Here is a 250,942-nt window from a genome sequence, read left to right as displayed (position 1 = left end):
TCAGACAATTTCTAGGAATTTAATACAATTAAAGAATGTTAGATCGGACTTACATAAGGCGTTTTGCACCCAGAATGCTATCGTTCCATCCTTCTCATATGTAGTGCCTGAATTTGGAAGGCATCAATTATTTGTTTGTTTGTTGTTAATGGCCACGCAATGTTGTATTCCAGCTAAATGACTGTGGCCTGTAAATAATTGAGTCTGCACCAGGCAAACCAGTATTTGACATCATGAAAAATCTTTATGTTGAGTAATCAGCAGGCTTAGAGGAGAATTCTTTTTTGGGTCTTATTCCACATTTGGCCAGTTCTTGTTTTATCCCTTTAATGCTGAGCAGTAACAACAAGCACCATCGTCCAACAGCTCTTGGTATGAAGCGGCCAGGGCATTGAAACACTAATGAGTGAGTGAGTGTATCAGTGAGTGAGTGAGTGAGTGAATGAGTGCCTGCGTGCGTGGGGAACGTTATTTTATGGTACACTTCACAATATATTACATCATAACGGACTACAAAAGGTTAGCCATATCAGTTATAATTGCATGAAGCAGTAATGGTGATGTGGCTGGAATAATGCTAATAGTGGCTTGAAACCATCGCCACACTCTGGTATGTCTACTCCTAATTCATTTACTTCCAGTGATAAAGTATTATACAGCTTTTAGCAATATTCCTGTCATATGGTGGACACTAGGAATGGGCTTCACAGATAGTGAGTGAGTTGTGACTAATGCCGTTTTAACAGTACTCCAATTATATCAAGTGTCAGCTTAATGTGGGAGGAAAGCCTGAAGTGATGTAGATCTAAGACGTTTTCCACTTTGGTAAAACCCACGATCATGGGTATGGTGCTGCCAACCTAGAAACATATCATTAGGAGCGAACCATGATTCAAACCCCTTGTGATAGGTTCCTCGTGTGCAACTCTGTACAGCGAATTGCGGCGCCATAGACGATTGGGCTACTCGTGCTCACACATAGTACCCATATGGGCAAACAAACCTAGTGTGGCCTGGACTACTCCATAGTCCCTCAAATACAACCATGCTGCCATGATAAATATGCTGTAATATTATTGATTACAGTATATAGCTGCACTCAATTAAATAACAACACTGTGTACGTAGATCACAGTAAGACGTGTACTGTACAAAAGATATGAAGTCAATGCTCCATGACTGAAAAAAACAACACATTCATTGAGAATATTTCATTGTTTACCAGTTTACATTAATCATACAATAGTGCATTCTGTCAAGATTACAGGATAACATCTGGTGTGGTATTCCCTTGGCTGCATTATGATTCTAAACACTTCAAACACAACTGGACATATTAGATGGTCTGATAAAACTAACTTCATACATATTGAAGTGTAGAAACATCACAACACTCGGCCATTTAACAACATACATCCTACATGGATATGATTTGACCGTAAAACAACCAGAATAAATCTGGCACGAAAACATGACAAGCATGGTGAATGAGTGATGTGAGAATAGTTTTATGCCGCTTTTAGCAATATGACAGCGGGGCGGGGCGTGACGAGTGAACGCTTTAACCACTAGACTACCCCACCGCCCTGACCAGCATGGTGGATGAGTGTGGTGAGTATGGTTTTACGCCGCTTTTAAAAATATTCCAGCAATATGACGAGAGAAGTCTAAAACCACTAGCTAGCCCTGACCAGCATGGTGGGACTCCCAGAGCCGCTACATTGCCTCAGTCGTCTCCATGCTTGCCAAGATGACTCCAGTGCTAGCCTTCCTGCTCATTGCACATGGGCCCAGCTCACAAATATCTGCGCTCGTCCACAATATTCCAGCCATGTCGTGTAAATAAACAAGTCTGGAGCAGGCAAACTAGTTTCGGAAAGCAAGAACAAGGATCACATAGCCTGACCACAGATCCCCATCTTTGCAGGCATCCAGAAGGTCCACAAAGGAGTATAGCAGTACGACTATTATTACTAAGGGAGTCTTGGCACTAGGTCCCCTGAGTCTCCTGGCTGAAACTCGGCATCCCGACTGTTGCGAAATCCAGGCATCCCTGATCCCAGACTGACAACTTGATCTGTTGGATGGTGTGCTGTATTGGAGGTCAAGGTCAAGTTGTGTGAACTGTGACCTTGATGCGAGTGAGTCGATGAGTTGATCACCTCAACCTGGACAACCTGACGGAAAGCAAACTCTTAGTTAACTCGACTTGGAGGAATTATACAGTTGGCTCCAGTTGGCAAAACTACCTCTGGCGAAAGAATTGTATCTACACTGTAATTGCAATTCCTTTAACACTCCGATGCGTTATTTTTTTTCATTTTGTTACAATCGCGCTTTCTTTTGATCCAAAGAAATCCAGGGAAACAATATGTCAGGTATTGTGGTCTAATTAAGTCGTTCTGAAGCATGGGCTAAGTTACAGTGAGTGAGTGAGAGGGAGGTTTAACACCACTTTGAAACCCGTGAAGATCCGGGATAGAATAGTTCTTCAGCAACCCATGCTTGCTGTTTTAAAAGGCGACTAACGGGATCGGGTGGTCAGGCTCCCTGACTTGGTTGATGCATGTCATCGTATCCCAATTGCGCCGAATGACGCTCATGATGTCAATTACTGGATTTTCTGGTCCAGTCTCGATTATGTACAGACCGCCGTCATTTAGCTGTAATATTGCTGAGTGCGGCGTTAAACAACAAACTATAATCATTTTTACAACTTCGTGTCAGTTTAAAGTGCACTTTTATTCGCGTCCTACAAACTAATTAAAACACACTTGTGACGACATTCTATTGTTTAAACGCTACATTATTTTTTAGGAAAAGAGAGTTGGTTGTCAATTATACATTATCATGAACCAACGTTTCAATTGATTTACTCTTGGAATAAACAGAACTACTTTTTTTGTCGGAAAAAATGTGTCGCCAGCCTGGCTCGAACCTGCACTATTTGATTTGAGGACGTCTAATTGTCGACCTGAGCTACGGCGGCACATGGCAGTACTGTCTGAAATTAACTTTTAAATATTTTCAAATATTTGCATAATCTTTAAATCTAAAAAGCATCAAATGTATATAATGTTGCGCTACATTTGGTTACCTATAACAATTTTCATATTATAACATCATTAGATAGACCTTTGTCGAGAGAAAAATCGGGTAAACAAAGCAGGGGAAATATAAAATCATTCTGTACTTGAGGTGTTTTTAAATTTATTCTCTAGGGTCTGGGAGACTGACAATGTTCATATTTAAAGCCATTAGATAAACCTTTGAACTTTTACCTTTAAGAAATCAGGTAAACGTAGCTGAGGCAATGTAGACTTGTCAAATCATTCTGTACTTAAGTTGGACTTTTTAAAATTTATTGTCTGGGGTCTGGGAGACAGACTATGTGAAAGTGTAAAAGTAGGGATGTATTTTAAGTAGGGGACTCATAATGGGCGATGTCCTATTTGTGTAATTAGTCCACATTTGATGTCATTGTAAATCTCATCCTATTTTCAATAGCCTATAGACGTATAGATAGATATTTCAAGACTTTTCACATCGTCACTTACATAACTATTCTCGTATATATGCATCAGCAATGTTGCACAATCTTTCATGAAAATATATTAAAGATGTTCAGATTTTCATCAATCATGAGAAAAATCTGACGTAATAACCAAATAACAATGTAGTGTGTACCCTTGAAAGATCATTTATTTGTATTTGTTGTATTTATTAAGTTTTTCATTTGGAGATAAATACTTGTCTTATCTACACATAGGAAGGTAATAATCATATTATTGCGTGACTTAAAATAAAGTACCACTATTACATGTAAGTACATTTTAGGGGTGTGAGAACGGACAAGCCAAATGGAGCCCATTTTCGTGGTAACACTGACTTTCGAAACATTAAGCTCTAAATATAGTTTCTTGGTTTTATATAGCTAATCGTGTATTTAATTTTTAGCGGTTTTGCAAAGGGAGATAACTTTTTATAACTTTCAGAGTAGGCTCCCTTTGAGGAATTATATTTAGGAAAAGGTAAGTTTTCTATATTTTACATTTGTATTTTCGCGGAATTTCACTTTGTTGTAATTGTGAATATTTCATTCATTCACTTAAGATATATCTTAAAAAATAAATGTCAGTTCCGGTGTTGCTAGGGTAACGGTTGCCAAGTTCAAGCCCGGCTCTTACGAATATTCGTTTACCGAAGCGTATCATTGCTATCACACCTCTGCTATTTTGAAAGTTTAGTCGATATATTTGAGTTCCTGTACTTTCTTCTTACTGCAGTAAGGTAACTAAACGTAATCCCTGTATAGATACAGTTTTCTGTTGCTCCAATGCTCCCAGATTCACTTTTGTTGTCAATATAAACGTAACAAGTCATCCTTGACAACAACCAAAATGTCCTTTCTTGACCCACCAGAACTGTACATTGTAATGACGAAATGTCCATGTAATGTAAACTTCTACATACATTTTTACCGTAAGACACAGGCCAACAGGCCGAATGGGGTTGTGACATCATCTCTAGGCCTATAGCTGGATGTTTGAATCTACATGATAGAAATATGAATCTAGGGGCTAAACATGCAGTAATCAAAACAGACATTTAGTAATCCCGATTGCACATAAGAAAAGTCCAGGGCTTCTAGTTGGATAACATGTATTTTGACGGTTCTTTTGTAATTGATCTGTTACAGCATGTTGACAGCGATACTTGGCCCTACATCTATCTTTGTAGCGCCAGTGTATGTCTTCCCCATTCCATTTGGTTGGCCGACTGTCCTATGTCATATCAGTAATTAATTAATGAAAGGCCAGATTCGGGTTTTAATTTGGTCATTCACATGGCTTTTAATCTAGCCTGCCATCTCATGTTTTGTCATGTATTTAATACTATTTATTAACACAAGGCCCGGTTAGTGCATCAGTGCTGGAGCTACCTTGGCATTATAGTGACAAACGCTTAATGTGAGAATGAGGCCCTTTTTAACAGGTTTGAGGTTGGAATAAATCAGTTACTGAAAAATCATCCAGTCATTCATTGTTTAATTTATTTCACACAGTCACATGTTCATACATGCATGTGTTTTATTTCACAGATTTCTCTTGTGAGACTTGAGTCTGGAGTTGAGTACTCTAGTATAAACTTGAGTTGGTGCAAGAGAGTTCAACTGTGAAGGTAATTCAAGTGATTTAGGCATTAGTATAAGACATTGCACTTCTTGAAACTTCAAATGCGTAGACAATAACACATCACTTGAAGTTTCTTTTAAAATAAACCAATTACATTAAAAGCCTAATATTTTTAAATACGGTACATGTCTCTTGATTTTTCATGTAAAATGTACTTGCTTAAAATAAAATTAATCTTTAACACACTTCAGGACCACAAGATGTTGTGTCCCAATGAGAGTTGGGTGAGCCTGGATGACTTTCAGCCTCGCTGTACCTGTCTCTACCCCCACACAACTTGGACTGATGCTGTCATCCCCTCACTCGCCACAAGAAGGTCCATCAGCCCCACTAACCCTACCCCTAGATCATCCATATTTTGCAGTAACACCCCCAACAGCCCCATCGGCAAGTTACAAGAAAACCATGACTCCTTCCTTTATCCAGAATGTCCCAGATTTACTTCATTCTTTGACACCCCTGATCTAACATCAACATTTCTATCAGCCACTTCAGATATCTGGCCTGTCAGTCCAAGTGATGAGTCTCTCCCAGCCAGCACCAGCTCCAGCCTGACCAGCCTGAGTTCCATCAGTCTTACTGACCCCTTCCCCAGCTCTTCTACCCTTTTCAAGAATTCTGAGGAATTCCACAATGATCTTCTTCCCTCCCCATCTTCCAGCACCACCTGCTTGAACTATGGGCCCAAACCTAGCAGATCCCTGGAATCAGTCATGTCAGGTTTCCCAGACGGCATCACCATCTCAGCTACAGTTTACAAAGACTTCTGGCTCTGTAACATCTCTGACCCTTTTCAGTATGGACCAAGACTGACCTCAAGCACCACATCTCTCCCTGTCAGCCCAGTGAGCAGCTTCACCAACCTGAGCCAGTGTGATGTGTCCTGCAGTCTGACCAGCCTAAGCCACCAAGGAGTGCCACTTCCAGTCCCTAGCAGGAGACCTGGACCCCTGAACAAGATGGTGGACAGGAAGAGAAAGAGAGATGAGGATGATGAGGTAGAGGTGAAGGTTTGTAAGAGGGCCAGGCTGTAGGTATGGTAGGTATAGTCAGATGTACATAGTCAGATGTAATGTATGTCTGAAGCATCTATTTTAGGAAACACTTTTCATGTTTTACTCGGAGTAGAAATGTCTTTAAATTCTGCTATTATTCTAGACACACTATATTTTATTGTCCTTTCTATATTATATCCATATTTAAAATAGTTGTGTCCTTCCGCTGTTATTGCTTCATTGTAAGTTACTATTCAAGTTTGTAATCACTTATAGCCCTATTCCTTATCACTGTCATTAAACATTTCCCACTTGTGTTCCAGCCTGATTCTAGCCCCTACTCTAATTCCTTCCTTGGTTGTGTCTCCTTTCCCTGTCCCTACAAGTGGTTGTAGCTCCTATTCCTGTCAGTGGTTGCAGATCCTATTCCTGTCCCTGCTAGTGGTTGTAGCTCCTATTCCTGTCAGTGGTTGCAGATCCTATTCCTGTCCCTATAAGTAGTTGTAGCTCCTGTTCCTGTCCCTGTCAGTAGTTGTAGCTCCTATTCCAGTCCCTGTCAGTAGTTGTAGCTCCTATTGATGACCCTGTCAGTGGTTGTAGGTCCTATTCATGTCCCTGTAAATAGTTGTAGCTCCGATTCCTGTCCCTGTCAGTAGTTGTAGCTCCTATTCCTGTCCCTGTCAGTGGCTGTAGCTCCTATTCCTGTCCCTGTCAGTAGTTGTAGCTCCTATTCCAGTCCCTGTCAGTAGTTGTAGCTCCTATTCCTGTCCCTGTAAGTAGTTGTAGCCTCTATTCCCGTCCCTGTCAGTGGTTGTAGCTCCTATTCCTGTCCCTGTCAGTAGTTGTAGCTCCTATTGATGTCCCTGCCAGTAGTTGTAGCTCCAATTCCTGTCCCTGCCAGTAGTTGTAGCTCCTATTCCTGTCCCTGTCAGTAGTTGTTGCTCCTATTCCTGTCCCTGCCAGTGGTTGTAACTCCTGTTCCTGTTCCTGCCAGTGGTTGTAGCTCTTGTTCCTGTCCCTGTCAGACGTTGTAGCTCCCATTCCTGTCCTTGCCAGTAGTTGTACCTCCTATTCCTGTCCCTGTCAGTGGCTGTAGCTCCTATTCCAGTCCCTGTCAGTAGTTGTAGCTCCTTTTCCAGTCCCTGTCAGTGGCTGTAGCTCCTATTCCAGTCCCTGTCAGTAGTTGTAGCTCCTATTCCTGTCCCTGTCAGTGGCTGTAGCTCCTATTCCTGTCCCTGTCAGTAGTTGTAGCTCCTATTCCTATCCCTCTCAGTAGCTGTAGCTCCTATTCCTGTCCCTCTCAGTAGTTGTAGCTCCTATTGGTGTCCCTGCCAGTAGTTGTAGCTCCAATTCCTGTCCCTTCCAGCAGTTGTAGCTCCTATTCCTGTCCCTGCCACTAGTTGTAGCTTCTATTCCTGTCCATGTCAGTGTCTGTAACTCCTATTCCTGTCCCTGTCAGTAGTTGTAGGTCCTATTGATGTCCCTGCCAGTGGTTGTAGCTCCTATTCCTGTCCCTGTCAGTTTTTGTAGCTCCTATTCCTGTCGCCGCCAGTAGTTGTATCTCCTTTTGATGTTCCAGCCAGTGGTTCACGCCTGGCTAGTGGTTGTTGTCCTTAGTTCTGTCAGTACTTATATCCCCTACTCCTGCCCCTTTCAGAGGTACTGGCAACTCGCATTCCTGACCCTTGCTCAAGCTAACATTACCTGGTTAATGATACATGTAAGATCAGATCTAATGATACCAAATGATATGAATAATACAATCAATGTTGCCTCAAAGAATATCTGCTAAGCTATGTACATGAAAAAGTAAGACAGGTAGTAATAAGTCAGTGTTAAAAAATGAAGTGCATGTATTATCCAGAACTGACTGGACATTAGTCCAAACTTTGTATTAAAACATAATCTGTGCAGATAAAACTATGGCAGTATTTATTTGGGCTCAAAATCATAGACTAAATTCTGTTTGACATCTGATATATTTTCTATCAACCACTTATAAGATATAATGTTAAAGTCAGGGCTAGTACAGGTGGTGTGGGCATGACTAGAAGGGGAGGTGGAGGCCACTGTTTAGTTAGGTTAGTAGTTTGTATATAGTATGTAAATAAGCTGAAAATCAGTAAACATTAACTGTGTCAGATGAATTGCCTACATGATGTATTTTCTTATGATTGTTAAAACATCAGTAAATGTATCCATTCATATAATGTTATAGTCAGGGCCACTGTTTAGTTAGGTTTGTAGTTTGTATTCAGTGTGTAAAATAGCTGAAGATCGGTAAACATTAATTGCCTACATGATGTAGTTTTCAATAAAGGTTAATTCATATAATGTGGTGTGGGTGTGGCTAGAAGGGGAGATGGAGGCCACTGTTTCGTTAGGCTAGTAGTTAGTTTGTATATAGTGTGTAAATAAGCTGAAGGTCGGTATTAAAACATTAACTGTGTCATATGAATTGCCTACTTGATGTATTTTCCTTGTGATTATTAAAACACCAGTAAAGGTATCCGTTCATAGTATATTAAAGTCAGGGTTAGTACAGGTGGTGTAGGCGTGGCTAGAAGGGGAGGTGGAGGCCACTGTTTAGTTAGGCTGGTAGTTTGTATACAGTGTATAAAGAAGCTGAAGATCGGTAAACATGAACTGCGTCAAATAAATTAGAAACATGATTATAAATATCAAAACATCAATAAAGGTGGAATCATAATTGTTGAATAAAAATATAATTGCGTCTTTCTGTTGATTTATGCTTTAAAAATATAAATCTTTGTCAGAGAAATAAATCAAAGTATCTTAAGTTTACTTTTATCTTTCTCCTTTGTTCATTCACTCTTCACAAACATAATCTGTTCAGAAAAATAAATCTTAATATCTAAAGTCTGTGTCTTTTGTTGTCATTCATACCCAAGGCAATATCCCAGCAGGTGACACCAGAAATGGGCTTCACACTTTGTACCTATGTAGGGAATCGAACCACAGTCCTCGGCATGAAGAGCGAATGCTTTCCCCCACCAGGCTACCTCACTGTCCTTACCCAAGGCAGATGTGGGATGAGACAGTGGAAATGTGGTGGCATATCACAAACATGTGCCCTTGAGTGAAACTGGTCTCTTTGACCATTTATTCACAAGAATTGACGTTTCTCGTTTGTTTGTTTGTTTGTTTGTTTGTTTGTTGTATAACCACTGTATCAGTTAAGGTATATCTTGGTTGCCTGTAAATAATTGAGTCAGGGACAGACAATCGAGTGATTGATGTTATGAGTAACGATAGTTGGAGTTCGATGCCACGCAATAAACACAATAAAGAAAATAAAGTCGCCAAAGCTGGCCACCCGATACAAGAAGTCCCCTGGTGCAAAGGTTGCTGGGGATCTACGCTAATCACGGCTGTCCACTGGAGACCATCCAGACGAATGGAGAATAAGTACATCATGACATACCTTTCTGACAAGAACATAAACCTATCAAAAAGATTAATCTAGATGAAAAAGTTTGAGTTACCGATTATAACTATTTTCAGTGTAAACCTTTGGGTAAATGTTAAGCATTATACCAACCTTGCATATTGAGATCACCCATTCATACAATTTCTAGGAATTTAATACAATTAAAGAATGTTAGATCGGACTTACATAAGGCGTTTTGCACCCAGAATGCTATCGTTCCATCCTTCTCATATGTAGTGCCTGAATTTGGAAGACATCCATTATTTGTTTGTTTGTTGTGAATGGCCACGCTATCTTGTATTCCAGCTAAATGACTGTGGCCTGTACATAAATGAGTCTGCACCAGGCAAACCAGTATTTGACATCATGAAAAATCTTAATGTTGAGTAATCAGCAGGCTTAGAGGAGAATTCTTTTTTATGTCTTATTCCACATTTGGACAGTTCTTGTTTTATCCTCTTAATGCTTAGCAGTAACAACAAGCACCATCGTCCAACAGCTCTTGGTATGAAGCGGCCAGGGCATTGAAAAGCTAATGAGTGAGTGAGTGTATCAGTGAGTGAGTGAGTGAGTGAGTGTATCAGTGAGTGGGTGCCTGCGTGCGTTGGGAACGTTATTTTATGGTACACTTCACAATATATTACATCATTACGGACTACAAAATGTTAGCCATATCAGTTATAATTGTATGACGCAGTAATGGTGATGTGGCTGGAATAATGCTAATAGTGGCTTGAAACCATCGCCACACTCTGGTATGTCTACTCCTAATTCATTTACTTCCAGTGATAAAGTATTATACAGCTTTTAGCAATATTCTTGCCGTATCATGGTGGACACTAGGAATGGGCTTCACATATAGTGAGTGAGTTGTGACTAATGCCGTTTTAACAGTACTCCAGTTATATCAAGTGTCAGCTTAATGTGGGAGGAAAGCATGAAGTGATGTAGATCTAAGACGTTTTCCACTTTGGTAAAACCCACGATCATGGGTATGGTGCTGCCAACCTAGAAACATCATTAGGAGCGAACCATGATTCAAACCCCTTGTGATAGGTTCCTCGTGTGCAACTCTGTACAGCGAATTGCGGCGCCATAGATTATTGGGCAACTCGTGCTCACACATAGTACCCATATGGGCAAACAAACCTAGTGTGGCCTGGACTACTCCATAGTCCCTCGAATACAACCATGCTGCCATGATAAATATGCTGTAATATTATTGATTACAGTATATAGCTGCACTCAATTAAATAACAACACTGTGTACGTAGATCACAGTAAGACGTATACTGTACAAAAGATATGAAGTCAATGCTCCATGACTACAAAAACAACACATTCATTGAGAATATTTCATTGTTTACCATGTTTACATTAATCATACAATTATGCATTCAGTCCAGATTACAGGATAACGTCTGGTGTGGTATTCCCTTGGCTGCATTATGATTCTAAACATTTCAAACACAACTGGACATATTGGATGGTCTGATAAAACTAACTTCATACATATTGAGTGAGTGAGTGAGTATGGGTTTACGCCGCTTTTAGCAATATTCCAGCAATATCACGAGAGAAGTCTAAAACCACTAGGTAGCCCTGAACAGCATGGTGGGACTCCCAGATCCGCTGCATTGCCTCAGTCGTCTCCATGCTTGCCAAGATGACTCCAGTGCTAGCCTTCCTGCTCATTGCACATGGGCCCAGCTAACAAATATCTGCGCTCGTCCACAATATTCCAGCCATGTCGTGTAAAAAAACAAGTCTGGAGCAGGCAAACTAGTTTCGGAAAGCAAGAACAAGGATCACATAGCCTGACCACAGATCCCCATCTTTGCAGGCTTCCAGAAGGTCCACAAAGGAATATAGCAGTACGACTATTATTACTAAGGGAGTCTTGGCACTATAGGTCCCCTGAGTCTCCTGGCTAAAACTCGGCATCCCGACTGTTGCGAAATCCAGGCATCCCTGATCCCAGGCTGACTTGATCTGTTGGATGGTGTGCTGTATTGGAGGTCAAGGTCAAGTTGTGTGAACTGTGACCTTGATGCGAGTGAGTCGATAAAGTTGAGCACCTCAACGTGGACAACCTGACGGAAAGCAAACTCTAAGTTAACTATACAATTATACAGTTGGCTCGAGTTGACGAAACTACCTCTGGCGAAAGAATTGTATCTACACTGTAATTGCAATTCCTTTAACACTCCGATGCGTTTTTTTTTTCATTTTGTTACAATCGCGCTTACTTTTGATCCAAAGAAATCCAGGGAAACAATATGTCAGGTATTGTGGTCTAATTAAGTCGTTCTGAAGCATGGGCTAAGTTACAGTGAGTGAGTGAGTGGGTGGTTTAACACCACTTTGAAACCCGTGAAGATCCGGGATAGAATAGTTCTTCAGTAACCCATGCTTGCCGTTTTAAAAGGCGACTAACGGGATCGGGTGGTCAGGCTCCCTGACTTGGTTGATGCATGTCATCGTATCCCAATTGCGCCGAATGACGCTCATGATGTCAATTACTGGATTTTCTGGTCCAGTCTCGATTATGTACAGACCGCCGTCATTTAGCTGTAATATTGCTGAGTGCGGCGTTAAACAACAAACTTTACTCATTTTTACAACGTCGTGTAGGTTTAAAGTGCACTTTTATTCGCGTCCTACAAACTAATTAAAACACACTTGTGACGTCATTCTATTGTTTAAACGCTCCATTATTTTTTAGGAAAAGAGAGTTGGTTATCAATTATACATTATCTTGAACCAACGTTTCAATTGATTTACTCTTGGAATAGACAGAACTACTTTTTTTGTCGGAAAAAATGTGTCGCCAGCCTGGCTCGAACCTGCACTATTTGATTTGAGGACGTCTAGTTGTCGACCTGAGCTACGGCGGCACATGGCAGTACTGTCTGAAATTAACTTTTAAATATTTTCAAATATTTGCATAATCTTTAAATCTAAAAAGCATCAAATGTATATAATGTTGCGCTACATTTGGTTACCTATAACAATTTTCATATTATAACATCATTAGATAGACCTTTGTCGAGAGAAAAATCAGGTAAACATAGCAGGGGCAATATAAAATCATTCTGTACTTGAGGTGTTTTTAAATTTATTCTCTAGGGTCTGGGAGACTGACAATGTTCATATTTAAAGCCATTAGATAAACCTTTGAACTTTTACCTTTAAGAAATCAGGTAAACGTAGCTGAGGCAATGTAGACTTGTCAAATCATTCTGTACTTAAGTTGGACTTTTAAAATTTATTCTCTGGGGTCTGGGAGACAGACTATGTGAAAGTGTAAAAGTAGGGATGTATTTTAAGTAGGGGACTCAAAATGGGCGATGTCCTATTTGTGTAATTAGTCCACATTTGATGTCATTGTACATCTCATCCTATTTTCAATAGACCATAGACGTATAGATAGATATTTAAAGTCTTTGCACAACGTCACTTACATAACTATTCTCTTATATGCATCAGCAATGTTGCAAAATCTTTCATGAAAATATATTAAAGATGTTCAGATTTTCATCAATCATGAGAAAAATCTGACGTAATAACCAAATAACAATGTAGTGTGTACCCTTGAAAGATCATTTATTTGTATTTGTTGTATTTATTAAGTTTTTCATTTGGAGATAAATACTTGTCTTATCTACACATAGGAAGGTAATAATCATATTATTGCGTGACTTAAAATAAAGTACCACTATTACATGTAAGTACATTTTAGGGGTGTGAGAACAGACAAGCCAATTGGAGCCCATTTTCTTGGTAACACTGACTTTCGAAACATTTAGCTCTAAATATAGTTTCTTGGTTTTATATAGCTAATCGTGTATTTATTTTTTAGCGGTTTTGCAAAGGGAGATAACTTTTTATAACTTTCAGAGTAGGCTCCCTTTTAGGAATTATATTTAGGAAAGGGTAAGTTTTCTATATTTTACATTTGTATTTTCCGGGAATTTCACTTTGTTGTTATTCTGAATATTTCATTCATTCACTTAAGATATATCTTTAAAAATAAATGTCAGTTCCGGTGTTGCTAGGGTAACGGTTGCCAAGTTCAAGCCCGGCTCTTACGAATCTTCGTTTACCGAAGCGTATCATTGCTATCACACCTCTGCTCTTTTGAAAGTTTCGTCGATATATTTGAGTTCCTGTACTTTCTTCTTACTGCAGTAAGGTAACTAAACGTATTCCCTGTATAGATATAGTTTTCTGTTTCTCCAAAGCTCCCAGATTTACTTTTGTTGTCAATTTAAACGTAACAAGTCATCCTTGACAACAACCAAAATGTCCTTTCTTGACCCACCAGAACTGTACATTGTAATGACGAAATGTCCATGTAATGTAAACTTCTACATACATTTTTACCGTAAGACACAGGCCAACAGGCCGACTGGGGTTGTGACATCATCTCTAGGCCTATACCCGGATGTTTGAATCTACATGATAGAAATGTGAATCTAGGGGCTAAACATGCAGTATTCAAAACAGACATTTAGTAATCCTGATTGCACATAAGAAAAGTCCAGGGCTTCTAGTTGGATAACATGTATTTTGACGGTTCTTTTGTATTAGTTACATCAATGTTGACAGCGATACTTGGCCCTACATCTATCTTTGTAGCACCAGTGTATGTCTTCCCCATTCCATTTGGTTGGCCGACTGTCCTATGTCATATTAGTAATTAATTAATGAAAGGCTAGATTCGGGTTTTAATTTGGTCATTCACATGGCTTTTTATCTAGCCTGCAATCTCATGTTTTGTCATGTATTTAATACTGTTTATTAACACAAGGCCCGGTTAGTGCATCAGTGCAGGACCTACCTTGGCATTATAGTGACAAACGCCTAATGTGAGAATGAGGCCCTTTTAAAAAGGTTTGAGTTTGGAATAAATCAGTAAGATCTACTGAAAAATCATCCAGTCATTCACTCATTAATTTTTTTCACACAGTCACATGTTCATACATGCATGTGTTTTATTTTACAGATTTCTCTTGTGAGACTTGAGTCTGGAGTTGAGTACTCTAGTATAATCTTGAGTTGGTGCAAGAGAGTTCAACTGTGAAGGTAATTCAAGTGATTTCGGCATTAGTATTAGACATTGCCCTTCTTGAAACTTCAAATGCGTAGACAATAAGACATCACTTGAAGTTTCTTTTAAAATAAACCAATTACATTAAAAGCATAATATTTTTAAATACATGTCTCTTGATTTTTCATGTAAAATGTACTTACAATTAATAAAATTAATCTTTAACACACTTCAGGACCACAAGATGTTGTGTCCCAATGAGAGTTGGGTGAGCCTGGATGACTTTCAGCCTTGCTGTACCTGTCTCTACCCCCACACAACTTGGACTGATGCTGCCATCCCCTCCATTGCCACAAGGTCCATCAGCCCCACTAACCCTACCCCTAGATCATCCATGTTTTGCAGTTACACCCCCAACAGCCCCATCGGCAAGTTACAAGAAAACCATGACTCCTTTCTTTATCCAGAATGTCCCAGATTTACTTCATTCTTTGACACCCCTGATCTAACATCAACATTTCTATCAGCCACTCCAGATATCTGGCCTGTCAGTCCAAGTGATGAGTCTCTCCCAGCCAGCGCCAGCTCCAGCCTGACCAGCCTGAGTTCCATCAGTCTTACTGACCCCTTCCCCAGCTCTTCTACCCTTTTCAAGAATTCTGAAGAATTCCACAATGATCTTCTTCCCTCCCCATCTTCCAGCACCACCTGCCTGAACTATGGCCCCAAAACTAGCAGATCCCTGGAATCAGTCATGTCAGGTTTCCCAGACGGCATCACCATTTCAGCTACAGTTTACAAAGACTTCTGGCTCTGTAACATCTCTGACCCTTTTCAGTATGGACCAAGACTGACCTCAAGCACCACATCTCTCCCTGTCAGCCCAGTGAGCAGCTTCACCAACCTGAGCCAGTGTGATGTGTCCTGCAGTCTGACCAGCCTAAGCCACCAAGGAGTGCCACTTCCAGTCCCTAGCAGGAGACCTGGACCCCTGAACAAGATGGTGGACAGGAAGAGAAAGAGAGATGAGGATGATGAGGTAGAGGTGAAGGTTTGTAAGAGGGCCAGGCTATAGGTATGGTAGGTATAGTCAGATGTACATAGTCAGATGTAATGTATGTCTGAAGCATCTATTTTAGAAAACACCTTTTCATGTTTTACTCGGAGTAGAAATGTCTTTAAATTCTGCTATTATTCTAGTCACACTGTATTTTATTGTCCTATCTATATTATATCTATATTTAAAATAGTTGTGTCCTTCTGCTATCATTGCTACATTGTGAGTTACTACTCCAGTTTGTGATAACTTATAGCCCTATTCCTTATCACTGTCATTAAACATTTCCCACTTGTGTTCCAGCCTGATTCTAGCCCCTACTCTAATTCCTTCCAGTTGTTCTGGCTAATATTCATTTTACGACTGGTAGTTGAAGCTCATGTCCTTATCCTTTGTTCTCACTTATATTACTGTCCCTGGTTCTGTTTGTTAATCATGTTCCTGTCTTTTCTAATATTCCTGTCCCTGCCAGTGATTGTAGCTCCTATTCCTGTCAGTGGTTGTAGCTCCTATTCCTGCCCCACCTAGTGGTTGTAGCTCCTATTCCTGTCCCTGTCAGTGGTTGTAGCTCCTAATCCTCTCCGTCAGTGGTTGTAGCGCCTATTCCTGTCAGTAGTTTTAGCTCCTGTTCCTGTCCCTGCCAGTAGTTGTAGCTCCTATTCCTGTCCATGTCAGTGGTTGTAGCTCCTATTCCTGTCCCTGTCAGTGGTTGTAGCACCTATTCTTGTCCCTGTCAGTGGTTGTAGCTCCTAATCCTCTCCCTGTCAGTGGTTGTAGCGCCTATTCCTGTCAGTAGTTTTAGCTCCTGTTCCTGTCCCTGCCAGTAGTTGTAGCTCCTATGCCTGTCCATGTCAGTGGTTGTAACTCATGTCCCTGTCAGTAGTTGTAGCTCATATTCCTGTCCCTGTCAGTAGTTGTAGCTCATATTCCTGTCCGAGCCATTAGCTGTAGCTCCTATTCCTGTCCCAGTCAGGGGTTATAGCTCCTATTCCTGTCCCAGTCAGTGGTTATAGCTCCTATTCCTGTCCCAGTCAGTGGTTATAGCTCCTATTCCTGTCCCTGCCAGTAGTTGTAGCTCCTATTCCTGTCCCTGCCAGTGGTTGTAGCTCCTATTCCTGTCCCTGTCAGAGGTTGTAGCTCCTAATCCTGTCCCTGTCAGTGGTTGTAGCTCCTATTCCTGTCCCTGTCAGTGGTTGTAGCTCCTATTCCTGTCCCTGCCAGTAGTTGTAGCTCCTATTCCTGTCCCTGTAAGTGGTTGTAGCTCCTAATCCTCTCCCTGTCAGTAGTTGTAGCTCCTATTCCTGTCCATGTCAGTGGTTGTAGCTCCTAATCCTGTCCCTGTCAGTGGTTGTAGCTCCTATTCCTGTCCCTGTCAGTGGTTATAGCTCCTATTCCTGTCCCTGCCAGTAGTTGTAGCTCCTCTTCATGTCCCTGTCAGTGGCTGTAGCTCCTAATCCTCTCCCTGTCAGTGGTTGTAGCTCCTAATCCTCTCCCTGTCAGTAGTTTTAGCTCCTACTCCTGTCCCTCTGTGTGGTTGTAGCTCCTATTCCTGTCCCTGTCAGTGGTTGTAGCTCCTATTCCTGTCCCTGTCAGTAGTTTTAGCTCCTGTTCCTGTCCCTGTAAGTTGTTGTAGCTCCTATTCCTGTCCCTGTCAGTGGTTGTAGCTCCTAATCCTCTCCCTGTCAGTATTTTTAGTTCCTGTTCCTGTCCCTGTCAGTAGTTGTAGCTCCTATTCCTGTCCCTGTCAGTGGTTGTAGCTCCTATTCCTGTCCCTGTCAGTAGTTTTTGCTCCTATTCCTGTCCCTGTCAGTTGTTGTAGCTCCTATTCCTGTCCCTGCCAGTAGTTGTAGCTCCTATTCCTGTCCATGTCAGTGGTTGTAGCTTCTATTCCTGTTCCTGCCAGTAGTTATAACTCCTATTCCTGTCCATGTCAGTGGTTGTAGCTCCTAATCATCTCCCTGTCAGTGGTTGTAACTCCTATTACTGTCCCTGTCAGTAGTTGTAGCTTCTATTACTGTCAGTAGTTGTAGCTCATATTCCTGTCCCTGTCAGTAGTTTTAGCTCCTATTCCAGTCCCTGTCAGTAGTTGTAGCTCTTATTCCTGTCCCTACCAGTAGCTGTAGCTCTATTCCTGTACATGTCAGTGGTTGTAGCTTCTATTCCTGTCCCTGTCAGTAGGTGTAGCTCCTATTGATGTCCCTGTCAGTAGTTTTAGCTCCTACTCCTGTCCCTCTGTATGGTTGTAGCTCCTATTCCTGTCCCTGTCAGTGGTTGTAGCTCCTATTCCTGTCCCTGTCAGTAGTTTTAGCTCCTGTTCCTGTCCCTGTAAGTTGTTGTAGCTCCTATTCCTGTCCCTGTCAGTGGTTGTAGCTCCTAATCCTCTCCCTGTCAGTAGTTTTAGTTCCTGTTCCTGTCCCTGTCAGTAGTTGTAGCTCCTATTCCTGTCCCTGTCAGTGGTTGTAGCTCCTATTCCTGTCCCTGTCAGTAGTTTTTGCTCCTATTCCTGTCCCTGTCAGTTGTTGTAGCTCCTATTCCTGTCCCTGCCAGTAGTTGTAGCTCCTATTCCTGTCCATGTCAGTGGTTGTAGCTTCTATTCCTGTTCCTGCCAGTAGTTATAACTCCTATTCCTGTCCATGTCAGTGGTTGTAGCTCCTAATCATCTCCCTGTCAGTGGTTGTAACTCCTATTACTGTCCCTGTCAGTAGTTGTAGCTTCTATTACTGTCAGTAGTTGTAGCTCATATTCCTGTCCCTGTCAGTAGTTTTAGCTCCTATTCCAGTCCCTGTCAGTAGTTGTAGCTCTTATTCCTGTCCCTACCAGTAGCTGTAGCTCTATTCCTGTACATGTCAGTGGTTGTAGCTTCTATTCCTGTCCCTGTCAGTAGGTGTAGCTCCTATTGATGTCCCTGCCAGTTGTTGTAGCTCCTGTTCCTGACCCTGTCAGTTTTTGTAGCTCCTATTCTTGTCCCTGCCAGTAGTTGTAGCTCCTATTCCTGTCGCCGCCAGTAGTTGTATCTCCTATTGATGTTCCAGCCAGTGGTCCACGCCTGGCTAGTGGTTGTCGTCCTTAGTTCTGTCAGTACTTATATCCCCTACTCCTGCCCCTTTCAGAGGTACTGGCAACTCGCATTCATAACCCTTGCTCAAGCTAACATTACCTGGTTAATGATACAGTAATCAAATAATACCAAATGGTATGAATAATACAATCAATGTTGCCTTAAAGAATATCTGGTAAGCTTTGTACATGAAAAAGTAAGACAGGTAGTAATAAGTCAGTGTTAAAAAACAAAGCGCATGTATTATCCAGAACTGACTGGACATTAGTTCAAACTTTGTATTAAAACATAATCTGTGCAGATAAAACTATGGCAATATTTATTTGGGCTCAAAATCATAGACTAAATTCTGTTTGACATCTGATATATTTTCTATCAACCACTTATAAGATATAATGTTAAAGTCAGGAGGTGTAGGCATGGCTAGAAGGGGAGGTGGAGGCCACTGTTTGGCTAGGCTAGTAGTTTGTATGTAGTATGTAAATAATCTGAAGATCAGTTAACATTAAAATGAATTGCCTGCTTAATGTATTTTCCTTGTGATTATTAAAACATCAGTAAAGGTATCCGTTCATAGTATATTAAAGTCAGGGCTAGTGCAGGTGGTGTAGGCGTGGCTAGAAGGGGAGGTGGAGGCCACTGTTTAGTTAGACCAGTAGTTTGTATACAATGTGTAAATAAGCTGAAAACTGGTACACATTCACTGTGTCAAATAAATCATAAATTAAAACATCATAAAGGTAGCCTGTTTAGATTTTGTATCAACTCCATAATTGTTGAACCCAACTGTGTAAATAATTGTTTAATTATTCTGTTCATTGGTGCTTTAAATTTAAGAAACAGTTTCATCTAAAGTTTAATTTTATCTCTTTTCTTTGTTCATTTATGCTTTAAAAATATAAACTGTTTCAGAGAAATAAATAATTTCTAACATTTACTTATGCCTTGTGTTGTCATTCATACCCAAGGCAAATGTCAATCTCATTAAAATCATATCTAAGTTCTCGCTGCCTCTAAACAAAGATCTGAGGACATCCTCTTACGGGACATGTCAGAATGACCTTTCGCGAACTTTGACCGACCACTGAAATGACTAACAAGAAGTCGACATCAGCCAATTAGAAAGCAGCTTTCTCGACCTTTACGGCACTCGTTTAAACATGGGGACAACGCTTGAAAAATATGTTGACACAGTTCTCGATTAATATTTTGAAAACTGAACCAACGAACATTCTAGAATGTCTAATATATAGTTGAGATTGCATGGCAGTGCTTCCTACGTACTGTGCAACGCCTCCTCTATTCAAATGTCTATCCCACGGAAGCGAGAGATAGACGATAATTTTGATGGAATCAGTCGTACGGGCCGTAACTGTCATTCGGAATACCCCGTGTTAACGTTTTCGAGGTTGCATGATTAGAAAACACATTCCGACTGTCACTTTCAAGATCTGGTAAGTGACGCCTTGATTGGTCGGATGAAAGGTCATCCTGACGTGACCTGTAATGGGGTGTCCTCAGATCTTTGTTTAGCGATAGCGAGAACTAAGATCTAATTTTAATGAGATTGAGGCAAATGTGGGCTGAGACAGTGGAAAGTTTGGTGGCACATAACAAACGTGTGCTCTGAAAGTGAAACTTGTGGTTTATCCCCGTCTTTGACTAGACCACTTATTCAAGAATCTTGACTACTTTTCTCCATATTCATGTTTCAGCAAAAACAATCTTCTTCAAAAACAGACTTTATTTGAATCTGGTAGGATTACTTCCCATTTTATACATGTATCACAGCTCTCAAATCAGTCATCACACATCACACACTGATTTCACTGGATCGTAATAATCAAGTCTGGCATCAAATGCCGTAATCAATCTATTATCAGTTATACAAACAGCAAACAATCATCTGAAAATGATCAAACTTAGGAAATAGTGTATATTCAAGGTATTACACAAGCTACTGTCTATTTCCCTAATATGAGCAATGGAAGACAGGTAAGTAAGTTTGGTATTTGGTAACATCAAGAGTAAATCTAGCTGGAGCTGCTAAGAAAATTATATGTTTCATAGTTACACAGAGGACAAACTGCAAAACAGTTTCTACAGGTAACATATTTCAACTGTTATCAATATAAGTACGGTCTGAGACATAAACTGTATAAGTCAAATGTGGGGTTTCTTTCCAGGGTTTCTGATTGGTTCATATTCTCGGACATGACTAATAGTTATCCAAACTTAGAAAAATGTCCTATCAAGAAAATTGACAAAATCATGAAAATGACCCATTGCCATTTCTTTGCAAAATTTCTTATTTAAACCTGCTTTATAGAATGGAAGCACATTAAATGACTTGTAAGGTATTTTAATTGATCTCAAAACAAAAATTATCAAAATAACTATTGAGAGTAAGTTTTCGTACAAAATATTACACCTCAATCTTGAAGTTATTGGCATTGGCTCAGGTTGGCATGTATATCCAGAAATCAGTATTATCATTCCCAGGTTCAAGGTGAATGAAACACATGTATTAGTTCCAACAAGTTGCCACAGGCTAAAATCAGTGCAGCTAAAACATTATAGCGGTTGGACAGAGGACAGTAACAAAAACTTCAGGAACTCTGTTTATAATGAACTGGCGGATATAACAACCTTATTTTTGGTCCATATGCATTTGCTGTATATATGCTTATAACAAACTACAGTAAACTACGGTCACAGCGAACTCAAAGGGACCACAAATTCTAGTTCGTTATAACCGTAATTCGTTATAAGCATATATACAGCAGAGCTACAGCAAATGGCAGGGACCTAAAAACACGTTCGCTATATCCACCAGTTCGTTATAAGCGTGTTCGTTATAACCATAGTTTACTGTATGGTTATAATGAAGTAAAATTATCTGTCACTTTGAGTTCGTAATAACCGTAGTTTACTGTATACCCAACTACTGTGCACTAGACAATATGGCATGTTGACTTTTGCTACTCAATAGTTCAAAACATATGACAACACTACCACAGTGATGATTAACCAACGATAAATGACTTCAGATGCAAAAAGACATCAACATAAGTACATGAAACAACATCTTCTTGAACCATAACCTGACACGATGGGGTTGGAACATATAAAAATCTGAATATAAAAAACAGTCACTAAACAGACAAAAACATGAATATTTCTTAGTCAACATGTCTGGCATGAACACCTGACACACAATCATAACAAAAGTCATTTCATCTTAATGTTTAAGCCCCACCTATAAATGAAATAACATAGCAAATGAAACAGTTTTTTCAATTATCTCATTGAACCTATGCACGTGATACATCAGCAAGAAAACTCATTTGGATATTTGACAAAATGTATTCATGGTCCAAAGTCACCTATGGTGCGAACATAGAGTAGTACAAAATCTATCCTCCTATAAAATTGGGGACACGGGTGGCCCAGTCGTCTAAGGCGCTGTGATTCGCTGTGCAGAGTTGCGTCCCTTGGGCACGCTAGAAACCTATGAATGTGGGTTTGAAACCCTGTTCGCCCCGATTATGTTTCTAGGTTTGTCAGCACCATACCAATGGGTTTCACCGAAGTGATACGTCTGAGACCTGAATCACTTCAGGCTTTCCTCCCACATTAAGCTGACACGCCGCGATATAACTGGAATACTGTTAAAAGTGACGTTAAACCAAACTCACTCACTCCTATAAAATCAACAAACCAAGGAACCAGAAGATGTTGCCTGGCCAGAATGTGGAAGCCACTATGACGAACCAGTGAATTTCATTTCAACCATACTACGGATGGCAAATACAAGTTCAGTGTCTCATCTTTACATTTGCCAATACACATAATCAGATGACTCGGGTAAAATTGCTTCAAACCCAACCCAAAATATTGATGGTTTTTAATACTTCTACCCAGGCGTTATAATTTTTATAAATTTTGAGGTAGGGATTACCCACCAGACCATGGAAACAAGACTTCGAAAATACAAGGGTCCTGGGGTCATAGAGGTTTGTTTCTATGGTATTTGAATCTGGGGGCTCCCCAAAGTTTGTGCTAACTAAGGACCCCTAGGCTTTCATGTATAGTTTTGAACACTACAACCATACTTTTTCCAATTACAACAAACAATTAATGTGTCAACCAAAAAAGCTGAATTATATTATTAATGCACACTTTGACGTAAAATCCGATAGTACAAGAGCACATTATAACATTGTCATCTAAAATTAGGAGACAAATAGTATGTGTTTTCAGATTTGAGGTTGTTATTTTATATTCAATGCATAGAAGTTTGATTTGGAATCAGCATAAGTTTGAAAAACACATAAGTTCATTGACATTGTAAATTACAACAGTTATCAGTAAGTTTCTAGAGAACTTTCTCTCTACATGAACACTCACACATCATACCTTTAAGATGTGGGTTAGAATAGGTCTTCAGTAACCCATGCTTATCGTAAGAGGTGACCAACGGGATTGGTTGGTTAGTCTTGCTGACTTTGTCGATGCTATCATCGTATCCCAATTGTGTAGATCGATGCTCATGATGTCAATCACTGGATTGTCTGGACCTGACTCACACATCACACTGGAATGTGATGACATTGACTTTGTTTGTTATTTACCACCACACTCAGCAATATTCCAGCTATATGACAGAGGTCTGCAAATAATCATGCCTGGACCACACAATTAAGTGACTGACATCATGAGCATCAATCTACGCAATTGGATACAATGACATGCATCAACCAAGTCAGGGAGCCTGCGTACCTGATACCATTAGTTGTCTCTTACAACAAATATGGGTGGTTGAAAACTAATTCTAACCTAGATCTTCACAGGTCCAGTGACGCCATGATACAATGGATGACATCATATGATTCTATGATAACTGAACCCCGCCTGTTTAGCAGAATCTGGTAAAATAATAATTGAAATGAATTTGTCTGGAGTAATATGATCAAATTTACACACATGAAAACTCACACAAAACACAAATATTCCTTTGATGATAATCTTGTTTGGGTGTAGATGCCATGACTTTCAGAACCAACAGGGTGTATAAAATATCCTCAACGCTATAATAATGCTGCTTTTCTTATCTACATTTAGAAGTTGTCATTTTAGTTCGTTTTCAAGATATGCTGGATTGACTTTGCTAATTTGTTATGAAAATCTACAAGCCTTGAAGCTAATATGGCTTTTAAGAAAGTTATCGATTCCTGGTTATAATTGGTTCCCAGAAACTAATGTTGGTGTCTTAATTGATCAGGTTGTCAGACTCAGTGACTTGGTTGATGGCATGTCAATGTTCATGGATGGCGTGAATTAAAATTGATGACTGGATTGTCTGGTTCAAACTTGATTATTTACAGGTGTCCTTAGATCACGCGGAAAAGTATCCTATCAGAGTAAATGATCTATTGCTAAAATTATCACAGAGAGCCTTGTCCTCATTATTGTGCGTTACTCAAGATGGTTAGAATATAGTCTTCAACACATATAACAGACATCAACCAATGAAAACTGGACAATTTTAACAGGGTCATTAAGCACATGCATCGCTGATATTTGACTCGTGCCACAGACTGTAGACAATTGAAGAAACGGGTTTAGGAAATATTTTCCGATACCTGCTGCCATTTTGCTTTTATCTGTTTAGTATACATAATGTTGTGAATGGAACATCAATATAGGCTCTGTACAATTCTTAACTTCCTGCAGCCAATTAAACATGGACTAATGTTTTCAGTGATGAAATACTGAATTGCAACAAGGAAATTGCATCACAATGTTTTGAAGGCCATTGTGACATCATCAATTACCATGATGTCATAATCAAATGACATCACTAATCTCTCTTACACTGAAACTTGTTAGCTGTACTTATTAAACCCAAGACACTGGTTATTACTGTTTACACATAGACAGAGGGAAGAATGATTCTTTATGGTAAACTGAAGCTCACCCTCAGATCTTTTTATATCAAATATACATCAACACTGAAAGTTTAAAAGTCCTTGGCAAGCCTCAATGAGGTTGCCTGCTATCTTTCGCCAAGCTTCATAGTTTTAAACTTTCATCGACGAGGGCTGATATATTTGATATCAAAAGACACAAGGGAGAGATTTTCTACATCTCACTCGAGTGAAATAACACTACGCAGGAACTACTTTCAGTCTATTTCATAACAACGTAAGTAAGATCAGTAAGAAAATACTTACCCGGTAAGAAATAGAACATTTATCTTTTTCATCAAACATGTTTATCTCGTGACCTAGAAAAGATGACAATTTCTCTCATGGCTGCACCACACATGAATACAGCAATTTCGTCGGGTCACATTTGACAAGAAAAAGGCAAATATCCTGTACATAGTCACGTCTTTCATGCCATGATACATAAACCAGTAGCATGTAGAGGAATCATTAGTTCATCTGAAAACAGGTAACACAAAAATCAGCAACCGCTTTTGAGCAATTGTTCATTTCAGGCACAAGTCTCATTAATATATGTTAAAAACCAGGACATATATTTTAGCTGTTTCTGAAGAAAGATACTGACTAATATCTGTAAGCTCCATTTAGGTACGGTATGATTAATTCCATCACTAGGAAATTTCAAATTCAGTTCTTCTTGTTGATGTGACTGGATTCTTGTATACTCCCCATGGAGCTGAGAATGGAAAACATGAATGTAAGATGATACACTAACTTGGGTAAAAATATGTTGTGTGCTTGACCACATCCCTCATTACTATCAAGATGGTGCTGTAAATGTAAAATTATTAATAATAATTATTAAATGGACAGTTATCTTTGTTTCATGTAGGATGAAATAAACTGTAAACTCCAGATATAATGCAGTAACAAAGCTCATTGTTCGTGTGAAAAGGGAATATCAGATAAAATCAGCTAATGTTAATATTCCTTAGACTTAATACCTAGTATTGACTCTATGTAGTAAAATTAGGAATATAAGGTTCCCTACATCAGTTACAAGGCACCAGTGGTTTAAGGTACATCTGTACACCCCTACAACTTGGATAGGGTTCACCTGCCACCCCTACAACTTGGACGTGGTCAAGATTCTGGAGTACGTATCCTGTTTTATGGGAATGTAGGACTTGGTGACTTGGTCAGCATAATACAGAGGATCCAGGATTTTGTTGATGTCGAATCCTTCCTCGACCAGCTCAACCTTCCGCTGTTTGAATGTAGCTGTCAGCGTAGCCTCTTTTTGAAGTCGCAGAAACATTGGACGGGCATATGTAGCTAGATGTTCCTCGCTGTGTTTCCAAATGGTTCGCAGGAGCTCAGGGGTCAAAGGTCTATCGTCATACAGCGTCAGGGCTGCCATGCCTGCACGACCATCGTGCCCTATAATACACAATATGCTCAAATAATCTGTTGATTATAAAAATAGGTGTCTCAAGACACAGTCATACATCACCATTTTGTGAAGCAATGGCCAACACAATACATTGATTTTCAGGAACCTCAATTTCATTAAAACCCCATCTTAAACATCAATAAGATACCTATCTGAGTGAAGATATAGGTAGGTTAAGTTAGGTGAATAGACTCAAGGCTTCTAAATTCTAAGTATGAGCGAGTGAATAATTTTAGAGCAGAATGTCGGATATCTGTATTTCAACAACCAAAAACTGGTTGTTAGGAATGGAAATAAATAAATAAAATAAGGCTGCACTATATATGTCATCAATTGGAATTTCTGGCACCATGGCATCCACACCCAAAAGTAGTAATTTTGCGAGAATATTTGTACATTTTCTAGAGTTTTCTATTGTTAGGATCAAAATACCAGAATCGAGGTAAAGAAATGAAACTGAATCATTTTCGATAGCTGACAATCGGTTGGTCCCAAAACCAACACATCCTTCATTGAGATTGGGCAGTTTGCGAGTGCAGGGAGTGCTGCACCCCTCATGATTTATTTTCCCTGCAGTGTTTTACTGTACAGTAAACAATGATCAAGAGTTGTTTATTTCTTAAATGAGATATCAACATTACATACAGCCTCTTTAAGGATGTTAGTAAAAAGTACACGCTTTAATAAATATTTGACCGTATTTAAATAATGATGACTCCCTGAATAGAATTTGGCCGCGTCAATGTCAGACAAGTCCATTTTATGAACAAGGGGGTTAAATTTGGTCTTTCCCACACATTCTCACAATTTTCACTTCAATTATCTGCACCTTTTCTCCAAATACCGATTGTCATATCTCTCTCACTTTTTGAAGCGATCGTTTGGGCATTGCGTTTCTCTACGTTGCCAAGCTACATCTGTGGGGAACAACTCACTAGACACTTCCCTCTCAAAAATAACGTTATCCAAATTATGGCGTCATCAAGTTGCGAGCGCGTGTTTGAATCTCCAGAAAAGACGTCATGATAGAACAACGTTTTATCATGAAATAAACCCCGCTTTTTCTTAATTATCCTTTGCAATTTATCGCATAACTATCTTATATATGACATTACACCGCTAAGGGTGAGTGCAGCAGACTTACATATGTTGATATATGGATATGATATTTGGTTCTGTAATGAACCCTTCGTCAGACAGGATGCACCCAGTGTGATGCATTGGTCCTCGGGGTTCACAAATGGAAAACTTGGGGTACTTGCAATCAAGATAACAAGCTAGGACTAAAGGTCTTTTTACTTTGATCGTAACTGATCCACAATACATTGGATAAATAACACAAGCATGCTATCAGGAACAAATCCCAGATTTCACATCAATTTACTGATTAATGTTTTCCACAGAAATGAAATATCTTACCTGGAACAGTGACACCATAGACGTTGGCATCATGGACAAAGTCCAGGGAGGACAAAATGTTGGCCACCTCTGTTGTGGACACATTCTCACCCTTCCATCTAGAAACAAATATTGGAGTCGATAATAATAATATCGATGTGATAACTGTTTCCATTAAGATAGCCTAAGCCACAACAAATTATTTATTACAAGCTTAATGTTTTATTCTGAGGACATTTAATGTTTTGAATGGTACCTGACTTACAACATTGGAGGACAAGCCATCATGTAGATGATAGAAAGAAAACAGCCATGCCATGACACATGTTGTGGTAGCTAAAATCAAGTATAGATGTTTGTTTGTTTGTTTGTTGTTTAACACTACACTCAGCATTATTCCAGCCATATGAAGTGGTCTGTAAATAATGGAGGCTGCACAAGATGATCCTGTGATTGATATCTGGGTACGTTGTGTGTGTGTGCGTGTGTGTGTATGTGTGTGTGTCTGCTTGTACTAGTCCAGACTAATGCAAATTTTATAGTGCTTCCTAACTGAAATACCATGCCAGAGTTGAACATGAATACCCTACTCCGACACAGTATACTGACTCCGATCTGACCAGTCCTCGTTTTAGCACCTTAATGCGGAGCGCCAGGCAAGGTAACAACAAGTACTTTACTTCAACATCTTTTGGTATGAAGCAGCCCTTGAATTAACCCTGACCTTCACTCACTGGGCAGACGCTCTACTAGACCATGGTGAGGTGAGGTGAAATTGGGTTTAACGTTGCTTCCAAGATTATTGCACTTATATAGTGACGTGCATGTTCGTGTGTGTGTTTGTGTGGCTGCTTGTACTAGTCCGGACTGATGCCGATTTATAGTGCTAGCCCACTGAGATACCATGCCAGAGTTTAACATGAATACCCCACTCAGACACAGTATACTGACTCCGAGCTGACCAGTCCTTGCTTTAACCCCTTAATGCCGAGCGCCAGACAGGGTAACAACAAGTACCATCTTTTAACATCTTTTGGTATGACGCGGCTGGGGATTGAACCCCGGACCTTCCGCTCTCCGGGCGGACGCTGTACCACTAGACCACGGAGGCGGTACTAGACCATGGAGACAGATCATTAAGACATTGGCTCCAGTTGTAGGAAGAAGTAGATGTGTCAACCAGTCAGTCGCCCTTAGATGACACCTTTCAGTATACAACTTCAAACATAGTCTCATTAAAATCAGAACTTTCACTCAAATATGATTCCTGTCAAATCACGATCTGAGGACACCCCAGAGAAGGTCGGTGAGGTGAATCCTCACCGAACTTTAATCGCCCAATTAAATTGAAGGATGTGTGGGTTCAGCTCTCTAAAACAACTAGTGTCAGAAATTTCAGTCTCTGCTAAAGAAAGCCAAACAACACACCTATGCCTCCATTGTTATCCTTTTGGGTGTAGATGTCACAACACTCACAAACAACAGGATATATATAGAATGCTAAACAAACTCCTGTGTAAGACCAATTTTATGAAACGAGTGAATAGTTGTGGTTTCTGACGATTGAAAGCAATTCAGATACCACAACCATTGAAGAGTTTCATAAAATTGGTTTTACATGGGAGCTCGTTTAGTATTTTATTTATTACTTGCATTTACGTTTTTAGAATTAAACTGTCGTGTGTGAATAGGCTGACACCTACATGATCCACGGCATAATATCTAATTGAGTTTAACAGAATAAAACTTCAAACACGTCAAACGTTGAAACGTATTAATATAATACCATACAACTTTCCACCTTTAGAATTCAGGTGTCCGTTCCAGATAGTTATCGTAGTGCATAGGTTATCGCAACTCACATACTTTTACATAGACTTACAACTGTTGTTGCGCTACAGTACGATCTTCTTGTGGGACGTGGTTCTGAACCACAAAGTTTACAATCACGTCACAATACCCGATGACATAATTTGTGGAATTTTGTTGCAAGATCCATCAGCGAAACAATGTCATGTGACGTCAGCCTAGCAACAAGGTTACTGGGGTCATCGAGTGTGCATAAGCTCCTCTCAGATATTTGTTCGTGAAACTTGTTCCGACAGTACATAAGCATGCATTTTGGTATTACACAATGTGCAATACAGCTGTATGTTTATTAAACGGGTGATCTCTTCACGGACAAGTAATAAAAACATATCCATCCAATATAATAGCGAAGCGTTATTTTTTCACAATGGGATTACCTCAATTACAAATAAAATCAGTTGCAGAAGCCTCGATGCTGATTGGCTGATTTGAAAGATAACCTGGCACGACCTCCTGTGGTGTCATGCAGAGAGAGGTATTGCATCAGAGTAAAAGATCTGATTGTAATTAGCTTGCTTAACATAACCCTAGCAATGCATAGTTTCATCACACTGGGCTACCAACCTGAATGTGTCACCGATTCTGTCAACAAAGTACACGAAGTATTCTCGGTCGAGGTAGAAGAGGTCACCGAAATTGAAGTAAGAGTCGCCTTTCTTGAAGGCGTTACGAACAAGCTTCTTTTCATTGGCTGCTTTTGATGCTTTGTAGAACTCGACTCCTTCCATCTCGGGAGCAATGGCCGATATAAACAAGCCCTTCTCTCCTTCATTAAATACACAAAAATACTCTGTAATAATTTTCAAATTGAAATTGGTATCTGATATATCAAAGGGTTTTATGTTGTTTGTCATTAAATAAATTGCAAGTCATTCCATGGCATTTGATTGGCTAACCAAGCAATTTTATTGTCAGAAAATTGGTTGTGTACTACACTGAACAATTTTTTTGGTAAATGCTTAAATAAACAATCTGTGAAGTTATCGTTGTTGACTTATTAATTCATAATAATTGACTCAAATATATTTTAGCGTTCATGAAGGTATGAACATGTAAAGCAGTGTGCACACTGTGCAAATCCTCATGAATTCTTAATAAGCCTTTACTGAAAGAAAACATCCAAGGAAGTTGTAGAACAGTTATGTCATTCAAAACCAATTGTCTGCTAACTCACATTTAATGACATATTTCAAACAAGGAGTAAAAAAATACCAAGTTCTTATATTGATTTTCAGTTAGTTTACAAGGCCCTACTGCTACCACGTTTACAAGACTGATGACAAATAAACAATGAAATTATGAAAATATTACGTGACAAAACAAATTGAACTGACACTGTTTACAATTAGGTGAAATGAAAAACACACGTGAGATTGTAACACTGCTGTTTGCAATAAAATTAATGGTGAATAATATGTATAAAAATCTTTATTCTAATAAAAAAAAGCCAATCACTTATCTTTTGGTATCGTTTTGCAAAAGATAATTATTCAAAAATCCATACAATAATAACAGAATACCAACACTTCTAGCTTATTTCACTGAATAGATTGACAGGTAGATTGAATGTGAAAGAAAAGCTAACCTGGTTTAATTTCTATACAATGTCCATTGCTGTCTCGAACTGGTTCAGCTGTTGCAAAGTCGTATTTGACCAAAGTTTGGTAATTCGGAGTCAACTTCCGCTGTTAAAGCAATAGACATAAAAAATTAAAACCAAACGAAAACATTGCTTCATAATTATTTGATGAGGACATTATTATAATCATTGCCAAATTACTCAAACCGTTTGGCTACTCCCTATTAATGATTCAAACATCTATGAAAAAAAAGAACAAATGGTCAAAGGCTATTATCTGTCATAAAAGGTTTCAATGTACTGATAACCTTGTTGAATTTCTGCAGATTTTTGAAGTGAGTGAATGTTATGTTATTCTGCAATAAGCAATACTCCAGCACAGTCAATATTAAAAATTAGGAGTTCAATAGTTTTAGCCGTAAGGTGGTTTTTTTCAGGCAAGTGGGCCTTGGACACACTGTAACCGAGGCAACTGTCAATACACTGAACTCACCAAGAGTGGAGAGAGTCTTCCAATAGCCCCAGGTTTATTGCTGACATTGAACAACATCGTGTTTCCTTCTGTTGCCCCGAAGAACTCAGTTATTTGGGGTATTCTGAATCTTGCCTGCACCTGCTCCCAAATGTCTCTCCGCAGACCATTGCCGAACGCGGCTCGCACTTGATGACTCTTCTCTTCAGGGCTCTGAAAGCAAAACAGCACTTCCCTGCAGTGAATATGTCAATGAGTTCATAGTCCATTTGTATAGCTATATACATACACGACATTTACATCACAATGAAGCCTGAGTGAGTGAGTGAGTGAGTGAGTGAGTGAGTGAGTGAGTGAGTGAGTGAGTGAGTGAGTGAGTGAGTGAGTGAGTGAGTGAGTGAGTGAGTGAGTGAGTATGGTTTTATGCCGCTTTAAGCAATATTCCAGCAATATCACAGCGGGGGACACCAGAAATGGGCTTCACACATTGTACCCATGTCGGGAATCGAACCCAGATCTTCGGCATGACGAGCAAATGCTTTAACCACTAGGCTACCGACTGCCTAAAGCCTGGATGAGATGAACCAGTATTCCACCATGTGCAGTATTCAAACCATACCACAGCAGCCTGTAATGAGAGTCAGTTGCCAGAGCAAGAGGATGTTGTCAGGTATGATGGCAACCAATCAGCCCAGTCAAACCAATCCTACGTGAGAGGAGGTACCGGAACAGTTCCCCGATATACTGTATGACTGTCACCCTGTACACTCACCTCTGGCCGTGAGAGGAGGTACCAGAGCAGTTCCCCGATATACTGTATGACAGACACCCTGTACACTCACCTCTGGCCGTGAGAGGAGGTACCGGAACAGTTCTCCGATATACTGTATGACAGACACCCTGTACACTCACCTCTGGCCGTGAGAGGAGGTACCGGAACAGTTCCTCGATATACTGTATGACTGTCACCCTGTACACTCACCTCTGGCCGTGAGAGGAGGTACCGGAACAGTTCCCCGATATACTGTATGACAGACACCCTGTACACTCACCTCTGGCCGTGAGAGGAGGTACCGGAACAGTTCCCCGATATACTGTATGACTGTCACTCTGTAGCGACAGCAGTCCTCCCAGAAGTGTGACGCTGAGAACTTCCCTCGCAGGACCATAGTTGCACCTGCAAGACCAGGCAGCCACAATCATTAATCACTGATTTTGTTGATGTATCTTTATTGTCTTATTTGAATACCTGCTGTGTGAGTATTGTCCATTTGTATTTCCTTATAATTATCTTGAGAGCATTCAAAAAAAGTTTCAATAGTTAAAGTGTTTTCTTGAGAAATTCATCTAAATCAACATAAATTGTGAAGATAAAAACAATCAAAATATTTAGAATGATACAATTGAAGATGATTGGCTCATGATTGATTTCTCATAGCAACAAAACAGTTTACAAATTTAGTTTCCTTAGCCCCGTTTTATAATACCAGCATGTTGAATACAGTATTTATTCAATTGTTTATAAATACATCACCTAAACTGCAACAGACACAACATTGCAAAGATGCAAGCAGTACAAAGCCAAAGCCTCCTACACTAACACATATACAACGAATTACAAAATGACTGCAGTGAGCCTGTCACATTGTCATGACAACACAAGAAGCAACACAGAACAACACTTGCAAGTTAGCTGACCCAGAGAATTAATATAAACAAATAGAGTAAGATAAAATTATTTGATTCAGCCACGCTGATTCATTACAGACTTTCATTAATCTCAACCTAAATAAAAATACTAGGGTTAAAAATATATACATACAAGTGTGTCGATTGTATGGTTAAAATCCTGATTAAGATGTTATTATGGTTAAAACAAACTCCCAATGCCCTTATGGCACAGCAGGCCTGCAATTTTAAGAATATATAACAACTATCTCAAATCGATTTTTCAAACGCTAACTTGAAATATTTAATTGACTGCAATTATGTTAAGAATAAAAATTTCAACGAGGATATCATTTCACTTGCCATAATATTAACTTCTATGGGCATAGCGATGTTTGTTTGTGGTGTCATTGTTTTGTGGCTACAAATACGATTAACATTTTGAACTTTTAACAAGCTGTGAAACAGACGAATGTGGCTATGAGTACAAATACATTGCATTTTCTATGATTAGGATATACATATATCTTGGTTCATTTAATTTGTTTGAGGCACACCTAAAAATTATCATGAGTGCCTTGAGGCCAAAAAAAAATAAATTTTAGAATGCGTTTTTTTCATGGGATTTATGTTTAACCTGACAGCTTGAACCAAGCACCATGACACTGTCTCAAAGTTATAGAATAACAAAGGGACAACACAACAGCTAGTTTAAGTCTTGTTGCTTTTCCACTTTTACAACTACACACTGTAACTTAATTCTTTAAGGGGCGTTGGAAGAACATGAATACCAGCAACGTTGAAGCATAACAACATATTTATCATTTGAAGCATCTTTTCAGGGCTACTTCTTGCCTATCATCAGGTAAGTACTAAGGAACAGAATGTGAGCTAAAATTTAGCCAAGATGAGAGTTTTTTGGGTTTTGTTTTTTTCACAACTAAAAGGACATTTGCATTTTCCATTAAATGCACAATAGTGGTGTTGAGTTGTATTTCGCTAGAGTGAATAAAACTCATCAGGAGGGTCCAAAAGGTTGCGCTGTGGAACAGACAAGACAAGAGTTTGACATCATACCAGCACGGATACAACCGTAGTGACCCAGCCCGCCGCCGGCGCTGTGGTACAGCGGCAACGTCATGTACAACACATCATCCTTGTTGAAGTCCACCAACAAGAAACCACCACTCAATGACGTGAGTTTCATTTGCCTTATAAACACTGGTTTGGGCAGTCCTGGATTAAGCATAAAACAGATTTTGGAATTTGGAATAGAATTTTTTTCGCCTCATCAACATACCAGCTTTGATTGTTCCCATCATGCCAATCCCTCCACCTGAGCTGTGATAAAGTGGAAGTACGGTGTACACGATGTCATTGCTGGTGAGGCTGACAATGGTAAGGCAGTTGCCGATACCCAATGCCTTCACCTGAACAATGGATGCTGGCTTGGGCAGTCCTGAGAGCCAAATGAGGATGATATGACTACATGTAAGCACTAGAAACACTCACATCTAAGGTGGGACTCAAATCAATGGCAGATTCTCAGATTTGTGGCATATCGGTAATTTATATCTGTCATTCTGTGGTAGATCATCTACTTTGACATGTCTGCAAAATTGGGCAATAAAGTTAGAATTGATCAATCACCACCTTACTCTAAAAAAAACCCAAAAGGACATTACATTGTGCCCCGTGGCTAAGACTGTAAGAACAACCCCAAAATTTAATAGGATGTGATCCTTTAATGACATCACACCACTGTCAACTTCCAGCAGGATCCAAGCCAAAATGGATGTGTACATTTCTGCCATAAATTAGACGATGTGTCACAGATGGGAGACCTGCCATAGTTCTGAGTCCTCAATACATATACACAGGAATTGCAAGTTCCCGATTCTTGTTAACAACAACATACCAACTGACACAACCCCTCCAACGCCAACACCAATTCCCGAGACATGGTACATCGGAAGGCAGTTGTACACTGTGTCAGTGACACTCAATGAAACAACTTGAAGCCCCAGGGTATAGCCCATCATCTTCTTCTGGGGGATAATAGATGGTTTGGGGTATCCTAGGGTCATAAGGGAGGAAACATTACTGAGCATGTTAGGTCGCAAAGCAGGTCAAGATTTTCACATATGAACAACAAAAATGTATGGGGGAGGGCGTGATTGTTGTTGTTGTTGTTGTTGTTGTTGCCACAAACAAAAGGAATAAAGTTTTGTATCCCAATCAAACTTCTGAACTGCTCCCTAAAGGGACACTGCTTCCTGTAAAGAAAGCAATGGTCGATAGAGTGAGCAGCATTAGGGTACAATGACAAAACTAGCCAGCCCACCATCAGGTCATCTTTCCTGGTGAAAAAAATCAGGAAAAGACGAACTTTGAGTAAATCTTAACATTTCAGCAGCACATTGTCATTGGCCATAAAAAGGTTGAATACTGGTAATGGCACTGTGGTCCAGATAACACTTGACAATTCATCTTTCAAACTTCATTTTGGAAAGATGGAAAGCTCGAAAACTCTACATGGCTTCCAAATTCTTACTTCCGTACACCATTTTGGAAAGATTGAAAGCTCGAAAACTCTAAACTCCAACTTCTTACTTCCATACACCATTTTGGAAAGATGGAAAGCTCGAAAACTCGAAAGCTCTACTTCGCTTTGAAGGATGTTTAGGAGTTAGAAACCTTAAAAACTTGAATTTGCTGCAAACTTTAAACTTCCTATTTCATAGTTTGGGAAGCTAATGATAAAAAGGTCATTTTTTCGTAAATGATACACCTCCTGTCAGAAATGAGATTTTACAACATACATTCTCTTTTAAGACACTGGATGGTATCTTAAGCCCATAAGCTAAATACTAAATAGATGTAGTACAAAATAAAACAGGGAAATTTGTAATTATCCTACATTAATTAAGAAATAAATGACAAGTGGGAGTTGTTTAAAGTACAACAAGATACTGCTGGGAGAATAAACCATGGTATAGCTAGCTACCTTTTATTCATAAATTAAATGGTAAAGTAATCTTTACAGCAAAGGCGGATGCAGAAGGTGTGATGGTGTGTGTGCAGGGATGGATCGAGGATTATAAAAAGTGGTTGGAGAGGGGAAGCCTACCCCAAAAATCATGACAGGTAAACCCACAAGTTATCATGGTAGCATTGTTTTGTACATTTGTGAAGTGGGAAGTGAGATTTGATGCAGACTTTTCAAGCTTTCCATCTTTCCAAAATGGTGTATGGAGGTAAGAAGTTGGAAGGGGTGTTGAGCTTATTAAACTTCCATCTTTCAAAACAGATTTTGGAAGTGAGAAGTTGTATGCGATGTAGAACTTTTAAGTTGGAAATTTAGGTTTGAAAGATGAATTATCAAATGTTACCTGGACCCACTGTAGCTCACCTGGATATGTATTCAACACTTCAAAAACCAAAGACAGACACTGAACAAAAGTTGCTGTCAGCAATGATATTCAAATATTTTATGAGTAAATACTAAAAACTAACATTAAACTTCAATGAACAGAACAAAATATCTCATGAACAGGAGGAATATACATGGCAAAGTTCAGCTCCCTCCGTCTGGCAACTTCAGGGGAGTTTGTTTGTTTGTTGTTTAAGCAATACTCCAGCTACATGACAGTGGTCTGTAAATAATTGAGTCTGGACCAGACAATACAGTGATTGACATCATGAGCATCAATCCACGCAATTGTGACCAATGACATGCATCAACCAAGTCAGCAAGCCTGACCACCCGATCCCGTTAGTCGCCTTTTACGGTAAGCATGGGTTGCTGAAGACCTATTCTAACCCGGATCTTCACGGGCCTCAGGGGAGAAGAAGTTGGCCTTAGCAAATATGCAGATGAGAGAATTCCACATGTGTCAAACAAAGTTAAAATTTAAATTAGCAAAAAATCAGCAAAAAAAGAATATATATCTATGTTGATCCCCACTGCTAGCCACACATGCACGGATTTCATTATTGCTGAGTGTAGCATTAAACAAACATTTTAATAAAAACGAGTAATGGCCAAAAATAGTTTGCGGCTGTGGTGGTTTTATTGAAATCGTATTCAAACCTCTTGAACAAATTCAGGTGTCATTATTGATGGAAACAAGCTTGTGAAGTTTCAGATTCATTGGCCCAGTGGTAGAAGATGTTTACAGTGAGAGGAAATGCATTGCAAGAGCATGAAAAGTCAACATTTAAAATGTTGCAAAAATATGGAACACATATGTTGAACCCCACTGCTAACTATGCATGTACAAAATTATACCTATATACAAAAATAGCAGAGTAGTGGTAATAAATAGCTTTTTTCAAACTGAATTTGAACCTACTGAACAAATTTGAGTATCATCATTGGAGGGAACAAGCAAGTTTCAGTTCCATTGGCCTAGTGGTTTCTGAGGAGAAGAAAGACGGACACCAGACAACAGGCCACAACACATGGTCACTCGACTTTTAGTCAGGTGAGCTAAAAATTGTAACTCTCCATCCAAAATATGTCAGTGTAGCAAAGGAGTATTTGTATTTTACTCCATCCAGCCACTGCTGCAATCTCATTAAAATCAGATCTTAGTTCTCGCTACCACTAAACAAACATCTGAGGACATCCCATTACGGGTCACGTCAGACCGACCTTGCGCGAACTTTGACCAACCAATGGAATGACCAATCAGAAGGAAGCTTTCTTGTGCTTTACAGCACTAATTTCAAATTGGCGACTACGCTTCGAAACATATTTTGACAAACTCTTGATTACAAATTTGAAACCTGAACAAAAGAACATTCTGAAGTGGCTAATCTGTAGTCCAGATTGTATGGATTCAGTCGTTAAACCCGTAACTATCGTTCGGAGTTAAAGTCTTTGTTTAGCGGTAGCGAGAACTGAGGTCTGATTTTAATGAGATTGGCCACTGCTGCTTTCTGGGTACACTGAGTGAGCTGAAAGGTAAGTGCATCCATAAAGGGAAATGTCTCAGTTGCATTAATTGTTTATCGATGTCATATCATCAGAGCATACACTACAGTTACAAAAACCATCCCAAGGTCACAACCATGCAGAAATTTGTTTGCGCTAAGAATTCAACAGCAGTGTACTGTATTATTGATAAGCTAAATGATTCTTTAGAACAGTTACTGTAGTGTAGTGTGTAGTGTGTAGTGTAACACAATGACTTGTTTCTGTCACCCATTGGTACTTTGAAACCGGAGTACAATGAAAAACAGTGCTCCATGATTAGAATACATTTCAAAGCTAACTTTCTGTCCTGCTTCTGTCATATGTCGTGAGTGACCCCCGGGGAGTCGATGTAACATTCACGATTTCAGGAAGAACAAGGCTCCAGTTCTCCTCATGATAACATGATAATTAAAGTGTAGTCAGTAATGGAATGCACAAAGAAATTAATGGACATAACCCATGATAGAAAGATGTCTTTTTATATGTTGTAGCAGCAGGAAGTAAACAATGCATTGAAACTCCATCAATATTAATTTTCAATAGCGATTTTGTCACATCTGGACTGATCTTATTTGCATTCCAGTACTTTTAAAAACTGTCAATAATATTCCAGAACTTGATGGTAAAACGTTCAAAGCACTTTTTATTAGACAGGTTAATTCAAGCACTTTTGAAACTTGTTCTCTTCATAAAGAATACATAACTATTCAGAAACAAACTCAGAATGTAGGACAGCATTACCCGTAGTTCCTGATGTGTAAATATAACATGCCGTGGTCATCAATGTTACAGTTGCACGGACGCTGGGGTCAACACCAACAGGAGACGACACCACCATGAGATCATCGAATGAGTTGTAACCAGCTGGCAGCTGATTGGCTGTACATCCTTGGATATATATCGGCATGCCACTGAACTCTCCTTCCTCCACGTGGACTGCTTCAAACAGCTCCGCTCCTGCAATGATTTGGATACCATTGCATTTATGAAATAACAAACCACAAAGAGCCAGTGACTTCAGTTTAACACTGCTTTAACAGTATTCCAGTTATATCACGGCATGTCAGCTAAATGTGGGAGGAAAGCCATAAGTGATGCAGTTCTCAGACGTCAACCACTTTGAAGAAACAAACAAGCATTGGTATGGCGCTGACAAACCTAGAAACATAATCTGGGCAAACTAGGATTTTAAACCCACAATCACTGGTTACTGGTATGCCCCAGGAACGAAACTCTGCACACTGAATTGGGGCACATTAGACGGCTGGGTCACCTGTGTCCCCAGTCAAAAACAGGAGAGACAGCAGGGTCTCAGTTACACACATTGCACAAACTACAATGTCTAGAGCTAGATTGGAAACTGGTATCAGGCTCCAATACCTCTTTAAATATCCTCCAGTGAAAAATATCTCTATTATGATGAATATCCTGGACCCATCTGCCCCAGTATGGAATCTTTATTTCAGTCACATTCTTAAGACAAGATGTTAATAATAGTTCAAATTCAAATAACTCTGTTCCTTCATGATCAAAACAAGCTACGCTATCTCCAGTGCCCGACTTCATTTGTTGCACTCACCGTCTCAGATACACCTGTCAAGGCATGAAGACTTCCCTTCCACAATCTTAAAACTCAGGAAGTAGTAAAGTCTAAATAGTTTTTACATTTGTATACTTATCCTGCATTACTGCTTAATGCATTTACTGCTTACTTTTGACAGAAACGAAGCTGTGTGAGGTCCAGCAGAAGTTGTTCCAACCAGTTGTGAAGCTGACCCTCTCACAGCTGCCATGTGATCAACCGGAAGTGATGACATAACAAGATCTCTATTTTACTACAAGTCACACATAATTTCATCTGAAGATGTTGTGGGAAGGTATGTCTGTGACGGGTGGGCCCTTATATGTAGTAATGCAGGATAAGTATACAAATGTAAAAAAATTTAGATCTTACTAAATTTTTTACATTTCCTGCATTACTCCTTAATGCATCTGTATCGGACGGTACGTTGGAGGGCATACCTTCAGATGTAGTCCTCAGTGACATAAACTCTGCAGTAGTATATCACTTTGCACAGATGCAAAAACATCCACGAGAAATTTGCATATACTAAAGTCTGGAAACTGATTTACCAAGCCAATTACTGTCGAGGGTGTAAACAATATGCCAGTCAGGTAATGCTGTCTCTGGATGGGAGGAGCATTTTAATGGGGACGAGGATTGGTGACCTGCTGGGCTATGAACGCCTTCGACATCTTTACTTTCAGTTTTTTACTTTCAGTTTTATTTGTCTATTTATAGAGTGCTTATACAAGTCATGGTAACTGGTACCTGACCAAGTTTGTCAACAAGCTGATGGCCATCCTTTCTTATCTTCACATCTGCCCCCTGTTTGCAGAGATCACATCTAAAGTGAAAGACCATGGTCAAGTTCGCTGACTTATAACAGTGGATATCTAGCAACACGTTCCCTCTTCAGTCCATCAGCTCCTTCAACCAGTCAGTCTGCACTATTAATCATGTGGAGGTAGGTTTATATTCAATATATATATTCATTACATATATATGTATAGTCATTATTCTTATTTGTAAATCAGTACTGATCATTCAACATTTTGTTCAGGCTGGCAATCTCAATGAACTGACAGCGTCCCTTCATCTAGAAGCCCAACTCCTCCTGAATGCCTTGTGTGAACCTATGTAAGGCAGAATGCCAGCATAAAGCAAGAGGAAGTGGTTGCAGAGTATGATCAGCTGACTGCCGGTGAACTACTGACCAGTCTTGTCCATCGACCTGTGATTGACATATGAGATAACAATTGTGTGATGTGAGGACTCAATGTGAATCAGGCATGTAAATTACAAATGTCATGCTGAAAGTGAACTAAAATATCACAAAATCCATTGTTGAATGCTATTAAAACTGATTTAGTTACCCCCTTTTCTATTATAGATAAAGAGGCCGGACGGTGGACGTTTTCTCCAATCGTGGTGGCCATTTTCTCTTATGCAGCAGACGTTTTTTCCAATAGCGCGGTGGCTGTTTTCTCCAGTTCCCAGTGGATTGCTTCCTGCATGACTTCTGAGGTCTACAAACCACCATCTTGGCGACCACCAAGGCGTGATCAAAATCAAAGCGAGGCTCTTGGTTGCTCTGATCTTCTGCATCACTTTGGGAAGAAGTACAGGTAGCGGAAAAGTGTACCGCTTAGTCCTTCCCAAGGGATGCTGAATGCATCCACCGCCCAATCCTGCGGATCTGGGATTGGAGAGAGATAAGTCTGTATCTGGTAGTTCTGTCGTGTGGCGAAGAGGTCAATGTTGGGATAACCGAGGCGCTGACACACGACAAGAAACACCTTGGGAGGAAACTTCTGCCAGAACGTTCCGACAATCAGGAATGTGCTGGACCAGAAATGATAGACCCAGCCAATCAACCAGATGGAAAAACCAGAACTTCTATTGATGGAAGGAGTGAGAGTGCGTCGTCCCCTGATTGTGCAGGCACCAGACCACATTGATGTTGTCGGTGGAGATGGCGAGGTGAGTGTACCGTAGGGGCTCCTGCTAGTGTGATATCACCAAGATGAGCACCTCCAACTCCAGGTTATTGATGTGCCAATTGCATTGTGTGCCAGACCAAAGCCTTGAGGTCATCTGGTCCTCTAGAAGCACACCCCAACCCTGAAGATAGGCATCTACGAATAGGTGTGACATTCGTGATAACTATGTTCAGGAGACACCTCCTACGACAGTAGAGCGACGTATACGCTGGGTTCCTGACGCCTGATGTGAGAAATCCCAGGAGCACTTGCCTCTGACGAAGTGTCAGCGGCTGTTGAAGAGTGGGTAGCAGATTTAGATAAGGCTGTCTACAAGACTGTAAAGTTGAAAAGTCAACTTCAGGAGTTTTTCTGATCGTGTCGTGCTTTGATGGTACGTGGATAATTGTGTCTACTAACCAATGCCAGATCCCATATAGACTAAATAAACGTGCTCCCCAACTGATCACAGTGGCATTGACGTAGCGGTCGTGGGAAGAATTATAAAATAGATGCTGTATCTGCTAAATAAGGCTGAATAAATATAATTCTTTGGTGTGAAAGATCGTACCGTACTCAGTAAGGTGATTGTTTCCATCCCCTGGGCATCTCCCGTTCTTATATCGAGGCGACATTGACGGTTGGCGACTCATTACTTCGCATGATAACATCGGGGGTCTACTGAAGTTGGTGGCTCGGTCACACAGATATACAGCGACAAGCATCTGATTGAGAGGTTGCTGCATTACATACAAGTGAGCATGCAAACCAATCAGAACTCAGAGAGTCCTTGACACGTGACATTTAAATCACCTAGCCCAGTAACCTAGAATCCCGCATTTTTCATTTTTCAAGGTTCAAGCTCCACACATGGACAATCCACTATGAACAGTGTGGTAGACAGACAAGTGATGTTTCCGAGTTCTGTATAGAATGTGTCACATGGCCAGTGTAGGAGCAAGTTGATCTCCGTGATATTTGTGACATCTGGTCCTGTCTTGTGAACGATGATCCCGAGAGGTGGGTACCCGGTAGCATATGATGATTCTGCAAATGTCTAATCGATAAAGAATTTGTGATGATCTTCAAGTTTTGATACAGATCATGTCTACCAGAAGCCATATGAAACAAATTCTACAAGAGTATGATCACCCTCTCCGTGGAATTGTTCAGTCAATCTTGAACCTACACTGATTAGACAGGGAGAATTGGCGGGAACTTTCACAGAACCTCCACCATGAGGCCAGGCACTGCCAAAGGCTTGAGGGAATGTCAGACCTCCACTGTACAAATCACGAGTCCGGTATCTGGAGAGTCGTTGGCTTAGACGACCCTGTCATATGATGGAGATCCTCATTTCGGGTGTGTGCCATTTCTGCCACCTCCAAAGCATGGATGGAGAAATTGTCCTTCCTAAACTGAGGAACCTCCGCCAGTGATAAAGATAATATCGCAAATTCTTTGTCCAATGCTGAGACCAGATCCTTCAGCATCAGATCTGGCAGAATAGAGGTAAGCTTGGACCAGATAGTGTCTCGTTTAACCACGTCGCTTGCTGCTGCAGTCAGGTGGTACCGCAATCTGGCGGTCTATGATCAAGTCCGGCATCTAGGTAAGGCTGAGATGGTTGTCCCACTCAGAGGATGTCTCGTAATCTGAGTAGTAGTGCAGCGAGTGGCAGGTAGGTGAATGGAAGATTGCCTGGAGGTTACTCTGTGTGATGCTGACCCATGTGATGCTGGGCCCTGAGAGAAGACGGCGTACCCAAGTCCACCAAGGGCGACACTGCAGACAATCAAGCCACCATGGAAGCAGCAACTAAGAAGAATTTCTTACCACAGCAACAGACACAATTAGCAGGCATAAATTTACAATTAAGTAGAAACCGCAATGACCATGAGTACCCAATTATAAAGGATAAAAAGTCACATCGTCATCTAATAAAAGGTTTTACAGATACACTACATGAAAGTGTAAACACTGTAGAAGCCAACCAGAGGCTTTAAGGTATTTAAAGATATTATAATACCAAACAGAAAAAAAATATAATCGCATACCTCGAAAATACGAGACCATGTTAGTAATTCAAAATGGTGGATTTGTACAACAAACAGGTCAATGTTACATTGACAAATGCCACCTTCACATGCAATATATTACTGCTTTAGCACAATTACATGTGTACTGTGAACCAATACCGATACCAATAGGGTATAATATACATTCAGCACAAGAAAATAAGCCACAGAAATACTCCAATTGCGGGACAATTTTATTGATACAAAATGTCTGTCTGGTGACAAGTAGTAATATGATGATTCCATGATGTCATCACTTACAGTTGATCACGTGGAAGCTGTGAGGGTCGGCTTCACTTCTGGTTGGAACAACTTCTTCTGCTGGAACTCACACAGCTTAAATTCTTTCAAAAGTAAGCAGTAAATGCATTAAGCAGTAATGCAGGAGAAGTAAAAAATAATATTTTTTCCATCTACTGGTAAAATATAATTTAGATCAATCTTCTGATTTGATTAAATTTTTCGAGGGCATGCCCGCACAAGGCTGCAATCTTGAAAAAATGCCTATGCCAAACTCTTGTTAATACATTTGTGAATGGTTGTTAATTTTAAACTCAAGAGTGACAGACATTCTGTGCTAAGAGGGATGGAAAAGGTGATGTTGTGCCTGAAACGCAGCTTTAGTGGCAACTGAGTCGAGGGTAGTTATCAAAATAGAATGGAGATATAATTCGCTGGATATGCAAGAATGCTTTTTTGAACAGTTAAAAGTCAAATCACTCACTCACTCCAGTGACTTCGTCTGACAACCATGACACCTCTTGAACAAGGAGGTCATTTTGGGGCAACTAATGTCAAATCTTAAAAAAAAAGGAAGCATACACAGTAGCACAATCATAAAATGGTTGAAATATAATAAAATCACCTTGTCCAACAATGAATGCCTTGGCTCCGCTGACATTGACAGAATGACTCAGCTGTTTCTGACGCAAGTTGAAATTAATGAGAGCTGCTGCTATTCCCAATTTCTGGAGACCTGTAACATCATACACAAAAGTTACCATGGTTACCACACGTCTGTTATATCTGGAATAATATGTATTTTGTATGCATTATTGTATTTTGATCATGTCAATGAAAAGTTTATCAAGTCTTAAAGCTAGATAAATGACTTCCCACACAACTTGATTCACTGTTACCGTCTTAGAGCCAGAGTCAGTATTTTCCCAATAATTGTTGATATTAATAGAGCTAATACCCAGTAGGCAGTTTGTCTGTTGCTGACTGGGACTTAAACTATGTTAACTAAATTAATTTTATTAATGGATACAATTCCAGGCCATGAAGTGTTTGTTTGGGCTCCACACTGATACCAAGTGGACGGATGGGCGAGATGTCAAGAGTTTTGACTTCACTACAATTCCAGAAACTGTGTCACCTTAAGTGTTTTCTAAGACTTTACCTGACTACTGCCCTGCTTTTTTTGCCGTTTATTTGCTGATACAAGAAAACATGTCTCCCACTTTAGATAACAAATTTTGTTATACATGACTGTTGGCTAATCAGTACCATTGATTTTATGCATTATAGTCAAGACTACGAGTCGGACTAACCAAAAGAATTACTTTGCTTGTCGCCTATTCGTTTGTTTATCGCCATTTCTCGCACAGTTTTTCCAGAAAAGGTGTTGTCAATAGACTACGATCGGGTATTGACAGATACAGCCAAAGTTATTCCCAACTGTGCATGTATTGCGCTGACGACCACTGTAAAATCTGACAGAATTTCTTTTCGCTCACAAAGTGTTTGCATTTGTTTACAAAAATGCTGAAGCTGTGCTACAATTTCATTCAACGCTTCTTATTCAAATAGTTAGCAGGGCCTGTATATCATCCTTACTGTTCCTGTATCAGTGAAACTGAAACTGACTACAACCATCGTGGACTGATACAAAAACAAACGCTGTTCCATCTGGATTTTGGACGGATTGCAATCAGCACATTTTTATATTTTCATCACTGACAAAGCCGTAAGTGAAAATATCACCAATTTCAGCTTATAAAATGAGACAAAAATGTCACTGGACAAGAAAAGTATTACATTCTACCGTATTATTTACATATTTTCTCATTGATTTGAGTCTGAAAACATAAGTGTCAATGATGCAGACTGCAATTATTTCCGGCATAAAGTGTTATACCACTTGAGCAATATGTGGAGAAATATATCAAGTTTATAATTTCACCAAACATGGTATTTCACCACCATCACTAAATACATAGCAAATGCTCATATCTTACCTAGCAATAATCTACAATGGACAAGACATCACTAACACCAAATACTAGGGAATAAATGGTCATATCTCACCTAGAAACGTCCACACAAAAGCTGGTTCATTGTAGATCATTATGGCCACTGTGTCTCCCACAGAAAGTCCCCATGTCTTCACAACATTTGCTACCCTATTAGCCTGCTGGTTAACATATTCATAAGTGAAAACACTGCCCTCAAAAATAATGAATGGCTTCCTTGGTTGATTGTAGACATGTTTCTCAAATCTGTCAATCAGAAACTCTCCACTTTCTGCGTCTTTCTCCATCTGAGATTTTACATTCTTCCCGACCTTCATGACCTTGAGGTCATGGTTTATCCAAGGAAACATGGTCTTCCAGGCCACAACAGACACCCCTGCTGCCCCCGCAACACCGTACGCAACCTTGTCCAACATACTGCCAAGTATTTCAGTTCACGTCTGCTCTCACATAACAGGTCTCCTGGAAGAAAAATGAGTATGAGAATCATGATGGGACATTAATAGCCAAGACAGATTCGTTCTAAGTCAAGGTATGGCATCATGTTTCAAGGTCATGTATCAATATACAAAAAGTATGGTGTGAAATTAATTGCAAACTACTATTTTTCTGATTGTGTGGACTAGAATTCTCAAGCCAGTGTTAGTTTGACTGACACAGGATATCTAACATATAGTTTGGTTTAATTTTAATTTCTGTGCTTCCATTTGGTTTCATGGAAATGCCGGACATTACCATTGTAAATCTTTGCCATTTGGTTTCATTTCAACCATTCCCATCCTTATCAAATAGAGTAGAGTTTTGACTGTTTCTTGATTGTGACAGTGATGTCTGCCTTTCACCAGTTGCCATGCTCTTTAGAATAATGTTGGCATATTATGATCACATTGTGTTACATGTCTATGAGCATGATGAGTCATGGAGTTGGGTTTCGCAATATTTCAGTCATATCATGGCAAGTCAGCTTGATCCTGTTTATGTTCATGCCTGTTGTGATGCATTTTTAGACGTTTACCATTATGGTGAAAACCACAAGCATGGGTATGGTGCTGACAAACCAAGAAACAATTAGGACAAACAGGGCTTCGATCCCATGATCAAAGGTTTCTGGCACACAAGGGATGTAACTATGCACAGTGAATTATGGCGCTTTAGGGTCATCTGTGCCCCTATATGTCCTATATGTCCATCAAACGAGGCTCTACAAAATTACCTTCAGGAAAGCAAAGCAACCATTTGATTGATGTTTTAACGAACAGAATCCCTGCATATTATTTCACTTTCATTATTTACCGTGCATTTTATATTATTCATATACAAAAATATTACCAAACGAAAGGAAGTACACTGTTGAGGGTCAGACAATGCTTAGAAGTAAAGTTATACAACAATATTACCAAATGAAAGAAGGTACATTGTTGGGGGTCAGACAATGTGTAGGAGTAAAGTTATACAACAATATTACCAACTGGAAGAATGTACACTGTTGGGGGTCAGACAATGTGTAGGAGGAAAGTTATACAACAATATTACCAACTGAAAGAATGTACACTGTTGGGGGTCAGACAATGCTTAGAAGTAAAGTTATACAACAATATTACCAAATGGAAGAATGTACACTGTTTGGGGTCAGACAATGCTTAGAAGTAAAGTTATACAACAATATTACCAACTGAAAGAAGATACACCGTTGGGGGTCAGACAATGCTTAGAAGTAAAGTGACACAACAATATTACCAACTGAGAGAAGGTACACTGTTGGCATCAGACAATGCTTAGAAGTAAATAAAAGTGTATCACATCTTTACCATACACAGGGACTGACAGCCATACCATTAGTCCTGCACCATGACCGTGGAATATATTTATTTTATGAAAAAATAATAATCTAGAAATGCATACAAAAGCAAGTCTAGCCAGCTCAAGCTAGCTCTGAAATCAGCATAGGGATTTTTTTTATTTTTAGAGTCAAGAAGGATATTGTGTAGTATAAGATTTCAGAGACTAAATGTTAGTCTACCATACCATAGTCACTTGTCAGTATACAGTATATATACTGGAGAACAGTAATGATCAATATGATGAATGAATGCAGCTTCTTAACATGGCTATCTACTGTGGGAAAACATCTACATAACACAGACATTGAAATTAGAGAGATGAGGCTTAATGTTTCTCAGTTATCCCAGTTACTGAATTTGCCTTACTAATCGCCCCATTCACTGACTTACTTCTAGACCTGTCTGTAAGTAACTTTTATAAGAACTTGGTACTTAGCCTGAAAATTAACATGACAATCCATACTTTCTTATGAATTTGTGCACACCCATTTTTATGCTATACCTCCATAAATGCAAAAAATACATTGAAATGAATTCTAATAAATAAATAAGTCAACAATAAAAACTTCACAGACTACTTCTTTAATCATTAACACACAAAACAGTATGAAATCAGTGACATCATTCAGCAAACTAATGCATTCAAAGCTGACCCGTGAAGACCCGGGGTAGAATAGGTCTTCAGCAACCCATTTTTGCTGTAAGAGGCGACTATGCTTGTCGTAAGACTAACGGGATCAGGTAGTAAGGCTCGCTGACTTGGCTGATGCATGTCATCGTATCCCAATTGCGGGCATTGATGCTCATGATGTCAATTACTGGATTGTCTGGTCCAGACTCGAATATTTACAGACTGCCGTCATATAGCTGGAATATTGCTGAGTGCGGCATAAAATAAAAAACAAACAATCAAAGCCCTGTCCACTCTGTTATCACCCAATAAGGAAACAGTAGTCCGCTAGTGTGCATGGTCTAACTTCATTTTAGTTATACAAACCTAAACATGATAAATGCTAATTAAATCCATAGAATTCACTATGATCATTGTAAATTAGTTTCCAAAACTACTTACAAAACAGGGACAGCAAGATAGCAAGTCAGATAATCTAACCACATGCTCACTGGAATGTAACACCTGACTATCATCAAGTACACTTAACATTACAAAGTACACTCTACAGATGTCTTGTTCAGTGATTGACAGTTCAATATTTGCTCAGTGAGTGCATGAATGTTCTTTAAAGCGATGATGATGATGATGATGAGTATGAGTGAGTGAGTGAGTTGGGTTTTAACGCCGCTTTTAACAGTATTACAGTTCTATCGCGGCGTGTCAGCTTAATGTGGGAGGAAAGCCCGAATTGATGCAGGTCTCAGACGTTTACCACTTCGGTGAAACCCACGAGCACGGGTATGGTGCTGACAAACCTAGAAACATATTTGGGGCGAAACGGGATTCGAACCCACAATCATAGGTTTCTGGCGTGCCCAAGGGAATGATAATGATGAGGATGAGGATGAGGATGAGGATGATGCATATTTATAACTCATCTAATCCATATGCTGAAATATGCTCAAAGTTAAATGTGGAAATGAAAAGCAAACGGTGATTTCCAGTGCTGGTGATCGTGGTTCGCCATGAACTCACTTATTTTTTACAGCTACTTCAAAAAAGTAGCTGTAAAAAATTAGTTTACTACCAGACCCGTGAAGATTCTGGGGTAGAATAGGTCTTCAGCAACCCATGCTTGCCGTAAAAGGTCACTATGCTTGTCGTAAAAGGCGACTAACGGGATCGGGTGGTCAGGCTCGCTGACTTGGTTGATGCATGTCATTGATCCCAATTGCGTGGATCGATGTTCATGATATCAATCACTGGATTGTCTAGTCCAGACTTGATTATTTACAGACCGCCGTCATATAGCTGGAATATTGCTGAGTGCGGCGTTAAACAACAAACCAACCAACCAACCTACAGCTACCTCAAAGCAACCTGCAAATAATGGAGTCTGCCAATCATGACTGAAAGCATAAACAACAATCCATGGCATGATGACATCCAATCAGACCCTGACCATCCGACCCATTTTGTCGACAAACATAGGTGAAGGTTCTCCACAAGGTGACCAGTTGCTGATGTCAGTGTTAAAAACAGTGATAAACTATCTTAATTAATTTGTGACTTATGAAAATTGTGGCAAATTTGGGAGAGTTGGTAAATTTGAACATGCATGTCAGATGAGTTCTGAGTCTCACATTGGGTTTGCGTATTAGTGAACTCTCTTGTTGTGGACATTTTAGAATTGACTTTCACTTTGAACTTTCATCGAGTGAGGGCCAAACTGTATGAACATAGAAGCTTGCACAGAGTGGAGCAATATTCAATATAATAGTGGTCTGTAAATAATCAAGTCTGGACCAGACAATCCAGTGACTGATATCATGAGCATCGATCCACGCAATTGGGATCATGACATGCATTAACCAAGTTGTGTTTAACACAGCTAAGACAAGTATTCCCATTATATCAAGGCATATCAGCTTAATGTGGGACGAAAACCTGAAGTGATGCAGGTCTCCGATGTTTACCACTTTGAGGAAACCCACAAGCATGGGTATAGTGCGGACAAACCTAGAAACAGATTCGGGTGAGCCACGATTCAAACCCACAATCATAGGTTCCTGGCATGCCAAAGGGATGCAACTCTGCAGTGAATTGCAGCGCCTTAGATGACTTTGCCCCCTGTGCCCCCTACATAGTTCAGAAAGACTGGAGAACCTACAAGCCTCTCTGTGAATATCCTTGTGTAAATGTGTTGCTAACAATGTACCAGTAGATCCAGCTCCTGGAGACACACCTGGACACATCACATATATGCAGCACGTGCAGATAGGTCAAACAGATAATAAATTACAACACTGCTTTGGAAGCCTGCTATAATTATTGGATTCTGACAATCCCTCTCAAATATTGTATTATATTAAAACAAACCTTACAATATTCCTGTTTCAGGTTTCAAGTTTTTCCATTAGTTTTCAAACTGATAAAAACCTAATATCAACTGAGTTGGGTTTAACGCAACTTTGAACAGTATTCCAGTTATATCATGGCAAGCCGGCTTAATGTGGGAGGAAAGCCGAAGTGATGCATGTCTCACACATTTAACACTACAGTGAAAACCACGAACATGGACACGGTGCCGACGAAACTAGAAACATAATCAGATCCACAATGTTAGGTTTCTGGTGTGCCCATGGGATGCAACTCTGCACAGGGAATTGAAGCCTCTTAGACAACTGGGCCACAGCACAGGGGTGCGCAACATAATACACGCAGACTATCAGTTAATGTTTTACAAAAGACTATTGAAATTGACTTGCATCTTAAATGCTTTTCATTTAACATTTTTATATCCTTAACATGTTAATAACTTCTGATTTAAACCGTTTGTAAACAATTTTCTACATATTGAATTTAGATCAAATCTACCAATACTTTTTGAAGGTATTTAAGTCTCGAGGCAGTTTCAGTTGTATAACTAACATTTGACCTCTTTCTATTATCAGACCTCAGTCCTGTGATTACCTTTGACCTATCAACTGTACTGAACTGGGTTCAAATCCATCAACATTATTTTGTTGAAGTCATCCCAGTTTGACATTAGATTCAGCCTGATGCCTGTGCTCTACATATTCTGTTCTGGTTATTCAGCTGCATCTGTGAGTTGGGGTGTCACTGATTGGAAAGATTAGCATCTACGTGGAATCAAAATTATGATATATCAATACATTGATTAATAAAAAAAATAGTCATTCTGTGAGTGTGTGTGTGGTGTGTGGTGTGTGGTGTGTGTGTGTGTGTGTGTGTGTTTGTGTGGATAAATAGACCTGCAATGCTGGACATAAACTGGGTTGATCTGTTAAATGTTTGAGTTAAATGTTCTGCCTTGTCCGTCTAATTCTCCCTCTTAACCATGGCAAAATTAATGTAACCTAAACATTTCTATCGCAGTGAGTTATTTAATTAGTATCGATATTCATAAATTTGTATCAAGATGCAATACAATATCAACATTAAAAGTTTACCGATACATCAGTATCACAAGATACAACGACTTCTCTATCCATGACAGTGTTTGGTTTCCGTTTCAAATTGTATTTCAGTTATATTTGTCAGCCTTATTGTGTATCCATGGAAACCAAAGTCTGGTGGATCCAAGGGATGGTGGTGGTCAAAGGGTTCGAATCTTCCCTTTCGAAAATAACGCCCATGACACAAATCCCCAATAACAGATTCCATGACAACAGTCTGATGTTCTGATCTTTCATCACCTGATAATTCTATGCCTAAACAGTAGTTACTGGTTATTTTTAATTTCATGCATCACTACAGACATTGACAACAGCTGGTTGGTAGGACAGCTGGTGTTGATTGAAGCTGTATGCTCACAATAGTGTTAGAATGTCAATCAAAATGGTCATATTTCTACATCCTACACATCATGGTAGAACTTCACTTGTGACATGCTCAACAGAGCACTTGATTGCATGAATGCTGCTAATTAGAGTAATTCCTTGGTGATACCAATCACTGCCTCCAGTTGATATTAAGGGCTAAAAGTATTATAATTAATACTAGACTGAAAGCAAGTGTAACTCATAAAAAAATAAAAATGTATGGAGACAGAAATTGGTTATTCTATACAAATTCTAAGGGATTAAATTACACCATTACATGTCTTAATGCATATTAAAATGAATGTTACAGACAGGCATTGAAATTAGCACAAGCCAGCTGGGCTGGACCAGCTATTAATGTTAAAGGTATCCTGCGGGCTAGAGGAATTTCAAACAATTTGAGATCTATTGCTTATGTTATCACTATTCTTCTCTAATGTCCATCCCTGACAGAATGTCATTCAATGTCAGTCAATGAACATGCGTTCCACTGAACCATCTTCCAGTGATCCACGACCCTTCTCTGTCTTGTAGAGTCTACACTTTCTATCCCCCTATGATAATCTGGGGAAGAACTGATCCCAGGTTCCCCATGAAGAGTAGAATACAAACGTTGTAACTAGCATGACAATTATAGAGCCTTCTGTGTGGTATAGCTTAACTGTTACAGGTACCATGATCATGATCTGTTCAAACTCAATAAGTCTGTCTCCCAGACATGCAAGAATGAATTAAAAATGAATCCTGAAACAATTAAAGCATTTATCTGGGCTCCATTTTGATTTGATTTTGTAGATACATGTTTTTAATCATATAGCTTTATTTCTGGGACTAAATGTTGTTCTAAAACTCCATCAATGTCAACATATGCGGCTTTTCACCTTATCATCCACACAAATTGACGAACATTTTTAGCTAGGCAAAAAAGAAAAATAACTAAAGGTTCCTCCCAATTTTTTTACAAATGCAAAACGAAGACATTTTGTTGTCAATGCATCATTTTCTACCAAAGATGCTATTCTGGAACAAGCAAGCATACAGGTTAAATAGGGGTTCAACAGTCAGAACATGACTCTGCTTCACATATCATAGCTGTGAGTGGGTCCAACAGTCCAATCTCCCCGTGGCCATGTCTTGACTGTTCGAACCCCCAAAGAAGTTCTTAGGTATACTGATCTGACAAGCTGCTGACATGGTTTAACTTAGTATCATACTTAAATACCCATGGCAACCCCAGTTGGACTGAGAGATGAATTTTACTTTGGCAATAAGAGACAGATCTGAGTAAAAACATAACTTTACAAATAAGTTTGATGAATGGAACCTACCCAAGACAGCCTGGCTTTGACTTGACAGTTGGTCTTCAGTTAGTGACAACGATCACATAGATCTATATGAGCTAAATGAACTAGACAGGTAAAAAAATACCTTACTTCAAGCGAACAGGCTGACCTCCTTCTAAGTACAGTGATAAGTCAAAACATTCAAGTTATGCACACTCATGAATTTCTTGCTTAAAAGTATGTGACACGTACGTCTTTAGTTTATAGCATACAACGTTTTGACATCGACATTATTGTGTACTTCCGAAGCGACAAGAGCGCCTGCTATATGTTTGTGTGCCTGTAAATTCACGACACTACCACCACGATATTCCACTCTGACATGACAAGTAGTCTACCTTACCTCTCTCAAAAACCCGGTCACCTACAAGGCCTACTCGTGAACATCTCACACTGATCAAAGGTCGATTATTTGCCCAACGCCAGTTACCTCCCTTAGCGTTAAGCTGCATCGCCTATCTTTCTGTTTCTAAAAGTAGGCCATCGTTTCTTTCGTAGCGGATAATGTAACTTTTTAACAATAACAACACTGTGTAAAGGAATTAGCTTATTTACACGAACACTGTTTTTTTCCAACAAGATACATTAACAAACAAATTGTTTAACTAAATTGTACGGTGGCCCATAAGGGACATGGAGTCTGTTTTTCTATATTTTGATATTTCACATACTTTTGTCGTAACCTTTTGCAAATTAACACGATTTGTCTTACAAATATGTGATAAATCATGTTTAAAGAAGATATTGAATCGCTGAAAAGAGAAACGAAAATGTCAAAAACTAAAATGAATATACAGAAAACTATTTCCACCGCGGTGGTAATATTTACACCGAGGTGGAAATAGTTTTCTGTGGTTTCAATTTAGTTTTTGACATTTTCGCTTTTGTTTTTGACATTTTCATTTTAGTTTTTGACCTTTTCGTTTTGGTTTTTGACATTTCCATTTTAGTTTTTGACATTTCCATTTTAGTTTTTGACATTTTCGCTTCACATTTCAGCGACTCAATAGCTACTTGAAAGTACATTTTCCAAGTTTCGGTTGTTTTTATACATGATTTATAACATATTTGTATGAAAAATTGTGTTAATTTGCAAAAGGTAACGATAAAAGTAAGTGAAACATCAAAATATTGAAAAACAGACTCCCTGTCCCTTATGGGCCACCGTAGAATTGACTTGTAAAATAAACCAATGAGTTTTTATTAAAGTTTTTATTAAATTGGAACGTGGAAGATATTACGGAAGCCTTTTAGGGCCATTTGTTTTTATTTTGTTCTTGAAATTTCAAGATACTAACTTCAAATTTCAAGATGTTATGTTGAAATTTCAAGATGATAACTTGAAATTTCAACTTAGTATCTTGAAATTCCAAGATAGTATCGAAAAGAATAAAAATAATGGCCCTAAAAGGCTTCCGTAAGATATATCATTTGCACTGTTTCAGATCGATTTATTTTCTAGTGCGACAACGATTGATTGTCATCCAGTACGTCCTAAAGATCATGTCTTTCCAGTTTGGCAATGATATAGCAGAATGCCTTATCAAAAGTTGATAAAATCATGGAAATGCGTTAATGTCATTTGTCTTTAGAGCAATAGTACACACACACACAAAAGTCCACAGATGAGCTGTATAATTTACTCAACCGGTTTCACGCATGTGATTTTCAAGAGTGTATATCATATTGAACGAGGCCTTGGTTTAAAGGGTCACCACTTATACGCACCTGTTAATGTTTCTAAAGAACACTAGTGAATATCATGCTGTACAAAGACAATGAATACTACTTTCTGTTTGAGAAACCGGTTCCGACCTAATACGATAGCCGCATCGGTGGTCTCAAACAATAGGCGCCGGAACTCAGGGTACCCCACGCAGTTTTCAAGCAACTTGTACAAGTACTTCTAATTCGTTCGGGGACACCCCATGCAAGCAGAGACTTGAGACGTGCATAGTAAATATGACAAATAAATCAGTGCATTTTAGCCTTTGCTGTTTGTTGAACTCAACATCGCGGATGTTCACTTTAAATATTATTATATAAGTTCGGTGTGTCGGAGTGAATTTAATGATTTTGACAGTTGAAGTAAATCTGATTTACTATGAAAATGTGTGAAGATAGTGACACCAAATCTAATCCAACACCACTGTACAGTTCAGGATTGGCTATTTAACATGTTTAAGGACAAACGAGTATAGGTTTTTATGGTTTATAAAACTTTATGGAATAATGTTTCCAGTATTTCCTGTAACAAATTATTACATTTCAAATCCATCTTCCCGAGGCAGGGTCAACTGACTATAAAAATCCATTTTCCACATCCTCCCAAGACAAGGGCGTTAACTGACTATGTCTTAATGCTGTCTCTATGTATGAATTGTTTGTGGTAAATACACAAGAGTGTATTTTTGAGTTCACCCTGTTGCATTTAAGTTTATTTTTCAGGGTCGTTGATAGCGAGATATGGCTTCGTTGATAAGGAGAATTTGGAAACCCTAAAGCAAATGTGTGTTAAGCCAATGACTAACAACACACGTGTTACACATTGGATGACAGAGTACCACATGCAGTATGTGGCTTCCCAGGGTCCTTCCAAGGTAAAACTGAACTGCATCAGGCCCTCCGGCTGTATATCACACTTACCTAACCATGATATCCAGCTTGATGGTCGAGGTGAGGTATCGTATGGGGTTAAGGGGTATAAGGTTGAGAGTATGATTGCGGGTAATTGTTAGAAGTGCAATATTACACTCACAAGAACAAGGCAAACAATATGTAATCTGGTGTGCTTCAAATAAAGGGTGTTTTCCTGAATTTGAAATTTGAAAACATGGGAATTTAAGTAACATTCTCAAGATCTACCACAATATTTCTCATTCAGGAACCACCAACAGTTTCATTTTCCTACGAACTCCATTACATCGAAGATGTTCAATTATAGGGATGTGTTGCAGAAATGAACTAGACAGCTCATGATTTATCAGTTCCACTACCTGTGGCTGCCAATGCTGATCATGTCTTTCAGAGTGGGTTAAATCAGTGCGTGATGTTAGCATTAGTAGAATGTCCAAACTGAAAAACAAACAGGAAGTAGAACTGGAATAAGGTATATTGACAAGTGGAATAAATACAGTGTGGATTCTCAAACATTTAAAGTCTTTCCTTGAAGTGTGCAATCTCAGAAAAATAAATATATCAAAATATGCCATTTTCAACTTTGTAAACCGTTATCCAACACGACAAACGTAAGGAAAAGTTCATTCCTTGATCCATGGGGCATTTGTCACTAAAGGCGGCGGCCATAGGTCTATACATAAATCTATATTTTAAGAGATTAGGGGTAATTTTCAAAATTGAAAGCAAATGTGATCTGAAGTTTACTGAGCAAATACTATGTGAAATGCTTGACTTCCTCATTGATAACATGCCGCTAGACATTTAGGCAAGAAGCTGGCATCCCCGTGGGCACTAACTGTGCCCCCTTCTTGTTGATCTGTTTCTTTATTTACCATTCGGAATCTCTACTCGGATTCCTAAAATGAAAACGAGGGAATTTGGTCAGGAAATTTAATATAGGCTTCATGATGACCTGATATCGGTCATTCGTGGTCAAATAGTACCTTCCACTGATTTACCCGCTTGAACAAGAAATTAAAGAGACCAGTAAAACCACCTAATCAAATTCAAATTTGGATCTATGCATAAAGATTCAGAGTTACAACAATCACCCAATAAGACAATGACAAGAGGGGATGACTTCAACTTTCCCCTTATGTCGATCAATATCCCTGCAGCTCCAGTCTTTGATGTTTACATTTCACATGGTTTGAGGTACCATGGAACATGCTCTCGATACGAAGATTTCAAACAGCGTCATATGACTCGTGCACAAAAGTTGCTTGTTCAAGGTTACAACATTCAATGACCCAGCAAATCTTTTAAAATGTTTTATGGTAGACATGTGGAGGGCATTTTCAAATTTGACTCATCCCAACACAAAACTTATGTCTGAAGCATTTCCCCATGTTGACTTGTGTACCTTAAGTTTCCGTGTGGGCATTTGTTTTCAGTTGAACAATTGCCTTGCCTTTGCATTTGTTTGTGATGGATACCAACGGTGGGACAGGATACGCACACCTATTTGCGAATACCTGGTATCATCGCTACTTAATAGTGATTTATAAACACGTGCTAATGATATAGTTGGAATCGTACAAAGGACTCAGAGATTGCTTATGATTATGTCGCTCTTACTGAATGGTCAGTCCATGACGTTATGTGTGGAATTGACCATTTCCCAACCATTCCAAATACTATAAATGCATTTGGCTTCCGCCATCATCGAAATGGACAGCATTTGGCCCTTGTTTGATATACCTTCCTAAAACAAGTTAAAACATAATCTGATCGTCAACGTCCCTGACCCTGTACAACTATTCTCGGATGAACTACACAAAATTGGTCATGAATGTTTTCCTAATTAAGTCCACACACCCATGAACCATCTCTATCCCCCTCCACGTGATGGTACATTAGAATTTAATTTGTTCGCATAATAATGAATATAAGCTAAAATCAAAAGTCCCATAGAACCTTAACAATAGATAGGAACTCGGGTCGCTTCATGTCATTTGAAAAAAAAAATGATTAAATTTGAAATGAATAGACAAAAATACTTCAGTAGTTTCTGGGAAACCTTGCACAACATTACAGACACTGTGCACGATTTAACATAACAGGGCCGTAAATCTGTTAAAAATAAATTACGGCACCAAGTTTCGAACTCGTCTGGACAAGTACATCTTCCCGAGGCAAGAGAGTTAACTGACTTTAAGGGGGCATGGGTGGCCCAGTTGTCTAAGGCGCCGCCATTCGCTGTGCAGGGTTGCGTCCCTTGGGCACGCCAGAAACCTATCATTGTGGGTTCGAATCCCGGTTCGCCCCGATTATGTTTCTAGGTTTGTCAGCACCATACCCGTGCTCGTGGGTTTCACCGAAGTGGTAAACGTCTGTGACCTGCATCAATTCGGGCTTTCCTCCCACATTAAGCTGACACGCCGCGATATAACTGGAATACTGTTAAAAGCGGCGTTAAACCAAACTCACTCACTCACTCACTCACTCACTCACTAACTAACATTAAAAGTCCAGTTTCCACCCTTGCCGAACTAGGCTGGAATTACTGGGCTTGATCGTAGCGCCACCAGTGGCTATTACCAGTTACGTCCCCTCTAAGCCTCTCCCATGGATCAATCAGATTCCACCTCTCGTATCACTTGCGTTTGCTTCACACAAAACTGTGGCGCCCAGTCAGGATGATCTGATTGATCTATATTGTTATAAAACGGGTCTTACATCGCTAAATGCATCAAATCACGTGTGCACCTTGATTAAAAACATAAACAGATTTGGAAAATATCTGCTGACAACGAGTTGGCGTTGCACATGCTTTGCAAATCCTGCAATCGACCGAAATCTGCACGACAGTTAACGAACCGGATTTCGATTTCGGTGCGCGCTTTTGATTGGACTATGCATAGACTCGTTAGTCCAGCCAAAATGTAACTCCATAATACCAGCCTAGTTCGGCAAGGGTGGAAACTGGACTTTTATAGTCAGTTAACTCCTTTGCCTTGGGAAGATGGGACAAGTATCGCTTACATGATATAAGTACGCAAACTTTCGTTCAGTAGTTTCTGAGAAAACTTGTCTCCATTTCACACAGTATGCACAAAGTTGAAAAGCACGGAGCAAGGGACCAAGACCACTAACATCAGTGTGTAAAATTTCATTTCTCCAACTCGAATGTCTTTTTAGATAATTTGTCCCCCGTTGAGAAGCGGGCAAAAGGGACCCTATTCCTCGCCCCACTTCGTGGCGGGGAATAATAGATAATAATTACTGCAAACAAATCAAGAAGCGGGGTATATTTAGATGTTATAAACGCAAGTCTTGGCAAAATTATGTTTCAAAAATAAATTAATGAACGCTGCTGTTCATGGTAAGGAACATGATCCCAAAGATTAAAGGTAAGGCTTCTAAATCTAGCATCCACCATCTTTTATAGATAGATTATCGTTTATAGTCTTTCGTTACGAATGCCATCATGACCAAACTATACATGCAGTCTCACTCGTCTTTGATCTGGACAAAACATATGCTTTAGGATTATAAAAGACTTACATGATTTCGAATTGAGGGGCCTTTTGCCTAAATATATAATCTAAGTGTTAACAGATAGACAATTTCAATTTCATTGAGGTTCACCCTGTCTGACCATTATACTCAGGATCAGGGTGGCCGTCAAGGCAGTATTTTGTCCGTCAGGTTGGTCAGCTTTAGATAAAAAGTTTATCCAAAGTTTTAAATGATTCAATTGATGGATCACTTTTAGTTGATGATTTTAATATTTCTTGTTGTAATAAGAAACAACTATATTAAGGCAACTACAAATACCCATAAACTGTAATTAAAAGCTAAAACAAACTGTTTAGATTTATGTCGCAAATATGAACGTCACAAAGACTAAAAAATGAAGTAGCTTTAGATGGCTTTAGTTAAAAGTAGTAAAAGAGGCCAAATTCATAGGTTTTATTTTGGACCTTCATTTGACCTTTCTGTCACACACAAATATTTAACGAATAAATGCCCGAAGACATTTGACTTGTAGGGAGGGGAGGGGATCAGTAGGGAGGGGGTCAGAAAGCCCTCCTCAGATTTATTTAGAGCACACTTATCCCGAAGAAAACTCGATTATTTATACATTGGTAGTGCTGAAAGTGACTGAGATTGTTAATGGATGTATGCTCAAAGGGGGATGACCGCCTCCGTGGTCTTGTGGTAGAGCGTCCGCCCGGAGAGCGGAAGGTCCAGGGTTCGATCCCGGGCCGCGTCATACAAAAAGACGTTAAAAGATTGTACTTGTTGTTACCCTGTCTGGCGCTCGGCATTAAGGGGCTAAAACATGGACTGGTCGGCTCGGAGTCAGTATACTGTGTCTGAGTGGGGTATTCATGTTAAACTGCGGCATGGTATCTCAGTGAGCTAGCACTATAAATCGGCATCAGTCCGGACTAGTACAAGCAGCCACACACACACATACACGTGCATGCACGTCGCTATATAAGTGCAATAATCTTGGACGCGACGTTAAACCAAATTTCACCTCACCTCACCTCAAAGGGGGATAGAGCAGCGTAATATAACTGTCATCTTAGAGGGTATGTAAGTTCCACGTCAGTCTGAATATAAAAACAAATTTTAACAAGAAGAGAAGCCCCTCTAACTATCAAAATACTATTTTGGAGATACAAACAACTTCTTATTAAATCACTTATTGATACACGTATTAGCAAAAAGACTCAATTACGTAACACATATTAAAGGAATAAAACCATGTTTTCAGTCATATAGAAATATACTGAAAGATATTTGGTGTCGCTGCACTTGTTCCGCTTTCCAATCAAGTTTACCGTAACGTCAAGGTGAAGGTTGTTTTACCCAATACCGGTCGTTCCAGTCTGTCGCAGGAACGATGAGTCACCACTGCGACGGAGTGTGGCTATCGCTTTTACAAGCTCCTCACAGCAATAGCCCGTTCGGGGAGCTCTCTATATTTTGTGTAACGAAGGTGTCACGCGCTGGGAAGGAGCTTGGAGCTTTTAAGGGGAAGGGAGGTAACTCCGAAGTTGGAACTGCAGTTCAAGGGTGTGTCTCGCTGCGGTGAAGTTTGCACATTTAAGGCATTTTGGGGTCAGAAATTTTGTAAGTATGATTATATATTAAGTGAGCAACACCTTCATCTATCCAACAAATGCTAATATAAACCTGACGTTGCCAAATTGAACACTAAATGTGCAGTTATATCTAACATGTGTAGAAGTTTTTAGAACGCGTAAATTTGCCTAAATGGTGTTACATGTTTTCGTTACTTTTATTGGTGAGAAGCACTTCAGTTCACTGTGGGTAAAATTATTATTATTAAAGGTAATTACATTCAAGGTAAAGGGTCAGTATCTTGCACATTTAATATGATATTTAAATATCTTGACTCGGTGGAAACCTTTAAAGGGGCACTGATCTAACGCAATTCCCCGGGACTGGTTGTTGCCTTTGTTATTGTTTTTTCCCAGTGAGTACCCGGATGTATAGCAGAAATCTAGACTAGTTCGCGACCTCTGCTGCGCCATTCGTAAGCGCATTAGTCACTTTTATGGGTAGTAATAAGGGCGTATGGTCACATTGATCAACAAAATGAAATACAGTTTTCGAGATAATAAAGAAATGTAGGTATCTTTGTGAGTAGCATCGGTAATGGTGACGAAGTTTTGATAAGTCACTTGCTTGGTAATTTTGCGATTTTCGTTTACACTATTTTGACTTGCAACACAAAGTATATATTTCACCTGAGCATATGCTTTTTTATAGTGTGTATATTTTTTTACTGTCAAATGTGTAACACATTTATTAAACGTCTAAATATTCAGTTATTTTATAAAGTGACTGAAAAACATTTCCATCTGTATTATTATGACAACGAATTCCAAACATTTTGATGTTTAATGTCATCACCAAGAGACTGAAAATGTAACGTTGAAAAGTACATTTCTAAGTTGTTTGGCTTTTAATCCTACATAATAATCTGTTGTGATGTGTGTAGGCCCTTTTGATCGTCTTGATCAATCTGGACAGATTTTTTAGTCAAAATGACTGAAATATTTACACATTTTATAAATTGCCTGAGAGAATCACATTTTACAAATTGACGGTAATATATACACGCTTACAAAGGAAAAGACCTGTGACAACAACGACTATCGCGCATTAAAGAATTTCCCAACCAAGACGTAGAGAAACAAGAACGAATCGGTTTAAATGAAGGTCTGGAAAACAAAATGCAGATATCATAATTACAACCTACCAAATTTATGTGTATAAGTTTTAGGCAGCTTCCTTGTTCGAGGAATGTATCCGTGAATATCCACACAAAGGAACAATATCCCACTCGTCTGCAGCTGTACAAAGAAACTTATTCGATGTCACGTGTCTCAGTAACAATCAAATATTTTAAAAGATATATATCGTTTCGGGATATTATAACCCGTGTTCGTTTCTCAACTGATCGCTTGGATTGTTTCAGGTGTTTTACATAGGTGTCAAGTCTCAATGGTCGGCTGAGAAAGCCCACGTGACAACTATTTTCATAGCGTCCACGGTTCCTAAAAATTCCATTGAGTGATAATTAACAATGATCAATCAATCAACGTATTATCAGTTAACCCTTTGAACAAAGTATGTTGTTTTTACATCGGCCCTTCGCGCCATGATATGAGCGTCTTCCCTTTGTTTTAGTAAACCTAGACATGTAAACACTCACTCTTGACATATCCACTGTGCAAGATAACAGTGATTAATCAATCAACGTATTTTCTGTTAATCCTTTGATGACTAGGAACGATCCGTTGATTTACAAAAAAAAGTAAATCAACTGATCATTCATCTCTTGCTGGACTGCCACGTGCATATTACATAACACACATTTCACCTCACTTCAAACCTGGATTTAGATTGAATAATTACCCCAGACACAATAAATGCCAAATGGGAACCGTTGTCAGGTAATATAAGTGGTGCTACCACTAATTGTACCTGTAATAAATTCATTAACTGAGCATCAAGTGAATGACGACAAATACACAAGTGTAGGGTTATACGAGAAAACGTGGATGACAACAAGGGAGTAGTAATCGTATTATCGACGCAAGCCGAAATCCGAAAATGCTTTCACTGCATGGATACTGTTTTTAGTATTAAACTATAACCATCTGGGGTATTTCCAAATGACGACATCCGATGAGCTCCCTTGTTCTTTTTGTCTGTTTGTTTAGGCTGAAGAAATGAATTAACATGCGCCCTTTGTCGAAATCTTTATAGATCACAGTTAACCAATCAGTGTTCAAAAATGCGTAAAACAAATATTGCCTCCAGCCTCCAAGTTTATTTAGCTGTCCTTGCAGACGGTACCCCAGTCTCTGGTCACGCTCAGTTGCGTTGCGTATCATCCGGGTACTCACGGGGGAAAAACAATAACAAAGGCAACAACCAGTCCGTTAGATCAGTGCCCCTTTAATGTGTTGTAGCTTGGACCGACTACAATAGATCTATGAAAAGTGAACACAGCAGGGGTCAACTGCAGTATTTGGGTCCCCACTTCGGGGATATGGCATATGGAAACCGCTGTCAGCTTCAGTATGGAAGCTGCCGAAGGCATCTTTGCTTATAGCGTGCCGAAATCAACTCGACACCTTTTTGTGGCAAAAAGGCCCCCAAAAGAGAGCAGGGCCCTGTTCCACAAAGCGATATTAGGGCTAAGTCTGTCGTAAGTCTATGTTTAAGTATGGGAGTTACGATCATCTTAGCGCTACGATCGCTTTGTGGAACGGGGCCCTGGACGTGAAAAGCATGGTCTAAGACTCCGCCGCTATGGGGGCCGAGGGTGTTATCATTTGATCATTATATTCAGTTTCTTAGTTCATCAGCCATGTTTACATTTATTAGAACTTAGAGACCGATAGAAACATAGAGAAGTATATAGAATCTATCGTTGGATCATATGTTTTCAGACATACGTTTTCGGTTGGCCATGTTTATCGCTATAACAGGGGGTGTAGCATCACACAGATATTTTAAGTACTCAGATGATGGCTTGTTATTAAGAGAAATTTGTTTTCCTTAAATCTTGTCTGCCTTTTCTGTTGTGAAATACACTTTGTATTTTCGTTCATTAGTTAGCATTCACAATCTAGTGAGCTGTTCGTTTGGTCCTGGACATTTGCTCTATATTTTTTTTCATGTGTAATTGATGGATATTACGAACATGCGTATAACAAAATAACACATCTGGCACTCTCACCTTGTTGTCATGTGTGTACACTGTCAACATAATGTTTAAGTGTATACCAAACTGTTAATCCCTGCGCTAAGCTCATCACATGTCACCAATCGGCCTATCAAAACATTTGTGACCAATGTTCAAAACGATAATAAACAAGTGAAAACAATTGATTTACTCTTAAGTACTGACATCTCGTGCTCAAATTACATCCTCAATTAACAAGAGTAACACAGCGATTTAGCCTTATAGTCTTGAAGTGGATATATTCTGTGTATAAAGTGCGATGACTAGAGTGAGGAAATCCGTCTTTCAACAAGTGCTCAAAGCAAAATCACAGAGACCCGTTTTTATTTATGTTATGTATGATGAATAAACAGTGCACACTTTTGTTATTTATTGATTAACATGATGTGGTCACATGACTTGATCAAAGATGTCTGGCTGTTGAACGGCGTATAATGATTGACAGATATAACAAACTAAAATCAGTGGTCCCTTTGAGTTTGTTGTAACCATAGTTTACCCTATACAGTGACGCTACAACGCTACGATGGAAATAATAACTTAGATGTAAGTTTGATTACTTTTAGATATATTTTTGTTGATTTTATTTATCACTTTGTATAATATATTTAAAGATTTGCTTAAAATAGACTTTATTTTGCTCTTTGACATGTTCGATGCGGACCCGTTCAATAACATCGCGGGAAATAGTGAATAATTTTTTAATTTATTGATAAAAAAGGATAAATTAGAATGGAATACGTATTTCAGACATTGTGAAATGTGACAGATTTAATAAATGAATGATATTACAGGTAGATCTAGGTCCATAAAAATATATACTATAACGCCCACCAATTACATGTACTTAAAAGGTACCCAGGTTCATAGTAGTATATGGCGTGCTGACAACAATTCCACCAGTGACGGTCAAACAAAAACGGCGTGTTATATACTGTTAAAAAAAGAAACGCAAAACAGATATTTTTGGCGATAAGAGCAATATTAGCGGACCAAGAGGTGCAAAATGAAGAGGTTTAATATGTTACAGTGTCAGTGACAATTTTCTTATATAAAATTGATCATGACAAGGACATGCAAACCATTCGTCGGGAAATACGTACGATTCGGAAAAACGCACCCAGTGCATTAACAAAAGGACCATGGAGCTGCACATACTACACTTGCAGCAGCACTATGAACGGTATTAAAGTGCAGGGTTTTTGATTGTCTGGCATCTGTGTCAATCGAACAGTGACTGTTTAACAACATGCCAAGATTAACAGAAGTGCAAAGAAACAACGTCATAGGCCGCTTGCAGATAGGGGAATCCCGATCAGCTGTAGCCAGGGTTTTCAATGTAGCACCCGGCACCATCACAAGGCTATGGGATTGGTTTCAACAGCATGGGTCAACAAGTGATCTGCCAAGGTCGGGATGACCAAGAGTAACCACCCCTGCCCAAGAATGCTACATCCAACTGCGCCACCTACGTGAAAGGACAACCACAGCCACCTAAACCGCATCCCAAATACCCAGACTTACGGAACCGTTAAAATGCAGCAGGTCTACAAGCAAGACGTCCTGTTTGACATCTCATTTTGAGTCGACAACATCGTCAACAATGACTACATTGGTGTAGGGAGCACAGGTAATGGCCTCAACTGCGATGGAGAAATGTCTGGTTCAGCGAGGTATCAAAATTTCTCCTCCGTCGAGGGGGAGGAAGAGCACGGGGTGGAAGAGCAGGGGGTCTACAGATGTCGGGGAGAACATTACGCCGGAAACTGTGTGCAGGAAGTGGACAAGTTTGATGGGGGGAGCATTATGATGTGGGTGGCTGTCTCTCATCATGGCAGGACAGGTTTGGTCCATATCCAGGGCAATCTTACGGCTCAGTGATACATCAACAAAATTCTCCTACCACACATCCTCCCAATTGCAGCCAACGGCAACAGTGTATTCCAACAGGACACCACTCGACCGCATACAGCACGGATCACAAGAGCCTGTTCTCCCCTGGGCCTCCAGATCCCCGGATTTGAACCAGATGTGGGATGAATTGGATAAACGGCTACGCCAACTTCAGCCACAACCCCAGACTTTGCAGTAGTTGCCTTTTGCGTTGCAGACCGAGTTGGCTACGATTCCCCAGGATGTGATTTGCATGTTCGTTTCTTCCATGGGCATGAGATATCAGGCCATTATCAATTCAAACTGGGGTCATTTGCTTTTTTGATGGTAGCTGACCTTCACCTTGGACTTTTCTTATATACCGATAACTGAGATAACTACAATCACCAAGTGTTCTCTCCACAATATTTTGGCTCAATACCTTGTTCGGTTCCTCGTATAAATGTATTTTCCTACCTTACACAAATCTGGCTTTGCTTTTCATTTTTAGAAGAGTATATAATGAAGATAAAAACTATTTATGTTTATACTTGGCAGCATTAATTCTACTTTTGTCACCATATTTCTACACAGGACTCATATCATTGTCATCTATTTATTCTATGTTTGTTGTCTGCCAGGGGTCCAGTGGACATGACTCATTTTGATAATAACCTTTGTTTTCAGTAACTGATTTCTGCTTAGGAACCACTACCTGACCATGACTATAACATTTTGGAGTGGTAAGACACATGTTTGTTCTTTGTTTGGATTCTGGTCATCTTGTCATAAACTACAGCAATAATACCCCTGCATCCACAGTCTTGTCAAGCATAATGTTTTCCGAAGTCATTTATAACAGAAATATAATTCAGCAAAGTTTAATTTTTATAATGTCTAGTCTATATTTACTGTCAGCAAGACCAAATGGATTTATTATTCTATTTTCATCCACAATTTCATCTCACTTGTTATGTAAATGGTTTGTTTCAGTCGGGATCTACCAAACGAGGGACTACCAAACGAGGGACATTGATTTGAAAGGTCCTTTTCTTGCTGTTGATAAGGTTGAAAATCAAAGCACAGGTACAAATCATGTTTCCCTTGCAAGGAAGTATACTAGTGTTAAAGTGCATACTTGAGAAAAACGTTGCAATGATAGACATTATTTTTGTTGATTTTCTCTTGTAAACATGGTAAATATTTGCAATTCATTGAAATGTCATTGGATGTGTTTATATGGGTCATATGAGATCACACAAGATTTTTGTTCCAGAATTAGAAGTAATATATCAGTTTTGATGTTTACTTTTGCAAGGCAATGCGATGATCAAGTTAAAGAGCCAGTACGTCGACAGTTCTGGGGTTTTTAAATCATGCATGAAATAATTTCCGAGTGTGACCTCACACCTTGCATGATTCAATTCTAAAACCAATACAATAGAGCTCCGCACAGCAAAGCCGACAACCCAAGCGCTGCAGAGGTTAACTGGCTTCAGTCCCGTTTTACATAGAGGCAAATTAAAGAGAAAGCTTGTGTGCTTTTCTTATGGATGACTTACAGAATACTAAATTGCCAGTTTCATTGGATTAGAGCCAGTATTTATCAAAGCCTAGATTACAATATATATGCCTTGGTCGTATGTTGCATTCTCCTACCTAGAGTTACTTGCTACCAGCCTAGTACATCTCCCACATCGTCACATCTTACACTGTCCGTTGAAGATATTGCACAATTTTCATTTATGACACAGATATAAACATATATCATGAAATTGAGAAAAATATCCTGAAATGTGAAAAACCTTTTCCGTTTGTGTCTTTATCTTTGTTTACATTGGTTTTATGGCTCAATACTCTGTCATCAAAGCCCTAGAGCTAGCGATAGGTTCACTTTGATGTGTAAAGCTATATTGTCATGCACCTCGCTGTCACAGTTGTAGTAGCATATCTTTATAATTAGGCAAAACAATATATTTCAGAATAAATTTGGATATGTGATAGCCTACACCCGCGTGTGGTCAGAAACTTCTGTCACAGAGTAAGGCGAGCAGAGCCGAGTAAGTTTGAGGGCTATCAGCTACTTTTTGCAAACAATGCTTCAGAATGGTCGACGCACTGGCCATTTGAGTTATTGCGTGCCATTACGATGTATTCCGTTACATGAAGATGTGTGTCAACAATGCCATGAAGGTTTCCTCTTGTTTCATTAAAGGCTGGTGTCCTGAAGATAGCCTGCCAGTCGCAAACAGAAAAAATGAATCGGACAGTGGTATGAAAATGAGTTTATTTCATTGGCATGAAGCTATTCTTTGTCAGTGTGTTAAAACACAAATATGATCATAATCTTTAGAATTTGTTTTAGTTCCTATTGAATAATCAAGGTTACTTTTCATGATGAGTCGACTCAAAGAATGACTGGTACTTCTACAGAGAAGTTCAAGAAAGTGGCTAGTTCATAGGAATATATTACCTTAAAATTTTTATGAGATGTGTTAAATAGGACTTGGGGTAGTCTAATTGTGTTTACTTGTTGTGGACTGTCAGTCATCACTTATTTTTTAAAACTTGTCAAATGTAAAGATTGGGATTATATTCTTCTAGGTTTGATCAATTCATTAGTCCATCTGCAATGTTTCAGTGCTTCAAGAATGCAGAGAACAGCAAAGAGGAGGCACAGAGAAGATTCCTCAAGCAAAGTATGTATATATGGAATAGCACTATTAAAGATTGAATATTGTCACCATTTATGATAAGCAATCATTAATAGGGGTTAGCTTGATGTGTGTGCTTGGTTATGTCAAACCAGTGCTAATAATAGTTGAAGACTTTATTCCTGAAGTTAGTAACAAAGGATTGGATACTGTTTAATGTCAAGGTCACTCGGCTTGTGTATTTAGGCGATGAACCGCATTGTGATGAATCTCCCAGTCCCCACATGAGAGTCTACTTCTCCTGCGAAACAACATTTATTTAAATTGATTTAAAAATTTGCCTCCATTGTCCCGTGAGTAAAAACAAAGAACAGGAAGTTTACGTTTACGTTTACGGATATCTATGATTCCGATTAAATCTGTATGCATACATGCATGTGATACCTCCCGATCTGTGCGGGAGGCTCCCGGATTAACACCCTTTTCACGGTCACCACTGTTTGACAAGAATGGGCCTTTGTCTATTAATCAACAGGTAATTAAATCCATATGGTGAAGATGTAAATCTGTAGAGGAAACTTGAATAGTCCTAATAGGTGCCGGGAGGGTTGAACTTGAAATAAATACTCATCCGAATACTTATCACTTCCTGAAATGAACTGTTGTCTTCATGTTCTAAGTGTGTTTGTTCCTCCATAAATTAAGAATGTAGATACCTATGTTTGGCCCAGTTGACTTTATTGGTTATCAGTTTTGTCAGAAACTTTGTTCAAACATCAACATGCCTCAAAGTTACGCCATTAATCTTCCAGAAACCAGCGTGATTGGTTGATTCGGTACTTGAAATAACAATGAGTTACACAATCACGGTTCCTCATAACTTGGGTTTCAAAGTCAAAGTTTAAGTAAAACTCATGTTGATTTTCCTTTTGACTGACATCATGACTCGTCTGCACAGAAATATCAACACACAAATTTGTATCGAATTTTGCGAGAATGTATCATGATTAATTTACACAATTTGACTGGCTAATAGTTAGCTAGCCTCCCAGATCTGCAATCTAATTTGCATATAACAGTACTAGTCAACTAATGAGATTAATACACTTCAAGGTCAGAAAAATAACAATATCGAGGCTCATTTCATTCATTATTTGTAGTAAAACGTATATGGCATACATTTCCAAATATGGCATACATTTCTTGAAAATGGAATAACGTGAACATCTCTAGGATATGTATGAAGTGAAGTAATCAGACTATCAACAGACTACCACAGACAGAAAAAAAACAATATATTTTAATGAAATTAGGGGCGAGCATGTTGCTTCAGGATAAGTGCACTTGATTTTTCTTTTGCCTGTTTTGTAACCAAAAGCAAGCCTAATACTAAAGAAGCCTGTGTCACGACAAAACCTGACATTGAAAACGTCGTCAACAGGCCAAGTTACCGATCATTCATTTTCAGTTGGCTTATTGCAATGATATTTTTTGTTGTTAACATTGAAATGGAATTTTAGAATATGAATTGATACCGGGGTAGGCGTATCGTGTCTTTGGAGTAACTTTGCTTTGTGTCGATAGATCGGTGAATTGTATCGCTAATGTTATAAATAATCATTGCGTTGAGATCTACAGTGGATTCGATGGGCTGACATCCAGTGAAGGTCACAAGAGATCTTATTCTAAAACATGACCCAGCTCATATTTGAGCTCTTCAGCTGAGAGCTCTTCATACCTGAAACACCTGATAAGCTGCCTATATACCCCTGGGACATTTTTCTGGGATACGAGTGGATGACATTGACAGTAGGGTCACCAGTATGGACTAGGCGATCAAAACTTTTGTGCACATGATCGCTTCAGTATTTAACATGTTTAAGATTGGAATTTGATGAAACTGAGTATTCATGATCTCAAAGACATCACCTTTTGGGTGACCTCCATATGAGGTAAAGGTCACCAGAGGTCACTTTATGAAGCATGGCTTAAATTGAGTCATCAAAATGAAAGCTTTTTCCAATCAACAGTGAGAGACTCTAGAATACTACTCTATACCTTTCTGTCAAATGTGGTTTAAACAATATTTATTTTTCTAAAAATCGGATTGGTCAAGAGGCATACACCTATAAAAGTCTACATGAAGACTTTTCCCATAAAAAATAACAATCATAAATAAGACAGTTAAGCAGTCTTGAAGGAAGGAAAGATATGTCAAATATCAAGGTCACGTTGAAGTTTGTTCACTTATGCTTATGAAATGATTTCATATTCATAACACCACCAAAGTAAGTTTGCAACAAGTAATTTTAGTCAGTAGACAAATTGACAAATTGAAAGTTAGGTCGCATTGGCGACCGTTTTAGTTGCAACTTTGAGGCCTGAAGTTTGCAACAAGTAATGACCCATATGTGATTGGATGACACTGAAGGTCAACAGTTTTACATAAAGATAATTTACATGTAGTTATATCACATATGCTTTCAATTGAAAACTTGTCTGAGATTGAAAGTCATGGTCATTAGAACAGAAGTGCCAATAACCTTCTTCTTAAGGTAGCTAGAGGCATGGAAATTTTGGTTTTACTGTTGTTCTGCATTGGGTATTCGCAAACAAGAAGTGATGTCTTAAACAAGAAATGTTTATATCTTTGTGATTTAGGTGTCAACAGGCATGGGACTTTCTTGTTAGAATTATGCTGTATTGGGCCTGTCTTTTCCTACATACAGATATGATGTGAAGTGCTTATTACTTTTTTTAGGATACGGCAGAGAGGTGGACGACAAAAACCCAGGTATCCTAGCAGAGGAAGAATCCCCTCCATCTTCACAAATCGTCAGCCTACCACAATCAAGAGGTATGTCCAGCATGTCCAAGAGACTTTCTCAGTACACAAAAACATTCATAAAAAAAATAAAAAAATTAAACTTATCCTAACTCACACTATGCATCTCTCCTCTTTTGATCCAGCTTCTTAAAAGATGATTTACCCGAACACTTCTATAGTATCGCCATAGTCACCTCCCAGCAATCTGGTTCATGCATGCTTTTCCTGCCACTTGACCCACACACACTGTACATGTGGTCTCTCCAGCCAATTCATTCCCTTTCTAATTGCCATGTGGGGCGGTCGGGTAGCCTAGTGGTTAAAGCGTTCGCTCGTCACGCAGAGGACCCAGGTTTGATTCCCGACATGGGTACAATGTGTGAAGCCCATTTCTGGTGTCCCCCGCCATGATATTGCTGGAATATTGCTAAAAGCGGCGTAAAACCAAACTCACTCACTCTAATTGCCATGTTGTGGTGACGTAATTATACACCAAAGGAATCCATTTTAACTTTTTTTGGCCTTTTTTACATTTTTCCCGCTTCAATTTGCCAGTCTACGTCTTCTTCTGAGTCGGTTTTCATCATGGACAAACAGTTCTGCGTCTCCCTTGCAGACGGCTATTTCTGCTAGCCGACCCACGCAATGTTTGTTCTGATTGTTGTGGGCGGTGTAGCAAATCTGCACACTATGCTCAATGCCTTGATTTGCCTGATGATTCCTTTAGTAATTACCTTTATAAATATTGACATGATTGAGAGCATGATCGGCTCTTAAAAACTACCGAGAAAATGACCAGAACTAAGAAAAGTCCGGTGAAGAAGTAAAATAGATTGACAAAACAACCTTGACGATTGAGGATTCGTTGAACCCGATGCTTCCTGTATTATCTGTCGACGATGGCGGTGTTTCCGAAAGTTTTTTGAGAGACACTTCTATCTTTACCACTCAGCCTATTTCGAGGTTCCTACCTTCAACAGATTCGGCCAAGCAGCCTACGGGTTCGTAAGTACATAAGGTGCTTTTGGTGAATGTGGATCCAACTGAACCTGTATTTTCTTCTCAGTAAACCACGACCTCTGTTACTGCTACAAAGCCTACCATAGATTGTATTGTTTCTTCATCACCCTTGTCTTCTGTCACTGAGAATTTTAAGCTTCTGCCTGAGGGCATCCTTAAGACTGCGACTTCAAATGAACCCTCTACAGTCACTTCTCGTTGGTCCCTGTCTACTACTAGATGTTCCAGATCACCGATTTGTTGCTCTCCTGGAGATTGATCACAATACAGGTTTGTCAGACTCTTCTTTCAATCAAGATTTGTGTGAATCTCACTCTCCAGGGTATTCTTATGAAGATCATCAATCCCTTGATGGGGAACAACTTGTGAATTCTCGGCATGCGACGGATAAATTGTCTTCTACGGTTAGATCGCTCAACTCTAATCGACGATTATCTTAGAATTGGCGAAACTCTCAGACTTGCCATACCTTTAGGGATTAGGGACTCTACCCTGCATGAATGTACTTCAAAGGTTCGTCAAACCCCGAGGTTTGATGAACATCTCAGGATCGGAACACCTCTGAGAAACAGCACATTTCGAAGGTTTGGCACACCTCAGAGGAGTAACATACCTTTAAGGATTAGCATTACCCCAAGTTTAGACAAGCCTCTACAGATCGACCATCGTCTGCTCAACTCAGCTCTTCTAGGGATAGCAGGTCAGGGAATCGATCACACAGAGAGATACTTCAGACTCCTCAATCATCATCGACAACGAAAAGATTTTTCCTGGAACCCAGCTTCGTATAATACCTATGCAAACCCTGCACATGATTAGGAATGTTATACCCACAGTATATGGACTCTTTTCTCCAATAGCGGGGTACTCCTATGGCATCTGCTTACCCGGATTATCGTCCTCGTTGTGAATTTTCCTCCTATCGGCACAGAGACAACCCTCGTTGTTCGGCTACTACCAGCAGATCCCCTTATTCTGGTTCCCTGTCACTGCCTCCAGTTTCATGTCCACCAGCTGTATCAGATGCTCAGGTGACATCACAGGCTCCTACCCAGATTCTTTTTACTCCGTAATGATATAACTTCCATCCCGGTGCAGCAACTTCACACCCTTTTACAAGGTGTGAAGTCAGCATGCCTCCCTCGGTTGATTCGGACATGGGATCTTCTGTTAGGGTCCAGTTACGGTTCTTGTTTGTTTGTTTGGTTGTTTGTTAGAGTAGGTCTTCAGCAACCCATGCTTGCCATAAAAGGTGACTATGCTTGTCGTAAGCATCTTCCCGAGGCAAGAGAGTTAATTGACTTTAAAAGTCCAGTTTCCACCCTTGCCGAACTAGGCTGGAATTCCTGGGCTTGATCGTAGCGCCACCAGTGGCTATTACCAGTTATGTCCCCTCTAAGCCTCTCCCATGGATCAATCAGATTCCACCTCTCGTATCACTTGCGTTTGCTTCACACAAAACTGTGGCGCCCAGTCAGGATGATCTGATTGATCTATATTGTTATAAAACGGGTCTTACATCGCTAAATGCATCAAATCACGTGAGCACCTTGATTAAAAACATGAAAAGATTTGGGGAATATCTACTGACAACCAGTTGGCGGTGCACATGCTTTGCAAATCCTGCAATCGACCGAAATCTGCACGACAGTTTACGAACTGGATTTCGATTTCGGTGCAAGATTTTGATTGGACTATGCATAGACTCGTTAGTCCAGTCCAGTAAAATGTCCATAATACCAGCCTAGTTCCGCAAGGGTGGACTTTTATAGTCAGTTAACTCTCTTGGCTCGGGAAGATGGTCGTTAGAGGCGACTAACAGGATCGAGTGGCCAGGCTCGCTGACTTGGTTGATGCATGGGGCGTTAAACAACAAACAAACCAGTCTAGATACAGCTTTTGGATCAAGACAAGGTGATGGCCAGACTGGACCATCTTGCCCATCACGCGGGATCAATTAACACTCTTCGACAATGGGGTGTCCTTCAACTCTTCTCCTGGGATGATCATTTTAAGCATCGTTTTCGTCAACTGCCAACACCTTCCTTTTTGCTGGGTGCATCCAGGACATTGCACATGAAGTCCAGCGTGACACTTCTCTCTAAGTAACAGTAGATCTACTTCGCTTCCAGAGAAACCAACTTGAAGAGCAAAGAATGAACACAAATGACCATCTTTCACTCCAACTTAGTCAGATGTAGCTCCTTTTGTGACCAGGGATGTGGTCGCCAGGGCAACCTGGTGGCAAATCAAGCGGACATACTGTATCTTTCTCCAGACCTAAAAGTAGCGATGAATCACCCAGATCAGGAGATACAACCTCCAAATGACTTTTCTTCATAACGACAGGACTGTTCTGCCTCAACCCGTTCTGTTGGTTCCATCACCGGCCGGCCAAAGATTGGGTCTATTCTGAAAGAATTTGGCCATCCTGATCGTTCCGTTTGTATTACGTCTCTTCCAAACTTCAAAACAGATATCATTTACCCTTCATTGCGACACCTCTTTAATGCCTATATCCAGACAAGCAGCTTCCGATTCTCACAGATGCTATAGGTATGTTACTGTTAAGAACGCTATGTCCACGATATCAGGTTTCTGCTATCCAATCTTCCTGGTCCGAAAGAAAGACAGCCTTAAACTTTGGCCCACGTACTAATTCCTCTGTGGATGACGTCAATTGCATTACTACGTTCGATTCTTCATCCCCACGACTTCATGATCTGTCAAGGCCTACAGGACACGTATTTACATGTCCCCATGCACCACCCTTTCCTCCAGTCAATTTTCCTTGGCAGCCACTATCAATGAAATCAATCTTCGGTCCCCTAATTATTTACCCGCCTCACTTTGCCCATCGTCAAATTCCTACATGTTCGAGACATCATCTTTGAATCGTACATTGACGACTGCATTCAGGCAAACAAAGATCCAGGCATACTTCTCAACTTCATGCAGCGTCTTCTACTTAGATGGAATGTCAAGGCCCAGTTTATCAGTTTATCGGGGCCCTCCTCGACACACACCTAGGCAAGAATTCCCCAGAATTGTTTAATGAAGATTCAACACCTTGTTCCATTTGCGCTTTCCTTCTCTGGGGCAAGAGCTACATTGGGCAACTTAAGGGTTAAGGGTTTTATGAATAAAGCTGCAATCAGTTCCGTAGTGGCTACTACAACAGGCGCAGAGATCTCTATGGTTGCTAAACTTCAATCATTAATTCGGTCTCACAAGTTGGCGGACCATTCATCTCGGTTACGACCGACCTGTGATCTTAACATCATACTTGGCTGCAGGGGTCCGGAAAATTTAAAATCCCAATCGGACATTTGCATTTAGGCCACGCCCCCTTCAAATTGCGTATTTAGTACGACTTTTCACACACATTACAAGTTTACGTATTCATAGTATGATGAATTATGAATTGTTTCAATTTAAATTGTTTAATTCACCTGACAATTAATACCAAATAATATCATTTTAGATTTACATGGAAAACATACGTTTGTTTCTGTTAAAAAATGATCTGTTAACGTAGTGAACGGTCTAATTAATATTCATGAGTTATATTCATGAGTCTGCTCAAGTGTACGCGTTGTAACATTTGGATCGAGACTATTATCCCATATTTGGTTATCACGTGACCTCACGGGAAAAGTGGTTTTTTTAAACTAAAGATTTTTTTAAAAACAAGACAGATAATTTAATCACAAATACTAAAATATCGTTGATAGCAATAGTTATTTGAATACTTTTTTCATCTGTACTTAATTATTGACCATAAAAAAATTGGATATCGATCGTCCGAGAAAGCAAAATGGCGGTCAATCAAGATTCAATATACGACTAGCTACTGAAAACAATAAAATCTGCAAATCCTCATTGTATGTCAACCATGTGAAAGTCGTTAAGCACGACTTACAAAATGATCGTCCAGACTCTGAGGGTTTGGCAGATCCGCTCGACTGATCTGCATCGGTCGACTGGCTGTCGTCACGCTTTCGCTTCTTGTCTGAGGTTACGTATCGTAGCATTGTGAGGATAATGAGGTACATCGATGATGCAAGGTATTAATGTACAGTTGTAAACACCTTTCACTCAAATTAACAAGATGTTCTCAGTAATTAATCCTCGATTAATCAGTGTCAACTCAGTTTATTGCCTATTACAGTGATTGACCGATTGGACTATCATGTAGGTTCGATGTATTTACAGCAATCAAAACAAACAAAGCTTGTCAGTGTAGTTAATCTTCATTGTGTTGCAACTGCAGACAGAAACTGCTCAGTCCTAACTGTTGATCATGTCCGGTCAAAATTTAAGAATGTCCGGACAATACTTTTTAAAATGTCCGGTAAGCAATATTTTAAAACGGACATTTGAGATTCCCAATCGGACATGTCCGGCGCATATGACGGTTTCCGGACCCCTGCTTGGCTGATTATACACCTCTTGCCGAGAATGCATTATGCTGAAAACTGTCTTTCTTCTGGCTCTTCCAACAGCTGATGTGCCAACCTCGGCGTTCTCGGAAGAAACTTTTTATCCTGTTACTACGACAGCTGTTACGGAAATTTCTCACACCACTATTTCGCATTGGATTCAATCAGTTATCCTTCGAGCTTAAACCTTTGCTGGCCTTTCAGCTCTTGTAGCATCCAACCCTCATGAAACTCTCGCTGTCGCCTCTAGTATGGCTCTGCACAGTAATTGTACCTGTAGTATGGCTCTACACAGTAATTGTACCTCTGGTATGGCTCTGCACAGTAATTGTACCTGTAGTATAGCTCTACACAGTAATTGTACCTGTAGTGTGGCTCTACACAGTAATTGTACCTGTAGTATAGCTCTACACAGTAATTGTACCTGTAGTATAGCTCTACACAGTAATTGTACCTGTAGTATAGCTCTACACAGTTATTGTACCTGTAGTATGGCTCTGCACAGTAATTGTACCTGTAGTATAGCTCTACACAGTAATTGTACCTGTAGTATGGCTCTACACAGTAATTGTACCTGTAGTATGGCTCTACACAGTAATTGTACCTGTTTGTCCCGCACGGGACTCAACCTAAAAAAGTACGAGAATCTGTACTTTACTAAGAAAGTGTTATCCCAAATTTAACATTTGTTACATTTGACCACTTTCTAAATGGCATTGTGTATTCATCTCCCAGACTGAGTATCTGATTGAAGGATGCATTCACTTGTCTGTCGAGATAGGATAAGTATCATAAATATACAATTTATTGTAAAATTTTCAAATGTACTATCCATAATAGCATAACAAGTCATATTCCTGATATTGTAAATCATTTTTGGTCATGTCATAATATATGACAACTAGTCAATCAAAGGTATTATGTGTCTTTTCTTCTGACTCTGCCTTCTGATGCTGGGCATTGAGATGAGAACTACACAGATAATATGCCTGGCCAAATGCAAAAATATTATTTCCAGGGTAGAATTGGTCACAATTAGCCTCTGCTTGTAGTGGTAGGTGACTTAAGTGGATCAGGGGATCAGACTTGGCTTGACTGCCTGTCATCATACTCTGTGCTATGGGGCAAAGCTGATGATATCAACTACTGATTTGCCTCGTTCAGACTCTGTTATTATCCCCCACCCAACAAAGTTGGATATAGAAATATAGAAACGTGCTCCGTCCGTCCGTCCATCCACCACGTTTCCTTTCCTGAGCATAACTTAGAAACTGTTCAATGTTTTTCAGGAAACTTTGCAGGTCTGTCAAGTACATGCTGAACTGGTGCCTTTTGCTATTTAGAAATTTTAGAAATTTGTGTTTTTTACGTTTTCATGGCAACAAGATGGACTTAAGTTCTGTGAGGGTTGGGTTCGTTTCTGGAGCGTAACTCATAAACCGTTATAGATTTTTTCATCAAACTTTGCAGGTCTGTCAGGTACATGCTGAACTGGTGCCTTTTGCTATTTAAATTTTTTAGAAATTTTTAAAAAATTTATGTTTCCATGGCAACAAGATGGACTTGGGTTCCAAACTATTCTTTTTTTTACAATTTCCATGACAAGTTCCACCTCGGTTAAAAAAAGTTAGGGTTTGTTTAGATTTAATTATGTCATAAATTCTGCAACAGAGGCTGGGGATATAGCCACGTTAGTGGCAAACTCTTGTTGAAATTGCTAGAATATTGCTGTCTGATGTGTTAAATGGTGTTGTGCCAGATGAGCTTGGTGTTCCTTTTGTGTTGTGTTGCCAGTTGTGATTGAATATTAAAATACTAATAAATTTTCAGGATGATAATAATATTGCTGTTCCTCTTCTGTGTCCTTGGTGTTGAAGGAAGCTCTTCACAGATGGGTACCGGTAAGTTGATATACAAACAGTTGGGAATGAGCTGAATCTATTTGAAACCCATTCAGTGTGTGTAGTTTACACAGTATTTGTTGTAGTGAAACCCTTTACGATCTTAAACATATGCATATACTATGGCACAGCACCACGTTTACCATTGTCATGTTTATGGTAATTTAGATTTCCAAATAAATTGAACATTGATGTTACGTAAGAAGCACCAAGTTCTTTTGAATGGTTTATCATGCTTATTATCATCCCTGTGAAACAAATATTGCGTGAAAGAGAACACTACCAGTAACACATAACTCTCATCTTCATTCAAAAGATTGCACTAACATGTGTAACAATACTTAGACCTGTACAGTCTTTGTTGGTGTATGGACCGCCTCCGTGGTCTAGTGGTAGAGCGTCCGCCCGGAGAGCGGAAGGTCCGGGGTTCGATCCCCGGCCGCGTCATACCAAAAGATGTTAAAAGATGGTACTTGTTGTTACCCTGTCTGGCGGTCGGCATTAAGGGGCTAAAACAAAGGACTGGTCGGCTCGGAGCCAGTATACTGTGTCTGAGTGGGGTATTCATGTTAAACTGCGGCATGGTATCTCAGTGAGCTAGCACTATAAATCGGCATCAGTCTGGACTAGTACAAGCAGCCACACACACACACACACACACACACACACACGTGCATGCACGTCGCTATATAAGTGCAATAATCTTGGACGCGACGTTAAAACCAATTTCACCTCACCTCACCTTGTTGGTGTGTGCATAGAAATTTTATTTGGATGTTTACCATGTTTACCTATATTTGTATTAATTTGCAGATTGTCGAGATATCATGACAAACTGTTCACAATATTCAAATAATCAATATTGCGAACCAGATCATGACCATGATGAACATGTAAATGTCACATGGCTGTTTCTCAACTGCCAGAAGACATGCATCTGCAGTCGTAAGTATATTGTATTCAAGCAACAACCCACTTTTTTCAAACTTATTTGAGGACGTGAAGGGAAGATATTTAAAAGCTGATTGACTCAATGCAGATTGAACTGATGGTGCTGGTGTTGTGGAAATTGCATGAAGGTTTGCTTCAGACTGTTTATGTCACAGCACCCTGTAAAATGTGTTATTCTTTGTTTTCTCAAACGTAAGCTACGTCCTCACCACAGTTGGGTTTCTCGAGCATACCCTTATGACAGATGTAAGAGATCAGTGATTATACTGATTGAAGATACATCAGCATGAAAAGTTTGTGATCCTAATTCAGACTGATGATAATATCCTATTTAAGCTCTATTTATCTTTGCAAGAGAATAGTTTCTTTGTGAACTAATATTATGGTTCTGTTATTCAGGTTACTAGTACAGCATTTATCAAGGTCAGCTCTTTGTAGCATTTAAAGACTTCAGAACAGTATAATTAATTTACAGTATTGCTCAATGACTTTACATTTGTAACAACTAAACTTTCAGTATGAAATTGGGGCAGTCTGGTAGCCTAGTGGTTAAAGCTTTCGCTCGTCACGCCGAAGACCCGGGTTCGATTCCTGACATGGATACAATGTGTGAAGCCCATTTCTGGTGTCCCCAGCCGTGATATTGCTGGAATATTGCTTAAAGCGGCGTAAAGCTATACTCACTCACTCACCAAATATGGTATTCTCTGGCATCTGTTGGCTGAGATATTTGGTCATTTGACTTGAAGTCCTTATAACTTCTTTATTAGGGTAGCTAGAGGCATAGGACTTTAGTCACTAGTTGTCCTGCATTGGGCAGACATTTATCATGAAGATGAATATTATGACTTTGTTAGAAAGTGGCTACAGGCATAGAACCTTCTGATTTAAAGTTACTGCATTGCACATGTGTTTTACATAACTGGAACTGATTTTGTTAAACTTGTTAAGCTAGAAGTATAGGGCCAAATTTTACTGCACAATAGATTATGGGTCACATGTTAAGATAGATTGATATTGGTTAACTTTCACTCAGTATAGTGAAGTCAAAATGGTTCAGGATACATGCTTCTTGTGGCAATGTTTTAGATTTTCAGGAAAGGGGGGACAGGGTGTGCTTCTGCTTTGGCATGTAAATTAAACACCTTTCTAGTTAGCCCGACTGATTATGAACCAGTAATGCATAAAACTATCCCATCCTTAACTTTGACACATATTCTTTCAACAGAACTAAAAGATAATGCAACGGAAGACACCGATCCTAAGTGCAAAGATTTCCAACATTTTCTGCAGTGTCTACAACGACCACCAGCAGAGGAATTTAGGAATACCTGCCCCAAGACCTGCTTCTACTCTGCGACGCCTAGTAAGAAATTTTGTTTTTCTCCAAATGAACGTTAAATATGATGATTGTTCATATTTTCTACAAAACAGTGAAATTGTAATCATGGCACTATTTCTACTTTTCAAAGGACATATTAGTCTGTGCTGAGGGTTCATGTGAGTCAGTTATCATCTTGTATAGGTGTCTTCTAGTGAGTAGTTTGTCTGTGCTTAGTCTATTAAAAAATTTGCACACACGTCAATTGCATCCTTACCCAGAGTCGCTGGCTCTCCACATGTGGTCCATTTACAAGATGAGCTAGTTTCAAAAAGCTCCTTGACAGACATGGGGCGCGAGCAAAGTTACACCTTGCCCCGATGCGGGACTTGATGCAAAGAACCAATTGCCTGTACAGTCAGACTTACCTTCACCCTCTCTACTGACCAACATCATTGGGCCTCGTGACACATACGAACCCTCTTTTGCCCAGTATGTGTGCTGTGCCGATACTTTAACATCACCAGTCTTTCTCACTACATCCACGTATCCACAAGTTGAAGTTTGACCTTCAGCTGTTTGGTTTGAAGGAGAATGTATATATACTGAAAATGTATTTAATCTATTGTTGCTCTTGGTTTCTTCTTTGTTATCCCCCCGGCATATAATGCGGGGGGATATAGCGATCAGCCAGTCTGTCTGTCCGTCCGCCCATCCGTCCGTCCGTAATCATTTCCTTTTCCGGGGCAGAATTCCAAAACCATTCAGTTTATTTGATCGAAACTTGGCAAAGCTATCAGGCACATACCGAAGTGGTGCCTTTTGATATTTTTCTTTTTACGAATTTTTATTTTTTACAATTTTTATGGAAAGAAGTTGGACCTAGACTCCATTGGGGAACGGGTTCATTTCCGGGCCAGAATTCGAAAACGATTCAGTGGGTAAACAATGTATGCTTCTTAAAGAACATTCAACTGTTGACTCATTACATACAGAATTGCACATTTACTAGTGGTTACTTTACAGACAGCTGCCGGGGGGATATGTCATCTTTCTGATGACTCTTGTTTATAAATGTACAGTTTTGACAACAACTCTAAATTTAAATCACTTTAAACATTATGTTCACAACAGGTATATCATTGAAAGAAATATTTCTCATAGTAAAAGTCAACAAGCTTAGTTCTATGCCAAGTGGATGTTTTACCATGAACCAGCTAATGTAGATATGTCTACTTCTGGAACTCAGTGATCTTTATTTAATATGTACAATAGTTCTTGCAGACGTAAATTTATGTTTTGATGTCACTATATTCAACCTTTTTAAGGGATAGCACAGAAAGTGAGTGGATGTGTGTGTGAAGGAGTGTCTATGTCAATGTCCCATTTATAAACAATCTGAGTCCATGATATCTACACCTCCAGTATCAATCTTTCTGTTAGTATCAACATGCATAATTATTGCTCCTGGAACTCATTTAATAACCTTGCTAAAGCTGTCTGTATATCTGTTCTAACTTGGCCCAGGCACTACCCTGGGTGTCAGGCCCGATCTGTAACAATAAAATAGCCATGTAAAAAAACAACAGTGTAGAATGCTGAGATCGAAGGGGTCGGAGGGGGTGTTCGGGTGAATGTTCTACAATGTTTTCACTGTTTTATGATTGAAGCAAAAAGGTATATTGCGTACTGTTGTGTTAGATAAGTATATTTAGGGAATACACAGATTCCAATTATTTAAAAAAATATATACCAAAAAAATATTGTGGGAAGACATTTTAGGTTTTACGCTCATCAAAAATATGTCCACTGGTAAGGGTGTGAGGTATTACCAGTATATCGGTTAATTGAGGTTCATTCTTTCCACAACATGTATCACAATATCATTTTTTCATGCTTGATATATAGGGAGTTTTCAATTTGGGATTTTAATCATATGTTTAATGTTATATACTTGCCAAATGTCTTCGCTACCCCACATCATGCATCTAAGGCCCCAAGATGGCTGCATATTTATTGAATGAGTACACATTATGTTGTACCAGCATCTTGTTTTGTTCCATATATGAACTTCAGTTCATACCTTAATGTATCAGATTTCTTCTGGACCTGTGAAGATCCGGGGTAGAAAAGGTCTTCAGCCAGCCATGCTTGCCATAAAAGGCGACTATACTTGTCATGAGAGGCGACTAACGTGATCTAGTGATTAGGCTCACTGACTTGGTTGATCCATGTTATGGTATCCCTACTGTGTGGATTGATGCTCATGATGTCAATCACTGGATTGTCTGGTCCAGACTCGTCTATTTACAGACTGTCGTCATATAGCTGGAATATTGCTGAGTGCGGCTTTAAACAAGAAACAAAAAAGGAGAAGGATTGCTTTTGAATTATAAATTTAGAATTATACAACATATCGTGATACATATCACAATACGACCTAGTGCATTGCAAAATATTGTGATACATTTTAAACCTCCAATACTCATCCCTATTTACTGGAAATACTGTATGTCCTTAAACAAAAGAAGAGTTGTGGTACCCCCCCAGTATTTGGTTCCTCCGTTCCGAGAACAAAAACAATCTTAAATAAGAGGTAGAAAAATATTGTAGTTTTTCTACAATAAACTGACATGTTCCCGATGTTGACACTTAGTTTGTTCAAGAGTTTACTGTCTTGAATTTCAGGCTAAAAAAGATAAAAGCATTGGTTCTCAGGCAATGGCATTTGCAAATGTAGTGTGGGCGGGCGGTGTTTATTTTTCAAACTGGTATGTAACCAAATAAACGGTTGTGTACAATCAACCTGGGAAAAGGTTATGATGATGCATCGGTGCCTGAGAACCAAGACCTCTATTTTTTTCAGCCTCAGTATGGCAGCCATATTGATTACCCCAAGGGAGCTTTCAGTTGGCCATGTCTGAAGATGATAGTGAGAATTTGTGTTATTGTTTTTCATATCTGCCAGATTTCCTGACATCCCCCAAAAACCAGACCATCAAAGAAGGATCGAACCTTACTCTGGAGTGCTCCATCAACAGCACAAGCCCACCGGTCAATATCACTTGGGTCAAGAATGGTAAACCAATTGTCCCTGGTAAAAGAGGGTTAGTGAGCAGCAATTCCACCACCAGCATGCTCACCATCATTGCGGCAAGTCCGTCTGACCAGGGTCGGTACTACTGTAATGCCACCAACAACAATTATCAACAATTGCTGCAAAGTCAAACAGGATATGTGACTAATGAAGAAGGCGGTAAGCAGGCACTGTCGTACAAGCTCTTAGAACTCTTCTGGGAAGAGCTTGTGGGGATGCTGGGTTAGAATATGTCCCCAGCAATCTTTGCTGGTTGAATGAGGGGACCAAATGGATCAGGTGGTCAGGTTTGGCGACTTGGTTGACCATGTGTCATCGTACCCCGACTGAATGGATTGTTGTTCACAATATCAATCATTGGATTGCCTGGTCCAGTCTTGATTATTTACAGGCCTCTGTCATTAGCTGGAATATTTCTGAGTGCAGTGTTTAACAACAAACAAACAAATGAAGGAAGTACGGTTTAGGCTACTCATATTTTAAATGGTAACCAAAGGAAATGATATTCTGTGTATGTCTGTAAAAGTCCTTTTGAAGTCTACTGAACTGGACTACGATAGGTTTAAAGTTTGGTCATATGACATATCATATTCGACGTAATTAGCGCCTCGCTCTAATAAGCACCCACAGCCGTATTTGCTACATAGTATTATTTGTAAGAGACATATATATCTAAAGGGGTAAAATACGGACACAGATAATTATCTGCGTTTGCCAAACCACAAATTTTTTAGGATCTTTCAATTCTGTATTTTTAACTGAAATTACCCCCCCCCCCCCCCCCCCCGACACACACACACACACACACACACACACACACACTTATACGTTGAATACGTTAGTTGGGTCAAGCAATTATGTACAGCATCCTTGCTTTTACAATGAGCTTTGGAGCAGCTGATTATTAAGCTAAGTTACAGTGTTACTTTCTCTGGGATTGAACTTGCAACATGTAACCTACATGATCTCAAGAGATGGTCTTCAAAAATAACATCACAACCTATTGGAGTATCATTGCTACTATCTGCCGGTATCTTGAGTAGGACATTAGCTTCTCAGGTGAAGTTTGTATGTGTCATGTGAGGCTCTTATTGTTGCAGGACCTAAAAAGGCAACCAATGATAACACAGGGTTAACCATAGGCATCACTGGGGGATTGCTGGCCATATCCGTAGTGGTAGTGCTGGTGGTGCTGGTGGTGCTGAAGGTGCTGAAGTTGAGGAAGTTGAGGAGCCACAAGAAGGCAGAAGATGATGAAGTGAAAACTGATTTAAATTCAAGTGATTAACCTATCTTGTTGTTACTTATTACAAATACATGATGACGTCACATGCCCACGGAATGATATCCACATTGATTGTGTACCTTACTTTTGTAATTCATTATTTCGTAATCTTTTGACTATTTAGCACAATGAAAACTTGAAATGATCAGATTTTTTGAATTGGCTATCTGTAGATTCATTGATCACCTCGACCATATGGCATGGCCTTTTCATCTTGCATCCACGTAGTCAGCATTGTCTGAAACATCTTCCCTGAAACTACTGGACCAGTGAAGCTGAGCATACTTCTGCCTGTCAGTTGATGACAAATAAGTGGGAATGAGAGGTTCCAGTTGATTTTTATTATATCCAACATTGCAGCCTGGTTGTAAAGCTCATTTTCGGCCATTACACAGTCAGCTCTTCTAAAAAGGAAATAGGACTCACATAGGTGGCACACTTTGATGCAACTGAAATACTGTTCAAACGGTTACAGGCCGTCTAAGCCACATTTCGAAAATAGATAGCCAAAATTGATGTGGCTCGCGGGGCAATGGTTATGGTTGTGTGATTGTGGAATGTGGCTCTCGTGGCTATGCTGTCAAAACATGCTTTGTGATTCTAACAGGTTACCGTATTTAACAAAACAAGTCTTGTTTTCTCATTTTTTTATTCAGATCATAACAGGGATAATATATTCAACATTACATTGATGGATATCATGACAGGTCATATTACATTGTCACATTACAGGTCATGATTGTGTTATGAATTGTTGTGTAGCCCATCTAAAACAATGACAATGTTTGCACTTACATGTAAGACACAGATGTATTACGCTACTGCATGACTTGATGATGCCGAACACTACCATAATGTCATTACTGCAGATGAAGGAGGTCGCCCACGTGGTCAGCATATTCCATCTCAGGAGCTGGGTCTTGAGCGATGCAATACAAGCATCGATTTCTTTGTACTTCCTTCTTCGTGAAGGTTCTGACCACTGGTGAGAGGGTCTCAGGACTGCAACCTCTGTGAGTGACTCCTCTGCCACTTTCAATGAACTTTATTTGAACTTGTGCATTTACCATGGTTCTGACATGGAGTGAACAGGACGTCACTTAAATATGTTATAAATAACAGGATTAACTCAATGTCATTTAAGACCGCCATTGATCTCTAAAGAACACCACGCTTAGTAATCTGTACAAGCTAATTGAGGTGAGTTTACTCAATTTAAATGTGGGACACTCATTTAAAGGTATCGGTAATCTGATTAATTAATTACCGGCTAGAGTAGGTGAAATGCGCACAGCTGAAAATGTGGCGCATTCTGCAATAGTCATTTTTTTAAATGTGGCTCAACCGGCTAGACACCGTTCAAACTCACTCACTCACTTAAAATGTAACATTTCTTGAAAACATCATCTGTACAAAAACACAGCATTCTTAGAAAGTTGGAACGTTGTCTCAGAGTTTGATCTGAAAGGTATTATGATTTGCATCTATTTGGACAGAAATGGAGGAGGTTAAAGAGATTTTCTACTTTCTAGTTTTACAAAAAGATGTGCTTTGACACATCAGCAGTTTCAGAAAATTGTCAAATTCGATAGCTGGCATTATTTTCCAAAGTTCAAGAAAAGTTAAAGTTTTTTACTTTGCCTGATACTGACAATGAGTAGTTTCATGTCCAGCATTATGACCAGCATTCACCTTCTGTCAATCTTGACAATGTTGTACTGTTGTTAAGCATCCATTGCTCTAGGGCTTCATCACAAGTGGTAGACGTCTAAGACATACATCACTTCAGGCTTACCTCCATTATATAAGCGGGCAGTCGGGTAGCCTCGTGGTTAAAGCATTCGCTCGTCACGCCGAAGACCACGTGTAAGATTCCCAATTCGGAAGCCCATTTCTGGTGTCCCCGCCGTGATATTTCTGGAATATTGCTAAAAGCGGCGTAAAACCATACTCACTCACTCATTATATAAGCGGACACACTGTGATTTTTGAAATATGAAACTGTTAAAAGATGTTAGCTGATACCATGTTCCTTGTCACCATTTTGGGAGTCTTGTGAAAAACATCAACATTGGAAGTTTATCTTTTAATGGAACAATGTGACAAAAATACTTTATTTGTTCTTAAATCTTCTCAAAAAGCTCAGTGTTGACCTGTGGGTGGCAGAAAAGGGATGTGTGGTCTACTCCTTGCATATCATTAATGTTGCACACAAAGAAATGCTTTTAGTATCATATTTCATATCTGTCCATTTGCATCAATTGATCTTTGTGGCTGTCTCTGTGGACCGTTAGAATGTTGACTATACATGTATATCCAGGTGAACAGCAGTGCTTAAGGGACTACCAATTATGTAAGCAAAGTTTGTGAACGGAGCCTATGAGGTCAAGAGCCTTGTCTCCTTTTTGTTTTATGCACTATTACGTCATTTATCACTAAATCTTTCTTTTTTCTAACGCTCTTATGGCAAGATTCTGTGAAAATTGTCAGCATCATTAAATTATTAAATTAAGAAACAGCAACAATCAAAATCCATTGATTTACATGAGTTTCAAATTCAGAATTCTGTGAGTAATTTTGTGAGTAGCCAAAGACAGCCCATAACCTCTGGTTGGTACATACTGGTTAACAACACATCAAAGACTTCATTTATGTTCTATGGGTATATCCGTAGAAACGTGGAGGGTTAGAATTGGCAGTTTTTCCCACCCACGAGGCACACGACAAATCGGCCATGTTGGCCAGTGTACCCCGAGAACGAGATGGTCCTCCGATAGTGGGGTTGGCTACCGGCTCGTGGCAACATTTTTGTTTCTTTGTACTATTATCAGTCTGAGTGCGGTTTTATGTGAGCCTGGAAATTATTTATTGTTGTCTGGTGATGTCGATTTAAACTCTGGGCCACCTAGGTGGATGAATATGCATCACTCAAAAAGGATATTTTACAAGAGCTTTGATCAATGAAGCGTGAATTGTCCTGAGAAATATGTGAAGTCAAGATTGATACTAGAAAAATGAACTGATGATAATTCTGAAACTCTCCAAAAGGTAAAAAACATGGAAGCTACCTATTGATCGCTTGGAACAATACAGTAGAAAGTTAAATATACTGCTGTTTGGTGTGTCTGACAATGTCAACCAAAACAGTGATAGTCTAAAGGAAACAAAAGACATCAGCATAGGGGTGTGGCCCATGCCGTGCCACTTCTGCCCTTATTAATCCTTTCTATTCTGTAATATATCTGGACTTACAACAAATAAATTAAATTGCTTCCACTTCATTGACTATATATACTGGTTTGCTATTACTAGTCTTAGTGGAGCATGAATGTGACTATTCCATGCCTATGAACTCCTAGCTGAGAAAAAAGGGTCATTTAGAAGACTGTCTGGAGGAATTGTGTTTTTTGTCAGAAAAACATTAAAAGATTATGTGAATGGTTATGTGATTGGCCAAAATGTTGTGTTTATAGTATTTGATAAGTCGATACTTGATCTAGACAAAGACTTATTAGTTGTTTGTGTCTACATTAACCCGTGTGGATCATGGTGGAATGCAAACAAACTCTCTGGATGTGGAAGAAGCCTATGTTTGACTCGCTTGTTGATGTACTTCATACCGGGTAAGTTTGGAGATGTACATATTTTTATGGGACTGCCCCAGATTCAGTTGTGACCTTGTGGAAAGGCTGGGAATTGAGGATTTCTCTGATCTTGGTGATAATATTGACATAAAACATTTCTCATGTGATGACAGTCTTAATACATTTGGATAAAAACTGGTCAACTGGTTTATTTACCTTGTGCAGCCAGTTTGATGTCATATCTAGGTGAGAGTCAGATCATATGCCACTCACCTGTCGATTTCAGTCACAGTTAGAAATATTGCAATGTATTTGTATATAGCCTTTAATTATCGTGAATCTGTATTATATGCTGTGGACCATTAAATGTACCGTATGCAGGAGCCGTTATGTCAATTTCATCTGAAGTCACACTTCTCCCACAACTTCATCATGTCATGGATGATAAACTGTATAGTTCTTTTGGCTACCATTGTGCCTAATGTTGTTATTGTGTAATAATGTATTGTTTTTGACATTGAACTGATGACATATGACCCTTGCTTTGCCTTTGAGAAATCGGATTTTGACCACTTTTAATGATTTCCTATGACATACATTATTGCACTGACAACATTGATTTCCTTATAAACATTCAAGTCATCTATTATAAACATATAAAAAATGGTCTTTGTGGACTGCTAGGTGTAGTATTGTGTTTGGGCTTGCCCTCAAAATAAGAAAGTAACTTAGTTGCGCTTCAGTCCTGATTCTGGTTTCCTTGATACTTTTTCTATGGCTGTAGTTGGGCATCCCTGCACCCCCCCCCCCCCCCCCCCCCCCTGTGTCTCTGTATGGGGAGTTGGACCCTACTTACACATGTGTATTGGCCTGTGCTCCTACAGGTTTATTTGTGGAAGTCACACCTCAAAAAGTAGGGTAAAAACTCTTAAATATTAGGCTTGATCTGTTGGAGGGAGACCAGACTTAAATGTCTGGTGCCATTTCAAGTGTCTCTCTATAGAAGTTGTTCTGTCTGTTTTCCATTAATTTGCAATAGTGTCTCTCTGTAAATAGCATTATACATTATTGCTAGATTTGTATGTATTTGGTAGCAAATGAGTAATTCTATTTTTTTTATTGATTCAATGTTATTGCATGAGCCTAGTCACCTTGTCCCTCTTTAATAAAATCTGCTAGACCACCAATGCATTGTTTCTTGTGTGAATCATCTGTTTACCATATGTTTTCTGCTCAAAACAGAATAAATACTATGCATGTATTTAGAAACAGATTCCAAAACTGGCAGTTATCCATGTTTATCTTTGCCATTATCAACACAAACATCTATGATTTCTTGATAGTGAATGCTTTATAATGGCCTTGATAATCACTCTTGGGCGGTTGGTTAGGTTTTGTTTTGTTTGTTTATTGTTTAACGCCACACTCTGCTATATTCCAGCTACAATCTTTGATGGCAGTCTGCACACTCATCAGACAATCCAGTGAGCATTATGAGCTTAGATCTGTGCAATTGGGACAGACCCGTGAAGATCTGGGGTAGAATAGGTCTTCAGCAACCCATGCTTGCCGTAAAAGGCGAATAACGGGATCTGGTGGTCAGGCTTGCTGACTTGGTTGATGTATGTCATCAATCCCAAATGCGTGGATTGATGCTCATGATATCAATCACCTGATTGTCTGGTCCAGACTCAATTATTTACAGACCGCCATCATATAGCTGGAATATTGCTGAGTGCGGTGTTAAACAACAAACCAACCAACCAACCAATTGGGACATGATGACATACATAGACCAAGTCAGCTAGCCTGACCATCCAATCCTGTTAGTCCCCTCTCACAACAAGCATGGGTTGCTGAACACCAGTTCAAACCAAGATCTTCATGGTGGCTGGGGTAACAGCCGAGTAATTGAAGTGCTGTCATGAAGAAAACCTGGATCTTCCCTCATGGGTAAAATGTGTGATGACCCAGATGAAGGACGTAATTACCTGCCTGTCTTTGGGGGTTTCCAGCAGAACCATTAAGTCTCTGAACATCATTGTCAGTGCTCCATAGTTGTGTAGTGTCACAGATTGAAACCCTTTGCTCTGAGCGCTACACCTGGCTGTGGGGTTTTACAGTGGGCCTGTGTTAGTATGGGCTTTTTCCTCACATTTAGCTGTCAACCTGTGATATAACTGAACAGTTAAAAGGCTCACTCTTATTCCAGGATTCTGTGTCTTCCCGTGCCTTGGATTAAGTGTCAGTTTGGTCTGCACATTGGGTTCCATTTGATACCATGTGCAAGGCTAAGGCTCATCACTGCCGTCAGTGACAGGCTGTGGTCTCGTGGATAGAGTCTGCCCATAGAGCGGAGAGTGGTTCGATTCCTGGCCATGTCATACCAAAACATGAAAGATGAAAGATAGTAATTTGTAGTAGTGCTTTGCATTTAAAGGATAAAACAAGGACTTGTCGGTTCCGAGTCTGTATACTGCACCTGAGTGGGGTAGCCATGTTGAACATCCGCAGGTGATCTCAGTGGGATAGCACTAAAACCAGCTTTAGTCTTGGCTAGTACATACACACTACAGACACACCTTGCTACACATGTGTAATAATTAAACCTCATTCTGGGGTAGAATAGGTCTTCAGAATCTCATCACGCCAAAGGCCCAGGTTCAATTCCCCACATGGGTACAATGTCCATTTCTGGTGTCCCCCCACCTTGATATTGCCGGAATATTGCTAAAAGTGGCGTAAAACCATACTCACTCACTCACCTATTGCGTGGATTGATGCTCATGATGTCAGTCACTCGACTGTCTGGTCCAGACTCAATTATTTACAGACTGCTGTCATATAGCTGGAATATTGCTGAGTGTGGTGTTAAACAACAAACAAACCAAATCATTGCCATCTGGAGACAGAAGAATACAAGAAATCTGTGAGGTATGTGGATCACAATTCACTTAATTACTTGGGTCCTTTGGTGGTAGGATTACTGCCATTGACTGTCCACAACTGTAAATCCCTACCCGCCTTGCCTGTAGATAAACTCTTTGCACCCTGTGCAATAAAAATGCTCTTAAAAGTTACTTGAGTTTACAGGTTTCAAGTGAGTGAGTGGGTGTTTCTTCTAGTTTAACTGGATGCTTGGCTGAAACTATGTTCTTTATGGCTTATTCAAGGCTAAGCCCAAAGGAGCAGGAGATCTTTGGGCACTGATTGCTGTTCCGTCACTTGCCAACACACATGGTCACTGGCAGCCAAATAAAAAGCTACACCTTTTACAAACAATTTGACAAAGATCACATGACAATAATGTAATGCAGTACATGAAAGCAACTTTTTAGAAAGAAGATATCCAATGTTCTTATCTCATTGGCTCTACATTGCGTCAATCATATCTCATTTCATTGGCATCTGGAGGGCACATAGCAAACCTCACCCTTGCAAAGGGGTCAGTTGTCTTTGGAACCACAATTCCCAGTGGAGAATACTGTACATTAGTCGCGCCAGAACCTGCTGATGCTTGGTTGTAAACCCAAATTTTGTATAACTGTGATCTATGGTTTTACCAAAGTAGTAATCATCCAGAATAACTGCAATATTGCTGATGCCGCGTTAAATCAATTAACATCTTCCTTCCACGTCATCAGTTTGGTTCTCCTCCCACTTCAGGCTGACCGCTCCTAATACGACTGAAGTAATATTCAAAGCAAAACCAAAGTCACTGCACAATATCAGTCAATATTTGTCCCGATACAGCTCTGTGGTAATGCACAGTTTCTTCCTGATTTCAGACCAAACCGCCTGTTCTATGAAGGACTAACTGCATATCAACACTATTCATTTATCAAGAAACCTGCGTCATGTTATTCCTACACCACACAAAGAACATTTTGTTGAAATCAATATTTATTCACCGGGAAACCATTCTTGTTCACATGACGACCGACGTCACTTACACCCATCATTAAGTTAGCTTAAAGGGGAAGTGTACACGCAAAAATCACTTTCTTTCTTTTTCTAAACAAAACGCAATTTTAGAATTAATTAGTATCTGTGTTTGAAAATATACACTCATTTTTTTCACAGTGAAAGTAGGAAGCTCACAATAGTGTGAAAATGATATGCCGTTATGAGGCCTTCGTTTTTCGAGCGAAACAGGCCTGAGTTATCCCCCTTAGATTATGACGTAATTGGTGCCAATTCAACTGGGTCCCTGTCTATTCTCAACGCAAAAGATATGAAGTACCAGTTTGCGGTAAAACAACATGGCCTACGACACACTCCGGCGCAGTGGTGACTCAGCATTACACTATGCTGGCTGGCATCTGAGACGCTAGAATCACACACCTAGACCTACACCACGTGAAGCGGCTCTAACAAAGCATGATGACGTCATAATGTTTATCAATTGGCACCAATGACGTCATATTGCAAGGGGCATAAGCCATGGTGTTTTTGTTGTGGAAATAGAACACTTTGTAAATGTGAAAAATATAAATCGTTTTAATGCGAAAAATATGTTAATTAATTGTGATATTTTTATATTTTTGTCTATGACACTTCTAGGTTAACACTTTTAATGTGGAAAAAGTACAAGAAAAATAGGTTAATTTCCGTGTGAACTTGCCCTTTAAGCCAGGCGTTTTATATTTTTCGGATTACGGACCCGCCGACTCTAATTTTTTAGAAAATGTAAAACAAAAACAAGTTTCCATTTTTTCCCCTCCTCCAACCCTGGACTTTGGGCTGAAAAATCCCCAATCTTAAAAAAAAGAAAAAAGCCTGGCCTTGTAATAAGTGGTAGCAATCAACCAGGCCTCGTACCTTGTGACAATTTTAACCCAATCCCAATCTCATGAAAATCAGATCTAAGTTCTCACTGCCACTAAACAAAGTGATAGCGAGAACTAAGATCTGATTTTAGTGAGATTGACCCAATCCTCATTTCAAGACTGGATTCCAGGAAAGAATATAGGTCCCCAGCGATTTATGTTTGTCATAAGAGGAGACTGAAGGGATCGGGTGGTCATGCTCGGTAACTTGGTTGATTGTGTGCCTGCGTAACCCGAAGGCGTGGGTCGTTACATACAATATTGATCACTGGATTGTCTGGTCTTGGCTCGATTATTCAGAGACCGCCGTCATATACCTGAAATGAGTGCGGCGTTAAACAAAATAACACACAAACAAACACTATTTCTAGTCGACCTGATCTTTGGGGTCATTATGTTCAATATGAAGACATAATATCACGGCTAAATAAACGACAAAACAAACAACACCAAAGTGTTTTTCACGATGAAGCTTGTGACAATGTACATAATTCAACAGAGCATGTGCATGGATTTTTAAATTGTTATTAAATTGTGGAAAAATCGAAATCGCGATCTTCGTATGGTTTATAGCCACGTTCGAGATAAGTTCCCGCAGTGAGACACAGTGCACAGCGTGGGCCTCTGACGTGAAGATGTCAGATGTCTACAGGTATATAGACTTAACGCGTGATGAACGCTGATCTTGGCACATCAATCGGGCTTAAATGCCGTGGTAGTGACCTACTTCGTAGTCGTTCACGAGGTCACCTCACATCCTTTATTATCAGTGTAGGTAGTCCATTTCAGTTCATCAAACAATGAAGTCGTTGGCTATCCTGTTGCTCAGTTCAATTCATTGTGTGTCTGCGGGTCCAGTCAAGTTTCCCAGTCTAAAAAATGAAATCGAAAGTCACCGAGCTGATGCGGAACGGATTATTAACCTGGTGGTCAATGGAAGTGCTAAAGGACAGACATACAACCGACTGGCCGAGTTTGTGGACACATTCGGGAGTCGCATCGCCGGTTCTCAGAATCTTGAAAACGCCATCGATTATATGATGAAGAAGTTGAAGGAGGATGATCTGGAGAATGTACACGGAGAGTCCGCCATGGTGCCCCACTGGGTGAGGGGGAGGGAGTCTGCCACCCTCGAGCAGCCACGAATCCTACCCCTCAACATACTGGGACTCGGGGGTAGCATTGCCACCCCTCCTGAGGGCATCACGGCCGAGGTGATTGTAGTCAAGACGTTTGCTGAGCTGAAGCAGAGGGCTGCCGAGGCCCGCGGGAAGATAGTGGTCTATAACGAGGACTGGGTAGGGTATGGAGATACTGTCCAGTATCGTTCACTGGGAGCGGTTGAGGCGGCTAAAGTGGGTGCTGTGGCCTCTCTTATACGTAGTGTGACCCCCTTCTCTATAGACAGTCCTCACACCGGCTGGCAGGACTACAGCGACAACGTCACCAAGATCCCCACTGCCTGCATCACGATAGAGATCGCCCAGATGCTGCACAGGATGTCCATGAGAGGGGAGAAGATGGTCATCAACCTCAAGATGGAAGCTCAGAATTTGCCCATGGTGAAGTCCAGAAACACAGTAGCTGAGATTAAAGGGAGTACATACCCGGATGAAGTCGTGATAGTTAGCGGCCACCTTGACAGCTGGGACGTGGGGCAGGGGGCGATGGACGACGGTGGTGGTGCCTTCATCTCCTGGCAGGCCCTGTCTCTCGTCCGACAACTGGGACTCCGCCCGAAGCGTACCCTCAGGATGATCATGTGGACTGCAGAAGAGGAGGGGGTATATGGGGCAAAGCAGTATTTCAAGGACCACCAGAACGAAATACCTAAACACGACCTGGTAATGGAATCGGATCTCGGTACGTTCAACCCAAGAGGTCTCCAGTTCTCTGGCAACAAGGCAGCGACAGCAATCATGAAAGAGGTCGCCCAGCTCCTTAGTTCCATCAACAGGACAACCCTCTACAGTCCCGCCGATGTCAGTGACACAGGTCTATGGAAGAACATCGGTGTCCCCAGCGGCAGCATAGAGAACGACAACCAAAACTACTTCTATTTCCACCACAGCAACGGCGACATGATGACGGTGGAGGACTCGGGCGTCCTTGACCTTTGTTCCGCCATCTGGGCGGTAGCGGCGTATGTGGTGGCTGACCTTGACGCTATGCTTCCCAGGGACACTGTGAATGGCTGACGTTTAGGTTACAAGGTGATACATGTGAAACCTAAGACTGTTTGTGTCTGTAAAGTGTGACAACTGCCTAATTCCATGTCTTATTGGATGTAACCTATATTTCGATACAGTTGCTTCAATGCTATTGCAAGAAGTATATATATTGTCAAGCTCCGTTTAGATTTTCCTACTGAGATATAACCAACTGTGGATCAAAACGGTATTTTTGCTAAAATCATATAAAATAACTTCGAAAACAAACGGTGTATATGGTAGTGATTTGAAAAGCTTGTGTTTGTTTGCTTGATTTTTATTTTAACGCAATAGTCCAGCTCTATGACGGCGGCCTATATTAATCTGACAGGGTTAACCGGGGATTGATGTCATGAGCAACGACCCACGTCGTCGGGCTACGTAGACGCGCAGTCGATCACTCACCAATTCAGACCACCCGATGCATTCAGTAGTCTTTCCAGACGAGCATAGGTTGTTCGGGATCCATTCTGACCCGGAATCCCCATTGGGGTAGACTATGTATTCGTTTGCCATGATAACATTATTCAGATGGGTAGATCTATGCGGGAAACTACATTTGGAATATTAGATCCCGAAGCATTTAACAGTTTCATATTGCAAGAGTGTGCATAGTCCAGCATGGAGAATAGTGTGGTACGACGCCGTCCACGTGGTATGCGTTTCTGTATGAGAAATGCAGGCTGTGAGGACCCACACCACGGTCATGAAGTTAAAGTTTATGCTGTTTCCCCTAACAACGATGTCTTGAGAGGTAGGCAGGATCCACACAGTTTTACTAAAGTGGAAGGTTTGCTAAACCAAGACCACCTGTGCTCCATGCTGAGATGCTGTGTTTCTTAGCAACGCGAAGCTGATGCGTGATTTGTCATACGGATACAGGGCTGACCGCTGACTGGTTAATGACACATTCCATAATCATGAAGACATACAGGTACCAAGAAATTTACGATGTAAAGGATATAAAACCTCCTCCCCTGATCCCTGGGAAGAGGGAAACTGGGGAGGGCCGAAGGTTTTTATCCAACTTATAAATCGAAAGAAAAATGTGAAACAACATTAATCAAAATTTTATGTTTTAAACATGCTGTTCATGAACCGAAGGGAACGGGCTTAAAATATCTCTTGGCGAACATGTGCTTCATTTTGTTTGTTTGTTGTTTAACGCCGCACTCAGTAATATTCCAGCTATATGACGGCGGTCTGTAAATAATCCAGTCTGGACCAGACAATCCAGTGATTGACATCATGAGCATCGATCCATGCTAATGGGATACGATGACATGCATCAACCAATTTAGCGAGCCTGACCACTCGATCCCGTTAGTCGCCTCTTACGACAAGCATAGTCACCTTTTACGGCAAGCATGGGTTGCTGAAGACCTATTTCACCCCGGATCTTCACGGTTAGCCAGTAGTAAGTTATCTAACGAACCTAACAGCTGAAGGTTTGAACTTTTTTTCTGGCATTATAAGTTGGATCGGTTGACAAAGAATTTATCTTGTCGACATTCATTCATACAGACCCGGATTATGTATGCAGTAAGTTTGATTGAGTTTGCACAACCCGTAGCAGACGACTCAAACGAACCGAGTTTCTTCCCTTTTACCAATGCATTTGGATAAACATCGGTTCATTTCAGAAACGAAACGATGCATATGCGAGATAAGCAAGTTACCTAAGATATGTTCCGAAAGATTTCTCAGCGGGCATTTCTGAAACCAGAATTTTATGCAAGATACGATGAATTGGTTGTCTGAATGATTTGGGTCCTGCATACGCACAGGCACTGATTATACTATAAAAAACGGCACGTTCTCTCTGGTCTAGATTAACATTTAGTCCAAGAAATAATATTTGAAAAATATATCTACAAAATATAAGAATAGAATACAAATCGAGTCCAGAACACTGCTGAGTTTCAGATTAACATCTGCTATGTAGTCGTACCAAAACACGACAGTGTACCAAAACATATGTCGGGGGGGGGGGGGCATTTCAACATGATGCATCATTGCCACGGAAGAATCCACCACAAGAAATAGGAGAAGAAGAAAATCTGAAAAACTTTTAAGAAGACACTAAAGACATGTCTCATCAAGAAAGCCTTTGACGAGACCAATTACGGTCTAAGCGCATACAGAAGCATTGTTATTTGGAAAATGCGCTGTACAAATTCTTAATTTAATTTTTTTAAATTTGATATGAAATAAAACGTCACGCATGAACTGCTTTCAGTCTGCCTCAATGACACCATGGATTTACCGAGTGAGATTTTTCAGAAAAAACATCAATAGAACATTTGTCTTTTCTTGACAAAAACATATTTGTATCATCTCATGACTCGACATAGTTGACAAATTCACTCGTGGCTACACCACTGATGAAAACCATCCTCATTTATTCAGGGTATTATGTCTCCCTTCTCGATCCAGAACAGAAGTTTAGCTGAACACCCCAGACAACCAGTCCATCGTACAGGCACCGTATGAACCACTAGTCTCTCATAAATACATGAATACATGAATACAGGCACTGTATTACCTTCCAGTGTATCACATACATACACCGTATTACAAGCCAGTCTCTCAAATATACAGACACTGTGTTACCTACCAGTCTCTCATACATACAGACACTGTATTACCCACAAGTCTCTCGTACATACAGACACTGTATCACCCACCAGTCTCTCATACGTGCAGACACTGTTTTGCCAACCGGTCTCTCATCCATACAGACACTGTATTACCCACAAGTCTATCACATACAGACACTGTATTACCGACTAGTCTCTCATACATGCAGACAATGTATAACCAACCAGCCTATCACACATAAAGACACCGTATTACCAACCAGTATATCACATACAGACACCGTATTAGCCACCATCACTCATACATGCAGACACTGTATTACCCACCAGTCTCTCACATACAGACACAGTATTACCCACCAGTCTGTCGTACATAGAGACACCGTATTGGCCACCAGTCTCTCATACATACAGACACTGTATTACCAACCAGTCTCTCACATACAGACACCGTATTACCAACCAGTGTATCACATGCAGACACTGTATTACCCACAAGTCTCTCATACATACAGACACTGTATTACCCACAAGTCTCTCATACATACAGACACTGTTTTACCCACAAGTCTCTCATATATGCAGACACTGTATTACCCACCAGTCTCTCATACATACAGACACTGTATCACCAACCAGTCAACCACATACAGACACTGTATTACCCACCAGTCAACCACATACAGACACTGTATTACCCACAAGTCTCTCATACATACAGACACTGTATCACCCACTAGTCTCTCATACATACAGACACAGTATCACCCACCATGCAGTGTATCACATACAGACACTGTATTACCCACCAGTCAACCACATACAGACACTGTATTACCTACCAGATTCTCATACATACAGACACTGTATTACCCACCAGTGTATCACATACAGACAATGTATTACCCACAAGTCTATCACATACAGACACAGTATTACCCACCAGTCTATCACATACAGACAATTAGTACCCACCAGTCTATCACATACAGACACAGTATTACCAACCAGTGTATCACATACAGACAATGTATTACCCACCAGTGTATCACATACAGACAATGTATTACCCACAAGTCTATCACATACAGACACAGTATCACCCACCATGCAGTGTATCACATACAGACACTGTATTACCCACCAGTCAACCACATACAGACACTGTATTACCCAGCAGTGTATCACATACAGACACAATATTACCCACCAATCTCTCATATACAGACACTGTATTACCCACCAGTCAACCACATACAGACACTGTATTACCCACAAGTCTCTCATACATGCAGACACTGTATTACCCACCAGTCTCTCATACATACAGACACTGTATTACCCACAAGTCTCTCATACATACAGACACCGTATCACCCACCATGCAGTGTATCACATACAGACACCGTATTACCCACAATTCTATCACATACAGACGCTGTATTACCCATCAGTCTCTCATACATACAGAGACTGTATGACCCACCAGAGTATGGTACATACACACACTATAACCAACCCGTGTACAGATACAACTACTCATACTACAGTACTACGTCACTTTAAATCACCCTTATTATTGAATCTCGTTCTGTTTTGATAAATATTACATATCGCTTAGATGTTCATCAGAACAGGATAGATATATGAAACACTGGAAATTGAGGATGTCTTTGAACATTTCAATATTTCACCGTAAGCTTTTGATGGGTGAATGGGTTCGACTGTATGACTCATTTGACAAAAACGTTATGTCAAGGCACAGTACACATAAACCTGCGACTATGCTTGTCGTAAGAGGCGACTAACGGGATAGGGTGGTCAGGCTCGCTGACTTGGTTGATGCATGTCATTGATCCCAATTGCATGGATAGATGGTCATGCTATTAATCACTGGATTGTCTGGTCCAGACTCGATTATTTACAGACCGCCGCCATAAAGCTGGAATATTGCCGAGTGCGGCGTAAAACAACAAACCAACCAACCAACATAGAATTGACATATGGGTGTATCCCGTATAGACGAATTGCGAGGCGTTAATCATAATTCCTTTTTGCAATGAGTGAGTGAGGCAATGTGTTCGTTAGATGCCTTGAACATTTCAGTTAAAGAACTGAATGTCGAAGATAATCCCACAGTAACACACGTCTCAGACGTCTACCAAATTGGTTACGGTCAAGAGCATAAGTAAATGCATGGCGCTTTCAGAACAAGGGTCTCAATCGAGGCAATTCTTAGATTCGAACTCTGCACAGCCAGATGCGATGCCTTCGACCCTCCGTACACTCGGAGAACTATGCCGCGCAGTGCATAGAGCAGTGACGAGGTTTCTTCAGGCCATAGCTCACCGGTTGAGCATTCACATATTGACAACACTAGCTTTGCTCGTCTCATCCAGTGAATGAACGAAGTCGTCTTGTAAGATTCCTAAACTGACAACCAACACATATGGAAAATATTCTGAATGTTGTATTTATTATTAAATTGGTTTCTGTGAAACGAATAGTGGAATTTTTGCACCTGAGTTTCGTGGATGGTCAAATTGCATTCTCGAAGCAACAAAAAGAATGAACTGGATACAATTGAACAAACAAAAAGCATATTTTATTAGAACCATGAAAAGTACATATCCCACGGAACAGATAATATCGAGTGATTGAACATCTGTAAATAACTGCAACCAATTGACACAAAGTATTCCTTCTCAAACTGAGGGTACAGGTTCATGTCAGGTTTAACACAAAGATATTATACATAACATATACATAATGCTGTTGACTGAGAACTACATAATATCATTCATAGGAATAGGCCGCCTCCGTGGTCTAGTGGTAGAGCGTCTGCCTTGAGAACGGAAGGTCGGTGTTCAATCCACGGACGCGTCATACCAAAAGACGTTAAAAGATGCATGGTACGTGTTACCCTGTCAAGCGCTCGGCATTGAGGGGATAAACAAGGACTGGTCGGCTCGGGATCAGTACACTGTGTCTGAGTGGGGTAACCATGTAACCTGAGGCATGATCCGTCGGGGCTATAGCACTATAAATCCGGCACTATAATGCTCACCACTTGAAACAGAATCACGACATGTCGCGAAGATTAATTAACGAAGATAGCTGTATGTGTGCTAAAACTTATAAAGTAAAAACAAGCCATTCCGCCAATAAGGAATCTTATCTACAGTAATGACAAATATTGTACGCTTTTCAAGAAAAATCCGTTTGTTAGCGATAAACATCATCGTTGAGTTTTGATCACGTGGTTACAATCCTAGTAAGAATCGGCAGTCGCGTGGCGAGGACTATAGTTCGGAATACTACAACCAGCCACACCCCCGTACATGCCGCGTCCCTATTTACCCAGTACCAGGCAGGCAGGAACTACATACACATTTACTGCACAGTCAATCATCAAAACAACTAACATATACATTCTGAGACAAGGCTGGCAGGTGTTATGTTGGCAAACCCAACCTATCGAGGAGCTGATCATCTTTCGCAATAATTTCAATCACATTAAAAACAGATCTTAATTCTCGTTACAGCTAAACAAAGCTTTGTTTAGCGGTAACGAGAACTGAGGTCTGATTTTAATGAGATTGCAATAATTTTCGAAAAACATGAAATGTATACGAGAATGATATCAACGGCATTCTATCGATCACAGGGTGTGACAATATACTTCCGCATTAATACAAATACCCTATATATATTAAATTCGCGGATCCAGCCATATTGACGTGTACAAAAAACATAACTAAATCATTTGGTGCCAGGTTTACAACAAAAAATAACAAATAATTAACAATCCCAAGCAGCTGTAACCCAGCAATATACACTGTAACACAATATCGCATTCAGAGATCGTCCCGGACATGAAATATCAAAATGAGAAGAGTATTCTGCGGAAAATGAACTTGCTTTTCATAACAAAATACGAATGTGTTCTGTAAGATATGTCAACAAAATATACTATACATGTATATGTGCATCAATGATAGATATGAAATTTTAACCATGATTAGGGCTCTTCGGTATACTATACAAGTGCAAATATCGCCAAACCCTACCTTTCAAAACCAACTCGCGACAGCAAGAATCGAACTAAGACGAAGACCGGGTTACGGTTGGTACCCTTTGAAATAGGGATCGTGGCTTTCCGGACGGTCGCATCGCAATGTAGGGTATGTTAAATTGAACAGCAGTGTATAAATGCAATATGGATGCAAGAATCGTGGCAAGTCGAAACGGGCGAGATGTAAACTGACACTTCTCATAGATAGCATCTTATTTTATTCTTTGTCATGACGTTTCAGAGCTACTTCTTGCTCCTTCACAGGCGTAAGCATTCACCCGATGAAGGAGTTGAAGTAGCTCTGAAAATCGCCCTGAAACGTCGTGACAAAGAAGAAAAGAAGTTGCTGTCCATAACAAGTGTCATGTATTCATGTTCCCCAAACTTCTAAACGCGTTTATAGACTTCGAGGCGTAAACTACACTTAACTATCACAGCTGAAGTCGACCTTGTGCCGTATCCCTGGGAAGTACAGCGTCAAGGTCAGCCACCACATACGCCGCTACCGCCCAGATGGCGGAACAAAGGTCAAGGACGCCAGAATTCTCCACCGTCATCATGTCGCCGTTGCTGTGGTGGAAATAGAAGTAGTTTTGGTTGTCGTTCTCTATGCTGCCGCTTGGGACACCTATATTTTCCCAAAGTGTAGTGTCACTGACATCGGCGGGACTGTAGAGGGTTGTCCTGTTGATGGAACTCAAGAGCTGGGCGACCTCTTTCATGATTGCTGTCGCTGCCTTGTTGCCAGAGAACTGGAGACCTCTTGGGTTGAAGGTCCCCATGTCTGATTCCATTACCAGGCTGTGTTTTGGAATTTCAGCTTGATGTTGTTTAAAGTACTCCTGCGCCCCCCAGAGCCCTTCTTCCTCCCCGGTCCACATGATCATCCTGAGGGTACGCTTCGGGCGGAGTCCCAGTTGTCGGATGAGAGACAGGGCCTGCCAGGAGATGAAGGCACCACCACCGTCGTCCATCGCCCCCTGCCCCACGTCCCAGCTGTCAAGGTGGCCGCTAACTATCACGACTTCATCCGGGTATGTACTCCCTTTAATCTCAGCTACTGTGTTTCTGGACTTCACCATGGGCAAATTCTGAGCTTCCATCTTGAGGGTGATGACCATCTTCTCCCCTCTCATGGACATCCTGTGCAGCATCTGGGCGATCTCTATCGTGATGCAGGCAGTGGGGATCTTGGTGACGTTGTCGCTGTAGTCCTGCCAGCCGGTGTGAGGACTGTCTATAGAGAAGGGGGTCACACTACGTATAAGAGAGGCCACAGCACCCACTTTAGCCGCCTCCACCGCTCCCAGTGAACGATACTGGACAGTATCTCCATACCCTACCCAGTCCTCGTTATAGACCACTATCTTCCCGCGGGCCTCGGCAGCCCTCTGCTTCAGCTCAGCAAACGTCTTGACTACAATCACCTCAGCCGTGATGCCCTCAGGAGGGGTGGCAATGCTACCCCCGAGTCCCAGTATGTTGAGGGGTAGGATTCGTGGCTGCTCGAGGGTGGCAGACTCCCTCCCCCTCACCCAGTGGGGCACCATGGCGGACTCTCCGTGTACATTCTCCAGACCATCCTCCTTCAACTTCTTCATCATATAATCGATGGCGTTTTCAAGATTCTGAGAACCGGCGATGCGACTCCCGAATGTGTCCACAAACTCGGCCAGTCGGTTGTATGTCTGTCCTTTAGCGCTTCCATTGACCACCAGGTTAATAATTCGTTCCGCATCAGCTCGGTGACTTTCGATTTCATCTTTCACACTGTGAAAAGTTAGTGGGATCGAAGCCGCCTGCATTAAAGCTGCAGTTAACACAAGCAACGTAAACTCCATCTTAGCTATGTCTCGGGAAGTGTGCCACTATCAGACATTCAAAGATAACCCACATGTACCGCAGCGACCCAAGGACTCCAGCTATCACCGCTAAATCATGCTCGCCGAACGCTGTGTACATGTACAAAGTGTCACGTGACAAATGACACCCGACGATAAACGAACGCTGCGGTTTCCGTTAATTTACAGCAGCACATGACACCAGAGACCATCAAATAGATTCTAAGGTCTCTGGTAACACAGTTTTTTGGTTAGCAAGGCTACGAATTTATATCCTTTATTCAGATACATTCGTAACCACTCGCCCTTTTCCGTAACCTACGAGCATTCGTGACCAACTGCATGACCTGAAGAAGCCCAGCGGAATGACACGAGTGGTCACGAATGATCTACCTCTATTCAGAAAACACCACCTGTGTCACAATTCGTCTGGCCTCAGCCTTTATGATCGTTCATCCTGTCCACATTTACTGGAACATTTACGTTCACTAAACCGCAACGAGAATTCTGTAAATCGTGAAGGCGGGATTGCATTCAGTTGCAATTGGTGTCGTTATACATATTACAGTCAGTGGTCTAGCTATTTGTAAGTTTCATTTTCTGTGTGAACGAACACACACACACACACACACACACACACACACACACACACAGAGCACATCCGCGACTTACATTTGGTGACAGTGCTGATTTTATAATAAACAAAGCCACCTCTCACAATGACACAGCGACAGAGTATTTTGGTTTTTGGTTTTACGCCGCACTCAGCAATATTCCAGCTATATGACGGCGGTCTGTAAATAATCGAGTCTGGACCAGACAATCCAGTGATTTACATCATGAACATCGATCCACGCAATTGGGATCGATGACATGTATCAACAAAGTCAGGGAGCCTGACCACCCGATCCCATTAGTCGCCTTTTACGACAAGCATAGTCACCTTATACGGCAAGCATGGGTTGCTGAAGACCTATTCTACCCCGGATCTTCACGGTAGCGACAGAGTAGGGGAAGGGGTGCTTGTTTATACTTACTGTTGGGGATTTAACGTGCTCTTTCCGACATTATGCGTATTTCGCAGGAGGGAAGGGGTGGGGGTCGCCAACGTTTGTCACAACTATGAGGGCTGAATATGATACAGTCCTAAGGCCAATCACACCATCCAACCCCCGCCCCACCCAATCATAAATGACCAGTCCAGGACATGGCATATATGTTTTTTTTCGGGTAGACAATAGGTAGGTTGGGACAGGAGGCGGTGTTATAGTTTCTTTTGTTTCATCTTTTAATCATGTTCCTGTCTTCCCTGCCTGTTGGAAAAGATAAGGTCGCCTCGTGGTCAAATCGTTCGCCCGTCACACTGAGATCCTGGTTCAGTGAACCACTTATGTACTTATGTGCCTTCAATGCTTGGTTTCTCGTGACATTTACTTTTTATGTTTAATTGTGCATATTCTTCAAAATAAGCGATTTAAAAACTCCATACGAAGCTGAAGATCCGGGGTAGAATAGGTCTTCACCAACCACGCTTGCTGTTAAAAGCGACTATGCTTGTCGTAAGAGGCGACTAAGGGGATCGGGTGGTCAGGCTCGCAGACTTGGTTGATACATGTCATTGATCCCAATTTGCTTGGATCGATGCTCATGATGTCAATCACTGGATTGTCTGGTCCATACGCGATTATTTACAGACCGCCGTCATACAGCAGGAATATTCTTGAGTGCGACGTTAAACAACAACGAACAAACGAACAAAACTATACGAAGCACACGTGTAATAATGAAGTATATAGCACTTTTGACGTCTTACAAACGTTGTTGGGGAACATAATGGTAATGACGTCACAATAGTTATGACACCACAACCTATCATTGTTGACGTCATATGTACAGTTTTTAGCTTTTCATACACATTACAATATAAAGTGTAGTTGATGAAAACGAAATTATAACATTCGTTTGTGGATCATATCGATTACAGGAAACTTGTTTCAAATTCATGTAACCTCACACGCGTACATACACATGTTTGTTTTGTCATATAGAGAGACCATATAATATATATCTGTTATATGGTCTCTGGTTTGGTTTGTTGTTTAACGCCGTACTCAGCAATATCCCGGCGGTCAGTAAATAATCGAGTCTGGACCAGACAACCCATCGATTCACATCATGAGCATCGATCCACGCAATTGGGATACGATGACATATGCATCAACCAAGTCAGGGAGCCTGGCCACCCGATTCCGTTAGTCGCCTCTTACGACAAGCATAGTCGCCTTTTACGGCAAGCATGGGTTGCTGAAGACCTTTTCTAACCGGGATCACATGTCATAGTATGAACAAATCTCAATAAAATCAGATTTTAGTTTTCGCTGCTGTTTAGCGGTAGCGAGAACTAAAGTACTTTAAGATCTGATTTTAATGAGATTGAGTTTGAACGGAAATATTTGCGCTTTTAACGCTGGGCGTAGACAGTCGCCCAGTCTGGCAAACTACTCATACTCGGGATGAGATCAGTCAAACCAGAGATCATGGTCTCTGGTAAAACTGAATCACTCGTAACGAGTTCATACAGCGTTACATATAATTCCGATAACAAGTATAATGAGTCGACGTCATTTAAAAACGAAAACAATTATTCATGAAAGAATATTGTTTTGTTAGCCAATGAAATGAGCTCAGAATATATTATCCGGCGCTCTCATAAACATGGACTCGGCTTTTGCTGGAAAGACGTAGTTGTAACGCAGAACACTGATGAAACAGTCATTCATTTAGACGTCGGATATTTTCATTTTAGTCTGTTATCTTAGTAAGGTAAGTTGCGAATATGCTTCTGACTTATCACCGGAAGAAAGAGCGTCAATTGTCAATTACTATCAGCTTGTCATATCACGTGGTTGAGTTAGTAGTCCGGATTTCGTGCACCTGACGCGATTCACCGAATTGGCCGAAAACAGCAATTACGAGCAGCAAATTTGACCAAAACGGCAATAACATTTTCTGTCGATTAGAAACGAAAACATCAACACGTTTCCATTGCCTGTTTTAATGTTCATATATTATATACATACATGTATTTAGTATCCCGTATGTTTTGGGTAGGTAGAACCCTACAGTGACGAGAAGAAAACAACACTGAACACAATGTATAATTTACGATTTTAATAAGCGTCTCCACATCACCATTGTGCACGAATTTACATATATTTCATTTTAAAACGGAAGGATTTAATGGAAAAAATTCAATAAATTTACGTAGTCTAAAGCACAACAAATAGAATCTAGATCTACAAATTTTGGTATTGATATCCAGCACAAACTGTCCAAACTCAACAATTCGCTTCACAATAATATCATACTGACATTCACTGCATTAATCCCTGTTTCGCATGGATTTATTGATATCATGTCATTGACCAACATACAAACTGTGCATTCTGTTTGTAACTATTATACAGTGAATAAATAGGATTTCTGACAATGTTAGTTTTGATAGATATTATAAACATAAATGATTATTAATAATATTAACTGGGATAAAATATTAACTGGGATAACAAATACCAGAAACAGTTATCCAAGTACTCTTGACAGACCTAGAAAAACACAACAAAATGATGTCTTATCGTCAGCAAGTATGTGGTCTGCATCTCATTCCATTCTCGCAGCATCTCATTCAATACAACCACAGGATAGAGATTTAACATGACTCCATGTTAATAATTTCAACTGTTCACAAATCATATTTCACAAAATATATATTTGTAAGATCATTTTGTCTCCTGGTTAGCAAAATAATTAATATAATATTTTATGTTTTTTTTTGTTTCAGAAGATGGAGGAACTGACTGCAGCACTTGCCACCAGTTTCAGTGTGAGCAAGGAGCTGAACACGACGGCAGCAGAACACCCGCGCTTCTCCCAGTATAAACTCAAACTCAGCCCCTCTGAGAGACAGGAGGCACGCAGGAGGAGGATTTTAGATATTCAAAAAAAGTATATTATTATTGATAGTTTTCCCAATTTATTTATTTTAATGCTAAATTGGTTTGAGATACTTTCCCGCCTTTGGTGTCTGTTGATGTTGATAGGAGGTAAGAAGTGTGTGACTTTGGTCTTATTATGTTTTTATTATCTTGGGTACTTTTTGCACTTTGGTCACTGATCTTCAGCATAATGTGTGTATGGTACATTAGAAAAATGCTTTGTTTCTTTTCTTTATCATATACAAGTTATATTATTTCTCAGGCACAAGCCCTTTCACAAACAAATTTCTTAGATTTTTAATGCTGTATACAATTTTTGCTGAGTGACATTTCTATCATGTTGTGAACTCATCATATGACAATGTCGTGCTTGTTTTTGAAAGTAAAATAACCCTGATGACATCGTAATGTTCCTTCACATCACCTGTGTTTGAAAGGAGTAATGTGGACATTCCACACTTGGCAACAGTTAACTTTTTCTGGAATTTTACTGTATTTCATAAACACAGTGATATAGTTCCTTTCAGGATGATGGTTGTAAAACTGAGATTGAAAATGTTTAGATGGATTTAACTAAAGCAAATAGTCGAATGTTCTTGACACGTGTCATGATGTTTCTACAAACAGAACACTGGTATTAAGAACATATTTGGGTATGGAGTCTAGGGGACTCAAGAATATCTTTTAGAGTCCCAGGTGATTTACTTCTTTAATTTAAACCCAAACTCCAGGATTGAGGGAAGAAAACAGAAATGGAACTTGATTGTATTTCTCTTTAGAATCGTAATGTCAGTTCAATATGATGTTTAGTTTCGAGTGAATTAGTTCTGATTCAAGCAGGGGTAATTTAGCATCGGACAGTGCTTACTTTTTGCATCCATTATGTTTATGCGTCCGGCAAAAGCCTGAATATATGCCATCAAAACTTCTCTAAGCATTTGTTATTTCATGGTTCATTGATATTCTTTAAGAATGTTTCTGTACCTTATCCCATGGCCTTGAAGTAGTCATAATTTCAGAACATGATGTGGTTTGGGTGCATGTGAACAACTGAATGTTTCCATTCTGTTGAAAGACCGTATGTAACCATGACAACAGATATACTCATTGACTTCCTCTTTCCCTGTTGGATTGTCTGCACTTGATCCAGTTTTCAATCTGATACAGCTTAACTTCATATGGGCAACTGAATGTATCCATTTTGTCAAGACCCAGTTGTTTGACTCCCGCTTTTACCATTGGTTTGTCTGCACCGGATCCAGCCCTCACTCACTCTGTGTTTGCATTCTTCTGTTGAAGTTATTTTTGTGATGCTCCCATGTTTTGAATGTGGCAAACAACAAATGATTGCAAAGAGATGAAGGAAGACTCACTTACCAGTCAGTGGCACATCTTTTGTCTCTCTTTGACGCTTTGTCTCTGTGACAAGATTGGGAGAGTTTGCTGGAAATTATCTCTACATTTAATGGACACATGACCTTGAAAACCTGCGTATTTGACACAATTCTCATCCAAGGTACTCCCAATAATATTTTTCGATGGGTCAGATTAGACACAATGTACTTGTATGAGGCAGTATATCAACCCGAGGCAAGATGTCCACTAACCTATATCAAAGCCTAGTTTCCTGAAATTCCAACCATGCCATTTCAAGTTGAAGGATGCAGGCAGTACTAGTTCCCACAAAAACATCCAATGGACTGTGACATAATTGACATTGGATGATCGATCTCAACATGATTATTTACATATTTATCAGCCTATAGTTAGCTGTATGACATTGTTTTTTTGTAGCTAGTATAAACTTATGATAATACCGGTAGTAGTGATGGCTCATGTCCTTCCCGAGACAAGTAACCCACCTATGGCATGGGCCAGGAAATGGGAAGATATTGCTGAAGGAATAAGAACAGACAACCAGTTAATTGCCGATGTGTACAAAATAATGGAGCAACTCCCAAGGGAAGTGAGTGAACATGGATTTAGTGCTGCTCTTCACAAATGAACCCATCTCACTCAATCATTCAGGGGGCACAGGTGGCCCTGTCATCTAAAGTGCCGCGATTCACTGTGCAGAGCTGCGTCCCTATGATTGTGGGTTCGAATCCCGGTTCGCCCTGATTATGTTTCTAGGTTTGTCAGCACCATACATGGGTTTCACCAAAGTGGTAAACGTCCGAGACCTGCATCACTTTGGGCTTTCCTCCCACATTAAGCTAACACGCCGCGATATAACTGTAATACTGTTAAAAACGGTGTTAAACCCAACTCACTCACTGACTCATTAAGGCCTCACTCATTCACTTGCTAATTAACTTGCCATGGCATTCAATGGTGTAGAAATATTATCTTTAGTCAAACACAATCCGTCACGAATTTGTATACACTATGTTCCTCAATCACTGTGAATACATGCACCCACCTTTGTTGTGGTTGCGGACTCGTTAGTTTCAATCTCATTATCATCAGATCTAAGTGCTCTCCTTTGCTAAACAAAGGTCTGAGGACATCCCATCTGGGGTCACGTCAGATCAACCTTTCATCCGACCAGTCAGAGCGTCGCTTACCAGATGCAGAAAGTGACAGTCGTAATGTGTTTCCGAATCATGCATCCTCAAAAAGCTTAGCACAGGGTATTCCAAACAACAGTTACGGGCTGATTCGGTCAAAATCATAGCTATCTCTCGCTTCAGTGGGATAAGCATTTGAAACGGAAGTACTGCCATACAATCTCGACCATCTATTAGACATCCTCGAATATTCTTTTGTTGCAGTTTTCAAATTCTGAATCGATATTTTTCAATGCAATGTATGGAATGGAAGTCGCCAGTTTGAAACCTGTGCCGAAAGCTCCAGAAAGCTGGTTTCCAAATGGCTAATGTTGACTTCTTGTTAGTCATTTCATTGGTTGGTCAAAGTTTGTGAAAGGTTGTTCTGACTTGACCTACAATGGGATGTCCTCAGATTGTTTAGCGGTAGCAAGCACTAACATCTGATCTTAATGAAATTGGGTCATCAGTTTGAACCAACACATCAAGCCCAGGCCTGGTGCCATTGAGATGGAACCAGCTAGTGCTCAGACCAATAAGCTCTCACCTTAAATTCTCACTACCATCAATGTTTCTCACACAACATTGAGATGGAACCAGCTAGTGCTCAGACCAATAAGCTCTCACCTTAGATTCTCACTACCATCAATGTTTCTCACACAACATTGAGAGGGAACCAGCTAGTGCTCAGACCAATAAGCTCTCACCTTAGATTCTCACTACCATCAATGTTTCTCACACAACATTGTGCGCCGTAGCCTTGTGGCATCTTGCTTTGTTTTGCTTTGCTTAGTGTTGGGAAGTAATAGGGGTTACACAAAGTTTACAAAGTTGCACAGAGTTGGGCTCATTTGACTGCCCTGAGTTATGGGCCTTTGTTATGAGCTTACTGACAAGTTATGTGTCACTACTACACTGCATAGCAGCCGTATGTATTCACGGTAGATGGAGGAACATAGTGTATCCAACTCTGTGAAGCATTGATGGTGAATCTTACAACCTCCATGTCACATTCACCATTGTAAACCTTTATCAGTTTTCTAAATAGTCTGCATTTTTTTTGTAAAGTCTGCAGCCATTGCAAGAGGTCTTGTGAGGTCTTGTAAAAAATTCAAAAGTCATTTCCTTTTCATTTTGACCAAAGATTTGGAATTAAATTTAAGTGTATTTTTGTCAACTAAATGGATATGTACATTGTTCTTCACATTAAAGCTGTTGGTCTTCCATCCTGTCTGATTAAGCGGAAACTAGACATCTGGCGGAGCTCCATTTCCTGGCCATGCTTTATGAGTGTTTGCGGTGTTTTGTAGAACAAGGGAGACAACTGATTGTCCAAAGTGTGTCCCAGCAGAAAAGAAGCGCTCTCCCGGTTCAAGAGTTTCACGTTCCCAGAGACGTACTGGGTGAGCTCTGGATCCAGGGACTTGCCACTTGCTTTGTGTCTGTGATCATACCGTACTCCATGTAAATAACACCCTGCCCCTTGTAAACCATCAGGGACATCGCAACGAACACAGTTGTTTACCGATCTGGAACATCCTTGATTATCCTAGGTGTTTTGTCTTCATTCTGTTATACACTACTCAAAAGAAGTTATGACAGATTAACTATAGTAATATGAAAGAATCCGGTGTTCTTTAACTTCTTTTGAGCAGTGTATATTCTGCAAATAACCGGGATCCATTTGCTAACATGTCTTTGAAGTGATGTCTCCAGCTCCATCACACATATCTTTGAGGACAGAATTACTTTCACTCAGGAGAGCATTTGGATTGGATGGTTATTTTTAGCATTGAGCTCTATGAATCGGGCACATAATGAATTTAATGGAGGGTGGGTCCAGGGTATTTACAATAATGTAATGGCATATATAAGTATAACACTGGATAATGGAGGATGGGTCTGGGATGGGCTATGAGCACCCTCATCCTAAGCTGGTCCCGACAGGCATCTTTTGGCCTCTGACTTAAATCCCCATCGCTGATTACATTGATTACGGTATTTATACTTGCTTGTTTTAAAGGTACATGCCCTTTTGTAAAATGAGACATCCTTGCTGTGTTTCTAATTTTGATGCTTGAAGCATAAGTGATTAGGTCACTATTCTTCATGTCAAGGACTCCGAAGTAGAGAATGAATCGGCAAACATTGTGCGTTGACTGGGTGTGTGGCTTTAATAACTTTTACAGTGTTGTAGATGCTTTTGTGTTTTGACACATTAACACCTTCACGAGCATGATTTGGACCAGTTTGTTCACGTACACTTACAGCATGCGTACCCCTTTGGGACCTCAGGGTAGGAGGGGTCATCAGAACTTCATGCTCGTTGTTAGGACAACTGACATTGGGATAGCGTGGCCAGGCTTTGTGACTTTGCTGGTTGTGTGTCATCTCACAGTGTGGGATGTTGATCATGCTGTCAACCACTGCTTCGTCTGGTCCTGATTATTTAATCTGCTGCTGTGATACAGCTGGTGTGTCACTGATTGTGGCATGCAGCTTCAAACACAAACCAACTTGAGTATATGTCTGTAGCTACTGTGTAGCTTCCAGGTCACAGAGTGTGGACATCCAGATCATAGCTGGCTGTCTGCCACTAAGGAGATCATGGCTGTCTGCCTGTCTGCCATAACATGGATCATCGTTGTCTGTCTGCCTCGGCGAGGTCATAGCTGTCTGTCTGTCTGCCACGGCAGAGGTCATAGCTGTCTGTCTGTCTGCCACGGCAGAGGTCATAGCTGTCTGTCTGCCACAGCAGAGGTCATAGCTGTCTGTCTGTCTGCCATGGCAGAGGTCATAGCTGTCTGTCTGTCTGCCAAGGCAGAGGTCATAGCTGTCTGTCTGCCACGGCAGAGGTCATAACTGTCTGTCTGTCTGCCAAGGCAGAGGTCATAGCTGTCTGTCTGCCACGGCAGAGGTCATAGCTGTCTGTCTGTCTGCCACGGCAGAGGTCATAGCTGTCTGTCTGCCACTAAGGAGATCATGGCTGCCATAACATGGATCATCATTGTCCGTCTGTCTAGGATCATAGCTGGTGCCATGACATGGATCATAGCTGGCTGTCTGTCATGGATCATAGATATCTGTCTGTCATGGATCATAGCTGTGTGCCATGACATGGATCATAGCTGGCTGGCTGCCATGACATGGATCATAGCTGGCTGTCTGTCATGGATCATAGATATCTGTCTGTCATGGATCATAGCTGTGTGCCATGACATGGATTATAGCTGGCTGGCTGCCATGACATGGATCAAAGCTGTCTGTCTGTCTGTCATGACATGGATCATAGCTTTCTGTCTGTGTGCCATGACATGGATCATAGCTGTCTGTCTGCCATGACATTAATCATAGCTAGCTGGCTGTCTGCCATGGGATGGGTCGGTTATGACATGGATCAGTTTGCTGTGTCGAATGTGGTATCTCCACAAATTGTCTGTGTGGCCAATTACAGCATTAAACCCTTCCAGCACTTTTTCACTTGTTTTGTTTCTGCAATGCATGTTTTTGCATTTATCTGCAAGTATGGTTGCAGTTATAATTATCAGATGCTCCTCTTTACATTATGAGCACGCAGAGCTTGAAGCTTGGAAATATGGGACACATGTATATATGTCCTATTCTACAGTCAATTGAAGACATAAATAATGACCGGTATCACACATTATATTTTATCTGTAATCTATGACTCCACATAACTAGCACTGTAAAGATTCCGGGGATGAGTAGATCCCCAGTATACCATGCTTGTCTGAAGAGCCAACTAAAGTCGCTCAGACTTGGTGACTTGGCTGATTGTGTGTCATGGTGCCCTGACTGCTTAGATTGTTTCTTGTGCTTTCAGTCAATGGTTGTCTGGTCCAGACTAAATGGCTGACATTTTGTTGACTGGTGTTCAGAACAATCACTTCCTCGCATAACTCACGCTACAGTTAGGCTTCCATATTTGATTGGTTCATCTAATTTCAGCCGAAGGTTTGACTTTTCTAATCATGCCCGGAACCTGACAGAGGGAGTGTGGGACAAGGCCCAAGATGACCAGAAGGCCGAGGAGGAGGAGGCCACTGTGGAGCAGGAGGAGGACATGGAGGTGCAGACGTCACTCCGCAAACCCGGACGCCACTACAAGGACCAGGTGAGATTGGGAAATGTGCTCTTCCATACTCCTGCTTGTGCTGGAGTCTTCATACATGGGGGACCCCTTCGTAAAATATGACCCCAGTACCCCATTACTAGTAGCAAATTTGGGAACTAAGGGTTAGAATTGGTCCCTAGCAACTTTTGCTGGGTGTAAAGGCACCTCAGTGGATTGGGTGGTCATTGATGTGGATTGTTGCTCATTGTATCAGTCAGTGGATTTTCTGGCCATGTAGGTGGAATATTCTGCTGAATGCAGCGGCATTAAACAACACAAACACGCACGCCGTGCCACATCGCGCCATTGCACCACACAGAACTTAATGCATGACTTCATCATTTCTTTAAGACCAAAGGGATCATCATGATATTAAAATCATATTCACTCACTCACTCTTAGAGACAAACAGCCAATGAGTGAGGTGTTTAGTTCCCTCGTCACCAGTTATTGCTGAATTATGGGCATAACAAAATAGTTATTGTATTGTAGCAGGTGACAAAGCTTTCTCTTTTATTTTATTTTGTTATATATAATGGTAAAGCAGGAAGCTGGAAATGGCTGTCTAAGTGAAAATATCCATACACACTTAGGACCATGGTGAAGGTACAGATAATTGTTTCATTGAAGGAGATGTTATTTGATTGGGTAACTCGGGTACTCGGGTCCCGGTTCAGGTGGGTCCTGAGTAGGACCTGGGTACCCACAGGACTACCCGGACCTGTGGTTAGGCGCGTGATATACTTGTTGATGAATTAACAATAAAACTCCATGGTTACACTTCAAATAGCTAATGATCACATTTCTATGCAATCTATGCACTATGCAATCATTCATTCAGACTTTTATATGTATGAGTAACGATAAAGCGTCCATCAACTTCAGTGTATGCATGATCAGATTGTTTTATATGTGTATCTAAATTGTTTTTTCCAGAGCTGCCGTAAAACAATTCCCATTCAGATGTTTTGTACCTAACTCTTGAGACATATAGCGGGTATCCGGATAGTAAAATTGGACCCGCCCCAGCCCTATTTGTAGAATGACGTTTTCTGTGTAGCTGATGTACTCCGAGTGGCTGGTGGAAGTGCCACAGAACTTGGAGAAGGAATGGCTGCTGGTTGTGTGCCCCACTGGAAAGAGGAGATTGGTTATAGCTGCCAAGGTTTGTCCATATAAGGGTTGATAGAGGTAGCCTAGTGGCTAACATGTCCAGCCTGGGTTGATTCCATGGTGCCATCTTTGGTGTTCCTTGACATTATGTTGCCAGAATATTACTGAAAGTAAAACAACATAAAATTCCACACACATTAACTGGACCGATGTTCATGATGCCAATCACTGGATTGTCTGGTCCAGACTCGATTATTTACAGACTGCCATCATATAGCTGGAGTATTGCTGAGTGCGGCGTAAAACAACAAACAAACAAACACACATTAACTTGAATTCATTAAAGTGGAACCCTGTTTGTCCAGACCAAAACTGTCATGAAAACCCTACCTTAAATATTGGGGGCAGTCGGATAGCCTTGGGGTTAAAGCGTTCGCTCGTCACGCCGAAGACCTGGGTTCGATTTCCGACATGGGTACAATGTGTGAAGCCCATATCTGGTGTCCCCCGCTGTGATATTGCTGGAATATTGCTAAAAGCGGCGTAAAACCATACTCTCACTCATTAAAATCAGACCTTAGTTCTCGCTACCGCTTAACAAAGATCTGAAGACATCCCATTAGGGGTCACGTCAGAACGACCTTTCATCCGACCAATCAGTGCGTCGCTTACCAGATTATGAAAGTGACAGTCTGAATGTGATTTTTAATGATGCAATGAAACTTTAACATGGGGTATTCCGAACGATAGTTACGGGTTTAACGACTGAATCCTTACAATCTAGACCATCTATTAGCCATTCCAGAATGTTTTTTGTTCAGGTTTCAAATTTGTAATCAAGAATTTGTCAAAATATGTTTCGAAGCGTAGTCGCCAATTTGAAATTTGTGCTGTAAAGCACGAGAAAGCTGCCTTCTGATTGGTCATTCCATTGGTCGGTCAAAGTTCGCGCAAGGTCGGTCTGACATGACCCGTAATGGGATGTTCTCAGATCTTTGTTTAGCGGTAGCGAGAACTAAGATCTGATTTACATGAGATTGTGCATGACGATGTTTGTTTTATAGTCATCACATGACAGCTGCCATCAGAGGGACAGGTAGCATTAGATCCTAGTGGATGAGGATGATGTTTGGAATGACCGATTGGCTGTTAATCCAATTGTCTGGATAAGTGGGGTTCCTCTGTAAATATATCTCAGACAGGTTGTGCCACCTTAAAGTCATTCTCTGGGTATGGTCGGTATCCATTGCATGCAGTTCAAACAAACTTGGTGTACATGTTTTTAAAAGTTACCTACTGTTTCTGTTAACTCCTGCAGGGACAGACCATTGCGTACTCCAAGGGTGGCTTCAAGTGCATGAATTTTCCCTCTTTTCTCCCAGGGGGCAACAGAGGTCAGGGGGCAAGGGGCATATTTGGAGGTAAGTTAATGTCAAATAACATACCGGTAGATATTCCATAGGGAATCATGGGACAACTGGTCCCTGCTACTGTAGATGGTCTCCCCTTGGGGATCATGGGACAACTGGTCCCTGCTACTGTAGATGGTCTCCCCTTGGGGATCATGGGACAATGGGTCCCTGCTACTGTAGATGGTCTCCCCTTGGGGATCATGGGACAACTGGTCCCTGCTACTGTAGATGGTCTCCCCTTGGATCATGGGACAATGGGTCCCTGCTACTGTAGATGGTCTCCCCTTGGGGATCATGGGACAATTGGTCCCTGCTACTGTAGATGGTCTCCCCATGGGGATCATGGGACAATGGGTCCCTGCTACTGTAGATGGTCTCCCCTTGGGGATCATGGGACATTTGGTCCCTGCTACTGTAGATGGTCTCCCCTTGGGGATCATGGGACAATGGGTCCCTGCTACTGTAGATGGTCTCCCCATGGGGATCATGGGACAACTGGTCCCTGCTACTGTAGATGGTCTCCCCATGGGGATCATGGGACAACTGGTCCCTGCTACTGTAGATGGTCTCCCCTTGGGGATCATGGGACAATGGGTCCCTGCTACTGTAGATGGTCTCCCCTTGGGGATCATGGGACAACTGGTCCCTGCTACTATAGATGGTCTCCCCATGGGGATCATGGGACAATGGGTCCCTGCTACTGTAGATGGTCTCCCCTTGGGGATCATGGGACAACTGGTCCCTGCTACTGTAGATGGTCTCCCCATGGGGATCATGGGACAATGGGTCCCTGCTACTGTAGATGGTCTCCCCTTGGGGATCATGGGACAACTGGTCCCTGCTACTGTAGATGGTCCTCCCTTGGGGATCATTGGACAATGGGTCCCTGCTACTGTAGATGGTCTCCCCATGGGGATCATGGGACAACTGGTCCCTGCTACTGTAGATGGTCTCCCCTTGGGGATCATGGGACAATGGGTCCCTGCTACTGTAGATGGTCTCCCCATGGGGATCATGGGACAACTGGTCCCTGCTACTGTAGATGGTCTCCCCTTGGAGATCATGGGACAACTGGTCCCTGCTACTGTAGATGGTCTCCCCTTGGGAATCATGGGACAACTGGTCCCTGCTACTGTAGATGGTCTCCCCTTGGGAATCATGGGACAACTGGTTCCTGCTACTGTAGATGGTCTCCCCTTGGGGATCATGGGACAATGGGTCCCTGCTACTGTAGATGGTCTCCCCTTGGGGATCATGGGACAACTGGTCCCTGCTACTGTAGATGGTCTCCCCTTGGGGATCATGGGACAACTGGTCCCTGCTACTGTAGATGGTCTCCCCTTGGGGATCATGGGACAATGGGTCCCTGCTACTGTAGATGGTCTCCCCATGGGGATCATGGGACAACTGGTCCCTGCTACTGTAGATGGTCTCCCCATGGGGATCATGGGACAACTGGTCCCTGCTACTGTAGATGGTCTCCCCTTGGGGATCATGGGACAACGGGTCCCTGCTACTGTAGATGGTCTCCCCTTGGGGATCATGGGACAACTGGTCCCTGCTACTGTAGATGGTCTCCCCTTGGGGATCATGGGACAATGGGTCCCTGCTACTGTAGATGGTCCTCCCTTGGGGATCATGGGACAACTGGTTCCTGCTACTGTAGATGGTCTCCCCTTGGGGATCATGGGACAACTGGTCCCTGCTACTGTAGATGGTCTCCCCTTGGGGATCATGGGACAACTGGTCCCTGCTACTGTAGATGGTCTCCCCTTGGGGATCATGGGACAACTGGTCCCTGCTACTGTAGATGGTCTCCCCTTGGGGATCATGGGACAACTGGTCCCTGCTACTGTAGATGGTCTCCCCTTGGGGATCATGGGACAATGGGTCCCTGCTACTGTAGATGGTCTCCCCATGGGGATCATGGGACAACTGGTCCCTGCTACTGTAGATGGTCTCCCCTTGGGGATCATGGGACAACTGGTCCCTGCTACTGTAGATGGTCTCCCCTTGGGGATCATGGGACAATGGGTCCCTGCTACTGTAGATGGTCTCCCCATGGGGATCATGGGACAACTGGTCCCTGCTACTGTAGATGGTCTCCCCTTGGGGATCATGGGACAATGGGTCCCTGCTACTGTAGATGGTCTCCCCATGGGGATCATGAGACAATGGGTCCCTGCTACTGTAGATGGTCTCCCCATGGGGATCATGGGACAACTGGTCCCTGCTACTGTAGATGGTCTCCCCTTGGGGATCATGGGACAACTGGTCCCTGCTACAATATACAATATATCTACAGGCCACCATGATATGGTTGGAATATCACTGAGTACTGGGATTAAACAACATTCACTTACTCTCTCTGGTTCCTCCGAGAGTCAGTTGCAGAAAAAGTCCTCAGTAGATGTTCTTACCTGTAATACATCTTGGTTACTTATACAGATAGCATATGTTTGTTTATGATAACATTTTACCTAAATGACTGTTTCAGAGAGCACGATCCTTGACTGCCTGTACTGTGAGGCGAACAAGACCTACTACGTACTGGACATGATGTACTGGAAGAACATGCCAATCTACGACAGTGAGGTACTTCCCTAGCATACACACATGCCCCTATTGTCTGTGTTAGGGGCAGGTATGGGTGGCCCAGTTTTGGCGTTTGCTTGTCACGCCCAAGGCACATGTTCAGTTACCCACATGGATACAATGTGTTAAGCCCATTTTTGGTGTCCTAAGCCATGATATTGCCGCAATATTGCTAAAAACGGCATTAAACAAACTCTCACTCACTCTTGTTAGGGGCATGATATGGGTTGCTTATCACGCAGAAGGCCCAAGTTTGATTCTCCACATGGATTCTCTGGTGTTACCCGGGGTGATATTGCTGGAATATTACTAAAAGCAGCATAAAACCACTCTCACTCACTCACTCACTCACTCACTCACTCACTCACTCACTCACTCACTCACTCACTCACTGTGTTAGCTTAATGTGGACTGCTACCTATACTGGAGCATATTTTTTTCATCCAAATTAGTCCATTTCTTTTAAGACAGATTGCATTGTATTTGTACTGTCTTATCTGTGTGGTGTAATGTGTTCATTGTTGACAGACTGAGTTCCGCTTCTACTGGATGCATGACAAGCTTCAAGAGACAGAGCTGGTGTCTGTGGTCAGGAAAGCAAATCCAGTGAGTTGATAAATGTTTGTAATAAATAAATGTCATTTTGTTGCACCTGTTACAAACCAAATATGCATGTGCATGAGGTTGAGATTCCAGTACACATTGTTCAGCCGAAGTAATTTCTGTCCTCCTAGGGGGCTGTTTGGTTATTCCACCCACAAGAAGAGAAAGTACACCTCAATGTTATGTTTCAGTACCGGTTCATCCCTCTGCCAAGCTTCCCCTGTACAGCGGCCACCATCTCGAACGCCATCTCTTGTGCCAACTTTGACGTAAGCCATTGTTCCTTACATTGAGGATGTCCTAATAAATACCATGTTGATTGTATTCATGATTGAGAACAAGTGGATATTATTGTTGGATGCACTGACAAGACATAATTAATACCCAGTTCATATTGTATTCAAATTGATGTTTTTCAAAAGGAACCTAATATGTTTTGAAGGAGATGGCGCCATACATTGTTTGATTGCAAGACTGCATTTTAAATTGCAGTCATTATTTTTGTTAGAACACTGCCCATGTATTTGGAAGTATTTTTGTGATGCATGCCATTACAATATACACATTAATGATATAGTCTCCCAGACACTTGTCGCACTTTCAGTATTGTTTTTAAAAAAGACATTCTCATCCCTGTATTTGCACATCTGCACTTTAGCTTTTCTTAATTCTGAATGGTCTCATTGCATCATTATGGAAAACAGTATTATTCAACATCTTCAATTGTTCGTCATCACATGACATTACAATGTCATTTATTGTTCATGTCATCACATGACATTACAAAGTCGTCTATTGTTCATGTCATCACATGACATTACACTGTCATCTATTGTTCATGCCATCACATGACATTACAAAGTCGTCTATTGTTCATGTCATCACATGACATTACAAAGTCTTCTATTGTTCATGTCATCACATGACATTACAATGTCATCTATTGTTCATGTCATCACATGACATTACAAAGTTGTCTATTGTTCATGTCATCTATTGTTCATGTCATCACATGACATTACAATGTCATCTATTGTTCATGTCATCACAAAGTCGTCTATTGTTCATGTCATCACATGACATTACAAAGTTGTCTATTGTTCATGTCATCACATGACATTACAATGTCATCTATTGTTCATGTCATCACATGACATTACACTGTCATCTATTGTTCATGTCATCACATGACATTACAATGTCATCTATTGTTCATGTCATCACATGACATTACAAAGTCGTCTATTGTTCATGTCATCACATGACATTACAAAGTCGTCTATTGTTCATGTCATCACATGACATTACACTGTCATCTATTGTTCATGTCATCACATGACATTACAAAGTCGTCTATTGTTCATGTCATCACATGACATTACAAAGTCGTCTATTGTTCATGTCATCACATGACATTACAATGTGATCTATTGTTCATGTCATCACATGACATTACAAAGTCGTCTATCGTTCATGTCATCACATGACATTACAATGTCATCTATTGTTCATGTCATTACATGACATTACAAAGTCGTCTATTGTTCATGTCATCACATGACATTACAAAGTCGTCTATTGTTCATGTCATCACATGACATTACAATGTCATCTATTGTTCATGTCATCACATGACATTACAGGTTGTACGAGTCGACTAGATGGATAAAGTGGTCTGGCTCGGTGGCTTGGTTGATCGTACAACTGGTTGTCTGGTCCGACTTGATTGTTCACAAACCACTGTCTTATAGCGTCAATATCGCGGAGTGTTCATGAGTGAAACAGCAAACAACATCATGACACAAATTGATGACATTAAGAACCTCATGAATGAATGTTTCCTCCTGGTTATTCTCCAAGTATCCTGAACATCTTTCCAACTTTCAGCTGACTTGCTTGAAATATGAACCTAATTCCTTTTGTACTTGTTTGACAGATTGATGGCCTGTTGTTCTACCACAAGCGCACCCACTACACATTTGGATCCACCCCATTAGTCGTCTGGCTGAAGACATACATGGTGCCTGATGTTCTGAACATCGCTGTCCCCTACAAGGAGGTGGCAAAAGCTCCTCCATCCTACACCAACTACGCCAAACATCTAGACAATGTCAAAAACCAGACGTACGGCTCACCACCCGACAAACCCCGTCCTCAGTCTGCTCAGCGAGGAAGAGGTCGCGGACGAGGCCGAGGTCGTGGAAGAGGTTGCGGTAAGGGGCGAGGCAGTTCAAGGAACGTCAGCAGCATGGATGCAAGCGAAACGGTTGAGGACGATAATGCAGCAGACACCAGCCTCAACTTCGGGAGTGTGAGTCCCGATGACAAGACACCCCAGACGCAGAGAGGTATAATCCAGATGCCTAAAGCTTTTGACTTTGGAACAGCTTCAACAATTCCATTTGTGGGGTCCAGTCTGGAGACATTACCATTAAGTGTTCCGGTCACGGAGACCACGCCTCTGGAGGAGGCAGTAGTTGAGGACAATACTAACACCTCTGCTGAGACATCCTCTCAGGGGATGGAGATGTCTGCTGACAGTGGTCAGCCTGCCGAGCAGGACACTCCGGGGAAAAAGACAAAATCAAAGAAGTTGAAAAATCGGGGTCGCAACAGCAGAATGGATGTGGGGGATGATCAGTGAGCAGGGGAGAAACCAGGGAGTATGGCACCGGTTTCTTCAAGAATCAACTTGTGTTACAAACATTACTAGTCTGAAATGAACTGTGGACTAGCTGGACTGAAGTGTCTACCCCTGGTGGGTTGGAATGGATGCGGAGTGTCTGAAAAGATTGCTGTATGTTTGCTTTAACGTAACTGAGGCCAGGAGCCATTCATTTATACTATCCCACAGCAAAGATTGCCGACCTTCAAACTTCATATGTGAGCTAGGAATGATATAAAACCTCTTTTTTTTACTGTGTAAATCTATGCTGACTATTGTTTAATTGTTAGTTCGAAGTTAGAACTTCCACATATTCCACTGGGCAGGCAGGCAGGCAGGCAGTTATTTCTTATGCTGCCTGGACTTCAGGAGACAATTTTATTTTGTTAAGGTGTTACAACATGTTTTAAGGTATTGCTCATTTGAAATTTAGCAGTGACTGTGAAAGTGGTTACTCTTTTGTTATGTTTACTTCATTTTCTGCTGGGAGTGGAATGAGGCACCATACCTTCACAGTACATTGTGATACTTTGTGCCATGATACATAATTATACGAACAATGGTTTGAACATTAATATAAAAAAGTTTTCTGCTTGAATGCATACGACGTCTCAAGCCACAGTTTCATCAAGTGACTCAATTAACTGAAATGTTTAAGTTGGGCTACTATTTATTTACGTAACCATGCAGTCTGAAATCTGAATTGTTTTTGTTTGTTTGTTGTTTAAAGCCGCACTCAGCAACATTCCAGCTATATGACGGCGGTCTGTAAATAATCGAGTCTGGATCAGACAATCCAGTGATTGACATGAGCATCAATCTACGCAATTGGGATACGATGACATGCATCAGCGAGTCTGACCACCCGATCCCCTTTAGTCGCCTCCTATGACAAGAATAGTCACCTTTTACGGCAAGCATGGTTGCTGAAGAGCTATTCTAACCCGGATCTTCACATGTCATTCACTGGAAGTGCAGTTAGTAATTGCGTTACATTTTATATGGTTTACTTAAGCTGATGTTATCACAAATGTATAATTACATTGTATTTATGTATGTTGATTTCTGCTCTATCTTGTCTACACATCTGATGACATCAAATGATGCTGGTCTTGTCAAGAGTTTAAGACAACTGAAACATCAGGGTTTGAATGCCCGAGTCTGGAGACTGTCCTTCCTCGGAGATAAAACTGACATGCTGTGATATTCCTTGCTGAACCCAATCTCCCTCGGCCATTTGATGGTCATCACTTTAAAGTGTAATACTCAAAGAGGTTAAAGATCACCCCATTAAACATGTTAGAGCATGGATACTGATCGTCTCGATTTTATTTGGATGAACTTCTTTGTGCTGTTACTTGTAAAGTAAAATTAATTTTGTGCTTCGAAATCCTAATTGGTCAACTGAGATGTTTGTTCATTTGTTGAAACACCGCTAGCTTGAACTGCAGTTACAATTCTTTCTTGCAGTAAATAATGTGAAAGAACAGTTTTATGTTTAGTTTTGAATGAATGAACAAGAAAATCTTTTAATTCTTTAAATGAAAGAAGCAGTTATTTGGAAAGTTTTTAAAGAATTGTTTCCTTGTTGGACAACATGTTCATGTGTCAAGCTTGCATGCAGTATGCTATTAAAGGGTACTAGTTTTGTTTTTGAAATCATTGGAACAAGATAGTTTTCATGTTTTTGTCATAATGGTTTAAGATGCGAGACATTCTTCTTCAGTGAAGTACAATCTAAACAGGTCTTCAAGTGAATAGCATTATAATTGTCACATGACATTTAGGGTTGTGCCAAAGCCTTGTCTCTGTGGAAACCATGTCAGTTCTTTTCAGCGATATTGAAATATTTTGTTTAAAAATGTGATAGTTGTGCTCCAGAAAGAACAAAGTTCCTAAGAACAATGGATTTTCAAGAAATATACGTCTACACTCACCAAGTAGAACTCAGTCTTATTTTGGACGACATGGTTAGGTCCAGTGGCCCAAGATGTTGTAGTTTGCTGGACAGAGTTACTTCCCTTACCTGCCGGAATCCACATGGGTTTGAATTTCAGAATCATCCTGATAATGATCCTTGCACTGTATTCATCTTCATGGGTTTTATCAAAGTGAAAATCAGTGACCTGCATGACTTTGGACTTTCCTCCTATGCAGTTATATAACTGAAACACTTTTCATGGTGGTGTCACTCAGTGCGTGATTGTTCTTCTCATATGTAACTGACGAGATGGAGCAAGAGGGTAGCCTAGTGGTGAAACCCCAGGTTTGATTCCCCACATGGATACAATGTGTAAAGCCCATTTCTGGTGTCCCCAGACGTGATATTACTAGAATACTGCTGAAAGCTGCATCAAACCATACTAACTTACTCATTGTGATGAAATGGAAATACCAGTCCAGAGGCATCAAACTACAAATTCCACTCCCACTGGTCTAGAGTTGTGATGCCCATCTTCCAGAAGCAAGGGAGTTAACTGATTATAAAAGCCCAGTTTCCACCCTTGCTGGAATTATGGAGTTACATTTTGGCAGGACTAACAAGTCTATGCAAAATCGCATGATGAAATTGACATCTGGTTCCTAAACTTCAGTGCAGATTTCGATTGTTTGCACAAATTTGCAAAGCTGGTGTACCGCAAACTCGAAGACAACAGATATTTTCCAAATCGTTTCATGTTTCTGGTCAAGGTGCTCACCTGATTTGATGCACTTTGATGAAGACCCATTTTATCACAATATAGATCTTGACTGGGCGCCTCCATGTTGTTTGAAGCACTGCAAGTGATACAAGAGGTGGAATCTGATTGGTCAATAGGAGGGACAAAGAAGGGCCATAACTCGTAATAGCCACTGGTGGCGCTACGATCGAGTCCAGATTTCCATCCCTTGCCTCGGGAAGACATGAGATACCAGGGTAAGCTAGTTTCAGTAAGTAGATTGCACAGCGCCTTGAATCTTCAGTTCTTCCAAGTGATGGTAATATGAACATGAAAGGAACAGTTGAGCGTATTGGTGTCTGGTCTGAACTCATCCTTAGATCCAATCAGCACCCTTTTGGATTCAAGATGACATTGGAAAGATTGTGGAGAACAGTTTGAATGTGTGGATCTGAATGGGCGATTTTCTTCAAAATGTTGTCAAATTTATTTTTGTATGCAGATTAAGACCGATATTTATGTCTTCTGCTATGTGTGCGTCTTAGGGCAGTGAAACACAGACAAGGTTATGTTTCTTATGTCATTGCATTAAATTTTTGTTCACAACATGTTGTTTGTTTTGCTATATTCTCCACGAACACTGCCTGGAACTGATAGCATGGTGTCCAGAGCTATCTGCACTAACAATCGGATCTACTGGTAAAGAGTATTCTCTTTAGTGTTTACAAGTTATAACAGTAAGCTCTGTAACGGCGATGTTGGTGACAGAGCATTTTGAGAGAAAGCAGACTATGGTCAAAGTGTAAATGTCTTATCAAGGCCCAAATTTCAAATTTGGCAAGAAATGGAACATACAGTTTTATGATGCAATATTGGAAAACAGATTCCTAACAGAAAACCTCTTGAACAGCTGTAACAAGCATGTGAAGATTCAGCATCATTGGTCTAGTGGTTTCTGAAGAGAAGATGTTTATGAACAGGCCACCACAATAGCACTTGACTGTCGGTCAGGTGAATTAAATATACTTATTGATAAGTTATATTTGCATAAGTGTAAACCCACATCGCTTTCTCAAACCAAATACAGCAGTCTTAGATATTCCGTTGACGTTATTGTATTGAATAGTGTCAAAGATGTAAAATATCCGGAAGAATATAAACATAATAAATCAAGGTGGTGTGATGGGTATACAGTAAACTACATTCACAATGAACATGATCATAAAGAACTGATGAATATAGCATAGTTTTTTTTGTCTCGGCCATTTGCTGCATATTTGCTTATACATGTATGTATGTCATAACAGATCTTACAGATCTCAAAGTGATTCGAAAACAATGCCAAATATTTGTAATAAAGTATCCTGAGGTAGACTGACAATGCTATGTTCAAACAACTGGTCACTGGGTATATATATAAACAAAATATTATCAATTCATTTACCAACTGTTGACGTACACTACCATTCCACAACAGTAGTTCGTAGACCGAAGCCTGACAGTGCTACAAATTGGACATCTCTGATGGGGGGGGATGGGGGGGGGATGGGGGGGGGGGGGGGGAGGATGGAGATGTGGCTTCTGGACTCTTCCAGGTTGAGGCTTGTCAACGATCCTTAATCCTGATTAAGACTAAAGGACTCTGTGTAGACATTACCACACGTCTGGCCTATGTTGGCAGCCATGTCTAAATAGTAAACGTTTGAACTCGGTTCATAACGCATGTGCTCACCATCACCAATACCCTGTACATCTCAACAAAGCCAGTTCAGTTTCTAATATTAATTGTACCAATTTGAAAATCAAATATTGTGTAACCATTAAAGCACATGTATACTAAAAGCCATTGAAAACGCAATTGCTTTTGATAAGTGCACTTGTGAAAAGAGCAATTGCCCCCAAATTTGTTAAACTTCATGATAGTGCTGTGAGGTATAAGTGTCCCCATGTGACAGTTCGGGTTCAAAACCTCAGACCATCTGCGAGGTGCCTGGCTGCGTTTGGCATACGTGCCATCAACCTTATCAAGGCCAGACCCTGCTTCACTGACACAGGGTTGCCAGACTGTGATGGGCAGCTAATGGTGGCTACCTGCAGAATACACCATGGGAAAATGTCGTCTTCTCTCAGGAGTCCAGTTACACACAAACGTTTTCTGGATGGGCGTCGCCGTATCTATCGACGTAGGAGGAGAACACTTTGCTGACAACTGTGTTATGGAAAGGGATCGCTTTGGAGGAAGACCCGATATGAATCCAATTGTCACCTGACATGAATCCAATTGAACACTTGTGGGACGATCTTTGACAGAGGGTTTGAAATCAACGGTAACCACCCTAAAAAAATGGCAGAGTTGACACAGTCTTTCAATTGTTATTTTACGCTGTAATAAAATACACACCATCTGCACCCTGCATAGCGTTTTCATAGGTTTTCAGTATATATAGGAATTACCCTGCATCATTGCTCCAGAGGGGCAGGACCCCAGAAAGTAGGTGAAGGAGAGGAACATGGCTAGATCCTGTCAATAAGGCATCTGGTGCATAAACTGTATGTGATCAAATAAAGTTTGCATGATCTGCTGGTGGTGGCTTTTACAAAACCAGGGTGGGGTCCTGTGTACCGGTAGTTGTATGCAATAGTATTCTTCTGTGACCCTGCTCTGCATCGACTTGTCAACGGACACAGGTGCACCCCGTCACACCTCGCAATGAGCATCTCAAACTTTCATCCATTCTTGGTTAACCAGTTAACATTGGATATGATATTGTGCTACCACTGAACAGTAATCCAGTTAATCATCTGTGATAAATTAATATGCCTTGAACAGTTTATTCCCCACTCAATCGCTAGTGGACTTGTTAAAGTTAAAAATCCACCCACAGTTATGAATCCTCACTGTTCATGGACCTACCCAGAGTTTTCTCGCACTCCTTCACAACCATCGCTACAATGTCATCAACGCTGTTATCAATGGAAACTGTTACAGCCTTCTCGGATGCATCTGGTTCTTCTAGTGTAGCTAGCTGTGAATCCAAGAGAGATACTGGCATAAAATGGCCTGAACGGCCTTCCATACGTTGATTAAGGAGGTCACGGTCTCCCTTCAAATACACAAACAGAACTGGAAGTTTCTCAGCATAATCCTTGTTTGGAGTTACCTCCCCTGATGCGAGTATGCCCCGATACATTTTCTTCAGTGCAGAGCAAGTGACAATTCCATTGTTTCCTTCTGTGAATAATCTGTGGAGCAAGTGATTGACTCTTTACTTCAATGAACAGCATATAACTATTTCAGTGAAATTAGGGGTTGTGGGATAGCCTATTAGTTCAATCATTTGCTCAAAACCCAGGTTTGAATCCAGGTCCATTTTTTGTGTCCCCTGATGTGACATTGCTATGGAATATAGAGGGCCTTCAAACTCAGGCCTAGCAGTTTTAATAAACTGTATGGACAGAGTTATTGTCTCCAAGTGATCAGGGTAAACTAATTAGTAGGTATCATCCTTACAGTCTCACAACCGAACATATTGCCGATGTGACGTAAAGCATTACCTCACTCACTCACTCACAACCGAACACCTTGAGACCGAGAAAATCATGACTGTGTTACTTTCTTTGATTACCTTTATTCAAAAATCCATGCTTCATGTGAATCACATCTGAAGATAGTGCATGTACAGTGAAACCCCAAACAGTTTATTTGCAAAATAAATAGTATAAAATTATAATCCCCCCTCAAATTTTGAAAAAATCAGGTTGAAAATGTAATAAATAATAAACTGGGGCAATAAATACAAGGTAATAAAGCATACATGCAAAGTGGCGTAAAGGACTACACAATATGTGTGAAACACATTGATAGTACACTGGATTTGTTTGTTTGTTTGTTGTTTAACGCCGCACTCAGCAATATTCCAGCAATATGATGGCAGGCTGTAAATGATTGAGTATGGACCAGACAAACCTGTGATTGACATCATGCGCATCAATCCACGCAATTGGGATACGATGACATGCATCAACCAAGTCAGCGAGCCTGACTACCTCATCCTGTTAGTGGCCTCTTACGACAAGCATGGTTTGCTGAAGACCTATTCTACTAGAACACTGGACACTAGAAAGACACTACCACGTAGTCATAAGAGGGGACCAAATGGATCGGGTGTTAGGTTCAGTGACTGGTTGATAGTATGGATCGTTACAATATCAATCACTGGATAGTCTGGTCCAGACTAGATTATTTACAGGCTGCTGTCATATATCACTAAGAATATCATAACTCTGATACTAGAACAGAGACTTATAATAGTAGCCCAAAGATCGCTTTGTGGAACAGAGACTTATAATAGTAGCCCAAAGATCGCTTTGTGGAACAGAGACTTATAATAGTAGCCCAAAGATCGCTTTGTGGAACAGAGACTTATAATAGTAGCCCAAAGATCGCTTTGTGGAACAGAGACTTATAATAGTAGCCCAAAGATCGCTTTGTGGAACAGAGACTTATAATAGTAGCCCAAAGATCGCTTTGTGGAACAGAGACTTATAATAGTAGCCCAAAGATCGCTTTGTGGAACAGAGACCTGGAATATTGCTGAGTGTGGCGCTAAATAACAAATACACAACAAGATAGACACTGGGTATGAGGAGTGCTTACTGACAGTTATACAGCTCAGTACCTACCTCATGATGTAATGGTGGATTGAGATGAGCCAGGGAATTCGGTCCTGCAAAATATCATCCTTTATCAATATACATAACATGTGACAGTGAGCTTGGTTAATCCTGCTTTGAACAGTCTTGCAGTCATATCACAGTGAGCCAGTATGCCAGAGACCACCCATCATTAGTCTCTGAAGACACTGGCTATTACTTTACACAGAATTCAGCAATAGTCAGCTGTATAAAGTAATAGGACAGGCAAACAAATGGTTGATATCATGAGCAAAGATCATCCTGGTCACACATTGAAACCACACAAACATAATTTAAGTCAGCTCTTACAACAAGCATGGTCCTGGGGACCTGTTCTGAGGGTTAGTTCTGTGATCAACACAGTGGTTTGTGACTTTATTTCTACTTGACCCGAGAAGATCCGGGGTTGAATAGGTCTTCAGCAAACCATGCTTGCTGTAAAAAGTGACACTGGTTGTCGTAAGAGGCGACTAACCGGATTGGGTGATTAGGCTCCCTGACTTGGTTAATGCATGTCATCGTATCCCAATTGCATGGATTGATGGTCATGATGTCAATCACTAGATTGTCTGGTCCATACTCGATTATTTACAGACCGCTGTCATATAGTTGGAATATTGCTAGTGAGTGAGGCATTAAAAAACAAACAAACAATTTTTTTTCTACTTTTACAAAATGAAGGGTAGGACCATTCATAAAAGAATGGCCTAGTGATAATATGCTTGTTTAGGTTTGCAAAAATCAATTTCTAGTTTTTCATGTTCCACTCGAATCTGAAGTTATGAATAGTTCTAGCAGCTTTTTAATAAATAAGCACTTTTTCAACTCAAATATTGTTTCCGTCATTACTTTTTTTTTGTACAGGCCATGGCATCTCAGAGGGGAATCTAGTCTCTTATTCTTCAAGCTGCAGAGGTCAAGGCCAAACGAGGTCACATGGTACATAAGAATCAAATTATTATAAATACTTTTACTAAAGAGAGAAAATACAAAAAAAAAATTACCTGGGTTTAAGATCAGCAAATGATATTGAGGGTGCTAAAGCACTTTCCAAACTGTTAATAGCCATACATTATATTTCCATCTACCCACCTCATCTGTTAGTGGTATAGCCTGGCCCATCTTCACCTTGTTTGCCTCAGGATGGAAGTCATCAGCATCAGCAAATTCACACTGCAGCTAAAACCCAGATGTATGGACATTTTACTCATCTTCAAACAGTTACTCCGAACTTTATAAATAGGTTGTTTTCATCAGGAAAATGATGAGCCAATGAATTTTCCCAATCAGTTTAATACATACAGGCACTGTAGCTCACTTGAATGTTAGTTTGCTTGATTTTGTTTCGAATTTTTTTAAACAAATGTCATAAAACGCGTGCACGCGATATACAAAAACATATGACCTGTCTTAAGAAACCTGCATATATTACGTAGAACTTACCACACCTATCCAGATACTAGTATCTGCTCAAATGCGGTTCATTTGTTCTCCAACAAGTGGACATGTAATCCTTTCCAGTTAACATTCTCAACTCTCTGGGGTGTATACAATCCAAGCTGGCTAATTTTACTTTTACTCATATTAATGAACCGTTACAACAAACAGTGTTTTCTTTGAACTCTAACACCTGTAAGTGTGACCTGTAAATAAACCAGGCTTTTTTGTTAATAAGCCAGTGTTTGTTCGTGTGTTGTTTAACACTGAACACAGCAATATTTCAGCAATGTGATGGCAGTCTGTAAATAATCAAGCCTGGACCAGATAATCCTGTGACTAACATCATTAGCATCGATCCACACAATTGGGATATGATGACATGTATCAACCAAGTCAGCGAGTCTGACCACCCAATCACGTTAGTCGCCTCTTACGACAAGCATAGTTGACTTTCACAGCAAGCATGGGTTTGACATAAGCAAGATCCCTCTAAGTACAATGACAAGTAACCAACCATGCCCCCTGATCCAATATAGTCAGGGGGCATGGGTGGCCTAGTCGTCTAGGGCACCGCGATTTGCTGTGCAGAGGTGCATCCCTTGGACATGCCAGAAACCTATGATTGTGGGTTCGAATCCTGGTTCGCCTCCATTATGTTTCTGGGTTTGTCAGCACCATACCCATGCTCGTGGGTTTCACCGAAGTGGCAAATGTCTGAGACCTGCATCACTTCAGGCTTTCCTCCCACATTAAGCCGACACGCCATGATATAACTGGAATACTGTTAAAAGCAGTGTTAAACCCAACTCACTCACTCACTCACCAATCTAGTCAGCCCTCCTTATGACAAGTCTTCAGGACCTACACTAACCCACGTCCCCACAGAGTAACAAGATGCATGGCATCATGATGGCTGCTTGTCACATATAAGAGTTACCAGTTTTTCAAGGTATACCTTTCTGGGGTCCCCGCCATGATATTGCTGGAATGTTCCTAAAAGTGGCGTAAAACCATACTCACTCACTCACTCACTCAAGGTATACCATTTGTATTTTACCTTCTCTGCAAGGGCTTCTCCTACTGTGGTTCTGAAAATATCAAAAAAGAACAAAAACAATTGAGAGTAGAGATCACATTTCACTTTATTTCATGGATATGGCAGATTAACTATTGTCCTTTGAAAACATTGGGTGCTTTTAACTTCTTTCGAGTAGTATATATACATATATTTTCCAATATTAAGAAAGCCAGCAGCAGGGCTTTGAAATGTATTCAAAGTCAGGCAATTTTTTTTTTCCTAATGAAAGACTGACTGTGCCACCAATATACTGTGACAACAGATTCATTAGATATCTGACTGACTTGGGCACCAAGTTAACAATGTGTGAAAATCAACATTAGTTGACTTGTTTAAGGAAGTGTTCACGCTTTCTAAAAGTTATATATTGAGCAGGATGACAAACGTGACAGTGAGTAGAGATTGGAGAGGTGTGGAGTGGAGAGGTGTGGAGAGACGGTGTGGAGTGGAGGAGGGGAGAGACAGTGTGGAGTGGAGGAGGGGAGAGGTGTGGAGTGGAGGAGTGGAGAGACGGTGTGGAGTGGAGGAGGGGAGAGGTGTGGAGTGGAGGAGTGGAGAGACGGTGTGGAGTGGAGGAGGGGAGAGACAGTGTGGAGTGGAGGAGTGGGTAGTGGAGAGACAGTGTGGAGTGGAGGAGGGGAGAGATGGTGTGGAGTGGAGGAGCGGAGAGACGGTGTGGAGTGGAGGAGTGGAGAGACAGTGTGGAGTGGAGGAGGGGAGAGACAGTGTGGAGTGGAGGAGGGGAGAGGTGTGGAGTGGAGGAGTGGAGAGACAGTGTGGAGTGGAGGAGGGGAGAGACAGTGTGGAGTGGAGGAGGGGAGAGATGGTGTGGAGTGGAGGAGCGGAGAGACGGTGTGGAGTGGAGGAGTAGAGAGACAGTGTGGAGTGGAGAGACGGTGTGGAGTGGAGGAGGGGAGAGACAGTGTGGAGTGGAGGAGGGGAGAGACGGTGTGGAGTGGAGGAGTAGAGAGACGGTGTGGAGTGGAGGAGTGGAGAGACAGTGTGGAGTGGAGAGACGGTGTGGAGTGGAGGAGGGGAGAGACAGTGTGGAGCGGAGGAGTGGAGAGACGGTGAGGAGTGGAGAGACAGTGTGGAGTGGAGGAGGGGAGAGACAGTGTGGAGTGGAAGAGTGGAGAGACGGTGTGGAGTGGAAGAGTGGAGAGACAGTGTGGAGTGGAGGAGTGGAGAGACGGTGTGGAGTGGAGGAGGGGAGAGACAGTGTGGAGTGGAGCAGGGGAGAGACAGTGTGGAGTGGAGGAGTGGAGAGACGGTGTGGAGTGGAGGAGTGGAGAGACGGTGTGGAGTGGAGGAGTGGAGAGACAGTGTGGAGTGGAGGAGGGGAGAGACAGTGTGGAGTGGAGGAGTGGAGAGACGGTGTGGAGTGGAGGAGTGGAGAGACGGTGTGGAGTGGAGGAGTGAAGAGACAGTGTGGAGTGGAGGAGTGGAGAGACGGTGTGGAGTGGAGGAGGGGAGAGACAGTGTGGAGTGGAGGAGGGGAGAGGTGTGGAGTGGAGTGAGTGAGTGAGTGAGTTTGGTTTAACGCCGCTTTTAACAATATTCCAGTTATATCGCGGCGTGTCAGCTTAATGTGGGAGGAAAGCCCGAAGTGATGCAGGTCTCAGACGTTTACCACTTCGCTGAAACCCACGAGCACGGGTATGGTGCTGACAAACCTAGAAACATAATCGGGGCGAACCGGGATTCGAACCCACAATCATAGGTTTCTGGCGTGCCCAAGGGACGCAACTCTGCACAGCGAATCGCGGCGCCTTAGACGACTGGGCCACCCGTGCCCCCGGTGTGGAGTGGAGGAGGGGAGAGACGGTGTGGAGTGGAGGAGGGGAGAGACAGTGTGGAGTGGAGGAGGGGAGAGACAGTGTGGAGCGGAGGCGGGGAGAGGTGTGGAGTGGAGGGTGGAGGAGTGGAGAGACAGTGTGGAGAGGAGGAGTGGAGAGACGGTGTGGAGTGGAGGAGTGGAGAGACAGTGTGGAGTGGAGAGGAGTGGAGAGACAGTGTGGAGTGGAGGAGTGGAGAGACGGTGTGGAGTGGAGGAGCGGAGAGACAGTGTGGAGTGGAGGAGTGGAGAGACGGTGTTGAGTGGAGGAGTGGAGAGACGGTGTGGAGTGGAGGAGTGGAGAGACAGTGTGGAGTGGAGGAGTGGAGAGACAGTGTGGAGTGGAGAGGAGTGGAGAGACAGTGTGGAGTGGAGGAGCGGAGAGACGGTGTGGAGTGGAGCAGGGGAGAGACAGTGTGGAGAGGAGGAGTGGAGAGACGGTGTGGAGTGGAGAGAGTGGCTGAATTTCTGTATTGTAGAAACATTATCATAATATGAAGATATGTCTCAAACGGCAGAGAAAAAAGTGATGCTAAGATCCTTGTGTACAGATTATACCAAAAGGACAGTCACTTCTAAGACACAATTTCTGCTTTTCTCAGCATGGCCATATGTTTCCTAATAGGTAGTGAGTATGGTTTCCTGCAAGTTTTATCAATATTCTAGCACCATCGTGGAAGGGAAAACGAGGACTAGGCTTCACACAATCTACCCATGTGAGGAAATCAAACAGGCCTTCTGAGTGATGAGAGAACGCTTTACCCTCCGGCTACCCCACCCAATGCTTCTGAATATTCTGTTTGAGATGTATCAGTACATGGAATAAGACAGATTTCATAAAAAGTCAAATATAAACTCATCTAGTTCAAAATGAACTAAATTCTTGCAACCCCTGCTCTTCCATCATACAAGTGTTCCACATGGGATTCTAATGAAGGGGAAGCAACTCATACAATCATATCATGCATGCTAAGGTCTAGTATGTTAATGTCATTGCTGAGGACTTAATCATTTGAAAAACATGGCTTCTTCACTTTGCTGAAGCAATTTTTCCCCACACACAAGTTCGGGCTGTTACTGACATGCCTAAATCATTATGTGTAATGCTTATCAACGTGCCTATGACTAACGGGAAATGGGAAATTCTCCCATTTCAAATTTGCAACGACATGACAGTATGCTAATAGTATTTCATGTGTGCAGTGTGTGTGATAACTCACATCAGTAAGATTCTACCACATGGACCTTCCTATATGAGAACTGCAACACACCAAACCAACAACCAAATTCCAACAGGAATTAATGCAATTAGATACATAGCCCCGTAAACATATGTTTTGGAAAAGGGAATGTTTTAATTTGTTTAGAAAATAACCTTAATAAGTCTTGAATTTTATTTTCCTTAATTATTTAAGTTATATGTTTAAGTGCTATGAATCAGGCTTGGTGTAGAGTCCTAATCTCAGCATCGCTCTCATATTTTAGATTTTCAACTCCTATTATGAGAAATGAAAACCTAGAGCTCCAGATAACTTTTTGAGCAATTGAGTTTTTACTCGAAGGTTTCTATTTTAAGCAGTTCATTACATTTTTCATTGGGTAACCTGTATCTTTTCACTCATCTCTTCATCACTCTATTGTTTTTTTCCCAAAATGAGTAAACATTTTGAGATTTAAAAAAAATAAAAAATAAAAAATAGATGTATATAACGGTTCTAACTATAGGCTTGACTCAGAAAGTAGGTTAGCTAGTAATTGTGTTTCGGAAATCAGCTCCGTTGTATGCATGCTGAAAGAGCTTCATTGAGTATTTATGCTGCTGTTTTTATACATTTGAGTTTTTCATTGCATGCATTTCTGTATGCAAGTTGATTGAAAGTAATTGGCTTTCAAATATTTGGGGGTTGGGGTTAGGGGGGGATTTTAGGCAAATATGCAGCTTATCTGTAGCTCTGAAAACCTCTCATTTTTCCAACCTTAATTTTGGAAGAAGAAGAGCTGAATACCTCAGTTTGTTTGGTCGTTATAATGAAATTCATTAGAAAGAGACATATGCAGGCCAGTTTCACCCACTGAAGTCAAATATTGTTAAAACTTCAGCTTATGTAACCCAGGAGACAAAGATTTATAGGATCAGACCACCCGAACTACACTGGTATATGGTTGAGGCTTAAAACCTGTTTTCTCCTAGTGTGTGTGTGTGTGTGTGTGTGTGTGTGTGAGTGAGTGAGTGAGTGAGTGAGTGAGTGAGTGAGTGAGATCTCAGACGTTTAACACATTGGGAAAACAATGAGCATGGGTATGGTGCTGACAAACCCCGAAACATAATTGGGGCGAACCAGGATTCAAAAGCCACAACTCTCAAATAATGACTAACTGGATCGGGTGATCAGGCTTGCTGACTTGGTTCATGCATGTCAATATATCCCAATTGTGTGAATTGATGCTCATGATATCAATCACTGGGTTGACTGAGCCAGACCCTATTATATACAGACCACTGTCATATAGCTTGCAGATTGCTAAGTGTGTCATCAAACAAGAAACAAAACATTATTGAATCTAATGTTAATATACAAATTAAATGTTAAAAGACCTCTGAATTTAAGAAAATAAGAAAAATCCCAATTGTGAACAAAATATCAATTGTTTGTCCCAATTTGCTTGCCAAGGGCTACTAGTTTGGATTCTAGATACATCCCTGGTGTGGGTCTACATGTTACACTTAGTGTCTTAAACTGGGTGCAAATAGAGACATTCTGCATGCAATTTGCGTAATTATCAGTTACTGCTCGAATGGTGAGAGTTGTAAAACTTTAAGTAGCGAATGAGTATAAAGGGTAGCTTGGATAACTTATGTAACACTGTAAACTGGTCAGGACTAAACTTCATAATTTACAACGTATTTGTTGAAAGACATGCTGAGTAAACTTTGTCACCATCTTTAAATCATTAATCATTCTTAATTCCCTTCAAGTAACTTATTTAAAATAAAAAATGTTTCTGAAATTTATATTTCCACTCAGGTCAGTGACTGCATAATCATATTGTATGCACCAACACATCATTTTTTAACATTACTGCTTGTATAAACAAATACTTAAATAAATGTAGAGGTAGATTTTATGTTGCATTTGTAGACCTAAAAAAGGATTTGATTCTGTAGATAGAAAAAAAATTATTTGTTCTCCACAAATTTAGCCTGCCTGTTAATATGTTGAATATGATTCAGTCTGTGTACTCGTCTGTTACAGCATGTGTGTGGTGAAACGCTGGTTTTACGGAGTGTTTCGACCTCACTATTGGAATTAAACAGGGCTGTGTATTAAGCCCAATTTTATTTTCACAATTTATTTCTTAATACTTGTCGAAGAGGAGTACAATTATTCCCAGACTTACATGAATTTTTTCTATTGATGTCTGCTGCTGATGTTATTTTTATTTCTGATTGAGTAAGTGGGGTACAAGAGCTACTGAATATTCGAGATAATCATTGTTCAGGCTTGAACTTAAATGTTAATCTGACTAAAACTAAAATAATTGTTTTTTTGTAAAGGTGGAATTGTTAAACAACGTGAGAAATGGTATTATCGTAATGAACTTGTAGAAATTGTGTCAGAATATACGTACCTTGGACTCATGATCACTCCATCTTTAAATTAACAACAGATCTATCACATTTGTCGTTAAATAGGAAAAGCTTGTTAATAAATGTTTGAAAATTGGTTTGAACATGTGAAAAAATCACACTTGGAACATTTTTCAAAATATTTGATTAAAAACTTAAACCCATCCTTCTTTATGGATGCAAAATATTGGGACATCAAAGATGAGAGGTAGTAGAAAGGGTCTGCAAAAAACCTCTTGGTACAATACTTAACACCTTCAATGTAATGGCTTAAGGGGAATGTGGACGGTACCCATTCTTTATAAACAGTTTGGGGAAATGCATTAAATACTGGCTAAAACTACTTTATATTTCATCTAATAGACTTCTGCATTAGGCACATGAAATGTTGTTTAATTTCGATTCAGTAGGTAGACAGAACTGGGCAAGTAATTTTAGACTTATTCTGTTTAGTTCAGGTCTTGGATGTGCTTGGGTTTACCAAGATGTTGGATGTATACCGTATTCGACATAATAAGTGCCCAGAGCACTCTCAAAATTAGAAATGGGGGGCTCTTATTAGAATATTATTTTGGTGGAAAACAACAGAGTTGAAAGATCGAAAATTTTGTGGTTTATGCTGACAACCTGACATGTTTATATACGCCAGATATATTTTTCCAGAATTTAATTTCCCATTATTAAGGATGCATATAACACGTATTATACACGAAAAAAATAAGTCTTGTGTACATTGATCAATCAGAAGATTTTATTGGGATTGTTCACTAGCCAATATATTAGCAAATATCGCTGTTGGCGCTTATTACGTCGAATACGATAGTTAGTTTTCTTAACCTTTTTCAAGCCAGATTAAAAGATATGTACAGCCAAGAATGGACCAATATATTATCATCTAGAACTAGATATGAATATCATACACCTTTTAAGATAAGCCTAGAAGCAGTTGAAAATATAATAGATTCTACCTGTACATTTGCTACCCATTTTGCCCGTGCTCCAGTTGGGTGTACAAGACTTAACATTAATACTGGAAGACACCACAAAATTCCAACACCTGTAAGATTATGTACATATTGTAATGCAAACAAAATCAAAGATCTGTATCAGTTCATCTATTTATGTCCATCCTTCACATATAATCGAAAGCAATACATCCCAAATAAATATGTAATGCAACCGTCAGTCTACCAATTTATTTGACTTATGGCAACCTTAAATGATCAAAATTTTAAATCTGTCATGTTATATTTCAAATATGCCTTGAAGACCAGAATTGAAACATGTGATTCTACTTGGAATGTTACACTGTACTGTCTTGTTAATACTTCAAGTATTTTGGGTTCTTGCCAATCATACAAAAAACATTTGAATTGAATTTGATAATCCAAAGTTTTCCTCATTCGAGGATAGTCGATTATTCATGACAAACAATTTACACTGCGGTGACCTTGTATTGGCAGCATGCGCGTGGATCGCGTGCGCCACGTGCTTATTGAAGCATTACTTGTCCATTAATCCTGATTGAAACTGTGCGGTACATGCAGTGAAATCGTGCGCAGTGGAATATTGAGTGATTTGACAGCTGCGCTACAGCTTCCGCGCATATTGCGTCACAGTACCAGCAGCACGTGCACTTGAGTTGTCTGTTACATACTTGCCACACCCACAAACCCCCATAACGATTACAATCATGGTGCTATAGCTGCCGCTTTCAGTGTAGTCTATTTCAGCTTGCCGGTGTTGTCTGTTCAAGGCCGTGGATGCAGTAGATTACCTGAGACCTGTTTACCACGTGTTACATTCCGGAATCTGTCTCAAAACGAGGCAAACGCAGCGCAAAAAAAACTAAACTCATCATCGCATATCTCTGTTCACCAATAGATAAGAGACAAATAAAATTATAATAGATAACAACGTGCCAATTATATCATACACTGTTAAAATCCAACGTCAAGAGCCCCGACACAGCACAACCAGCTGATAACCGGCTTGAGCGTGCTGTGGAGCACCTGCCGTGACCGTTGACCCTTGACCTAGCTGAGTCATGTGACCTGCTTCGCTCTCCATCTTGAAACAAGGTTGGAGATTCATCGACAACTTGGATGCGGTAGCCAGCCTTGCTTTTCTTCTCTCTCTCGCGACAGCATCTTTTGTGTGGATTGTTCTCAAAACCGGATAAAATGTTCCGGAAAAGAAGTACGAAGGGTGAAGTTCAAACGGAATACTCATGTAGTATCCGTTTTCTGGACGATTCGGAACCGATTCAACTAAATTTCAAGGTATGTAATGTTCAGTGACCAGAGAGTGCAAATGTGCAGTATGCAGATGTTTACCGGTGCTGTATAGTAAACAAAGGCAAGGCTTTAGAGGCTTTTAAGCCTGACAACTACCACCTTGACACTGTTTTACACAGCGTAAGGTTGTGCAATTATCAATATCTCCACCCCGATCAAAGACGCTTTCTACCGGCCTTGTAGGGATATGCACACGCCAATTTCAATTTGAGGCGCGATTTCGTTAACAGTGGTAATCGCTCTTCAAAGAATCCTAAGGGTTGCGCCTTGCCGGCTGCAGGATTGTGTATATTTGCTGGGGACGTCACATCTGCAAGCTATCTAGGCAGCGAAATTGTTTTTCACGGTCTGTGAACATGTGGGCCAGTCTTGTTGAAAGTTTGATATTAGGTCTTCAAAAGCTACGCACAGTAGTTACAATGTAACCGTATGATCAAAGTAACGGTGCACTATTTCTGTTACGTTTTTCAACGTAACTAACTGTAGTAGAGTGTATTGTTGGGAAGTGTTATATATCGGGTATTACCAGTGTAACATTCTTCAAGTGTAACATTGTTTAAAACTAACTGCTATTCATTATCGTTTACTTCCCAATATAGTATATACACGTTATATCATGCTGATCCCTATGTACGTTTTAGTCGTATCTTAAATTTGCAGACCAATGTACTGTTACTTCATCAGTATAATAAAAAATTTGGTTTGAAAGCTTGCAGATTGTCACATGTTTTTGAAACTTGAATATTTTCATGTACTATCAAGACAACATTCACTTTATGGTCTAATATTGATTCAAACCTGGGTCAGAAGATCATTTCACATAGATTAATTACATCATGTACACACATGTTCTATTGTTAGAAAATACTTTGTCAAGTTGGACATTTAACAATAGTGAAGCCATTTTGCCAAGTGAAATTAATCTCAGCATGCAATGTAATCAGTACATGTTGGGTATGATACTATTGCAATTTACATGTTACATGTTATTATCATGACACTTGTGGCTAAAGAGTCAACTTGATCTGGTTGTAGTCAAATCGTCTTTCACAACACTGTACATAGCATGAAGCAGCACAGATTATTGTATCAAATTAATTCAATTTTTTAATGAAACAAGCTAAAGGGTGTACAATGTTTCAGAATTATTTTTTGGTGTGGACAGTCTGCTTGTCAACTCAGTCTGTGACTAACAAGCAACTACCGGTAGTATGAACAGTGCTGAATCGAAAGTCTAGTCAAATTGGTTTCAGTTGAGTAAGCATAGTTGATAATAGTTACTGTTTTTCTTAATTATCTGAAAATAATGTTGAGGATGTTAGCCTCAAGTGGTTTGGCTAAATATCAGGGTGCAGGCTAAAACATCACCGATTTCTCGGGCGAAAACGGCACCTCTATTTTAATAACGATAAGAACGAACATGTAGTAATATACATGTGTATATAGTTTATTTACGTGATATTGGATGTTTTTACATGTTATTGGATGTATTTGATGTATTTACAGGGTATTTTGCTGTTATTTGTATTTGTAAGAGACGATGTGAGTTTATTTTCATTTATTTTACTTCAAAGCATGTTATGTTTTCACAATAAGTTGAGTAGTGTACAGGCTAAGTTGGAATATAGTTGGAGTAGAGGCTAATTTCTAATGTAAACTTGTTTCAACATTTCACAATTATTGGTGTTTGCAAGTTACCATTTAAGTTAAATTTCATTTATTTTACCAAGGTAAAAAATAATAAGGTGCCGTTTTCGCCAGGAAATAGTGGCCGTTTTCGCCAATCGGTGCCGTTTTCCCCCTGTAGAGGTTTTGCTGAGGTGCCGTTTTAGCTATAACCATGATAACCCAAATATCATCATGTATCATTCCTGTATGAAACTTCACATACATAACCATTCCTGAATTAGTGGAGACAGAGGTTTAGCTCTCCTTCTGCTCCAGACGAGACAAAGATACCGTTAAGGTTATTCAATATTATCTGATTGTCTAAGAAACAAATACCAAGGAACAACAATTGTTAGAAAATCAATGTCAGATCTTCCAATTAACCAGCTACGTTTCCAGAACAGTTCTAGTGAGATAACGTGTTAGATATTTATTATTGTTGTACTGAATGCGTACATGTAGGGGAAATGGTTGATACTGTCCTGTTAGAAGATACATACACCTTTTGCCCTGTTGTAATGGACATTCCAATTTCCATCCTGGTCGGGACCCCTGTGCCTGGTGTCCCACCCTGGCGGTGACAAGGAGCCTGTGAGTAACAGTACATCAGGCTTGTGGGTGTGAGCAAACATTGTCCGCCCACTCAAAACTGAATGGTCGCTGTAATTGAGCTTGGCTCCCCAAAAATAAATATCCACTGTGAACTTGCTCATTTAATTCACTGCAGCTTTCGTTTGAATTATTATGTCATGTTGGGGCAAATGGATCATTAGTTTGTTGAGGATATGTCAAGGAAAATGGCTGATAAGCACTCACTGGCTACTGGGATGAAAGACCTATATATTTTTTTAGACACAACACATTTGGTCTTTTTCAATCTTTTTCCTTGTTTTGACTCGGGGCTCAATAGAAAAATTAAATTGAGTTAAAAATAACAGTTGAGGAAGTACACAGGTGTGAATCATCAAACGTTTGATGTCATTTTGTCAGGAACAATGAAGAATGCAGACTCTATCTAGAATCATTTTGTGTTTTCAGTTTGCAAAGAGTTTGCTAATTCATTATTTACGAGGCCCAAACTGTCTGTTGTATATACAACATCTGCCATCACATGATCCGACTGTTTATTGAGGCTATAACCAGTCCAGCATATAAGGCCATTGTCTCTAGGGTATGGAAAGTGGCTTTTAGGTAGTTGGACAATGGTATTACAATGGTATTACATATGGCTTTCAGAAGCTCCCACCCCTCCGTCCCCCTTTCTACACCTGATACAAATGTTGCCACTGTTCAACAGATGCAGGTTTGATTACCCTCAGCTAGGTGGTAAGGTATTTTATTGCCTGAGGGTATTCTTTAGGGGGGGGGGTTGGTATTAGGGATGACATGGATGGCCAGTGATGTGGAACGCTGCTGGTCACCCGTTTAACAGCTGGGGTTGCTGAGGTGTTGATTGGATAGCAAAAATGCTTGTGTCAAAAGTTCAGAATAAACTCCAGGTTTTTTTTATGTGAGGTCTTCAAGGTTTTAACCAACTTTAAATGTTAAGTTGAACTGTTTTTTGTTTGTTTTTATATTTGTAATCACAATTTGTGACAACAGTTGCAAGAAAAGAAAAACCACATTTTTGTGCAGGGCCGTTGTAAAAGAAAAAAGCGTTTTTGTGAGATGAAATTGTTTTAAGCACCTTTTATTACATTTGCTCAGTTATCTAATCAGACATGTGAAGTAATGCTTTTACTTACCGGTAGCTCGTGGCTAAGGCACCTGTGACAGAGAGGTCTGCATTCTACCATATTGGTCTTCCTTTGTTCGTGCACATTGATTTAAATAAAAATTCCATTGCCTAATTTTGTATCAGAAACCTTTGAATGGGTGGAAAGTCAGTGCAGAATTGGATTTTGGCAGTAGGTGTGTATCTGGTGTACAAGATTCAGACAGCAACAATAAGTTTTACATGTACATGTTCAAAGTAACACAAGTGTGCATGCATGTGGTATGTGTACATTGGACTTTGCAAAGTCATAGCACCGTAAAGTGTGAATGTGGTCTGTGGGTGTATCTCTGTACATTGGAGCATGTTTCAGCAACGTAAAGTGTGCATGTGGTCTGTGGGTGTATATTTGTACATTGGAGCATGTTTCAGCAACGTAAAGTGTGCATGTGGTCTGTGGGTGTATATTTGTACATTGGACCATGTTTCAGCAACGTAAAGTGTGCATGTGGTCTGTGGGTGTATATTTGTACATTGGACCATGTTTCAGCAACGTAAAGTGTGCCTGTGGTCTGTGGGTGTATATTTGTACATTGGACCATGTTTCAGCAACGTAAAGTGTGCATGTGGTCTGTGGGTGTATATTTGTACATTGGACCATGTTTCAGCAACGTAAAGTGTGCATGTGGTCTGTGGGTGTATATTTGTACATTGGACCATGTTTCAGCAACGTAAAGTGTGCATGTGGTCTGTGGGTGTATATTTGTACATTGGACCATGTTTCAGCAACGTAAAGTGTGCCTGTGGTCTGTGGGTGTATATTTGTACATTGGACCATGTTTTAGCACCGTAAAGTGTGCATGTGGTCTGTGGGTGTATATTTGTACATTGGAGCATGTTTCAGCAACGTAAAGTGTGCATGTGGTCTGTGGGTGTATATTTGTACATTGGACCATGTTTCAGCAACGTAAAGTGTGCATGTGGTCTGTGGGTGTATGTTTCTACAACCCAAGTTGAACATTTCCCCAAGCTTGTCATAAACAAAATCTCCACTTTGTTGTAAGTTCCTCAATGTCCTTGTAATCCCCGTCTAAGTGTGACTGTCATGTAGTCACAGATTAACTTCACCAGTTAAAGGGTCAAGGCCACTTTCTCAAAGTGACGCTAATGTCTGCAAGGTTCCCTTCAAAACAGTTAACGTGACCACGTGATAATGGTCACTCGACAATGAAACGGATGATCATGTGTATAAGAATTTAATTCTTTTTAAGTAAGTTATTTCTCTATGATGTCTGTATGACCCTGTAAAGGTTGGCTTTGTGTGTGTCGAAAAGATTTTCGATGGGATAATGTCGGCTAAGGTTCTCCCTGTTATAACTATTAATCCTTTCCTCCTCTCTGCTATTGAAATTCCTGAACCTTGAAATGCAACATTTTTGTTCCTGTAGGTGGATCCTGAGTGGATCTTGTTGCAGGAAAAGTGTCAGCTAATCGTAGGTCAGACTGGACAGTTAAAATCTCAGAAAGTGTTCTTTTACACAGCATCATACAAAACTGGAAATTCTTGATTCTGTGTGCTTTGAATATTTTGTGTAGAGTGACATTGGATGATCAGATAATCTCCTAAGTGCAAAGTTTTAATTTGTATGTAGGATCTTGTCTAAATCCGACAGTTGGTTACCATGGAAACTTGGGATTGTGGCCAGAAACAAACACAGTGATAGCAAAACTGGCTGTTTAATCATAAATCTACAACTATCCCTACTTTGTGCAACAGATGGACTTTCAGGCAGTGAAAGCTGTCAACAGATGCTTTGTTGTGGTGATGGGTCTATATTGGGAGCTCCCAGCAAGCCACTGCAGGAGTTAGGGTTGTGCTTTATTGGCAATATCGCCCATGTGCAATGAGAGCATATGATACTACATTGTACATCCTTCAGCATGTTCAGTAAAGCATACACATAATGTCAAGACCATGTGTCCCTCTCATATGAAAATAGTTATATCACAGAAACATCCTGGCTTATTGTGCCACAATGCATAAAAATCCAAACTGTACTTTTATCAATGATTTCATCTATTATTCATGGACACTGAAACACTGAAACAGTGAAGCTAAATGTTTTATGTAGACATTTAGTTTTTAATACTTGGATATTATCACGATAGCTTTTGAAAGAACTATGGAGATATTTGCTAGTCCTGGAAACAAGTTTTAGTTTGTTGTTGTTTAAGTTCACTACACAATAAGTTAACTAATTGGTTATAGAAATACAACATTTATGTATTGTTACCTGTTTAATATTTATTCATGAGCTGAGGGAGATCATTCATTACATAAATGACTCCACTTCAACACATTATCGCTGTAACCTTGCATTAGGTGTTACGGTTGTGTAACCTGTAGAACAAGTGTTTGATTGCTCCCTTATACAATTACACAGAAACCAGGAAGATATTATGTAATATGCTCTCTCCACCTGTTAGAGATTTCATGCTTGATTACAGGTGTGTGTGTTCCCTACAGCAATGGCTAATCAGTGAGCCGCTTTCCTTTCAGCAATGGTTGTATGCTGGCATAAACTGGATCAACTTCACTGTATTTTGCAGGCTTTATCTTGAGTGATTCGTTCAGCTCCCGTTTACAAAACGAAAATATCATATTTTTAGGTTACATGAAACTGGTATTGTTGAGCAAACATCTTTTCTGAATATCAACTAGGATCTCACTTCTAACTGTTTCCGATAGAGAGGAGTGTGAAACATTACTGCAAGCAACTCTTTTATACCCGAGGCTTTCTCTTCTCATAGAGGCATTTTGTCAGTTTCAAACAGTTATGAGAAGTAGAAATATCAATTATAATCATAATTACAGAGCTTCAAATACAACTGAAAGTCAAATATGACTGATTAAAATGTTTCAGAGTAATGCCTAAGTTGGTAGCATACTAAGAAGCGTATCATAAGAGACTCTGAAGTTGTGAAAATAAAAAAATAGAAGCTATAGTGAAAGTTCCCTAATTTTATATGTCTATTTTAGAAAGTTTGACCTTGTTCAAACCATACACATGCACCCATGCATCCACACGCACACACTTTGCAAAAGAAGTAGCTTTATGTAATTCTGTTTCTTTTCAATTGAACTATTCTGAAGTTGCTGATGACACAAGCAGTTTGATCCCTGGTATCTTGAAAACCTAGGCCTGAAATGAAGAAGGATTAGGGTGAAGTATCTATGACAATCTCAGCTGATAGCAGGACCCCTGATAGACCTGGCCGTTGCTGGTCTGTGCCCTGGTCTATCAGGTAATCTGATGCTGGTGCAAGCACCTGCAGGTGTACTCGCGGGTCACATGATACACAAGGTGCTAGGGCTTCTGTTGTCATTGAAACACAGCCTGAAAGTCAACATGTAAAAGATATACCTACAAGATTTTTTATTTTGATTTAGGTTATATTTTCGTTACACAATTCAATTGGAAACAGTGAAGGAAGTTTGAGCTTCTTGTGTTTCTGTGTTTTTGATGAATGAGTGTTTCAGTGGGCGACATTAGCATTAGAAATACAGTCAGTTTGCAGTAACCAAAATGTATCAAAGAAGAGTCGGTGTGCTGTAAGAATAAGTTAAAGATTTAATTGATTGATTATGATTATGACTATGATTATTCCATGAAAACCCTATTGCGATAAACAACGTAATAATCTCCCCAGGCATTTAGACAGAAGCAAGAGAGACACTTGTGGTTGTCATGATGGAACAGAATTAACACTAATTATGTCACTTTCGGGTTTGAAATGCTGATAATTTGCCAGATTGCCTCCATGGTCACAGTGACATTAAAAATTAAAAATAATGATAAGAAAGAAAGAAAAAATAATGGGCAACACATATCTTTTCCCAATTAAGTGGCATTTGGTTTCAATCCTTGTGACCCAAATTCATTGGGTCATTGTTTTAATAAGTTATTGCCTGGGAGAAGAACTGGAGTTTGCCATTGTGGAATATTAATCATTTATGAAATTACTTCTGATTGGTAGTCGTCCAATTTTGAGCATGTCATCCCAAGGGAAGTAGGTCATTTAAAATTGATGCCATTTTCTTCTAAGTGTCGGTGATGTCGACTGATTATTTTGGCGTGGAGTTTATCATTGGCCTGTGTACTACTGACAGTCTCACAGTATTGATTTTATGGAGAATTTTACAAGCATCTGTCAAAAATGCTGACCTGGGGGTCTACAAAGATAACGCTTCTTTCTCAAATGGTCTTTTTTCGTGAAAAGAATTAGATTAAAGGCCAGTGTGTGTGTTACTTTGATACCCAATTCAGCCTTGCATCAGAGGAAACTGCCACAGGATTCAATCAGCATGATTGGGTAGACATGATGCCAGGAAAATAACGAAACAGAGAAAGCAATGTAATTATATCTATGAAACTTTTGAAGACAAGAAAACATGTTTCAAGCAACTGTTGCAATAAAAAAAATAGTTTGCCCCATCCACCCAATCAGTCATTGAGTACATGAATGATACTACTGGTACTGTGGCGTACTCTGCCCAACATTGTCATTGAGTACATGAATGATACTACTGGTACTGTGGCGTACTCTGACCAACATTGTCATTGAGGACGTGAATGATACTACTGGTACTGTAGCGTACTCTGCCCAACATTGTCATTGAGTACATGAATGATACTACTGGTACTGTGGCGTACTCTGACCAACATTGTCATTGAGTACATGAATGATACTACTGGTACTGTGGCGTACTCTGACCAACATTGTCATTGAGGACGTGAATGATACTACTGGTACTGTGGCGTACTCTGCCCAACATTGTCATTGAGTACATGAATGATACTACTGGTACTGTGGCGTACTCTGCCCAACATTGTCATTGAGGACATGAATGATACTACTGGTACTGTGGCGTACTCTGACCAACATTGTCATTGAGGACGTGAATGATACTACTGGTACTGTGGCGTACTCTGCCCAACATTGTCATTGAGTACATGAATGATACTACTGGTACTGTGGCGTACTCTGACCAACATTTTCATTGAGGACATGAATGATACTACTGGTACTGTGGCGTACTCTGCCCAACATTGTCATTGAGTACATGAATGATACTACTGGTACTGTGGCGTACTCTGCCCAACATTGTCATTGAGTACATGAATGATACTACTGGTACTGTGGCGTACTCTGCCCAACATTGTCATTGAGGACATGAATGATACTACTGGTACTGTGGCGTACTCTGCCCAACATTGTCATTGAGTACATGAATGATACTACTGGTACTGTGGCGTACTCTGCCCAACATTGTCATTGAGTACATGAATGATACTACTGGTGCTGTGGCGTACTCTGACCAACATTGTCATTGAGTACATGAATGATACTACTGGTGCTGTGGCGTACTCTGACCAACATTTTTCACAAAAGTAGTGTAGTAATTGTTTCTCTAACCTTGATTTGAAAGGCATGTAATTGGACTTTGATCATAACAGTTTGGACCTGTTTAAATTTGAAAAAGTTATTTGTTATCAGAGGCAGTCAGGATTTTTGAATAAGGGGGAGTGTACATAATACCCAATAGACAAAGTGCCCTTCCTGTGGGTGCAGTAAACGTGAAGATGTCTGAAAAGGGGTGTGTGTATGAAAGGGGGAGGGAGGGGGAGGGGGAGAAGGTGCATACCATCTGCACACACCCCACCCTCCAGTAACTTTACTGAAACAAGCTTTGTGCCTAGACTTTGGACTTCATATGATAGTGTTTAAGCACTATGTCCTGTCATTAGTCATGATATGGCAACACGTGGATATTCTCATTGTTAGCTTGACATTGCCTTATTTCAGTTATTCACAACATTGGGATACATGCATTTGTTATAGTGAAATTCATTAGAATACGGCAGCTGGTGTCTGTGTTAACATGGACCACACTGCATCAGGAGTGTGTGGAGAGAATTTTCAGAATTTCAAATCATGAGAACAGATACTGCATGTACTTCGACATTTATACTTTCTTGAAATATGCAGACAATTAGTAACCAATTTTAGCTGATTTCTCATTGGTTGAACCTGTTGAAAGAAACCAATCATGAACAATCATGAACAGTGATCAGTGATGAAATTCCACCCAAGTCCCAACTCTGCTTGTGCAGAGTTCATGGTTGCATGGCTGTTAACAATGTCTATTTATGATACCAACACACTTCATGTTATGGAGAGAGCTTATCAGTAGAGGGGTAAACGATACAGATATCACTAATGAAGTTGGCCCGTGTGCACCTATAATCTCATTATTAAGGTTAATTTGTCAATTATCTCCCTTTACCATATTTCTAAAATATTAGGGTTAGCAGGTCTCTTAGTCTTATCACCGGAAATAAATTGAAAATGGGCACTTTCATACAAGTGTTTGAGTTTATGCTATACAAGTTTATATAGTTTATTTCATGCGAGTCTATTTTGGGAGGAGAGATGTTGTGAGTAGCTGCATCACGGAAACATTTTCTTCATGAAATGAAGGCTTGAGTTATATACCCTAGTACTTGAAGTGAAGCCCATTCTAGGTGCCAATGGCCTTTGGCCCTGGTAGTAACAGACGTGCAGGGATAAAATGTAATAATTGTTTTATCATGGTCAACATTCTATTTTTCAAAGCACTTTCCTATTGTTTGCAGACTTTACATGCCGAACATACTGCACATTAATTTGATTGTACTACTTCCTTAGGATGGTCATCGAGGTGGTTTGGTCACTTCGGTATTTATTGTACACACTAGCCAGGGAGAGATCAGAGTGCACTCCCTTTGTCGGTACATCGAGTAATGAGTGCGCGTTTGAGTTGAGTGTTGCGCGTGAATATCACAAAACAGCCACGTATTTGGGCTATACCTGTATACAATTTACACTTCATGACTGCCTATTGTGCCTCCACATAGTAGCTGTGACTTTAAATGGGTGACGCGACAGTTCTGCGCTCAATATGGACCATATTGAATTACATAATTGAAACTGTGCATTTAGGGACAGGTGTCACCATGTTAATGTTGAACAGTGGTCATGTTGATTTTCACAATTTGGTTAGCTCATGGTAAACAGATGCAGGTAATTGGTTTAGGACTTATCAGGCATCAAAGTAAGAATGGAAAATACAATTTTCTCAAGAAAATGAGTACAATATTGACATTACCTCTAGGTTAAGATACAGTTTGCCAAGTAGTGGACCTTATGTTTAAAGCTGATACAGTAAGCATTGAACAATTCACATTGATAAAACATTCAAGTGTGAGCTGATTGTTGTTATGTAAATCATATATATTTTTTTATACCAACTTGAAGGAAGGACACATTGTAGAAAATGTTCATAGGTATTGCATAGTATATCATGTGTATGTCTCTAAACATGCCAATGACAGTAGAAGAGAGTGCTGCAACTACCAGATATACTGCAGTACTGGAAATAGAAGCTATCCTGTACCAAGGACATTGTGTCGCCAGGAGCATAGTTATAGTAGGTGACATGTTCAATAAATAGGGTTGATGTTTGCAGGTCTCACTTCAGATGACGCATGGGCTAACTTCAATTTCAATAAGACAGCAAACATAAGTAGCTGTGTTAGGATTGCCAAGTACTAATACTTATGACAAACTATTGTGATACTTGATGATGTTATACACCAGTACTAAGATGAATTGTCAGACTCCTACAGGAATGTTTCAAAATTCCACTTCAACACACAGGCATCACTTAAATGAGAACCAATTGCTACACTCCCACCAATGTCTGTAATTATGATAATAATTAACAGCAATTATCACACACCACCAACCACGTCATGGTCACTTTATTTTGTTTCGTCACATTCTTTATAGTCGTGGTGTTAACACAACCGATGTGTACTCAAGGTTTATGACAAATTAAGGGCTACTATGCTTGACATGTCATTTTGTCACTGCAGGGCAGGTACGTTATATAGCCATGACCCTGCATAGTGAAGAGGTTAGGCGGTCAGAGGTCCTACATTAGGAATAGGCCAATAGTTTATGAACTTCCGATGAGATGTGAACACACATAGTAATATGAAAGAACTGGGTGGTCCTTAACAGTTTTTGAGTAGTATATCTCACTCACTCGTTAATCAGCAGTATTGTGAGTGTTACATTACTAACATCCCAACATCCTAGCTGAAGGTGAAACTAGAACTGCAGTTTTACATCGTCATGATACTTACCATCCGAAATTGACACTTACGTGATTGTCGAGCAATGTCAAGGACATGTTTTTCAGCAAGGAGGATGACTTGAGATTCGACCAAAAGGTTTTCAGTGAACCATGACAGTTAACAGTGGTAACAGGGAATAATAACTTGAGAACTTTTGTACACATAAAAAAAAAGCTTTTACAGTTCATTTTCATGCCATGTAATATGTCCTTTTATGCTTTTATATATGTATTGGCAGTTGAGCTCGCAAAGGTCCTTGTTTAATTGGTTTAGTAAGAATACACATGAAGCTTCACTTGTTGGGAATCAAACCCATGCATTGTCCATGACAAATGATCACCTACTGGCTGTCCCGCCAGCCAGAAGTAGGTTTCCCCTCCATCTGTAGTCAGATAATGCCTGCATACTGGTATTTGTGGCTTGGTTCTCTTCCTACTCGCATGCTTTCTTCAGCCCTATGTCCTTGCTTCCATACTCCGATAGTTGGCAATTATCTGTAAGCAACCCAGAAAGGCTATTGAGCTAAATACCAACATCAAAGAAGAAATCTGATTAGTGAGCCTGTGAAAATGTAGGGAATCTTTGTATTTGTGCTATTGTGTTTAGGGGAATGTGTTGCCAGGAAACTGCTGAGTTTTTGGTTCAATGGATGGTCAACAATTGTGCTTCAATTCAGTTATGAGCCATTGGTTAAGGGCCTCCTATGTGTCTGGGTTCAATATGTTGTCAGCCATGGAACAGCTGGCATCAGTTTGTCATCATCCTTTGAGGGACATCAATGAATCTTCAAATATTGATCATATTGGGCTGCAATGAATGGTCAGTCAGGAATAAGTTTGGGCTTAATGAATAAAATCATGAATATTGAGACAGACTCTTGATGGTCAGGTATGTCTTTGCAGACTCCACCAAGAGCAGTCTTTACCATCAGATGTATGAAAAAAACCTTGTCATTCTGATTTTTTTCTTCTGAATTTTAATTTTTAGGTCGGCGGATCAGTAATCCAAGCAAGAAAAATATAAGGCCTAATGTCCTAGTTGCTACCACCATGTCCTTCACTCTTTGAGTAAGGATTTAACTGAACATCTGTTCACAAACAGTTTCATTTCAATGTCTGTTTTTATGGTATGGAGATACAATTTCTGTTGTCCTCAGTGTAGAACTAGGAAGTCAACATCAGCATCGTCTTACAGTGCCTCCTTACTGTGTTTATGAAGCCATTACTTGAACCACTTGGCTTGTTGCCTGTCATGGGCCTCTGAAAGGGAGCCTCACTTGCCCAACAACCTGATCCCAATTGTGGGAGCCAGATCAGCTTCCTAATCTGACTGATGAGAGAAGACAAGGAGATCCTAGCTCACATTGTCTTCTAACATGTCAGAAAATCCTCCTGGTATAAACACATCCCATGGACAGACATGTAATTGGATTACACACAGGAGTGGGTTTTTATCTAAGAGGACATATTTCCATACATAAATAGCATTGCTTGTTAGTGATGGTCACATCTGGCAGCATCTAGAGGTCCTGCTGGTGTTGTCAGTGGAATTTATACACTCCTGAAAGTGTAGTCTGTTATCATGGTTATCTGCCTCTGTCAGTTGGTCAAGGACATTTGATAAAAGGTCATCATGAAAAGTTTGGGTATAAGGTTTGTTTTGATAGTTAAAATAATATCGATGCACTTTGGCATCAATGCCCATGGCACCATAGGTGAAACATGAAGGGGAATCCTAAGGCCCTTGCTTCCTCCATGTTGGAAAATTTTGGCGAATTTTCAATCATCCAAATTATGTAAACATTTGCAAATCAAGTTTGGACCATCATCTAATTATAATTTCATATTCTTGAATCTGTCCGAGGGTTTTATGTCTTACTTGCTGAATTTTGACTGTGGTCATTCCTTGGTTTTAAGGAACAGCAGTATACAATTTTTGGAATGCTATGGGAGACACAGTGCTTGATACTTTGGGAACTTCAGACATGGAATACCAAAATTATATGTCCCAAGTGTACTGTTATGCATGTATCACCATATGGTTTTCCGTTCAATTGCAAAAGAAAAAGGTCCACATTCATTTGTATGCTGAGAATTAAGAGATGCTTTGTACATTGCTCCCCAAATATTTGCTGACGTATAGACTTTCTTATAGTGCAATACCTGACAGTTACTGGTAAGGAGAAGCTCTGCAAAGGGGATACAGCCAGCGGAAGGCGATAACAGCTAATGTGATATCTCCCTGCTTGTACTTAGCTGATCAGTGTGTCAGAAAGTGATCTCCCTTACCTGCTTACAGACGGCTATGAACAGACTCTTTCAGCTGTCAATTGACCTTACATGACCTAAAATAACTCAACCCGAAAACTGAGAAAGGTGAACCCATGTCAACACTGGGTAAATAATATGTCGGGTCCTCAATGAGGGAAAAAGGTTAAGAATGTGTAGGACATTTCGCCATCTGTTAACTGGGAGGGGTGGGGTTCAAGAAATTAAACTCTCGTATCCCACTGATTTCAGAATTTGGTTGGGCGATAAATTCATTGCCTTTGGGTAAAAGATCTGCTGTTTGATTGACAGGTAGATAATCAGGAAGAATGGCTGAGTATTTATAGACAGTTTGTGCAGTAGTTTTGTGTGAAATGTTTATGTTTGTATGCTGTTTGGCAAGTTTTGCAAACAATGTTTATTATGAACAGTTTACGAGATGGAGTATGAGTAAACAATTACACCTACTGGTGACGGACAGATGCTCCATTGTAGGACAAATTTAAACTGTTTTTAAGTTGTCAGAGCTTTTATCTTTAATCCAGTTAATTCTTTATTGTAACATGTTGTCTGGCTTTCTTCATGAGTAACTGATGACTGTTTCCTACATTATTTTATTCTGATTTAAACATGGCCAAAGTAGACATGGCAAACATACATTTATGATGACGATTAATCTTACCAAGCCCTGAAGGGATATACCTGTACAGTCCCACCCACATGTGCAGCAAACCGTTGAACATCTCAAGGACACACATCCTATAACTCTTTCTTTCGTTTAAACCAAACAATACCTGCTTCTAATATTCCCCCCGATTATGTTTCTCGGTTTGTCAGCACCATACCCATGCTCCTAGGTTTCAGTAAAGTGGTAAACATCTAAGACCTGAGTCACTTTGGGCTATCCTCCCACACGCCGTGATATAAACCAGGAATAGTGTTCAAACCAGCATTAAACCCACTCACTCACTCTTATTATACTTGCATTAGATTTTTTTTACTCTGGAGTGGTTTTGACAAAATTAATACCTTCTTCACAGCTGTTGGACATAGAGTGTTAAAACCGCCCCTAGCATCACTGGTGATGAGTTATGACCCTGTGTCTCATCACTGGCCCTGGATGAGGCGAGGTAGAAGACAGATGTCATTAGACTCACAAGATATCCTGGGGATCAAAGAGATTAGTAAGAAATGTCTTGTGAAGGTCTCTTGTACCTGTTTCATGTGTCCCTGCATTAATCAGGGTCTGGAGTGGTTGGGGTTATTGTAAGTCTGACCCCTGGCCAGGGAGATACACAAGGGGCAGATCCGGTTACACTTGTAACCTCATTATTTGTAAACATGGAGGATGAAGGTGTGTCAGTACCTCCTTATGGCAGACATTTCATTCCCTGTGATTGGTCTGTTATGTTTTGACAACAAACGTTTGAAAAAATTAGACTTAGGAAGGTAAAATCTTCTTTCATATTGTTGAAAATATGTTTGGGATTCTCTGTGAAACGTAGCACATCCTGCATAACTATGACAACAGCATGTTATTTCTGCTTTGATACAAATCAAGGGAAACAACTCACACACTGGTTGCCTGCTGTTGTAAAACTGGCCCCAAAACTGTCTTCTGCAATCAAGTGATTTTATGAAAATAAGATTTATATATTATATTATGCTTGAAGAGATATTGTGTATGTTCTACTCAAACAATGTAAATGGACACCTCATTCTTTCATATTACTATAGTTATTCTGTCATAACAATGATGGCATGGAAGAATTGGGTGTTCTTTTTCTTTTGAGTAATATATTTGAAGTCTAATGTTGAGTCAACTCCACATTCAAATTCAGCATCAAAGAAGAGGAGACTTTCCAGAATCAAAATCTTGATATGTGACTACGTAGGTGTTGAATTAAAAGTGTGCACATGAGCACTGCTTGGAACAGTCTTTCATCATGTTAGATGCATCGTATTATGTGGGAGGAAGGCCCAAAGTGATGCATGGTGTAGGTATTTGCCACTCTGGTTAAACCCACACCCAGAACTTACTGCTGACTAATGGGCATAAAAACTGGCAGGAATTGGAGACGGCAATAGATCCTGGCACAGCTAAGGGCTGCAACTCAGAAAGCTAATCAATGATGAAGAACAATTATTGATTCCTTCAAACATGACACTTACTTATGTGTAGTAGGATAACTGTACAACTTGAGCTGCTAGTCTGGAGTACAGGTCAAGTTCTATGGGTATAGCATTGTAGAGTAAGCTTGCCAATACAAGTCCATAAATTAACACTACACTCTACTTGAAATATCAAGTGGGATGTTTGGTCTGTACTACAATCAAAACATTGGCTGCTATTAACAATTAAAGATCCTTACAAAATTGGTGGATGACATGACTGTTTGCACCCTTCCTTTGTTTTATGCTGACTGAATGTTGGACCAAAGATTTGCTCTGGGGCTGCGTGAAACAAGAATAGACGTATTGCCCGTACACATTATATCACAAGATCTATGACACATGTTCTTTTGACCTTCTGTTCTGCTGGAAACAAACATAACCTTTGGATTTGTTAGCCATAAAGTTGGTTCATTGTGCTATCTTGAATCTGGGCAAGGTCATTGTCTATACCTGGTGGAGTTCAAAGCGATGTGTCCAGGAAGGGGAGTAATAATACGACTCATCAAATAATAACAGGACCTGTCCTGCTTCCTCTTTCCTGCATAAATGCTGTTAGCGTGGTAATCATTGCTGTTTTCTGAGACACACCTGTGCTTAGGGCATGAAAACCTTCCAACAGTGCCCGCTTTTTGTAATGTTAGCACTAGGCTCTTCTAAGTACCCTACTTCCCTGTGATAGTTGTAATAATGAGATCATTCCCAGGTAATCATAGGTCTGATACAGGCAAGTAGTCCATGCATACCGTAATTTTTCTTTTAGAGTCTCCTACATGAATATGCAATAAAAACCGTTAATATGACTATTGTTAATGGGTACAAGTTGTCAGGATTCACAATTTTCTGGATTAGCAGATCATGGATACGATGTACGTAATCATGTCGCAGTGTTTCCAGGTGTCGCTCCATGTACAAATGTCACGTGGTATATGGGTGTTGCACCATTATGTACAGGTGTCAGATCATGTACAAATGTAATATGGTATATGGGTGTTGCACTATAATGTGCGGGTGTTGCGTTGTGTACTGGTGTCGCATCTCATTCTCATGAGTAACCATCTAGAGGGTTAGGTGACTGTATTGACAGGGTCTGAACTTCAATGATGTAATGTGGGTTGATGCAACATTTGTTTCAAACTTATTTCACAAGTTTTTCTTGACATTCAGCCAAATTTCAGGATATTTCTCCAAACCCTTCTTATGAACCTGTCATATTCGTTTGTTTGCCCCGACTTTCCTTGCCAACAACCTGAATCTATTCTCACCTCCCCCATGATTATGGACAGTGATGTTTTCACATTGTCTATGTCCAGGACAACAAGGCTCCACGGCTCCTCACTTGTTCAATTCAAAGAAGTAATATCAGGCGTTTGTACTGTTTCACCTATGTTCAGTCTGGCCAGGATAAATTGGACTCTGTCTGTGTTTTCACTACTTTAGTGGTGTTTACTCGGGTAATGTGTGTGTTGTCTTTGACCAGCCCCTCTGCTCCCCACATGGTTTATTTTAGTGTGGTATGTGAGAGCCACCTGAAGCCATTCAAGACTTAGAAACAAAACTGTTATGGTCAGGACAGACTCCAGTGTTTTCACAACCTGAGTTCCTCTCGCGGCATTCTGGGCAGAATAGGTACCTTGTGTTTAGGTAAGAGCCAACTCAGATAGAGTTGGGTGGTCTTGCTTATTTATCATGAATTGTACAAATCATGTATGGGTGGGTAACCAGAGAAGACCAACTAGGTTTGACCTGCCCTTTGTGTAGTCAAATCCCAACAGTATGTTGCTCACACTATTGACCATAGGTTTGTCTGGTCCAGGTTCAATACGCTTTGTGCTGGTGGGCACGGGTGGCCCAGTCGTCTAAGGCGCTGCGATTCGCTCACTCACTTTGTGCTGTCCTGGGCTCACTTGCACAAAGCGATCTTAGTGCTAAGATGATTGTAACTCCCATACTTTAACATGGGCTTACAATAGTCTTAGCGCTAAGATCGCTTTGTGCAAGTGGGCCCTGGTAAAGCTGTTGTATTGCTGACAATGTACAGGGTACAGGGGATTCAGGGCACAATAGGTTCCACCCTTGCTAGTTGTGAGACCTTGTTTGTGAGAAACGATGGTCTCCATGTGTAATGGGGCTTGTTGTGGGTCAGCATGCTCCGATTGAGTGAGTCGGTGTTCATGCAGTCAACCACTAGTTGCCTGGTTGCACTTGAACTTTCAAAGGCTGCTGTGATGTAGCAGGAATGTTACTGACAGCAATGCAAAACTTGCCATGCACTGAGTAGTGTGATGCTTCTGTAGCTTCCAGACCATCAGTTCCCTGAGATTCCTTTTTTGACTGGAGACTGTATGGGTGCAGCTTCCAGAGGACACACTTGCCCTGAATTTGTTAATGATGAGGGGGTGTTTGCTTTTCATCAGCCAGGGTATGTCCCTCACAACAGGAGGGGCAAACATATGTACCTGTTGGACACGGCAGAGATGTGGTATTTCATGAATAACTGGTTCCAAATTGCTGATTGTGGGGATTGAGACGAACCTATATACACAAATCTGTAATTGCTGTAGCTGGCTTTTATAATCAAAGCATTCCATGGTAATGAGGTAGTCCAGTGGGTGAGGTGTGTGTACCTCACACAGTCTCAGTTCTATTCTGCCCTTGTGTACTCTTTGTGAAGCCCATTTTTATCCTTCAAGGAATGTGATCAGGAGTTCCCTAATTTTGTTCTTTTGACTATAAGACAAGTTCCATGTTTTAAGCCAGCTCTGGAATAGAAATATTCAAATATATTATTTTGGTGAATAGGAAGAAAGTTATAGACATTTTTGCATTATAGTCAGATATATAAACTCTTCAATTTTGGCCTTACAGATAAGCATCTGAGCTTGTGCTGTTGCAATCTCCAGTTCTGCACTTGATAGTTTTCCCTGGCGTAAGAAGTTGGCACATGAACCATTGACACCATGCAGTATTGGCGTTATCGCCCTTGTGGAAGTATTGAGAGTACTACTTCACTAAGTCCTTGATCATTGACTCTCAGGGATATGGTCAATACCCACCTGACATGATGCTCGGCCTCAGGGTTGATATGGAATTAATATCAGCAGGCTCATCGCGATCATGGGAATGTATTGATGTAACGCTACAATGAGCTTTACGTGCACTGAATGGGAAGACAAAAATGTGGAGAAGAACATTTTGTCGTGTGTGTGACAGGAGTAATATTACCCCAGTATTAGGGAGTTATTAGGGAAGTATTTCTAATCTTTTTGTTGATTAGTGACATACCATACTTTCTATTTTCCTATTAAATCAGTCCCATTCAATTACATTATGATCTACCGATGTGTTTGTTTAATTCTACTCTTCGTCTGAGAGATTCATCTGTGAGCTAAATGTGCCCAGTGGGAAAACAAGACCTTTGCGGACCGGTCAGATTAAGCTTCAGCATTTCTATTGTAATCTAAGACTATGGCTGCAAGGGAAATGTTTTTGCCATGTTTATGGCATTTCGAGATGAATTGATGTGGAAAAATCCATTATAAGTTGTATTCAGTTTCAGACATATTAGGCTTAAATCATTAAAGCTGACATGGTCAGGTATTCTAGTGCAGGACAGCCAGTTACAGAAGTAAGGACTGTTTTGGCTAAGTATGGACTATCTCACTGGCGTTTGTACAGGTTTTTTACAAGATGGTAGCAAACATTGAAATTCTATATATTGATTTTATGTTTCAGTACTCTGTCTGAGTGTAATAATTAACTCAATGTTGACTGTATATGGATAACTGTGTTAGTGTATGGATATTTAGACAAATCAACTGCCTGACCAACCTGTCCCTGGGGGCAAGCTAAGCAGTCAGTGGATGGACTTTATTGCATGTCACGACAGGTGTATGGCCAAGCTGATTGATATTGAAACTTAGTGTGTAGGGGTCTAAGTGTTAATGAATTGATTACCTTTAACCTTTGATGTTCAGGGTATGATTGAGTGTGTGAACATCAGTGTGAATCTGACTAATTGAGCCAGTGTTATATGCAACATGCATGGCTAATTCGGGTAAGTATGGTGGTTAGGTGTAATTGCATATTTGACAATGAATATAATAGGTAATTTGACTGATATATAGAAGTTGGTATTACAAAGACATGAAACTTTATTAATAGTGGCGTAAAACTGTTTGTTTGGGACGTTTTTTTTGCATCCTTGTGAATTGTTTCTGAAATCAACCTATGGATTTCAACATCTTTATTTTTTAGATGCTAGTTCCTATCAAGCAAGTGCTTGTTTAACAAAGGGTACTGTCATCGGTAACGAAATGTCACATTGCAAGAACTTTGCTTGATAAATGTACTACCATCTGTAGCGAAATGGTGCATTGAAAGAATACTAAAATCTATATGTTACACCGGCCTTCATTGGTACTACAGGTTCATCATATGATGAGTCAAGCTCAAGACATAGAATCGGAGACATCCCTACTTTTTTTGGGGGGGGCTGGTATTTGAAGAATTTCTGACTGTAGTAAGTTCCACTTCCCTGCTGGCTCAGTGTTTGTGGTTGTTTGCATAGAGTTTAATGTTCTTTATGCAGATAGTAAATTTTGCAATTTGTAATGAGTAAAGCTTTGAGAATGATAATCCTGGAAACCTAACCTGGTGTCGTCACTCTACAGGAGAGTGACTATATGTGTCAGACATACTTCAGGTATTGCAGGCGCGTCTACATGGTTTACGCTACAGTTGACACAGATGCATACACACACAATACACAGTGTGTGACTTTCCACTTGTAACAACTATGTACAGGAGCAGAGCCAGTAACTCCAACCAGCCCACAGCTCTTTTCAGACTGGTGTCTTTGTAACTTTCCTAGGGTTTCAATAGTCTCCGACATGTGTTCTAGCTGGCTGTCTTGTTTGTGTGTAGGAAACATATCAACCTCTTTGTACTTGTGCTGTTTGTTGTTTTCCTACAGTCTGCAATATCCCATCTTCATCACCATGATCACTAGGCCTGCAAATAGTGCAGTCAGCACCAGGCAAACTTGTGGTTAGACTATGCACTCTAGACTATGCTTAGTCTCTGAAAATCTATTTTTGACAGAAACAAACAACTCCATTTAAATTGAAAAGGAGGCCTTGTGAGATGGGAGACCTGAACCTGCTCTGTCTGTAGTCTACATGGACCTATGGCATGGAGACACAGTCTCCAGTCTAGGCTGCTCTGTAGTCTACATGGACCTATGGCATGGAGACACAGTCTCCAGTCTAGACTGCTCTGTCTGTAGTCTACATGGACCTATGGCATGGAGACACAGTCTCCAGTCTAGGCTGCTCTGTAGTCTACATGGACCTATGGCATGGAGACACAGTCTCGAGTCTAGGCAGCTCTGTCTGTAGTCTACATGGACCTATGGCATGGAGACAGTCTCCAGTCTAGACTGCTCTGTCTGTAGTCTACATGGACCTATGGCATGGAGACACAGTCTCCAGTCTAGGCTGCTCTGTAGTCTACATGGACCTATGGCATGGAGACAGTCTCCAGTCTAGACTGCTCTGTCTGTAGTCTACATGGACCTATGGCATGGAGACACAGTCTCCAGTCTAGACTGCTCTGTCTGTAGTCTACATGGACCTATGGCATTGAGACACAGTCTCAGGTCTAGACTGCTCTGTCTGTAGTCTACATGGACCTATGGCATGGAGACACAGTCTCCAGTCTAGGCTGCTCTGTCTGTAGTCTACATGGACCTATGGCATTGAGACACAGTCTCCAGTCTAGGCTGCTCTGTCTGTAGTCTACATGGACCTATGGCATGGAGACACAGTCTCCAGTCTAGGCTGCTCTGTCTGTAGTCTACATGGACCTATGGCATGGAGACAGTCTCCAGTCTAGGCTGCTCTGTAGTCTACATGGACCTATGGCATTGAGACACAGTCTCCAGTCTAGACTGCTCTGTCTGTAGTCTACATGGACCTATGGCATTGAGACACAGTCTCCAGTCTAGACTGCTCTGTCTGTAGTCTACATGGACCTATGGCATGGAGACAGTCTCCAGTCTAGACTGCTTAAAACCATAAGCACAAAGTGTGTTTGTTCCTCCCCATCTGGTTATGCTGGGTACAAAAACTCATCTGAAAGAAGTTGTGGATGGTGTCTGCTTCACCTGACAAGATTAATTATATTTTGCAAAGTCTGATCAACCATTGATAAGTGATTCCTGTGGATCTATTGGAGTTATTTTTAGCTATGTATATGTTTGTGTGCTGGTTTATGTGATGTGCGTATTCATAGGTAACGCTGATCATGCTTATTGGGCACTGCTGATGGTTGCAGCGTTACAGTGTGGATTATTCTGCACATGCTGCCATATGTCAATAATTACATTGTTGCAAACTGTCTTTGTTCTACTGTATTCACTCACTTGCTCTGTGATTTCGCAGATTGTCTCACTCACTGATATCACAGATTGTCTCACTCACTGATATCACAGATTGTCTCACTCACTGATATCACAGATTGTCTCACTCACTGATATCACAGATTGTTTCACTCACTCACTGATATCACAGATTGTTTCACTCACTCACTGATATCACAGATTGATATCACAGATTGTCTCACTCACTCACTGATATCACAGATTGTTTCACTCACTCAATGATATCACAGATTGTCGCACTCACTCACTGATGTCACAGATTGTCTCACTCACTCACTGATGTCACAGATGCTCTCACTCACTCACTGATGTCACAGATGCTCTCACTCACTCACTGATGTCACAGATTGTCTCACTCACTCACTGATGTCACAGATGCTCTCACTCACTCACTGATATCACAGATTGTCTCACTCACTCACTCACTGATATCACAGATTGTCACACTCACTGATATTACAGATTGTCGCACTCACTCACTGATGTCATAGATTGTCGCACTCACTCATTCACGGATGTCAAGGGGTGTTTTGAGTGCAGTGAAAGTGTATGGGAGGAGCAGGAAGTCATCACAGAATTAGATAATGGTGGCATATGACTTATGTAATGAAGGCGTGATCTGAAACGTGATTCAATATGATTAACACCGGAGATGTGTCAAGATACCTCTGCCTTGTGGAAGTAACTGACTCATGAGAGTCATGATTGAGTATACGATTACGGTGTTCCTGCAACCACGTGGAAGTTGTCCCCACATGATTCACAGTAACAGTCCTGTAGTGGAGCCACTAGGCTTGGGGCACATTACATGATGGACAAAAAAGGGATTGCCAGACTCCTATATTGGACTTCCATATCAAGAAATTGTGTTCCATCTTGATGATATTGGCAACTATTTATGGTAGTGCGCCCAGATATGATACACAGACAGGCCATTCATGTGTCAACTGACTTAGGTTAGGGTGAGGTTTCCTTGTATAATGATGAAGATAATCAGCAGGGTTTGTGTACCACTGGGACAGCCTAGGCCTTTCCAGGGTACAGTTGGTCCCCAGCAACCTATGCGTGTCTGCCCCAGGGAGATCTGGGGTAGAATAGGTCTTCAGCAACCCATGCTTGCCGTAAAAGGCTACTTTGCTTGTCGTAAGAGGCAACTAACGGGATCAGGTGGTCAGACTCGATGACTTTGTTGATGCATGTCAGCGTATCTCAATTGCTTGAATTGATGCTCATGATGTCAATGATTTGATTGTCTGGTCCAGACTCGATTATTTACACACTGCCAACATATAGCTGGAAGATTTCTGAGTGAGATGTCAAAAAAACAAAAACACATGATGTTTGATCACACATGATGCACACATTTTGGATCTTCCTTCACTGAAATAGGGTGTTGCACACACAGGTGGAGGTGTTTTCTGGAGACTGGAACAGGTCAGGACAGATTTCGATTCTATGATGATATGTCTTCATGAAGTCACGGCTCACATAAATGCTCTTTGGGTAAACATAGAAGATAAATATAAATGTTTTGTTATTTTTGTGGAGGCATATTTCAACAGGTTCATCCTGTTTACTCTCCTGCATACATGGCACACATAAATGTCTGTGCAAATACAGCTTTTCTATTATTTGCTGAAGTATGCATATTTTCAAGGAGACTATGGTATAATGAGTATAACACACAATATATATTTTGCAGTTCTCTTAGTATAACATGGTATAACTCATGACTTGCAGTTCAATCCAAAACATTATATATTTCACAGTAAACATGAGTATAATACATTATATAACACATGATATATGACATTTCATAACACATTGTAAAGCCGTCAGCTGTCACGTAGGACTCTGTTTGCAGCCAAAGTTCTTTTTGACGACCTGCAACCTAACATGCAAACTATTTCTAATTAAGAACCTGCATTGATAAATATTTACACATTTTATAATGTAAATACTCAGATTCCATTTACATTTTTAGCCAACAAAAATACCACAAGCGTGCAGTCATATTTCCATGTGCTTGTATAAATATCTCTAATAAGATTGGCATTATGGTTTGAAGTAATGGCAAGCTCCAGCTATCACTCTTCCTTCTGGTCAACCCCGATTGGGCCTCCACTGGGCTTGGGCCGCCCAGTCTCATGCTGTACTCTGTACTCAACATATTGATTGCTTAGGCGCAGGCTGATGCTAAATATAGCCTTACAGAACAAGACCCTGGCTATTTGTAGCAGGGGAGGAAGACCTCATGTTTTTGTTTGACAGTTTGATAGAAGCTCTGAGTTGTTTTCATTTGTGTATCAACTACATATTTCAAAGCCTGCAGTGAATAATGTTACAGTTTCGCCTTTCAAAAATATTTTCAGATAATTATTTTCTTGGTACATTTCTACATTTTGTGTTATATGAGGATCTTGATAAATACTTGAGAAACAAGAACAGAAATAATGACAATGTAGTCAATATTTAATCGCTTTTGTCAGTACAGTATTTCGTATTCAAGCAAAAATATCGATGATGTTGATGTTAAGCACCACCTTGTAATTCCTATGCTGTGTTCAACAATGTGTTGTGACACATCGTTACATAACAAACATGTAGGCGGCAGAATCAGCCTTTCACCAATTATCAGTATCGCTGAGTCAAGCATAACTCACTGAGGTGGAGTCTGCTTCTATCATTGGTTAGGAATTTAGGGAATACACTGATGTTGTTTTGGCAGTAGTTACTATGGCAATTAGGATAAATGTTGTCAACAGTTTCCATGGTGATAACGGTAATGTTGTCTTGAAGACAGGGAGAATTGTGGAATTGTAGAACAAATCTTTTTGTGTGTTTGACATGATTGATATTTGTTAACATGAATTTTTTAAATTCTTTTTTTGTAAACTATTTAATTATGACAGGTGCCCAAAGTTATTTGTGGTGGTTCCTATCATCAAGGCAGTAAGTTTAATAGTTCTACAAGTGGGTTAAGCATGTTGAAGTTGCTGTAGCCATCAACCATGTTCCTGTTAGAAGACATTCAACAACTCGACTGTGAATGAAACGAGCGTTAGCGACGGGAAACAAATTGCCCAGTGGTTACTTCCTCTCTGCTTGTTCAATACACTGCCATGTCATGTGCAGCAGACTCATTGATTGATAAGCTACAATGACTTCACCATGAATAAGACCCACAACCAATACTGCACTTCATGTTCCACGTAAGCCATTCCAGTTTATGAATAGGCCTCCCGTTGCGATGGAACCACTGGCTACTTTGTATGTGCTAGTGGCGGATCAATCTACACCAATCTATTCAATCTCATCTCTTTGATACTACTTTGGGCAGCAAATGACCATGGAGAACCAAGATGGCTGCCTCCAGAGTGCATGGTTTCCTTGTGAATTATTGAGATGAACATTTGTTTGAAGTTACCGAAAGTTTTCTTATATAACATAATACCAAATTATTGAATCCCCCCCCTATAGGTTATTTACTATCTGTGGGAGGAGTAGTATGCACTAGACCACAATTTCAATTATTAACCTACAGAACAAGACATTATTTTTTTTGTCTATGTAATTACAAAGCAGGATTATTAATGTATGCGCATAGGGAAGTAATTGCTTCTTTGCAGCAGAGATTTGGAGGAAAATGTTTCATCAGAATGAAGTCCTTAACCGAATATTTCATCTGGAGCATGAATATTCGCTTCCTATAATGTATTGATAAAACAGACTTGTATGTTCGCATATTCAGAATGCAGATCGATTTAGTCACTGATCAAAGCAAGGCCAGTGTAGAATGTTTTTTCCAGCGCATTCTGAAAATACATCAGTGGTGATGAAAACAGCTGCTCAATAGTGGAAGGGTTGTTGCCTCTACAATAGTGCATCCGAGGAATCTATAGAGTTCATGGGAGGCAGACACAGGAACTAGGACTCCACGGAGGGGGGGCTTATTATGTTAGCTTTGTGGGGGATGACCAACGCCTCATTTGACCGCTCACGGGGCATTGGAAGGAGATCAATATGTAGCACATTCAGGCTCCTCATGAGGCAGACAGATTCAAGTTGGTATTTGTTTGCGTTTTTTTTGTGGTACTTGTTGAATTTGAGTGTGAAGAACTTGGAAAAATATGTCTGTTTTGAAACATCACATATTCAGGCCGGTTGAAGTGTTTTATTTGCAGTGGTTATCTGCCAGGATTGGGAAGTGTAGGAATACAAAAATATGTTTAGAATGCTGCCATTGCGATGTAATATTTTTACTCACTCACTTAACTCAGTTTGTCAAGTGTCGGATAAGTCAGCCCTTTCGTTCAAGCATTCATGCATTCAACACTTAATGTGATTCCCTTGAAATTTTAAATCTCTTTAATGATAGAAGGGAAGAACATTTGATTGAAAGGTGTATATGCATTGGTCTATTAATTAAGATAAGTGTATTGACTATGTATTTTAATGAAGGCAATCAATGATTAAAAATGAAGAGTTCACTAGTGGTGTTTTCAACTGTTTTGTTATTGGAAAAACATCTTTATAAATGTTTTCTACTTCTAGTTCTCACAGTATGGTGTCAATAAAACCCCTGCTAATCCCTCTCGACCTCCTCTGCTTTGACTGCGTATTATCTTTAAGTGACCCGTATATCGATCACTGCAGTTGAAGTTGTGATGTCCAGTCGGTCATCTTGCTCGGGGACTAATTAGTAGTGGTCCAATCATAGTCTTGCTCCAAGGCTGTACTGAAAGATAAGTCCATGGATGTAAAGTATCTTCATATTAGGCAAGTCTAGATAAGCGACAGTACAGTCTAAGGACGCTAGTTTCTTATAGGGATAACATGTTCTTATTATTTATTTTATCTAGAAATTATGATTTAAACTAATAATTATAGTCTTAGAGACTTGTGCAAGCCTACTTCTATCAGTACACGTCTCCTGGGGACAAGATCGTTTCCTGATTTATGTACGAGTGGTGAGCCTGGAGTGTATGTTTTGATGAAATCCAGTGGGCTTATCATGCAAAGTGACTGACACTTGTTCACTGTGATTGGCTGAAATATTGCGTGGGAGGCATTAACATTCTTCCCTCACTCACGCAGTGGATGTTGCAGCAGCTCTTTACCCAGGCCAGCACTTGGCTTGGTTCCACCAATGATTCCAGCTTTTAACCACCTAAATTATCATTTTGCAATGTATGTAGTTGTTTTTATATGGAAAGTCCATTGACAGATGCATATGTAATTTTCAAAAGGGCGGAGAATGGAAAGTCCAGACTCCATCTGCAGATCTGGCAATGAATCTTATTCAATGATGTATTTACTTGGATGCTAACATCTTACACAAGACAGCTGTTGCAGCTTTCAATACATCCTGACATTCTACTGCTGGCAAATCCTGCACAATCTTCAAGTTGCAGTACTGTGTACATCTGTGATATGTATCAATGGTATAACTAACTACCCAGCATGTAGCAGTGCACGTTAACCACTGCCGACTTCACACCCATCACACAATCAGACAAGCTGCTACAGCCACAGCTTGATGAATGCCATCACTCCGGCCAAATTGGAGCTAAATACAATAGTCTGGGCAATTACCTATACAGACTAAACCAGAGTTTTGTTACCACCAATTACTACAGAATTTAGTGGACTTTTCTTCACGATAACAACATCATATGTCATCATTATTTCTCTGCAAATTGGTTTTATGTATGTTGAGGACTTTGTGTGGTTGTTAAATCAGCCGATAATGTTTTGTTTGTGTCCGTGCAAGATCTGCACATTGTTTGAATCATTGATCGGTTTTATGACTCATGACCTATGCATTAATATGCTAAATCACCAGCAGCAATTAATGTATAATTGAACGTTGGTCGTTGGCTTGTAACAAACTACAGTACTGAGCTATAGCTAGTTGAGCTGTTACCTCGTTATTGGAGTGAGTTAAGATTGGACGCTGCATGGGCTTGGTTTCATCCATATAGCAGCGACTTAATACTAAGAGGAACAGTTTCAGTAGAATTTACTTCTGAATGGTACCAGCCTGGACCATGGGGAGACTGGAATCAAATAATGCTATTGCCAGCTGATGACTTTGATAATGGATATTCACATGAAACATCAGATCTATTTTTTTTAAGGATTTAATTTCAAAATAACATGATTAACTTACTAATAGCATAACAAAGATGCCAGTATGTCAGTGCTTATACCAGACACAATGTTCCATAACTTCGATCTTCGTCAATTGGCTTTATGTTGTAAAGACAGCCTATTACATTTAGCAAATCAACAATAGCAATGTCCATTTTGCTTGCATAGCTTCCTACTAAATGTAGGCCTCGGTCATATTTCTTAATAAATCATTTAGTTGCCATGGTAATGCAGTTGTAAACGGCCTGCAATTGTGGTAATTTATTGAATTACTATCAAATATGCAGTTATCAGATCTTTCCTTGTAGTTGGTAATTGGTATGTTAAGTGTCACACTCAAGGCAAATTAATCATTATGGTTAAGTCATCTTACTGGATTGTGTGGGTCAGTGCTGGGCCAGACAGGGGGTTCTTTGAGACAGAAATGTTGGCTATTGGTCAACATCCATATATAAAATGAACACAGCTTACATGCTGAAAGAAGGGTAGCCTACGTCCACTAGCAGGCTGTTCTGCCCCTGCACTGTAAAACAACAACACCTGTAGTGAATCATATCTACATCCTGTACCTACTTCAAAACTGTTGTCATTTTTCACCTGAGATTTTCCTTTGATTCATGGTGGATGCAAACATGGAATGTTATTGTGCACCCGAGATTTGAGGTGTATTTTAATTGTTACTTCCTCGGTGTTGTTGATTTCTAGGCCTATATAGCCATTATTTCGTTGGAGCTTAACAGGACCATAAAACTATGCAAAGATGAAATAAATATGAAGTAAAAATGGAAATAAATGTTTAAAAAAGAAACATTGAAGACACAACTGTTTTTAATTAATTTTCAGACATAAATAATAAATGAGATTAGTCTACAGCATCAACTTCCTTGTTTGGCCTTGGCAAGTATGTACTGTTTTTAAGAAACCCAGCTAGAGCAAACAACATTTTTTATTTTGCCAAGAACATGTAAAAGCTGTTAAAATGAATACAAATTCTCCTCTGAATTTTTAATGACACATTGTTTAACCTGTAGGGAAAGAGATATGGGATAGTTTGTTTTTGAAACCGTACATGCTTATTTCTGTTGCTAGGGAAGTGGAATCAGGTATGCAGCATGCGCAGAGCTGTGTGTCATTTCGGTTCTAGAAAGGAATATAGCAGATGTGATAATCGATTCTTCACACCGCCCGAGCCACCTTAGTGATAACTTCCTGTCTGGACTGGCGATGCAAGTGGCATTACCGTTCTACAAGGGTTAAACTCAACCGACTGGGAAACAAATTACAGAAAGTGAACCGCCGTGATAATTTGTTGCTAATGATATGTTACCTTGTTAGTATTCATAATGTTCATATCACAAAATGGTTCTTTTTGTCACAACATTGTCACACCCTAAAAGGGGACTCTGGGTTTTAATAGGTCCCTAGCATCCAATGCAGTCATCAGCAACATGGGACGTTGCTCATAATGTCAATGACTGGTTTGTCTGGCCCATACTCAATATTTACAGGCCGCCATCATATGGCTGGTAAAAACACATACCAAAAGCATATACAGTCTGCATAATCCAGAAAAATAAGAATTGTTTCATTTCAATAGTTATGTTAATTTGTGTCAGGTTCTTGCTTGACTACATTTTTGTTTAAGCAAAATTCTACTTTTTTCAAATGATTGCTAAGTTACCCTCTTCTTAGAATATGTTCAGAAATTATTTTAATCAAATTTGAAGAAAAACTGTTACTTGATATTCAACTAACACACATGCAATGTCATTTACCACATTAAGCGTGAACATACACAGCATGATGGCGCTCCTGTGTCAGCAAGTCTATGTAAACATGGCAGTGTGTAATTATCATTCAGCAAATAAACACTATCATTGATCGATAATGGTTGATAGAGACGACTCCCACATACACACTAGTCATCAGGGGACAATAAGACAGCCTTTGTTGTCAGTCACGTGTACTGTTGTAGATTGACATCTTGTGTTGAGCTACAGTTGTTTCGTTAGGTTTAAGGAGCAATTTATAACATTATCACGCTTGGATAATGTCGTTTTTATCCCTGAAAGAACAGATGTGTAAATGGTGACAAGATTATGTTGACTGCTGATTTTAGCACATTTTCCATCCTAATTGATGACAGTTTTGAAGCATTAATGGTATATTAACATAGCCTCTGTGTGAGGTTATACAGTGAACACTTCCAGGTTTAACGTTTAACATCACTCTTGGAATTTTGTAGGATTTTTATAGGTCAGTCTTGTTTCCGTGTAAGGCCTCTTGCCAAGAATACAGTCAGTTATATGTATGGGACAATTATATGCTGCTTAACGCTGTCAACATGATTATAGTGAGGAAGGGAGCTTTGTACACCTTACTTACATCGTAATAGACTTGTGTGAGAAATCTGGCAATGTTGTATGAAGTAGTTTTGACACTTTACTGCTTGAAATACTATAACTTATCCATTGTTGTCATACATGATAAAAAAGACTGAGATATTTGTATCCCTGTACTCATGTCAATGTATACTTGGATTTTCAGAGCAGAATGTACCGGTATCAATAAGTGCTTTTTATACCTTTTATATTCATGTTTGTCTGTTGTTTAACGCTGCACTCAGCAATATTCCAGCCACATGGACCTTCAGTTTTTTAAAATTTATATCAATGATGTATATTAGGCACAGTAGAACTACAAAATGATGTAAAATTATGAAATAAAAGTAAAATATAGAAATGTTGAGAAAGAGAGAAAAAATATATTTATCAACACACGCCAAAAAGGTTAGTTTCATTTGGAGCATTCACATCATTTTGCAGGTGGGAAGATGGAAATGAAAAAACAACCTTTGGATGAGAAAATAGAACTGACAAGTTGTCTGTTCTACATGTTCAGGATGTGTTTGCACAGTGTAGTTCACAATATGTGTGAGGGGCGGTCGGGTAGCCTAGTGATTAAAGCGTTCGCTCGTCACGCTGAAGACCCGGGTTCGATTCCCGACATGGGTACAATGTGTGAAGCCCATTTCTGGTGTCCCCCGCCGTGATGTTGCTGGAATATTGCTAAAAGCGGCGTAAAATCATACTCACTCACTCACTCACAATATGTGTGTTCACAATATGAGTGTTATTGTCCTATTTTCTAAGTGCATAGGTTGCTGTATATGTGGTGAGAGGTTTTAGGTAGAGAAAAAAGCTAATATCCCTTTCATAAAGTGCAGCGCTGATTTCTCAGGGCAGGATGATAAACATTGAAACAGGCAAATAGTAGGATAAAAAACATGTGAACTCTTTGAGTGGGAGGGATTGTTTCGGACCAGCAGACAGCTGAGAAGCGCGTGAGAAAATTACTGATAGTCTTAGACTGAAGGCTCGAGTGAGAAGTGATATATGACTGACTACACCCTTAATTATATAGCATTGTGTCTGTGAACTTTGCAGGGATATATGTATGTTTATCTATGTGTGATTGGATTTCTGTTACATTAATAATCATTGTAAGTCATCCCAGAAATCTATCTAATGAGGTTTTACAATATTGTATATCTTTTCATGAAATTATCAAAACTGCTTACACTTTTCGTGACTCAATGGAATAGTTTGATTTGAATAAATAGGCAAGGTGAAGGCGTGTAATAAATCACGCTGATCGAGTGTGTTGGTTGCCAGTCTTGCTGACATTGATGGCGGTATGGTAATTGGAACTTGAGTACAATGGGAATCAAGAGAAATCTTTAGTGGTTCACCATCTGTTGCAGATGTGGATGCAAGTATTTTAATAGATACATTCCTTCATGGTGACGAAGAAGTACATATGGATAAGGAGGACAGGAATAGATATGTTTTCTTTAGGGCGGGGACGAGTCTAAATTTACTACCCTTGTACCCAACCCCCCTATTACCCGACCCTACCCAGGTACCTGCTGTAGGTCTCAAGAGATAGGTACAAAATGTCTGATTGGGAATAGTTTTGACCGTAGCCCTTGCAAAATATATTTAGATACACATATAAAACGTTCTGGTTATGCATACACTGAAGTTGACAGAAGGTTTATGTTTATTCAAAAATATAAAGTCAGAAGAAATGCATGCATAGTCAGAGAGAAATGCAAACATTAGTCACTGATAGTGTAACCATAGAGTTCTCTAGATAATTTTTGCCATTAAACAATATATCACATGACTAACCACCAGTCCCGAGTCCTACTCAGTACCCTACCAAACCGAGTTACCCGTCCCAGCCCTAGTGTCCTTGTATGAATCAGTGATTGTTCCAGAATTAAGCAGGAACATCAAGTGATTCTTTGTCATAACCCTTAGTGTCATCAACAGTCAGATGGGCCCTTTTGTTGGAAGTTCTTGCCAGCTGCTGAAGCTCACTTTGATTCTTAGCAGCCATTTTGGAAGCTTCCCACCATTATCATGATTGTATTAGATCCCTCTCACAGTCACACGTATAACTTGTATTTTCTTTTAGAGGTTTTTCTTTTCATTTTAGCTTTATCTATTTTTCCACTCAGTTCATTTGATAACAATTATCATCTTTATGTGCTTATTGTGTTATACCAAGGTTTTTCGTGGGTTGTAACTTTATTTATTGCTCATGCTAAAGTCATCTCTTCACTGGAGGAACCTTTTGAGGTTGACATGGTTGATACTGTATCAGATGTTTCACAACTTGTATGTTAATATTGGGGCATAGCAGGTTACAAGTTGTAATGAGTGCAGACGCAGAGACCGATCAATGATCTTAAGATGAATTTACCAATTGTTTGAGGCCAGAAACCTACCAATTTCAATTTAGATTAATTGTGCTAAATTCGGTAGTGTTAATTTGAACTTCTACAGTTGCCTTGGATGCGGTTGTTGACGAAGACGGTGGTGAATGAGTCAGCCACTTTGTGCAGACGACTACCCAGAAATATAGATCTGGTAGCTGCAGCATATGTGTTAAGTACTGTCAATCATTTGCCACTGATGAGACCTAGTTCTGCTGACGGCAAGTAGCTCTGATTTATTGACAAAGCTTTTCACAAAGTAAGCTGGAGCTGATGGTGATTTTAGTACTGGAACTTTGAATCACTTGAATAATGACATCTCTCGAGCTACTTTGCTTTGTATCAGAGTTTAGTTATCAATAATGAACTTTATGTTCATGTTTTCAGGAGAATTCCGCCATGTGTAGTTCAGTGGGTCAAGTGTTTGCTCAGCATGCTGCAGACCTGGGTTTAATTCCCAGCATGGGTATAGCTTGTTGAAGCCCAGGCTTGATACTACTGCATCCTAGTGTGAATTCAGAGTTAGAATAGCTCCCCAGCTACCTAAGCTTGTCACAAGATGACTCAATGGATTGGGTGGTCAAGCTCAGTGGCGTTTAACAACACCCAAACAAATGATTCTGTTATAATGCGGCTAGACTAAGTTACAGCGCAAGAAATATTTTATTGCACAATACATTTCTCCTTCAAAAGAAAATGTTCCTCGATGCTGGTTTCATGTGGAATAGAGCTGGTTAGACTTATTTGATCTTGATTTGGTTTGGTTTCATGAAATACATATTAACAGTCATGGTGCAGGATTGCAATGCTGATACCAAGTCTAGGCAGAGGTAGACCACGCTCAAATGTATTCTTCTCATAACTTGACCATCAGGAGAGCCATGGTAATACATAGAATACATCGTACACAGAAATCAGTTATTCTTGGCATGAAAACCCAAACAGGCCAAATATCCATCAACAGTAATATTTTTAAGATGTGGTTGCTACAGGCAACCAAAACATTGAAATTACAGTGTACTTCAAAATATCTGAAACTTCAGTAAGAACCATGGAGATGGATACACCAGCAGATAATTTGCAAACAGATGTTTAAAGAGTAGCAGGGTGTGTACCTGTGTGTATTTGATGCTCAAAATAACAGAGCTTGTAAAAATTCACTTTTTATCATGTTTGTCTAGTAGTAAAACATTGTTTGTCAACAAGAATCAGGCCAAGCAGTAAACAGTACAAAAATCAATAAAGTCAAGTCTGTAATTACATTTTTTTATACAGTCTAGCAACTTGCCAGTAAATGATGGTTACGCCTATTATGTTGTTGCTAGGCAACCTGCTGACAGGGTGACAGCTCCGGGTACTAACGAGCCTGGGATGGGTTGAAAACACATAGTTATCATGTGTAGAGAAGTTGATGAATTCAGAGATGAAAGACTGCCATGATGTATGGGAGACGCATCACACGGTGTACTTTTTGTACTCCCCAGCATATATGATGTATAGGTATACTAGTGTATGATATGTATTTTGCTTGGCTCGCAGAGGTCAGGAAAATGACTTGCAGATGCTGGTGTGCTTGTCATGTCGGAAACACTATGTTATGCTAGGATGCCAATATGCGATTTTCTGATTACTGAGGCACTTGATGGTGCGATGTCAGTTGTGTGTTTTCGCAATCTACGATATAATCACCTCTTTTGTGAGGCTGCCAACTCATTTCCCCTCCTATGCTGCTGGTAGCGGAACACTACATATATGTTCACCATTATCACGAGGTCAGGGACCCATCCTGGGGACAAGTCCATGTACCAAAACACTTGCTTTGCCAAGAGAAGCGTGCCAGATCTGGAGGTTGTCTAGTGTCAAAGCTTTGGAGGATCATGCCTACACTTCTGGCAGATTAAGGACAAGGTCACCATTTGAAGAATCAAAGATGGCTATCAGTTATTATTGAAGTATGAATGTAGCAGTGCCGGTTAAGCTGCCTATGTTTTGTATTTATATTTATTATTAAGACATCAATGCTGTCAGAATATTTGTTTCTAGAATGAGACTCTGCAGTCTTTAAACCCAACACATCAGTTTCATATTCTAGATGGAGTTTCACCATCTTGTATTTGGGATTTGTTGCATAAGAACAGTGATCATACATGGTGACCCATCCATATTACCATGCAAGGTCTGTCTAAACCATTCCTGTGCTTGTGAATAACAAGAATATGACTTGTGTCTCATTGGGCTTAATTCTTACATTAATTTGACACTGTTATGTTACTGAAATACTGCTCAATGCAACCTTTTACCCCAACTCGCTTGCTTGCTCGCTCACTCACTCGCTCGCTCACTCACTCACTCACTCACTCACTCACTCCTCACTCACTCACTCACTCACTCACTCACTCCTTAAGTAAACTGATTCTTACCCTTCATTGGAATGTGACGCTGGTTATCATGTATTGTAAATTATGTGCCATTAGCATCAGTTATAATTGATAACTGGAAAGTGTTGTCATTATCCCAGAATAGACATGCTTGCACTCACTGAACCAACCAAATTGCTGACATAACTTGATATTTGATCTCCTAATAAGTAAACATCCAGTGCTTCCAAAGACATAAATTCTATGAGGGGGGCTTGAGCGTTAATTACCTGTGTATGAGAATGTTGTCAATATGAAACACATTGACTGCAATGTTTGATTATATGTGCAATGCATGCAGAGGAAAGATCACGGGAGATAACCCGGAGAGTACCATGGTGGCTGGTTCCTTGCATCGACCCCAGCCAGACATGCATGTTTGTTGTTGTATGAAATCTTCTTTGTCATATGTGAAGCTCCATTACTATGATTAAGTGAAAACAAACATATCATGAATAGTCCTTTTTGTGATATTTCCTTGGAAGTTTGTATGTAATGAATGTTTAATCAACTTCCAGCTGGATAAGAAAATTGTAAGCATTATTTTGTTGAGTACTGCATATCACTTTTGAATCATAAGTGAATGGTTTTTTTATGATTATTATATAATATTAGGTATTGATGTTATCTGGAGACGTATCAATTTCCAAATTTATTTATAAAATACCCTGCATAGGACCCTCTCAAAACCTGATAGATGTGTCTCGGAAGAGCATCCTCATTAATACAGTGTATTTTATCACCATTCTTTAAGGATACATACCCTGGATTCATTCACTGCGAATACTGATTTGAATAATGCTCTTGTATATGTATAATTGACATATGTACAGTTTTTAAAACACCTCTCGAAATTATGATATATGTCATGCTTATCTGATCAACTATCACAATGCAGTGGTGCAGTACAGTATATATTCCACTGGAATGTTGCTACACAGTGCAGATATGCACATCTAGCTATTAATGGGTTGAATCTTATATGTCTCTGTATTATATGAAAGTATGGCCTTGTGTTATACATTGTTGAGAGATGTTGCTGGATGAAAAGAGATAACAAGGGGAGATAACTGTCTTGGGCGGAGAAACAGTGCAAGAGGAAATAACTTGTCTTAACGTCCAACATTTATGATCATCTTATGAAGGAAAATAATAGATTTTAATCTTATCAAATCTAGTAACTACATAATTAGATAATTTTACCATGTTTTAGCAAGAGTTTCTAGGATATTCTGTTTATATAGAGATTTGAAGTATCAGCTGTCTTCACTGGAGAGGGAGTTCTTATCTTCATGTAAGATTTTCTTTACATAGGAGGTTATTTTTATTTCAAGCACTTTTCACTTGTGCAATAGCTATTCTGGTATGAAAAATGTCAGAACTACAAGGTAGTTCCTTGCTTGGCTCTTTTGCTTCAGCTCATTAAAAATTTGTGACTTCAGCATGCACAGGTTTTCCAATGCCGGAAGACTTCCATGTAACCTTGACATTAGCAATCAAAATGACAGCCTCATCATGTTGCCTCAGTAGCTAATGCATAATTCAATTCTACAAAAATAGCTTCCATTTCGACAGGTTATTGGTGGTAAATATGGGGAAAACATTTCATCGAAGGATGTTCCTTGGTTTCTGGAAAGATAATTTGGTCTCTCCATAAACATGTTTTCATGATATTATTGTGTCAGCCTGACCTTCACTAATATGCACAGGGATATAAGAGTTCATATCACATGGATCCATGTAAATGATATGTAGTTTGATACCAAGCACTAGGATGTTACTGCTCATACAGCATGAACCTTTTTGAATGAGCATCAATTGCTTCAGGCCTTTTAAGTGCCCTGATAATAGGATAACTATTATATATGTAGGCTGAAATTTCTTTTGAAAATAAAGTAGAACATATGTCATTGTATTTAATGTAGCAGAAAACATATGTTGTTCTTTTTTTAAATATAAAATGTGATTAATAGAAATAACAAATTATTGTCATCCAGAACACTTAGTTTTCTCTTTGAATAGTTGATTTAGTTTTAGAATTGTGGCATTATTATTTTTATCATAATTAAAACACCTTTATGTTATATTATGGGAATGTACTGTTCCTGCTTGAATCGAAATGTAATTTTGGAGAGTAGAATATTCTAATAATATTAAAATGGTTAAAGGAAATTTATGACTTCAATTCATTATTTAGCATTTGATTTTCTCATTAGAAATTGAATGAAGCAGAAAAATGAGAGGTTTATGTGTTTTTATTGCCCTGAAGACGATGATATACAGAAACATCAGGGTGCATGCAGCTCTCAAAATTAATGCAAGTCTGCTGTCCCAAGAAAACTGAATTGTGCTGAAGACAAGTAAAAATCCAATGATAATTGGCCTCATAGACTAGTAAGGGTGGAAACTGGACGTTTACAGTTAGTTAACTCCTCAGGAACATGCAGATTGGTGTAGTGAGCCCGCTCCAGTTCCTTGCTGTTGCTGGGTGACTAAATGAAAAATAATAATAAATCTTACTAAACTAACTAATATCTGTAATAGTGCAATGTGAGAAGTTTTAATTATGAGTATTTTACATTGTGAGAAGTGTCAAATATTTAATATATTTAATATTTGTATTGTTACATTGTTGTATTATATTATTATATATACAGTAAACTACAAGTATAAAAGTATTCCTTGTATGTCGACAGTGGCCTTGCATTGATAATCCCATTACAGCATAGGGATGAAGGTTTTGCTATTGTGCCCAGAACCATGAAGATGTTTTGGTAACGCTGTTCCTGCAGTAGGCAATAGGAGAAGTTACCATTTGAGGGCTATAGTTCCAAACCATTTCTCAATGTTTCAATTTTGCCACAAATTGGAACTGAATAAAACTATCAGAAAATGTAGTGATCACATTTATCTCTTTCAGGAAGGAATAGCTACAAACTCTGAGGACTAGTGAAATACTTGTGAAAATATTAATGTTGGAAGGATGTGATTCACGCTTGGCTGACAAAGAGGAAAACATGTTTATTACAGCTTTTAAACTGTCACAATACAACACTGTTAAACATTGCCTCAGTGTTAATAACAATGCCTGGAGTGTAACTGAATCCTGCAGCATACCTGACAGAGATTAACTGTTTAGTTATTGCCTTTTAGATAGTTGTTTAACACCCCACTGAGCAATATTGCAGCTATATGATGATGGTCTGTAAATAATCCAGTCTGGACCCAACAGACCAGTGATTGACATAATAAGCATTTTAATTTTGAGCAACTGGGATACAAGGACATATGTTGACCAAGTTAGCTAGTGTGACCACCTGATTCCTGTTAAGTTGCCTCGTACAACAAGCATAGATTGCTGAAGACCTAACCTGGATCTTCACTATGTTCTTATTGCCTTGTAAAGGATATATCAATTTTATATCAACTGGCAGATCACACACTAACCGATGTTAAGTGCTTTTTGTTGCCTAGTAAAGGATATAGCAACTGGCATATCACACAGGAACAGATGTTATCTTCATGTGTTGCCTGGTAATAGATATATCAATTGCATATTAACTGACAGATCACACACTGTAAGATGTTAACTTCATTTGTTGCCTTGTAAAGGATATATCAATTGTATATCAACTGGCAGATCACACACTGTAAGATGTTTACTTCATTTGTTGCCTTGTAAAGGATATATCAATTGTATATCAACTGGCAGATCACACACTATAAGATGTTAACTTTATTTGTTGCCTTGTAAAGGTTATATCAATTGTATATCAACTGGCAGATCACACACTAACCGATGTAAAGCTGCATGTGTTGCCTTTTAAAGGATATATAAATTAACATGGTCACTATACTAATGTTACTGGTTTGATTTAGGCTATATTATTAAGGGTATAGCCAAGCAGTGGGTCACTAGCCCCATGGGGTCTTCAGGGTAGATCATGCTAGTGCTTCACTAACCAACACCATGTATACAGGTCAAAAGAGGCATTGAACATATGTTGTTGAAATGGGTATGGTGGTCAGGCTCAGCGGCTTGGCTATTAGCGTGTCATCATACCCCGATGGTACAATATTGATAACTGGATTGTCTGGTATAGATTCAGTTATTTTCAGTCATATAGCTGGAATATTGCAGAGTGTGACATTAAGCAAGCAAACAGTGGATCATCATGTAAATTAGGGCTGGGACGATAACTCAGGTACCCGAGTCAGGTGGTTACTGAGTAGGACCCGGGTACCCACAGAACTACCCGGACCCGTGGTTACTCACGTGATATGTTGTTTAATGACAAAAACTCACTATAGCTCAGTGGTTACACTATAAGTCGCTAATGTTCGCATTTCATTCTGACAATGCACACATTCCTTTTGACTTGTATATGTTTGAGTAAAGATAAAGCTTCAGTCAACTTCAGTGAACGCATGATCTGATTGTTTGATACATGTATCTAAATAGTTTTAGCCAGGGCTGCGGTAAAACAATTGCCAACAGACATTTTGTTCCCAACTCTTGAGACTTGCAGTGGGTACCTGGGTAGGGGAGGGTAATAGGGGGTCAGGTTCCCGGGTAGGGTAGGGTAGGGTAATAGGGGGTCGGGTACCCGGGTAGTAAATTTTGACTCGTCCCAGCCCTAATGTAAATGTAGGTTGTTGTACATTGTGTATGAGCTGTGATTTCCTATCATTTGTTGCAAAACAATACAAATGAGTTCCTTAAGCAAGGATTTGGTATTAGGTTTCTAGCGAGCAATATCTGTAGTATTATTTAAATCATTATGCAGCCCTCTTTATGTTTATGTTTGGTAGAGACCTGTCATCAGAACCCACATTTTGGTCATTTCCAGATCTCTGTATAATTAAAGAGGCATTATGTTACTATTCAAAGCTGATTATTCTCTGGCTTTGACATATTATATTTAGATAAACTCGGAAAATGTTTATATGGACGGTATGATGTATCATGGCAAAACATGAATTATGCTTCAATATTGCACCTTTTGTTTATATTCCATTTTTCTGTCATTTCAGAAAGACACACTTGGACAGTGGCTATTTGACAGAGTATGCGAGAAACTCAGCTTGGTAGAAAAGGATTACTTTGGGTTGCGATATGTGGACGCCGAGAAACAAAGAGTGAGTATACACATTGCTTGACACTTGAAAGTTCCCCTCGATCAAGTGGGCACGTCCCACTGTAGTCTAAGACATCCCTTGGGCACACCAGAAACCTATGATCATGGGTTTGAATCCCAGTTCACCCCGATTATGTTTCTAGGTTTGTCAGCACCATACCCGTGCTCGTGGAATTCACTAAAGTGGTGAATGTCTTAGGACTTGTATCCCTTTGGGCTTTCCTCCCACATTAAGCTGAACAACGGAAGTACTGAAACCTTCACATGAATGGCCGATGGTCTGGCTGATATTCTTTTGTTTAGTTACATTTAGTTTATGAAATAAAAGATATGAACTTTTGTAATGAGTGGCATTTAGACAATGATCCAATATCAATATAATGCAGAGAATTGCAATAATTATTCCCGTGTAAAACAATACAGACTGCCAATATATCAGACTTTTGAGTCCAGCAGTCTGGCTGGAATGATCTGAATTTTAAACATTGGGTGCACTAGTAATATTTTGATAAATCTACAACAGTTTTAACAAGTTAGTGACATGAATATGTTGTGACCTTTATAAAAAAATTATGCTCTAGATTTTAGAAATAGTTTTTTAATGTTTGATCTGGTTAAATTATTCAAAGCACATTTACCGCCCCCATGTTTCAACATGAGCTCTGCAAAAAGCCTTTGATTAGAAAATTGGTATTTGTAGAAAAAGATTATGGCTCTAGACTTGCTGATTGATAGCGACAGCACAGATCTTAATGTTGCCGCACAGATGTATGAATTCCTGGGGAAATTGGCGGACCTGTGAGTACAGTGTAGGGGGATGTCTTGCTGGGGAGGGGGGTATAGAGTAGGCCATGGCATTTATACACCTCCACCATACCCACATACATGTACTGGATGGAAGACATTCCTTACGCCATTGTTGTTCCTGGTTGAACTCTGACCTTTCTGTGTCCAGCTTTGGATATTGTTTCATTAGTGAAAAGTCACAGCTGGATTGGGAATGTAGACATTGGCTTACTTCTTAAATTGGATTGAATTAGATGGAAATTGTACCTAATTTGGAAAGAAGAGTATTTGTGACCTTTAATGGTGGTTAATTTGGTTCCCCATTTAGCAAGCACAGAATTTAAGTAAACTTGTGCCTGTGTGCAGGCAGCCAGATGTGGGCTTCACACTGTTGCAATGGAAGTTACTAAAACTGTATACAAACCACTTCAATATAAGTAGACTTAACTACAGGTAAACAGTATGCCTACCACTTCTACAGGTGATCTGTATGCTTACCACTGATACAGGTGAACTGTATGCATACCACTGCTACAGGTGAACTGTATGCTTACCACTGCTACAGGTGAACTGTATGCCTACCACTTCTACAGGTGATCTGTATGCTTACCACTGATACAGGTGAACTGTATGCATACCACTGCTACAGGTGAACTGTATGCTTACCACTGCTACAGGTGAACTGTATGCCTACCACTTCTACAGGTGATCTGTATGCTTACCACTGATACAGGTGAACTGTATGCATACCACTGATACGGGTAAACTGTATGCCTATCACTGCTACAGGTGAACTGTATGCCTATCACTGCTACAGGTGAACTGTATGCTTACCACTGCTACAGGTGAACTGTATGCCTACCACTTCTACAGGTGATCTGTATGCTTACCACTGATACAGGTGAACTGTATGCATACCACTGCTACAGGTGAACTGTATGCTTACCACTGCTACAGGTGAACTGTATGCCTACCACTTCTACAGGTGAACTGTATGCTTACCACTGCTACAGGTGAACTGTATGCCTACCACTGATACAGGTGAACTGTATGCTTACCACTGCTACAGGTGAACTGTATGCCTACCACTGCTACAGGTGAACTGTATGCTTACCACTGCTACAGGTGAACTGTATGCCTACCACTGCTACAGGTGAACTGTATGCCTACCACTGCTACAGGTGAACTGTATGCTTACCACTGCTACAGGTGAACTGTATGCATACCACTGCCACAGGTGAACTGTATGCCTACCACTGCTACAGGTGAACTGTATGCTTACCACTGCTACAGGTGAACTGTATGCCTACCACTGCTACAGGTGAACTGTATGCCTACCACTGCTACAGGTGAACTGTATGCATACCACTGCTACAGGTGAACTGTATGCTTACCACTGCTACAGGTGAACTGTATGCATACCACTGCTACAGGTGAACTGTATGCCTACCACTGCTACAGGTGAACTGTATGCCTACCACTGCTACAGGTGAACTGTATGCCTACCACTGCTACAGGTGAACTGTATGCTTACCACTGCTACAGGTAGATAGATATATAAGTGCCACGAGCAGTTTGAGTGTATGTTATCATAGAAACAACTTTGGCTCAGCTGTTGATGGTTTATATCAAGATGCCTATTACAATTAAAATCATTGTCATACAATGATGAACAAGTCTTTTTTTATTAATTACAATATCAAAGTTCAAAGCTTTACATTGCCAATATGTATGGCAACACATATGGGAGTTACGTCCATAACCTCATGAATTATTGCATTATGGAATAGATTTCTTTGATTATTGCAAATTTGAAGGCACTATGCTGTGATCAGTTTTCAACATTTATCAATACATTTCATGTGTGGTTGAATATGAAGATAATTAATCTGATATAACATTAACACTTATTATTATTATTCATTCATCCTTTTCAATTTTATTTCAGCACTGGTTGGATCCATTGAAAACTGTATATAAGCAACTCAAAGGTAGGTGTAATATGATACTAGTATGTACAACAAGTAATACCATTTTGTTATACAACCCTCCTCTCATATTACATATCCCCTATCATATCTCCTCACATCTTACAGCTTTTATTTCCACCCATTTCTCACATGTCCACCCGTATCTCACATCCCCTCCCATATCTCACTTTTCATCTCATTATGTCATGCTGCTTTAGGTATCTCTCGCCTCCCCCCATATCTCCCATCTTCCCCCATAACTCACACCTCCCCCCATATCTCCAATCTTCTCCCATAATTCACACCTCTCCCGAAATCTCACACCTCCCCCCACATCGCATGCCTCCTCCCATATCTCCCATCTTCTCCCATATCTCACACCTCCCCAATATCTCCCTTCTTCTCCCATATCTCACACCTCCCCCCATATCTCGCATCTTCTCCCATATCTCATGCCTCCTTCCATATCTCATGCCTCCTGCCATATCTCATGCATCCTCCGTTATCTCACACCTCCTCCCATATCTTACGCATCCTCCCATATCTCACACCTTCTGCTATATCTCATGCCTTCTCCCATATCTCGTGCCTCCTGCCATATCTCATGCATTCTCCCATATATCACACCTCCTCCCATATCTCACGCCTTCTACCATATCTCATGCCTCCTACCATCTCATGCCTCCTCCCATATCTCACGCCTCCTCCCATGTCTCTCGCCTCCTCCCATGTCTCACGCCTCTTCCCATATCTCATGCCTCTCCCATATCTCACGCCTCCTCCCATATCTCATGCCTCCTCCCATATCTCATGCCTCCTCCCATGTCTCTCATATCTCATATCACATGCTTCTTTCTTATGTATCTGCTACTTTACATATCTCGCGTCTCCTCCCAAATCTCACACGCCTTATATCCCCCCTCTTAACTTTAATTTCCTCCCATAACGCATATCAACTCTGATTGCCTATTTCTCCTCTCATGTCTCAAATCATCATCATTTCCTTGTTAACAAGTGTTACATCAGTAATGTGACCTCTCTGTCCAACATGACAAAGAAACTTGAGATAAATGAAACCGAAATATGTATGGCACTGATGTATCACAAATCCGAGATGCACTCACAACAAAGTTATAATCTGCGTGGGGCAGTCTCATGTAAGTACATTAGGCTTTCAGTCTGCAGCAACACTCCCAGCATGGCCACTCAGGCAGACCTAAATCACATAAGGCGATTGTTAGATGTCAGCTCTTGTTGGTCCACCCTTCCACCAAGAATTATTACAATGGAAGGAGGATTTTAATTTAATTCCATTTGTTGCTTGGAACAATAGTTTTTAATATATTTTATGTGATTAATCAAATCAGGAATGTTCTTGCTTTCAATAATTGTTAAATAATTATATTATGGTCGATTGTTACCATAGAGTATATCATCTGAACATCTACACTGATATCTACAGATTGAAGTGCATATGAAAGAATTCTTTTCAGATTTGTTGTACATTGGGGAATCTATGATTTAATCTAACATAAGATTAAGTGCCCTTATGTAATTGTCTGGTCACCATGACGACGTGTAGAAGTCTGCCTGTATGAGTCCGCCAAAGGGTCCCAGACGTGATCGCTCCTGGAGTTTCGGCTCGACTGAAGTGAGTTCTGCCTCACTGATACACCTATGTGTTCCGCTTTCCACACACTCAGCAAGTCTTGATATTCTCTTCAAGTCCCATGCTACCAACAGCAATTTGGCCAGTTGCCACTGCAATAACACTCACAGGGATGTCTACCATAGCTGGTAGATATTATATGTGCTGAGTTACACAAAAAGTAGTACCACTAAACATATTTTCGTTTCTGATGCTCATACTCATGGCAGTTATTGATAAAAATTAATTCATAATTGATCCATTGAAGAAATAGCTCATTTGCTGTGCACAATGACAACTTTGTCTGGACGTTGCACTCGGCCATGGAATGTCTTGAAGGTCATGTCAAAGGTGGTGGCACATGGTCCTGTGTACAGCGCACAGGTCACAAATGCGGTGACGTTAAGCAACATTTGTCGTGGAGAGTCCTTCGATAGGTGACTGTGTTTTTTGGGATGGTTCCTGAGACTTTTTAGGGCTACCGTCCTGCCCCACACTGAAGCACATGTGGTGTGTCCTTAGGCAAGTGACTTTGTTCAAAATATGCCTCTGTTCACCCAGGTGTGAAAGGGTATCTGGAAGGATGAGATGGTTATGTGACTGTCAGCCTTCTAGTGCCTCACAGGCAGCTTGGGTTGTATACTCCCCAGGGAGCTGAGGTTGAAAATCAAATGCACACTGATCCATTGTCTGGGGTAAAAATAATGTACCTATTCAAACATAAACTGAGCGATGCAGTTACATGTTTATTATTGTTATTATTGTCGTCATCGTTTAAGAGTTAATGAATACAGATTTCTGGAACAGTTTGTTGTAATCTCTTGACAGTTAATGAACACAGATTTCTGGAACAGTTTGTTGTCAGCCATTAACCCTTAATGAAAACATATTCCTTGAACAGTTTATTTAACACAAAACAAACGTAAGAAATTAAATGCATATCTCTTGCCATTTTTGATATGTTTGGATGAAAACCGACGAACTACTATATCCTGGCCTTATGGAGCAGCCATTGATAATGTCCTCCATCTGCATCTGTAACTTCATCTGGTATTCATGGGATACACCCTCCTCATCACTGATCTCGGGACATAACCCAACACAGCATCACCTGCTAACTTGTCCCCTCAAAGCATAAAAACTACTTGCCGTCGTTGAATTCATTGCCAAGCTAGACCTAGACCAGGCAGTCTAGTCCATCATGGACTATTGAAATGACCACACTATCGGTAATCTTGAAGTACAAGGCCTACTTAGCACTGGTCAGTGACTGTCACAGTGGTCTAGTCCATGATGGACTATTGATCTTACCACACTATGGTAATCTTGGGAGTACAAGGCCTACATAGCACTAGTCACTTGGAAGAAAGATTTTGGATGATAAATAGAATCTCATACTCATGTCTTTTGATATCAAATACATCAACACTCAAGCCTCAGAGATAATCTCTGTTAAGCATGTGTTCATATATCATTGGATCATTGGTTTTCAGACATCATACGTTCTCGGATGGCTATGTTAATCACGATTAATCTCGCTATAAGTTAACAAGGAGTGTGGTGTCACACAGACATTGTAGATAGTCAGATGGTGGCTTACTTTTAAGATAAAGTTGTATTTTATTAGTGAGTGAGATGTTTTACAGTTGTTCATGTGATTAGCGAGAATGTTTCTTAAGCATCTGAAAACCTATCACACAGGGGTATTTGACACTTTGATTAGGTTCTGTAGTTGGATAATTTAGGTTCACATTTTTGTTTAGTGCCAGACTCAGCAATATTCCCGCTATATGATAGTGGACTGTAAATGATCAAGTCACCAATCCAGGTATAGATATTGTCATCAATGACCAATGTTGTCTGGGTGTGATGACACGCAATCAACTAAGTCACAGAGTCAGATCATAAGATCTATGTGGTCACCTCTCAGACCAGCATCAGTTGTTGGGACCGAGTTTAACCTGGAATCCTCGCAGGGTTATTTTGGCCTTGCTGTGTTAATATCAATTCACAGTTCAATACTAAACTGAGCCAGCCAGCTATCATAGGTATCAAGTCTTGCAAGCAATCCACTATACGCAGTTCAACTGCTCCTGGCCCGTGAAGATCCTGGGTAGAATAGGTCTTCAGCAACCCATGCTTGCTGTAAAAGGCGACTATGCTTGTCGTAAGAGGCGATTAACAGGATTGGGTGGTCAGACTCGCTGACTTGGTTGATGCATGTCATCGATCCCAATTGTGTGGATCGATGCTCATGATATCAATCACTGGATTGTCTGGTTCAGACTCGATTATTTTCAGACCGCTGTCATATAGCTGGAATATTGCTGAGAGCAGCGTTAAACAACAAACCAACCAACCAATCAACTGCTCCTATTTTCTGACAGAGCATGATTGGAAACTATTCCTGTTTTGCGTGTTCTGTTGTATTAATAGTAAGATGGTGCCTGATAGACAGGGGATTGGGTTCCACTCAATGTTTATCAAAATGTGTTGTTGCAACTGTGGCTAGGCAAAAGTTAACAAGAACAGCGAAGTAAAATTGGGATGCACTGAGTCAATATTTGAGAATGTGTGGAACAAAATATTAATAGTGTATGCATTTCTGGTACATGTAACTTAGTCATCATCAATAGGTATGGATTTTAATCAGAAATCCTTTTGTAGGCTGGCTGTTCAGTGCAAGAAATCAACTCAATGTTTGTTTGATGAAATATAACACTGCATTAAAAGTATTTTAAGGGGAAATTTGAACTTTTGTATTGGGTCGGATCAAAGAAAGAATTGGCTTGATCTTGAGTTCATCTAATTCTGGACTTTCCTCCTCAGACAAACTGGCAAAAGTACCACTTCAAATCACAGAATTCTTCAAGTAGCGATTATATACTTCTTAATAGCTATGTCGACTGATTTCTGTCTCGTAGGCCATGTTGGAAAATTCAAGATTTAGCCAAAGTCAAAGTCAATCACAACATTCCTCGGTCAATATTGAACCAATGAGACTAGACAGCAATAATGATAGGTCTGTGTTGGTACTGATAGAGCCGCTTGTCAAGATTGGATCAGGAGATAGGGGAGAAACTCTTCAAGTACCGGTATGGTGTGTGGGAAATAATAACAGAATGTCCTGGTGCCTTGTGCCCCTATGACACAAGGTATATTTATAAATAAGGAATAGCTGCTGTCAAGATTCACATATAGATCAAGAGTATTCCAAGCCAGTGAACGATCCCTTTACATGTCTGACCAGCAGTAGAGGCTGGAGCTAGACGGGTGGCTGTAAATGGGGAAACTGATACATTGTTCATTCCTTTGAATTAGACAGGTAATTGTACTGGGGAAATTCTGTATGTTGTACAGTCTTGAAGGTACAGCTTGTTGACGTGAATTAATTTTTTTCCTAGATGTTTAATAGAAAATGAATTGAGGTATAAGCCTGGTTTACAACCTTATTCCTACTTTTATGTATTACATATTGCTTCATAGTCCTTGATGCTGAAGACCACTTGATACTGTTTCGTAACAGTAAAGGTAGTTGATAAGAGAATAGTAGGGTTTATTTCAAGCTGTCTTGATATTGCTACAGAATAACAAAAAAAACATGGTTTTGCCAGGAATGTTTTTAAAAAGAGGATATATTGAAAATAATGTTGAAATTGTGGGCCTATGTTCACTGTTTCACTAAAATTGTAGGGGATAATTATGCTTATATGGGTTGACTGTAGGGCTGGGACAGTTAACTCGGGTACTCGGGTCATGTGGGTCCTAAGTAAGACCTGTCATGTGATATATGGTTAAATGACAATTACAATAAATTTCCATGGTTACACTAGCACATGTCGCTAATGTTCGCATTTCTTTCTGACTTTTAAATGTTTGAGCAAAGACAAAGCTTCAGTCAACTTTAGTGTATGCACAATCATATAGTTTTATACTATATCTATACACTTTTTACCAGGGCTCTAGTATAACAATTCCCAATTGAACATTTTGTACCCAACTTGACACCTACAGTGGTTACCAAGGTAGGGTTGGGTATAAGTGTAGTAAATTTGGACCCATCCTAGCCCTAGTTGACTGCAGAGGTAATGCAGTGTCTGCTGCCAAAGAGAGACATAAGCTATGAGTATTTCTACCTCAACAGCAGGGAGTAAGTTGTAATCTATCAGTGATGGTGCACAGCGTGAAATACAGCAGACATTGAGAAGCAGAAAACAGCAGGTATAGATGAGGCTGACTGCAGGTTGAAGGCATTTTGTGGAGATTAGGTCGTAAATACAAAATGTGAAAACAGTCCCAGTCGCGAGGTTGGCAGTGTGTGCAAGCGATACTGAGACAGGAATGTTTGTTATGGTGCCAAGTGACGTTTACACCACCTGAAGTCAAGGGAATTTGCATTTGCTGATGTAAGAGTTATCGCGGGCGACCTAGCCCAGTGCAAGGAGCTTCATCTGGCTGTGTGGACAGGTTTAAAGTGCAGTGTCACTGAAAAGGGTTCTAGGTCGTTTCTTGAGCGGTAAATGTAAGACAAACGAGGTTGCAGTGTTTGAAAAAAAATGGTTTCACGATTTATTACATTGCCATGTGATCTAATGGTTATTTCGATGGAGTCTTGCAGGATAAAATTAAGACTTATTTCAAACCTTTCAAAGGATCAGCTCTAGGCCTAATTTGTTTGAGATCTTTTGTTGACGAATTCCTGTTTGAAACATTTATGGACGTTGATGTGAAAGAAAACAAAGGACAGTCTTAACTCAACTAGAGACTGAACTGAAAGTTCAGCACAAGTCAACAGTTCTTGAATCACACCGGTTTACAGATGTTTAAGAGAAACGGGACGCAATGACTAGGGGTAAACTTGTAAACAGCTAAACCTTTTATGTAATTACGTTATAAGTCACAGACTACATTATACATGGAATATACTTTTGTATGTTTTAATTGTTTTTTTGCACTAAGGAGTAAGGTTTCAGAGATGACCGTTAACTTCTCAATTAAGTGAAATGCCCTGCAGATGTTTCAAATGTCCTTGACTCATGACCACAGGGTTTAATCGTGACTCGTCAACTTGTAGCTGTGTACATTCTTATCAAATAGGTAGTTGTATATTCAGCGTGTCTCCATGGATGTAAGTAAACTGACAGGGGTCCAGTCAATTCAAGGTAGATAGTAAGTGTGAACAAGGACATGCTTAATGGGTAGTGACCTGGTGAAGCTTGCACTGTCAGGCTGCCTACAGTTCAACAACAATAGCTCCCCATTATTGTGGTGTGGGTGTCCAGGTAAGCACACACCTGATGAACCGCCCACTACCCTACGTGAAGGGCTGACACAGGTTTACTTACCATTAACATTTCTGCAAAGCTCTGAAGCGGGAGAAAACCTCTTAGTTTATTTTTGGCTTAAAGCCTTGTGAAGAAAAATGCTGTCACTTTGACATTTTGCCTTAGTGCCATAGGTTATTGCAAATATATTTAAGTTCTGCAACTTTTTAGGTGAGTTCCCTATCAGGGCTGACAGGGTGTTGACGGCCATGATGGAGACTATATGTGGCCAAATTCAGGCATTGTGTAACTGGTTGTACTTCTGGTTGTGCTGTGGGTGTCGTGTGGTAGTTTGTGAGGGGTTAGATATTTGTATATCCTGTGTCAGCTATTTTCACAGCTATTCATTATGAAAAGACCCCCATGGGTATTCCTGGTTAGAATAGGTTTCCCAGCAACTTACGCTGGTCTCGGGGGAATCTAAGTGGATGGGGTGGATGGGGTGGATCGACTCTGGGACTTGGTTGATTGCATGGGACATTGCTCATTATATCAATCACTTGTTTGTGCAGTTCAGACTTGATTCCTTATAGTTGGTCGTCATATGGCTGGAATGTTGCTGAGTGTAATGTTTAACAAGAAGCAAACATCATAAGGGGGCTCAATGGGCTACAGTGATGTGCACAGTTGTGTGCTCAGTTTTACCAAGGTCTGAGGCCCGGGTTCGATTCCCCACATGGGTACAGTGTGTGAAGCCCATTTTCCGATGTCCCCTGCCATGTTATTGCTGAAACATTGCTTAAAGCAACATACAACCATAATACTCACTGATTTTCATGGGTTTGATGCACTGCCTTTTCCTCATGAAGTTGTGTCTGTCAGAAACATACATGTGCGCGTGGGGTTTCCCAAGTGGGAAACATCTACCACCTGTATCACCTTGGAATTTCCTCCCACATTAACTTTACACACTAACATGATGTTAGTATGTGTGTTGAGCCCAACACCTCCCTCCAGTAGTGCAGTTAGGGTCAGTGCTGACACTATGTTCTGGTTGTAAAGATGTGAAGAAAAACTTTAAGGTGAAACATGTTTTGATATCAATGGTACTTATATATGCATTTCGTCAGTGAATGATTTTATCTCTTTTTAAAAATATGGCACTGGATGGTACACTCCAGCAATCAATGTTGATGTTCGTAGCATGGCAGAATACATAGTAGTTGTGTCATTAATGAGTCCTTGTTTTGTTGGTGTGTAAATTACCGCCACATAGAGTGTTCAGACCTATACAGACATTTCCATTGTTGTTGTGCTGGGCAATAGATATACGACAGCGTACCAGGTGATGTGATATGAATAAAGATGAAATATGCTAGTAGATGAGCATGATGCAGCAATGTAGCATGTGTTAACAACCAATTCTTCGAAATTGGCTACAATGTGTTACATTTAGCAAGCATCCAGTGGTGTGAAGTAGTTCTATACTGTCTAGATATTAGGTTATTATTACAGCAATATTTGTTAATATGTGATACACAAGGAAAGCATCTAATGACTTATCTAAGCAGGGTGGAATATTGTTCTTTTCTGACTAGATATTAGATTATTATTCCTGCAATATTTGTTAATATGTGATACACTAGGAAAGCATTCAGTTACTAATCCAAGCAGGGTGTGATGTAGTTCTGTACGGACTAGATATTAGATTATTATTCCTGCAATATTGGTTAACATGTGATACACAAGGAAAGTATCCAGTTACTAATCAAAGCAGGGTGTGATGTAGTTCTGTACTGTCTTGACGTTACATTATGGCGATATTGGTTACAATACAGTACCTCATTAAGGTACCTATTGCTGGTAGAAGTAATTGTGGGATATGTTAGGTAGCTAGCACTTGATTGTTTCCCATTAACTACAAATAAACCAGGCACTGAGTGGAGGTGACTGCTGTCCCTGTTGATTATAAACTGGCGTGGGTTGGGAAGGAAGAGACAGTTGTTTGTAGATGTTACTTTTGATCATTGGCACTGAGTCAGATTGTGCTTATTTTAGGATTGGAAGATTTAGCAGTTTTTTTGTCAGATTTATACCAGCCTATTTGAGGAATAGCCTTGAAAGTGATTGCTGCAATTTTAGATAAAACTAAAAGGAAAGTGGATAGGATGTCGCTGCATTGATATTTTGTGGCAGAATTCCAGGTATCTGGAATATCTTCAGCTGTGTGCCCATTCTGCACTGGTGTAGAACTAGAAAGTCTAATCTATTGTCACTTCAGTTGAACATGATGTAGTGTTGTATTTAGTATTCATCCTGCTCATTCATCATTTACTGAAGTGGATTAAATATGTAAGGCATTGTCAAACAGAACCTGCTCGTAGGAGGAAATTAATCAAATGAAATTGAACCAGTTAATTACTTCATTTCATTTCACACAGAAGGTGAAATTAACAAAGATACTTGTGGAAAACTTAGATTCCAAATTCAGACCACATTTACTTTGCTTTATGGACCAGTTCCACTGACTATGAAATTTGTTAACATGGAGAAAATCTGAATTTGCCCCTATAAATACCGCCAATAAACTGCGCCCCAAAAAATATTTTCTAAATAAGGACCCACTGTTGATTATTTTGCACCAGTGTTCAATAAATCAACACGATTCTCATGTAGAAACATATTTTTTTATACCAGCCTATTTGCAGTGGATAAGAAAACTAAAAACATATCTGAAATGCGTTTTTCCTCTTTCCTTTTTTCACCAACCAACAGGTATTTTCCTTGTAAGAAAGCCATAAAGCAAGTTTGCAAGAACAAGTGTGGCCTTGGGTAGTTCTGTTTAAATAATGGTGTTTTTTGTTTGCAATACTGGTATAAAGTTCAACACATATTGCATACAACAAATAGGATTCACCATCAAGACCAGTGAGTGCCTGTCTGCAGTTGATGATGTTGTCATGACAGCCTTATGTGCTGTGACATGAGGATAATACCTGATAAGTATGTATCCACAGCCATTCTAGCTCCAACTTGTGTCATGGTCATGGTCTGTGATGAGGCAGTAGGAACTCCATCTGGGCTGAAATGATTTGATGCCCTGGAATCAAAGTAATCGTCTTGGTTTCCATCGCTTATTGTACAAATGGTATTATCAGGTATTGATTAGGCCTAACAGGATGATGTAGAATTCACATGTTGTTGAAACAGATTTCACCACCATGTGAACTTTAAGTAGTTGCTGAAACCACATTAAGCCCATTTAGGGCTGCCAGACGTTTGATGCGATCAATTGGTGAAAAATTGCTTGTTAACTGATTTCAATTTGAGTCAAGCTTTTGGGGATCAAGACTAAATTAAAAACACAACATTTTAGGTGTTGCATTGTTGGATTTGACCAGGAAGGAGTGAGTTCATTCACAAAGATTAACGAAAAACAGCATTTATAAGCTGGACAGGAAGGGTTTTGGTAGAAAGATATTTTATGAGATAGATTATGTTTAGAAATAGATTTGCATGTCAGAATGGTGTTAATCACTGGATTGTCTGGTCCAGAATTGATTATTTACAGACTGCTGTCATATATCTGGAATATTGCTCTGTACGGCGTTAATCAACAAACAAACAAAATGATTGTTTGCTTGGTGTACAAGGTGATATCCGAGGTTACTACTGAACAACATGTGACGCCTTCCTTCATAGTTCTTATAGACTAACATATAGTCTCTGAAATGAACATATCGTACAGAAAAAAACAGTTGTTCAGTTATCTTAATAAAAATCTAATAAAAAGGGAGCCCAGTGATTCTCTTCACTGCAGTAATCTAGACTTGCCAAACATTATAGACTTGCATGGGCTGTAGTTGATATAAATGTATCAGGGTCTGTAATACAGACTATAGTTCTTATTAAAACCTGTCAAACTGTGAAACAACTTTGTTATATTACTACCCATAAAAACTTGAATGTGTGACCATCATGGCATCGGAATATTTCATGTGACATTTTTAACTCATCATGATTGACTCTGATAGCACATTGAAATATCAGGTTTTCATGACCTGTCAGTTCCATAAATCCTGTTAGCCCCACTACTGGTCGACATGAAGCATATCAATGGTTGTAGATCAACACCAAAGGTATAGGTTTACATGCAGGATGTTCCAGTGATTTGTTTGGTTGAGCTTTACATACACAATGTTCTAGTGATTTATTTGTTGAGATGTACATTCGTGATCTTCTAGTGATGTATTTGGTTGGGAATTACATGCAGGATGTTCTAGTGATTTATTTGGTTGAGCATTATATTAATAAACATATTTGGTTGGGAATTACATTCATGATGTTCTTGTGATTTTTTTGGTTGAGCATAACAGGCACGATGTTCTAGTGATGTATTTGCTTGAGCATTACATGCACGATGTTCAAGTACTTTATAAGGTTGATGATCCCATTCCAAGATTTGACCAACAGAGCCCCAGACAATCTTGGGACTCAGTTCATAAATTAGCTGTTATAAGATGATGTTTCCCTGTTGGATTGTTGATGGGTGGCTGTACAACTTATTTCACACTTTATTTTGCAGGTGTCAATCCCATGGTGCTCTGTTTTCGTGTGAAGTTTTACCCAGAAGATCCCATGAAACTTCATGAAGAGATTACACGGTAAGTTGCAGTCAGACTTGATATTGGGTGGAGACCCACCTTGGGATGACTACTGGGGCTATTTTCACTATTGCCAATAGAATTGCAATACTTTTGCAATAGTACCCCCACTTTAGCAGTTGTATTGAGATAGTTAGTATTAAACCAACTTTAAGTCTTGATAATTATATTAATAAATGTAATAGAAATCTGTAAAGTATTGCCGACAATGTCATGGTTTGCAAATTTCCTCCCAGTGACTGCTCAAACCAAAGGGAAGTAACTCTTAACCTGAAGTTGTAATTCTTGCTAATCAACACGTCAGGTTTGAAATTTGACCATATAAAAAGTTTTCTCATACATAATTTATGTTTTATTTATGTCTAATTGTGTCTATTGAAATTATCTATTGTTGCATACTATCGGCAGTACCATCAGTGCTTTTATGTTCCCATCCTTATAGTACAATCGTTGGGCAACTGCAGTACATGAATACACCTATGAACACTCACATCCACCCCTCTGTTTCCTTGCACTTGTTGTATATGCGTGAAGAAACAATAACTAGCCAGGTTCTACTTGTCACTGACAAGTCGAGTTTGATTCCCAACATGGGTACATGGCCATCATTATTAAAGGTCAAGTTTGATTGTTTTAAGTGAGCTTGATAATTTAGCCTTGATCATGTGGATCATTGTTAGTGCAACTGGTTTGTTTGGTCCTGACTTGATTATTATCCCCCGCCGCGCGAAAGCGCGAAGCGGGGGATATAGTATTCACGACCGTCCGTACGTACGTCCGTACGTCCGTACGTCCGTCCGTACGTCCCACCTGTTTGTTGCCGCGATATCTCAAGAACTAAACACTGGATTGTCTTCATATTTGGAACTATAGTGTATATACAGACTCCGCAGACACCAGTCGGTTTTGGTGACCTTGATCCCATTTTCAAGGTCACAGCAGACAAATCTGCTTTTGGAGTTGGAAAACGGTGTTGCCGCGATATCTCAAGAACTAAACACTGGATTGTCTTCATATTTGGAACTATGGTGTATATACAGACACCGCAGACACCAGTCGGTTTTGGTGACCTTGATCCCATTTTCAAGGTCACAGCAGACAAATCTGCTTTTAGAGTTGGAAAACGGTGTTGCCGCGATATCTCAAGAACTAAACACTGGATTGTCTTCATATTTGGAACTATGGTGTATATACAGACTCCGCAGACACCAGTCGGTTTTGGTGACCTTGATCCCATTTTCAAGGTCACAGCAGACAAATCTGCTTTTGGAGTTGGAAAACGGTGTTGCCGCGATATCTCAAGAACTAAACACTGGATTGTCTTCATATTTGGAACTATGGTGTATATACAGACACCGCAGACACCAGTCGGTTTTGGTGACCTTGACCCTATTGTCAAGGTCACAGCAGGCAAATCTGCTTTTGGAGTTAGAAAACGGTGTTGCCGCGATATCTCAAGAACTAATCGCTGGATTGTCTTCATATTTGGAACTATGGTGTATATACAGACACCGCATACACCTGTCAGATTTGGTGACCTTGATCCCATTTTCAAGGTCACAGCAGGCAAATCTGTTTTTGGAGTTGGAAAACGGTGTTGCCACAATATCTCAAGAACTAATCGCTGGATTGTCTTCATATTTGGTACTATGGTGTACAGGCGGGGGATATTTCGTCACTCTGTGACAAATACTTGTTTTAATACAAGCCACTGTGATGTCGCTTGTAACCTGCAGACCACCATCTTCAGTTCAGGAGGATTATGATCAATAAAATACAATTTATGATTACTCCCTTCCTCATCTCAGTCTAGGATTAGTGGAGCGGTGAGCACAGTCAGAGAATTAACACTACAAAGCAAAATCAATTTGTCGACATGTGTAATGTCATAATTCAGTGTGGGAGAAGTGGCTGATGACATTTCGAGCAATATGTGCAACTGAGAGACACATTTCATATTCTCCTTTGAAGGTTTTGTTAAATGCCATGTGGATGCTGGTACTAGGGCTGGGACGAGTTTCAATTTACTACCCAGGTGCCCAAGCCCCTGTTACCCAGGCATCTGCTGTAGGTCTCAAGAGTAGAGTACAAAATGTCAGATAGGACATTTAATAAGAGTCATCATTACACAGGTTATTATGTTTCTAGTAAAACACTTAGATCAAATTATAGAAAATATATATCCATGTTAACAGAACTAACATCTGTGAGTGAGTGGGGGCGGTCAGGTAGCCTAGTGGTTAAAGCGTTTGCTCACCTCGCTGAAGACCTAGGTTCAATTCCCAACATGGATATAATGTGTGAAGCCCATTTCTGGTGTCCCCCGCCATGATATTGCTGGAATATTGCTAAAAGAGGCGTAAAATCAAATGCACACACTCACAACTGTGAGTGAGTGAATGTTGTTTCATTCCACTGTCCCAATAATCACAGCTATGTCATGGTGCTGAGGAGCAGTACTGCATCCCTTAAGTGTACCAGTGAAGATCGCAGGTTTGAACCCCGGTTCACCCTGATTATGTGTCAGGTTTGTCAGCACCATTCCCCGGCTCATGGGTTTCACTGAAGCAGTGAGTGTCTAAGACCTGCATCACTTTCTGCATCACTGACACACCTTGATAGAACTGAAATACTGTTGAAGGCTGGATTAAACCGAAGTCACTGGCTCCAGCCAAAGGTTGAGTTGGGTCGAGGTGATCGTGGGGTACTCACGCTGCCAGTACTCAAAGGTGAAGACATAAAGCAAGCATAAAGAAGGGAGTACCAGCCCATAAACAGGCCAGGGACAAAAATACACCTCAGGTCGATGAGCAGCCCAGCTCCCAGGGCTCTTCACATCTCCTTCAATAGTAGGGAAGTGGGAGGTTATGACTTATTTGACCTGACACAGGGTAGAAAAACAGTGTTGTGTGATTGGTGTCAATAATTCCTTCGTTATGTTTCCTGAGTGAGCATCTTTTACAGTTAGTACGCTGCTTCATTAGCTGATATATTAATTAAAAGGTAGAGTAGTAGTTGATGGAAACAATAGTGGTTTATTAATTGTCTTCAATGTTTTTGTGTGGAAAATGTTTACACAAGCGTTGTCTTATTCATGTAAAGTTATTCTATTGCTGGCAATTCACCTTGTCTGTGTACCGTTATTTGTTTGTTTATTGTGGGATTTATGCTTCTTTTTTTTAGACTTCACATACTTCAGCAGCTAGGGTGCTTATTTAGTTGAATATGGTAGTAGAATGAACTGTAATCCTGAAATTCCATTGTTTTTGTGAACCATTATTGCTACATTATGGGTTAAAGGCTTCAAAACCTTTTCCTCTGAATCACTGTCTCATTTATCTCCCAGCTAGGAAGCATGTTCATATAGCAGGCAGTTGTTGTATCTGAATCAGAAGAATTACTAATATATCTGAATTATTAAACTATGTCTAAAGCAGATGTTAACAAAATATAAATAGACCCTCATTGTGGCACCATGGTCATTTTAAGAGAAAACTGATAATTCTGTTCGATTAGGTTCTAAATTTGGCGCCATGTCTAGACATGACGAGTGCCACGACAGATTGGGTTTAAATGTGATATTGGCAAGCTTTACAACATGCCTGTAATGGCCTGACATTTCTGTAAAGAGACGTATGCCCCTTTCTTGCCTAAGTCACTCTCACAGAGGAGTAACGCCCCTTGGCATCCGATTGTTGAGCAGTCTTCTTCTGGATAGCTTCAACATTCATTCTTGCAACAAATACTGAACTACATTAGTTATAAGGGTAACTTTGCTTATGTAGGTTTGTATATCAATGTACTGCTTACCTCAAGATTTATGCGTATTGATTAGCCATTTTGACATTTTTATTAAAATGTTATGTGTTGCATTTAAATTGATGTCCATTCTCAAAGATGCTGATAAAATTTGAATTTGCCCTGGAAGCCGATGGTGCTGGGGTTTGATGTTCCAGGCCTTTGATGCCCAAGATATGTCTATTAAGTAGTGTTGTGTCCGTGTCATTTCAACAAATTGCAATTCAGTCATGTCATGCAGGTGATTTATGTTTTGAAAAGTCAATACGATGCTTCGTGTACTCTGATACTGCTTTTAAAGTTTCCTTAGAATGTTTTAATGATGCTAGGCAAAGAAAATATGTTATCAACCATTATTTGATTTTAGTTCTTCAGTTATCTGTGCAATCCTGAACAACCACTATTGCATCAGTCATTGTATGTTTACTGCTGATTCAATTAGAAGGATAATGGTGTATGGTGTCCGTTCAGTAGTGTTCTCCTTGTGTTTCAGCTACTACCTGTATCTGCAGTTGCGGCGAGATCTCCATCATGGCCGTCTGTTGTGCTCCCCACAAGATGCTGTTCACCTCGCGTCATACATTGTCCAGTGTAAGTGATTTCAACTACAGTAAACTACGCTTATAACGAACACACTTATAATGAACTGGTGGATATAACGATCTTTGGTTTTCCCGGGCATTTGATGTATATATTTTTGAAACGAACTAAGGTTATAACAAACTACAATTAGAGGTCCCTTTGAGTTTACTGTATATCTATTTCAAAAGAAAATTGGGGAACTGGCAAGTCCTATTTAAACACTTCTCTATAAAATGACATTTAACAATTAATGAAAGTAATCTGTACATAAAATAATATTAAAGTGTCCAATGTAAGTGATTTGCCAATGGCAGTGGTTCCACACACCATATGACCCGTGAAGATTCCAGGGTAGAATAGGTCTTCAGCAACCCATGCTTGCCGTAAAAGGTGACTCTGCTTGTCGTAAAAGGTGACTAACGGAACCGGGTGGTCAGGCTCGCTGACTTGGTTGATACATGTCATCGATCCCAATTGCGTGGATCGATGCTCATGATATTAATCACTGGATTGTCTGGTCCAGACTCGATTATTTACAGACCGCTGTCATATAGCTGTAATATTGCTGAGTGAGATGTCAAAAAAAAAACACACATCATGTTTGATCACACAGAGTGATTCAGTAACAAGTAAACCAACCAACCAACCAATCCACACACCATGCCCTTTTCTAGGATATTAGATACATTTGTTGACTCATATTATGCCTTTTCACAAGTTTGAAGTTTGTAGTTTCATCATAACATCTGACATTCTAACATAGGACAAACTGTAGTCAACACAATTTCACATGTGGCATGGACAAAGTACTTTGTCAATGAGTCTGCTATTTGATATGCAGTGTCCCCTTTTATATGCTGCTTGAAAGAAAATCCATGTCATGACAGATTAACCACATGAAATATAGGGTGTTCTTTATCGTCTTTTGAGAAGTATATTTCCTATAGTCTGGTTGGTGACAAGAGACATGTATGCACTTCTTCATCCCCCGCTGCAGCTTCTGTTCTTTATCTCCAGCTGAGGTTGGCGACTACGATCCACAGGACCATCCACCGGGCTACATCACTGCCTTCAAGATGCTACCCAAACAGAACTCCAAGATGGAAGATCAGATTCAGGAGTTGCACAAGACGCTCAAGTGAGTTTGTTGTGAATGGGGAATTTCTGCAAAGACCATGTTTGGAGGGTATAAGAAGGGTTACTTTGAGAGTGGGTTGACAGCGGGTGAGATAACTCTGAATGTTGTATGGGAAGGGCTATAACTTCAAGTGGGTTGACAGGTGGGGAGATAACTCTGAATGTTGTTGGGGAAGGGGGGTATCTTCGAGTGGGTTGACAGGTGGGGAGATAACTCTGAATGTTGTTGGGGAAGGGCTATAACTTCAAGTGGGTTGACAGGTGGGGAGATAACTCTGAATGTTGTTGGGGAAGGGCTATAACTTCAAGTGGGTTGACAGGTGGGGAGATAACTCTGAATGTTGTTGGGGAAGGGCTATAACTTCAAGTGGGTTGACAGGTGGGGAGATAACTCTGAATGTTGTTGGGGAAGGGGGGTATCTTCGAGTGGGTTGACAGGCAGGTATGCAAGAAAGCAGAGCATAAGAGTTGACTAGTATAAAGTATATAGGGAAGGCTACCAGTAGAGGTATATTGTTATGGTGTTCTCTGTGTTTGGGGGGGGGGCAGATATTGTTTTAGGGGCTGTAATAACGTTTTTGTATTCTCTCTGTATTTTAGAGCTTTTGATAGTAGTGAATTCTCTGCATGGGTTTTAGGGGCCAAGTACCAGCTGAAGCTGAGAGTAATTTCCTGAAGAAAGCATCGGTGCTGGATACCTTTGGTGTCGATCCACATCAGGTCAAGGTGAGTAGATAATCTGTACACCTCCCTTGGTGTTTTCTGGATACCCTCAGTGTCAATCAAACTACGCTTGTGTTAATTATTTTTAGAATGATTATAGAATGTGTATATTCATTCTTCTACTTTTTTCTTTTGTCAGTTTGTTAATTGATGTGAAGTGAAACATTTTGCCTACTGTGTACATTGTGTTGCAGGATCAGCGAGGAGATCAGCTATATCTGGGCGTGACTCATCAGGGCATCATGACCTTTCGCGGCAGCCGACGAACGCAGCTACATAAATGGTAGGTCTTATGGTAGAAACTCTAATGAACAATGATACAAATTAACGACCAACACAGGGAAGAGATTTGAAATGATATCCATAAATAATCTGCTTCAAAAAAATCTTTTTGCTTTAGCTGAAACACTTATGTTGTGGCTTTATCATTTTATCCAATAGCCATATTTTTTTAAGGGAGAACACTATATAAATTTTTGAACAGACATCTTAGTTCAGTTGCGAAATACTTAATGCCACTAAGAAAATCTAAATAATAATATTATTTTGATAGCTCAACAGAATACTGAAAACGTAGTAGTGAGAAATGATTTTTATTCTGCTATATGTTGTGTAAAGAATTAACAAAATGATCTGCCAAGCAGTCCATGTGCCCATCAAACGTGTTGAAGCTTCAGATAGAATAAGATTCAGTTCTTGTTGGTTTCACCCATGTGACGATGCTTTGTTAGCATTGCTCCCCTGTAACCTATGCTGGTTGTAAGAGGAAACGTAATGGATCAGGTAGGTCAGGCTCGGTGAATGGTTGGTTGCATGTCATTGTACCATGACTCTGTGGGTCATTGCTCATCACTTCAATCACTGGTTTGTCTTGTCCAGACTCGATTATTTACATACTTCCATCATATACCAAAAATATTGCTGAGTGTGGCGTCAGTCAACGCACTAAATGAACAAATATCTTATAGGCTTCTAATAGATTAAATGTTTGAATGAATCATAATTTTTTATGATAGATTTTGTTCTAATAGTAAGGAATGTCGATTTGTTTGTTCCAGGAACCAGATCAGAAGAATTGCCTATGAAGCGAAGATGTTTATAGTCCATGTGAATGTTGCAGAGGTGAGATACTACTGACATTTGATTTGCTAACGTATACTTCGACTTGTGTAGGCACTTATCATACTTTGAAGTCTTTCATCGTCTGTATCACATCACACTGTACAGGAAGTGGTGGTGATGGAGTTGTGGCGATGGTAGTTCAGGGTTGCCAAACAAATTAGTCCTTGCCTTACTTGTAGCATTCCTGTTACATTAAAGCTTTAACGGCTTCTTGTTTTCAATTCTATTTACTCTGCATACTGTGAAACAAGTCTATTACATTGTTCGATTTCTTATACACATTGCCACAGACGTATCATGACACTGCCCTCAGTAAGATAAGGTAATGAAGATAAGCTGTCACAATTATATATTTTCCTGAAGTTCTTGAATGGGAATACTGTTTATATCAAATTTTGAACAGTGTAGCTGCTTGAATGCTTTAGCGAAATATTGTTCAGGAATACAGCTACGGAATTTGGTTTGTAATCTTGAATTATCATAGAAGCTGTTGGTAGCTAATGAAGAATAACTGTTGCCACTCTCTCCCGGCCACTTGGTGTACACTGTGTCAAATGCATGGGGATCAAACTAGTGTGCTGATCAGTTCTACGTACAGCAACTTTTACACAAGAACCTTCCTCGAGTTTATGTGCAGCATATAGACAACTGGCATGAAAATTCAGATTTCCGTTTCTTTTGTGTTTTTATTTCAATTGACAGGTTTGTGTACATTGTTTCTACAGAATAGATGTTCAGTTAATGCACAGTTTAAAACTTTGAATGCCTTTTACATTTGTCTTGACCAATCACAGTTGAGCTGTCATAGTCCTTGCAAATCTTCATGAGACCTGGTTCATGGTGCCTGGGATCTTGTTCTTGGTGCATGTTCATGCGTCCTATTTCATAGTGTGTAGTTCATGAATGGCGTATTCTTGGCTCATGAGTCCTAGTTCATGGTGCATGATTCATGAATCATGTTCTTGGTTCATGATTCCTTGTTCATGGTGCATGATTCATGAATCATGTTCTTGGTTCATGATTCCTTGTTCATGGTGCATGATTCATGAATCATGTTCTTGGTTCATGGTTCATGGTGCATGATTCATGAATCCTGTTCTTGGTTCATGATTCCTTGTTCATGGTGCGTGATTCATGAATCATGTTCTTGGCTCATGATTCCTTGTTCATGGTGCGTGATTCATGAATCCTGTTCTTGGTTCATGATTCCTTGTTCATGGTGCGTGATTCATGAATCCTGTTCTTGGCTCATGATTCCTTGTTCATGGTGCGTGATTCATGAATCCTGTTCTTGGCTCATGATTCCTTGTTCATGGTGCATGATTCATGAATCATGTTCTTGGTTCATGATTCCTTGTTCATGGTGCGTGATTCATGAATCCTGTTCTTGGCTCATGAGTCCTAGGTCATGATGCGTGATTCATGAATCCTGTTCAGGGTCCTGGTGCATGTGTCATATCTTGCTGCTCTGTGCACACATTCACTTCCACACACTATTGCAGGAGGAAGATGCTGCGAACGCAAAGAAGGTAAGTCTTGATGTCCTCCTTCCTCCTCTCCGATCCTCGAACTAGAGAGAGAAACTTAGAATACTGTGTTCTAGAGGAACAGTAATATTTCTGTTTGTGCCTGATTAAAGTATTATTTTTACCAAAAAGAATTGGGTAAATTCTAATAACGTTATGAAAACAAAAACTTCTTTTTTCTTTTTCTTTTTTTATGAGCACCTTTCCACCACAATTATGTCCTTTGGCCTTGTCCAGTGTGTCAAAGAACTTGTAATTGCAAATTATTCAGGCTACATCAGAAATATTTTGATATTGTAGAAGTAAATAATTTCTAAATGGAAGCATGTAGATAAATGGTCGTAGAATAGCTTCTTTATTGTGAAGTAGATGTAACTTAGATTAGATGTAATGGAAAACAGTGTCAATATTTTTCATTCTGTTTAAGATTTTGTTAAGTGTTTCTGTACATAGTATTTCTTAAGTCTGGTATAAAGTGAAGGATTTGATGAATTTGTTTGCCTGCTTTTGAAGGAATGTCAATTTGAAACTTTTTGATTAATTTCATGTCTCATGTTCATTTGTTTGTCGTTTCATAATCAAGAAGATTCATCATATCATATCATTCAAACAAAAGAAATTGCTGCAAAAAATTTTAATCAGTACTAAAAGAACTGTATATATTTTCCTCAAAACAAACTATTTACTGTTTTCTTCAATGTGTCATTTATTGGAATATGTTAGTTTTTGTAAAATTGGTGATGCAAGCAATAACCCAATAATTTTGAAAGCCTGTTGCTATGGAAACAGTTTGTCTTGAATGTATGACGTATAAGTTACGACAAAATTTGGGCAACTGTCATGTAGGTTTCGGATGAGGCGGCAGAAGGGGGAAAGGAGAAAGAGAAGGATAAAGGAAACGAAACGGGGAAAGAACAGGAAAAAGAGAAAGAACAGGGGAAAGAACAGGCAAAAGAAACTGAAACTGGGAAAGAACAGGAAACGGGAAAAGAGCAGGGGAAAGAATCAGAAACGGGAAAAGAGCAGGGGAAAGAACCTGAAGCGGGGAAAGAAACTGAAACTAATAAAGAAACTGATAAGGAAAATCAGAGCGAGAAAGAAAAAACTGAGGAAAATAAGTTTGAGGTATTTTCGTCACTCATTACCCTGCAAACATTTGGAAAAAAACATTTCCCATAAGAGAATCAGCATGACAAAAACCTGTTTTTTCCCTTGTTGATTTGCTTAATTGACAAGAGTGGAATTACACTATAACATGTTGTTGCAATGTACTGTTGTTCCTCTTTTATTTACTAAGCGTATCTCAAAAATGTTTGATATTAATTAATTATTTTTGTTCAGTTTTTTAGCATTAACCCCGTTCCATCAGTATGCGTTTAATGATATTTATAATTTATTTTGATTATGATTAAATAATGCATCTTAATTCTGCCTTTTTGTTTAACTGTGTTTGAAGTGTTTGCAAAACAAACGTATATTCAGGTTATCTAAGTTGAAGGCATGTTAAAATTATCAAACAGTTTAACTGATGGTTAGGTCCATCAGGTGTCCGTTCCACGAATCAATCGTACTGCTAAGGTGGTCGAAACTCCCATACTTAACATAGACTTACGACTGCCGTTGCGCTATGATCGCTCTGTGGAACAGGGCCCTGGATAAAATAGATATCTAAGATGGTTTACAGCAGAAAAAAAACAATATGAAAGGGGATACTTATTTCATCTTCAGAACACACCGAACGCATCAACAAATTTCTCTAGGATGGGTGGAAATGTTTGTTGAAGCCTTGGAATATGCCATGCTTTAGGATTTATATCAGTATTTGAAAGATAACATTTCTTTACAGAAAGCAAATGTCACTCTTATTGCAAGCAGAACTTAGGCTTCGCAGTGTTACCATGGCAACTAACTATAATTTGGAATTGTTAAAGGGATAAGTCTAACAAGATCTGCTGGTTTTCTACCCATGGTTTTTCTTTTTGTTATAAGATGAGCAACTAACAGAATCATTTTACCAATATTTCTTCTAGGCAAAATACTTGTGCACTGGCGCTGTGGATGTAATTAATTGAATAATCACCACTAGTTAATATCCTGGTCGTTGTTCCAAACTATTATTTGTTACTATGTGCTTTAATGGGTGCTCTTCTGTTTTGTTCCCTCTTTTGCGAATGCAACCTTTAGAGGAAGAAGGACAAGGTGATAAATACAAATTCAGGTTTTGGGGCTAATGTACTTCTGCAGTTAATTGCTGCTTCAGCTGAGAGGATATCTAACATATGCTTTCACCTATTTATCACTAATTCTAAGCTTCTTTTTAGAAGTTGTAGTAACAATCAAAGCTTTCACCAAATCCACTTTTAGTACTTTGGTTTGTGTATACACATTAAAACCTGCCACAACATCCTTGTGACCTGCTTTGACTATAGGAAATTTGGTATTCAGTAAATATAACTTTCCTGACAAATCAAATAGTATTTCACTGGTACTAGATTCAAATATATATCATGTTTGACCTGAACTGTTTCATCAGCATGTCTGGTTTTGGTGTCTTTGGAAATTTGGTATTGTAGAAAATACTACATTCCTAACCTACAAATAGTATGTTCCTGATGATGAATTTAAATATATGAGTCATGTTTCACTTGAGCTTGGTTTAATCACCATTCCTATTTTTTGTGTTATTCTAAATTGGTATTTGGTATATACTACTTTCCATAACATCACATAGTGTTTCCCTGACCACTAGCTTCATATATATCAATCATGGATAGACCTGAGCTGGGCTTGATAATCATATACCTAGTTTTTGTGGGCAGGCTTCATGTAGAAACCAGATCTATGACGGGTGATGAGCTTTAGTTCCTCCTCCAACAAGTTAGCATGATAGATGTGATGCATGTTGTTGTGTTGGTGGTTACAGTCCGTGTATATTGTAGCATGTCAACACATTGTGCTATGATTTAATCAGCATGATTCCTAATACAGGCACTAAACTGATGGCTATGTATGTTACTAGATGTGCAAATTAAACAGTCAGATATGGTCGAGTCATTTTACAAGTTTATGTTCAAAGCTTTCTGGCAGGTTATCAATTTCTTTGTTATTTGTGTATTCATTCAAATAAATGCCTGTTGATGTGTCTGACAAGTAGACATGTTGAGAGTTGTCTCCCCTGTTTTGGCCAGTCTCCTCACACACACCTGTGAGTAGTTCTCATTGAGCTGTTGTAGAGTTCAACACCCTCATCTATTAGCATCATATATCAATAGACAACACATGCTGATGTTCTGACATTGTTTTTGCAGAAAAGAAAACGAATAAAGGTATTTCTGTTGATGCTGCGCTAGTAATGTAATAAGAAAAATGTTCAAATGTATTTACCTGCATGCTTATTTGAATGAATACAGCAATACAAAAGTTTTTCTCAACAATGTGAGGTTGGTCAGACTCTGATTAAAATTGCTGAATATTCTGGTATTGATTGAAAAATAATGAATGAATTAAAAAAAGATAAACATGAATGTTAAGATCTCGACCATATCGTATGAAAACACATTGATATTATGTAAAATATTTTACAAAAATGATGATTGAATATTTTTCACTTTGCTGACATGAAGTATTTTATGCAGTGATCAGTGTTTCCCTTTGACTTAAATAAGATCTGGCTGATAAATATTGAATGTCTGTAATCTTAAACAAAGGACTTTAGTTAGGAAAGTATCATTAATGTTGATGAAGATGATGACTAACAATGTAGGTAAGTCGATGCTCACAGTACTTGACAGTGATGTAGTTGCACATAGGACGAACACATTCAATACCAGCATAGCTTCACTTGTTGCAGCTGTATATGTGAGACATTGAACATAGCCACAGTCAGGACACCATAATGGATAGTTTTGATTGCAGGAATTATTTTTTTCTTTTTAAACTATGTGAACACAAGTGGGCTTAAAACAGTATGGTTCTCTAGATTTTTTTAATCATCATTTCTGATACGATTGTGCTGGCACGTAAAGTAAGCTGTACACAAATGTTTGATCTATAGAGAACCTGTTTCGAGTTTTAGTCTTTGTGTCACAAACTAGATAAATGTGGCAGTTATGTCTGGCTAGATTTGTGTAATGCAATGCTACACCTTCCGCCTAGAAGCAGCAGCCCCATGGATACAAGTGTCTGACTGTCGGAGCGTGCAAGTACCTGTGGAGATGTGCTGTCGAGCAACAACTCTTCTTTACGTATGTATAGTCTGCCCACATTAACAAATTGAGACTGATAGCACCGAATTAATGTTCAAAACAACATTAATCCCCACTCAGTTGTGACTAACATATGCATATCGTCAAAGGTTCAAATGAAACTAACCGCCGGTGTAGTGGATAGAGCATCTGCCTAGAGAACGGGTTAGTGGTTCAATCACCTCGACCTGTCATACCGAAAGACATTAGATGATGGTACTTGTTGTTACCCTGCCTGTTACTAGGCATTAAGTGAATAAAAAAAAAGTGGCCAGCTTGGAATATACTGTGTTTGAGTGGGGTATCCATGTTAAGCTGGGGCATGGTATCTCAGTGGGCTAGCACTCTAAAACTGGCATTAGTCCGGACTGGTACAAGCAGCCACACACAAGAGCATGGACGTCGCTATTTGAGTGAAATAATATTTCAACCCCATTTCACCTCACCTCAATTTTTATGAAGTTGGAGCTTCTACATGAAACTATTTTGTCAATAAGGCAATCTTGCTCCATTGTCAAACCTGTATACATAACTTGTAGTATTGACAAGACTGGATGAGTTTGATTTGTGTCTGTTATTGTGTACCAGGTTGGCATCTTCATGCAATGCACCCAAGTTGAAGTCAGGTGGAACGCTGTTCAGCAGAGGATCCAAGTTCCGTTTCAGGTATTTGGCATGAATAATGTACTAGATATAACAGCCTGAAATCATACTGTTCATTTTTTTCAGCTTGCCAAGATTTCAGAAATAAATTATTTATAATGTTTCAACATCAGTTAAAAGAAAAGAATGGTTTTAGATACTATGAGCATGTGCTGTAGAGAGTAACCTACTGTTGATAGCTTGTGCAAGACAGTGTAATAACGGTGTCAAGTGTAGACTAGAATTTGTGTTTATCTCAATGGTCAGTTTCAGTTTGTACCTGATATAGGATATTATATTAAAGGGCATATTAAAGATATTTTCTATGATTCATATTCTCAAAGATATCAACCGTAAGGCTGAAATCCCATGGTTAGGATTGGTCCCCAGTATACCAAGCTGTTCCTAAGAGGCTGGGGCAGTGGGTAACCTCGTGTTGACAGCGTTTGCTGTCACCCTCAAGACCCGGGTTGAATTTCCCACATCAAAACAATGTGTGAAGCACATTTCTGGTGTCCCAACTGTGAAATTGCTAGAATATTGCAAAGAGCAGTGTAAATCCATACTCACTCACTCACACACTCCTAACAGGCTGGATCAGGCTTAACTGTCATTGTTCCCTGATGGCGTGGATTGTTGTTCATAATATCAATCACTGAATTGTCTGGTCCAGGTTATATTATTGTTATAAAGGCTAAGAAAGTTAATTTTTTTAAACCACTTAGTTATTGAAAACATTAATCAAATTCCCCTGCTTTAATAAAGTTAGCCTAAAAGATATTGCAATCAATTATATATTTTTCATCCGAACATTTTCAATTAAGACATGACATTAACTGTTAGTGGCCAGTTATATTTTGTTACAAAGTGGGTCATCCTTGTAGAAGATATGTTTGAGAATATGAAAGAAGTAAAGAAACAATGAATTATGTGATAACATGACTGTTTAGTTTTAACAGGTAGAAATTATCATCAACTTCTATGTAATGTCATATAGTCAATTGTTTGTCATAAACTGTATTTGTTTCATGGACAGTGGTTCAAGGGGAGGTAATTCTTGATATTTACATAGTTACTTCCCCTGAATTATAAGTTTTTGTTGTCCTACAAATACATGAAACATCTTTTTAAGTTTAAATGTATCTTCTTTTCTTCATCCTATATGTTTAATTGTGACATATCGAGGAAGTTGGTGATTTTGTGTCATTCCTAACAACTGTGCTTGACTCTACAGTGGACGCTGTCAGATCGAGGCTCTTTCAGCCAGTGAAAACATAAAGAGGTCAGAGCCCAAATTTCCAAGGCTAGTAGTCCTGCTTTCTCATGCTTATAGTCAAAATACCCAGGGTTGAAATCTGAGGCAAAGAAAGGAATTCACAAATACATATTAAGAAATTTAATTGCAAAAAGATTAGGGAGCAGGGAGCTCCCTAATACATTGTTCTTCTTTCTCTCTTTGGCGCACATCCAACTGATGTATGCAAACATGCCATTTTTCTATAACTGAATATACACAACGAATTTATAAAACAGGAGATATAAATAAGAAAATTAGAAATTCAATTGTACAAACACCAACCCTGGGTGTTTCCAAGTAAACTCAAGAATCAAACCCAATCGAAGCTGCATGTCTTAACTCTAACATGTAAATGTAAGTATAAAAGTTGAGTGTCTACATCCTGTTACCTGGCTGCGCTGTGTAGATAGTGTCAATTGACCAACCAGAGTGATTGAAAGACTGCATGGCATGTTTTTGCCTGACCAATCAAATTGTCTGTAACAGACATGATTAGAGCATGAACCAATTCATCAATTCTAACATTTTGCTCTCATCTAAAAGTTTGATTTTGTTTGATATTGAAGTTTTTTGTGTTTAACCAGAAAAAGCTAGTATTGATAGATGTCTCTAACAAGGTTTGTCTGATACATAGTTTTTAATACTATTTGTAACACCCACTGATACTGTTTCGGTATGTAACATTCGTATGTAACACTTAGGTATATGTCAACTTTCCTGTTTGCAGCTTTTTGTCTTGTTTTCTTTGCCTTTTCTAATTTGTATTTTTTTGGTTAGTTCTTCTATTGTAAGTTACTTACATATCACATGGCAATTAAATAATCCGTTAGATAAAGCAGTATAATTAACAAATACTGCCTTCATATTAACTGGTGTGATCAGCCCAGTAGGGTGAAATGTAACATAGAGTTAACTTTTTTTCTTTTCCTTCATCAACTCTTTTCATCAACTTTTTTTCTTCAGTTGAAGTTTTCATCTGTTTTGAGTGGAGTATTACTCTTGACACAACTTTCAAAGTTATCAGCATTTTGGTAACATTTAAAAGTTCTTATAGATGTTTCTGGCTTAAAAGAAAAGTAATTTGGTTTTGTATAGTATCTTAAGTCTGAAATACGGATGTTATTGTGAGTTGCATGATTGGAAATTTCTTTTGAAACCTAACAGGAAAACAAAAATGTTTCCTTAAGTAAGAAGAGTATCTCTTCCAAAAAATTGATAGACCTTAATATTGTATACCTTATACTAATATATACACGCGATGTATCCAACATACCTAATGATCTTCATTATGTCTGAATGACTATACCACTGTAACGTAACATCGTATCAATTCATCGTCCTACATTACATCAGCTGTATCATCATACTGACAGTACTAAGCCATCAGAAGCATGACGTGAATCACAGCATGACATCATTCTCATTGTGTACACAGTCAAGTGGAATGTGGGTCATGTCTGTTTTGAAGTCTTCGTTAAAGTCTTATGAGATAAATTAACTGTTTTGAAGTCTAAACTAATAGATAACAAAATATACTCATTTAGGGATACAATGTTCATTTCAACAATAGTTTTTTAGATGATAAATTATTTTTTCTTTGATTCCCTTTTAATGGATGTATTGAAAACTGATTGAAATGCATATAAACTGATTGAAATGTCTATCAGTAGAGCCGGAAGATATGTTTCCATATTCACAGGAAGATATCCTGATATTACATTTGAGACTATTTCTGTTGATGAATGGATAAAAAAAATGTCTAACATATATTACTTCCATTGTCCGAACTGACATACAACTTAATGCAATGATAGTTCTTTTTTATAAATTATTAATAGTATTTAGGAAATTTGAATTAGCAATGTAGTAACTTTGGAGTTGTCTGTTTGATTTACAGAACCAACTCTCTGCCCAACTTTTCTCGCAATAAGCATACGTCTGAGAGCAAGAGCAGTACGCTGAATACGTCCATCATGTCGGAACCGGTACCGGAAGGTGGGTATAGAATAGGGGGCCAATGTGCACATTTACCCATTCATTTCAGCTTAGTTTACAGGAAACCTATGTGTTCAATATTGGCTACAATGGCTTTGTTCAGGGAGACACATAACCATCTCCACCTCACTGACCTTCAACAGAATGTCTCTCCCTCATAGGGGCAGTTAGAGTAGATGGCCATTGTTTGTGTTGTACACTTTGACTTCAGATGAAGCTATGGTGGCGAACTGGTCCAGGGTATTTATCTTAACAGCATGGAGGATTATGCCAGTCCTGATTATTCTGTGATATTGTGCATGGGTGTATACTAAAAGGTTAAACCCATGAAGATCCGGTGTAGAATAGGTCTTCAGTAACCCATGCTTGCCGTAAGTGGCGACTATGCTTCTCATAAGTGGCGACTAATGGGATTCGGTGGTCAGGCTCGCTGACTTGGTTGATGCGTGAATCGATGCTCATGATGTCAACCACTGGATTGTCTGGTCCAGACTTGATTATTTACAGACCGCTGTCATATAGCTGGAAAATTGCTGAGTGCGACATTAAACAAGAAACTAACAAACAAAACAAAACTTAAAGGTTATGTAGGATTTCATGGAATGATTCAATTCGTGTATTTTAATCAAATAGATAGTGAGAGAAAAAGACAGTTTGGTTAGCAGTCCTGTGCAATAATTTGCAATATTAACACGGCAAGGACGAGGTGTTCACATTTGTTATTGACCTTATAGCAGAGAATACAGTTATCTGTGCAGTGAGAGTTTATAGTGAAAATAATTAAGTGGTTATGTTTGCGTTCTGATGAACCAGGTCTGCAAATGTACAGACTGACTGGTCAGAATAGACAGATGTGCCACCCAGAAAACCAGGCTTCTTAGAGTAACAGCTTGATGTCTCGTTCCTTGTGTTGGGAATACACCTCTTGCCGGGGGACCACATTTACATAATAATGTGTTACAAAAGACTCATATGAACAATCACATTGATAGTGGCCCAGTTGTGTTTCCATAGATAATGTGGATATACAAGCTGGGTAACCTTATGTATGGAATAAATATTTCTCAATTATAGAAACATCAGTGGGGGAAAAACCCAAGAGGGGTTTTAACATGCTTGCCAAGTTTAAAGTGTCTTCTCAAATAAGTGGTAAAGAGTTGCTGTTTGGAATGTTAGCTTGACTCCGACTCTGCCTGCGTCTGTACACCCTTGCATGACAATGTTACGACACTCCTGTAGTCAAAACATGAACATTCCCACACCAGGGCAATATAGTGTTAACTCACCGGGGCTAAAGGCCTAAGTGAGCTTATGTCATGGCCTGTTCATCTGTCGTTCATTGTTGTTATTAGTGTATTATATATATTTCAGTAAGGCTGGAACTCAATGATCGAACCAAAGTTATCTTAATTGGCTTTAAAATTATTTCAGAGAAATTAAAATTCAAAAAAGGATAAAGCTGGATATAAAATGTGTTTTATTAGGTTTGTTCAATCAGGATTTAGACAGTTGCACCAATATGGTGGCAGGTGGCGCCAAGAATTGTACTTCCATTGAACCAAAACAAATCTCTACCGGTCTTTGCTTATTCCTTCTTGCAGACCCAGTACAGCCAATACAAGTCTGTAATATTTGGCAAGTCTTGATTACTGCAGTCTGAAAATGAAGAATGATTCTGGGCTGCTTTTTGTTATATTTTGTAACTATGATTTAACACTTTTCGTAAAATATGTTCATTTCAGTGACTAGATGATCGTCTAGTTTTTGACCTGAGAAGCAGTGTCAAAGTGTCATTTTGTATGTCAGATAGTTCTCAATAGAAAATATGATGGTGCCTGCTTCATCCTTCTTTTATCCTGATGACAATTTACCCTCCCAATAATAGCTACTTCATCTAGGTATGTCGATAAGAATTTGTTAAGTGGTTGCTTTTGAGGTGATTTGGCTTAGGTATAGGACCAGGTGAGCTACAGTGCCTTGGCATTAGTTTCACTGTTAACGGAATCGGCCCATCAGCCCCAGTGTTAATTAATTAATACTCAAATATCACTTGTTGTTTTCTCACCCTCACTGAGTTCCAGTATAGTAACCTTTCTAAAACACATCCACACAACAGTTTAATGGTTCTACTTAACCTTTCTAGATTATATGTTGAGTAAATGTGGAACCCTTCAGTTTTAAGTTTACATTTTACATGTGCTTTGCTTCCATTTCCTCTCTATGACTTTCAACAAGAAACGTTTACTGGAATAAAAATGTGGAATACTTAGATAATAGTGAAATGAGGATTACTGTAAATTGCCGGATTGATCTGTAAAAAAGCGTGTTGACATGTACTACACCATTTAGATAACACATGAAGAAAGTACGACATATTTGTATGCTGACAGTTGCACCCTAATTGATCGTATCAAGGACTTACTAATGCAAAGAAACATACACAGGATTCAGTGCAAAAGCAAATGTAAATATGACTGAGATTAGCGGTAATACCACATCTTAAGTCCTTGAGTACAGAAGTGTTCACATGTAATGCTACATGATGGGCTGTATTACTTCTGTTGGGTAGCGTGGTATATGGAGGTTAGCAGTAGTGTGCTGTATAGTGAGGCGATGTAGACATCGGGTAGGTACATGGGACAGTGGTCAGGGTGGATGCCTTACTAATTTCTGTAGCTGTAGCTGTATTGTGTTTTTTGTGTTTATAGATCGAAGACGCTACAATGGTAAGTGTGTTATCATGCCTGTCGGTAATATTTTGGCTCAGGTTTGGTCTTTTAAGTCATTTTGCTTTCATTATTGTCTTGTCAGTGACTAAAACCTAGCTGACAGCCAGAGATAGGTTTGTGTACATCTTGTCTTCAACAGTCATTTAACAATGCCAAGTGAGAATGTTTTTGTGTGTATTAATATTCAAACTGAAACAATATTGAAATTATTTTTTATTGAATTTACATTATCAAAATTGTTGTTTCTGTTTCAAACTTTTCTTTTGAAAATAAAATTCCCTGAAACTTTTTATGAAAATTATGTTTGCATTGTAAATACAGGGAACCAAGATTTAAAATTGAAATTCATCTAGTAACAGGTTTTCGTGTTGTGATAATGAAAAATCAGTTATTGAACTATTTTGGAAGTAATGTTAAATATGTTGTGAAAATACTTGTGATATATATTGACTGTTGAAGAACAATTTCTACATAGCCTTTAACGATAACCTCTTTTATCATCAACTGCGGTATGTTGGTATCTTTATTATGAATATGTGTATGCTGCCCATTTGAAATAGTAGTTTTATTGAAGCTCTAGAAGGACGTTTAAGACAAGAACTTTTCGGAAATTAGTTTTGGTCGACATGACTCTTAAATTACTTTTTGTGTTCATGTTTGAAAAACTAAAATCATTTGGATTCAATAGGCAGCAATTCACATTTTGCCAAGTATTCCAACTTTCAGTATTCTATGGCCGAAAAGATTCAAACTTGAGCGACTGCACATGACAGCTGACAAGGGTTTTTGGTTTTGATTACACTAACCGCATGTTTCACCTAATTCAACCTATTTCACCACAGTCAAGCCCTTGATTTGTTGCCACTGCCCAGGTAGATCAGCCACTGCCTTCTTCACTGGTGGTATACCATGCACGCTTGCTAAAGATACTTCCCCTTGCAAGCAGATATATTCAAATTCTGATTACGTGCTTCCCCCAGCCCACAGCTTTGACAACTGAGTAATGCTGATTTTGATGACTACAAAAACAAGTGTTAGATGATACAGATAAACAATTCCTTAAGTTAACTTGATTGGGGAAATACTTTTTGACATCATGAAGTAGTTCTTGGGTTTTTTTGTGTTAAAAAGGTGAGTTGCTCGGGCTATATGTCTTCGGTTGGCCTTCTCTAGAAACAGAAGTTTGGAAGTTTCTTTGCTATGAACAATGCAAGCTTTGTATCCCCAATGATTTTTTATTGTAATAAAAGGTCATTTTTGCGACAGTTAAGGGCCTAGTTTTCATACAGCAGAATACAGATTGTGAATTACCTCCCTTGGTTGAAAGCATGGCTGAATAGATATGTCTTGTATAAGGCTTGTGATGATAGTGTATAGTGATGTACAGTGTACAGTGATGATGATAAGCTGGTGTGTGCTTTGACTAGAGAACCTCTTTGTGACACAGGTGTGACTTCTCTAATTATTTAGTCAGAGTGACACGTCACTGAGATGGGTTTTTGACAGTGTTTGAATTAGACTTTACCTCAACTGTATATTGAGGATATTAACTTCACTTCTTCCCTAGCTATACCTATTTTTTCATATTTATATAAACTGGGGTGTGGAAATTTAATATTCACAGTATTCTGTCACCATAATTCTGTGCTGGTTAACCAATGGTTGATAGAAATACAGGCCAACACCACAGTGCCATAAACAGGAAGCAGGTTTCAGAGTATACTTGAAAATTTCAGTTTAATTTTGATAGGGTAACTCTAAATTTGTTTGCAATAGAAATGTACCCTGGTTACCAAACAATATATCTTGAATTGTACCCAGATTTTCAGTGCATATTGTTTTGTTGCCTGATTTTGGAAATCGTGATAGTGTATGTTGTAAATGTGTCCTCGATCGGTTTACGGCATTCTACAACATGGCTGCTCCCGCTCCCCTAAGAACTTTCTGTGTATTTAAATAGTATAAAACATTTTCCCTAGCTGATTGCATTAGAGGGTGTGTTTGAGATTAAGTCCAGGTATGAAAAATTATTACATTTCAGTGATGTGGATCTTTTGGTTGATCTTCCAGCTTAATTCTGTGAACAACATTGGCCCCTAATGCCGTAAAGCAGGTTTATGTCATAAACTTCTTGTGCTGCTAAATGAGGACAAAAATCAGGGTACACTTACCTGTAGTTATGGTCTGGGTTCAAAACGATATGCCAACAAAAATCTAGGTACAACGCGATATGTCATTTTGTACAGTGGGAACATTTAGGATTTACTTTCTACTGAATAGTTTTACTTGTGAAAAGACAACACAAATGCCTATCTGGTAGTCATACTAACGAGAGCTGGCATGGCAACAGTGAGTGAGTGAGTGAGTAAGTGAATATGGTTTTACGCCGCTTTTAGCAATATTCCAGCAATATCGCGGCGGGGGACACCAGAAATGGGCTTCACACATTGGGCCCATGTCGGGAATCGAACCCGGGTCTTCTGCGAGCGAATGCTTTAACCACTAGGCTAATAGACCGCCCCTCATGGCAGTATTTCCACACCCCACATATATGTAGTTGAAAGTATAATAGACACATCATCTATACTACATGCTGTAGAACATTGAAGATCAGTGACAGGATAGTGTGGTACTGCAACAAATTCGGTTAGCAACAGTGACCTGCTGATTGAGGGAATGAATTGTTTAATTTCCATTTTTGAAAAAAAAATCACCAAAGATATTAGGATCCAGTAAAATTATATCCAGCATGATATTTGATATAGCATGTATGAATTTATTATGGTGCATAGCTTGTGGACTGTATAGGCAATACACTGAGGGTGAGGAAAGGGAGAACTGCATGAGCAAGACTGCAGGAACGATTATCAATCAAGGTCACAAAGAGACCCCCTTTCTTTGTGCCTCCCACAGTGATCTCTCTACAACAATCAGGGCTTCATTCCAAAAAGTGGTATTGGAGCTACAACTATTGCAATTTCCATATGTTGACATAGATTTGTGATAGTCATTGCTCTGAGATAACTTCTTGGAACGAGAGTCTGTTTTTTATGGAGGTGTGGCCCCATTTTTAATATTTATTTACTAGCTAATTAAGCCATACTGACCCAGCCCAACAAGAGACTTGATTTAAGGTCTCCCAGAACATGGATTTCAGCAGGCCCTGCACACCACCAGCCAACATCTTTACAATGCCTTCCCCTGTCTACGTTATATCAGGCTGTCTTGTGTCGTTGTACTATTGCACAGTCTCCTATTTGTGGCTTCTTTAGAAACTGGGAATTGTTTTGGGTGACGTTCTTTCTGTGTTTGGTTTTATACCTGAATCCATGCTGCAAGTCGTTTCCCTTCAAATTTGGACTTTTGTTTAAAGTTTGTGTAATTTATGTTGCCAAATCTTAAATTGCTGTTGCTTTCGATATTTATGTACAAGTAAGCTCTAGGTACCGTATACAGGTATAACTGTATGGTGATCAGGAGTTGGAGCTTTTTCATATCTCTGTACAAGTTTGCTGCTTCACATTGAAGGGTGGTCAATACCAATTCAGCATTTGTTTAAGAATAATTATTAAAATAAAATGGTCATTCCCAAAGAGTAAGTTGTACAGAAATGTTATTCAATTTGTAAAATGTTTTCTGAATAATAAATTGTAAAGATATAGCAATATTGTGTGCAAGAAACAAATGATAATTTCAGATTAGTATGCACAAAGTAAAAATCAACAGGACTTGTAATTGAAGTATTTACATTCCTTGAGAAAATTAATTATGTTATTTTTAAATTTGGACCTCAGCCAAACATGGACTTGCAGTTTCATTCCCTACTTAACTTGTTCTGTTTAATCTACTAGTTTACCTTGCACCGAGTCGCCGAGCCCAAGGTAACTACACTTGCATGTTGATCACATACCCCTCATCTGATCAGCTCCATCACCCCACCCACTTTCATCATCCCTCCCTACACAGCCATGTTGATCACATACCCCTCATCAGATCAGCTCCATCACCCCACCCACTTTCATCATCCCACCCTACACAGCCATATTGGTGGTCAAACTCCGCATTCAGTCTCTCTTCACAGTTTCGCTGTTCTAGTCAGGGGCTGAAAGAAAATTCAATTTGATAAGTTACAAAACTCAGGAATGTCTATTGAAATTCTAGGGTAAGCTTGTCAGTAAAACAAGAAACATATTTGGCCTTGCCTGAACCAGACGTACAATGTCAATGAGTATGAACTTTATGATCTTATTCATCATGAATGTGTTTGTAGAATTTGATGTTATACATTTCATATGTACTGTTCACAATCAGTGTACCAGATGAACTATAAAGTTTATATATCATCAAGCTTTCAGTCCCCTGAGAAATGTTGATTATTTCTGTCACTGGATTTGCCGTGAGTGCACTGTGCCATCACAACGTTAGATAGTGCAATTTGAGGGACATGCTTCTTATTTCATTCTCATTGATTATTTGCTTGTTTGCCAAGCCTTCTTCACACTTGTCTGATGCCATTCACCTACACAGGAAAATGTGTCTCAAGTTTGAAATCATTGTTGTTGTGTCAGACAGTTGTCCTGAATACTGGACACGTTGAAATCTTCAGGAAGAAGCCTAGATTGTCATGGTTATGTAATAGCTAGATGTATTAGATGCCATTGCCTTAAACTTTCATCCCATACAAATAGTAACAAAATATCCTGTTATGAATGACAACTACTTATGTACATATTAAAACTGATAATAAAACATAATATTAATCAGATTTTAAAATGCATGTAAAATCTTGCCTTTCACTAATATTGACTGTTTATGATATACAATTAATTGATGTTATGTAACCTTCAGAGCTAACACAGACTGTATCTATAACTAGGGTTGATGGACATATATCCCTACCTTGAATCACGACCTCTGAATAAGCCCTGTCTCTCTCTTCTTCCACCCCCATCCCTACTCCCTCTCCCACCCCTTCTCTCCCTCCCAGGCTGCCTCTGTGGTCTAGTGGTGTTGCATCCTCCCGGGGGAGTCATACCAAAGATGTTAAGAGATGGTACTTGTTGTTACACTACCTTGCGCTCAGCATTAAGGGGCTGAAACAAGGACTGGTCGGCTTGGAGTCAGTGAACTGTGTCTGAGTGGGGTATTCATGTTAATACTGTGGCATGGTATCTCAGTGGGCTAGCACTATAAAATTGGCATTAGTCCGGACTAGTAGTACAAGAGCGCGCAAGGACTGTTTCAGCTGCAGCAGCAGGGGACTTTTTTCATGTCTAAATTATTCATTCTCAGCATTAACTAACATGTCATAAGAATTCAGAGCTTGCTCAAATTCAGAATGGAAAGACCTGAAACTTTTTCTGGATACCAACATCTGTATTATCAATGACAATATTTGTTATCCATCCAAGTTCCATGTCTTCATGTTCTTCCAACTTCTAAATGCCTATCAAAGAATTAATAGAATGTAGATAGCAAACTAGATTAACAGGAAAGAATAGTTTAGCAGAATGTGGCACAAATTGTAATATTAGGTGGTGATTCTGTAGTGATTGTTTATGTAGATGGGTTATATTTTCTTTATCACACAAGCTGTTATATAATCATCTGGATAGATGCCAATGCAGGTAGTCAACTTAATCTTAATGGGCAATAAGCTGTTACTAACTACTCCTTGCTACATCAACACTTATTTACCTTTTCTTCACCTCGAAGAAGGGTCATTTTGCGTACCACTTTCTTCTGATTATTATAATGATTCATAACTCTGAACTTTCATCTAATAAGATACAGACAGTTATTTCTTAAATGCAAACCTACCACTGATTTCATTTTAGAGCTGTGTAGAAGTCACTTTGGAAATATTTGCTAAATGTTAACAAGACCGTGTAAATATCATTTAAAGGAATACTGTTGCTTTGTTATCAAGATGTTTTTCACATGATTGTATCATTATACTTATATTCTGTTATAGTACCAATAGTCAAGATTTGTATATTAGAGACTAGGTCTACCTGCTCATTAGTAGTATAGTGATAATAACAAGAATAATTAATAAGAATATTATGCATAACACTGGCAATTACTGATGAGCTCATCGCCTCTGATGAAAACTGTTCATTTCATGTGTTTTGAATAGGAATGGCAGAAGAAACTCCAAATCAGTCATTTGAAATCACCCGAACAGGTGAATTGCTTATATTCTATTTTGGGTTCACACATCTCTCTCTTTTGTTGCTCCACAGTTGGTGGGTAAACCCTGCACACGCAGCGTTAATAATGTGACACATCTGTCCTGCACACGCAGCGTTAATAATGTGACACATCTGTCCTGCAAACGCAGCGTTAATAATGTGACACATCTGTCCTGCACACGCAGCGTTAATAATGTGACACATCTGTCCTGCACACGCAGCATTAATAATGTGACACATCTATCTGATTTTTGCCAACTCAGCATTCATGCCTTTGTATTTGTGTTTCAGTCCAAAGTACCAGTGACACATGTTTGCCATATTTTCATATTTACATTAGACACATGAAGTGTCATGATTGATAATGGTCAGATTACAAATCTGCATTGGTTTTGTAAATTATCTCAAATTAATGTAACAGATTTTGATATTTCATGCTTTTAATGTTTGTGAGTAAACAATCTCTGGTAGCAATAAACAAGGATGAAGGTGTTACTGCTGAGTGTGGCTTGTTTACACATGCATGTTGTGATTGACAGGGAGTAGGTTTGTATATACAGACAGCAGAGGGATCAGCTTGGTGGCAGGGTTGTAATGATTCACTCAGTGATGGTAATCGCGATACTGTCCTCACTCGGTAATGGTATATATGGTGAAACCGTCTTCACTTAGTAATGGTACATCAAGATACTGTCCTCACCGAGTAATGGTATATATGGTGAAACCGTCTTCACTTAGTAATGGTACATCAAGATACTGTCCTCACCGAGTAATGGTATATATGGTGAAACCGTCTTCACTTAGTAATGGTACATCGAGATACTGTCCTCACTCAGTAATGGTATATATGGTGAAACCGTCTTCACTTAGTAATGGTACATCGAGATACTGTCCTCACCCAGTAATGGTATATATGGTGAAACCGTCTTCACTTAGTAATGGTACATCGAGATACTGTCCTCACCCAGTAATGGTATATATGGTGAAACCGTCTTCACTTAGTAATGGTACATCGAGATACTGTCCTCACCCAGTACTGTTACATTGCAATACTGTCCTGAGCCAGTATTGGTACATCGCGATACTGTCCTCACCCGGTATTGGTACATCACGATACTGTCCTCACCCAGTACTGTTACATTGCAATACTGTCCTGAGCCAGTATTGGTACATCGCGATACTGTCCTCACCCGGTATTGGTACATCACGATACTGTCCTCACCCAGTACTGTTACATTGCAATACTGTCCTGAGCCAGTATTGGTACATCGCGATACTGTCCTCGCCCAGTATTTGTACATCGCGATACTGTCCTCACCCAGTACTGTTACATTGCAATACTGTCCTCATCCAGTATTGGTACATAGCGACTTCCATACTTTAACATAGACTTACGATCATCGTAGCGCTAAGGTTGTTTTGTACAACAGCACCCAGAACAATAAAATAGGTCAAATGACCAGTTCAGGCTATTGGAAACAAGAATGATTTGGTAGCCTCCCAAGTCATTCTCTTTGGCCCTGAAAGTGTCTCTTTGCACTTTCTGTTGTGCTATATCATGCCGTGACAGTGAATCATTACAGCCCACCTGGGTGCACCATTTCCTGCTTGGCCCACTTGCACTTAGCGCTAAGACCGTCACAACTCCCATTCTGTAACATAAACCTACAATAGTCTTTGCATTCTGATTGCTTCCTGCAAGTGGGCCAAGGCTACACTTTCATCATCAGTTCTACATTAGGACATATAAAATAGTGTTGTGGTTCCGATTACACTTTATTTTAGAATAGGGTAGGTAGGAGAACCCATTTCTACGTTTTTTTTATTTTATGGAATTTAAAAAAACAAACTTACAGGATTACAGTAAAATTGTACAATGTTTTGTGGATGGGTGATCGGATCCACATCACTTTTAGATTCTCTTAGAAGATGGGATTTTCAATTCATGAATTTGGATTCCCAATTCATGAGATAGCAGCTACAAGTATGAGGTTGGGGTTAACAGATCATGAGGGGATTCACCAATCATCTATCAGCTGTGGTTCAAAGTTCATGGGGTTCACAGGTTGTAACGCTTAAGAGTTTGCTTCTTAGAATGGTGTGGAAATGTATTTATTAGAAGTTCAAGAACATCCGATTCTTGCATATTTGTAATATGAAAGAAGTGGTGTTCTTTAACCTTTGTGTCTTGTACGTAGGAGTTTGTGGCTTCATGGAATGTGTGGAGATCCATGGGTATGTGGAATCTTATGAGCGAGGAAAAAAGGCATTTCATTTTGCATGACATTTGTATGCCGTGAATGAAGTGTCCCTGACGGAATCTTGAACACATGGGTATAAGTATATGCCTGTGTTTATATAGATCAAGAGTTGTAAAATTCAGAGGCCAGCCATAGTGTTATAAAATAATTATACATCATCTGTATGGATGTGGCAATACACTGTATTCGCTGTAAGAGATGCTGTTTCCTGCGACGTTTGGGGTATGATTGCTGTGTTGATGCACATTTTCTTTCTCTGGATTAAACACATGGGAAGCTCTCACTAATCTCTTTATAAATATTAGATACAAAGTCTACCACTAATAGCAATCTTTCACATTTAACTGAGATTGCATAATTATCTCCCTTTAATATATCCAGCTGTGCTATTTATATCAACTAATATGTGGTTCTTGGGAAGTAACATATGAATGAATACATGGCTGCTGCAACAGCATCAGATGTAGGGCCACTCTCGGCAGTTCAAGGTTTTGTTTCATGGCGTATCTGTTAAATATTGTTTTCATCATGTTAAAATGTTCTATTGTCATGTTGCTTTCAAATTTGTTTGAAGACCTTTGTGTTCAACACACCCCATTAAATCAGTTGCATCCCTTGGGCATGCCAGGAACCTGTAACCATAGGTTCAAATACCTGTTCGCCCCTATTATGTTTCTAGGGTTGTCGGCACTATACCCATGCTCATGAACTTCTGAAACCTGCATCACTTTGGGCTTTCCTCTCACATTAAGCTGACAAGCTGTGATATAACTGGAATACTGTTGAAAACAGCGTTAAACCCAAACCATTAACTCGTAAATATTGGCTATGAAAACTCGCTGAATGAGTACTCATTTTGTTTCTATATACCCAAATCTTGTGTATCAACATCAGTACTCTACATTATACAGCATGGTTGTGATACATGTATCAGTCATTGTGTGATATCATTCGCCATGGTCTCATGTCATGTAAGCACACATATCGTGTTTGCTTTGTGTATGGCATGAAGTGATATCAGTTGTGGTCATGTATGAAAATGATTTGAATTTTACAATATACCAAAAGTCAAACTATTGCATAGTAATGTCAAAAAGTTTAGGATGTAACAGTGACAAGAAGCCAGACATTAAGATGTCAGTAGTTCTACTCCAGCAGTGTCAGAAGGCATAGCAATTCATAGCAAGTCACAGCAATTCATCATGGTTAAAGGGGGACTACTCCATGATCTGGAGCCTCACCTCGGTCTAGTAATTAGTAGCTTAAAAATGAGCCACTGTCTAGGTATAAGGGTAATCATCAACTGCTAGAGTTATATATGTCATTATGTGGGAAATGCACACAAATTCAGTCAGTTTGAATTGAATTTTCTAGGAGCGCCAATTTGCCAGAGTTTAGTCTTCCTTTATGGAATCCTTGAACTAATTGAACTTACGAAATTTTGGAAATTTTTCCTGTCAGAGGATTAGTGACTAAAATGGGTTAGTTTCTACCGCTGGAAAATACAAAGGCTAATATGTGTTATTATGTCACAATATCATGTTCCGTTTTGGATAGCACATTACATTTTTGTTGATGTTTGCAGAAGCAGCAGTGGATGTCCCAGGGAATGCCTTCGGAGCGCAGACGTCAAGCCCCATTGTCCAGGAGAGCCCTGTGTTGCAGGCACCCCTGGCTGCAGAGGAGAAGTTTGATATGCAGAAGGTGCAGGCCGTGTCCGCCAGCGCTCCCGGTCAGAAGACCCCTGTCAATGGATCTGTCCCGGTTGACTCCTCCTTCCTGGAGACCAGCATCGATTCCATGCCGTCCTACCAACCAAACATGACGATGGATGACGAAGAAGAAGACGAGAGGACACCCAAGCCATCACTGGACGAGCAGATTAAGCAGCTGGAGGAACAGTACGAGAAGATCACCAGCGACCAGAACCACATAGCACCTGGCGGCAAAGTCGGCGGAGCCGCTCCTAAAGCCAATCCTGCCCCTACCAGTTCATCAAAGTCTCCGCCCAAATCTATGTGTGCAACCTGCTGCAAGGTTTTAACCTACTCAATCCTGTTTGCTGTACTTCTAATGGTGGTGACTTTTGTTGTTTTGTTCTACACAAAGTTCGACCACCCATTGCTTGATGAGGGACGGAAACAACTGCAATTCCTGGAACCTGTCAAGCACTATATCGACGACTCTGTGGAAGCAATTGCCAACAAGTTCAAGTGAAGAAATAACGCCTTATTTTGTGTCAGAGTTATTTTTGGTTACATATCATTGGCAATAAGTGACAGAGCCAACTTGCAGAGAACATGTTACACCACTTAGATTGTGATAGAATATTGCATTGTAAAACCTCTCCTGATTTTCCTATCATGCCTATAGCACTCTTTTTATTTTGTTATTAACATGGAAAAAGAGGAAGCACAGTGCAATTACTTTTTATTCCGTAACAATGTATTTAGATTTATGGTACAGTTTTAAAGGAACATCATGAATCTCATATCAGTTTTCCATTTCAATTATAATAATAATAATAACTATTATTGGACAAATGTTATAAATATTATCAGAAAGATAAAAATTCTTCTCTTGAGCTGGTTTTGCTGGTATTTTGCTAGAGTTTTACATTTAACAGATCGGGAGTGATTATTCTTCTCTCGTGTCTACCTCTGGTAAAAAAAAACACATTACTGCCTTACCGATATGGCACTCAGGAAGACATTCTTTGTTCAGTGTGTAAGTGCTATACATACTTAATAATCTGACTAGTAACTGTTTAATGTGCCTACCATGAGATACAAGTGTTAAGTTTGTCAAATTATCATTTGTTTTTAAAGTAAGCTGCACTTAAATTCTATGAAAATCCCGAATAGAATAAATGTAATGCATAATATGGACTGTGATTTTGACTGAGCCTTGGTTCCCTGTATAGTTTGTGTGAAGGAGAGGTTTTAGTAATGCAATATGGTGGGGACGTTACCATGGTGATTATTTCTCCCTTTTATGAGTTATTTTAGATTTCAGTCAATGTTGAATGTGTCTATTTTTTAGCCTTTTTAGACACGTTAAGAAAAACATGAAATGTGGTTTCAAAATAATGATATTTGGTGAGCATTAATAGTAATATTTAAAATTAAGGCCATATGGCTTTCTCTGCCTGTCAGCGTGGAGATGGTTATTGTGACATAGACGTCCACTGCTGCAGTATCACACTAATTACAATGAAGTGCATCACCAAGTGTATGTCCCCACCATCTTGTTTTGTGTGACCGTGATCTGAATCTATTTACACCTCACCCGCTGGTGCGGTTTACATTTCAGGCCCTCATCACGTGACTTGTGAGTTTTGTGACGCTTTTTTTCGCACGTTGATGAGGTGTAGCTGAAAGCTGAGGGGGCAAAAAAAGAGAGACATGTAGGAGGGTGCAGATGGACAGCGACAAATTGTACATTTGTTGTAGTCGACAATTTGTTTGTTCTACTTGATACTTTTGTTTTCAAAATGTACTGGGGAAAGACTGTAAGGGTAGACCTAGGATATTCCTTTGTACTATCTCTGTATATTGTTAGGTGGAGTGATTTGTCTGTCCACCCCTCTGCACCCTCAGATATAAAAGAATGGATTGTAGACAAGAATAATTATTTATTTGCAAATAATCTAGTTGATCAACAAAGTTTGGTTAGTTAATGTGCCTGCTCGTGCAATTCTATTGATTATACTAATCCTGTCATGACAAAAGTATCCGCTTTGCATAAATGTAGACCCAAATTGATTCTGTTGCACTGTAGTTCTGCATGTAATACACATAAAAATATCACTTTCATTTAACTCTCTTATCCTCAAAGTTCAAAGCTGAGATTTATAAACCATTGCAGTAGAGTACCTTGCTTCTTAATCTGAGTCTCGGAACAGAGGGATATTCAAACTGATGGTTGCTATGATACAGTGTACTGTAAGTGATGCTGGTCAGGTAGGTAGTATAGAAAGAGCATTGGTATCCTTCATTAGTGTATGGTGCTACAGTCCATAATAGGAGGGTGTTAATTTGTTCGGGCTTGGAGGATCAGTAGTGGTGTTTCGTTTTTTGTGTGCAAATAATAAGTTTTGTCAGTATGTATTGGAATGTTTTTACCCAAATAAGTCTCAGCTTTGATAACTTGGTTTTCATTGGTTGGATGGAGGCATTGGTACATTTGACAGCTTTGATCTGTCGCAGCAAAGGAGGAATAGTTTGGGCATGAAGAGAATGAAATAGTCTCTGAAGAGAAAAGGTTATTATCCTGGAGGAGAGACTGTTGTTGACTTAGCTGATTTAAACCATGCCGGTGTATACTTGAACACTGAGAAGAAATTGTTGAGATAAGATCAACATTGTTAGAGTGGAGTGTCCATCAGGAACCGACTATAAACCAACTGCGAGGATGAGAGAGTTAGATCTGCCTCAGAGTGCTGCTTGATTGGGTGGGCTTGTATTTACATTCAGCATCTGATGATCACCAGATGAAAGTGAAGTATCGTACATCACTGTATCGGTTTGAGAACGCATTGTTTTTTGTCACTAATTATCTGCCAGTCTGGAATTTTTTTTCTTTTTAAGGTATGGTGTTTTGATCTCAAGGAGTAGAAATTTGAGATTTATATTGAAGCATTTCTGTCTGTTTTATGTTTCAAATATTTAATTTCATTTTAAATGGTAAACTTTGGCATTTTTATGAGGAATTTGTTTATTGAAATGTTGAAATTAAAATGTTTACATAGAATATTCATACGTAATTGTTTAACATTGTCTTATTTATTTCTATCACACTATGACATTTTCCTGCGATTTCAATTTTGAAATCCGGATATATGATGGCGGATATCGGTACTAATTATCCACTTGTTGCGTATGCTTATATTGTAATGTAGATATTTAGCTAGAATATCAACACGCTTGTATCTTCAGTTCTGCTGTGTTTCAAGTCCATAAATTATGCAATACAACTTGATGTGTACAACATACTGGCAAAATAACGTACTAACTCTCGGATCATCTCATTGTAACATAGGCCATCGTCATCGCTCATGGAACTCGACTTGGCTGTAACATATAATCGACCCCCACTGCTGGAAGAGGCAAAAACTGAATTAATATTTTTAAATCGTGTTGAAATTTATTGACAGATTAACTTTTCTTCATATGTTGTGTCAAGAGGAATCTATGTTGTACATTGTTACATGTGATTGTTCTGTGGCATGTTTATATGGTATACAAACACAAACTAAGATTTTGATTTTCTATGGTCAGGTTTGCCCTTTGCCTCTCTCAAGCAGTAGTTACTGTAAGTCCTCAATCAGAAGCTGGGTTGCAGGGAAAACTGATAGTGACAGGGTGCACGAGGGCTGGAACTCAATCAGTACAGTGGGTTTAAATGTAACCATTTTTTTAATTCACTATTTTTATGTCGCTTGTGAGTTGAAGATAATGAAGGACAAACTTAAATAAAGGCCGGTCTCAGTTTGAGACAAGAGCAGGGGGGAAACTAGAAGACCCAGGCATCTGTTTGAGGACTTAGTTTTTTCATCTCTTTGAAACGCTATTCATTTTGTAAGCTTGCCATTACAATGCTATTTTAGATCTATCACATCCTGCATGTTTTAATTCAAATAATTTGTTCATGTGTTTGGACATATCCATCATGATCTTTGTTGAGATTTTATGTACAAACCGATACTCATCTAGTTACTGCACATAGATAAATTGTTACATATTCTCAATTATGTAGAACATAATCTAAAGTTGGTGATATCTTAATTTTCCTATTCTGTTTGTATAGAGAATGAGCTTTCTCGCCTTTGTATGGTACCCAGGCTTGAGGATCTATGTGTATATACATACAAATATATGCGTTAAACTTGGCAGCCACTGAACAAGTGCTTTCTTAAGCTCGGTTGAGTTTAATGAAGTGTCATAGAGTTATTCCTTCCTGTCCATCAGCTGTGTTTGTTTGTCGGTTAAGTGATGTGTGGTGGTGTTTTATTTTAGACATGTTGTTGGTGTTGTACATTCTTGTTAAGACTTAGAAACAAATACCTACATTTATACCTTCAATACAACCACTTTTCTCCAGATTTATTTCTACAAACCACAGGAGCAACAGAATTTTGAATGTACTCCAGTTATAACCATTGAAACTTTTACAATCTATATTAAGCATGGAACCAACCACATTTGAGATGAGATAGAATATCTGAGTGTATACATGGTAGCATCCATCAACAAGACAGATGCCAACCATAATTTGAATGAACAGAAGTTGTGTTGGATTTATCATCTGGTGAAATGATCAGAATCAAAGTTTTATTTGAACTGAGTAACCTTACTATGGTTGAAATGAATTATGTCTGACTTTGGGAATTGTTTCAAGTGGAACGTATTAACCTTGGTTTAGTTCATGAAGAAACAGAAAAAAGACTTTGTATGATGATGCTTGTAGTTGGATTTTTGTGAGGTATTAACATTGTAAATGATGAAACAAGATTGTGCTGGGGATGTTATTTCACTGATTAACAGTTTACTGACTGATGTGTGACCTCCACAGAACTCCCAGAGATAATGTCCTCTACTTTAAGCAGACCATTTTTTACTGTCAAGAAATTATGCAAAACCATGAATTTTTCAGATAAAAATATTTCTTACATTCTGCATTTTATTTAAGAGATATTTATATTTTTCTTATTTATTTATGAATTGTTAAATAAAGGTGCACTGTAGATAAAGGTTAGTGTGAAAGAGAAACCTTTGACGACCAGTAGACATGAGGCTTCCCTGGATCGTGCATGGGGGGTTTCATCCATTACTACATTCACGGCATTAGCAGCTTCCAATGCTTCTAAATCATTCATTACCTACATCAGTTACATTCAAAAACTTCCACTTGACAAAAAGCACTTCTGATGAATTTTTCACGACACTTTTCTCTTAAGTAAATGTCAACTATTTCTCTGCATGATATCTTTTTATCTGAGTAACAATATTCCCTCCAAGTGTCTGAGGGACAGTGGTGATATAACTTTCCTGGATTTTTAAAGACATCCCAAGTGATGAATAGCTTGATATATAACAATGCAGGCGCTGACTGCCCTTTAAGACTGATTTCTAATATTAATGCATGTTTTATGAACCTCATGCTTAGGTCAACTTTAGTTCGCAGTTATTTTGCTATTATTTTTATTTTCTGCGGGACCAACTTTTGTTCGTCCCTCCCTCCCTTGTGGTTGTGTACTGGCTCGCCTGATAATTCTGTGTCTACTTTGTAGAATGCATCGTATCGAGCATTTACAAGGATTTTCAACAAAATAATTAAAAAAAATCCACTCTGTAGAAAAATAATTGTTTTGTCATTTGTTGTGATTGAAGTTGAAGAGATGTTCAAATGAACTGTGCAGAACTTGTACAGCCCTGAGTGAAGCTTGGTTTCATGGGCAACTCTTGGAAATGGTGACACACACCTTGTAACACAATCCTCTTAAGTGGACTTGCAGGATTAATAAGACTAATATATGAATATAAATATACACTACCCAAAAGAAGTTAAAGAATACCTGATTCTTTCATATTGCCATGAAAAATTAACTATACTGTAGTAATGTGAAAGAATCGGGTATTCCTTAACTTCTTTTGAGTAGTGTATATATAATATACATGTACATCAGCTACGGCATTACAGATGTGAATAAGTATTTTAACTTCCAAGCCTTGTAATTGTTGAAGATAGGTTACTATTTATAGTCCTTCTGAAAAGAGGTATTAAAATGGGGGTTTCCTGATCCCATTTGGAGACATTGTTGGAACAGTCAAGAACAATGGAGCACTCCATCTTCATTTATTTTACAATGTATAGGTTCCTCTGGTATGAGTGAGTGAGTGAGGGAGTAAAAGATGCACTCAAGGTTTGCAACACCAGGTGTGGATGCTGCATGGGATATTTGGCAATCGTTCCCATCACCCACTTCAATTGAATAAGATTTCAGCACAAATACCCAGCCAAGCCTTAAAAACATCTAACAGAGGTTATGGACGAGATCCTAAACTCTTTAGCTAAAGCACCATGGTCTCACAACACAAATCATCAACTGTGGACGCTGCACACATGCCCTGCAAAGGACCTGGCAAATGTTCGGGAATTGTTCCCGGTTGCACCCACTTCTCACAACTGTGTCTGCCTCCAAATCATTAACACACAGTAGCGACACCTACTGATGTCGGACTATGGAAACCATATCAAGTGTGAGGCAAGGAGAATCCAACATGAGACCCATTCTTCTGGGGCCAGAAAGAGGCATATGAAAATATAGACGTCAACAGCTTTTCAATGTACCGGTACTAAAACAAAGAACTATCTAACCAGGAGATTTTGTCCTTTGATTTAACATTTCAAAACACTTCCATCAATTTTAAGTGGCCTGGTTAATGAATGACACGGTGTTCATTATAATCTTGACCACATTGATAAGCTACAAACTGAGATCTATTGAAATTAAAACAAGCTTCTTTTGAAAAATATTTGTATTTAAGCTATCTTGTATTTATGTCATTAATATCCTATTGATATTTTTCTTCATTGATTCATTCAGCCTTGCCCTGTTTTGAAATGACAGGAACATCAACTTTATCAGACAAGGAAATTTTCAAACCAGAAATATACCTGATCTTATGGAATTTTATTGATGGTATTGGAAGCAACACAACAAAATGTGATACATGACACGAAATCTGAAAACTGAGGGACTGCTCCACTACAAGAACAGTTACCCCCCCCGTTTTTGTTGGGACCATCAAGAATACATCTTGTTATCCATAGCGTGAAGCAAGTAATATTACACAGATAAAAGATTCTGCAAAGGAAAGAAATATGTAACAGAGACTTTGTACTAAAATATTTCTTGCATAAACCTGCAATACTTTTCCATTTTTAACTTCAGATTTTTCATTTCATGCCTTAAGTACAAACGTTCTAAACTTGTAGTCACTTGATCACCAGGGTTACACAAGCACCTCCATGATGAAATATACAGGGTACTTAGTGACAAGATATCAGCAACATAAATTAATTCAAACATTTTATTAGACCTACTGAGAAACACCAGCCAATCCTTCTCTCTCATACATATAAGTCAAAGTAACAATCTCTCATTAAACTGAAAATGATTTCAGCACAATATCCAGCCAAGCCTTAAAAACATCTAACAGAGGTTAATGGACGAGTTTTTAAACTCTTTAGCTAAATCACCATGGTCTCACAACACAAATCATCGACAGTCTATGGACCATTCATTGACGCCTTCTGAAGACTGACAGAAAATAATTCCCTATGCTGGGTATAGAAGTTGTGTGTGTGTGTGTTTGTTGTTGTTACACCTGACAATATTTCAGCTCTATGATGGCAGCCTGTATATATATCCAGTGACCGATATTGTGACCAATGATCCATGCTGTCGGTGTACGTTGACACGCCAAGTCTGACCACCTGATCCATGAAGTCCCCTCTTACAACAAATACAGATCTCCAGGGACCACCAATTCATCGACGCTCTCCGGCCCATTCAGTGAGGCCTTCTGGAGACTGACATAACATTATCCCCATGCTGATTGTAGAATCACCAGTAGAGAGGGACATAAATTGTGAACATTGTTCTACATGAAACAGTAGTGAGTATTTGAAATAACATCTGAGGATTGGGCTTGTGTTAAAGGAGGGCCTTACACACACTTACACACACATGTGTGTGCTGATGATTGGGCTTGTGTGGAAGGGGGGCCTCACACACATACACACACAACTGTGCTGATCATTGGGCTTGTGTTGAAGGGGGGCCTCACACACACTTACACACACAACTGTGCTGATGATTGGGCTTGTGTTGAAGGGGGGCCTCACACACACGTGTGCTGATTGGGCTTGTGTTTAAGGGGGGCCTCACACACACTTACACACACGTGTGCTGATGATTGGGCTTGAGTTGAAGGGGGGCCTCACACACACTTACACACACACGTGTGTGCTGATGATTAGGCTTGTGTTGAAGGGGGGCCTCACACACACTTACACACACGTGTGCTGATGATTGGGCTTGTGTTGAAGGGGGGGCCTCACACACACTTACACACACACGTGTGCTGATGATTGGGCTTGTGTTGAAGGGGGGTCTCACACACACTTACACACACATGTGTGCTGATGATTGGGCTTGTGTTGAAGGGGGGCCTCACACACACTTACACACACATGTGTGCTGCTGATTGGGCTTGGGTTGAAGGAGGGCCTCTCTCTCACACACACACACAACTGTGCTGATGATTGAGCTTGTGTTGAAGGGGGGCCTCACACACACAAACAAACACACACACACAACTGTGCTGATGATTGGGCTTGGGTTGAAGGAGGGCCTCTCTCTCACACACACACACACGCTAATGACTGGGCTTGTGTTGAAGGGGGGCCTCACACACACACAACTGTGCTGATGATTGAGCTTGTGTTGAAGGGGGGCCTCACACACACACATACACACACGCATCTGTGCTGATGACTGAGCTTGTGTTGAAGGAGGGCCTCACACACACTTACACATGCATCTGTGCTGATTTGGCTAGTCTTGAAGGATCACACACACACATACACACACACACATCTGTCCAGGGGCACTATAACTGTTTCAATGCGTCATCAATGTCCTCAATCTGATCCTTCAGACTGTTCCACTGGTCCAGTGTAAGTGAGATTCCTGAAAAACAAAACCATAATTGAAGCTCACCTATCTTCAAGCTCACAAAACTTCACATTGAATAAAAACAGTACATAAATTTGGATATTCACAGGGTTAGAATACTGATCCTGACACACGCATTGCAATTTCCTTCCTCTTATCAATCTTCAATCATATAACACAGCACCCGAAATGTGCCTCATCTGCCTCTGGAGAACCTGTTGCCATTGGTTATCTTACCCTGATACCTGATGGATACTGGCCCCACTTTCGTATTGTTATGTGGTGCAATAATGATTCATGTATTGCAATACCTACTAAAACATATGGCATGATATTTTTCATTTGTAATTTGTTATGAATGTGAATGAAAATGGACCCAAACATCAGACTTCCCTCGCACATTTTTGACAACTTCGTAGTCGTCTGCTATTTGTTGGATGTGTAATATACACATTATATACAGGAAGCTGGAATCAAGCAGGAATCAAGCCGCGAATCTCTGGATTTTAAATTGATTTGTCACTTTGCGACCAAGATGAAAAACTGCATGATTTTGAAGAACACAATAAACCGCTATTTTCCAAACATATTGTGGTACGTTTTCATTAGTATTTCAAGTTGTGGTACGGTAATTCCGTGCACCTCTTCTACTAGGATACCCAGTCAACCTGCATACCTTTCTTCCCTGGCCTCAGGTCTCCGTCAACCTCGTAGTATTCCCTGATGCTGACCATCGCCTTACCGCGAAACTCACTGATTGTGGCATACCTCATCCTGGCAATCTGCAACATCGAGTGAGTGAGTGAGTGAGTGAGTGAGTGAGTGAGTGAGTGAGTGAGTGAGTGAGTGAGTGAGTGAGTGAGTGAGTGAGTGAGTGAGGTCTGGGAGATGATTTGTGAATGTGTGAGTGGGTGTGAGTGAGTGAGGTCTGGAACATGATTTGTGAGTGAGTGAGTGAGTGGGTGTGAGTGAGTGAGTGAGGTCTGGAACATGATTTGTGAGTGAGTGAGTGGGTGGTTGGGTGGGTGGGTCTTGGTGAGTGAGTGAGTGCAATCTGGAACATGATTTGTGAGTGAGTGAGTGCAATCTGGAACATGATTTGTGAGTGTGTGAGTGGGTGTGAGTGAGTGAGGTCTGGAACATGATTTGTGAGTGAGTGAGTGAGGTCTGGAACATGATTTGTGAGTGAGTGAGTGAGATCTGGAACATGATTTGTGAGTGTGTGAGTGGGTGTGAGTGAGTGAGGTCTGGAACATGATTTGTGAGTGAGTGAGTGAGGTCTGGAACATGATTTGTGAGTGAGTGAGTGGATGTGAGTGAGGTCTGGAACATGATTTGTGAGTGTGTGAGTGGATGTGAGTGAGTGAGGTCTGGAACATGATTTGTGAGTGAGTGAGTGAGGTCTGGAACATGATTTGTGAGTGTGTGAGTGGGTGTGAGTGAGTGAGGTCTGGAACATGATTTGTGAGTGAGTGAGTGAGGTCTGGAACATGATTTGTGAGTGTGTGAGTGGATGTGAGTGAGGTCTTGAACATGATTTGTGTGTGAGTGAGTGAGGTCTGGAACATGATTTGTGAGTGTGTGAATGGATGTGAGTGAGTGAGGTCTGGAACATGATTTGTGAGTGTGTGAGTGGGTGTGAGTGAGTGAGGTCTGGAACATGATTTGTGAGTGAGTGAGTGAGGTCTGGAACATGATTTGTGAGTGTGTGAGTGAGTGAGTGAGGTCTGGAACATGATTTGTGAGTGTGTGAGTGGGTGTGAGTGAGTGAGGTCTGGAACATGATTTGTGAGTGAGTGAGTGAGGTCTGGAACATGATTTGTGAGTGTGTGAGTGGGTGTGAGTGAGTGAGGTCTGGAACATGATTTGTGAGTGTGTGAGTGGGTGTGAGTGAGTGAGGTCTGGAACATGATTTGTGAGTGAGTGAGTGAGATCTGGAACATGATTTGTGAGTGTGTGAGTGGATGTGAGTGAGTGAGTGAGGTCTGGAACATGATTTGTGAGTGAGTGAGTGGATGTGAGTGAGTGAGTGAGATCTGGAACATGATTTGTGAGTGTGTGAGTGGGTGTGAGTGAGTGAGGTCTGGAACATGATTTGTGAGTGAGTGAGTGGGTGTGAGTGAGTGAGGTCTGGAACATGATTTGTGAGTGAGTGAGTGAGATCTGGAACATGATTTGTGAGTGTGTGAGTGGGTGTGAGTGAGTGAGGTCTGGAACATGATTTGTGAGTGTGTGAGTGGATGTGAGTGAGTGAGGTCTGGAACATGATTTGTGAGTGTGTGAGTGGATGTGAGTGAGTGAGGTCTGGAACATGATTTGTGAGTGAGTGAGTGAGATCTGGAACATGATTTGTGAGTGTGTGAGTGGGTGTGAGTGAGTGAGGTCTGGAACATGATTTGTGAGTGTGTGTGAGAGTGTGTGAGTGGATGTGAGTGAGTGAGGTCTGGAACATGATTTGTGAGTGTGTGTGAGAGTGTGTGAGTGGATGTGAGTGAGTGAGGTCTGGAACATGATTTGTGAGTGTGTGTGAGTGGGTATGAGTGAGTGAGGTCTGGAACATGATTTGTGAGTGAGTGAGTGAGGTCTGGAACATGATTTGTGAGTGTGTGAGTGGGTGTGAGTGAGTGAGGTCTGGAACATGATTTGTGAGTGAGTGAGTGAGGTCTGGAACATGATTTGTGAGTGTGTGAGTGGGTGTGAGTGAGGTCTTGAACATGATTTGTGAGTGAGTGAGTGAGATCTGGAACATGATTTGTGAGTGTGTGAGTGGGTGTGAGTGAGTGAGGTCTGGAACATGATTTGTGAGTGAGTGAGTGAGTGGGTGTGAGGGAGGTCTGGAACATGATTTGTGAGTGTGTGTGAGTGTGTGTGAGTGAGTGAGGTCTGGAACATGATTTGTGAGTGTGTGTGAGTGTGTGTGAGTGAGTGAGGTCTGGAACATGATTTGTGAGTGGATGTGAGTGAGTGAGGTCTGGAACATGATTTGTGAGTGTGTTAGTGGGCGTGAGTGAGTGAGGTCTGGAACATGATTTGTGAGTGGGTGTGTGAGGTCTGGAACATGATTTGTGAGTGTGTGAGTGGATGTGAGTGAGTGAGGTCTGGAACATGATTTGTGAGTGTATGAGTGGGCGTGAGTGAGTGAGGTCTGGAACATGATTTGTGAGTGAGTGAGTGAGTGGGTGTGAGGGAGGTCTGGAACATGATTTGTGAGTGAGTGAGTGAGTGAGTGAGTGAGTGAGTGAGTGAGTGAGTGAGTGAGTGAGTGAGTGAGTGAGTGAGTGAGTGAGTGAGTGAGTGGGTGGGTCTTGGTGAATGAGTGAGAGTGCAATCTGGAACATGATGTGTGAGAGTGAGTTGGTCTTCAGGTGCCAAAAATGGGTTTCCCCCATTGTACCCATGTGGGGAACTGAACCCCGGCATTCAGTGTGATGAGCAAACACTTTAACCACCAGGCTACCTCACTGCCCCTAATGAACTGTGGTATAAAACATCAACGGGGAACCGTTAGCAATTCAATCAAATATATACACACAAACATCAAACCATATCTAACGTCTGTATGTTAGATGGAAGGAAGGCATGACATTGCTGTTGTAATGGATAGGAATGCTTTCCACATTAAGGCTATAATAGATGCTAGTTTATGTCAGTTTAGATAGATTTCAATCCCTCCATCCTCACTACCAACCCTCCTGACTCACATCATCTTATTAGCCCCATGTCCTTACACCAATACTTAACAGGTTTTGTAAACACCACTTCCCTCAAACACCAATGAACAATACCCCCGATTTGCAATGTTGTCGCTGTTCTTAACCAACAAATCAAGACAGCCTGGTGGCAGCGAGTACAACAAATCAAGACAGCCTGGTTGCAGTGAGCACAACAAATCAAGACAGCCTGGTTGCAGCGAGTACAACAAATCAAGACAGCCTGGTTGCAGTGAGCACAACAAATCAAGACAGCCTGGTTGCAGCGAGCACAACAAATCAAACCAGCCTGGTCTCAGTGAGTACAACAAATCAAGACACAGTCTGGTTGCAGTGAGTACAACAAATCAAGACACAGTCTGGTTGCAGTGAGTACAACAAATCAAGACACAGTCTGGTTGCAGTGAGCACAACAAATCAAGACATCCTGGTCTCAGTGAGTACAACAAATCAAGACAGCCTGGTTGCAGCGAGCACAACAAATCAAGACAGCCTGGTTGCAGTGAGCACAACAAATCAAATCAGCCTGGTCTCAGTGAGTACAACAAATCAAGACATCCTGGTCTCAGTGAGTACAACAAATCAAGACAGCCTGGTTGCAGTGAGTACAACAAATCAAGACAGCCTGGTTGCAGCGAGCACAACAAATCAAGACAGCCTGGTTGCAGTGAGTACAACAAATCAAGACAGCCTGGTGGCAGCGAGTACAACAAATCAAGACAGCCTGGTTGCAGTGAGTTCAACAAATCAAGACACAGTCTGGTTGCAGCGAGCACAACAAATCAAGACAGCCTGGTGGCAGTGAGTACAACAAATCAAGACAGCCTGTTTGCAGTGAGTACAACAAATCAAGACAGCCTGGTTGCAATGAGTACAACAAATCAAGACAGCCTGGTCGCAGCGAGTACAACAAATCAAGACAGCCTGGTTGCAGTGAGTACAACAAATCAAGACAGCCTGGTGGCAGCGAGTACAACAAAGCAGGACAGCCTGGTTGCAGCGAGTACAACAAATCAAGACAGCCTGGTTGCAGCGAGCACAACAAATCAAGACAGCCTGGTTGCAGTGAGTACAACAAATCAAGAGAGCCTGGGTGCAGTGAGTTCAACAAATCAAGACATCCTGGTCTCAGTGAGTACAACAAATCAAGACACAGTCTGGTTGCAGCGAGCACAACAAATCAAGACACAGTCTGGTTGCAGTGAGTACAACAAATCAAGACAGCCTGGTTGCAGTGAGCACAACAAATCAAGACAGCCTGGTTGCAGCGAGCACAACAAATCAAATCAGCCTGGTCTCAGTGAGTACAACAAATCAAGGCAGCCTGGTTGCAGTGAGTACAACAAATCAAGACAGCCTGGTCGCAGCGAGTACAACAAATCAAGACAGCCTGGTCTCAGTGAGTACAACAAATCAAGACACAGTCTGGTTGCAGTGAGTACAACAAATCAAGACACAGTCTGGTTGCAGTGAGCACAACAAATCAAGACATCCTGGTCTCAGTGAGTACAATAAATCAAGACAGCCTGGTTGCAGTGAGTACAACAAATCAAGACAGCGTGGTTGCAGTGAGTACAACAAATCAAGACACAGTCTGGTTGCAGTGAGCACAACAAATCAAGACATCCTGGTCTCAGTGAGTACAATAAATCAAGACAGCCTGGTTGCAGTGAGTACAACAAATCAAGACAGCGTGGTTGCAGCGAGCACAACAAATCAAGACAGCCTGGTGGCAGCGAGTACAACAAATCAAGACAGCCTGGTTGCAGTGAGTTCAACAAATCAAGACACAGTCTGGTTGCAGCGAGCACAACAAATCAAGACAGCCTGGTCTCAGTGAGTACAACAAATCAAGACAGCCTGGTTGCAGTGAGTTCAAAAAATCAAGACATCCTGGTCTCAGTGAGTACAACAAATCAAGACACAGTCTGGTTGCAGCGAGCACAACAAATCAAGACAAAGTCTTGTTGCAGCAAGTACAACAAAGCAGGACAGCCTGGTCGCAGCGAGTACAACAAATCAAGACAGCCTGGTTGCAGTGAGTACAACAAATCAAATCAGCCTGGTGGCAGTGAGTACAACAAATCAAGACAGCCTGGTTGCAGTGAGTACAACAAATCAAGACAGCCTGGTTGCAGCGAGCACAACAAATCAAGACAGCCTGGTTGCAGTGAGTACAACAAATCAAGACAGCCTGGTTGCAGTGAGTACAACAAATCAAGACAGCCTGGTTGCAATGAGTACAACAAATCAAGACAGCCTGGTCGCAGCGAGTACAACAAATCAAGACAGTCTGGTTGCAGCGAGCACAACAAATCAAGACAGCCTGGTGGCAGCGAGTACAACAAAGCAGGACAGCCTGGTTGCAGCGAGTACAACAAATCAAGACAGCCTGGTTGCAGCGAGTACAACAAATCAAGACAGCCTGGTTGCAGCGAGCACAACGAATCAAGACAGCCTGGTTGCAGCGAGCACAACAAATCAAGACAGCCTGGTGGCAGCGAGTACAACAAATCAAGACAGCCTGGTTGCAGTGAGTTCAACAAATCAAGACACAGTCTGGTTGCAGCGAGCACAACAAATCAAGACAGCCTGGTCTCAGTGAGTACAACAAATCAAGACAGCCTGGTTGCAGTGAGTTCAAAAAATCAAGACATCCTGGTCTCAGTGAGTACAACAAATCAAGACACCGTCTGGTTGCAGCGAGCACAACAAATCAAGACAAAGTCTTGTTGCAGCAAGTACAACAAAGCAGGACAGCCTGGTCGCAGCGAGTACAACAAATCAAGACAGCCTGGTTGCAGCGAGTACAACAAATCAAGACAGCCTGGTTGCAGCGAGCACAACAAATCAAGACAGCCTGGTTGCAGCGAGCACAACAAATCAAGACAGCCTGGTTGCAGTGAGTACAACAAATCAAGACAGCCTGGTTGCAGTGAGTTCAACAAATCAAGACATCCTGGTCTCAGTGAGTACAACAAATCAAGACACAGTCTGGTTGCAGCGAGCACAACAAATCAAGACAAAGTCTTGTTGCAGCAAGCACAACAAATCAAGACAGCCTGGTCTCAGTGAGTACAACAAATCAAGACAAAGTCTTGTTGCAGCGAGCACAACAAATCAAGACACAGCGTGGTTGCAGCGAGCACAACAAATCAAGACAAAGTCTTGTTGCAGCAAGTACAACAAAGCAGGACAGCCTGGTCGCAGCGAGTACAACAAATCAAGACAGCCTGGTTGCAGCGAGTACAACAAATCAAGACAGCCTGGTTGCAGCGAGCACAACAAATCAAATCAGCCTGGTGGCAGTGAGTACAACAAATCAAGACAGCCTGGTTGCAGTGAGTACAACAAATCAAGACAGCCTGGTTGCAGCGAGCACAACAAATCAAGACAGCCTGGTTGCAGTGAGTACAACAAATCAAGACAGCCTGGTTGCAGTGAGTACAACAAATCAAGACAGCCTGGTTGCAGTGAGTACAACAAATTAAGACAGCCTGGTTGCAGCGAGCACAACAAATCAAGACAGCCTGGTGGCAGCGAGTACAACAAAGCAGGACAGCCTGGTTGCAGCGAGTACAACAAATCAAGACAGCCTGGTTGCAGCGAGTACAACAAATCAAGACAGCCTGGTTGCAGCGAGCACAACAAATCAAGACAGCCTGGTTGCAGTGAGTACAACAAATCAAGACAGCCTGGTTGCAGTGAGTTCAACAAATCAAGACATCCTGGTCTCAGTGAGTACAACAAATCAAGACACAGTCTGGTTGCAGCGAGCACAACAAATCAAGACAAAGTCTTGTTGCAGCAAGCACAACAAATCAAGACAGCCTGGTCTCAGTGAGTACAACAAATCAAGACAAAGTCTTGTTGCAGCGAGCACAACAAATCAAGACACAGCGTGGTTGCAGCGAGTACAACAAATCAAGACACAGCGTGGTTGCAGCAAGTACTCGGACCAATCAACGATATTTCTTGCGCAACATGTGCCACAGCCTTGCATCAATGGTAGTGTTCACACGAGTCATACATGTCAGCAACCATTTTGGTAGCCAATCAGCTTTCAAAATAGACATCGGCCCGTAGGCCCCAGGCCGACAGATTTGTTTTCAGGCTGATGGTTTATAATTTCAGCAGACCCTTATGACCTGCAGTTTATTTTAAGCTGTAAACATGGTAAATGAATCCTAACACTGAGAGTTAGACTGCGTTGTGAAAACAGGTCTAGCTTCAAAGTACTCTGCTTGTTAACTCTTTCAACACCGCAGGTCAGTGTACTGGCCAAACTGTAGCCACGTCAAAATAATGTATCTTAGTACAATCTAAATACTTTTGACATTTTTATACATACCCTGCATTACTTCTTAATGCATTTACTGCTTTTTTTTACAGAAAATGTAAGTGGGATATGATGACATGCATCAACCAAGTCACCGAGTCTGACCCCCCCGATCCTGTTAGTTGCCTCTTACATGTCAGGTTGCTGAAGATCAATTCTAACTCGGACCTTCACAGATCAATGTTTACAGATGCCTCCAACGTGATGCACAGATAGTTTAGAATCAAGTCTAACACCTCCATATTGGTCCCACTTCACATGTTCACATAAATATATTGGATGAAAATTGGATAATTAACTTATTGAGGCCCAAACACTTCACTGATACCTATGCAGACACTCTGGGTGGCTCTTGAAAATTTTCCAACGGCTAGAATAATCTTTCACCTTCATTTCATGGTCAACTATGTCAATTAAACTAAACTGAATTACTAGCTCTGTGAACAATCTATCATAAAAAATTCTCCACAAACACTTACACAAATACAAGCTATGTGATCAAACTATTTGAAATATATTTCACGTTAGGCCACACTATCAACCAGAGTCTTCCAAACCGATCCATTAATTTGCTCTTACAACCAGCATAGGTTGTTGGGAACCAACTGTAACCAGCAAGGGTCCACCACAAAGTACCTGGAACATCTTCTCCCCGTTACTGTTGGTCTTGGTGGACTTGGCTTTGTCACCACCAGCCTTCTTGTCCTCACCAGCCTTCTTGTCCTCCCTCTTCTCGGCCTTGTCAGACTTCTTCTCCGGCTTGGCCTCAGTCTTCTTCTTTTTCTGCTTAGGTTCCTGGGAGACAAAATCGTCATCACTAATTTGTTTGCCAACTCATTATACTTAAAACTTTCCAGCAATAGGTTTTTGGTAACAAGCTCAATCTAGATTCTGAGTAGAAATCCTCAGATAGAATACCAAACTATTTAGAAAAAGTGAAAGCACAAGATACATAGGATTTTATTGACATTTGCTTCACATCAAGTTAAAGACCACATCCTTACAACCGGTATCACTGGTTTCCCACACTAACAACATAGAAAATGTATGTTTTCGACAGTGATTGACAGATTTAACAAGTACTAGTTAAGACAAGAAAACATTGATGCAGAGCATCAAAGTTCCCCGCCATATGTGATGCCTCACAAACGCATAATTATGATGTTACTGAAAGGCATGAGGGAGTATAATTATATTAACCACAAATAACACAACGCTGTTGTGGAAAAAATATTATTTATTTTGAGTATTGGGCAATACAGTTGATACATGTGCATAGGGTAGGTCTATTTAAAAATATTTTCTTGTTTAACGCCGCACTCAGCAGTATTCCAGCCATATGACGGCGGTCTGTAAATAATCCAGTCTGGACCAGATCATCCAGTGATTGACACCAAGAGCATCGAACTACACAATTGGAATATGATGTTATGCATCAACCAAATCGGCGAGCCTGACTACCCAATCCTGGTCGTCGCCTCTTACGGCAAGCATAGGTTGCTGAAGTCCTATTCTTACCTGGGTCTTTATTTAAAAAGTTGATCGAAGGAAATGGAAGTAATTTCTGGCACAAATGTAAACATGTGGAAATAGTATCAAAACTGCCAACAACATTGGCAGATAAATAATAGATCACATTCTTTTTACACTTGGCATTTGGTTATAATAATGTAAATGAAAATACTAAGGGCTCCATATGGCAAAAAAAGTCATACTAGATAAGGTCTTTTTGTCACAACCACAGATGCACATACTCAAAATATTATCAGGTAGTTTGAGAACATTTCAATACCGGGACTAATCAATAATGGATATTCCTCGTCTCTTGTTTTACGTTTTTTGGTCAGTTTCTTTTTTGTATTTCTTTCTTTCAAAGAATAGTAACTGTGATCATGATGAGTTGAGTTTCTTGGGTTTTTTTCTATGTACTGTTTTTTATCCAGTGTCAGTAACTGTTGTGGAATGTGGTTTACTTGTAACAATGACTGGTTTGAGTTCATATGATGATGATTGATTGGTTTGTCGTTTAACGCCGCACTCATCAATATCCCAGCTATATGACGGCGTTCTGTAAATAATCGAGTCTGGACCAGACAATCCAGTGCCTAATATCATGAGCATCGATCCACGCAATTGGGATCGATGCCATGCATCAACGAAAGCCTGACTATCCGATCCCGTTTGTTATGACAAGCATAGTCGCCTGATATACTGTTAAGATGTAACATAACAATTCATCCATACTACTAAACAGAAGTAAAACCGCTTGTCCATTCGGATCAATCTGACCCAAACCATTCCTCTGATGAGAGTCAAATAATGCATACGAATCGAAATCCGTAAAAATTGCAATGGAGACATCATTAAAAGTTACCAAAAGTGATGGGGATATCAATATTGCTTGTTGAAAAGATTCTATGAAATTTGTTTTCCCTGCTTCAATATTTGGAGCACCTGTGACGGAGCCATAAAACTGATCTGTTATGTAGATAATATCGCTTGAGGCAGTGGCTGCTGGGAGCTGATTATGACCTAAATACCCCTCATAGCCTTCGGTGTTAACTATGTGACTGTAGAGAGCTGTGCCTTCATCCAACAGATTATCGAGGTCAGTGGAACACGGTACAGACGCAAATAGATTTGAGCCATGGGACACAAAATATATGAGTGACCAGAGCTACGGCTGTACATTGAATTCCATTAAACGGTTGAAAAATACTCGGCCTTGATGCAAATTCACTACTCCGCTTTTGCTTTGACTTTGCTACCAAACGTTTCACATGTGGCTATGTGGGGTGCGGTGCACTGATTAAAAAAAACACGGGGGACTGGGTTAATTCAAAATACGAAATATAACTATTCCAAATATTTCCAGTGAACATGAGCATCCAAACAATCAAAAGTGTGGTATGTAGAATATGGAATTCAGCCATATTACATTTAAATTGAGATGTCGTCGTAGTTCATGAATAAGCATATTCAGAACATAGTTTTTATTATGCTGTTATTTACGATCTCCGGAGCACAGTTCTTCTTTTGTATACACCGTGAAAAACAGAAAATTAGTCCTTGAGCAAAAAAGGAGATCGGATTACACATGAATGGTTTAATAATGTCAGCTAATGACTAGAAACGGTCAGATGCATCAATTAACTACATAAAGACGATTTTGAAGTATATCTTATTGCTGGAAAAGAATAGCATCAACATTCCACGCACATGATTTGTATGTTTTGTTTCCGTAAATGCGTGGCTTGAAATTTCAAATAAACCAACATGTCGACATACATGCCACAAAATTAATGTTTCCCGTATACTTCCCCGCCTTAAGGGCGGGGAAGAATAAACATGATAAAGGATAAGCTTGTACGTGAGAAACAAGCACAACCGCAGATGTTGAAAAATTGTAGACAAACTTCATCTCAATAGAAAACAGACAGTTTTCGTTGTTGTGTTTTTGTTTATTGTTTAACACTGCACTCAGCAATATTCCAGCTATATGACGGCAGTCTGTAAATAATCAAGTCTGGACCAGACAGTCCATTGATTGACATCATGAGCATCGATCTATGCAAACGAGACACAATGACATCTTCAACCAAGTTCGTCGTGAGCCTGATCACCCGATCCCATTAGTCACCTCAAGCATAGTCGCCTTTTATGGCAAGCATGGGTTGCTGAAGGCCTATTCTAACCTAGATCTTCACAGGTAAAACAGACAGTAAACAATGTTAGAAGTAGGACCTGTCTGTGCGAGACTGGTAACCTTCCAACAAGACTGGTAATTTTTTCAGGGGTGAGTGAGTGAGTTGACTTCAACACCACTTTGAAAATTTTTACAAGGCATGTCAATAATGGGGGAGGAAAATTCAAAGTGACACAAGTTGATTATATGTATGTTTTTAGTAAAACCCTTCAGGAGGTATACAGATTAAGGATCATTTTCGGGGCAAATCAGGGACTCTATTATAAGCAGATCCTGGCACAGCAAGGGATGCAACTCTGCATGAAAAGCCTTAGACGCCTGGGCCACAGGGGGACAGTCAGTTATTTTCCATATAGGTTTATCTATATGGCTACCATGGTGGCCTCTACTGCAAATCAGATGCAATCCTCTTAAGAGGTGGGTTGTCATCATCGGTGGGAACAGGTATGTAAAGTTTCAGTTTCAATGGTCCAGTGGTTTCTGAAGAGAAGATGTGTATGATGCACAAAAGATGAAGAGCAAACCAGCCATGACATAAGCTCACTTGACTTTCAGTCCAAGATTATTGCACTTATATAGCGACGTGCATGTACGTGTGTGTGTTTGTGAGGCTGCTTGTACTAGTCCGGACTGATGGCGATTTATAGTGCTAGCTCACTGAGATACCATGCTGCAGTTTAACATGAATACCCCACTCAGACACAGTATACTGACTCCGAGCCGACAAGTCCTTGTTTTAGCCCCTTAATGCCGAGCGCCAGACTAGGTAACAACAAGTACCATCTTTTAACATCTTTTGGTATGACGCAGCCGGGGATCGAACCCCGGACCTTCCGCTCTTCGGGCGGACGCTCTACCACTAGACCACGGAGGTGGTCGATGAGCAAAAGAATTCAATTGATCGCAATTTAGTATACAGTTTTTAGTTCCCAACTATTCAGTAAACCTTCAATCTGTTGCCAACACATACCTCTGCGTCAGAACCAGAGTCTTCTGAAGAGGACAGAAATTCCTTTGATTTCGGCATCTTCAGCAAATATCTGTAAGAAATATGGTGAATACAAAAAAATTATAACAAAACTTTGCCAATACTGCAAAAATATCCTGCAAGAAATCTTCTCAGAAGTGCTGCACTTTAATGAGTTGATCTTTTAGGAGCCTAATTAGCACTGCTGGGGCAGAAGAGCGTCAAGCTCGGCAACCCCTTAGCACAGACAATATGACACGTAACCAGTGCTCGTATACCTAGTGATCACCACCCAATTAACACATGTAGCGGCCATAACATTTCCGAGTCCCATGATGGAATTCGAACCAAGATCTTCTGATCTGAGGTCAGACGCCTTGTCAACATGACCAAAGAGGTTAACCCCATCAGCAAGCTGACAAGGTAAGGATATCATCTGTGGGATGACTCCACCCCCTGCTACATACCCCCCGTCAACAGAAGGCACGTCCCAGACCGCATAGTTGGGAACTGAGGCTTATTTTGCTCAAATTTAATATGAACGTGCTCAGCCCCACGTTGGGCGCCAATGTAGCGGCAATAAAATTTCCGAGTCCTGTGATGGGATTCGAACCACAGACCTCCTGATCAGACACCTTGTCCACATGACCAAAGAGGTTAACCCCATCAGCAAGCTGACAAGGTAAGAGTGTCATCTGTGGGATGACTCCACACCCTGCTACACACACATTCACAGTCTACAACCTCAGACACTTGTCCGAAACCAAGGTCCAGTACAATTTCTTGGGTCTAGTAAACTTGGCAAATAAAAGTCCATACATTAGCAGTAACATCTACTGAAAATGATGTCAAGTGACAAGTTTGGGCCAGTAGAATATAAAGTAAACGATAGTATAGGAAACTAATTTCTCCACCCCCCCCCCCCCCCTCAACTCAGAAAATCTCAAGACAGAAAATAATATGGATTTACCTCAGATTATATAGGATTAGCTCTTTAAACATTCATTAAAAGATTAAAAAAATCCTAACTCACAACTAACCTTTCGGATCCAAGTGTCAAGGATAGTTGGAGGTAACCTACCTACCCTTACCCTAACACAAACTGAAACGCTAGTAGCAGGATTGAAGAATCATGCAAGATACGTGGATCATCAGCCATACTAGAGCCACGTAGTGCTACATCGCCGAGCACAACTGAACCGCAGTCTTGCTCATGCTATCCCTCAACCCAAAATGTGTCTCATCCAAGAGGCCATAAACTGTCCTGTTTGAAAATGTCAACAATGAGCAGCAATGGGGAAAACACGCTCGCTCAGCTATTGGGGGTGCTTCATTTTCTTGAACGCCCTGGTCTCACAGAATTGACATTTACTCGTTTTACATCTTACTCATACATACAATCTCACATACATTACATGACTACCGCGTTTACCAATAGAAACGGTCCTGTCTATCAGCTTGTGTATTTGTCAACATTGGTCTGGAGAACCGTACACAATAGCATTGTCAGAACTGCAAAGACAAGTGATATCAGTGAGGTCAATTAGCGACATGACATCAGTTGCACCGAGAGTCATCTGTCCCCTTGTGATTGTTGTAACTTACATGACACAAATGACAAGTCTTATATTCTAGCAGCAGTATGAGTCTCTCAGCATGTCATTTACCCGCCATTCGAAAACGGAAACGGAAACGTAAGGTGCTCTAAATATTAAATCCTATTTTCCATATGACTAATAGTATATCCATGGCATCTCGCGTCCTCACATGGTAGGTTAGCCTTTCCAAATATACATAGTGATAAAGTACTCTAGATTTTCAAAATATTAGGAACAAAATAACACCCAACACCCTAACCGAAAAAAACATACACAACTGTTTTATTTCTCTTGTTCACGTGTCCTTATGGAACTTATAAGTATGGCATAAAACAAAATGGAATGACGCACAGCTAGCTAATTTGCAGTTGCCCCCCCTGGATTTTTTTATAGAAAACATTTTAAACAAATTAACTACGGCCTTGTCTATGTTTATATTTCACGGGAAAATCTATGGAGGTGTCGCTATGTC

At 40.0% G+C, this 250,942-nt stretch overlaps 9 protein-coding genes across 39 annotated transcripts; 5 read left to right on the top strand and 4 right to left on the bottom strand.

The window, feature by feature from the left end:
- Window positions 1–4,025: 4,025 nt before the first annotated feature.
- On the top strand, window positions 4,026–9,070 carry LOC124131487. Of its 3 annotated transcripts, none has more exons than XR_007221781.1 (3): window positions 4,026–4,290; window positions 5,102–5,181; window positions 5,993–9,070. XR_007221781.1 is itself a non-coding variant. In XM_048397987.1 (3 exons), the coding sequence occupies exon 3, from the start codon at window positions 5,396–5,398 to the stop codon at window positions 6,227–6,229; it is 834 nt and encodes a 277-aa protein (XP_048253944.1). In that variant the 5' UTR covers window positions 4,037–4,290; window positions 5,102–5,181; window positions 5,387–5,395; the 3' UTR covers window positions 6,230–9,070. The 3 variants fall into 3 exon arrangements, 2 of the variants coding, with proteins under 2 accessions (XP_048253944.1, XP_046350730.2); XM_048397987.1 differs by having other exon boundaries at window positions 4,037–4,290; window positions 5,387–9,070; XM_046494774.2 differs by having other exon boundaries at window positions 4,037–5,181; window positions 5,387–9,070.
- Window positions 9,071–22,841: 13,771 nt separating this feature from the next.
- Window positions 22,842–54,114, bottom strand: LOC124131550 (very long-chain acyl-CoA synthetase-like). Of its 5 annotated transcripts, none has more exons than XM_048397963.1 (12): window positions 54,042–54,114; window positions 46,112–46,518; window positions 44,667–44,777; window positions 38,922–39,137; window positions 35,118–35,276; window positions 34,277–34,435; window positions 32,584–32,708; window positions 31,553–31,744; window positions 31,066–31,165; window positions 30,045–30,246; window positions 27,633–27,730; window positions 22,842–26,200 (listed from the first exon to the last, which is right to left on the bottom strand). In XM_048397963.1, the coding sequence occupies exons 2-12, from the start codon at window positions 46,470–46,472 to the stop codon at window positions 25,887–25,889; spliced, it is 2,037 nt and encodes a 678-aa protein (XP_048253920.1). In that variant the 5' UTR covers window positions 46,473–46,518; window positions 54,042–54,114; the 3' UTR covers window positions 22,842–25,886. The 5 variants fall into 5 exon arrangements, with proteins under 5 accessions (XP_048253920.1, XP_048253913.1, XP_046350831.1 ...); XM_048397956.1 differs by lacking the exon at window positions 54,042–54,114 and adding an exon at window positions 53,684–54,032; XM_046494875.2 differs by lacking the exons at window positions 34,277–34,435; window positions 54,042–54,114 and adding an exon at window positions 53,684–54,032.
- A 7,252-nt stretch (window positions 54,115–61,366) lies between these two features.
- Window positions 61,367–90,760, top strand: LOC124131551 (striated muscle preferentially expressed protein kinase-like). 2 transcript variants are annotated; one of them, XM_046494877.2, is made up of 11 exons: window positions 61,367–61,465; window positions 67,179–67,234; window positions 67,485–67,577; window positions 68,707–68,763; window positions 69,133–69,190; window positions 71,907–72,002; window positions 79,265–79,335; window positions 80,149–80,280; window positions 81,515–81,652; window positions 84,576–84,863; window positions 85,805–90,760. In XM_046494877.2, the coding sequence occupies exons 2-11, from the start codon at window positions 67,213–67,215 to the stop codon at window positions 85,990–85,992; spliced, it is 1,143 nt and encodes a 380-aa protein (XP_046350833.2). In that variant the 5' UTR covers window positions 61,367–61,465; window positions 67,179–67,212; the 3' UTR covers window positions 85,993–90,760. The 2 variants fall into 2 exon arrangements, with proteins under 2 accessions (XP_046350833.2, XP_048253908.1); XM_048397951.1 differs by lacking the exons at window positions 80,149–80,280; window positions 81,515–81,652 and having other exon boundaries at window positions 79,265–79,329.
- Window positions 90,761–95,143: 4,383 nt separating this feature from the next.
- LOC124131554 (carboxypeptidase Q-like) lies at window positions 95,144–96,840 on the top strand. Its single transcript, XM_046494878.2, has one exon. The coding sequence runs from the start codon at window positions 95,203–95,205 to the stop codon at window positions 96,598–96,600; it is 1,398 nt and encodes a 465-aa protein (XP_046350834.2). The 5' UTR covers window positions 95,144–95,202; the 3' UTR covers window positions 96,601–96,840.
- Window positions 96,841–101,795: 4,955 nt separating this feature from the next.
- LOC124131555 (carboxypeptidase Q-like) lies at window positions 101,796–105,276 on the bottom strand. Its single transcript, XM_046494879.2, has one exon. The coding sequence runs from the start codon at window positions 105,126–105,128 to the stop codon at window positions 103,719–103,721; it is 1,410 nt and encodes a 469-aa protein (XP_046350835.2). The 5' UTR covers window positions 105,129–105,276; the 3' UTR covers window positions 101,796–103,718.
- A 2,359-nt stretch (window positions 105,277–107,635) lies between these two features.
- Window positions 107,636–125,013, top strand: LOC124131556 (snurportin-1-like). 2 transcript variants are annotated; one of them, XM_046494880.2, is made up of 10 exons: window positions 107,636–107,951; window positions 108,970–109,133; window positions 112,983–113,075; window positions 115,642–115,807; window positions 116,868–116,972; window positions 118,239–118,341; window positions 120,830–120,927; window positions 121,456–121,533; window positions 121,722–121,799; window positions 123,467–125,013. In XM_046494880.2, exons 2-10 carry the CDS (start codon window positions 108,973–108,975, stop codon window positions 124,172–124,174), a joined length of 1,590 nt encoding a protein of 529 aa, XP_046350836.1. In that variant the 5' UTR covers window positions 107,636–107,951; window positions 108,970–108,972; the 3' UTR covers window positions 124,175–125,013. The 2 variants fall into 2 exon arrangements, with proteins under 2 accessions (XP_046350836.1, XP_046350837.1); XM_046494881.2 differs by lacking the exon at window positions 112,983–113,075.
- A 3,394-nt stretch (window positions 125,014–128,407) lies between these two features.
- LOC124131559 (probable gluconokinase) lies at window positions 128,408–141,312 on the bottom strand. Its single transcript, XM_046494907.2, has 5 exons — window positions 141,188–141,312; window positions 134,048–134,078; window positions 132,643–132,729; window positions 131,539–131,582; window positions 128,408–130,098 (listed from the first exon to the last, which is right to left on the bottom strand). The coding sequence occupies exons 1-5, from the start codon at window positions 141,223–141,225 to the stop codon at window positions 129,741–129,743; spliced, it is 558 nt and encodes a 185-aa protein (XP_046350863.1). The 5' UTR covers window positions 141,226–141,312; the 3' UTR covers window positions 128,408–129,740.
- Window positions 141,313–141,513: 201 nt separating this feature from the next.
- LOC124131557 (FERM domain-containing protein 3-like) lies at window positions 141,514–232,767 on the top strand. Of its 23 annotated transcripts, none has more exons than XM_046494884.2 (19): window positions 141,514–141,812; window positions 182,721–182,825; window positions 185,559–185,601; window positions 197,078–197,156; window positions 201,448–201,545; window positions 202,554–202,674; window positions 203,312–203,399; window positions 203,591–203,679; window positions 204,455–204,518; window positions 206,021–206,047; window positions 206,891–207,169; window positions 210,203–210,288; window positions 210,877–210,954; window positions 212,165–212,233; window positions 214,125–214,222; window positions 216,931–216,948; window positions 220,803–220,832; window positions 223,091–223,138; window positions 226,992–232,767. In XM_046494884.2, exons 1-19 carry the CDS (start codon window positions 141,714–141,716, stop codon window positions 227,621–227,623), a joined length of 2,151 nt encoding a protein of 716 aa, XP_046350840.2. In that variant the 5' UTR covers window positions 141,514–141,713; the 3' UTR covers window positions 227,624–232,767. The 23 variants fall into 23 exon arrangements, with proteins under 23 accessions (XP_046350840.2, XP_046350841.2, XP_046350839.2 ...); XM_046494885.2 differs by having other exon boundaries at window positions 210,200–210,288; window positions 212,165–212,212; XM_046494883.2 differs by having other exon boundaries at window positions 210,200–210,288.
- A 1,317-nt stretch (window positions 232,768–234,084) lies between these two features.
- On the bottom strand, window positions 234,085–250,583 carry LOC124131560 (activated RNA polymerase II transcriptional coactivator p15-like). The gene is made up of 5 exons (XM_046494909.2): window positions 250,478–250,583; window positions 248,876–248,945; window positions 244,836–244,994; window positions 236,827–236,932; window positions 234,085–236,165 (listed from the first exon to the last, which is right to left on the bottom strand). Exons 2-5 carry the CDS (start codon window positions 248,930–248,932, stop codon window positions 236,086–236,088), a joined length of 402 nt encoding a protein of 133 aa, XP_046350865.1. The 5' UTR covers window positions 248,933–248,945; window positions 250,478–250,583; the 3' UTR covers window positions 234,085–236,085.
- Between the last annotated feature and the right edge of the window lie 359 nt (window positions 250,584–250,942).

This window comes from Haliotis rufescens, unplaced genomic scaffold, assembly GCF_023055435.1.
Source record: "Haliotis rufescens isolate VD_foot unplaced genomic scaffold, xgHalRufe1.0.p SCAF_1, whole genome shotgun sequence".
NCBI classification, from domain to species: Eukaryota; Metazoa; Mollusca; class Gastropoda; order Lepetellida; family Haliotidae; genus Haliotis; species Haliotis rufescens.
The sequence above is the reverse complement of the archived record's forward strand: the minus strand, read 5'-3'. Positions and strand labels throughout refer to the sequence as shown.

Excerpts from the sequence above, each read along its gene's own strand:
- LOC124131487 (XM_048397987.1), top strand. The coding sequence starts at position 5,396 with ATGTTGTGTCCCAATGAGAGTTGGGTGAGCCTGGATGACTTTCAGCCT.
- LOC124131550 (XM_048397963.1), bottom strand. The coding sequence starts at position 46,472 with ATGTTGGACAAGGTTGCGTACGGTGTTGCGGGGGCAGCAGGGGTGTCT. Across the intron at positions 31,166-31,552 it reads GAAGACTCTCTCCACTCTTG|CGGAAGTTGACTCCGAATTA; the intron begins GTGAGTTCAGTG and ends TTGCTTTAACAG. Across the intron at positions 30,247-31,065 it reads TTGTATAGAAATTAAACCAG|GAGAGAAGGGCTTGTTTATA; the intron begins GTTAGCTTTTCT and ends TATTTAATGAAG.
- LOC124131551 (XM_046494877.2), top strand. The coding sequence starts at position 67,213 with ATGACTATAACATTTTGGAGTG. Across the intron at positions 81,653-84,575 it reads CTTCTACTCTGCGACGCCTA|ATTTCCTGACATCCCCCAAA; the intron begins GTAAGAAATTTT and ends CATATCTGCCAG. Across the intron at positions 84,864-85,804 it reads TGTGACTAATGAAGAAGGCG|GACCTAAAAAGGCAACCAAT; the intron begins GTAAGCAGGCAC and ends TTATTGTTGCAG.
- LOC124131554 (XM_046494878.2), top strand. The coding sequence starts at position 95,203 with ATGAAGTCGTTGGCTATCCTGTTGCTCAGTTCAATTCATTGTGTGTCT.
- LOC124131555 (XM_046494879.2), bottom strand. The coding sequence starts at position 105,128 with ATGGAGTTTACGTTGCTTGTGTTAACTGCAGCTTTAATGCAGGCGGCT.
- LOC124131556 (XM_046494880.2), top strand. The coding sequence starts at position 108,973 with ATGGAGGAACTGACTGCAGCACTTGCCACCAGTTTCAGTGTGAGCAAG. Across the intron at positions 116,973-118,238 it reads GATTGGTTATAGCTGCCAAG|GGACAGACCATTGCGTACTC; the intron begins GTTTGTCCATAT and ends TAACTCCTGCAG. Across the intron at positions 118,342-120,829 it reads GGCAAGGGGCATATTTGGAG|AGAGCACGATCCTTGACTGC; the intron begins GTAAGTTAATGT and ends TGACTGTTTCAG.
- LOC124131559 (XM_046494907.2), bottom strand. The coding sequence starts at position 141,225 with ATGATTGTAATCGTTATGGGGGTTTGTGGGTGTGGCAA. Across the intron at positions 134,079-141,187 it reads GGGGTTTGTGGGTGTGGCAA|AACCACAGTAGGAGAAGCCC; the intron begins GTATGTAACAGA and ends TGATATTTTCAG. Across the intron at positions 131,583-132,642 it reads CTATACCACTAACAGATGAG|GACCGAATTCCCTGGCTCAT; the intron begins GTGGGTAGATGG and ends GATATTTTGCAG.
- LOC124131557 (XM_046494883.2), top strand. The coding sequence starts at position 141,714 with ATGTTCCGGAAAAGAAGTACGAAGGGTGAAGTTCAAACGGAATACTCA. Across the intron at positions 182,826-185,558 it reads TGGACGCCGAGAAACAAAGA|CACTGGTTGGATCCATTGAA; the intron begins GTGAGTATACAC and ends ATTTTATTTCAG. Across the intron at positions 204,519-206,020 it reads TCCATGTGAATGTTGCAGAG|GAGGAAGATGCTGCGAACGC; the intron begins GTGAGATACTAC and ends ACACTATTGCAG.
- LOC124131560 (XM_046494909.2), bottom strand. The coding sequence starts at position 248,932 with ATGCCGAAATCAAAGGAATTTCTGTCCTCTTCAGAAGACTCTGGTTCT. Across the intron at positions 244,995-248,875 it reads ACTCTGGTTCTGACGCAGAG|GAACCTAAGCAGAAAAAGAA; the intron begins GTATGTGTTGGC and ends TTTGTCTCCCAG. Across the intron at positions 236,166-236,826 it reads CCTGAGGCCAGGGAAGAAAG|GAATCTCACTTACACTGGAC; the intron begins GTATGCAGGTTG and ends TTTGTTTTTCAG.